This window comes from Pithys albifrons, chromosome 1 (genome assembly GCF_047495875.1).
Source record: "Pithys albifrons albifrons isolate INPA30051 chromosome 1, PitAlb_v1, whole genome shotgun sequence".
NCBI classification, from domain to species: Eukaryota; Metazoa; Chordata; class Aves; order Passeriformes; family Thamnophilidae; genus Pithys; species Pithys albifrons.
Window position 1 is genome coordinate 12768878 of NC_092458.1, and position 288358 is coordinate 13057235.

General features: G+C 39.4%; 2 protein-coding genes across 5 annotated transcripts; one reads left to right on the forward strand and one right to left on the reverse strand.

Moving 5' to 3' along the window:
* The first annotated feature begins 12213 nt into the window (after window positions 1-12213).
* Window positions 12214-25441, forward strand: GPR143 (G protein-coupled receptor 143). The gene is made up of 8 exons (XM_071569686.1): window positions 12214-12648; window positions 14357-14466; window positions 17415-17509; window positions 18812-18904; window positions 19377-19486; window positions 20866-20974; window positions 23224-23341; window positions 24794-25441. Exons 1-8 carry the CDS (start codon window positions 12405-12407, stop codon window positions 25091-25093), a joined length of 1179 nt encoding a protein of 392 aa, XP_071425787.1. The 5' UTR covers window positions 12214-12404; the 3' UTR covers window positions 25094-25441.
* Window positions 25442-36026: 10585 nt separating this feature from the next.
* On the reverse strand, window positions 36027-233340 carry TBL1X (transducin beta like 1 X-linked). 4 transcript variants are annotated; one of them, XM_071564605.1, is made up of 18 exons: window positions 232967-233340; window positions 173823-173895; window positions 159630-159782; window positions 125181-125288; window positions 89293-89400; window positions 72373-72518; window positions 69277-69526; window positions 63306-63438; window positions 55684-55825; window positions 52765-52828; window positions 52564-52661; window positions 50988-51048; window positions 46552-46673; window positions 45330-45404; window positions 42868-42995; window positions 42325-42490; window positions 41466-41567; window positions 36027-40389 (listed from the first exon to the last, which is right to left on the reverse strand). In XM_071564605.1, exons 5-18 carry the CDS (start codon window positions 89348-89350, stop codon window positions 40363-40365), a joined length of 1572 nt encoding a protein of 523 aa, XP_071420706.1. In that variant the 5' UTR covers window positions 89351-89400; window positions 125181-125288; window positions 159630-159782; window positions 173823-173895; window positions 232967-233340; the 3' UTR covers window positions 36027-40362. The 4 variants fall into 4 exon arrangements, with proteins under 4 accessions (XP_071420706.1, XP_071420793.1, XP_071420530.1 ...); XM_071564692.1 differs by having other exon boundaries at window positions 159630-159785; XM_071564429.1 differs by lacking the exon at window positions 159630-159782.
* Between the last annotated feature and the right edge of the window lie 55018 nt (window positions 233341-288358).

Below are 288358 nucleotides of genomic sequence, written 5' to 3' on the forward strand. Positions count from 1 at the left end.
CGTCATGCAAATCTTATTTTATAGATGGGAAATAAGGTTTAGGGTTGCCTGATACCGACATGGAGTTAGGGGTGGGGCTGGGAGTAGACTGCTTGTTTCTTGCAACTCTCTCAACTTAAATCACTTTACAGGAGGTTTCAGTACCTTAATCAGGACCAGATTTGGCCTGGAGTACCTGTGTGCCAGCACACAATCCTCCTGGTATTTCACTACCAAGAAGGTGAAGTGCTGCTTGGTCTAAGACATAGGGACATCTGTTTTGGTTTCTGAAAGACTAGTGAACCTCAAGTGACTTTCTCCTTTGAGACACTGTCTTATGGAGGTGCATGAAGTAGGGTTTCAAGGTTTTGTATATTGATGTGACAGTTCACGTTTTGCTTTCTGAAAGTGACCATTATGCCACTCTGATTATGTAGTCTAATCCTCTAACTCCTATTTCAGCTGGTTTACTCCTCATAAAACTCTCCTGTCTTGCACTGAAATAATTTGTTTCTACAATGCTTCCAACATTAGTGACAAGATGCTTATCTAATACTTAAATAGAACTTTGATTTCAGGATTGAGAGCATCTGAATCATCCATCACAGCAGCAGAACAGAGGACATACAGAAATAAGAAAAATACATTATTGGGATGATTAAGGGGTAGAAGAAACAGTGGAGAGAGCACCCAAAACATAAACGTCCTTCTATGAACATCCTGCTAAATACAAACCTTTTACCAAACCTGGGTATTGCATCAAGTTATTTAAGGCCTCTAATGACTTGTGGATCCTCAGTAGGATTTCTTCTCTGATTATTTTCTGTCATATAGATGAGTAGAAATAAAAATGTTTTACTCAATGTCCTATCTCCAGTTGCTCTTAGAATCTGAGACAAAGTCTACAGTTGTGTTTATGTAACACATACCAGGTTGACTACACAGTAATGTACACTCAGAAACCTACAGCTGGAAGTTTTAGAGAGCTGCAGTATACAATTCTGGTTTTGTAAGCATGATAATAAAAAAAGATCTAGAATAACAATTTGAATTTTAGTGTATTCCCAACTGTGCTCATTGAAATGAAATGGAAATAAAATAGTTTACATCACTAATGAGAAGAGCAAAATCTGCTTCCAAAAAAGCCTTCTCTGAATCCCTCTTTTTCAACTGCCAGACATTCATTCTTCATCTTGAACATTTTATTGCACAATAGAAATTCAAGAGTTACATTACTGTTTGGCTTTTAGTTTTGGTCTTATAAGTTCAGTATTGGAGAATGATGAAGAAACCTGAGCATAGGTTTTAAAACTGGAAAATCTAGAGCCAGGAACCATCATCCACTGAAAACTGTCAAACTGCTACTGTCATTGCATCAGTGGAAGGTGTGGACATGCAGCTCTTGGGAAAGCAGTTGCCTAAAGAAAGAATATCAGAAAGCTTTCACGCTCACAGTTAAGACAGACCTCTATAAAGAACAAGTGTCTAGCTTAGTTCCAGCCTTGCTTAGAACCTAATAGTCTGACACAGTCATCAAGCACATCCTCAGCTTGTGACTGACAGTTCAGAAATCAGATTTCCTTATCTTGAATGACACCTTTGTTTTGCCTTTTCTCCATTGATGTTACCAATGGAAAATGGAGAAACCACTGTGTAAAGTTCCTCATTCATGTAAGTTTGACAAGTCAAAGCAAGACAGGAATTCTCTTTTGTCATATTGGTCAAATTTCTCTCATATCTTTTATATCCTCCCTCTCTGTGGGACTTGAGACTTTTTCAGAACCCAGCTGGAGCCTTGAACTTGTTCTATTAAAATACTGTGATAATTTTATTACTTGAATTTCTGCACCTTCGCCAGCCTTCACAAGGTTTCAAATAAAAAACAAAGGATTTAGTGAATGTATTCTAAAATATTACTTTGTGTGATAAGATAACCAATTATAACTGTATTTGTTTAACAAAAGCCTCAGTGACCAAATCCTCAGCTTTCTCCAGTGTCAAATATTTTCTGAGTACATGGAAGTTTGAATAAAATGTAGAAATGCAAGATACATCAGGGTGCCATAAAGTAACAGACTTTTTCACACTAACTACAGAGAATGATGTAGTTGTGACCAATGTGATAAAAAAAGGAATCCCGTTCTGTAAAATCATATGCCAAAGATACATGTATCAAAGATACTTCTCAGTGATACACAAAAGTTTCCTAAACGCCTCCTTCTGCCAGGCGAAAGGAGCTATCAGACTTTATTAACATGTGGTTACAACATATCCAGTTTGTGAATCCCTGCTTTGTAAAAGCCAAGCTCTTTTCACAGTACTTCATCTGTCAACCTACCCTGGTACCTGAAGCTTGATTAACAATTTCAAGTGAAATTTTGTTCTACAGAATTTACTCAAAGTCCATTCTTTCTGTTGCTCACATTGCATAACTCTTCCCTACTTAGTCATTGGGATTACCAAAACTGTGAATAAATTACTTTATTGGCAAGATTTTATTTAAACAGTGTGAGGCACAGTGTGAGGCACAGTGTGCTGCTAAAGTACAGATAGGTTCACCTTTGTAGCTGTATGCCACATACCTTTTCCTTGAGGCATCTTGCGCTGAATTGTGCAGGATACCTGTGGGATGGCTCTGGAACAGGCTTTTTTACTGTCAGTCTTGAGGTAATTCATTGTGCTGGACCTTCCAGTGTCAGCAGGGCTATTTTGTTTTCCCATCAACTGAGAGCCTTGAGAGAAGTAAAGGCTTTCACCTCATGTTTACAGAGTGAAGAGGTGAGGTAAGTCTTTTTAACCTCCCACTGTTTGTTACCACTCCTTTCCTGGTGTTAACCACCAAACATCAACAGGTTGGTGAAGAGACAAAGTTCCCCTGCTTCAGCCATGTGAAATTAAAAATTGATGCCCTGGAGCATGCATAGTTCATTGACAATTCAAGTTAAGATGCTGAAACAGAACAGCTGATCATGGCCCATGTTCTGCTCTGTCAGCTCAATTACAGGGGTTACAACCTCCAGCACAGAGGCAGAGCAGACTTATACACAGTGGTATCTGCCAAAATAACCTACCTTATTTGATAATTGTACCAAGGCAACATCTTCTGTGTAACCAGCTGACATGGTTGCTGAAGAAATATCCTTTTAGTCACTAGTGCTCTCTACAGTGTGTGGTCTCTACAATGTAGAAGAAAAAAAAATAAAAAAAAATTTCTGAAGGCTACAGTTTGTGACAATAATGTGAATCCAGTGAGATTACTGCCAGAACTCAGGAGAGAAATTAGTTGCAGCTTGTGAGTTATGGACTTGCATATCTTATCCCAGGTAGCTCACTGGCATAGCAATCTGTAATATTACTGTTAAAAGCTACAGGGCATGCGTGCACATGTATGTGCAGCAAAAGTTAATCCTCTAAGGTGTTTATGGTGCCTTTAGCAAAGCTTACACTGAAATATAGAATCACAGAATGGCTTGAGTTGGAAGGGACCTTAAAAGATCATTTAGTCCAATGTCCCACTGGCAGGGACATTTTTCACTAGATCAGTTTGCTTAAAGCCCCATCTAACCTGGCCTTGAACACTTCCAGTGATGTGGCATCCACAGCTTATCTAAGCAACCTGTTCCAGTGCCTCACCACCCCTATAGTAAAGGATTTCTCTGTAATATCTAATACCTCTCCCTTGCCTGTCCTTTCTCATCCATTTATAGCCACTGATGGCAGCCCTCCAGTCATGCAATTCACATTTCAGCAACAGTGATTAGACTATAGCTTTCTGGCTGCACAGTGGCTTCCAGCTCCTTCCTGTTTCAAACCTTAATGTCTTTGAAAATTATCATCACAAAGACCAAAACAACTGAAATATTCCTGTAGCAGAAGTGGATGGATTTTTTGATTAAGGAGTTCAAGGTCTGGCAAACTGCTGGCAGTCTGTTGTGGAGTCTGAAAGTCCTGAGAACCCAGGGAAACAGGTTGGGTAGCAGTCCAACAGACAGACATCCTGGCATATCTGCGAATCAAGAGGCTTTCCTTTGGAAGCCTGCCACGCTGCTTCTGATGAATTCAGCCTAATCATGCTCTTCTGCAAAACACCTTGATTTCAACAAATTACTCACTTGCTCAGAATGAAAAAGGCCATGTTGAAAAGCTCCAGTAGAATGTCTCCTCTATGATTTAGGCACTTTACAAATCTTTCCCAAGTGGTCTTGTTTCTCCTGTATTGCAAATAAGACTTCATCAGCACATAATTAGTTCTTGAGAAAGCTTTAGAAGTTTTCAACCTTTCAGATATGTATAACTCTAACATATATTGAGTTCTTCAGTTCTTTGTGATAAAAAAATCTTCTGTGTTCTTTACTTAGGGTTTTTTATAAGGCAGAAATTTGTGAAAGAATAGCATTTCATATGATGCTCTGATATTTCAATCTCCCATGATGATTTTGATTCAAACTTTATTTCTTGCTTATTCTCACAGCACATATGCTTTGTACCTCAGAAGAATTTTCTGAGGGTGAAAGCATGCACTGCAGAACAAACTGCAGCTATGAGTGACCAATAGAAAAGATGTGGTGGTTTGCCAACAATAATATTCTTCGCTCAGACCTATTAGACGCATACACAAGAAAAAGCAATGAGTCTAACACAGACTCTTCTAATCCATAGCCATCTTCAGGATTTATAATTTTCACAATGCTGCATGATAACAAGATTGAAAATAAAAGGGCCATAGCAACTCCTCCTGTGATTGTAGAGTCAGAAGACAACATATAGTGTAGAAAGAAGAGGTGAATAGTAACCAGTTTTCCCCAGGGTTGTGTTTTTCAGCTTGTAGGAAAGTTCAGGCACACGTTAAATCCTGCCTTAGGCCATAGTCCCTCCAGTATCTGTATACCTGTTCCTTTTCCAGTTCCTACATTAGGGCCCTTGATCAAATTATATTACATATCTCAGATGACTACATTACAAAGAAACCAAAAAGCAGAGTGAAAGTGCACAGCCTGAAGCACAGGTACATGACAGTCATTGTCAGCAGGCCTGTTTCATTGTCAGCAGGCTAACTAGGCAATGCTTGGACACAGTTTGGGGGAAAATGTGGGCCAGTGACTGTCAGTCTCAGGCAGTATGGATGAAGCCACCCGTTTTTAGTTGTGGAAGAACATGTTGCAGCTTCATTAACCTGGGATTTTTTTTTTTGCTTCATGAAGTTCCATCATTCTAGTGAAACATCATTTGTAATATTCTTGCTGCTGTGTTTCTGATCATGGGACATTAAGGAGTGTTTTTCCATCTTCTTTGATAAAAAGTTATATGATAACATTGTCTGTACAAACTGTGCTGTGCCACTTGCCCTCATGTGCCATAAAATAGTCACTGGACCATTTTAACTACATGAGGGACACAGCTTCAGAGGCTAACAAGAGTCTTTGATGCATTTAAGCTCTGATATCATAGCATGTTTCATCTAAATTCTATACTTGATGAAGATGATCACTGGAGCAGGGATGGTCAGGGAAAATGCCAAAGGGAGGATTTCAAATGCTCTATTGCAGAGAATGCTGTGAAACCTTTTAAAAAGGTAGATAAATAGCAAGAGGCCAGAGTATGTATGAGAGCAGACAAAAGCCTTGTAATCTGGTATTTGTCACTGCTAGCCCCGAGCAGAACTTCCTTTTTCTGCCTATCAGCCATGTATGAGTAAATCTCTCAGTGCTTTCTATAAACAGACATAATTTCTTCATTACAAATGACCTTTCTATTCTCAGTTTGGTTACATAGAAAATGAACCATGTCCAGGTGAAGGTCATAGGATGTAGCACCTGTGAGAGTCTATCTAAGCATGCATAAGGCACAAAGTGAATTTTCCTTTTTTTGCAGTGCCATAGCAGTTTGCCCAAAGCATCAGATATGCTCAAGAGGCTATGGTCCAGCAGTGACAGACTTACAGTATTACATGAATGGGGTGATACTAGGGCACATATAAGGCTGTTTTGAGTATTCCCAGGAGTCCAGGGGACAGAAGTTCTTTTTGTGCATGCCACATCCCCACAGACTGTTACACTCCTTTATACTAAATGTACAAGTGTGGTCTTCTCTCAGTTCTGCTAACAGAACAGTTACCACTTGATAGGATATTTGAGGGAATCCAGCAAACCATACAAATGAGAAAAAGTGCAACATTCAGGTTAGCTTTTCCTGGTTTGTGTTTGGCTTAGAAAGAATAAGACTGTGGGGAGTTACTGCTTCCTTAGCCTGAATTTTGTGTAAAGCAAAGTCATGCCAGTGGAACATTATGAGGAAACAGCTGTAGTGTGGGGGCCTATTGCATATCTTGTGGCAAGACAGATCCTGTTACAACCCCAAAGGTTAATTTCTTTTGAGGATCTGAATTTATGGAGTATTAAAGGTTGCACTTACTTTCAGAACATTGCATTTTCTGAAGCAGTTTTAGGACCAAACAATTTCTTGGAGTTGTACTCTCAGAAAGTTCACTAATAGGAGTAGCTGATGCAGCCAAGCTGTAACATAAATATGTAGTGTAGCCATATTACTCACATAAAGGGTATTTCCAGTAAACTACATTGGATGTTCCTTACTTTGTCCACCCCAGACTGTGAAGTCCACCTCTGTCAATGAAGTCATTATCTTTAATCATAATTTCAAAGAAAAGTCAAAAGAGTGGATCTTAACTCCTTCCTGCACTATAATGTTTCTGCTGTTATTACTGCATTTCCTCTTGATTGCCTGAGGCAGCTAAGCCCTGCTTTTGAGCTACCTGCTCTTTTCAGAAACTGCAAGGCAACAATTTGTGGAACAGAAGGTTGCAACCTTCCTTCACCCAGTCCCAAGATGCTGCAGGGCTGAATGTTGGCCGTGCAGCCACTGCGCAGGAGAAACACACAGTGATGCTCATGGGATTTCAAAGGGGATCATTGGCTCATGTCTGGACCTGGACTGTGCACTTTGTCAGAATTCCCTTTGATACTTAGTTACAGCGTTCTACAAGACTGTCTGATTGGCCAGGGTACACTGACATTTTTAGCATTTTAAGTAATAGAGCCTTGGAGAGTTCTTGGGTTGTAAGAGCTGTGAAGTTAGTACTGTAATATGTTTTGATTTAGTTGCATAGGCTGCTCTGGGAACAGAGATTTTATGCGATAATGTTCTAGTTCTGATGGGCTTTGGAAATACAACTGCTGGGTGGTGGGAGATATAATCTAACAAAATCCCATAGTCTAGCAATCATAACAAGGATATAAGAGTATCCTACCTTATTTCTGCTGAGGGAAGCAACTAACATAACATCTAAAAGACAATGCAGAAGTAGTTGGGCCCAGGATTCCTTTGGAAGATACTGAGGACAGGATAGACATTCAACAGTTTGTAGATCAGGGTACCATCTACATGCTTATAGGCATTAATATCAATGTTCAGTATTGCAGTGTGTGAGATAATATTTCTTCTTTTCAGTCTCTTTCATTATGTAGTTCCTATTCAAACTGTGCCTCATGTAGTCTGTGTAGGTGTGGGACAAGGTCTCTTTATTACACATGTGCTGAAACAGAGGTATCTTTTTTTTTCCTGTGAAATAATATAGCAATGACAATGATCGAGTGGAATTTGTCCAGAAATGTGGCCGCAAAAACCTCTCTTAATACAGGTTCAAGGGCCATAATCTCAGCATTGGTGTAGAGAATCTGAGATTTTGTTCTTCCAGTCCCTAAGCAAAAATTGTTTTCTTCACTTTTATGAGTGCATTTTTCTACTCAGTTATTTTGTACTTAATTTGTATAAATCTTGTTTGCTAATTAAATGTATTACAGGCACAATTTTGAGAAATAATTTGTGTATATTTCTTCACAAAATCTAGGTAAGGTAACATTTCTCTGGAGAAGGTATATAATAAGTCAATAAAATATGTGTACCATGATTGCATCAGTCAAATACATACAATTATTGAGCTCTTCATATGCCCATTCTTTTCATGTATTTAGGGTTTTTATTCTTAGAGAAAACAAAAATAACTCAAATATTATTTTTATGCAAATGAGATATTGTCATCCTTTTAAATTAATATTCACCATCCTTAAATGTAAATGAATAATTTACCATTCTATAATTATATTTAAATCACTGAGGGATGGGAATTTATGCAAGTTTTTCTTCCAGTTCTTTTTAATGGAGTCTGTAGCTCTTATGATCGTGACAGATGTTATGCTTTCATTTGTTCCAATATCCCTTCCTAATTTTGCAGAAAACTTGAAACAGAAATAATGGCCTGTGAATTTCCCCATTCATTTCAGTTATGCATTCAGTGAAAAACTGGTTTAAAATTACCTTTATAAATCAGTACTGCTAATTATGGGAGGGACATACAGTTTTGACCAAATTAAATCTAATTGCAGGAAGTCTGTGTAGATAAAATGCTAAGGCATATAGAAGATTTATATGTCAAGGCCTTCAGGAATATATTGCAGGATCTATTGGGGAGATCATAACTGCATCTATTTAACTTGAAGACAGATTTACCTTTCTTTAGTTAGGGAAATGTTAAACCAGGTAATGTGTAAAAGACTATGACATGATGAACCATTGATGAAGTAATACTTTTACATTTGTAAGGTAGTTAAGATCTTCATTGAAAGCTGTAAATTCAGAGTGATGCATTGAACTATACATCTAAACAAAAATAAACTATATATCCACAAATCTCCTTGTCCTTTGTAAACCAGTGCTATAGCCTAAGATTTAATTATAACAGGGACTTTAAAGTAAGTGTAGCTGCACACTGAGGCATAAGCCATAAACACCCAGAAACACTAACAGAAATGCAAGCCTGTTGAATTTTTGTAAATCTGTTGCTTTCCCTTAGAAGTGAGTGTTCATCTTAATGCTGAACACAGACAGGGATGAAACAAGGTGTCCTGGATCCAAGGAGAGAGTGAGTAGGTATTTCTAGAAGTATGGAGTACACACATGTTCTCTTTGCAAGGAGCACAGTGCTATTCTAATTCTTGAGCACACTCTTGCCAAGGTACAAAACCAGCACTGGAATTTTCAGTGTTGTGCAATGTTATGCTGTGAGTGTAATTGATTGGTATTTGCAATGCCAGGGTGTTTGTGTTTTTTTAATGTTTCTTGTATGTGTGCTAATGGTTGTCACCAGCTACACCATTTGCTTTGCTGAGATCCTGCCTTAGTGCAGAAATGAGACATGCCATATTCGTGGGTCTGTTTTGTGCCACTGGCAGAAATGGGAACTGTGTCAATAATCTCAGAGAGAAGGGAATTAGGACCTGTAGAATAATAAAAGTTTTACTGATTACTAAATAATGGTCTTTAACAAGGCAAAATAACTATTCTCTTAGTTTCTTTCACTACTTTTCTGTTTCCTTTGCCTTTGGCCCCAGGTCTGATCCTCTTATTTTTATAAACACAAGAAGACAATCTCGACTGTAAAAATGCAAAACCAGCTTTGAATTTGACTGTTCTATCTCTGTGCTTTGGGCCCAGCAACAAGAACTAGAGACTAGCTAGATCTTACCAGTTGCGATAATTGGTGGCTCATTGGTTTGGCAGATCCATCTCCCTTTCAGCCTCAAATGTTGGCACCTTTGCTTGTATCATGGCAGGTATCTGTTCATTTATGAGTCACTTTATTTTCTATCTTACATTAGGTGTGCTACAGGTCATGTGCTTTGGTGCCAATAAGAAACATTTACTGCTTCTGTAAGTAACTATGTAACCAAATCCTGAGAGATTCAGAAGAGAACGGACCCAGAAGAAGAGATTAAAAACCAGTCCTTCACTCAGAGAAGTCAAGCAATAGAAGTAGGGTGCACACCTGGCAAAACTGTGGAGAGTAAAGAAGAGAAAGATAAGAAAATGATTCTCCAGAGTATAAGAGTGCAATTGAGGAATTAAAATAGTTTCAAAGTCGCTGAACAAAAGGGGGGAAGTTGAAATAAAAGATGGTAAATCTATGTGGGCAAACGGGATCACAGTAAAGATTAATGAAAACAAATGATAATCAGGAAAAGCAAAACACATGAAACCTTCCTATCTGTAAGTCAGAACAGACAATCAGGATAATAACTTGACATGCTTTTCAAATTTTTGAAGGGAGGGAAATGGCAACACGAATAGCGGAACAATTGTAGAACCTGGTTGTGGAAATGAAAGGCTTCTATGCAACAATTTCTGTTTCTGTCTAATAATTTAAGGTTTTGCTGTAGTAAGTATAATCCAAGCAATATAAATTTACCTTCAAATGAGAGCAAACATAATTTATTCTAATTTATATGTATTTGAATTGTATATGTGGCATATGATGGCTTTATTTTAAATAATAATCTGTCTCTGTGGATTGTAATTTCTGTTCTTTAGTATCCAGGTAGGTTTCAGTGCAGTAACTTGACAGAAATGTGGCAACTCCATTCACCAGTGATCTAATAAATAAAGTCTGAGGAGTCCCAAACCTGTACTGGCAACAGAGCCTTGTATGGACACCTCAGCATGAATTTGTATTTCTGGAGCATGGCAATCTGATTTTGCAACATTGCTGTCCCCAGTATACTTTTGTATACATAGTAGCAACAAAAACCAGGATTGCAACATCCAGGTCATTCACCTGTCCTCATCTGAGGAGCAGGGAAATGTCTTTATGCTCTAAAGGAGCAAAAACATCCAGCAAAAACATTCAGCTCAGCTGCCTGGGTTTTGGTGTCTCTGATGACACGTATGCCTAAATTCCCATTATGGTCACTGGAGCCTACTCAGCTCACCCTGTGCATTTATCTTCAGAAGAGCTGAACTGTTCTCTAGACAAAGTCTAGACTGTAAGCTTGGCTGTCTAAGACCTCACTTGACACCTTGCTGATGAATGGACATCCGTGTGTAGGAGTCTGAATTTGCAAGCCAACATGCTGCTCTTTGAGTGGTGTTGCCTGGGCTAAGCCCTGGGGAGTGCCCTGGAACAGGCCAGGTGGTCACACACCACTCCTGGCAACTTGGGCTGCAGCTGCCACCCAAGCCCGTCTGGCACCAGGGGACTACACAGTCCCCATCAGCAATCAACAAGCTGGTGGGCTTGGTGGGAGTCGTTCTTTTGCTGGGATCAAGTGTACAAGGTATCTTGCCTAATGAAGAAGGCAGCAGGTATCATTTTACCCAGCACTGGTGGCTGTTTTCTCTACTGAGGACAAACATGGGCTGAAACCTCTGTGTATGTAAACCCTACACACAAAACATCCCACTGTCACTCACTAGCCCTTCATAATTTCTGCTAAAATAATAAGCTGGATCACTGGAGGAGGGGGAGGGGGAGGCAGAAAAAGAAATAAAAATTTAGGTAATTTATTCTTATAGGGACTGGTTATAAAATCCATTACTTATTTAACATGCTGTTGACTTGAGGTCTGTTGGCAATGCTCCTTCCTGTATTTCCTGAATGTCTTCCTATAAACGAGTTTTCTGAAAGGGTGAGGGCTGATACAGGGAGTTTGAGACTTAGCTAAAAGGGGAGGATTAATTTTTGTGTTTATGGTTCTGAGTATTTGCTACTCTGTCTAGCAGGACCCCTGTATTAAAAGATATTGTCTAACTTATAAACTAAAAGCAAATGTTACAGGTCAAATTCCTCTTTTCATATTAAACCCTTACCAAACTAAAAAAGGAAAAAAATAAGAAACAAAATTATTATTGAGAAAGCCTAAGTCCTGGAGTTTTCCATGTCAAGCTGCCCAATGCAGACAGTAGAGACTAAAGAGAGGATTTTTTTGTACTTGTGGTTTAAATAGGATGAGGTTAATAAATTTTTTTCCCAAATATAATCTCTTTCTACTGGGATGTGGTATCATTTTTCTAATTTTATTTATAGAGATGGATGGGCTGGATCACTAAAACTGAGATTTTGGTTAGGGTGTGGATTTATATTCCTGCTCCTCCCTGTAAAGTCTGGGGCTGCTTGTATCCAGACTCATCTTTTCAATTAATTTGCAGTAATTAAAGGGTGTTATGTGGGTTAAGGCTAAAGAGAAACACAATTAAAATATAATGCTTTTACTTTGGTATCTGCATCGTTATTTATTTTAAACCATCTTCAATCCTCTGACAAGTCAAAGTCTTCCTGTATCACATACTGTGCAAAGAGAAATATGTGAGTGAACTGTTGCCAATAGCTCTGAGCAAGCACAGGGAATGTTTCAGATTACACTGTGTTTTCTTGTTCGGATCTGATCTCCTTGCTAGAAGAGGCTGAGAAAGGCAGCTCTGGGGGATTTACTTCTAGCAGCAGCAGCACATGATCCATCAATCGCGTGATTCTCACCACCGAGGACTAATGGGGAGGGTGAAGAAAAAGTGAATGCTGCTTTGGGGAAGCAACAGCATTTTCTTCTGCTCCTGGGCCCCCTCCACTAGCCAGACATTTCATGGCTTCTCCAAGGTTAGAAACCTACTGCTGCCCAAACAGGGATGCAGCTACACAGCTAGTGATGAACTTCCAGCCTGATGTCTTCTGTGGAGTTTGCATTGGCAGTGCCTCCATCAGTTTGCTACTGACCATCCTGCAGCTCCTGCCAAAGAAGGGACAGAGCCCACGGAAGTTGCCCAAAGCCTCCTCCTCTTCCACTATCCTTCTCCTTATCTCCATTTGTGACATTCTTGGAGGCTTAGGTAAGTGCCAGCTTGATGTCCCTCACCATTGTTGTAGCAGGCTCTTGTTGCTCTGAGATACCATAGACAAGTGAAGTTGGAGAGCGGTCAGCAGAGATTTCTGAGGGAAACATGCTGTATGTGTTCACATAAAGATTTGGGCTAAGTAAAATCAGAAAAGAATGGGCCTTTGGGGAGAAAGTTCTTGTTTAATAGTTATAATTTAGAAGTGAAAGCTCTTGTCAATTCTACATGAAAATCTCTGCTTTAAAACAAATTAAAATCCAGAATGGTGACTGGTTCTCAGAGTAAGGCATACAAGTGAAGGCCAGGCAGCACACTGAAAACTAAAGCTGACATCAAACACTTAGCCAATCCTTGGGACTATGTTTCAAAACCACTATCCTATATGTCTTTAAATCCTCTAGGACCAAGTGTGCCTCTTGTTTATGTGCCAGCCACTTCTCTGGGCACATCACACTGATAGCAAGTGGGTTTGAATTGCAGATGCACACAGATCATGCTGGACACAGGCTTTTGAAATGTGAGTGAAGCTCCCTTATCAAGGACAACCTGCTGCCCAGCCTCTGGCTGATAGCTGGAGGAAAAAATAACTGACAATGAAACAAAATGCATGAGTCAAAATGAAACTAATGTGTCTTAAGCTGTCCCATCAATCATTTGGTCATTTGTCCTATCAGTCATTTACTGCCAAATTAGGTATAAATTACCATGACACATGAAAATACAGGACAAGTTTGTTTCTAGGTAGCACTTTTATCTTCGCATCAGATAATAGAAGTAGTGCTGTTTTGTCTCTCTTACTTGTGGAGGTGGAGAGTGTGTGAGTTTGTGTGTTTCAGGTCTTTTCCCCTTTCATACCTAGCCAGGTTCTATCACAGTACCTAATAAGTGCCACTACTAAAACAAACATTAGAGGGGTAAATAAAGGAAGAGAAATATGGAAAATACAAATGTGCATTTACCTGGAAAATGTCTTTTCACTCAGATGAGGCCAGCAATCGATAAAGTTATTTTTTTCCATTTCTCTTTCACTGGCAGACTCAAACTAGTTATCCAGTATTGTCTTTGTATTAGACTCACTTTGGTGGGTGGGAAACAGTTCATTCCTGGTGGGAAACCTGGAGGCTTTGTTCTGTTATATGCTGGTGCTTTATTTCAAGCAAACCCAGAAAACCTCACTAACAAACTCTAAGTTTATATTTAAAAAGGGTATTGTTCCCACCTAATTCTGAAACCCTGCTTTGATTTAGTCCTGTGACTGAGGGAAGGAGCTGCTTGTAAAAATGAAGACATCAAAAAGTGGGGAAATAATTTTTTTCTGCAATGAGGGATTTTAAAGAAGTGAATATCAGCATATGAAAATATGCTGGTAACATTGCAATAGTTAATTACTGTTTTATGTCAATCTGTTGACTGCTACCCATTTTATTTTAAGGAAGTTTGTGACAGCATCTGTAAGTAACTGAGATTTTAATCTACATAACATTTCAAGTCTCGGCAGCTTCCGACTCTTGGGGCTACTTTCCCTGAATGATTACACTGACATTTAAATAGCACAGTTGTCCCTGCTGTGCTCCTCTGCAGCCGTCGCCTTCCTGGAGACACACAAAATCTGGGCTGCGATGTGAAATATGTGGCCAGAGAAAAACATGTGACTTAAATCACACCAGCAGATTCAAAGCATTAATGCATTTTTTTTCTTTAGGTATGATCTTCAGGTCAAGTGTATGGCTGGGCTTCCCAGGCTTCATAGCTAACATTTCTGTGGTGAATGGGACTGACATGTGGCCTTCCACTTTCTGTGTGGGGAGTGCGGTAGGTGCAGAGATCATTCCCCCTTTCTCCTGCTCCCAATTAACAGTCCCTCTGCATGGGGAATCTGAAAGGCAAACTGCTGTATCCAAAAGGAAATGTGGCTGTGAGTCAGAGCCTGGATATGGTGGTTTCAGCCTCTGCCACACCCCTGCATGTGCATTCATGCCTCCCTCTTAGATCCTGGCTCAGGATGGGCAGGGTGCTACATGATGCTGTGTGGTGCATGTGAGGCCAAACTGATCCCAAGAGTTTTGTAGTATTCACTTATCACAGGAGTGCCAGGGCAGCAAAGGACACATCTCTACCAAAGTCAGGGATATGGAGCCATAGGGATATAAGTAATCCCCAAAGGACTGTGATCCACTGGTTGGGGTTGTTCTGGCAGTGTCACTAATGCCCCAGTGGCTCTGTCGCACTGGCAGCATGAGGGTGTCTTCCCACCTACTCTGCCAGAAACTACAGCCTGTGTGGTGACAGCAGGGCCTCCTGAAACCAGCAACTTGGGTAGCTCAGTTTAGCTCTTGTGGCATGATCATGTGTGATTCATACACAGAGGGACTGAAGGATAAATATACTCAAAGCTGCAAAGCTGCTGGCAGAAGGTCTGTCCCTACCATGCAGGATTACAGCTCAGATTGCTGCTTATATGGGCATTCAATGACTGCAGCTCACCAAGTCGAATTAAGTATTTTATGGATTAAAACACAAGAAGAAGAAAATGTAAATGCATTCCAAAAGTATAGATTAAAACTCAGTTCCAAATTTTACAATCATAATACTGTCTGAGACATATAATTTGAGTTTAGTATCCAAGAGTAAAGGTCACATTTTTTCACAAAACATGGAGAATGACAAACATGACAGATCATCATTTTACCCAGATTCCACAGGAATCTAGGCTTCCTAGTGAATTAATGCATGAGCAATAACAGTATTAGATTTTCAGTTCAAAATTTACAATGTAGAAGGGGGTATGTTGCATATAAAGAAAATTATTGTTTCTGTAGTGTTTAAATAAAACATTATGTGCCAGTTTAAACTCAGTGTGCCTTATATGCTTATATAATGACAGTTTCAAACATGATCGTTTTGTGTCGTGGACACAAATATAAATTGTACACATCTATCGATTCTCAGTTCTGTCATACATGTTTAAATTTTGCTTATTAGATACAAATGTTGACTTTTTTTTTTCTTTGGGGAAGAGGAAACCAACAGCATCAGTATCTTGTAGCAAGAATGTCCTAAACTCATGCTGCCACATGTTTTAAATTTCACATTCTGGACCTTAACATAAAAAATAGTATTTTTAAACAGTGACAAGATACTGTAAGGAGACTGCTCATGTTTTCATTTGAATCTCAGGTTAGATGGTGAGCAGCATAGTGGTCCACCACAAATTTTATTTTGCCTTTCTTAGACTCCAGTAAAATGCTGTAATTTGAGTAACTTTAAATTTAGATTTAATTATATTCGAATGAAAACTAACCTTCCTTCCACTCACTTCCCCTAACATATTCCCATGTGAGTTAATAAAATGTTTCCAATTCTATTTTATTTTTCTTTTAGTACTATTGTTTTATTTCACTTAACCACAAGCCTGTACAAACTCCAAATAGTGAGGATTTTAGGCATCTCCTTTGAATGGTTTGCAGAGGGGTACCCTCTCAGGCACTGTAGCAAAATGTGTCCTTTTGCTAAAAAGTTTACTAAAAAGAAGATTTTGGTTATAAGTTCATCTGATTTATACTATTTCTGGAGATAGTCTTGTTTATGTTGGATTTTCTGGAAAGATCCCACAGTTTATTTTTCTATATGTGTATGTATAACAAATTGTGCATTCTTCAACTGCAGCAAATATGTAAACGTGCAGATGAAGTTACATGCTGAGTGCTGTGGCTAAAGCACATTAGAAGGAAAACCAGAATTTTATTTTCTGGCTCCTGTGCACTATGAAAATGTCATGGTGTTTTAATTAAATACTGAATAATTCGTGCCACAAATGGCTAGAGGTAGGGGGTACATCCATGGTGAAAAGAAATATTTCCCAGCTTGATTTGCCTTTTGGAGGATGGAATGGTATATCTCTATTCAGTGACATTTGGCTCAATAACAAGTATGGTAGTTTCCAGATGTAAAATGATGCCACTATGGAGCTGTGATAAAGGATGTTCAGATAAGAACTGAGAGATGTCTTGAAGGGAAGGTAATCTGAATATTAAACTAGTTCCAGACTATTTCAAAAAGCCAGCTCCTGTGGGGAAGAAATGTGGAATTTATATTCAGCGGCAAAGAAAGGTCACATCTTATACAAGCACATGGGAAAAATGCATAGGGTCAGCTCAAGAATGCTGTCAAATTTAACTTGACTTGAACCTGTTTCCCTTTGGATATTTCTTGAAGAAAACAGCCAGGGAGTTCAGTATGGATATTTTTCCAGAGGGTGAGTGTTTTTCTTGTTAATATGGTGTATTGTTCTTGATAACCATTCCTTGGATCAGCTTCTTGTGATTTGAGAAAATAACTATCCCATGCAGAACCCACACTGCATAGGCACACCATGGTTATGACTGACCTCAGTTATATTTTCATGCCTCAGCTACTGAGAAACACTTAAAATTTTAATCTAAAATTGAAACATCCTCATTATAAGTGTCTTTGGGCTTCACTTATGGCACTGAGGTTAGGAATGGAGAGGTAAATAATAGGTTTTCTAAACCAGAAAATAAGCTGAGAAAGCAAACACTGTTCCATTTACCTATGACTTGACCCATAGGCTACAACAACTCTCTTCCTGTGATTTTGAGTAAGATTTCATATTTCATAATCTTATCTGGAAAATACACACATGTCAAGAACAACTCACCAGGCCAAAGGTTTCAGTCCCTCACTTGTCCTGTGGTACTCAAGAAGCAGCTGTGACATTTGGCATTTTTTTCCCCCTGCAGATGTGGATCCAGCTGTTATATAGTGCTGGCTTCTGGTGGTTGTTTTGCTATGCTGTTGATTCTTACTTGGTGGTGAGAAGATCAGCTGGACTGAGGTACCAGAGTTAAAGCTCTGAATTTGTTATTATCCTTCCAACACTGTATGTCTGTGTTTGCAGCTATCTGAGGGTATAAGTGAAGCTTCTACAACCGTCTGATGCTCATATGGTTGCCAGCTAATGATAGGGATGAGTGATGTTCTAAGTGCTTAAATTGCCAGGGAAATGCTCAGATAATTATTTACATCCAACCTGAATTTAAATGTAACTGAATCCATTTAACCTCTGGAGAAATACGGAGCAAATTGTGATCTATAAACATTAGTTTTGTCCCTGTTCTCTACCTGAAATTGATTCTTGCATCAAAAAAGTGTTATCCTGAAAACAAAAAATTGAGAGGGCAAAAGTGCTAAATTTCATATAGTTCCCCATTTTTTAAATTTTTTTTTTCTGATTTTCTATTTTATCCACTTTTTAATGGGGTCATCACACTGGTAAAGTTCCTGAGAGGAGTGATATGTATTTATTATATATTTTCTTGCAATGCCCATGACAGAAGAACCTAAATACTTTGGATAGGCCCATGATTTAATGCTAGACAGACTATATAAGGTGTCTCTAAGCTGGTTGTTAGAAGAGCAAATGTGAAATTATGTGACTGTTCCCAGATAATACTGAGCAGTCAGGTACTGAAGACATGGTTTTTCTGGCAGAGGTTACCAAAAATTTTTTTTTTGAGTTAAGTTCAGACTGTTGAGGGTAAACCTGATTTTGTAAAGTCCTATAGTTCTAGTCTGAAACATCTGGGACCTGCCTCCTTCTCTCCTCCTTGTTAGCAAAAACAATTATGAGTATTTGGCTTTGATCCTAAGGTCAGAGTGAACAGCAAAAGACTTTCTACATGCACAGATCTGGATCTTCCTAAGACAGGAGCAGCATCCAACTCTGAAAGTTAAACATATCTCTCTCCAAATTTCAAAAGAGTGTTTTATTTGACTATTCAGCTCCATTCTTAGATTTTAATTTGCTGATTTGCTTTCTGCAGGAGAAATGAAAGATGCAGGGCTTCCTTCAGGATAATAAAGGAAAGGGGAGAAGTCCTGTCCTCTCCACCCTACAGGCGGGATGGGACGGGATTTCTATGTGCAAGCGTGAACAACTTTGCTTTGGCTCACTCATTTTCGGAAGGATCACCCCCTGCCCCACCTACATTCCTCAGTTTCTTGTATTTCCAGTGTTGTTCTGCACCATTTCCTGTCTATAAAGCTCATTTCAGTGAGGGTTCTATTTGACCTTGCAATGTGGAGAAGTGTAAAGTTTGCTATCTTTAATCGTGGCTGTCCCGTTTGGTGCCTGCAGTACGATAGTGCTGTACCACATGATGACGTGGGGCCTGGCAGTGCTGCTCTGCGTGGAGGGGATTGCACTGCTGTACTACCCTTCTCTCTCCAGGTAAGCAGAACTCTGGGAACACACTGGGAAATCGTAGCACTCTCTAGTTGTTTGAATGTTTTCTGGTCAGCTTTAGAGACAGATATTCAAAAGTTGGGCATTTTGATCTTTGACAACATGTTCCACTGAATCAGTGAGCATGCTAGAAATACCTGCCTGGGTTTCAGGGTGTCCTGAAGGACTATGCCAGGCAATACAGGCACTTGGGTGTGCTGCAGGGCTGTGGTACATCTTCTGCTGTGAGTCACTTCTCTCCCACTCCTGGCTTTAGCTTTCCTTTAAATTTGAGAAAAATGCACAAAAATCAACTTTATGTCAAATGTGAACTGGTGGTGAAGGTCTGTGAATTAAGTTTTGCGCCTTTTTAAAATTTTTTTTATTTATTTTTTAAGTTAAATGTGACATAGATAACATAGCCAGAACTGCCAGCTGTGGGGAAAAAAGGCATAAACTTTTAATGATTTCTTCTCAGTTGTGAAAATGGCTTGGAACATGCAATCCCACATTACATCACAACCTATGTCCCACTCCTGCTAGTACTGGTGGTCAACCCAATCCTGTTTAGGAGGACGGTATCAGCAGGTATGTTCCTAATGGCCAACATCAATCAGTATGTGTTATTTAGCAACAAAGAAATACTGTAGAAAGTCATGCCTTTGTATTCAGTGATGAAGGACAGCTCCTCATGAAATCATAAATATACAGCAAAGGGTGGGAAGGACTTGCCTATTGAAATGAAGATACCATCTTGATGGGGAATTTGCCCTAGAGACACTCTGATGACATACTCAGGCTATTCTGTTTCAAACCTCTATGGCAGATTAGCAAAGGTATTTCTATGTTACTTGATTTAAAGCATTTGAGGCAATGTATAGTGGATGCTTAACTCTACTGTAGCTTTGGTACCAAACTGGACTTTGGGATGTAATTTATTCTGGTTTAAAGATAATGTTGGTGACATCTGAGAGTAGATTTAACTTCTTGTCAGCCCTGGAGCCAAAAATCTAATAAAACGTGATCAGAATTTTGTCACTTCTGATTCTGATCTTATGAAACAAATAGGAATTGTACACAACTCAGATGGGATCTTGAAGTTCCAATTTAATTAATTATACAGTGCTTGGAAGAAATGAGATTGAAAAAAAGCTACAAATTCAATGCATTCTTTGCATGTAATATGACCAGTGCTAGATGTCTGCAGTATCTGAGTTTATCTGCACATTGATTATATGAAAACAGCAGGAGCAGATCTAGTATTCTCAGTTTAGTCTTTATCTCATCTATCCTGTGTCCCTCAGGAATACTCATTTTCAAAGGAACAGTTGTTCTTTTAAGAAGTTGTTCCCATAAAAACTTGTATTTTTATGGGAAAATATGTAGAGTATAAATGTCTGTGCATATGTATATTCCTTGTGATAGCTGAACAGCATGTGGTGTAACTATTTTTTCTGACAGTACATCTTCAAGTTTTAGAAGTGCAGTTAATGTTGTATCAATGGCACACTGAAACATAAAGTGCATTATAGAATAGAATCTATTCTATTTTAGTGTAAACATCACATAGTAAGCATATATTTGTACCACACATTATAGACAAGTTGTACATACTACCTTTTATTATAAAATAAAAGTATGTTGACCATGCTATTAACACTTTCAGTGGGATTCAGAGAAGAAAAACCATCTAGTAGAATATAATTTGTTTTAGGAATCTAAATGTATGTAATTGTTTTATTTTAGTATTAAGCTATGTGTGAGATTCCTTGATGATAGTCCTTCCAGTTTCTGAACTGCTGCTGGAGACAAATCTATCTGTTCCTTTGTTCTCTCTTCTATCTATCTATCTATCTATCTATCTATCTATCTATCTATCTATCTATCTATCTATCTATCTTCTGGATTTTTGTGCCTAAACTAACAAGATATATATATATAAATGAACATAATTTTATACTTTCCAGTTGCCTCCTTACTGAAAGGAAGACAAGGGATTTACACAGAGAATGAAAGACGTCTGGGGACAGAGATCCAGATGCGCTTCTTCAAAATTATGCTGGTATTTGTTATTTGGTAAGAGGTGCACTATTTTGTTTTAAACTGATTTTTTCTCAGATGGAGAGGGCCAGGGACAAGAGTAAAGCCTGATGGGTTTCTTCTTTTGCTTATCTCTATGCTTGGAAGAGAAAGTGACTAAGAAAGAAGCAGTTCTAAACTAGTTCACAAAGGAGCTGAATCATTCCTGTAACATCACAAGGCTGTGAGGAAATGATAAAGTATTTAACCAACAGAAAAGCCAAAGCCCCAAGTAACAACAGCAAAAAACTCTCTACAGGCTGGGCATAGACTGAAGATGTCTGGTACAGCAGCTCCCCAGAAATGTGGGCTGAGAGATGGCTCTCTGTAATCAAGATTCCTAAGTGCCTCTTGTCACCAAACACATCACCGAAAACCTACAATAAATATACTTCTAAGTCAGGTTTCATGGCTCTCACTGTGGTTATATAATGCAGCCACCTCTGTGGACTAGAGTTCCCAAATGTCTGACAAAAAACACAGATACTGATTGGAAATACAGGTTATGTGGTAGAAAAGAAATCTCCATATGATTGTGTGTGAAATTTCTGATTATTTAATCTGCCTTTTTTTTTTAATATTCCATCTTCCTCCATGAAAATACCATTTTGGGGTAGGACAGGAAAGAGATAGGGAAGAGAGGAGAGGGGCAACAGGAAATGGTCCTGGACTAGTGAAATGACTTGGCCAAAGTTACAGTCTCTACCACTACTGAACTTTTTTATACACAGGTGTGTTAATGCATGTTGCATTACTTTAAAAGGCTGAGCAGGAAGAAAGGCTGCCTTTTTAATCTTCTCTTGGCTGCTGTCCACTGGAGTGCTCTGAGGGGAAGTGATTGTCTTTTCTCAAGGAATAACTGAATCTCCTTGGCTTGGGAGTGAAGTTTCCAATGTGAAGGGTGGGGTAGTCAGCAGCGAAAAGAGTCAGACAGCAGCAAAAGATCCTGCAGCATGGCTTCCTAGAAATTGCTGAAATAATGAGGAGCAGAGATTTAGTCAAACTTCCAGGGCTGTGGAAAGAAAGAGCACAGAGGCACCACATAAGTGATTGCAACCTAAGGAATGGTGGTGAGCTTGATGATCTCAGAGCAAGCATGAAAGAAAAGGCTAAATACCCATGGACACTGTGGGCACATTTGTTTATTTCCATTCTGTCTTATTCTGGGTTTTCCTATTAAAAAAACCCCACAGGTCTGGTTCAGGATTTTGTTCTAATAAAACATAAGCTTTAGAGTATAAAAAAGCCTCTCTCAAAGGTTAATGGAGGGAAAGACTGAGGCAGTCCCATCTAAGAAGCTTAAGGAAGATTTCCTTACATCCCAGAAGTCAAATCTGGAATGACTTGGTCAAAGACCGCAGGTTGGGACAACATGGGGTAGAAGAGATGCCTACAGATTTGGGAGGGGAGAGCAGGAGGTTTTACACTGTGATAGAATATAATTGCAGGAAAGAGGTACATAAAACCCTTTGGAAAGTATGACATGGATGCTGATGTTTTCCTTTCTGAAGCTGCAGTTGAACTATAAAGAAATACTTGTCTAACTGTTCAGGAGTCATTGGAAATTACAGCCATTTGCTATAGCCTTTATTTAGTGTCGAACATAGTTACTTTCACAGAATGAGCCTTGATTATGCTCATCCTTGTTTGGAAACAAGCATTACCTTTATTAAAAATAATTGATAGCATTTTCAAGGTTTTTAAAGTCAACTTTGATGTTGCTTTGTAGGTTTATTTTATGGACATTTTGAAAGTCTGCTGTAATCTAACCCTAAAATTCTAACTCCAACTGGAATTCCTGAGGCCTTTTACAACAACATGTGCATATATTTGGTTTGCTTATTTGTGAGCACAACGCTTTTAAGGTACAAGCGAAAGAAATCAGCATGCATAATGTTCCTATTATGGGTCACAGTTGCTTTTCATCTCAGTTTTATTTTTTATTTTACTGTTCAAATTATCAGGTTCTGATTTTGTTGTTTTTTTTCTTTTCTTATATTGAGTCCTTTGTCTAGGCCTGGTCATGCTCTCAGAAACATTCTGATCCCTTCAGAGTGAGATTTAACAAGTCCAATTGTGTTGGACTTGAGGATCTTAGAGGTCTTTTCCAACCTTAATGATTCAATGATTAAAAAAATCTTACTGTCCTAATAAGCGATCGTAATTTCTATAATTTGAAGGTAAAGCATATTTTACCTGTACTTACATATATGTAACTGTCTTTTTCTCCTTTTCTCCTCCAATAGCTGGTCATCCAATATAATCAATGAGACCCTTTTGTTTTATCTCGAAATGCAGCCAGATATCAATGAAATGCCCCTGAAAAACATCAGAAGTGCTGCACTGATCACGTGGATTATAATGGTAGGTTAGCCATGACATTGCTTAGCCTTTGAAATCACTGTTATGAGGCTGGTGGAACAGCATCTGTGTAGTATGTGAGCTATGATTTTGGGAGATATAAACACTCTGAAAATCAAGGAAGAAAAACATTAATTAAGAGAAGAATGAGCAGTCGCTGGGAGTGCTTTTCACATAAAAACTTTGCCAAAACTGTACTTTTTCTCCCATTTACTGGAGTATGCATTCTCTTTGTGAGTGATCACTACCCATGTTAAGAACCAGAACAGACCACTACAATGATTTCTAGCCCAGCCTTGCTAATCTCTGCAATAATGCAAGCTGCAAAGTTTTAGCTCGTGATTCCTGAATGTTTCCCCATTAAACAGGCACTTTATGGTAATTCTCTCTTTGTAACTACGGTGGGGGTTTTTAATTTTAAGGAATAATCACATTTTATTTCTTGACATTCTGGTCATTATCTGGGGACAAATAAATGAAAAATCTTGGAAACGAGGCACTGAAAATAGCAGTAAAATGCTGGTGTCTTACTGTACCTTACCCTCTTTTCTTCTATTAGAATATTTGACAAGGGATTTTTCAGAGGTGATATTGCAGGTTCCTTTTCCAAGGGAATTTATTCTGTGGCTGTTAAATAGATGTAAGACCTGAGTATGCTTTGTATAGTTAAGCCCTTGAGCAGTTTGATATTGAAGGATTAAGTGATGCAACTGATTTGATTCAACGCCATCCTCTGACAAGTAGTGAACACATTGACATGACAGAGACCTTGCTGTTGCTCACCTGGAGAGCAAGAGGTCAAGTCTAGGAACAGAACTACTTTTAAAATTGGCTGTAATAATTTCCTCTTTCCCTTTGAGAAAAATAGAAGCAGCTAAAGCCATTAACTTGCTAAGCATCCCATGGCACCGAGAAGAGATAAATTTTTTTTGACATCACTTGGAATTTTCTTTTTCAGTGCCTCTCCACATTTTTCCATCCTACTGTGATGGACATTTGCACTGGCTCAGGAATCTAAATGAAATTCCAGAGAGACCAACTCCTACTAATTTAAAAAGCTTGACTGTGTATGCTAGTGTCTAGTCTCATATAGTTGACTTGGCTTCTAATGAAAAATGTATTTGCTTTCATGACTAAAAAAGTCTCGAGCTTGTGGGAAAAGTTAAAAACACACCAGGGGATTGACCAACTAAAGCTCATGCTAGAAAATCATTTGGTTCTTACTGTTCCCTGGGATTGCCTCAGCATTTTGGAACAGCAGGGTCAAGGTATTTCACTCCAATTTGTTTGTGTCTGCAGTGCCCACAACATACATTTTTATTTGCACACAAATAGCATATTTTAAAGTCAGCAATTGTTGAATGAAAGGGGAGTTGTTAATACATGTAAAGTGTTTTACTGGAGTTGAAAATGAGGCCTTGCTGGTGTAATTCCTGTTGTACTTCTCTTTCCTAGGGGGTTCTTAATCCGATGCAAGGTTTTCTTTTCACGTTGGCTTTCTATGGCTGGACAGGATGGAGAGTGGACCTGAAATGGCGAAAAAGAGAAATACCATGGGAATCTATGTCCTCATCAACTGTGGGGGAAAATGCCTATCCCTCACCAGTGAACTACCAAAGCAACATCCACGATTCCAAGAAGATATCGACAACTGACAGCCAGCAGACCGATGAGGCTATAAGCATGTTGTCTGAAGGTAACACCAGCAGTGACGAGAGATTAACCAGAAGCTCCCCCATCTACCAGGGCTGGTAGTTTCAGGTGCAGAGCTGGATCTAATTTTCACATTGTCAATACTCATAAAACCACGCCAATGTGTGAATCATTGCATACTCTGGGATTAGGTTTGTGCTCAATGGCTTGATGTTGTTTCCTATAACTTGTGAGTGTTGGAAAGAGCATGTGAGACAGAGAGATATGGTTTATGTCTTCATTTGCCTTTGAGGGGTCATGTAAACAGGTATAAAGCCTCAATCCTTTTTCAGCAAGAGGTTATCTCTGCAAAGATACATGTTTCTTATGATTCATTTTCAACCATTTTGTTTTAGTCTCTCTTGTAACCTCCATATGATAGAAGAGTCTTTTGTTTAAATAAATGGACTACTAATATGTTGGGTTTTGCTTGTCTTGCTCAACACGAAATTCCTCACCCAGAATTACAGCTCTGGGATTTCTGAGGCACCATTTCCAGCCTTGACAGTCTGGTAAAGCAGAGTTTGCTAGTGACAGCAAACTCTGACTTAAGCACAAACATTTCCTGCTTGTGTAGATTCTCACTGACATAGTCTTCTTTTAGCTTGTTTATGTGAAATTTTGGTGTGGGAGCTGAAAAGCTTTTAAAAAAAAATCAACCCCAGCATAGGCTCCACAAACACTTCAGAATAATGGTTTCATTTTACTCCTGGTTCAAGCAAAAATAACCCTTCAAATTATATTTTAGTATGGATTCAGTGTGATCCTTATATGTACTTACCTGACAGGATTATGCATGTTGGGGCAGGTGCATTAACAGATAACATATGCATAGAACATGTTTTTCAATGCTCTGAGTGCTCATCATAAAACAGAACAAGAAGAATCAATAGTTATTTTTCCAAAGTGTCTTCTATTTTATGTCTTCATCTGCTGAATGAAGAGATATTAAATCCGTTCTCCTTATCTTTTCAGATACATACCTCTTTTGGTACATGCTCTAAATACATATATCCAAACAATTCCCCAGATGGGTTCAAGGTCAATAAAAAGTGATGACCATGTCTACTGTAGGCTTTTGTCTTCATACCAAAAGTAGCAGTGATGCGATTGAAGTCTGTTTGTGCTGGAAGCTGTTTACAACAGTTTGACCAATGGCAATGGAAGCCCCTTGAGCCCAGACAACCTCCCTCTTTTTTTCAACATGTGAACGGGGCTGGGCTTTAAGCCCTGCTCATATCCACTTTGACCGAACTTCATTGGCTGTCCCCACCTTTCTTTTCCAACCAGTTTCGTTTCACCTATTGCAACAAAAGAAAAAAAGAACTAGAAATTGTTAAAGACAACTGAAAGGTTAATGCAATACTAACATGAAGCTTAAGCTCCTGTGTTACTCAGGGGAGTCCCAGGATGGTTAGACATTCAGGATCAGCAGAACCAATATGGGAAAATATTGATTGGCTAATTTAAATACATCGGCTTCTTGACCTAATTGTTTGATACAAAGGTGTTAAAAATAATTGAGCAACTATTTAGGCAGATCATTACAGAGCTATGGTTGGTTTGTAGCACATCTTTTTCATTCTGCTCAGTAGAAATCCTTGTGGCTTTATGGCTTTATATTGCTGTTCTAGTTGTCAGAACTATTGGCAGATCACCAGGTCCTTTCTTTTCATCACAGTCATTTGTTATCCAGATAAGTAAGAGAAAGCATGCAGAATTATGAACACATTATATAGATCCTTTTGAAATAGAGACCATTTTTCAGTGTAATACTCATCACAATTGAGGTTGAAAGAACAGGAAAAATGTGGAGGTGGAATTGTTTGTAAAACTTTTCAGATGCTATGGTGTGGGCCAGCTTGCAAAACCCTAAACCAAAATTAGCAGTCTGGCTTCACAGGAATAATTACGTGGCACGAAAAGCACTTGGGAGGTGACAGGCTGCAGCAAGAGGCCCTGTGAGATGACTGAATGACTAATCCCTCCCTCCCTTCACTGCTCCAGGGCACCTGTGGGACAGGGACAGATGGGGTACTCCAGCCCTGGTCCCCATAAAGCTGTGAGCAGCCCCTGAGCGGTGCCAGGTGGCTGCTGGCACTGGAGCGCACTCCCGTGATGGGACAGCCTTCTGCAAGGGCCATGCTTTGCTCCTCTCCTTTCCTTGTTCTTTCAAGGTTGTCCTTGGGGTGAGTGTGGTGTGTTTGTGTATTATCATTCTGGAGTGTCATCAGGAAAAGTTAGGACTCATCTGAGAGCTTAAGAAAGACAACTAACCTAATTTTGATGGACTGAGAAATTGATATGGAGCATTGATATGGAGCAAACTGACAAAAAGGTGAGGTTTGACTTAGAAAAGAAGTAGGTATGAGGAGAGTTTCCTTACCTGAGATTCGTACCCAGCCTCCAGTGGATGTACAGGAGGCATTTCTTCACACCTTGAAACGGGGTGATAATAGGTGTAAGGGGCGATAATTGGTTCTACGCATGTGTAACCATGACCACTTCGCCCCACACAGACCTTTTTCTTGCCTCACCATTCAAGAAATCAAAGTATTGCCTTCTTCAAGTATTGCAGCAGATGCCACTCTCTTCCCACCAGGAATATGCTTTTGAGGTACATTCCTGATTGCCCCCATGCCTGTGCTTGCTGCTTACACGTGATGGGCAGCCACAGGCTACCACAGATGGCTTCATTTTGAGGGAAATGAAGTGTGTGCTCTAAGGATCAGCAAGGGGAAGGTATAGATGTCATGTCCTGGGCAGCACAGCTGTAATACCAACCTAAACACTGTGCCATCCACTGACCGCTGAGAGGAGCCTTGTGCTTGTCAGCACACAGAAGAACATCCTAGCTTTCATTTGGATGATGAATTATATCTGCTTAGTTATTATACAGGCTGTTCTGGTGGATGTGGACAGTGCTTGTCTCCAGCCTGATATTTGTTTTCTAAGGTGTGTTTCAAACATGGCTTGTGTTAACAAGACAGAGCTCTTGTCAATGCTGAAGTCCATAGATGGAGTCTATGGTTTTCATCTTACACTATCCCTGGGAGGGGCTTTCTTCCACAGTCACAGCTCCTTCATTCATGAGCAGGAAGCAGATGTTTCTCTGGAATAGCAAGGTGTGACTCACAGGAGAAGTAAACAGAAGTAAACCAAGATCAGATACTGTCTAATAAAATATATGTAGCTAAAGTTTTGTTTCAAGAGCACAGCAGTTGTCAATTTTAGATTCTTGTATTTTGGGCATATTAGAGCGCAACAAAGCCTTTCGGAATTTATTGAAGGGGAAAAATGTAATTTAAAAAACCAAAAAACGGAGTTGAATCCATGCACTGAAATATAATTACTGTAGTGGAATCTCATAAAGAGGATATCTATACATACAGGGCAGAATTCCAGTTATTTAACACCCTTCTCACCTCCCAGCCTTCTGATCAAATCCAACCATGCACAGTAAGTGTTCTCTGTATTCACCAAAACTTATTTTTAAGCACTCAAAGATAAAATGAAAACTTGCAGGAAAAGTGCCTTCTCATATCCTGTAATACTTTCTTTAACACTCCTAGTTGTTTTCTGCTGGTGGAAGAGGACATATGGAACCGTATTTGACCTGCCAGCCTCATGCATTTAATTACTATTTTATTTGGCCAGATGTTCAGGCTAATTGCGAAGCTGAAATATGAGCACTGATAAAATAATAAAGAACTTGAATAGGCAGATTTCTTGCATACCAAAGCTCTGTGTTTATGAGGTCCACCATATGTCTAAGTACCAAAATCCTAACTACAACTCTCATTAGGCCCTTCTTCTGGTCTTGTAGACCAAAAACATGGAGACAGCTAGAAAGTGAAATATTAAATGTGATTCCCCCACCCCCTGTATATCGATATTTTACTTGTACTTCGGTAATTGCCTCTGTGTATTCATGCTGAAAAGTTACCTGATTTGCAAAAGTTTTCTTAATTTTTATGGAATCCTCAAGTTTAGAGTAATCAAATATGAAAATCACTAAACCACATGTTAGTTAATGTAAGAGGGGTCAGATGCTGTTTGGCTCATTTACTCTTTGAGGAACAGACATGCATATGCATGTGTGGACATTGAGGCTGGCAGTTGAAGGAGGTGCAGTATTACTGAACCGAAAATAGGGATGCAGGCATGAATCTGTTTTCCTGGTTTATGTTCCTTGGTGTATGCTGTGAGCTGCATGGAAAGTTGGTTCCTCCACTGCAGGTCTCCAAGCAAACTCTTAAACATTCAGGGCACTAACCCTAGGAGTTTTGTAGGTAAGGTTTTCAAAAGACTAAGAAAATTTAGGTGGCTACCAGAGAAACCATCAGGTGAGGAAAGTGATGGGAAGATTTTCTGTTGCTCCTGCATCTCTTGGTTGCTGGGGCTCATCGCATTTTGGGCTGACAAGAATGTTTTTCAGGCTTCTCCACAGGGGCCATTTTGTCTCTGCAAAGCCAGCTCCTGCTAAGGAGACCGGCAAGGTGGCAGCTCACTATTGCCCTGGGCTCTGTTGTGTTGTGTGTGGCAGTACAGAGGGCACTGTGGGTCTCTTCTTTGCCCTGGTGTCCCACTGGGATGAAGTTCAGGCAGCCTCTGCCCTCACTTCTGTGGGTATAACACCAGGTCTTAAGGAGTGGAGAAGAGCCATGATGGGTTGAGATGTGTTCCTCCCTCTGGAGAGTGGGAGAACGGCAAGTCTGTTAATAGACAGAATTTTGGCTAAAGCCTTGTCCTACCCTAGTTTTCCACCAGCTTTCCTCTGCCTGAATACTTGCACACTGCACAACCGAGAGGGATACAGAGGGTATATGGAGGCCTTCGATCCTTGTCCTCCAGCTGACCCCACAGAGGTACCCACTCAGTCGTGCATCTGTGACCCTCCTGAAGAGTCCTGAAAATGTGTAGAACCAAACATGACCTCTTTTATCATGCTTATTGAAAAAGGTACTTCTAAAAGACATGGGTTTAAACCAGCACAATGGGGTTGGTTTTGCGCAACATAAGGAGCCCCTGCGATGGCTGAGTTACCCTTGCGGCATCCTCCCTGCTCAGAGGGCACCAGGAAGCACGAAAACAGTGGCAGCCATTCACTGCAGCTGTTGCCACATGATAGCATCTGCTCCTGGTTTGCCTGCTACAGCAGATCTTGAGTGAATTTCTTGGAGGAAAAGAGAAAAAAAAAGCAACAACACAACTCCCTCCTTAGGTCAAAGCACTCGACCAAACACCACCTTTTTCATGTGGCAATGAAACATCCTCCCAGCCTGTCCCTGGTCACATGCCACCATGTGACAGGGAGCACAGCATTCTTCTCACCAGCCCTTTCCTCAAGGCACCGGACATGGCTTGCCAAGGATCAGAAGCATTCCCCCAGCCACACTAAGTGCTCTGTACAACCCAGCTCTACTATAACCCCATGTCAGGCAGTCAGCCATCCCCCAGGAATGCAATTACACTCAGAACAATGCAGCAGAGGCTAGATAAGGAAGCTTTTTCCTTAGTTCCCAGGGATTTTATAGTCTGAAAGCTGGTATACCCAGATTCCTTCAATATAATGTTTGAATTTAAAATGAAAAAAAAATGCATCTACTTGAGCAAAATACTTTTTGCCAAAGACAAAATACTTTATAATAAATATCTTTAAGTGTAATAGAGGCCTTTCTGCCTGATTTGCTGGACTCTGATGCTAGGGATCTCCATAACTTCACTGGGAATGAGGGTGATGTTGAATAACTGGAAACCTGTGAAAGGCATGAACACGTAAGCTGAAGACACAAAAGCAGCCACAAGGCTCCACAGGGAGAATTATTCATCTCTTCCAGAGGAATTTTTTTTCATAGCACTATCTTCAAGCATTCGTTTTATTGGTACATTACTGGGAGACAAAAATGGTATGTATTGTTTTAATTTATTTTATGAAGATATCACACTGTAGATACCAACTTAATGGATTCATTTTATTCCAGATCAGATTCTGATCACACCTATGAAATTGTGGGGTGGCCTCTTGCCTTGCTTCTGCCAACATTTGTGAGAGAAACAGATAAATGTTCAGTTACAATTACACAAAAACTTATGTCAGTGCACACACACATCACAACATGCACATGCACACACACCCCCCTTCCCCTAAGTACTCTTTAGGTTTTAAAAGCATAGAAACAGTTTCTCATGATGGGTAAACTACAAATTAATTGATTTTGTGTTAGAAATTTTTTTTTGTTTTTTCTCCTCCAAATGTTATTGCCTTTTATTAAAAACCACCACCAATAAGCATCCCCGAAGATACTACTTGAAATGATGTACAACTATTCTGTTTAAAAAACCTTAAATTTTTGTAAAAATAGAATTTTAACATTCAGTTCACTGCTACTCAAAAATATTCTTCAAAAACACCATCAAAAATTCCAGCAACATTTTCTCATTAAATTGCCATTACTTAGCCTTCTCAAAAAATTTTTTCAGGGCCATTTTCCAATGACAGGTGTTTGGTTGGCTTTGGTTTATTTCAACTGACTCAATCAATAATTTATTACATGGGCCGCCAAGAAGCTACTGGAGAACATTTGCTTGGGAAAAGCAAGTCCAACAATGAAGTCCATCTAAGAAAAGATTAAGTGAGAATGCCATTCTAAAAGTTGGTAGATTAGAAATGTTACATTTTTTTCAAATCACTTTGATATGGATTCCTTGATCAAGTCATGAGACCTGAACCTCTAATAAGGAAATGGAAAAAAAAAAGGTGTCTGTGTGGTCTGAGTGAACCACAGGCTCTCTGCCTGTTTCATCCTCTGTGGAAGAAGGTGAGTGGGTGGATAATTAGACATGGTCATTTCATTGCTCACAAATTTCTCAAGATTCTCCCCAAAATAGTCCCTGGGAAAGAAGCCAACAAGCAGCTGTTGTCCAGGGCTTTGAAGATGGCAACACCACACTGAGGACTTTTCCCATCAGACTTCTTAATCTTGGGAGTCTGGGCTCCCATCCACTCTAACTGCCTGTCACATGACAAGGGGAGATTTTCTCAAACCCTTAATGTTTGATTCGCTTGTCAATGCCCTTGAAGGACTCACATGAACAGGTTACAGAATAACACTCTTTATTAATAAAAAAATTGTGACAGGTTAAGATTTGAGAACTGTCCATGACAGTATTTGACCACAAAAACCTATCAAAGCAGTAGAGCAATTCAAAGCAATAACTAGCAAGCTCTAATCCCTAACAAAAATTAGCTGGAAGATAATCATTCAGTGTTCATAGAGTACAGTTCTTGCCCACTAGACATCCCTGTCGGGGAGAGGGCAGGTTCAGCCTGTCAGCTGTTCCCAGAAGTTACCCTGGAGTCTTCCCTGAGTTCTCCCCATGCTGAACTTACTTTTATACTATTCCTTTGAGATGGAGTTTAAATGACTAATCACATGTTACCCACTGAGGGGTGGTTGTACCTGGGGGTGGGTATTTCAGTATATACCTGAGAAAAACTTGGGACAGGCACGTGTCAGTCCAAGGAGAGCGATTTTGACACAGTTTCCAATTCAAGGACATCTTCCTTTATGTCCCTTGGTTTTCAGCTGCTGTGTGGCTTATCAGCTACGAAGTACCACCGAGTTCCCTCCTCTGCAAGGGTTTTGACAGAGCCTCACCACAGTGTCTTGACTCTGCTCCATCCTCCACTTAGTCCCCCTTAGATTGCATTGCATGTGCCATGTTGGGTATGCTGGCTGCATTCCCAACTGTACGTTTCCCTGCAACTTCCATACCGTTACCTTTTTACCCTCAGTCATCTTCCCACAGTGCCCTCACTGACAGTACTCTCTGCATTTTCAGTCCAGGTGAGAGGACACAATGCCTGTAAGGATTGCGGGAAATCTCAAAAATGCTTCTAAGACCTTTCTGTCTTTCCCTTAAAGAAAATACTAAAAATATTTCAGGAATTGCAACACAGTGTGAAGGGATGCAACGCTTGACACCACAGATTTTCAGAAGCCTAGAGACATAATTCCCAGTTTTGGAACTGCAGAATTGCAGTGCTTTGCAACTAAATCCATTTTCATTGCTGTGCATTTCTGAGTGTGATGAATTACTGTAGGGAAGGACAAGGGTGCCAAACTTATCCGAGTATTAATTGAAAGGATTTGGAAAGTGATGAGCAGAATCTTTTTTAAAAACTTTTGTATTGAGATAGATACTAATTAATTACATGGTGAAGCCAAGGCTTCTTCTGTGAAGGTAAAAGGTGTTAGACCTTGCAGCCATAAAGAGGATATAGCTGCTTTCCTGCAGCTATTAGGTTTTGTATTCTTTTGGTTTTGCAAATATACTCAAAAGGAAATGGAAAAAAAAACTATCTCTGAGGAAACAAAGATCTTCCTTCCTATTGGGAAAAGAGTCAGCAAGGATGACTCACTTGCCAAGTGAGTAATTTCTTCACTTAAGAAACTTCAAAGCTTTAAAAATTACTTTTTTTGTATCACAGAGCTTAGATATGAAATTGTGTGTGCTCTTAATTCACAAAGATGATCTCACCCTTGACTGGAAATGATACACAGAAAGGTGGCAGGGAAATGAGTGAAATGCTGATATTACATCTTCCCAAAATAGCTCTAAAAAGTATCTTTTAATTGTATTGCATGCTGACAGAGGTGAGAAGCAAATGTTTAAGACTGCTCAATGCTACAGTGTTAGTTGTCATATAATTTTCAGGCTAAGTAAATATATCCAGTATAAATAAAGGAAAACTAAACTAAAATTTTAGTCACATATTTTCTTCAAACACTCCTGCAATGAACATGACTAAAAATAGGACCATCACATAGCATTTTTTAAGAAGCAGGTAAAGTGGGAGCTTTTACATAGCAAGGCCTACTAAGCTCCAGCTCTACTGTGGCAGTCTCCTTAGGTCTCACATTCTTCATTTTGAGAAGCTGTTGTGAAGGTGGCTGATGGTTCCTGGTCTTGTGAGAGCTGTCCTAATGGTACATTAATGCTGTGCAGATTTCAGAACATGAACTGACACAGGTGCCATGAAAAGGCCTTTTTTGAATATTTGATGGCAAGGTGCTCATCATCAGCACACCAGTTTTTCTAGCACCTTCTAGTGTCCTCACAAATGTTATATATTAACTTAATGCTCTAGGTCCTGAAATACCTAAAAACTAGATGATGTAATACAAAGGACTGTTTGTTGTCAGTGCTAATTCCTTTCAAGCGCTTTTGACAATCTTTCAGCCTTAGCTTAGATCAGTGGCTCAGGCCATTTAACACGGTCACAAAGAAAAAATCCCATTTCATGTTGATTCCCCCACTAAGTACCATGCATGCCACTTTGTGGAGTAAAACCTGCCTAAAAACTACACAACATCCACTCCATTAAAGCTAAACAACCCTCTCTCCCTGTATCCTTTGAGTCCCAAGCAGAGAGAGCCCATGGGAAGGGATGATTGTGACACCTTTGCACGAGTTGGAATATTCTGAAGTTCTTCAAAACCTTCCACCTGCTCAAGCAAAGTAGAATTTTAGCCTTGTCACCTTAAAGAAAGATGAACAATTTACCTTGATCAGAAGTACAGTCCAATTTATTTTATATGGAGAAACTTTTCAGGAAACTTTTTTCAAGGAAACTTAACCCAATCTTACTCAAATTGGTTCTTTATCAGCTGTACAGATTTCCAATCAACACATGATGTGAGCAGCCATAAAGGTGATCTGGTTAAAAGGGAAAAAATACTCAACAGGAGAAGTCTGCTGAAATTCTGAGAGAGAAACTGCCTGCCAGCCTGGGAGCTGTGAGCCTGGGCACCAGAAGCATCCCTGAGAAGCACAGCCAGCATCTTTGAAGTGCAGACGGGTACCTGGAAACCAGAGGTATCCTGAGAAACTCTCAGACAGTGCAACACCAAGGAACTGTAATGGTAACATCACCTGATAAGGTGAAAAATAACCTGGAAAAAGGGCAAAACATAATGAGAAAGCACTGGTATTGGTAAGTGCCATTGGCTGTTTTAACTGCAAGAACAGGAAAACTTCCAAAATAGAACAGAAATAATCTGTTGGCTGTCCCTGGTAAAAACCAGAAATAAACCGCATCTATTGGCTGCTTGAAGCAGTAATGTCCTAGACCATCTTATGTCTCCATGATATAAAAATTACTTTTATCCACATCAGTTTCTCTCTTCCTGCACTGCACATACTTGCCCCTTTCCTAAACAGGTCTGCATAAGCTTGTTCTACAAGACCTTGGACCCTTGTTGGGGATGCTGACTCCAAACACTATAACATAGATCATCTCTGAAGTGAGACTCTACCTGTTGTTCTATTGTTGCCTCACCGAGCCCATGTCTGAGGCTGGTCTGGTTTGTCCTCCCACCTCTGGGATGGCCAGGCCCCTTCTGAGATCTAATAAGCTTGGTGTCACATCTATATGTGTAAGTAACCTATCATAACTGTATCTAGTGTTGTATTATTGGTAAGTTTGCTTCACTAGTGGCAATTTGGTTGTAACCTTTAACGCTTCATATAAAATTATATATATATATACACACACACACACATACACACTTTATTGCTGCTACTATTGAGTGCTGCTATAATTAACTGTTCCATAAATTAATTACTGCTGTATCATTGATTGTTGCTGTACCAATACTTGCAGACAATACTTTGCAATAGCTTGATATACATATACACATATATGTATGTATATGTATATATATGTTGCTTTCTTCATTATAGGTGTACTTGATAATGGTGAGTTGTGTGGTTTTTGAGGTAATCTGTAATAGAGAAAATTAGAGGCCAAAGTCTCCATGCCCTTGTGTGTTACAAAATCCTGTGTACACACAGCTGTGATCTTTATACACCTGCAGCCTGGGTAACCCTTTAGATCTTGACACCACATCACAACTTAAGTCACCCAACCCCAGCTCTAAGCGCAGGATCCAAAACAGCCAGAAAAGAATAAGGAACAACAGGCACAGAATTCTCTAATATCAAAATATAGCAATTTATTCAAGACACTGAATATGATCTGTTGATTCTCTCCTTAAAACAAATGAGCTACAATACACAAGGTGAATTTGAAGAAAGTGTGTGGGGGGAGAAACAAAATAAGGGTTGATGTTGTTTCAACAGAACCTGGGAAATGCTGAAATGAGAACCAAGTCTGGCTGCAAGTCTGACACAGACAATAAAAACTGCAAAAGCCAGAATTCAGAATTTCAGTGAGTGGCTGAAAGAACATTTCTGCAATTGACAAAGAACCACATATTTTAAAAAGGCAGTAAGAGGAAAAAAAAGAGGAAAAATTAAAAAGGGAAAAAGAAAAAGAAACCCAAAAACAAAGCAGAGCCTTACATTTGACAAAGTGCACTTCACTTGGCTCTAGAATTAGCTATTTTTTCTTTTTTTCCTTTTTTTTTAAACAAATTAAAAGAAAATTTCTAAGATGTAGCATGGGGTTAATGTGTGTATAACCCTGTAAGTCAGGCCCTTTATTGCCCCATAAGGGACCCAGTGTTTTCTACATAAAAGATTCAGTATCCTTCTAACCCACAGAGTAGAGTGGTTTTTCAGAAGTGTGTTTTTTTCACTTCAAGGCCAGTTCCAGACAGCCAGCAAGGATAAAAACCCAGCAAGTCTCTGGATGGTTTCACAATCCTGTTTGGCCGCTTAGGTTTTTCCATTTTTCTTCTGTTACAATGAACTAAAAAAAAATTATAAAAAGAAATTCTATGAAAAAACCAAGTCCCCATGCCTGTTGCTTTGTGCAATCTGTTTTAGGGGAGTTGCAGGAAGGCTCTGCTGGCCAGGGAACACCGCTCTGCTGTGGTCAAGGAAAGCGAGAGCTCCCACGAGCAGTTCTGCAGCTCTAGGCTGAGACATCCACCTTGAACTACTGCCTGGAAAAGCCTCTCTCTCCCCCCTGCCTGTGTCCTTAGGTTAGGATTAACCTTGGAAACTACACCTTCCATCTCCCTTAATAGCTGAAAGCTCTGTACTACAGCATCTTTGAGTCTTTAGGGTCTCGGGGGAGGGGGGGGAAGGGGGAAGGAAGGTGAATTGTTTTAGCTCCTCAAACATGCTGCTTTTGAATCTGATGGTCTGTACAGAAAACTTATAGCAACAGCCTCTCTCACATGTGGGCTTTGCAAACCAACCGATACTCAAATTTTGTCTCTCTTGGCTTCTTACCTCCATGTAGGCAGGCAGAGGAAAAGTGGTGTTCTGACAAAGTAAAAAAACAGAAAAAGGAAAAAGAAAAAAGTGGCACAGACACTGCTCAGTTATCTAGAGTAGCTATCTTGGGAACAAGTACAGCCTGGAAAACACAGGCTCTGTAGTCAGTCAGTCATGTGGTGACATTGCTGAACTTGGATTGAGCTAACCCACCTCTTCAAACCCTGAGGTCTGGCCTATTCAGGTGTCACTCAAGGGACAGAGGCAAGGTCAGAGTCCCATCAGTGCTGCCCTCCACTGCTCTGCTGCCCACAGACTGGCAACTTCTGCCTGCTGTTCTCAGAAATGCCAACAAAAAGCAGCTTAGGAAGTTAACCGTGTACATGCAATGACTGTAATGAAATAATTGACCCAACCGTGCTTTATAAAACCACATTATGTCTTAGTATTCTAATTCAAGTCTGTTTTTAAGCAAGTAAGTCATCTTTTTCTTTTAAAAAAAGTAGTGACTTTAAATTAGTAGGAACATGTGGTTATTATAAAACCGTGCAAAACTGCCATGTGATGATCTACAGCCTGTGCTCTTGGAGCAGAAAACTAAAACCAACACATAAACATATTAAACAACAAAAATAATCCTTGATACTTTCTAGCATCCAATTATTTGAGATAAATTACAAACAAACCTAACTGGCATTAATAACCAAAATTTCACATAACTGCTTTCACCTCAGGATGAACATTTTTAGTAGTTATTTCTTTTTGTTCTTTTCTCCTTTCCAAAGGTGGATTTTTAAGAAATGTAGCTGAAGCTGCCAGTGGCTGGTTTTACTGGAAGGACTAAGATCCTGTACAGATGCAAGCATAAAGAGAAAAAAACTCAGGAGAAAAAGTGGTGTACAGATTCCACGATGCCATGGTGGCAGGTCACACCACCATTTCAGTCTGAGGGCTCTGGATTTGCTCAGTTCAAATCACTTCAGCAGCTGTGATCGAATCCAAGAGAAGATGCTGCGTTACACTGACTTTGGGCAGGAAGGTATTACATATGTTAATCTCCCTCCTACAGATCCTAGCCTAGTCTGTGGGCTAGAGAGGACACCTGTTTGACTCAGCCAGTTCTGAGGATCTGCTAAGTAACTTCAAGGTTGCCTTATAGTTTACAGCACTTTTAGTAAACTCTGCCTATGTGTCCTTCATTGCATCCATCATTTCCTCTTAGAGTAATGTAGTCTTCAGTTGGCATCTGTGCAGGTGTCAGGGTTACAGTAAAGAAATCTTGTCCAAAGTGCTTTGGAACTCTCCACTGTCATTCTCATCACTTCACTCACCTTAACTTTATAGTGGTATGGATGTTGAGATATAATTTAGATATCTTTTATCATGTTGTCACCTAATGAAGAATTCAGGGTTGCCTTCTGAGCACCACACTGAGGACCCTCAAGGCTAAACCTGTCTGTGCAGATAGCAAGCCTCCAAGTGCAGGCCCAGAGCTTTCCTAGCAGGACGCAGCACAAGTATGGCTGAGGGTGACAGCAGCACCACACACCACCAGATGCAAGGGAAGAGCCTGTTTCCTGGTGTTTGTGGATGGACAGGAGCTTGGCAAGAGCCCGTTCTTCAACAGTGACAGATGCAGTCAATATATTTCAGTTCAACTGGTCTCACTAAGTCAATGGTAAAACCCCACTGACTTACTAGAATAGAAACAGCTGAGTGGGATGAATAGTGGAAGACAGCACTGCTCAGTCAGGCCATGGGCAGCCAAACCCATGTTCTGTCGAAATTTGGACTATCTCTAGAGGAAAGAAGATGCACAAGCATTTTCTCCTGGCTACTCAAAACAAACAAAAATACAGACTAGAGAAAATGAATGCTATATTTATAGTCTCAAACTCATGAATCTCTTTGAATAAGTGTACATCATCAAACAGCCAGAAAAAATGAAATGAGACTATGTAAATGGCTGGATGCTGGAAGAGGACTTTTAGTCAAGGACTGGTATTTATTATATTAAACACCTTTTTTTCTTACAGCACTTTCTGAGAGAGAAGAGAAAAAGGATACTGCACCTTTCATGTTACCTGGACTGTGTCATTCTTTTTGCTTGAATTACACAACTGGTCTACATTTTGTGGTCATTTTAGGCTTTTAAAACTGTTTAACATAAAAAATATTTTTTTCCAAAAATACACTGGGTTCTTTCTGTTAAAAGTCATCTTTCTCCTGTAAAAATCTTCCCCAGCACTGCATTCTTATATAAAGCACTTATTACACAATTTGCTGAAAGTGCCCTTGAGACGCTAAGATCTGAAGCATGGAGGATTTTTTTTCTTTTAAACGGAGAAAAAGAAAGGAAAAGGAAGAGATAGAAGAGAGAAGCAGTCTGTCAAAAATTTTCATTGTCATGTCCACCTGGCTGCATCTACTATGGGCATACAGGGAAAACAGAAAAAACAAAAAGGCAAGAAGAAAGAGTAGAAAAAAAATGGTAGGAGAAGTTGGGAGTGGAAGGGAGAAATAAAAGGAAAATAAGTTTCATCCTAAGCCTGGGATCCTCCAGGCTGTAATATTCCAGCTGATAGAAAAACCACTGAACAAAAAAAGTAGTCTAGAAAATAGAAAGTGTTGTGATTACAAAGTTGAGCATTTCATCAGTACAAACTGGTCTTTGAACGTCCTTTGGGAGAGCAACTGTAGTGTCCAAATTGGAAGGAAAAACAACACCGCATGGAGGAGGATTTTTTTTTTCCCTTTTGGTTTATCACAGCATTTTTCTTTTTTTCTTTTTTTTTTTTTAATTTTTTTTTGGCACAGCTTTTTTTCGCAGCCATCAGAGCAAGTTCTCAGATGCAAACCAAACAGTGCAATGCCTAGCTGGTGGCTTCATGCTTCCAAGGCTGAATGTTTCAGGTGGAAACCATTCCCTCCCCCTCTGACGTGACTGCGGTTTTAGTCCTTGATGAAGGTTACGGACAAAATACTAGTCACCTGTGGCCAGGGAGAGATGGTTTCACAGTACACTCTAACTTTGTTCAAGTTCGTACAGTTCTGGAGCTGTTAAGAATAGTTTTGAAGAGTGCTTCTCCCCACACATTCACTGCTGGTCCATTAGAAATTTCTTCTAAAACATTTCACTTTTACTTCCGCAGATCTAGAACACAAACCTGCAGAGAAAAGACCCAGCATTAAGAACCATTTCTGAAGGTGGTGAAGTCCTGTTCACATACAGCCCTGTACACAGGCTAATCATCCAGCTGAACATCACACTCCTCAGCTTCAAAACAGCCTGTCTCAAGTACTGGTTTACATGCACACACATAAAGGAACAAACTGACGTGGGAGAAAACCAAAATGAAACCCACACATTTAACATTTAGCTGGGCTTTCGCCGGATTACAAACATTTTGGTGGCACATCCCAGGTAAGACTGTGGGATCTATTCAGTGGCCTAAACACCATTTCCACTTCTGAGATATGTCCAAAGTAAAGGCAGGCTTGGCAGGCTTGTGACAGTTGACACACGTCCATTTGGAGCAGCTTTTGGAAGTCCGGCATGGCACTGTCTCAGATGGCACAACTAATCTCGAGCAACTGAATCACGTTGTAGGTGTGTCCTTTGTTAAAACCAGTTGAAAACTACTGCTCCAGAGTAGTTATGCCAGCCAGCCACGTGTCCTTCACAAGCTGATCATGCTACAACTGCAAGTTTTTAAAAGTAACATTCACAGCAAAAATAGTAATGAATAATCAGTATCTCCATGGCAATATTTCTCCTTTACCACATGATGAAATCTTTGGGCATCATGCTGAAAATTTCCTCCTTTAGCTACTCCTATTCAAGGATAAACTTCTGTGGGATCAAACTCAGAAAGCCCCAAGCGAGGTGTTTGTTAGAGATTTGACTGCTGTGATGTGATCTTTATTAAAAATTAACAAGTAACAACAGAAACATTACTGTCGTTCTTGTCAAATATGTATTTAAAATTAATTCTCATTTTCAGCAGCATTCACCTATTTCACAACCATTCTTCATTTCCAGTAGGAACACCACCACCTAGTATTCAAAACCTTTCAAAGCAGGAGTGTTTTCAATATGCTACACAGAGCTACTTACTTATGTCTTGAGCTGCCTTCACCTTCAGCTCTGTCCACAAGAGGTCATACGGAATGCATGCTTTTTGTTGATGCTCCCCAGAAAAGAAATCTCCACCCAGCCTTCACAATGTTTAAAGATCCTTACCGATCCATCTGATGCGCTTGCTCCCACTTTGTCTCCTCTAGCATTCCAGCAGACTTCAAAGATGCCCCCGGTGCCTCTGTAGCTATGTACTAGAGTTCCACTCTACAAAGCAAAACAGCATGCAGACATTTGGTACAGAAGTGGCCCTTCCTTTTCTCTGTTGTGTGGCACTCCCTTAAAAAGAAGAGTGATAGCAAGGGGGAGCTATTCCCATCACCCAGCTATGGCCACCTCCATAAGGTGCTGAAGTTAGGAAACTGGTCTTTGATAATGAAGAGCAACAAGCTCCTCCAGAAACAGTAGGACTCTCAGATATCTGTTTTTGTCAACTCTGTAACAGTAAAGGCCTGGGGATTAGGCTGATGTGGACTTCCTTAAAGTTTGTTCCTAATTCAGATTGTGAGGCATCAGTACCCAGAATTAAATCTGTGGAACAATAACATCCCACTTTTCTCCCCAATATCACTAGTCCCAAGCCTGTATACCATTTGTATCTATCATGTCCTCTTCACAAAGCCTCAGCCAGGAGCATCAGACTCGCAGCTGAACTCAGCTTGGTAACTACATAAAAATATCCCTTATTTCTAAGAAGCAATCCACACCTCTGCTTCAAAAAGCTGATGACCCAACACAAGGTACCTATTTTCATGCATGCTAGGTGTTTTAGCTACAAAGAAGACTGAGAAGAATCACCTCATTGCACCTGACTCAACTGCCATGGATTTGTATCAGCCAACACAATCAGGTTCACCTTGGCTGGCAGGTCATACATGACAGAGGTACACACATTTTCCATTTAAGCTTTTGCTATTTATGTGTCATCTAAACCAGAATGTGCTTCACATGAACAAAACAGTACCTGAGTATTCCATATATGGACACATTTGTCAAAGGACCCACTGGCTAGATACTTTCCATCAGGACTAAAAGCTACACTGTAGACGGGCTCTTGATGCTTTGTTAACGTATGGATGCAGACTCCTCGGTCAACGTCCCACAGCCGAACAGTGGAATCAAACGAAGCACTGCAAGAAGCATTCAAACACCAGAATGTAATCATTTGGGTGTTGATCCATTTGTATCTTGATACTGTAAACATTATAAAAGATTATTACAGGACTTTTTACCCAGGGCTGGATGTGAAGATGCAATGCCAAATTTACAACCCTGTAATCAAGCTAGCTGAAAAGTTACATATCACATGACTCAATTTTCCTTCTTTTTTCCCCTTCCTTTTCCAATATATGAATCCTTTACCTTTGCATCCATCCCCCTGAGTTACAAACACAGATACCTTTTAGCAGAATTGCCTGCTAGAAGATTGATGGCAAAGTGACAGTAGGGTTACATGTCAGAAAGAGGATCCTTTTTGGCAGGCAAGAGACATGGGTTCTTTTTTTACCTTGCTAACATGATGCTGGAGTTTGGGTTGCTGGTGCCTGGTCCTGTAGGGCTCCATTTGATAGTATAAATCTCTTTGCTGTGAGCCTGAAGATCATGTACACAGGTATCTTGCTTCATACTCCAAATCTAAGTGAGAGTAATAATGAAGGGGGAAAATAGCAATGTTATGAATCTCTTCTCAGCTGAGTTATTTCAGTTGAGTTATTTCAGTTCTATGTTATTCTCACCATTTGTTTACTTAAGATCTTGATGCACATGCATACACATAATTTATTAATACAGCAATATGGCACACACATTAAAATAACTCCAACAGGGGAAAGAGTTACGTATTTAATAGTGTTTATTCAATAGATGAGAATAATTAAATAGTTGCTGTGTACTGCCCATGGCCTGTAACTGCAGTTTCATATAGAAGTTTAAGTTCATCTATTTAGAGAAGTTTAAGTCACATAATAGCAGTCATTTTAAAGAATGTGAAGAAAATTGCCGTAACTGCTTAGAACCTGGCAATTTTCTCATATGCCAGTAAAATTTTCTTTTTCCTCTTGAACTCCATTTGTCTTCCTCGTGTTTTTAACAGCACAGAAGATAGAAGATGATCAGCTATTTATGCAGTGTTACATGGCCAAATACTTCAGCATGAGATGAAGAATATGCTCAACAGAGATGACAGGTAATTTAGTCCATCTTTTCTTCAGCTAACTGAGAAAATAAGATGAAGCTAATTCACAGGAGGGAAAATAACTCATATTTAGTCAGTCAGTTTCACAGAGATACCAAAAACATAATAATGGTTTGTTTAACCCAGTAGTTGTAAGTCTGCACTATGAGAGGAATGATGAGCTCTTATGCTGAATTCCTATCACTTGTACCTGAGATGGCTTTCGGAAATGCTACACAAAGCTCAGCCATGTTCTGTGGCTAACAGGCAGCATGTTCCAAGAACTCACAGGAAAATATAATGAACTCCAAAAAGAGAAGAAAAAGAAGTGTGAGAGGACAGATTTACAAAGTAAAAGGAAGAAGAATAATTGCCTGAATTTGGAGCATTTGCAGTCTCCATCACTGAAGGTTTTTAAAAAGAGGTGAGGTCATGGATAGCAAACCACTAGTTCTTGTGCCAAATTCAGTGGTCAGGAATTTGAACTGGTATCAACAACGCTGAGCCATGGTGTTTTTTTCAAACACACCATCAACTGGGCACCGAAAAGTTGTGCTACTGCTAGGTCAGGATGTTAAGCAGAGCAAGAATAGTTACTTTATAACAGACAAGGTGCTTCCTTTCAGTTCCATTTCCTATAAATTTCCAGTTCAATGAGTAGTTTGCAATAACACATCTAGAATTCAGAATGATGAAAAGCTCAGTGGGTATAGGTGGCAAAGACAGAGCAGAACAGCAGAAGTCAGGCTACTTATGAAGAAGAAACATTTGTAATGCTGACATTCACTTAGCTCTCATCTGCAAGTTCTGCTGCTTTCTCAGCTTCATGCTAGGAATGTCCCATGCTTCAGCTGTGTTTATCAGCAGGGGAAAGAGGTATGAGTCTTAATTAACACAATCATACTATGAGGAAACTATGGTACAATTCTATCCACAAAACCAACTATTTCCTGAGACATTTGCTTTGCCCAAGGAACCATCATAAATCAATAGCAGGAGGGCTTTGCTATTACAACTACAGTTACTCCTTCACAGACATAGCTTTCATTTGATGTGGCTGGGAAAAGAGAATGAGAGAGAGTGCTTTGGGCTGCGAAAGCTCTATTGTGAAAAGCATTTCTTCAAGCCAGGTATTAGCAATACTGTGCTGGTACAGTCCCAGGTGTGCTGGTAAACCAGACTATGCTGTCTGTGAGCCAAACCCCAGATTCATTCCACACAACCTAACAGAGGCATGTACATCAGCAGCATGGCTGCCACATGCTTCTCATACAGCGAATGGATAAAGACAGGCATCTTCAGAGAGGAATTCAGATGTTTGGTGGGCTCTGAATACATATGTTGTGTCCCATTGCTTAGTCCAAGACTATTAAAAAGAAAAAAAGAATACTCTTACGAGTCTAATAAAGTTATTTTCAGAAAAAAAGACATCAAAGGGAAAGAAAACTATTTGTATATTCTTTTCTGAAGTATAACCAATAGACTGCTTTTTATCATAGGGCTTGTGCTTTTGTTGACAGGCATGCAGGTGTATATATGCATGTAGTTAAACTATGACTTTTCCATGACAGTGACCTTTCAGTCCTGTAACACTTATTTGGATACTGTGTCTCAATTTTTCCAGTCCCTGCTTTTCTGTATTCAAGCTTTCAGACTGGCTTTAAGAAATACGTGACAAAATGGAAACGATTGTTCATGCAGAGTTTTAAGTGATACAGTACCATCGTTCTGGAGAAGATTAAAAATAGACATAATTTTGGTCCTTACTTTGTGAGCAGGAATGGAAATTATATTACCTTTAACGTCATATCATCAGAGCAAGACGCTAGTAGCATGCCAGAAGGGTCCCATTTGATTGCATTGACCTCGTTCTGAAATAGAGAGTCATTTTTTAAAGTAAATATTCCAGTCACTGCATTGTACTGGGCACTCAGCAGAGGGCACTCAAGGTTTATGTATGGAACAAGTTCATCCACAAATTACAGCCCTGGGTGCTTTCAGGGGTGAAGAAAAGCAGTGCTGCCTCCCCAAAACACTAAATGGCATTTTGGAGAGGAATCATTTTGTGCTTGTGAACAATACAATCAATCAGTCTTGTGATGTGTGTTCTGGCACAAAGTCTCTCATATCCTATCTTCATACGCTTGGGTTCAAATAAACCCTCAAACAAGACAGATTAATGCAGCATTAGCTTCTTTTTAAAATTGAGGCATTTCTTTCATCAGTGTTCTGTAGACTTGGAGATACAAGTTCTCACTAGAAAATACTGATACTGGTGGGGTGCAAACTTTTGTGGAGTTTATAATTCTTAGTATTGCTGCTCTACAGCAATGCTGGTCTCTCTGAAGAGCGATGTATATGTAAATGAATGCAAAAAGGTACATTTCATACAGTCATAAAGGGCACCAGTCTGTTGCTAGGAATGTACAACCTGCCCTGAAATATCAATTTAACCCATAGTCTAGGATAAAGGTCTCCAAAAGCACAATTTTATCTCACTGGGAAGACATCAAGTTCTAGAAGTCAACATCTAAATTACAGGTTGGCAGATGATGGCAGATTTTCTCATAAACAAAAGTTAGAAAACGTAACCTTTGATGGTCATTAAATACCACCAGGAAAACAAGGGGAAATACATCTTAAATACATCTTATTAGATTAAATTGATTCTAAAATTGAACAATGGCTGGGGGTAAATTGTTCTTTCCTTATTTATAGCTCTCATTTACTAAAGGAAATTAAGCCAGTGGAAAACAAAACCTTATTTATTACCGTGCTTTTAGTCTGCAGCTCATGCTACATATAAACACTGTTTAAGCCACAGGTTTTCCCTCCTACAGTGATTTAGAACATTTTATTCTTCTCACAGACTGTGAATCACTCCCAAGGAATATGTTTTTCGGGAAGCAATGGGATGTAACACCTTTAGTGCTAGAACACACCCTGCAAACACATCATCTGCCATCATTGTAATATGCTGCTGTGACTTTATCATTAACATTTTGGACTTAAACTTACTGTGTGTCCTTGAAAGGTTTTAACAGGACGATCACAGCCAAGTCTGCATACATGAATGCACATGTCAGTGCTGCAGGAGGCAAAAGTAGTGTTGTTCTGCCAGTCTACATCCAGAGCAGGAGCTGTGAAGTACAAACAACAAAAGGAACATCAGGGAACACAGCAAAGAAATGGCTATCCCAATAATTTTTCCCCCATCATCTATGTGGCTCAAACTACAGGCTAAGCTCTTGGCCTGTCACCTGCTGCCAGTTATAGGACAGATAGGGACTGTCTGAAGGGCACAAATTAACTTTTCTATTGCAGTGGATAATCTGGATGCTTTGTGTGGCATCTATTTATGAGAATCTTTTGGGCTGATTGACATAAGAGGGGGAAAACCAGCACCTCCACCCTCTCTGCTCCCAGCTACACATGCCTCTCGGGCCATCTCTAACATTAATCTCTCTGCAAGCCAGTTCAGTGAAGAAACTGAAAGAAAACTAATTCAGAAAAAACGTAGATAATTTCATCTGGGTTAGAAACTATATTACTGTGAATGCCAGACACAACACTTGGAAAGATGAAAACACAGGTGGTGGCACCTTTGCACCAGCCTTATGCAACCACCGATACAAACCTATCGTTCTGTGCAGGCACTTGGATTAATAACACTGACATTCAGTTTAATTTGTTTGGGGACTGATTTTGGACAGGTACATTGATCAAGCTGATCTGAAATGAAAGGAAAAGTTTCTGTAGAGGGTTTGGCATTAACTAGTACTGAACCAATGAAACTACACACAGATAGCACATGAACATGTAACTAGTGCCTGTGTGCAACACACACATTTTGCAAAAAGTTTGGGAAAAAACCCCAAACAACTTTTACAGCATGTCACTGCAGACTAAAAGCATGCATAGGAGCAGGAGGGAGTTCCTGACAAAGAGCTTGCTTGTGTTTCTGACTGCTGCTTGATTTTTCTCCTCAGGAAAGAGTTTATCTGCCCTCCAGAGGATGACATAAGACCCACTGAAATACAGCATTCCTCATACTCAGCACACTCTTGTGAGAAGTGTGTCAGACAGAGACCAGTATATAGGAAACAAAGTTGAACCTCCTTCTGGCAAAGATACAATGCAAATTTATCATTGAATTCCTTATTCAAATACATTCAGAAAGATGCTTTGGTAATACAGAGGTGAAAAGATATCTGTTCTGCCAAGCCTGTTACATTTAAGTATGTTTTTCCTGTTATAATTTTTATGAAGTGCAAAATGAATTAGGATCCGCATCACTTTCCGAATCATCATGTGGCTCTCTAAATGAGAATGGAGGACTGAAATTGTTTCAAATACAAATATTTTTTACAGTATTAATGAAAAAGCTCGATAATATTGTATGAATGAGGATCGGGAAATAAAGGATTTTCTTTCTTTAACTGCCTATTTTTCTTTCTTTTTATGCTACAAGCTTTATATTATTATTATTTCAGGGCAAACAAAATTCTATCATCATTAATATCAATATGCCTTCAGAGCTAATATCTAGTATGATACACATGAATCAAACAGTGATTTTCGGAGAGCTACTGGCACCTAAAGCTACGGAGTTACATTGCAGCATAATTTGAAACAAAGTGCTGATAATTAACACTGATTCATCTATTTGTGCACTCAATCATATGTTCACTGAATAAGTAACTACACAAAATGGTCTGAAAAAAAAACCCAAATGTGGTTCTTTATGCAAGTAATCAAACTGACAAAGTGTTTCCAAAACCGCAGCATACCTGCCAATCTCATAAAAACAATTAGAATATTATCTAATAAAAGCAGCAACAAATCCATAAGAAATGCAGCTAAAATACAAAACAACAACAAAAGTGTTACAATAATTATCTGTTAATTTAAGCTTTTTCTGAACAAATTTAGGTGTGATTCAGAGCACTTAGATTGTAAATCATAGAATGGCCTGGGTTGAAAGACCATCAAGTTCCAACCCTCCTGCCATGGGCAGGAACACCTTTCACCAGACCGGGTTACTCAGAGCTCCATCCAACCTGGCCTTGATAGGATGGGCATCCTATCAGGGGATGGGGGCGCACCCACAGCTGCTCTGGGCAACCTGTTCCAGTCCCTCACCACCCTCACAGCAAAGAATTTCTTCCTAATATCTAATCTAAACTACACACTTAGATGTCTAAAACTGGGTCATTCAATTAGCTCTTTTGGTATCAATTAACTAATTTGTTCCTGCATGCGTAGACATCAGTCCACACCTATCACTATATGTCAAAATTGCTGCATTTTAAAGAAGTAAGTTTTGTGAATATATATTTTGATCAAATCCCCCACGATGACTCATAGTTTTGTGAAGAATAATGAAACCTCAGAAGCTACTTATCTGCGTACTTACATATTTTGACCATATAACCTTAGAAGTTACATGGGAATGCCAATGCACCAATGATTTGAAGGCCTTCAAGACCTGGACAAAGAAGTTTTCCGTATGTATTTTAAGATGACAGTTTTGTTCATGTGGGTGTAAACTAAACCAATTGTTATAAAGCAGCAGAGAATAAAAAATCTTATGTTATTGCCAGGCCAACTATCTCCAAACTTCAAAGGAGTATGGATTACAGGAAGTGTGCTGTGCCTGGACTAGACTTTAAATTGTTAAAATGCCACCTTTAATCCTTAGGTATACAAGGTTTTCAGATTCCAGACATGAAAAGGAATTTGCTGTTCGTTTGTTTTGGTGAGTAAGTGATTCAAAGACAACAAGGTGAGGTTTTTGTGGGTTTAGACTTGTGAGGACAAAGACTCCATCATGTGAGGACAGACTCTGGCTGATTTTAAGAGGGTTTTGTAGGACATATGCTTCTGGCTTATCAACAATTTTCTTAATAACTAACTGCTTTACTTCCTTATGAAAACCTATTTGAAATAATGAAAAAAAAATTAAAAATATTAGCTTCTCCACATCTACACTTCAGTTGTAACTTATGGTCCAAAGACAAACAGAATGTAAATATTTTTTAAAAAAATCTATTCATGCAAATGGACACAGGCAGATTGCATTGGAAGATGTAGCTAAGTTTTCAACTTGCTAAAAGGGGAATGGAGGGCTATGTTCGTGATGCACATCACTGCTAAGACAGCTCCCACATCAGTGAACGTGATTCTGAAGGGGCAAATATGTCTGAATCCACTGCTATTTAGATTAACAGTTGGGGATCAGAGGATTAAGAGTCTCAATAACTAAATCACTGTAACAGCGCAAAGTTTGCTGTTATGGAACAGATAACTGTTGTAACAGATAAATAAATGCCACAGTGAGAAAACCTGTCAGCAGACACCGACTCCCATAAACTGACAGCTGCTTTAATAAGTGAGGAGATGAGTGACAAAAACACAGACTATGGATTTGCTGTGTGCATGGACATACTTTTGTCTTCTGTTGAATAACCATTTTGATCACTTGTGCATGTTATTAACATCTGTGAAACTGTGAGAATAAGAACAACTAGATATTGTGTTGAAAAGCATGGGCAAATTAATGTTTTAAAATTAGTAGCAAAATTTGTGTTTTTAAACACCACTAAGCACCTTGTGAAGGCCTGCTGTATTTAAACATGGATTAGTTACAGTGAACACATGGGAAGATGAACATTTGTTGCATCAGAACCTGGAGTGTTTTGGTGGTTTGAAACTCATTTTGATTATACCCCTTACAAATTCTTCACTGTGACAACTTAGCCAGTTTGGATCATGAATTCAGCCATCATCTTACAAGTCTGGTCTCAGGTGAATTTCAGTTTACGTCAATGATCGCCTGTTAGTCAAGATTACTGAGTGTCTGTGACATCTCCTGTCTTCTTGAAGCAGATCAGATCTACAAACAGCCATCCAAGGAAGGTTTTGATGCTGCAAGGTTTTGAGACTCAAAATTGGCAATTGACTTCTGATAGAGAAAGCACATACTGAAGAACTTCAAGTCACAATTAAAAGCTAAGAAATTCCTGAGAATATTCATGAGTGCAGTGGTGACTGTTAAGTTGGATGAGAGATGCACCTGCTTATGTCTCAAGTCAGCTTCATTGAAACAGGAGCAGAAAGAATGGAAAATATCCCAGACACCTCCACTGAAAATTCTCCATAATCACCACTTGGTACTATTCAAGCACACAGATAAGAACAGAATTGTTCAGTTAGGTGGACATGGCTGGTATATAAATCTTCTCAGAATCAGGTTGACTTTCAAAGCTGATTCTCACAGAACTGCACCTTTCTGAAATGAGAATAAACCCACAAACCACAATACTCAGGATAGTTAACAAAAAACCTGATTGAAACTTTTCTCTGCCAGGTACATTCTTACAAAAGGATAAAGTACACTGACAAAATTTAAAACTGCATTTCGTTTTCCTAACACACGTAATGCAAAAAAGTACCTGAATGGAAAGGAAACTGCTGTTTAGCTTCTCCTGTATGAGCATCCCAAATTATTGTCGTCTGTATTCAAAGAAAGGGGGGGGAAAAAGATTAGTGACAGTTCAGCTCAGATTAAAAAAAAAGCAGAGAGCACCCTCACTGAGGGGCAATTCTAAACGATGGGCTGATAGAATTACTGACTACAGAAAGCCTCATGTGCTAAACAGCCAAAACCCCAGAATTTGCTTCCAAATATTACAGAATATAAGTGTAGAGAAAGAGGTAACATGCCTACAGAGGAAGCAATATACTTATGAAGAATGGGTATATTCTCCTTGAATAATGCTAGAAGACAACATTACACATTTTTAACAAGCATTTTGTTAAAGACATTTCAGCTCTCTTCTTTAAAAAATACTTTTCCCCCTTTCCAGAGATTCAAGTTGAATTCTGCTCTGAAACTATGCTGAACTACATTTCTAACAATTGAACCAACAGGTGAAAGGTTTATCAGCAGAGTACACATCAGTTCTTGCCACTGAGGTGGGACAGACTAAAGTGTAACTGGCTTACTACATGTTTAATCCATACTCAGCACACAAGCATATCCCCTGTAGAGCTCAATACCACCTTCTGAGAGAATTGTCAATTTATTGAAAGTATATACTCTCAGAAAATAAATTAAGAATGCATCGTCTTGCTGAGAATGGATCATCTGAAGAATTTTTGCTTTTATTTGAGAATGCAAGTTTGCCAGAGTAATGGGAAACTAGTGTAGCTGAATATATCCTGAATATAAGCCAGTATTGAAGGGAATAAGACTAAGTCTCCATTTTCACAAGGATGTGAAAATATAGGGATTCATCTAGGATACAAATCAAATGTACAAGCTTCAGTCAGTTTGAAACAGACTCCCTCTGTCAGCTGCTGGAGAGAAGCACTGTCAGTGCATCTCACTGAACACAGGCCATGCAGCCTTTCACTTGAAGTGCCACTTTTCTCTCTGAATTTTATAAAGGAAGCCAAGGATGACATATGCATCTAATTTTTAGGCATCAGAAGTTAGGCAAGATGAATGCTGTGTACTTTCCAGTTTCAGTTTTAATGGATTTGTGCTCATCATCATCAGTCATCTGTTCATTTTAATCTCTAATGTGCACTTGGCTGTAACTACTGCTTTGCTTGATTTTGAGTTCAGAACTACCATTTGTTTTGTGCATTTGCTTAGGAAGTATGTATGTTTTATTCAAATAATTTAGATGAGCTAAAAGGTGTGGTGTCTTTAGGATCACTCCCTTTCCGTAAATAGTTGATAAAACTACAAAATTAAGTAGTGGAAGCAGTTTTTCCTTAAGTCACACACATTTAAGATGCAATTCGACACATTTTTTTAAGGTAAAATATTTTCCATAAAAATAGTACACATTTATGCAGCCTCAAAATCGTAATCAACATGCACTACAACATATTAAAGAAAAGCCAACTGTCTAGGATGCCTGGAGAAGAAGAAAATAATCATAATTGTAACGAATTCAGCAGCACAAGCTCACTGACAAACATGTTTATATGTTAGAATAATGTATCTTTAAAACTCACTTTATCAACACCAGCACTTAAAATATAATTCCCCTTTTTGTTCCATTTCAGGGCAAATATTGGACCTTTATGTTGACCTAAGGTGCTTGCAAGGTTACCTGGAATAAAGAAAAGGTTATTAATACAATTTGCTTACATATTGGTCACCTTAGAGTTCACTGTTGTTTGATGCTTAAGAACAATAAATGCTGTTTGACTTACCATCTTCTGTCCATATTCTTGCAAAACCATCATACGAGCCTGTAGCCAATAGTGTTCCATCACTCTGTTGGGATATATAAATGGCAAAGGTTGATAAGAAATGAAATCTATTCCAACCAACCTTTTTCTTTCTTTTTTAAAGTTTGCTAATTGTGATTTATTGGAATTCTGAGTCCATGCACTGAGACAGATTGTACTATGATTTAACTAAAGGTTATTACTGGAGACAGCACAGAGGAAATAAAACCCTCTAACATACAGTGAAATACTGGGCTACACTGTCAGATATGAGTCATTTAATCAAAAAGATTAGAAAAAGAAGAGAAGAAATAAAAAGGTCTATGGTTTCTTCCACATAATAAACATATACTACTTCTTAGACATAAAGAGCCTTTAAGACATCAACAGATCACCTAAATCCAGACCAAATCCCAGTTCAGTGAAATTCAGGTACCTATACTTGAAAGAAGGACCTAAACACCTAAGCCACCTACACCCACAGTTAACACCTCAAATTATCTATTACCAAGGAACTGCTTTCTGCTTGTTGGAACACACACTCCCAACATGTGCTCAGGGGCACAGTACCATGATGGACAGACTGAAAAAAGTTGGATTCATGGGTCCCAATTAGGAGAAAAAGAAGAACATGAATCAGCAAATTACATGTATTCTCCTGGAAGGAACCCTTCACAGAAGGCTATCTCCTGTACAGCCAACCATGCTTGAGTGACTGGATCAGAATTAAAATAATGAAAATGGAACTTGACTCTGCAGTCTGGTGAGATGGGTACTGTTGGAGCTGGGCATTTTGTTTGTCAACATTTCAGTACCTGGATTAAGGGTGAGATTAGCCCCACTTAATCTCCAGGTACCCAGAAGTCAGGAGTTAATTTAAGGGTGCAATCTAGCTGCTCTACATAACTAACAGCATCACATAACTGCACCTCTGGAGTGTAACTCATGATTCCATTTGCTTTAGATTATGCCCAGATCAGCATGAAGGCATGTGTTGCTGTTTCTGCTGACTTAAAGTGAGTCAAGATGACTAGTTTAGATGGTTACATCTACAGGAGATGAATCCAACCTTTGGTACCAAAGCATATGATCTAAATATGATCTCTAGAAATAACCTTTCTCACTATACCATAAATCACATAAAGCAGAGAAGAACTGATTCAATATCACCAGTGTGAAAATTTCACAGGGAAATATGATTAATATTGTGGTTCTAAATAAACAATAAAGGCAGATGTAATTTCTAACGTCATGAATAGAAAATTAGGAAAAAGCACAAAATAATCCTTTAAAACATATGCCCACTCCAACCCTCCAAAAACAGTGAGTCAGAGCAATTGTAGATTTAACACAAATGTATAATGATGATGGGGGAAAATATAAAAACCTAGGCCAACCCAGCCTCACTGTGACAGACACTTATCTGGACCACTGACGAGAACAAAGGTGGTAAGGGCAAAAAGAAAAAGGAAAGGAAAGCTCAGGGATTAGATGCACAGTTTATGCAAATTTGTCAGTGGCAATTCACATTCTCTGGAAAACTCAGAGTAAATTGGAAGCATTAATGTGTTTGAATTAGGAACATTTCCTTGCCTTAGGTACGAGCACAATGCAAGTAAAATACTGTGATCAATGAAGTTTGAAAAGGTAAGGAACTACTACAGGAAATAGTAGACAATGCTCTATATGTTTTGGATAACTTCTCATAAGTGTTCTGCACCCACTGCATGTTTTCCTCTTTCCATTACTCTTTTCCTACTCCTCTATTCAGTTTTTTCCAACTATTTTTCTGCACTGTGATATTCACAGGAAACAAGTGATGAACATTCTTGAGTTTTATTTGCTTTGCTAACCTACCTCTACTTTCTGTGCTATTCACCAAGTTCTTTCAATGTGCAAATATAAAATATATAGGGGAAAACCACCTTGTGCAGTGGCCTATTTCACTTTCGTGAAGCACTCGGTTTGCCTGAAGGACAATAATATTGCAGTAAAGATTAATCAAATCTTGGTTTCTGGCCAGCAACAGAGACTGTACACAACTGCTGAGAATCCTTTCTGGTACTTAATTTTTAATCTGTTTTCCTATGAAAACAAGGCTAATGTGATCATTCTGTCTGTACTAATATCAGCAAAACAGACAGAATGTAAATGATCTCAAAATTAATTTAGGTTCCTGCAAGGTCTTGTAAGTTCTTCTTACAATGCTTGGTGGCAGATAGGAGACATAAAGCAGCCTTAAAGCTGGCCAAGGACATTGCCCAGACACTGGGGATTCTTAAAAATACCTGTCCCCTCTGCTCACTTCAGTCTTCTCTGCGCAGAAACATATCTAAGACAGAAAGTTTTGCAGGATGAAAGTTAAAAAAGGGATCAAGCAAGACAGTTTTACCCAGAAGGTGGGTAAGTAAAGATGGAATGACTACACATGCTCCTACCAAGACAAAGAATGTAATGTGAAGATGTTTTGCTGTGCATAGCATAATTCAAATTAGAGAGGGTCTTGAGAGTCCAGCCTCAGAAAGAGCTTCACTGGTGTTTTTATCTCCTTACATGCTAAAATAAAGTCACTATGAATGCTTTATTATTGAGGCCTCATTATTAGACAGATTGCTTGTTTAATCTTTGTTCTTAAAGTTAACTAAGCTTATTTTTACCCATGCTCTTAAAATAGAGACATAAATATATCATTGTTAGGCTTGAAGATGGCAACAGTCCTGGAAAATTACAGCATGTAGGGGAAAGTTCAGACTATTACAAGTATTTGAAACCAGAGGTCAGTAGGTTAGGACAGAGCTTCTGGTCATCTTGGATATAAAAGATATGGAGCAGCAGCTGTGATTGCCTCTGAATTAAATTTAGACAGTTAAAAACCATGCACAGTCTTAGAAGTTAGCTTACATTCCAGTCCAATGAAGTCACATCCTTATTGCTGGGGACATCGTGTCCTCCTTCTCTTATGCAGTGCCTCAAAACTAGTTGAGTGGAACCGCTGTTGCTGTTTTCATTGAGATTCCATATTCTGGCCGTTGAGTCTCCGGAGCTACAAAAGCAATTGTGCAGAGTTGAAAACTCCTCTTCACCTCGACCCAGCAAACTGTAAATCCTCTATTTCTGTTTTCATTGAGAGAACATTACAGCCTTGTAAGAGACCAGAGGAATGGCTGACCAGCTCAAAACAAGCAGGAACTGGTGAGGGAGCAGGGTGAGCTCAGGGCACACTGCTGGTCCCTCTGGAATGGGAGCGGCGAATTGTGTGTCTTAAACAAGTTACAGTTTGCAAAGTGCCTTCCTTTGTCTGGATGTTTTAAAGATTGCTAAGTTAAAGTTTGCCCAGTGCCTTGTTTGATCAGAATGTTCTAAATTTTGCAAGTAAAAGTCACTGAACCTCCTGAGAATTTTGTTTGCACCACTCAGAGCAAATCCAACTACCTTCCCTAAACCTGCCAAGCAGACCGGGGCATTAAAAGCCTTTAAGAAGTGATTTTTTCTTTTCAACACTTTATATACTCCATATATGTTTTAAAATATGCTAACATATTTAAATTGTACCTATCATCTGAATCCACATAATAATTTGGTTTATTTAGAGAAGTTTTACCTAAAATAAACACACTTGCTCTCTACAATTTGCACTTTATACCTGAAGTTGGTATCACCATAACTGAGACAGTCTGGAGCAACTCACAAATGTAACACTGAGGAGACACAACAGAGGCACAGAGGCTGTGCCACGTGCCTCCCATGAAAAGTGTGCCCATTAGTCCCTGGTGTCCCTGGGGTTGCTGCAGGCTCTGAGCACAGCGTGACAGGACCTGCAGGATCAGCACCTGCAGAGCTGTGGAGTGTCACCTTGGCAGCAGTCTCAGGAAAGTGGAACTCCAGCAGCGTGACAAAGGTGCTACAGTGCCAGCTCCCTGGTCCTCCCTGGGTCCTCTGATAGTTACTGCAGGAGCAGGAGGTGCACTTAAGGCTGCCTTTAATTTGGTCCTGGCCCATTCGTAAGGTACTTCTGTTCAGGACAGACCAGAACATAGCCTGTGACAGAAGACATGTTGTAAAACAGCCTTTCAGCATTAAATCAAGCTGCAAAACCTAAAGATTAGGAAAGTAGAAAGGCAATTTAAATTATTTTCTAAAATGGATTTAAATTTAATTTTCTAAATTCGTGCCTACAGTGCCTTTTGCTGGCTGTAGCTTCGCTGCTTAGCTCATGTCTGAAAAGTGGCAAAATAACTGCTGACATAATAGAACAAGACAGAGACAACATCAGGATTTTGATCTATTTTATAGGCTGATTATTTTCTACAGAGGAGTTTTTAATGCAGGCTGAAACCCTGATTTTGCTTAGAAAATGTTTTGAGGAGGAAGAGTTTATAATTATCTGCTTGTAAATAATATATTTATTTTGACTGCTAAATTTTTCTTCTAATGAGATGCTCCTCTGAGGTCAGAAATTCATTTGCAATGGAGTGGAAATACTACGCTTTCTATTTTATTGGGATTTTTCCCTCCCTCCTCCTGTTTTTAAAAACAATCAATACCACCAACAACCAAAACAACCAAGTACCCTGGATTGCTTGTTATGTCCAGAAGGCAATTTTTATTTACATGTAATTAGAAACCTGCAGTAGAATTAGAATCTCTCTTGTACTTTCAAGAATTCATACGGTCTGGATGAAATTCAATTGCTGTTATACATAATGTGTTAGTTTTTCCTTTTTTTAAAGCAATGACTAAAACTTTCTTATACACTAACAAGGAGGAAAAGTCTTTCTTTGAAGACTAAAAATCTGAGATTTATTTTTGCTCTGCTAATCCATCACAAGAGCGTATTAAATTTTCTTTTGGCCTACTAGTAAAACATTTTAATTATTCAAACTAAAAATCCCAGGCAAATTTTAAACACTTGATATGTTTTCAAGTGCAAATACAGACCATGCAATTGTCGAACTTCATTGATTTCTGTGTATTATTTGACCAATAATTTTGCCAAATTTTACACAAACAACAGTTCAACTGTAAGAGCAAAACCCTGTATCAGTGGCTCTGAGCTCTGCTGGGTCATGGCATCTGGGGAATGCGCCCCCACCTCCCCTGAGCCTTTTGTGCCAAGCTGAGATGTGATGGCTGGCCAGGGTTTTGCCCAGCTACTGCTGTACAGTCATTCTTTAATTTCTGGCACGTTATCTTTCACATTAGTGATTAAGAAATAATTCAAATCAGGGCAATTTTTGCCACCACACAGAGTGGTGACTGTAATATAAATCCTTACTTCTTCAGAGGTCTGGGAAACTAACAATTTTGCTCATGTTGGCTAGAAAATTAACAAAGTTCATCATGAGGCTGAGAAGTTAAGGAACATATTTAATTGTGATAATTAATAATAGTGAGAACATAAATCTTTCAAGGCCTGTTTCATTGGTTAACATGCTAAATAGGAAATTCCTTCAGTCCTCCACTATATAAGACTCTGGGACAGTCCTGCCCTCATTGTAATAATCCAGTTTATTGCTGGACCCTGTGAATAAAGTACTCAGTCACTTGGCTATCAAACACAATATCTTATTTGCTAGTTCTAAAAGGGTTATATTTTGTTTTTCAACAGTTTTATTTAGTCAGTTTTCTGGCAAGGCCTGGGCAATCTTATTTTCCAGTATTTTAATTTTGTTTTTCCATTTTCTTCTTCCTAAGGCTACATAAGCTATTATGTGTCCCTGCAGAGAGGCTTTATAAGCCTACCAGTGTGTGGCAGGGGTATTTGTGTGTCTTTCCTTTTATTGCTGGGGATAAAAAAAAAGAGTATTCTCTGCTCTGGAAAGTATTCTGATTTCTGCTGAATGATTCAATGAACCCTGCCTTATTAGGGGAGCATAGTTCAAGCACAATTGAGAAAGGTATTTAATCTCCTTAGCTCACAGAAGCACTTCTATCTGCATGATAAAGCAGCTCTTTCCAACATGCAAGTCATGCACACTTGAGTAGTAGGTATACATGGTAGAATACTGCCAAATTTTAGGAAGGCTAGTTCAGAAAGAGTTTTATTTCATGCTCTCCTGCCTGAGTATGTTCAAGAATTAAGGAGGACAAATGTCTGTGGAGTTTTGTTTGTGACACGTAAAATCACTATTCTATAACTGTGATTTTTAAACGCAGAGATTTTTAAACGCAGATTGGACGTGGCACTGAGTGCCATGATCTAGTAAATGGACTAGAGTTGGACCAAGGGTTGGACTCGATGATCTTGGAGGTCTTTTCCAACCCAATCGATTCTATGATTCTATGAACTGGGAGCCCAGAGGTGGAAAGTGCTGCAGTTGGGTAAAGAATTTTGCAAGATGGCTGTTGAACCTTGGTATTTTTAATCTTCAGCTGCAAGTCTTATAATCACTGTTATTTTGAGATGCAATATTGCTCATGTGTATTGACTCGTGTATTTTCTTATTTTATTTTAAAAGAGATTATTAAAAGCATAAAGGGAAGAAAACTCATAATTTTTAAGAGACCTAACTTTTCCTTAATAAAGCAGGTCTCTTAAATTAAGTTTTCCTATGCAATCAGTAGAGGGAATTGACTCACAGGTATCCTCAGGGAGATCTCTGTCCCGCTGATTCTACAACATTGCTCCCTGCAACAGGTTATTCCCTCAACAGGTCATTTGAGTATATCCCCCATCAACAGCAGACCTCTTTGCATTAATGGATTTCATGCACTGAGGAAAATGGTTCCAAACAGTCACCTGCTAATAAGCACTTACAATTAGCAAGATTAATATCTGGCACTAACATGGCAGGGGTGATATGTGAAATGAACACGCTCAACCTGCTAATTCAAAAGGATTATTCAGAAAGGTGATTTACAGTGGATCCTCAACCACTGATATGAGGAGTACAGTAACCTCAAGTACAATATAAAACCCAGAGACCATGACAGCAGATGGCCTGGAAACATCTCTCCTTGCTTCTGAGGGACATGGCCATAACTAAAAGATATTGGACAACAGCTTTTATGCTAATTATTTTGCTGACTGGGGAGAACAAAGGTACACAGAGTGATTTGCAAGGGACAAAGTTCCTCTGTGTGAGCAAGGCTGGCATACATCAGCAAAGATAAGCAAAGAAACCTACTGTTAGGTTTTGGTAACGCTGCCAGGTCCCTGTGCTTCCCAGCTATGTGAATTACTCGGGTATGGCTGGATGTCACAGAACAGAACATGCTCTTGGAAGCAGCAGTGGAATATGATGACAGAAACATCCTGAATTCAACGGGAAAAGCTTTTGGAGTTCAAGGCTCTAGCAGCCCTGACATTCACAGTCCATCCACTTCCACACTGGGAAATTCAAGCATGTTCAGAACACTCTGTGTCACTGGACCATGATGACCTGTGCAAGCAAACTGACAGGTTATTCCCTGGCCAGGTTTTGGCCTATTTTAATTAGCACTCTTGCCTGGGGCCCCGATGTTCTCCCTGAATAACTCCTGGGCATGGCTTGGTGGTTACAATGTCCAGAGATGATTCCCAATGTGCAGTTTGTTTGGCAGTCAGGGTAGTTTGCTAGCACAGACACCAGCCGTTCTGTGCCAGCTGGCCTCAGTGCCTAGGAATATTCCCAGGCATGGTTAGTTTACTAATGTGGATGCAGCTGTAATGGGTTTCTACACCATCCAGGGAACATAACCATCTGCAACAATTTAAATGTGTCATAAAATTAAAACTTATATATTGAAAAGTAACTAGTGGAAGAAATCAGTCTTTGGACTTACAGTTGGCAATGGCCAAATCTTGAGATTTAACCAAGCACCTGGTTTCTTTTCTTTTTTTTTTTAACCCATCCAAAACACTCTATGCAGTTCTGTGTTTTGGAATATTGATTTCCTTCATCAGGGGAGTTAATCATCTTACATGGCTGTATGCACGCACTTCACTGTATTATTATAATGCTTCTGTTCATACCATCTAAGCGTTCTTCTCATAGGCATCTGGTGGCAGTCATGTTTTTGATAGCCTTTACTGGTATTTCTAGCCTCCCCTTCCTCAGCTTTAAGGGTTATGGGTGTGGTGGAAGAGGAAGAACAGCTGCAGAATATACTTTTCTAGGTATTTGATCAGAGAAATTCCTGTCTCTATGTTATATTTTGAAATAGTTCTTTGCAAAACCCAGAGAGTGTATATTCCTGTGCTAGTCTTCACAGGCTAAAAAATCAGCAATTGAGTGGATGCAACATTAAGTATCACAATTCCTTTCTCTCAGTGGGATGCTCACAAAATCTGTAAACCAACATTCTGGTTTTGGGTAATTCATGTTACATTCCTCTTAAACAGCTTGCTTCAGATTAGGTTCTGAACCTGCATTATTCTTTTAGTTCCTTCAGCTTGCTGTCTAAACTGCTGCTAATTGTCAGAAGAACTTACTGCTTGTATAACAAGGCTTGAAAAAATACTTTGCCATGAATTGAGATTTGATCAGGCACTTTATAAACAAAATAAACGTGTTATTATTTCCTCTATTTAATAGTTAGGGTTTGAAATTTATTTTTTAAGACAACAGATGGGTACAACCAAGCAGATGGGAAACCAGAAGAAAACGATGGGCTGGGCAGCACAATATGGCTGTTACAGAAATTAACAATTTGACGTTCATGCATCAGACTAACTGCAGTCTTCATTTTTGAATCATTACTTAGTAAAGGGCAAACAGAACTGCAGTTTACTGCAGATCTTGAGGAATTTCTCCTCCTTGTTCAACTGGTGCTGCAATGGAGAGTTTACCTGTAGATAATAACTCGCACTGTTTTTATACCAGACATCTCAAAGGCTTCTTTGTGCAGTGGCACATCACTCACTCAGCTCTCTTCAGTTTCATTCTCTTCTGTGCATTCCGTTTCAGTCACGTAAGCTTTGCCAGGCACTGGCAGCTGTGTTACCTGAAGGCTAAGCTGCATCCCTACGTCGTTCCTTATGAGCAGACTAAAATCTGATCAATATGCGTGTGGATCTAAATTACCTGCATTGTCATTGCATTGCTATTAGTCTCCATGAGACACAGCACTTGACTGTACTTCACTACCATGAGTATATTTATATGCTTCCACAGTCAGTAGCAAAGCTTATTAAGAAAGACCAATTACAATGAAGGGTAAAGCTCAGTTGAAGGGGTAGTGAGAGGGTATACTCCTCTATCTCAGCTATCTGACTAATGGTTCTGATTATCATCCTCCACGTTTACCTGAAGCTGTGTAAGATACCACTGTCCCAGGGATCCACCCTCCCAGTGCTTAGCACCCTGAGGCAAAGCTAAACACAGACTGGTTCCTCAGACACTTGCCTACATACTCTGGTTTATTAAATGCTCCACCATTTAAACTATGAACACAAGGACTGTGAACCACAGACCCTCAAGAAGCAGTCCAGAACAGCAAGCACCAGCTTGCTTAAAATTATTCAATGAAGATAGTTAGTGCTACAAATGCTAAAAGTACTATCATGTCAGAAACAAAGGATTCCAGAACAAAACATATTCAGCAGGATTCTGGTTTCTGAAAATCCAGTTTGTTGTCTTAAATTATTTTTTGGAAACTTCTGTCTTTACTCTCTTAGAGATCTCTGCTGTTTATCCAACCTGGAATTTACTTGACTTTTCTTTACATTTACACTCTAAGTCCTTACTGTCATGTATTAAGTGAACAAAGATTAGAAGACTATTCTGATGATTTAGCAAAAAGTTAGAAATAAAATAGGGACTCTTTCTAGTGAGACATGTATTTTAATACTGCTGAGTAACTTCGAGTGATTTACCTCCTCTAACTTAGACCAGCTTTCCTCCATATTCCCAGCTAGACTTCTTAAATTTAGCCTTCATGTTAAGGTTTAACTTTAAGCATGAACAAACACAGATTCCAAGAGTGCCTGCATATAACTCTTGGGGTATGTTTACAATAGCCCTTTTGTATGGATCAAAAATACTTTTTGTAAGTCAGTCTCCTGATTGTCCCACTTACCATGCTGTGGTAGTCATTGCTGAGGAGCCCTACATAAGATAAACTGGACTCCTTCCAAGGACACTACACCAAAACATTTCCTCAAACCACTCCTTAATGTTCAGCTCATTGGACAAATTTAGGTCCAATCTGAAGCCCCCCATCTCCATACTTTTAAAAAGAAAACATGGATGCCAATGACTTTCTGAGACCCCAATGTGAAACACTAAATAAAAGCAGTAGATCACATGAACTTCAAATATTGTGACAATTATCCGTAGTGATTTAAAAAATATTTTTAAGAATTTGCATGTATTCAGGGCCACAGAGTGCATATCTTAAGTGTACAAATGCTTCATATTGTGTGTCACCTTATTTATTTATTATTTATCTGTTATATAGGTACAGTACTGCTGAAAAAACCACCTGCTGCAGGCTGAAAAAACAGCTCAGAGAACACTCTTTCATGCCCTGAATATACTTGCAAGTTCCTGCATTTCTAAATATACTCTAATTGCATCAGCTGTTTTCAGTCACGGTCTTACCCAGATGCTAACAGGTCACTGACAGGGTTCCAGGCACAGATGAACACCTCTGACTCATGGCCCCGAAGGACTGTTGCTTTGTTAGGAGGGATTTCAACATCCCCGTCAATTTCCATTGGCTTTGAATGATTATCTGTAAGGAGATAGATCAGGATAAGCACTTTTCAAGATGCAGTTAGGTCTGCTTCAAAAACATGCCAACTACTCATGGCCTAAAGCTTACAGCAATGTGTGCACTATAAATACTAGTCTGTGTTGTGTCACTGACCATATTACTCTATTCTCTTCCCTGTGACGATCCAAATTTACATTTTCTCAAAATATAGTTTCCCAAAATATTTTGAATCAATGCATGTAGCTTTTCTTCCCCCAAATAGTCAGCATTTATTTCACTATAGTTTGCTTTTTTAAGCTGGCTTCATTAAAATATTTTTAGACAGTGACATACAGCACATACATTTTTTTACACAGTGTCCTGTAAATAATAAGTGTGCTACTCACAAAAAATATACTAAAGTAAACAATCTTGCAGGCGGAGAAAAAGGACTTCACACAAGCCTTTGAGGTTTATGGTGAAAGCCATTTATTACACACTGCACACAGTTTATATAGGGTTAAGGCTACGTTCTATTGGCTAAATTGAATCTCACACCATCAAACTACAAATGCTAATTGGTTATACTTCATATCTCACAAGTCCAGTGTTTTGGTGAAATCATCCTGACCGTTTTCAGTTACATCTCCAGTGTCCTGTGAGAAAGTACTGTGTGAACTCCTGGGGAGTGACCTCCTCCCCACCACTCAGCAGCAGCTGTGGCCTTGTTTATTCTTCATTGGTAGCTGCTTCAGTTCTCACAGGGTCCATATAGATCTGAATTGCTCACCTTTCATTTTTCTGTACCTACAATATACCAAGTAAGGGCCTCATTCCTAGAGCACAGCAGAGAAATGGTGAGTGATCACCTTTTCAAAATACATACAAAGGCACCAAATGAGTCACAGATATTACAGCATATGCACGCTGTATCTCTGCAGTTCTTTATACTGCAGTCTAAGTAACTTTGTTTTTATAACGCTCTTTTATTTCCTTAAGGAAAAAAAAAGGGAATTTAAAATGATGCATTTCTCATAGTAACAATTCATTCCAAGTTGCATCATGAGCCATGTTTTTGCTCCAGACTTTCACTGCTTTATGTATAAATCTTCCTCATTAAGCTCTAGCTACATTTCCTGGCAGCAACACAAGATTATTATCCTCTGCAAACAAGACACCGACCAAGGACAGGTGACACACTGGAACAGCAGACAGCAGATGCTACACACAGAAGTGTGGCCCATTTTGCAGGAAGCACATCCAAGAGCAGGTAGCTGGCAGGCTGGGGCAAGGCAGTCTCCTGTTACCTAATCAATGCCTTGGCCAGCTGATCTGCTGTGACTGATCAAAATGCAAGTTCTCTTTCTGGGTTGTCTTCTAGTTAGTAATTCTTTAATCACATATGGAGATCCATAGGTTTGCAAGTAGAATAATCATGCTCTCTTATTGCCACATGTTTATGGCATTTAAAATCAGCCATCTGTCCTCATACTCCAGCTCTGCTGAGCTACTGCCAATCGACTGGGAAAACAGACTGTGACATTGCACAACCACCATGTAGATTTCTACCCTTACCCAAGCTTTCAAATACCTTGTTCAGCTCTCCCTAAGTTATGCTAAGTCACACACGCAGCACTTCTCATTGTGTATTTGGTTAAGTACCCTAAAACTATGTCTGTGCCACAGATGGAATGGAATCTACATATAATTCAACGAGTTGCACAGCACCGAGTATCAAAACAATTAACAGTAGTTTCACAGCTAATTTCTAATGAAAAATATCTATATTTTTAACTACTCTTATTACCTATGGACTTGTTGCATAAAATTAAATAGTAAAAATGCCTATTTGTAAAATCTACACCTATGCTGAGCCCCTGTGTTAAGCACTGTCCTTGACAATTCCCTTGATATACGTAACACTGTCAAGATATACTAGTACTCAAGATTTAGCCTGACACTCGCAGCTGGGAGCTTTGATGTGATATTCTGAGCAGTCAGGCACTGAAGAACAAAGCACTACTAAAACCCACCAGAAGATACAAGTCCAGAACTCACACTCCTCTATTTCTCAGCACAGCACAGATTCACCAGGTTTAAAGCATATTTTCACGAGAAAACCATCAGCATGACAATGGCTATGCATTCATCTGTGTCCCGTTCACAGTGTGAGCTGGAAGGTGGGGTAAATCAAGAAGATATTTCAAGCACTTTAATTTGAAAAATTAAAATGAGATGCTACTCTTACAACATAGGATCCTACTGTTACCTGCCTGGCTCTAAAGACAGGTCTGCTTTTCACTCTCAATTAAAAGCAAATGACAGCTGGGAAGCAGCATTACTCCAAGGTCCCAGAGTCAAGAGGTGCTATCAGAGCAAAGCCATCTGATACTCAGAAATATTTTTCATTTGTACATGGCCATATGGAGGAAACTAAACACACACTTTGAATGTTACTAACTGCTGTGAAAAAAACCCCACAAATAGTCATGCTGTGAAAAAGCAACTTTGATTAGCTGATACCTGCATTAGTACATGCAAGAATGACTGGCCTCTGGGAGCAATGAAATACCTGCAGGATAACTTAGTATTGCCTTCCAGTAGTGATTTTCACACTACAGCTTTGGTGGTTCAGGAGAAAAGAGATGGAAAGATGAGGAGCCTTTCAGAAATCATTTGCAAATGTTCACATTATATGTGTTTTCTTCCTATTTTCATCAGTAGTCAGAAACATCCATATTTAGAGTGTTATTGTTCAGCATAAAACTTACAATGCCCCATTGAACAAACAGGACAGTTCATGTTTCTGTGATACTGCCTCAGGATCTTCTCAGATTCAGACAAACACTCGCAATATAAAGTGGATATGATTATGGTAACAACAAAAACCTGCAGAAACCCCTGAGCACAAATGGCACGGTCATGACAAATTCCTGACACAGCACAGGCTTTGTAAGCCCTGGTCTCATATGAAAATTTGGCTTTTCTATGGATGCACCTACAACATGTGCATAGGGAATGAGAATAAATAGGTAAGTGAGATGCAGTAACCATCATGAATAGGCTTCTTTTGTTTTGAAGTATCTTCAGAGCTGAAAGCTCTTGGTTAAGAGCTCATTTGCACAAAACTGCCTCTGAGAGTTTCTCTGAAGGAGAATAAAATTAATATATATATTTTTAAGCTATTTCAAGTGTTAACTTTGTCTTTTCTCAGGAAATGTGTTTTTTTTACTTAAATTTTTGAGAGGCGTTTCATTGAGGTTGTTCTTTATGGCTGTAGTTATAAAGGAACAGAGCTTAGTCCTCTTTCCAGAGCTTTATTTTTGTTAAACTCAGGCCAATCCTTGCAAGTATAATGAAACAAATGACATTAAAAATATTTGAGTTGGAAAACAATCCAAAGTTTGGCTCCATTTCTAGATGATGACTTTTATTTTTTCCTGTAATATTTAAAGTGACTTAATACTGAAAACATTACTTGGGAAGCAGTAAGAGAAGGCTGCAATTTTTTAATTTAGTATTTGGATCTGCACCTCAAATGGGTGTTACTTTTTCCTGTCTCCTCTCTTTCTTAAATCTATGTTATTATATTTGTAACACCACATACATACATATAATATATATATATATCTCATATGTACCGTATTATGTTAAATATATTAAAGATTTCTTTAAAAGACTTACAGTGTCACAGAGAACTTCATGCCAGAATAAAAGCAAACTAGGTAACTTCTCCAAAGACACCTCTTTCACCTGCCTTTTTATGACAGGTTGATAAATGGGTGACTTCCAGTTATGACTAAGGACGGTACTTATAATTTTTCAGTTTCACATTATTCAAACCCATCCCAATATATGCCAGTTCTATGGAATCCAACAACAGCAAAAGTGAAGATCTGGAAAATTTCTCACAGCTTTCATATCAGTAGTCTTTTCTACCCAATAGGTTTCCCGGGACTAGTTTTTTCTCCCAAGAAAAGTCATGCAGGACTTTCCTTCCTCAATATTCCAAGGAAAGGTCTGCAACATTTTGTGAAAAAACCTTCTCTTAAAAATAGCTGTCAGAGTTATTATTTTTAATTAAAAAAAGGCAGATCTGAAATCAAGGCTTACAGTGTGGCTATACAACTGAACTGATTCTAAGTATTTTCTTTTATTAATACAATAGTATATCTATTTCTTTGGATCAGAAGGAAGTAAGTCTGAGTGGTTCTCTATTAGGGATGAATTGATAATCAGTTTTCTACCTTAAGAACTTGTCTTTTTCTGGTCTTGAGACAGCAAGACAGTCCCCTAAAATTTTCACATATCAGCTGAAGAAATGTGTCAACAAACAAAATGTCAGCATTTAAAAGTGCTTTCATTTCTGTTTGCACCCCTGCACATACAAAAAAAGTTCAGTTTCAAACCAGAGGGTCCACTGAAAGTAAAACATAAGCAATCTATAATCTAACAACAAATTAATATTTTCAATATTTCCAGAAATTTTTTAAATTTGTTTTCTCAAATTAAAAATGTAATTTAAAGAATTGCATTTTTACTGGGGGAACTATCCCATCTAACTGGAATTCTCTGAAGAAAAACCTGGTTTGAAAGCATTTTTCTCACTGATCCACAGAGGAATCTATTCAGATCAAAGAGAAGATGGAGACTGATAAAGGTATCTACACTGCAGAACAAATAAAATCTGTTACATGACTACAGTCCTGACCTGTTACTTGTCTAAGCCAAAGAGCTGTTGGGACTTCCTACGAAACCTGCCATGCATATTCCTCTTGAATTTCCTAGGAAGGCAACTGAGCAATAAGGTCTCATTTCAGAAGTTAGCCAGTACCCTGACAGGACTTGCACACAGAAACCAGAACCAGTAATCACAAGTGCCTCACAGTGCTAGCACAGCCATCAAGGTCCAGCTACACAAGCAGGCATGTCCATTCCGTATTTGATACATCCGACTTCAGGTGTCTAAGACAAGAGCACAGTCTCCCTTGGTCACACACACACAAAGGTGAATTCAGAGCTCTCGAGAACTGACTGGTCCTACAGACTAAGGAAATCTCAGGAAGGTAGGACCTTCAATTAGATACCTGCAGTGGACTGTACCACTAAGCGCATGCTAATAAATAAAAGGCCGAGGAACAATTTTCCTCTGTGCCTTCAAGACAGATTGAATGCATCCAAGCTGTCTGCTGGGAATGGTCCTTGGCAAACATGACCCCTTACCCTGTACTTGGCAATGCTGTCTAGGGATGGATAGTTGGCATAGTCCAAACTGGGCTAAAGACCATAACAGTAAGGCTATGGATGATCTGATACTTGGCCACACTGTACAAGAATGGAAGCTGGTATAGGCCACACTGGGCCACGGACCATGTCAAGGCATGGATGCATACAGGATACTGACTGCACAAGGCTTACGCTCTCTGGCCATACTACATTTACACAGATAAGGCTTGTACGTCCCAGCCTCTCATCCCATCTCTCTCCTAGTCTGGCCAAAATGACAAGCTTTGGCTACAGCTTGTCCCAACTTTTATCAAATATTTAAAAGCACCTATAAAGCTGATAATATCAATGAAGTCTGTGTAGTCTGCTCCAAGGAGAGAGGACACAGCTCCACTTCTTGATCCTGTCTTCAACTTGCAATTCTGAAGATATCTGAAGTTTTTGGATGCTGAGAGGAGACCAGTAAACACAGCACTGTGATGTGAAATGCCACTTACTTGGCAGCCTTTCTAGAAATACCCTGTCCTCCTGAAACGACTGTCCTATTACCTTGCAGAAAGCACATCTTGCACCCCACCTTGCAACTAAGTACAAGAATATAATTGAAACACAAACTGCCCAGAAGTGGCAAGCAGCTGCGTATTGTCTTACTTATTGCATGTGCCCCATTCTCCTCTCCATTCACAGTGGCTTCTCCGTTCTTTGGTGTGTTCTGCTGGGAAACAGCAGTCGTCGTTGCTCCCGCTGTCGCTGCCGTTGCTGCTGCTGCTGCCGCTGCACTGGCTTGTTGCTGAGCTAGTTTCTCTCTGAACGCTTGCTGTCGGGTCTGAACAACATCAGGCATCACCGCGTCTATCAGAGACAGTGATTCTATCGGCCTGCCATCAAACACTGTACCATCCTGCAGGGAAAATGAGCAGAAATGAAACTCCAATTTTGGGATCTTCACCACTGAGGCTGGCAAAGACACAATGATAAACAAAACTGAGTTGTGTGAAGGTACTGCACCTTGACTTAACCAATAGTGCCACATGACCATGGACCGTCTCTACCTCAGATTCATTACAGCTGTACTCATGGTCCATTCAGAAATCTGCTCAGAGAAAAAGTAATTTGTTGGAATTTTATAGAAAATGCAACCATATAAATGCTTTACAGATGCAAAAGAAATTACACAGTGGGAAAAAATATGTCTGATGGATGACAGAAGGTTTTGCTTTGTTTTCTATTTGGAAAAAAGGAGTCATGGCTAAAGCCATGACAAAGGCAAACAGACTTTGGTTAAACTGTTTGTCTTCTTGCACTTGCAGGTGCATAGGAAAGGAATGGAAGCAGCTGATCAAAAATGAACCTCAGCCAAAACATGTTGTATGCACAAATTCAGTGGTTTCTTACACAGTGTTCATCAGCCCAGCACCACCAGTTGTAGCTGACTGCACAGGACAGCCTTGCCATTATTTTTCCTTTATTCTACTACTTTTATTCATAATAGTTATGACTTTCATTGTGATTTCTTTAAATTAGGCTTCAGAATTAACAACCAATTGAATAAAGTTTTAAGGTCTGTTTTTTAAGACTTAATACAGTCTCAGGTCAATATCTAACTGCAATATCTACTTAGATTTTGCTTTGCTATAAATATAGAAAAAAGATTTTAGTAGTTTTTATAAAGTGCCATTTTACCAATCTTCTGCAAACTCCCTTTTTTGAAATAATAATGGCTCAGCAGTGAAAGATTTGTGCTTGAGGAATAACAGATAAGATTAGGATGTGGCTAGATGACATAACTGGCAAACAATATATTTTTCAATAGATAACAACAATTATTAAAGAAAAATAGTTGTTTGCCTGACTGGTATGATTCTGCTGGACTAGTCATTGAATTACCCCTTATAATTACAACATTAAAATAATACGTATTTGTTTCCTCATGGTGAAGAAAAAGGAGGCAAGAGTCAGTAGAGAAGAAAAACATCTCTCTTTCTCCTCAGTATTTTTTTACATAAATGTCTCTGCTGACATTTATCTGAATCTTGACTCAAATCCTTGCTACACAATAAACAAAAGGTTTGCCATCTTACACTGCCAGCTGTAAAACTGCTCAGGAGACTATCTGTATGACTGCCCTTTAGCAGATTACAAACAATAATTTTATACAACTGGTTTACAGATTCACTGATTACTTGCCACTCTTAAGGAACACACATAGAAAGAAAAGCAACACAGAGAGGTATATACATAGTCCTTAGTGGTGTTCAAATGTAGCAAGAATGGTCTTTGCTTTGCTGTAACACACTTAACAGTATGCATTTGAACAGAATCACAGAGCGGTTTGGATTGGAAGGGAGCTTAAAGATCACCTGGTTCCAACTCCCTGCCAATGGGCAAGGACATCTTCCACTAGATCAGGTTGCTCAGCACCCTATTCAACCTGAATCAAACCATAATGAGAGCAACATAAAACTAAATGGTGACAACAGGTGTATTTTTAGATTATTCTCTCAATTTAGGTCAATTTTGAAGTTGGATGTATGGGGAGGAGACCCCTACAGGTGTCATACAACCTGATATGATAATAGATGCTGTTCATAGCTAAAAGTTTCTAACTGTGTCGCTTCAATTTCAGGCAAAAATGTTAAGCAGCAAATTGGGACAGCTTCCTAACACTGGTTTGCTGTTAGAACTGCATCAAACTGCAGCTTGGTGTGAATGTCAAATGTCAGTTACAAAAAAACACATACACAAATCTTACATGCAATTATTGAGTCATAAAAAGAAAACCACACAGAATGTTTGGATAAAAACAGAAGAGCTTTCAAACTACACAACCTTTTCTCTATTCTATATTCTTTTATTCTCACCTGTGCTGTTCACATGCTACATTCAGTTATAGAGGAAAAAGCAATAATCTTTTTGTATTAATATTTATTACAGATGACTGTCAATCACAAATATCTATGGTAAGTATCTTGTAATGCAGTACTTGCTTATCTGTCACACTTCAATCCCCTCAAAGCATCATGTCTTTAAGGTTGGCAGAGCAAAAACTCTGGCTTTTCCCACATCCCTTCTTTGTCTCCCCCCAGGCAGTTCAGGGAGAACAGAGACACTCTGTGGCTGCCCACACAACCTCCACAGACAACCTGCACCTCAAACACAGTCAGAATTTACACACACCTGTTTCACCATGTACAGGATGACTTGTCTTAAAGGATCTGAATCAAAGTCACTAAAAACACTCTCCAGTGACCTCCAGGGATTTTTTGATCAGGCCTCTCACGGCTTGCAAGCAGTGCTGCTTGCTAGGAGGTGTCAGGGAGCAAAGTTTTAACCTACACTGCAGGTTTTTCCTGCCAAATTCTGCTGTGACCTTGAAAACACAAGACCATAAACACAGATGGCTTTTCTTGTTTGCTGCAAAAATCTGTGCACTCTGCATTTGCTGACTGAGGTGGCAAAAACACTGTTAATATCCATTTAAGCAGAACAAAGAAGATCTCAATGCCACAGCTAAAAGTTGAAATACATCTCTATCTCAGAGCTTTTAGGCTTTCTACTGGGGATGGTGCAAAGCACAAGGAATAAATGAAACTAGAAACTAAAATCCAGGAACTAGATCCAGAGAAACTAAGGAGCAGTGGCTCATGTCCCTGGGCTGTTGGGATGTGTTGCTTGGCACAACCCAGTGTGCTGGCCAGTGGTGGCAGCGGTGATGGCACAGGGGAGGGGCAGTGGTGTGGTACTTACTTCATTGATGCTGATCTCAGCCTCCACATACTGGAGCCCCTTCTGGAGGATGGAGATGAGTGCGGCAGGTGGCACTAGTGTTCCGTTGATGTTGGACTGGCTGATGTGGCTCTCGATACCGAAGGTAAAGGCCGAGTGGGAGAAACCTGAGAGCAGGAAAAGGAAGCCATGACATGAAATCTAAATGCATCAGTCAAATACACCTTCACTGTCTAAAAATAATTCTGTCCTGAGATCTGAGAGACGCTGCCGCATAAGCAGAAGGATGTGGTCTGGCTGCACTGAGCCAGCGAGGTCAACCAGAGCCACCCTAACCACCCATCCCCCACCTCCTGGGGAGGTGTACAGAAATGGAAATGCATGCAGAGAAAAATAACAGCACTAACTGAAACATAAAAAAAAGCCCACATAAAAATCAGCAATCGTCACAAGGGCACGTCCAGCTAAAAAAAGTGCCTCAAATCTCCATTTTCCTCACTGAATTTCAGTGCTGGGTGTTTGCTGAAGCTGCACGCTTAAATCCCTAACAGCGTTTAAGTTGTATAAAATCTAGGCATAAATGTAGCTGACACAGGGGAGCCATTCTCTTATACCAGGGATTTCAAATCCTCTGCTCATTTATTGCTGAGTACAATATGATGTGTGGAGCATTGCCATTAAAATGTGAAACTACAGAAAGGCCACTCCTGTAAATCTATTTTCTGTATTTGAACAGTAATGGCAAAAGTAATTAATTGAGATCTGCCAAGCAGCAGACAACAAGCCACTGTGGTGGCCTGTACTTTAGCCAGAAGTCTTTCTCTTCTCCATTTCACTTTTGTCATTGTCTGAGTAAAAATGTGGCAATGCCAGTGATGGCACTGAAAATTAAAGAATTTCAGTGGACAAATTTTAAAGAGCACTGCCTTAAATGCTGCCTGAAGCTGCTCAAAACTGTTGCTCGGTATGGAGGCGAGCGCTGCAGAGCGACTGCATGTAGGGGCAGCTGCAGGAGGGGGAGGGGGAACAGGATGTAGATATAACTGTAGGAACCCATTTATCATCACACTGTCTCCAGAGCATTAATCTAACATTAAAAGCTTTGGGGAAACCACCCATGCACTGTCTCAAACAGGAAGAGCCCTCACGGTCTCCACCAACTAGACAAGAAAAAAAAACAAACCTCCCCAAAAAGAAATCAGCTTTCAAATGAAAATGCTTCCGTTAAATACAGCCGTGCCTCTTCCCCTTGTCAACAGCAGTTTCATCTACAGCTTTGTCCGTTAAGGGATTTCCCCATATCACTGCAATGTCCACTTGTGTGCAGGCTGGGGATGTGATTTTGGGCTCACTTCACAGTAATGCTTTTTTTCTCTCTTTTCAAGATGCTTTTTGCAGCTAGCTCAATTATGAACATAGATAGCTAGCAAAAACAAGGTGAGAAACAGAATGCCTCCCACATTTGAAAGAGAGGTATGTATTGCTCTGTGATTCTCCCCTTCCCTCAACTACACATTTCATTTTGCTGTTGCTTTTCCCTTTTTCTCCCTTCCCAACCCTAACTTCCCTCCCCAGTGCTCTCCCAGTTTTGGGGGATGCTTAGGATACTTTGGACATTTTTTAGGAAGTGGCAAGTCTGCCTATGAACAGAATTATGTAGGATTACAAGGCATGAAAATAAAGCATAGAAAAAAAAACACCTGAAAAACTGCACTATCATTTATCTAATCCCTGGTCCAATTCTTACTCTATATTGCTCTTAATGTCCTGGTCTAGTTTATGAGCTCCTGGACCCACTGCTGCACCCAAAACAGACTATAAGATCTGCAGGGTAGTGTTTGCCCTTGTTAGTTTTGTAGGATGTCTAGGCACATTACTGGGAACCACAATGAGGAAGAAAACAAGCATTGAGCATACACAGCCGGCACCTGAGAGACCTACAGCCTGACCACAGAACACTGAAATCTCTATGTGTATCTATAAATACATGGCATGCAACTAACCAGAATGACAAGAATCATATCCCTCTTAATTTATATTTAAGTGTTTTTGAATTAATCAATAGCAGCAACAAAACTTTCCTTAAAAAGAACGGACTTCAAAATGCATGACAGATACATCAGCAAATCTACATAAGGATGGGAAAATTAAGCTGTTGTCCAAGAGCACTGAAGGTGACTGCAAAAAACCCGGCAGCTATTTGTAAGTCGGCAGTTCAGAAAATTGTAACATGGTCTCTCATTAAAATGACAGGTAGATGGCATAAAAATGGCAACCAAGAAACACAGATAGAAAAATGTAGAAAATTGGAAAATCATGACTGTGGATCTATGGTAGACATAAGTTTAATGATGACTTTTGCCCTCTCATTATTGCAATTGGTATCTTACAGTTATTTTAGTTGGCTGCTGGCATGTATCAAGCCCCTTCCTTTCCAGGAGACAGATGATTGTGGCACACAGCTAAACTCTTTGTCCAGTACTGAGTTGCCACATGCCCAAAGAGCAACACATCTTGCCTCACTGCATGTGAGAGAACTTCTCAGTACAAAACCCAGTTGTGTTATTGCAAGAAATCTTATTATCTTAATGTTCCTCTCAATGTTAAGAAACTATCACCAAAGCACCTGTTAGATGAAGAAATACAAAACTCCTGGCTACTCTGCCACTGAAGAGCAACCTCACACACACATTGCCAGCAATTGTGACAAACTTCCTAAGATTTTATCTGACAAGATCCGAATGCTGAAATATCAGTGGAGTAAAACTGTGTAAGTGGGTGCTGCTGGACATGGTGGTCCTCACCACACTTAAAAAAATCCTCCCATACAACTGCAATTAAAAGAAAAACAAACACAACAGAAACATGCCAACCAGTCTTATAAAAGATAACTAATTCCCTCCTGTTTTCTTGTACTAGTGTAGCACATATAAGGCTTATATGAAAGTAGAATGGTTTTAAAAGTAACACACACAGTTAACAAAATCCTCAACGAAGCTGTACCTACATCAGGTTTCTGATAACAATGAAAAATCATCTCAGCTTTACTTTTGTAGTTACCAGATGTCATCAGTTCTCTTCAGGGTTCTGCTTGAAAGTACACTGAATTACACAGCACAGTTGCAGCTCTATAATTCAGTCTTACAAAAAAGCAATTTCTGTTAACAAAGGCAATTTAAAAAAAATGTTACTTGATAACCTGGCCCTCCTTTTATCTTCATGAAACCACAGTGGGGATGCAAAGCTAAGACACAAGCACCACCTCCCCTTCCAGTCTGTCAAGGCAGTTGAGGAGCATGAACAGAGACAGAAGGTGCTCTGCAAGTAGAGATCTGAAGAAAGGATGTGGTGGGGATGACATGAAATTACAGTAGACACAAACTGAAAATGCTGTAGCAGAGCGAAATGAATGAAAGTTGCAAAACTGTGTCCATATGCGTTCTTTCTCATAAATTCTGTCATATTGCTGACTGTAATAACCACTCTATAAAACAGTAATTTCTATTTAAATACCACCAGTAAAAGAAATCTTAACGTAATAAACCCTTCAAGGATACATGCAATGAGACTATGAGCTTTTAAGGTCAAAGATATAATCACAGAGGGATGAAGAGGAGACAGGATGGCCACACACAGGTTTCATAGAGTGAACCAGCCAGCCACTTTTGCTGTGACATGACCAGTGCCCTAAATGGCACCTTTCAGAAGACTTGAGACAATGGCTTCCAGGCTTTTTCTGTCTTAAAATAGACAGGAAAACAGAAACCACCAAACTATGCATATGATCTGTAAATAAATTGCCATATAGGAAAGACAAATCTAAATGAGCACCCTAGATCTTGGGGTGATCTTGGTATGAAGGGAAGTGATCTATCAACTGTAGAATAGTTGGGCCTGAAATGTTTTACAGAGCATAAAAGCAGAGAGGAAATAATGAATGCAGAAAAAATTACTTAAATGACCTCCCGCAATGCAAAAATTGTTATGCAAGTCAAAAACAGACTTGAAAACTGAGTGAAATTCCTCACTGAGAGACTCCCACACTTTTTGTACTGACAGTGGTTAACAGGTCCTGGTTCTGCACTGCATCTATTCCCACATCGAGGTGCCTGTATATACTCTTGGTGGTACATACACAGCCATTTGGGAATTCTTGCCCTAGGCAGTGCCAAAAAATGCATATGTAACACTGTTTTGCAAAATATCACTGATTGGCTTTGCTATAACTGCAAAAATGGAGATGATAAAGATTTTTTTCCCTTTAGTTGCTCCTTTTTCAGTTAAAAATAGATTTCGGTTTAAAACTAGATTTGTTATTGATAATAAAAGGACTAGGTTTTATTTAATGAACATAATGATGCTCTTTGTGTGCTTGTTTGACCTGCAGGCTACATAGTTTTAGTTGTTCATAGTATGCCTGGCTCACAGCAGAAATGCCTATCAAATGTAGGAAAAAGTGTAGGAAAGACAACTGGGCAGCCACACAGCCTGGGGAATGACCTGTCTTCTCCAGGGATGTGTCTCACTTCTTCTGGGAACAAAGCATTCCTCCTTTTAGGCTTGCAACTCAGGTGCTGCTGAGTATTTCCCATGCTAGCTCATCTGGCAGTGCAGTTCCAGCTAACTGACATCCACCAAGTGCTCCTTTCATTTTCCCATCCCAAAGAGCATGTCTTCTTTAAACTGTAATCTTGAATTATAACAGTTACAGCACCTACTGCTATGTTTTTACAGGTGAGGGGAATAACAAGGAAGGGTCTGTGGAAGCTGAACTGTTTCAGCCTTTGCTGGTTACTCAGGAGTTACCTTGGGGATGCCCTGACGAGCAATAGTTAAGTGATCTATTGAAGACTGTGCAAGTTTTCTGTTTATGAACTAACTGGACTTAGTTTTCTCTGATAAACCTGAAAAGTATGCTGTTCAAATCTTTTTTTTCGGAAAAAGAGATGTTTCTGTTATTTGCAAATTACTCAGTTTCATAATTCTCACTACAAGATCCTTCACTGAAACATTTGTAACTGTAGAATGAAACAGAGAATAAAGAATTATGAACATCAAACTGCCTTTTATATAACCTTAGCCAACTTTATGATGAGAAGCCTGTACCTTAACACTGAGTACAAGTCCAATCATGCAAATCTTTGTATAACTCATGCTCAGTGTGGCCTTCTGCCCTGGGAAATAGTGAGATTTCATATGGAGATCTGTGTCATTCCTTCAAGAAATATTTCTTCTTTAACTCAAGCAGTCCAGACTGAGGTTTGCAAATACAGAGACAGTAGATTCAATTTCCAGAAACCACTAAATTAGTGTTGTTATTACCTCAATAGAAAGAGAAGAGGAAAATAAAAAAGGGAAGGCATAAACTATCTGACAATTCCTTCTTTTCCTCTAATAATTTAACCATCTCCAAGTGGAAATAACCCACACTTCTTATTTAATTAATTTCTCTGGCATTGTGTTGTCTTTCTTTTGGGAAATTCCTAATACAAGCTCCTCCAATCCTCACCTCTGAAGCAACACACTGTTCTCTTTTAAAGTATTTGGCAGGCACAGGAAACAAAAATGAGTAAGGCTTTAGAAATTATTATAACTTCTGGTTCAGTAGAATCAACTGCAGTTGCTATAATGGGATCCACCAGCAACCTCAAGTTTTCCAGATGCACAAGTGCTTGTTTTCTTAAGTTAAGCCTTGTATCTGGCACTCCTGCTGAGCCTTTTACCGGAGTACAATTCATGCAAGAATGGAGGGCACGTAAGAGCTGACTACAGCTGAACAGGCTGCAGGGAAAAAAAAGATGCTTGTGAGGGGCAAAGGAAAGTCATCTTTATGACTATAAATGGGCATATGGGCAAAAATCCTGGGAGATTTAGACACATCAAGTAGAAACATTCCACTGCGTCATGAGTCAAAAGAAAATCACATGCAGGAGGAGCAGACATCCCCACACAATCCAATCAGCTGGTACCAAACCCAAGTAACTCCACAGCTGCCTGCACAATTGCTTGCCAAAGAAATCAGATGCAATCAGAGGAAAAACATTCACCTTAAGTTTGATATCTGGGTCCTGGGAGTGCCATCTAAGCAGGTAAGCAAGAAGGGAAGAGTGGAGCAATGTGGTGTTCTGAAATAAATTAAGAGCCCCACTAGTGCAGTTGAAAAAGAAAATCCACAAAAAAATCCAGTGTAATATGACCACTAAAAAAAGTCATTTCCACTAAATACTAATGATGTACAAACAACATAGTTAATGTTAAATTAAGACTTTTGTAGGTCTAGACTTACCAGTGTAGAGAAGGGCAAGGGAAATGTACCACTAAGGGCAGATTTGAATGCAATTTCTGAATGCAAAATCAGAAGAAAACAGCTTAACTTAGAGCAACTCTATTTTCTTAATTCAGGGCCCACCACACGCTAATCTAGTTCCTGGGGTAAATGATGTAATTTCTTGCCATTGCCCAAGAGAATACAATGATGTTCTTCACCATATTTGACTGCAGCTGCCATCTTAGCCTGGTATTTCCCCTTCTCTATGATGCAGTGAATGAGAACTGAGAACGTGGCATGGATCACTCCCCTTAGATTTCTGTCTAAATTTAATTATATATCGATAAAGATATGGTCATAAACTCCCAGGGTACATATATGCAGAAACTTCACAAAAAGGACACCAACTCCTCTTTAAAAAGTTTGGTTGCAGTTAATAAGCATCTGGTGCCTCAAGACACTGTTAAGATTCCACTAACAGTTAAAAAACAAAGGTGGATAAAAATCCTACTCCGTATCTTGTTTATTATTCACAGCAGACTGAGATTCTTCTCTTAGCTGAGCTTTTTCTTTCTCGGTAATACAGCCTAGACTGCCTCTCTGGTTTTGGCAGTGTCTGCTTATTTTGAAGTCTTACCTTCGCAATTACATAAAGGGCTTAACAAGGACATACATTAGCAATTTAAAATAGAGATCTGCAGTTGAAATATATTTTTAGAAAGATCAGCTGAACAATAGGGCCTGTGCATTTGTTTCAAGATTAGGATTGCTGAACGATTAAAATTATTCCAAAACCCTGGGAAATGTGTCCTGTATTACAACCTCCTTCACAGTTTCTGGGAAATATAAAGAATGGATTTCTAGCTGTAGGTAAAATTATAGTATCCCTAGTTACCCAAAGTTTTGTACAAGTGATTATTCACTAATATTAAATGTTACGTCCTTTTTTCTTGGATATTTGGCCTGTTCGTCTTCTGCCAAGACTTTGGAGTAAATGTCTGCTACCCAAAATTATTTTATTATGAGCCAAAGAATGTTTTTGGCAGATATTACTTTTTTTCATGCAGGAAAATATGTTGGAAAAGATTAATACAACTTGGAGATGATCTTTTGATGAGCAGTACTTGGCACACACTGTTTCTGAGGGCTGCAAGTTAATCAAAAGAGAAATACGATACAGACAGAAAACAGAACATGAGCAATGGAAAGAGGAACTTAAAAATCTCTTGAAAACAAGGTCTGAGAGAATCCCCTTTTTCACTCAGTGTAAATGAGAATGACAATTGCAAATAAGTATGAACACAGATCTAGCAACTCAGTGCAACTATGGCCAAGGTTTGACACTGCACACAAAGGCCACAGCAAGGAAAGAAAAATCTTTTCCTCTGATTAACAAGATGCTGTTATCTTTCAGCTCTGTCTGTGCAGCCAAACATCCAAAGGGAGAGATATGCATAGTTTTAAGGATCACATTTATAGAATAGACTTTCACAGTCATACATACTTTCCTTAAGTGATGTTCTCTCTGTTCTAATATACACCTACAAGTGGTAACCAGCAGGACACCACCGCTGACACTCAGTAGGCATTCAGGAACCTAACACCAGGACGGTTTCTGCAGATGGTGCCCACAAACAAGAGTCCTGACACAGGTTAGGTGTGAGGAGGGCTGGGCTGTCACTGCCACAGCTGTGCAGGCAGAGCATCCCCAGCATGCAGGTTATGAGCAAGACTTGCAAAGCTGCAACACAAACCTTCTTTCACTGTGCCTGGAAAGAATCATCATGAAAAGCAGTAAAGTGACAAATGCACAGCACTGCACTGCTTTTACTAGCAAAGCCATCTTGACCTTTAGACATCTGCCTGCTTCTACCTAACACACTATTTTCTGAATATCCCTAAAATACTGCATTTTGCAAGCTTTAAAAAACACAACACAAAGGGATCAGAACCAAAATTTGTGTTATGTAATAAATTTGCAGAAGTGTAATTGTTTATGTTTGTGTGGCTTAAAAATCATCCTGTCTGCTCAGTGTCCAAGATCCAATACAGCATGGTGAGTTTCAGGCCAGGGAAAAATCAAAAGAACCAAGTTCAGAACTCTGTGAAGAGACCTAGAGGAAACTACAAGGTAAGCAGGGCTTTGCAAATGGCAAAAGAACAAAATACTCAAGTGTATTTCTTTCTGTCAAATGAACTTAAAAATTCTGCACCGAGTGTTGCTTTCTTGCATGGCATTTATATTGCTCTTATGCAACAGGGTAGAATAAACAGAAAGAAGCTTTCAAAAGGACCTCTTGAATTCTACTATAAAACATTTGAAAATATTGTTTATACATATTGTATATACATATATATATATATATAAAGAGATCTCTGGTCACAAAACTGCTAGTATGTATTCAATGCTTTATGGAAAAAGTCAGCAATTGGTTTTGGCTTGTACAGATGCTGTTGGCTTAGAAACCAAGCTGCTTATCTTTAAAGCAAGCTGGGAAAAGTATTTACTTTTAACCTATCAGCTTTATTCTTCTCAAGATCTATAGCTTTGATAAGTTTAAAAAAATGCTTTGAGAACTGCAGCCCAATAAAGTTTGTTGCCTTTTAATGCTGACTCTGACTTTCTTTAAACCTACTTCGTGTTTAAAAAGATGATAAACATTTACTAGCAGAGACATAAACTGTGCATAATAATGCAGTTCTGATTTTAGAAATGGATTTGTCTTTTTAGCAGTTACCCATTCTCAAACCATGAAGCATAATTTCAAATTCAGAGTCAGTCTCACTGTTTCTGGAATCATACAGTCAACTACCTCTCCAGTTTAGGAGAAATACAGACAGCAGAGGAGAGATTAAAATGAAAAGGAGCAGCCAGTTTAGTAAATCCCTAATATACCCTTTTGCTACTATGCTATTTTATTCCATACATATTATGCTGGAGATGTTATATATACATATATGTTATATTATATGCAATATGTATAGTTACAGACAGTTTTCCATTATATATGGAACATTAATTCTGAGATGACTTTCATGAAACATTTCAATTTAAACCAATCAATTTTTTTTGGTCAAATTTCTCAAGTGTTCTTATCCAAGGGTCACTTTAACACATATTGCACTCCTACAACAACACTGTGGCTTTATTTATCTACAATAATTTATGAAAAGCCAACTTCCAATATACTAAAGATTTGGATCAAACCTTAAAGTAATTTTACTTTACTTGAGTAGGCTGGTCCTAAAAAGGATAATGCATCACATAAATAGGACTGCGTGTCCACAGATCAGATCTGTGCTAAATCATGAGAATTAGAAGTGGAGTTTGTTTTGTTCCAAAGCTTTGCCACTGGACAGCTGAAAAGGTGAAAGAGTCCCTGCCTTCAGTCTTAATACCAGTTCCTGAAAAACAGTTATCCTCTCACTCATATTCTGTTTAGAGATATATATTCACCTATAAATTCCTAAACAGTACTCTGAAATAACTGAAAAAGAATGTTAAATATTGTCCCAGCAATCCTGTAATAATCTTTACTCAGAGGATTTCGATACATTTTAGGACTGTCAACTTTCAACATCTGCTTTGAGGTACTGTATATAGTATTAACTTTGCTTTCAAACAGGAAAATTGAGGCACAGAAACTTTAAGGCCAGGTTTAAACACTCATGTTTTATGTATGTCCTTAAAAATGTATTACCCTATTTATTCAGTATTGCCTGTTCAGTACCCAGTTACACCAGCACAAAAGAACCTGTGCAAGGAGAAGGTAAATAAAACACACCAGTGCTCTCCCATCAGCGCAGCTGGGGTTGATCCTCGAGCTACAGCTGCCCCGAGCTGCAGGCAGAGCCCATGCGGCCCAGGAGACAGGGAGAACATGTATGTGGGCACAAACAGCACAACCACAGACTGGTACTGAAACAACATGAAAATGTGTGTTTTGTCTTTGGCTGGCAGGTTGTCATTTCCAGGATGCATTTTCCCCTCAACAAACGTAAGGTCTCCATCCTTACCTTTGGAGTGTAGCTGTGTACAGGGCTTCAAGAACATTCCAGTGACTACCCTGTTGGCAGCACCTTTACGTATTGGTTATTTAAAGGATCTTTGAGGCTCTCCAGGGTTGAGCAGAAGGCTGGGCTCCTTGAACATGAGCCAGCAATGTGCCCTTGTAGCAAGGAAAGCCAAGAGCATTCTAAGCTGCACTACTTTTTGTGAATGGAGTGGATACTTGCCCTCTACACAGCACTGATGAGACGTGCCTGGAGTGCTGTATTCAGTTCTGGGCTCCTCAGTACAGGAGCAACAGAGATACACTGGAGAGAGTCCAGTGAAAGACCACAAAGATGACCAATGGACTGGAGCATCTGCCAGACAAGGAGAGGCTGAGAGAGTTGGGATTGCTCAGCCTGGAGAAGACAACCTTATTCATGTGCATAAATACCTGAGGGAGGTGCAAAGAGGATGGAGCCAGACCCTTTCCAGTGGTGCCCAGTGACAGGACAAGAGGCAATGGGCACAAACTGAAACAGGTGTGAAATTCCAAGGAAACAAAATAAACCACTTCTTTACTTTGTGAGGGTGATAAAGTATTGGAACTGGCTGTCCAGGGAGATTGTGGACTCTTGATCCTTGTGAGACACTCAAAACCCAACTGGATACAGCTCTGAGCCACCTGCTGCAGCTGAGCCTGCTGTGAGCAGGGGATGTGGATTAGATGACCTCCAAAGGTCTCTGCCAACTTAAACTATTCTCTGATTCTATCATCTCCTGAGATACCATCCAGACTGAACTCTGAGCCAAATTTGAACAAAACATAAAAAAAGGCAAAAGAAAAACCATTATCCACTGGCTCTGCCATCAGTACACTCTATTATTCTTACTGTCACCCTGGACAAGTGCCTTTATTGACCACATGATTCATTCTTCTAATAAATGATTCTTCAAGGTATACATTTTAATAATTTAAGAAAAAAAATGCACTGTACATTCCCCTTCTACCTAGCAGCAGTCTTCCTACACAAAGGAAGCAGTTGTCTTTGAAGCGAATTTAGCTGACCTATATATGCCAATCTTTTATGCTATGCTTAATCTGAATTATTTTCAACATGCACTTCTCTCGTCTGTGACTCAGGAAACTCTGTGCCATAGACAGTTGTTCAAAAAAAGCACTCTAAACATACATCATGCAGGAAAAGTAGGGACTTCAGAGAAAAATGACACAGGGTTATGTAAGTAGAGACTGTTGCATAAGGGTACAAATTCAAAAGAACTGAATACTGGTATTCAGTCAGTCCTTACTGCCTGAGAATTTACCCATGAAAACTGTGACATTTACATTTTGTATAAAATTTCTTTGTTAAAAAAGAGCTTGATTCTATATAAAAGGCATTTTCCTCCAAGTTTTGTTGCTTCTTTTTCAAAAAAATAAGAAATGTCACTGGAAAAAGTGTAATTTAGTACTATTCCGATGACTAGTATCCAGTTGGACAACAACACAATGATGAAATCCTAAAAGCTTCAGAATAACCACATTTTGTATTCTCTCATAATTTCCAAAGGCAGAATGACAGTAAAATGCCTTGGATGTGGTTAACAGGAAAGACCCATGTTTGCACATGCCTAACTACAAAGGATTTTGTGCAGTGATTCACAGAAGCCCTTTGTGCTCTCTGTGTCCTTTAATCCATGCTCAAAATCTGAGAGAAAATCTTATCTTCTAGGAAAACAAGGAAAACCTGTCAACTGTGAACCAAGCAGACCAATGTGCTGCTATCATCTTGAATTTACAGAAGGAAAAGAACTATGCTATTAGCTGTCACCATTTTTATGGTTGGGAAGAAAACAAATGAAAATTCTGAAGTATAATGCTTTAAGCTGCAAGTTGCCCCAAGTCAGCATCTAAAAATGTCATTGACATCTTTTAGCAAAAGAATCTAGCAAGAGTTTTTATTGTCTTGGACATGGTACAGGTTCTAAATGCAGATTATACACTGAGAAAATGTGTCATAAAACACAGAAAAAATAAAACCAAAAAGTAAAAGTATGAGTGAAAATGGAAACTATTACACAATCTTCACTCTAACCAGTCATTGCCAGACATCCATTACAATAAATGCCCTACAAGAGATCAGTGGAAGCCACAGACAACTGAGGAGCTGATTTTCAGACAAGAATTACAGACTGCAACATGCATTTAAGTGCTAGAAGAGGAATATAGTTAATTGATCGATGCATCAAAAATACCAATTTTTAAAAGCTTTAATAACTGATATGTTGGTCTGGATAGGGAAGGTAATTTACTGTAGCCTTTAGTCTGACGATAGGATTTGTCACTCAGAACAGATGACAGCAGATTTTAGATTAAAAACTGTGTGAGAGATTTGATTTCCCTTAGTTTTGCCATCCCCACTCACATTTTAGAAATTTCCTTGGGATCCTGATTATTCCTCATTGCATTGTACTGTTCTGACCTTCATTCCAAAAGACAAGTAATTATCTGTTTCTCTTTTGGGAAAAGCAGAACAGGAAAATTCTACATTACGAATTCTGAGCAATTTTTTCAACACTGAAGAAAACCAATAGAAGGTCTCTGTCAGCAGTGAAGGTGGCTGCCAGCAAAAATAGGCTTCCCAGGAGTTTGAAGAGGTGCAAAGCTGCATCAATGTAATTTGGACGCCAGAACTGTGGCTACTTTGGTATATCTTGTTTCACTTTTGTCAAGGTATCTGTTTTGTAGGTATAACTATGCCCACCACAAGAGTATTTTGTGTGCCACTTTTGCAACACTCACATACTCCTAGTGTAGACATAATTAAGCCTGATTATAGTAACTGGGGCCAACATTTCACTTAAAGGTAGACCTTGTATCAAGACACACACAAACAAATATAACTCACTTTATAAAGTTTGACTCCTGAGATAATCCTTGGAAGTACTCAGCACTTTTAAGAATGGCCACTTAAAACTGTGCACCAAAAAAGTTCATATTCAAAAAGGAGAAAACTAAACACTACATGACTTCCTTTGGATAGGAAGCAATGATCTTAAACTGAAGATTAACACTTGTTTTCTTTATATCTCAAGAAGGAGCCATTCAGTGGAAGTGACAACGCCTAGTCCCCTTAGTGGTGCAATTCCTATGCGATTAAGCCATGGAGCCTAAATAGAAATTATGCCAGACTGCTTTGTTTTTCTGGGGATACATAAACACTGAGACAGTCACCTATGTGAAGAGGCAACTACTTACTTACTTATTTTAATATAGCTGGACATTTAGAACCTTAACTTGTCCAAGTTCTGTCTTATATAGGAGGGATTCAATTGCACTTCCCCTTGACCGGGTGCCTTCTCCAGCAGCAGGCAACTCAAAGCTGTGTCCCTGGCTGTATTTCTTCTGTTAAACCACATGATCAGCCAGCATAACTCAACAAATGCCACAACTTACTATTTCATTCCATCTGCAAATTTAGTTAGGAATCATTTTATATTTCCTTCCAGGTAACTGATAAAGCTATTGAGCAGTATTATGCCAAGAACAGATTCCTGTGAGTTCTCACTAGAAGCAACCTCTGAGATGAACACTCTCCATCTCTAATCCTTTTTCAAGATGTTTCTTTTAGCCTATTTTTAATCCATTTGGTAACCCTGGATTACACTGATTTTGTTCACTGTTATTTCATTTTGTTTTTAACTGCAGTGTCAACAAGACTAAGTAAATGTCATAAAGTAGATGTCTAAGTGTATTAATGTCAGCACAGCTATCTCTGTCACCTTAATTTCTGATCTTGGAAAAAGCAGGATCACGTTTGTTTGACAAGATCTATTATCCATAAAAACTTGCTGGCTGGCATTTGGCATGAGGTCATCTCTTCGTCTTTGCTGGAGATATTTAGTCTCAGCCTTCCAATGATTTTGCTTGACCTATGGTTACCTGGATCATCCCATTTAACCTTTAAAAATTCTGGCACAACATTTGCTTTTTCCAGTTCACTGAAACTCCCCTTAGCACGCCAAGGTTTGTTAAAAAGCAGCCATAATGGTTTAGGCAGTTCAACTCTATTAATATTCTCCTGTGCAAGTTTTCTGGCCCGACAGAAAATTAAGGAGGAAATATAATTACCAAATTTCACTTCTAACTTCAAATTTAGAAAAGCTGGTCTTCTAGTACAATCATCTGCCAGCAGTTTCATAATGAAGCATAGAGCACCCAACAGCATCTTTGCTATACTGTTTCAACTAATCTCAAGTATTTCTGTACATTGCCGATACATAATACATGAAATATTACAGGGATATTTTGATTTTTATATATTTATTTCACCATATCAATTTCCTTTCACTGTTTCTCTCTTCCTCCCACCGTCTGCCTACACATTATGGGAAAGTCTGGAAGTTTTACATGATAAGATTAAAGGAGAGATACCTGAAAAAAACAAGTGAACTTTTGTATGGTCTTGTAAGCAACCTTTGTGGCTGTGTCTGATATTTTTAGAAGTTTTAGGTTTGGCTAATGTTAACAATGTAATAATGTAACCAATGCAATAAGCCTCATTTTGGCAAACTTCTTAAACTGTAAGGGTTTGAACTCAAACTGTATTTAAATGCTAGCTCTTTAAATCTGGCATGAGTTATTTCTTAACTATGTATTAAATACCTTTCATCTGCTGCTGCATCTTATGGCATTTATAGTAGCAGGTGGAAAAGGCAAAAATGCTGTATAACAATTTCTGCCTTATTACCCTACTTTATCTGAAAATACAGTTATGAAAATTTCCTTGTAAGAAACAATGAGAGTAGGAAAAATCATTCAAAGTAAAATGTAAAAGCTTTTAAAACAGATTAGTGGATTAATAATTCGTTATAGCTCTTGTTTCCTGAAAGAAATTCCTAACAAACTGCCAGATATATCTACTAAATTCATACTCAGTATCTGGATTTTAATATGCTCAGTTTAAAGCATATTTGAATATTTCTTCAAATATTTCACCTCCACTTCCACTCTCTTATATATGTAAAATACAACAGAACAGTGGGGGAAAATGTTATTGTGAATGCCTTTAGTATGTGTGGATTAAATAAGAAAAACTTTTGGCTCTCTAGATTAAAAGGTAAGAGCAGTACAACTTGCCATTAACACGAAAAACTGTATGTAACTTCTCTGTAAAATGGCAAAAAGTGATTGCATTACATGGGAAATGGATTAAAAGTTAGAATAACTTTTTCCTGACATTTGGATGAAACCACCATTCTTGATTGAATTTGTAAAGCCTCCTGAATCACTGCACAACACTAACCCACCTATTGATGTATGAAGGGGAATAAAAAAGGTTGATTTTCTTTTTTCACATCAGGAAAAGCCACTGTTACGTTTGATCTCCTACAACTCAAATAAAAGAACAAGATAATTTCAGGATTCTTTATGCTTCGATTATGTCCATCTGTGCACTGTTCTAATGTCTAAAAGCTCTTTCCAGTGTGGCACACAATAGCTTATTTTTAAAAGTAAACTTTGTCTGGATTAAGTTTTTGTGTTGTTAGCTCCTCTTTTTCTTTCATCTGTTTGCACACCAGATCTAAACTATTTTTTTATAAGCTCTGTTATTAGAGCGGAATATGATGTGAGAAAAGAGCAACACAGGCCACAATTGAACTCTCAAAGAATAGTTTTGAAAGACAAAAGACTAAAAATGTATGATAAATCTTCTTAATTTCAGTGAAGATTCTTTGCCTAGGGATTTGGGTTGCTGGGACTGAAACAGTCTTGCAAGTAAAAGAAACATCTCAAAAACCAGTGTATCCAATGAATGCATAGTGACCAACCGAAGCAACATAACCCCCTATCTTTAACCTGCTGGAATTTTGGTTCCCTGGGCAAGACATGTGTCAGGTCTGGAGGGCTTATTCTAAAACTGGCTTCAAGTCATCTGATAGGACAGCATCTGTTTTTCACAGAATTTTTTGTTTGTTTGTTTCAGCACGGGAAACATGAAATATTTTCAGTCAATTCCACTTTTACCAACACAAAACACAGGGTCAGTACCCAAGTAAACTCTGATGCTGGCCATAAATTGTTTGTCAATGTTTCTCACCTCCCCCCCACCATCTCTACTTTCACAGAATATTTTCCATTACCTAAGATACCTTCCACTTCTTGCAGTCAAAGAGTGGAAACAAGACTATGCAAACAAAATAAACCCAAAATTTCAGTTTCGATTTATTTTTAAGATTTCCTTCTAAAAGGAAAAGCACTGTGATATTTTCCAATATGAAAATAGAGGTGGGAAACTTGCACCCAGATTTCCATTTACTGCCAACATAAAACTAATTTAGACAGTTTCAAATAGCTAATAAAAAAAGATACAACAGACATGTGCTTTGTGCCTGTGCTGCCAAAACCGACTTTGGCTGACATGCTACAACTTTACCAAAACATTTGTTAACATAACATTATTTATGTTTTGCCTAACTGCAATGTTTACTTCTGTACCTGTGCATGTTTGCACTTTATGTTCAAGACCATGATTTCAAAGAAATGTGGGTTTGTGTGAGAAATACTTAGTCTGAGCTTATCAGTCTGAAACACTTACATTCCTAGAGCAATATCATGAAAAAAGCCAATTTTTCTATTTCATTTATGACCGGGAATTATGAGGAAAGACAAGAAATTCACCTGATTCCTGGAGATAGCGATACACCAAGAAATTCACTTCGTCACTGGTTATGCTCATCTTAGCCCAACCTCAATGTGATGAGGTCTACGAGAAGTGTGATCCACGCTCTGTTCAAAGGAAGAGAAAAGAACAGGTTTTGTTTTATCTTCATTTACTATGAAATGTGTTATCAAAACAGAGGTGGGAATTATTAAGGTATTTAAAGATCTCATACAATTATTAGAGCTGTAATGTCCCAGTGTGAGGCAGCCATTAAATATTGTGAATCAAGTACTCAAGCTGTACTGTACCTTTTATTATAATTAAAAGCTGTATTTAACATATACAAGAGACACAGAGGGAGCATATTAAATTCTGGAAGACTTTGCAAATGACAACTTTTCTACTTCGGTGGCTTTCCTACAGGTTCTTTGGACACTCCTTTTTACTGTGTGAGTATTTTAATTTTTAGAACCGCTGACAATTACAGTCACATATAACACACCAAATCAGAACCTTTTTGCAGCCCAATTTTTGAAATCCATTTTTCTGCCCAGTCATTCATCCACTGAAGACAGACTCTGTACTTACAAAGCCATATTACGCAATGAATGGGGTAGGGGGTGAGTGGGGAGAGAAGAGGAGAGAACACCGTATCATAGAGCCAACAAGGAATACAAATATCCTTGCATTATACAAGGTTAGAATATTATCATGCCTCTGTTGATTAATGGTGAGCAAGAATTAAACTGCAATTTTTCACTTAAGTTAATCACAACCTTTAGGATGGTGGTTTTACATTACTATTTTGGGCATATACTCTGGTAATAAAAACACTGGGGTTAGATGATGAATTTGTTTTGAACATTTTCCATTAAATCTTGATGATTCATTCCTGTTTGGGAATCTGAAATCATAAGTACTCCTCAGACATAAACTTTGCGACTTTGTCAGTCACACCATACCTATAAGCAACCACGTACAGCTTTGCAGGCAGAGGCACACGCTAAGCTCCCATCGTGTCTTGCAAATGAAAGACCGTGGGCGTGTGCCGTTTGTTTCGATTTCCCGTATGTCTCTTCTTGGCAAGCGGAAAGGTCGTCTTTGTTCATTGAAAACCTCTTCAGTGATTCCTGCTGCCTAAAGTAGCACCTGCTACTGCAGGCGATGCTGATCGACGACATTTCCCCTACTGATAGTTTAAACCAGCAGGTCACTCATGACTGTAACAGATGTCTCTGCATATTTATGTAAATGGAGGTCTTTCGAACCCTGGTAAGCCTTTTATTATCCTGGGCTGAATGTCACCAATAGCTTGGATGCTGGGTTTCCATAAGAAACCATAGCTTGCTAATTTGGGAGTCATCCTTCTCAAGCACTCTAGTTCTTTATCACTACAGTTTGCATTTCAGAGAGACACAAGAAGAAACAAAATACTGAAAATGATGCAGTCTCTGTGAGGAGAATTTCATCTCCTTTGGAAAGGATGAGCACTTTCTGATAAGATTCTGGGTGAGGACAGCATTGGCTGCATCCAGTATCCAGTCCTGTCACACCTGCCACCTACTGCCCTGGGCAGGGACAGGATCTCTTTTCTCCTCAATCCCTTATCTGTAAAATGGGCTCAAATTTCTCTGCCACATGATTTGGAGACTGGAAGGGCTTTAGTTACAAAGGTTGGCAACGGCAGGCAGTGAAAGTCCCACTTCTAGTATAACTTAATACATACTTCTTCCAGATAAACAGACTTGGATCTGAATAATTAATGAACTCCTGTGCCCTGTTTTGCATAATCATTGCTGTACAATGAAGAACAAGACAGACGTTCACAGCAATAGTTAAGTCCATTTTCATCTCTGAGTGCTTAAAATACATCTGTATCATTGCTATGGCCATGACAATAATAAATCAAGAAAATTTGATAGCTGTGGGTTGAAAAAAACCCAAACCACTTTTAAAAGCATTTTAAAAATAGCTGTTTCAGAATTTGGTGGTAGGAAAGTTGGTAAAGATGAAACCCCTTACAAAAATTCAGTTTCAGCAATGACGTACTCTGTGGTAAGATGAACTTTATTAAAAAAAAAAAGAAACTACAAATGCCACTTCTGGATTCATCCTGCCAATTTAAGACATTAACATGGTATTTCCCACATATAGAGGGGTTGCTTTGGGAAATGGGAAACAAAAGAAAGGAAGAGTGATGCTTTTTGTTTTTTGTAAAGATGACTTTCCTTGAATGAATCACAATCAGAGAAAATCGGCATGATTGCAAAATAAATAAACTGACAACCCCAGAAAAAAAAGCTCCATAGCAGCTACCTTTGCATCAGAATCCCAAGCACACCGAATAGTACATGGATTTACAATGCATTTTCCCTGAAGACAGTCAACAGGAATTACTTTGACATATGTGTCAGATCACATCTTTAAACACATTGTTACCATGTCACAAATAACCAGATGATCCCCACTCATATATTTAAGTTTTCTTCCCTCCCACAGATGCCAGCGTAGCAATCAGATACACAACTGTAATGCTTTTACCCAACCAAAGCAATACACAATTCTTGGCTTTTACCCAGAGAAATCTATTCATTAGAAACTTGGATGAGCAATGAAAGACCATACTCGATTTCATTAACGCTCCTTCTGATTTCTTCTCTGCAGATAAACAGCCCAATAAAAGTGGCTAAAAAGACATGAGGGGGAGGAGAAGGACATACTTACGTTTTTGTGTATCTCCAAGATTGATTCCTAAGGTACAAACAACTTGATACCCCCTTAATACCACATTTTTTAAATGTAGAAATCCAAACTTCTGCAGAAAATTGCAGAAACCTTCAGTTATCACTGTGATAGATCTATTTCTGCAAATCGATGGTCTCCTTTTGTTACTGAAGACTGGTATTACCAAGATTAATAGTTTTTTGAAAGAAATAAAGTACAGTTTACAAACAATACCAATGTGCTTTTGGAAACATTTAAACCAACAATAACATCTTTATTGTTCATAATGTCAAGAGGATTAATAAAAAGCATTCAAACATGTTTGAACTTTCTCTGCTTGAAACACTTTTCTGTACTCAGTTACACATAATGGAAAGTTCTATTTCATTCCACCTCACCTTAGAAATTTGGGTTGTGATCCTGTAGTATAGTATAGTACAGTAGTATGGCCAGACTTCACGAACACAGATCTGGGAAGGGCTCTCCCCACGTGGGTGTGCCCTCCCAGCCTGCGCAGTGGATGTTTTAGGTGAGGCACAGCATGCACAGAACTGGCCCCACCCTTTAAGTCCCAAGGTCCATCTGCCATGGCCGAGCGAGCTTGGACGGTGACATTGAAGTCCTCGGGACTGTCACAGCACCCGGTACTAACCGGGGCTGACCCTGCTGAGCATCCGAGATCTGACGGGATGGGATGGCAGGGAGGGGATGGTCCCTACTGAGACTCGAACTCACGACCTTGAGATTCGAAGTCTGAGTGCTCTCCATAACACCACAGGACCACCCCGATCCTGTAGATATTTAAGAAGGTACAAACATGTGACCTGAGTCAATTAAGGCTTCCCAAAATATAATGGATCCAAAACACAAAAATGCCAGCAGTGTCAAGGTGATGCAAAATTAAATTTAACAACTTTCAGTTCTGCCGGGATAGGTTTGTAGAAATGCTTTTCATGTAGAGGTAAAAATCTGGGATATAAGCTCAAATCTGCCACCATTGTGCTTCTAGGGCTGCTTGGCTTTTGCTGAAGAAGTGGTTCATCTGGCACTGAGCTCGCTCCAGTGCAGGCAGTGCAGCAGCTCGCTTCTTCCCTGTGCTCCGGGCAACCAGGGCAGCTTGTTTCCTGGAGTACACCACTGGACTTGACTTGGCTCTGTGCACTGACACACCACTGTTCTCAAATTAAACCTTCCTGGAGCACTGGCAATCCTGCTAATGGGCCACGTAAGTGGCTCTGGAGAAGGCAGCCTCATGTATAGCTGTGGTTCAGCACAGCACTGGGCAGGTGAACTACGAACAGTTTATTTATATCCCAGTCCCTTATTCAAGGATTGCTCTTCCTTTGTCAGGTGTATTTTAGCATGTTGCCATAAATAACGGAGATCTGGCTGAAGAATAAACATTTTTGATTTTGAAATAGCATCTAAGACTCAATTCCTCTACCTCTCTTCTAAATGATGGTCACAGGGTCCTCCAGGGCCGTGTCCTGCCCTCCAGGTTAACTCCAGAGCAGGGGACAGCCAAGGTCATTTCAGGAAATGAGTTTACATTTGCTACTTGCCGCAGCATCCCATCCACAGGGACTGGGAGCTACCAGCCAGTCTTCCCCTCAGCAAGGCGGAAACAGGCCAGACATTTAGGGAAAACACCTCAACTAAAACCTAAACCTGAAACCTAAATAGGAAGCCTGGCACTTTCCATTTCTGCATCCAGCCCTGCTGACAGAAATATATCAGATGACTGGTCTGGCCCTCATCTTACACCTTGAAAAAGTGCAAGATCCAGCCTGCTTTAATCGAGTGCTGAGCAGTTGTCAGCTTCTCAGAGGGTTTCTTTTGGGGGTCATTATTGTAAAATAAACACCATCCCCTCAAAAGCAAACCCTCCAAACTCCCAACTGAAACAGGAATTTGCATTGATCTCCTGGAGAGGTTACACTATTTACCTACTTATTCAACAAGACTAGGCCAAAATGTCTTTTCACAGCTGAAGTTTTACTAACAACAACAACTGTCATTAAAGAGACAGGGAGGTGTGAAGGGAAATTGCACATTTGCTTTGGAGAATTAAAAAGCAAGGATAGGTTCCATAAAAATGAGAACATTCTGGAAAGTTCAAGCATTTCTTATTGTCAAATTGATGTGTTGCTGCATGGGAACTGGAGTTCACACACTTGTGCTCCCATTTTCTCATCCAAGATGGATCCATGCACCAAGGGACATCCCTCAGGACCCACTGCAGTCTCCCCATCTCAGAGAAGAGAATGTGAACACAAGAAGCTAAAATAAACTCTAGGAAGGCACCATGACAGCACAGCCAAATCACTATGTAACTGTTTTGCATATGCTCTGTAGTTTAATGAAAAACATTTCCCAAAGCCAGAAGCCACTTCTCACAAAATGAGTCATTTAGGCAATCTCAGTATTTTCTGTTGAAAAATACTTTCATCAGAAACTTTCAATGAGCCCTGAGCTTCTGTATTTCTCAGATGTGCCTCTCCATAGAGTCAGAACAGTCAGCAGCCAGCAGCTCTTCCCCAAAGGCTAACGAGCTCTGCTTGGCCCACACCAATGCATTCCTCAGTCTTGGCTTTGTTAGCAGCTGCCCCTTCTCAGGGAGGAACTCCAGTATGCTGCTTTCCCACAATGCCAAAGGAAACTTCTGGGAGAGGAGAAGAGCACACTCTGTCTCTCTCCCCTCCCAGTCTCTCCTACCATTTCATGCAATCAAAGAGTAAAATATCTTTTCTTTACAAGTATCCTGACAAGGGAATGAGACCATTGCAATCCTTCTGATCACAAAGTATCAAGTGTGCAAGATGGTTCTTCCCAAACTCCACTTATATCAGTCACCAAATTTACAGTGAGACCTCTTCAAAATGCAGATTGTGCAGGCATGACTTCTTGACTCCTCCTTGTAAGGCTTGAACAAGACACCTTGCTTCAAAAAACCTGAAACTTTTAAAATACAAACAGTTGCCCCTTCTAGAGACCTTGCACTTAAGAAAGCAAACCAATGTGCTCAAAGAAAGAATTGCATCCTGTCTCCCTGGCCTTTCTTAGTGGGGAGGCAAATAGTGAACTATCCTCACTCTGCAAATGATCCCCACAGGCCACTCCAACTATTTAATGACAAAAAGTGCGGTGATTCAAACCTCTCAGATCTGCTGTTCTAGGCTGATTACATATGCTCATAGATGTCTCTGCATCACTTACACTCTTAACATTTTGAAGTTTTCTTCACAAGTGCAGTAGCAGACTTGCTGTTTTGGGGAAAACACAGGACAGTGTAATCTCCTTTGGGAATGGTTGTTGAGTTGTACAGTATGCACTGTCTCACTTAGATGCCTGTCACTCACGTTTAAGGCAGATCACTAAGGATGGGAACCTCAAAAAGAGAAGGCAATAGGCTTGTCAGAAGTCCTGCACTGCCAAATGCTAAGCCTGGCTCCTATTTTGCTTTTAGATCTACTTACTTATACTGAACTTTTGCTGATTTTTAAAAGACCACACTAAACAAAAACAAACCCAGGGAGCCACAGCTCATTCCCATTTTCACTGCTGCCTGCGAGACCATGTCCTGACGAAAAGTTGTAACAACTGCATCTGTACCTGAGAGCTTCAGAAAACTGGCACAGATGTAATAAAGGTCTAGCTTGGATCCTGGAACTTAAGAGTATCTCACACTATTAACCAGTGAGCTCAGCCATATCAGTGTTCCAAATGTGGTGTCAATCAGAGAGAAAGGAGGCAGAAGGAATGCCAGCGATAGACATGTGGTACTGATCAGTGAACCCACCATTCTGTCTTCAAGAGATCGCTCTTGATGAATCAAATGCTGTGTGGGCAAACCTGACAAAAAGGAGGTTTTCATTTAAATAAAATCAAAATGTTGTTCTGGGAGAAGGCTTGGTTAGCATGTAATACCTATAAAAGAAGTACCTTTGAACAGATGAATCTCTTTTTTTTTCATGTTGCAACTGTGTCCACTGTATTTAAACTTTTAAAAATCTGCAATAAATTATCAAAACAGTTGTCCTTTCCTAGAAAAAATGTTAACAAAATAACACATCATCTAGTAAGCTATCAAAAATATTAAAATAATAAAATGTAACACAAAAATATTTATAAAAACAATTTGTCCAGATAAACACTTTGGTGGGCATTGTTACAGCAAGTTTTATTTCTGCATGAATACTACTTTTCATTAAATTATAAATTACATTTCCAACTGAAGGGCCATTTGGAACCAAATCCACATCTATTTATTTAAAGAAAGGGCAGCAAGAGATATTCCAGCAATTTCTAAGTGCTATTCAAACATTTTTCAATTAATGAACAATTCCCAGAGCAAAATAACTAATCATCAACAAAAGACAAGCCTTTAATCACCAAATTCCCAGCAAACTCTACTTCCTCTATCAAAAGATGCTGAACTACGCATCAGATCTTTCATACTTATAATCTCTTAGTTTGATCAGGTTGTTTTTCAGTTCTCAGCTGGTTTACTTAATTACAGCAGCCTCCAGCATTTCAGTTCTAAGAGTTCAAGTGGATCTTTTCCAACTGCCTTTCCTGCAGAATGAAGTGGGTTTTCCAGTATTGATTTTTTCCTTTTTGTCTCTTTGCTAACGGGAGAAAAAGCAAAAAAAACCCCAACTGCTCTTCTTAATTAGTGCAATTGTGTTAAAGTGCTTTTACAGCTTCATTCTAAGAAAAGGCAACTCCAATTTTTTTTTTAATAAACAACAATATTGTTCACACTAGTATATTACATAGAAAGTTCCAGGAAGCCAAAAATAAGACTATTGGGAGAGCAACAGTTGAGAGTAGACCTAGAGCTTGCAAACTAAATGAAATGAATTGTTCTAAAATAAAAAAGAAAGGAATTGCAGAGGCTTCAGAAATCAAAACACATGATTGGATTTAGTTTGAGAACCAGGATACCTCATCACTCTTGGAACAACTGAAGTCAATTGGGAATGCTGCCACTAAACAGAACCAAGGGTTTTCTTCCTTACATGAGCACAAAATGGCAATTAGGACAAGCTGAGGGACAATGGTATGTGTCCACTCATTTCAAACCAATTAGGCCAAAATACATGACTGTCTGATTGTGCAGTAACAGACTGTCTGTGTGCGTGTGCATTTCCATGCACGTAATGCAACAAAAATGTGCTTTAAATCTTACAAGTAGTGCTGCGTGCTCAAAAACGTTAAGGAAGATTGCAACTTTAAAAAGGTGGCACAATTGCTCTAGCAATATTCAATTTTCTTTAATTTTGGAAAGAAGGCTAATAGTATTCCCTCAAATTTAACCTTTCACATAATATACCTGGATTTTTGCTAAAACCTCAACAAACCCAAGGCTTTACATTTTTCATCTGTGCATCACATTCAGAGTTTTGAGGTGAATGAATATGATGGCATGAGCTCCGACCAGAACTGTTGTACCTCTTTCAGTGTCAAATAACACAGATCAGCTTTTGGAATGAACATCTCCAGCAAACATCTAGAATAAAGAGCAGGCTGGTTTTCAGCTATCTGACACCTACAAGTAAAGACACAGTAAAATTTAACCGTGAGGCACCCCCAGCCCCAGGCTGGCCTGCAGGAATGGGCACAGACAGGCACCAACCCTGAGGAGCTGAGAAAACATGGTCTTTGAGGCAACACCACATGGCTGGGAGGCAACAGGAGCTTCCAGGATCCTCAGAGCCACCCGGGCAGGGAGGGTTCGCAGCCAGGGCGCTGCTTTAATTAAGTGAGGCAACATCAGGGCAATGAACGTAAGAGCAATGGGCCTGGAAGGACAAGTGAGAGACAGTCTGAAGGCCTTGCCCATAAGACAGAAGATCTGAGTAAGGCTTTTTTCATTGTTTCTGCTTTTTATCCTGTAATTTTGCTGCTTAAAATGGTGAAATTCTGGTAGCAGAGGCCAAAATCCATTTTTTCCCCACACACCTGAGGGCTTAACCAGGCTGAGGAATTGGGCTGTCTTCCTTGTGCGCCTTATTTTTGAAGAGCAAGGTAAGGATAGAACACCCCTGTGCGGCTTTTTCTCATGTTGCCTATACGAGCCGGTTCCTGTACCACGCTGAGGGTGAATCCTCATTCCGGATCCCAGGTCATTCCCACGCTGCCGGGCAGTGCTGTCTGTGCTCCGGGATCGGAGCGGCCGCTGCCCGGCACGGCACGGCCACACACATGGCCCGAGCACGGCGGTGCTGACCCACTGACCCGCACGGGCGGGAGCGCCAGGGGTGGATGGTGGATGGAGACTGGGCCCCGAATGTTGTTCCCTTGGCCCTGAATCTTGTTCCCTTGTCCCAGAGCTGTGGGACATCCGCAGGCTCTCCAGGCACGCGGTAGTGCAGACACAGTGCCAGGCAGGGGGCCCGTTTGTCCACAGGGCTGCAGGTTTGTGTGTTACACAGAATCATAAGATAGAACCATAGAATTGATTGGGCTGGAAAAGACCTCCGAGATCATCCAGTCCAACCCTTGGTCCAACTCTAGTCCATTTACTAGATCATGGCACTCAGTGCCATGTCCAATCTGCGTTTAAAAACCTCCAGGGATGGTGAATCCACCACCTCTCTGGGCAAGCCATTCCAATGCCTGGCCACTCTCTCTATAAAGAATTTTTTTCTGATCTCCAACTTAAATTTCCCCTGGCAGAGCTTGAGCCCGTGCCCTCTTGTCCTATTGCTGAGTGCCTGGGAGAAGAGACCAATCCCCACCTGGCTGGAACTTCACTTCAGGTAGTTCTAGACAGTGCTGAGGTCACCTCTAAGCCTCCTCTTCTCCAGGCTAAACAATCCCAGCTCCCTCAGCCACTCCCCATAGGGTTTGTGCTCCAGTCCCTTCTGCAGCCTTGTTGCTCTTCTCTGGACCTGCTCCAGCACCTCAATATCCTTTCTGAACTGAGGGGCCCAGAACTGAACACAATACTCTCTCCCACAAGACCCAAATATCCAGTAAAACCTGCTTCAGTTCCATGTACATTTGAATTTCATCTTGTTTTGGTATCTCTTAGAACAGCTTGACACAAGCACAGTTGCAGAAAGACTCGGAGTGAAAACCTTTCTGGTACTCCTGTCTCATGGCAAGGCCTGTGACTTGCAAGACAAACCCTACCCTTGGACTTAGCAAAGCTCTGTGTATAAGATGAGGTAAAACAACATGAATCTGTGCTAGGCTAACCAACCTACATTTGTTTTTAGCCACGCAGGCTGGCCCCACACAGCTGTAGGTCCCCAGAAGCAGCGGACAGGAGCAGTTCATCACAAGTGGGAAATGGAGATGGGCACATCCCTGAAACCTCACAGTGTGGGATGTGCCCAGGGAACCAGAGCCACGCAGAAAACCTTTGAAGGTCTGGAGACCAGCAGGGAGCTACAACAGCTCATGTCTGGATGGCCTCTGGCAAAGGGAATGTGCAGCAATGTCATTAAGGTGGTGGGTTTTTATTAGTTTCTGCTAATAAGCTTAGCAGATGTTACTGGAAACAGTTTGATGTTATTTTTCCATCATTTATAACTTTTTTTCCCTCCCTCAGCAAGCAAAGGCAGTAGGTCTTGCCACATATTTCAACCTTCACTTGTTTCCCCTGCAGTATTGTTAAAAATGTTGCTGAATATTTCCTTCATTTTTATTATTATTGTACAAAGGGAAAAAGCATTTTTCCCATTTGTCTGTAATTCCAGAATAGCTGAAAGGATTATACTCCAAATTAACGAGGCAGAAATACTTTTCAGACTCACAACGTGGAAAATTCCCCCCCCCCCCCAAACAAGTATTTTGTAAATTTTAGAATATGTGAAAACAAAGAACTATAACGGAAACTATTTCAAACTTTTATTATGGCAGATCCCATTATAAACTATTTATAAAGATTTTAACTATGGCTATAAATACTTAATGTTTTCCCTTGCATACTCCTAAGAGAATGTCAGTTCTAAAAACTTTAAGGACCAAGATTACATAGGACAGTGCAACAGAACAGAAAAATACATACATAAATTCAGGATATTTCACTGCTGTGCACCTCCAACATTTAGACCTTAATGGAAATCTGTTGTGGGTTTTTTTGTGTGTGTTCATTTTATTTTTTTTTAACATAAAGTTTCACTGGCTCCTGGCTTATATTGGTTTGAGCTCTGGTGAAGGGTTACTAAATGCCTCCATTTTATGGAAGGTACAGTACAACTGTTCTTGTTGGAAGGTGAAGAAAGAAGGAAAGAAGAAGGTTGGAAAGAAATAATTTGCTTTCAAAGAATGCCTGCTGAAACTTCTAAGCAACCACTAAAGTAAAAGCTTATTTCTAAGTTACTCTTCTGTATTCACAATGCTAAATATTTCAGAGAAACTTCCCATTAAAAATCAATACAAAGAATTAAGGCTGAGAAATCTCTGTCTTATAAAAACCACCTCAAGCACCAGCTTCAGATATTAATTTATCTTTCTTTTAACTTTTCCTCTGGATGTTTTATATCCTGGATTTAAATAGAAAAATAAAATCCACACACAGCATATCCAATATAATCCAAGTTGTACAACACTGTCACAGATATTATCTGCCTTGTCATCCATCCTCCTTCCTTTACATGCTCTAATTGGCCAAGAGGGGTGAAGAAGTCTCTCTGTCATTTTAGGGTTTTTTGGCTTTCTGTCTTACTGGTAGGACCAGCGGAAGTGTTTGTGCTTTTCCTCTTCAGATGAAAGATGTCTGACCGTTTTGGCCTCTGATCACATATGAAGATCCCAAATGTACGAAGGTTTTACCCTCTCTCCCAGTCTTCTACCAATTCTTCATACATTTCAATGTGGAATTTTGCTGTTTCCTCCAGTCTAGGGATAGCAGAGACTTAAGCAGCAGCACTTTTTAAGGTTTGTGTCTTCAGATAGTATTTTAGGAGTGACTTGCCAGTCCTCACGTCTTTCTTTTTTCCATTTGTAGATGGGTGAAGAATGTATAAAACCAAAAAGATAAAGAATCACATTTCTGGTGGCAGCATGATGAAGTCCTACACAGCCCTAATATAAATAGCAAAGTAGAGATTAAAAGGCAATGCTAAGCAAAAAGCTTTTCAACCTACTTTTTGAAAAAGCTAAATAGCCTAGAAACGAAGATGAACTAAAAAATCCTTGGGGAGTCAGAGACAGACATGACATAATCTAAGGTTTTCATAAAAAATTTCAGTTAAATGCTTCTCAGGAAGGATTTTAATATATTATGACACAACTATTAGTTAGCTCAGATTAAATAAGAAAGGCATTCCCCTGCTTTGAAAAAATCAAGATACAGAGAACTGAAGCCTTAAACCCATACATAGAGGGTTTGAGAAGCTTTTAAAGGTTCTAATCCCTAGACAAGAATTGCTTCACCAGAGAATAAAACGATTCTATATTTTTGGCTTTCACTCCAAGAAGGACTCTAGGGAGGCTAGAGGTGATCAGGAGGGTGGAATTAGATGTACTTGCAAATACAGAAGTATCACAAAAACTCCTGAACACCTGTAGGATTTTGGGAGCCTAAAGGTTTGAGGGTCACAGTTTGGAAGGAGCCTCAGGAAGTCTCTAGTCCTACCCTCTGCCCAAAACAGGGCCAGCTCTGGGGGCAGGCCAGGCTGCTCAGGGCTTAACCTGTCAGAGCTTGAAACCCTCCTAGGAGAGAGATGGCACAGACTCTTGGAGTGACCTGCTCCCCTGCCAACACAGTGTGAACACACTGAAGAAAGTTTCTCCTTATACCCAGTCTAAACCTGTTGCAATTTGTACCTTTTGCCTCTCACCCTCCCACCCTGCCCCACTGTGAGGAGCCCGGCTCCACCTCCTCGATGATTCCTTGTAGGTGCTGGGAGGCTGTCAGGTGCCTCCAAAGCCATCCCTTCTCCAGGCTGTCCCATTCCCCACAGTCCCTCCTCACAGTGTGAGTGCTCCAGTCCCACTGCCTTGGGTCCTCCCAAGCTCCGTCCAGCTCATCCACATCTCTCCTGTGCCAGGTGCTCAAACTGGATGCAGTATTGAGATGTGGTCTGCCGAGTGCCATATAGAGGGGGATAATCCCATCCCTTGATCGACTGGCTGTGCTCCCACTCAAACTGCCCAGATTATTTGTCTCTCCCAGTTCACACAAGGAGAAATTACGCTCGTGTTATGAAGTGGCAAAACCTCCATTCGGCTTTAAAATGAACATCAATACCAGCATTAATTCAAAGGAAGTAATTTTTCCAAATTGGAACAGTCTTACTCATTGTCCTCTTCACTAATTTTATTTGGAAAAAGCAATTTTATTTGGAAAAGACACGGAGGAAGGTAGATAGGATAACACTCCATACTGTAATGCCTATTAGATCTTCTAAGGATACTGTAACCAAGTGAGTATTTTAGTTATCCAGCTCCTGGAACATAATTCTCGAAGACTAGTTAGCTCTGAAATTCCCTCTACAAAGAATGGGGAGAGTTATGTGCCTGTTTCAAGGATTTATGTGTTTTCCTGTAGACGTGGATTAGACACTTGTCTGAGACTGGGATTCATTGCTTCAAATTTCCGCTCCAAATCCAGGCTCCAGTTTGTATTTTTGGCTGTGGAGAACTGACTCAGTACTTTCATTTGAAAAAAAAAAATAGGAAAAAGGTGGCAGTGGAAGTGGTATAACAGATTTAAGAGACTGAAGATTAAAGTATTCACTTAAGAATTAGCAAGTTCAAACTTGCATTTTCCAGCTCCCAGGAGAGCCCACTTTACACCTGGTTACAGGTTGTTGAAATAAAAATTCTGTGGAGCAAAGAATGAGAGACACCCACAGACAGGGAAAAGAAAGAGAGATCTGTAACCACTCTTAATGATACCTTGTTTATTGTTAAAATACCTGGCTGCTGAATCGTGAACCATTTACCTTTCCAATTTTAAGCATCAATGAAAAATTGATGTAAACATGAGCATTTGTCCAAAGATGAATATTCATTCATTTTTTTCACTTTTCATCACTATTCTTTACATATGTTTTACATTCCCTTATTAAGGGAAGATAAGTTTGGTCTCTTCTTATTTCTACAGAAACTCAAGAGCCTTTGTAGTATTATGCAAGGAGCAGACATCAACACCTATATTTAAGTATGACACATTATAAGCTTATATTATCACTTATCATTGATTCTGTTTTAACTATTTGGACTGTAAAGCTCCATGGTGAGTCTTTGCCTCAAGCAAAATTTTTTCTGGAAGGCATATGCAGAAATAGTTGTAATTTCAGAGTGAAGGTGGTAAAAACTCCATTTTGCTAATATTAATATGGTTTCAATGTTTCAGTGAGAATGTGTAGTGCCTCCATACTTCAGAGACAGGACAGCAGAAAAGCTGCTCTCATGGCAAACTGTCCTTTCTGTGACAGTAAATAACCTTGTAAAATTGACTACAATAAAGTCTCATGAAAATACTCCTTGTATACACATTGCACAAGTTTGTTAGAGATTGTAATTGAATTATCAAAATATTTTTCTTGCATTAAATTTGCTTCCCCACTCAGGTCTTCTTATACAAGGGAAAGCAGAGATAGGCTGATGAATGGGAAAGGGTGAGGGATGGGACAGGGACTGGGAAGGTCAAAGGGTGTCACTGCTACAGGCTTATGGATAGCTGAGATGGTAGTCTCAGGTGGCTCTCCAGATAGCAGAGAATACTTTCTTCCCAACAAGTATTTCAGAGGAAAAATATTATAGCCAAAATATGATACTGATTTTTAAATTTCTCTGCTGTCCTTCATAGTAGTTTTTATCAGTAGTTTATTCCTACAGATTTACACTGTGTGATCTTTAATGCCTTTTAGCTGTATTTATTTACACCTTGCTTTTATTATTTTTATGACCTAAGGATTTTTCTCCTATGCATTTGATTATAATACTTTCATAGGTTAGGGAATTATAAAAAATATTTTAAAATTATAATTTAAAAAACATTCAAATTTTCCCCCCTCTCCAATTCTTCTTTCTCAGTTAAGAATAGACTTAAATAATAGTATAGCTGCTTTCTTATAAGAACCTGTATCTTATTTGGGTCAATTTTAATTTGAAAATGGTTGAAATTTTTAGCACTTAATAAACTGCTCATATTTAGTCAAATCCTTCAAACATAAGAAATACACACAAACATACACTGTTCAATGAACTCTTGTCTTCAGGGATTGCCTTCAAAGACAGAAAGGAAACAAAACTTGTACTTTCCAATGCCACTTTTAACATGGCTCAGCAGTCACTGAGCAGTATTTTGGTACTATAAAGTCATCATCATCACGGCCAGGCTTTGCAAACGAAGATTTGGGAAGGGCTCTCCCCACGTGGGCGTGCCCTTCGAGCCTGCGCAGCGGATTTTTTCGACAAGGCACAGCGTGTGCAGAACTGGCCCCACCCTTTGCTCCTAAGGTTCATCTGCCACGGCTGAGTGAGCTTAGACGGTGACAGTGAAGTCCTCAGGACTAGAACCTACAGCCCCTGCTATTCCCAGGAGGTCTCCCATCCAAGTGCTGACCGAGGCTGACCCTGCTGAGCTTCCGAGATCTGACGGGATTGGGTGTCAGGGTGGCACGGCTGTAGTTTACTATAAAGTAGACAAAAGGCAATAACCTAAAATGCATCAGTGAAAAGATATCACTTAAATTTTTATTGACTACCAACTTGTAAGAGCTGGCCTGCAGCTTGAGGAAAAGGATATTCTAAACCCTACTGCCTGCAAAGGAAGCAAAGGTTTACTAACAAGATTTGTACAGTGACACAAGAAATTATTCCTTTCTTTCCTTTACTAATATATGTCTCAAAATTTAACCTGAGGTAATGCCCCAGGTTCAAAAGACAGTGTTTCCCTACCAAATGCACTGAAGCAGAGGATCCTCCTTCCAATCAAAAACTTCATGAAAGAAATCTTAAAAACAGGAAAAGGCTTCACCTATTCTACATTTCATACTAATACACCACTGTTGCCTGATAGGGCAATAGCTTTTTCTTCTCTTTAGGAAAACAATACTACCACAGATGTTTTGTACAGAAGTTTTATTTTTTAGTGGCTGACACTTTCAGCCTAGACTTATGTGCAAGTCTTCCACAATTATTAAAACTGCAAAATACTCTGTAAAGGACATGCAGTCACTAAGGTGCAATGGAGATCTGTAAAATGAACAACTCTAAATAGTTTTACTTTATGTGAACTAACCACTAAGAGGATTATAGCATGCCTTTTCTTTTTTTAACTTAAACTCTCAGCTTTCTTGAGACCTGACATGGACACTCCCACACAGCATTTATCATACACCCAGATCAAGCATCTTAAGACTTCTTTTTGGGTGGCAATAATTTAGGCACATTTCACTGACAAAGAAAACCAGTTATAATTAGTAATAAAATCTGCATTCTTTTTGGAAGGATTACAACATATAAAGCAGAAAAATAAACCAAAACACAATATGAGGTGTTTGTACACAATCAATAACGATAACGACAGTCTAAGAAAAGTATAGTTTTATGCATATGGGAGTGCCAATTTTCACATAAAGAGATTAATCTCCCACCTCAGGAGTTAACAGTGTTACATTAATAACTTTTTATTGCTCTGTATTTTCAAAGTACTCTTAAAACATTACCTAATGCATCTTAAGTGTTTCTATGTAGGGTTTGGTGTTACACAGAGCCTCTCATTACATGTCATCAGTGGTTTAACCATTATGGGGTTAAGTCACCACATCCATTCTCTACCAAAGTGAGGGAGCACAGTGCATCTGTGATGAACATAAATATAAAGCATATAAATTCACATCTCTAGCCTCTAGGATTATTTCAACTCTCAGTAACAGGAACAAAATAATTTCTACTGTTTCTCAAAAAGCAAAATGTGTAACAGTCTTTCTAGTTCTACCTCAAGTTAGTCCACAGCATAACCTGCCAATAATGCTAGTGTGTAAGAATGGCTCTTAATCCTTTTGACACAACACATAAAAAAATTAGTCCAGAACATTCACCCATATGTCAGCTGTTCACTTGCCCCTCCCAATCCTGCTTTTACTGAGCTTTTATCTCCTACTGGTTCTATCACTGTTTCAGCAGCATCAACCAGCTGGGCTGCATCTATCCTCACTACTGAACTCTACCACAAAGTACCTCTTAATTAGTGCAGAGGGTGGCTGACACACTCAGGGTGAAGGTTTGAGTGCCAGGTAATCTCCAAATGACTGAGCCCTTGACTGACCTGCTTATTTGTTACTAAAAAAATAAAGGAGAAGTGGAGGAAAAAGAAGTCTGAGAACAAGAAGTCAAATAAATTTCTACCTGTGTGGAAGTAGAAGTAAATAACAAATGAATCACTGACTTTAAATGAGTTTTAATGAATCAAACAGCCCTGTGAATGCTCAGTGGTGTTACTTCATAGTTAAATACGATCTAGTTCTTTATATTATTAAATTTGTAAAATATTCTGTAAGACATATGAAGTCATTAAGATGTAATGGATATCTATCAATATCAAATAAAACACTTAAAAATTTTTTACTTCATGTGAACTAACCAGTGAGAGAATAGTCTTGTGTCTCAATGTTTATAATCAGTTTTCTAAATAAATACTCTGTTGCAGCAGATTTATTTTTAAATTGGGGCAACTGGGTTAGCTAAAGTGAAATATACAACTTTTACTGATTTTTTTAAGGATCCTTTTTGCTTATAAAGACACCTTTATTTAAATTTTGTGCTCACATGAAGTCATTTAAAAGCCAGTTGCTACAATACCCAGAGGTGAAGCTGAAGGGGTGGACCACCAGCACTTGATGTCTACACTCACTAATCCAGAGAACACAGAACCATGTAACACACAAAATACACAGCATCAAGTCACCTTACTGTGGGAGACTGTTAAAATTAAAGTTGCAAAGGCCATCAAGTGCTATGGCCTCTCATGCCACCAGCTGCTGGAGCGGCCACTTTTTCTTCTGCAAAGGCAAACCCATTCTCAAGCTTCTCTCTGGAACCAGCTCGCTGAGCCTGCGAAGAGGCATCATGAACATGTGGCAAGGTCTGAGCAGAGCTTGAACTGTGGGGCTTAAACTCAGGGGAGTGGTGGCAAATTGCATGGTGAGAGAGATGATGGGCAGGACTGTGAACATGTACCTACATCCTGGGGGCATGGATAGGAAAGCTTCAATGGAAGGGCAAGGACACATGCACAGCAAAGGTGGAGGAGGCTGCCAAGTTGTGGGATGCACCCTAGTGAGAGCCATGACAGGTGAAAGTGGCAGTTGAACTGAGGCTCCATTCTGAGAGCAAAGAAATGGCTTCCTATTTAATTCCTGCTGTTTAATTTCACCCTCTAATGGTATTTAGGAAACACCATTTACTTTGATTATAGGTGAGGCTATAAAACAGAAAAGTTGCACAATTGCTTCTGCCCAAGTCAGTATTCCAAAGATTTCACAACTCCTGAAACACCCACACTACATTCCCTCACTTGAAATCATTCAATGGTGCTCAAAAAACCAGGAAAAAACCTTAGCTTTAATTTCCCCTTTTGCCCAAGATCACACACAAATAAAGACTTGCATTCAGCAAGCAGAATAAATGTGTTTCATTTTTTTCACCAGCAGAACTGGTGCCTGTAACTATACTTCTAATGTAAAATGACCTATCTGTCATTCAAGAAATCATCCATATTCTTCAGATATAAGAAGGATACTCATGCTACTTTCAGAAGTAAGGGATTACATACAGAAGAGTGGAAAACTACAAAGTAGGCAAATATTTCCAAGACAGGATCCAAAATATTACTACCATTAGATTTGAATACACTATTCTGAAGACTTTGCCTTCATTCGGATTGAAGATCAAACTATTTATAAGAAGACAGAATTGATTTTTCTAAATACTCTTGCACCCCTGGAAAAATAAAAAAAAATGTTCCTCAGGGTACTGAGTATATATATCCTTTATGTTCTTGTTCTGTTTGAAAGAAGTGCATAATTCCTCTTTATCCAATTACAATATAAAAACCACGCAGGAGACCAAAGAGCTGCAGCAAATCTCTAATTTTGTGTTAATTCAGAAATCAAACTCCCTCTAAAGTCAAAACTCCCCAGTTGTTTCTACTTTCCATACAGTAACTTAAATTTTGGCCAAATCTGGGGTAAGTTAACAAATAAAATTTGCTACTGCAGGCAATGGCATGGACCTTTCGAATATCCAATCTCAAACCAAGTTCAGCCTTAAGTATGAAAGATAACAGAGATGGAAGTGAGTTTAGCTTCTACTCAATTAACAGGGCACATCCAAATTTCTTGCCTGTACACACCACTCTTCTGGTAGGTAATATAAATAAGTGTCATAACAAGCTATTAGAGGACTCAAACTATTTAACAGAATAGCATCCAGTTCCTTCATGCTAATATGTTCTCTTCAATATAAAATAGTAGTTCTGAGGTCAGAAATTTATGGCAATAATTAGATGCTCAATGTTAAAACAGACAAGGGAGATGGTTTACAGCTGTTCTCTTAACAGCATCTGGTAAACTTCCTGACAGCATTTAAAATAGTGCCTGGACTTCATGATGTGCCTGAAGAACCTCAGTAGCTGTATCGAGCATATCTAGTAACAATAAAAACTGGGAGACAGGCTTGTCATGGGTTACAGTGTTCAAGTTAAAGGCTTCTACACAAGTCACTTACATATGATAACCTCATTAAAATTGTGCTCAAAAGCTGCTATTGTGTCACCTGTGACACATAAATGCTTCTCAGAAAACCAGTCATTAATATCTCTATTTCTTCTTCTGCATGGAAATGCTTGAATTGATTTTCACTGTTTGTAGCTATTTCTGTTGGTTTAGAATCATTCTTTCTAGACTGAGCTTTTTTTAAATAAAAAAAAAGTGTCTGGCCAATGTTTCCCAAATTTCAGATGTATGACCTGCATTCCTGTAGGTCAATCAAAAAATTTAAGCCTTGCTTTATAAACCACCTTCACTTGAGATCATAACATAAACTGTTTGGTGATGGCTGAATAAAGCTGACTAGCATGTGGCAGAATGTAGTAAATTGTATGACAAATTTCATACAATGTCTTTTAAAAACTTGGAAAAAAACCTTTAAGACATTTTAAAGCATTAAAAAAAATCTTTAGATATAGAGTTAAATTCTAGTTATCACTCTCAATCTGTTTCAGATATACCAAGCCTGAAATCTTAAAATATGAAGAATAATCTTAACATTTCCACTGCTTCCACTGAACCACTTCACACAGACTCCTTCAGGGCATTCAGAAACCATGTGGTCCAGTCTCCTTGTGAATTTTGCTTCATGAGATACCAAGCCATTCCCAAGGATGAAAATAAGCCTGGATATTTCCCAACAAGTTTGACATTGTTTTGCCATTTCCTGAATGAGTGTATCAGTCCTTGGCCACCACACAAATCATCTAGTCAGGACAGGCTATTTTTATAGTTCCCAGATGGTCTTTGTGTACTTTCATGCATGACATGAGCTTCACAGGATACAACCACTCTGCTGACCTTGGTACACGTGAAACTGTTCTCTCCAACTAAAGGAAGGTAGGAGCTGTGTTGTACACATGGGTACATCTATTCATAGTTATGTCATGCACTTTAGCTAGCACTGCATCATTTCATTTTCACAATGTACCTTGAAATTTGTCATTGGCAGGTGTTCAATCAGTGTCACACTATCTCCAGTTTCAGTTCGTTTTAGCTACCTGGCACTTCCAAAGGGAAATGTGGCAAGACATTTGCATTCAGGAGTTAAATGGTACTTTTGACCCCAGCTCTATTTCAGCAGCAAACACTCGGCCATGTTACCCATTTCTGAAATTACACTGGAGACACTATTGATAGTAACATCTGAATAAACTCTTTCAAAAGATTCCCTGGAATCTGACTTCATGTAGTCTTGGAACTAGTAAGAAAAAAAGCTCAGACTCAAATATTTGATCTATTATTAAAACTACATGATTGAAACATAACCAAACACCTCTAAGAAAGCCAACAGAAACCATGCCATAAATTACATTAGTTTCTGAGGATGACCAGTTATTCATAGAGATTGCTGCTTAGCAAAATGGGTAACCTACCACCTGTACAGCAGTTCACATAAGTGAACATAAATGGTGTTGGTCAATGCTGTAAAAGAACAATTTTGACACAATCAAGATGCTCACAGCCTCTGAAGGCTCCTTCCATAGTAAAGCACAGCAAAGCACAACTGTAGTTTGGGAGACCACAGAAAGGTGAAGCTTATGGTACAGAAATTAAGAGGAATGCTTATCTGCCCAAGAATATTACTTATAGGGAAACAATTTGAAAAGTGTTCCTGGTGCTTCAACTGCCCTTTTTGGCTCATTACTGTGTAGCTCCAGGCCATAACTGAAACCAAACTACACATCAATGAGGGGCATTGACACATGACAGAAAATGCTTGAGGTCCTAGACTTGTAACTACCACAGCAAATAACAACCTCTGTGCAACAGCTATTGCAGAAACTTGCTAGACTGGTTTTCACATTCTGCTTCCGTTCTGGGTACTACATCAACTCACAACTCAAAGAGAAGTTGTTCATGATGATGATGATGATGATGATGATGAATGGCATGCTCTTTTCAAATGCTTTTATATAGAAGATGAGAAACATTTTATGGAGCTGAACATATGATGAAAAAGTGGCAGTACATGTAAAGCCACAGGACACACAACAAAAAAAAGGCAACATGCCTGTTTTCTCTCACTTGGAACAATTTTATAATTTTAGTATGGTGTTATAGTAAAATTCACCAAAAGATGTTGATTTTTGTCTCCATTAAGGATTCATTGAAAAACTGCTTTGGGTGCTTGAAATTCAAATGATAACTTGCAGTATTAAACTCCTTGGTCTATACTTTGACAGAGAATTGACATTTTCCTTCCCTGTGTTCAAAACTCTACAGTTCTAAAAGCATGTCAGGTACTTGATACAGTCACACATTAATCTCTCTGACCTTAAAACTAAGGAAAATAAATGCCCCTGAACAAACCAAAAGAGGAAATACCACTCTTGGATAGCTGCACTGTGCTTGTAAATGTGGCAATAGACTAATAGTGGAACCATAGACACATTTTTGGTTGGTTGGCTTAGCTACAGAGACCAGGACTACAGGCAGAATGAAGACCCCGGGAACGTGCTCGCTTGGCACACCCTGGCTTGCAACCTGGTAAGACATGTGGATCTCACTGCAGAAGTTTTGCTCCTTCTCCTCAGCTCTCACCTGCTTTGGGCAGAAGTCTGCAGTGTGGGCAGGGAAGGATCATGGTGTGTGGAAGGAGGCTGTGCCAGGACAAGGTCCTGTGACCAGCCTTCGGTCCACACCGGCCGGGGATGTGCACCCAGGAGCCCCTGGTGTCACCTCTCATTGCTCAGTCTGAGCACTACATGAGTTGCTGCCTTCCCATAAACAGTAGCAGTGGATCAAACCAAATGGATGAAAATCAGGATGTCTGACTGCAAAGTCTGGCTCCATTGCAGATTTGTTTCCTAACCATGATTTACACCTGAAAAAGCACGTTCCATCAGCTCCAGTGAACACAAGGCAAGGTGGCTTTGGCGGGCAAATGATGAAATGGATGTATCCCCTGGCAGCAGCAAAGATCCCTGCCATGCACTCTCCACTACAGTGTTGCTCCTGCCATGGAAATGTCTGCTCAAGTGTGAATATGGTGCAGAGGTAGCAATGCAGGTCTAACCCGTATCTGACAATTAAAGCAAAAAACTATGTGATATATGAAGAGATCTATGCATATACTCCATTATTTTTCTCTGCTTAACTAAAGAGAAATTGTTTAGAAAAAATTTCACTAGCATTTCACAATCATTCCTAAGCTTTCAGCTTAAATAGTGTATTTTGGCCACGCTTACTAGTGAGTTGGACAGTAAATGAAACCCACAGTAAATCCAGAGACTAGTTACAAATTGTTAGTCTGTTTAATTAGCTGAAAAATGTGTTAAAAAGAAACATATTTGTTTTCACATCCTATATAATCCACCTTGCCTTAAAAGCTTGGAATATCACAAAATTTAGTAAGAGCCACCAGCACCCATAGAGAAAAACAGTATTTATTCAGAGATATAATCCTTTGCTATCAAGTCTTATGTTTGGTCTTGTACAATCCCTATGCCAGACAAATAAAAACATCTGCAGTACTAAAAATTACTACATTTATTTTGAACCACAACATGTTTGTGAGTAAAATCATCATTTGAATACTGAAATTAAGAGAAAATATTTCAACCTTGTTCCATATTACCCTAATGAAGTACGTTTTGTAATTCAAAATCATGAGAGAAACGAAGCAGTTTAGGCTAAAGCCTGGTTCCCAAAAATTACATTTAAATTTCAATTCCTACTCTGCAACCTTGGGAAATACAACTTCATCTTTTTACTGAGAGCCCACTGTAAACGGCTTTATAACAGCTCACTTAGGATTCACTCATCTCATCAGTGTTTCACGGTAATTAGCTGGACAAAATGTACAGAAAAAAATGAAACAAAATCCAAATTTTATCAAAGGATATAAACCACCACGTATTTTCACTGTCAAAATTCCCTTTGAGATACATCATCATCATAATAATAAAAAACCTAACCCTGACTTTGAATTCAAGGTTGATTGAATTTCGTCACACTCCCAACCTTCCAGCTTCCTGTTAATTCAGACTATTATCTGGCAGATAGCCAGAAGAAACAGGGGAGGGGAAATCTAATTTGTGCGTGCACTTAGACAACCAAAAATTCCCTTTACAATTGCTTATCTCCATGTTTCCTCTGTTCATTTTTCAGAAAAGCAACAAAATAAAAGCAGAAACACTTTTATTAGTGGAAGAAAATGAAATGCTAAAAGTATAATCCATTTTTCAGCAACTGCAGAAACACACATTCTTGATCTTTTTGCTTCCTTTGTTTTCATTGCTGGTAGTAGAAGTTACTTTTTAACTGCTGCATAATATGGTAAGTTCCTCTGACAGGAGATGTAAAGGCAAAGCCTCTTTCCCAAAGAACTTTCAGTTAAAGCTCTCAGCTAAGCCCACTGGAGCTATTTAAGTAGAGGATGAGACTTTATGGCTCTCAAGTGAAGCAGGGGCATAACAGAGTGATGCTGTGCTACTCAACCTCAATGCTTTCAGGTCTAAGGGAGGCACAGTTTACAAGCAAGAAGAGGAGGGATGCAGGGACTACATATAAGTGCACAAAAAATGGATTTATTTCTAAACTCACTCTTTCATATGTCACAGCCCATGATTATTTTTATCTTTTATCGTTTCTTTGTTATGTTTTTAAAATTTCCCCGTTTCGCATCACGGTTTGGGGTATTCAGAATCTTTACACTGGGGTGGTTGAAACTTTGCAGTTTTCTATTTCCGAGACACAGTTGACTACACCTGGCACTATTTGCAGTATCTGCTGAAATCAGCACCTGACTTCCTCTATATTAAGTAGCATTAATTAGATAACTGACAGTAAAATACAAAAAGGGGGGGAGAAGGGAGAGATGATGATCACTGTCACCTGCCTAGTTTTGATATCAGTCACTTTTTACTGAATGCTTAAACCTGGAAATATTTGTAGCATAAAAAATAACACAAGAAATCATACTTAATTTTGCCAGGTTATGCAGGCAGTAGAAGGGCTGGAGCCAAAAGTACTACATAAAATCATATAATCATTTAGGTTGGAAAAGACCTTTAAGATGAAGTCCAACAATACAAAAATGGTATTCATATGCCTTGCAATTTGTTCCTTACTGAAACCCCTATGAGTGCCTGACAGCCAAAAGCAGAAAGCCTGGGGAGCTGCAGCTGCCACCACAGTGCAGGAGACCCCAGGAGGCTGCACACCACTCAGGGAATAGGAGAACTCCACTGTGAGCAGCTCAGGCATGGCTGGGCAGATTTAATACAGCCTGACCAGCCAGGTTTTGCACTTCTTGCTGGTATGGCCTGCAAACCTATTTGAACAAATGGCACTATAGACTTGAGAATTTATGTTGCTCTTCATTATGTTATTTCCATATTCAGTAGGAATAAAATTGACATTGGGAAACCAAAGGTCAACCTGTTGTGGTTCTCCTTCTTTCTGCCAATAAGAAGCTATGTCAAAGTGAAATTTTCTCTAATCTGTAGGGACAATAACTCAATACCCCTTTTTTAAGTGTTGTTGCCATAGATAGATACTAACAGCTGTATCTGAAACTTATTCAACCATTTGTCTGCTTCACAGAGAAGGTGAGTTCACCTGACTGTCTTTCATCAGTCTGGACTTTGACTAATATTCAAAAAGCAGTAAATGCACTTGTTACCATGTGCACCAGCAGCAGTATTTGACAAAGATACTCTTATAGGAAAGATATCCAAGCTACGAGCCATGCTGGTAATTTCCAAAATCCACATGCAAATTCAAACCCATAACTTAGCCTTTAATGTCATTAAATGCCCTTTCAACATGAGGTGAGTAATGGTTTGTTTCAGCAAGCTCAACACTCAATTCAAACCTTTCAAAACATGGTATACCATTAAGCACAGCACACGGAAACTCAGTTTGCAATTGCTTCCCCTCCTCCTGAATCTTTATGTATTCAGAACTACTTCAACTGTTCTTCCAGCTCCAAGAGGTAAATAACTTCAGCTGTTGTTTAAACTGACTCAGAAGAAAGATGCACCCTTGACAACCCCTTCCCAAGTTCTGGGCATCTGCAAAATCCAGTCACATCTGCACTGCATACAGTAAGCAACCACATCTTGTTTTAATAAAGTCTTCACCACATCCTTTGACCTCTATTTCAGCTTGGTGGGCCTAATTTAAGTACTGATTTACTAATTAGATGAAAAAGCATTAGAAATGCCTGGAAAACTAATCAGGAATCAAGTCCCAATAGCTACTTCACCTCCAAAGGGTTGATTTCCTTAGCTGCCAGATCAAAAGTATTGCAGATGGCACCAACTCAACAGCAGAATTCAAACCTGAGCATTATCAACAATCAAACGCCACTGATAAGCAAACCAAAACTAATAATTATAGTTTTTCACAAATGCATTGGAAGTAAGAGGTTCATATGAATTCTACTAATAGCCCAGTCCTTTTTTGCTTCCAGGTGTGTTTAGTTAACATTCACAGTACAGATCAGGTGTAACACAAATGGGGATGGGGGTAACAGAGCATCAACTGGTTTTATTCCAATGCTGGGCTGAAAAGCCCATTAGTTATGTGAGATTACACACCATCCACAGGAAATGACTTTTGTTTTCAACTGTTAAATTCAAATTACTAGGAGAAAAAAGTCACTGTGCTATTAAAGCAATGGCCCAACAACTTCTCACATATTGCCTATGATCCAGAAGGGAACGAGATAATTTCTAAGGGCAGAATTTTAATTTTTATCTTCTGTAACAGCTAAAAACATTCCAAGGTAATGAAAAGACATTCTGCATTGTTCAAAACAAAACCAAGAGTGGCTAAATTAATAGAACTGCTCAGATAACAAGGTACATTATGCAATAAACTATCATTGGTTTTAGGCTGTTTCATGCCTGGTTTTTCGCCTCAAACAATACACAATACAACAGTAGAAAATGTGACCACAGATACATGAATTTATCTGTTTTATCAGTTCAGTTCTAGCTTAAAGCAGTTTAAATGGGCTTTGATAATGAAAGGCGATGGGACCAGATCAAATGGCGCAAGTGATTTGATTACCTCCATGCTAACCATCACGGGCAGATTTAATTTAGAACAGAGCGATCACGTCTGACTGCAGCGAACAGCTCTGCACCTGCCTTCCGAGGTAACATCTTCACAGAAGAGACACTGAAATCTGCTGTGTTTGCAAGCTTTATAGCTAACCACCCATTTTAAGCCCCTATTATCTCCCCAAGACAAAAAAAATTTCAGTAAAGAGAATAACACAAGTTTCTAGAACACAAAATAATCACATGATGAATGAATCTGCCAAGCAAATTCCCTCTAAGTCACCAAAAACCATAATTAAAATTATGTAAACAATCCCTGGGACTGACTTCAGTAAAGCAACCTGGACAAAGCCACAGCAAAAAACATGTGCCTGAAAGATTTCATCAACAAATCAACTCCAGTAGTAACAAATATGCCACAGTACCAGAAATTTTATTTCTTCCATCTCTGTAAAAGCAAGGCTACTCCTGTTTTACTCTCTCTTTCAAAGGGACATACAATTCTTCCGCTGCATAGCAACAACAGTTCAAATCAATACAAATGCAATCTCATTTGTCTCCAATACCCTTGTGTCAAAATGTTAGGAACACAAAACATAATATAATGATGCAAACCATTACCTATCAATGAGGTCTTAATACTCACTCTAAACCAAACTTGACTTAAAAGTCAAGAGAAACATATGCAAAGAGGTGTGACTCCAGCAAAGCTCATGCACTCTTTCCCCAAAGCGCTGCACGCAAGACGAGAGCAGACACTGATTACAGGACAGGTGGCCACAGCAAGAACAAAGCTCTGGGACACAGGGCACCATGAAAGCTTGGGGGAATGACTGAAATAATCTTTGTAAGATAAATGGCAATTCCGAGTAAGCAGATTCTGTAAATTCTCAAAATATGACTTCATTGAAGTTAATGTAAAAAAGATTGTTAGTTCATAGGAAAAAAAGGGGGGTAAAGACTTGGCAAATTTTCATTTATACATGATAATAGGCAATAACAACAGGTTTAATACCAAGTTCTCCCTCATTCTTCAAATCTGGCCACACAAGCTAATGAAGCCTCTTTAGAGCAGAGAAACCCAGAGGATTCCCAGGCTTTGGCCTTCCAGCCATTCCTCCTCAGAGCACTCCCCTTCCTCCCTTTTCACCTCACTTCCCTGACCCAACTACTTCTACCGATTCTCTTCCTCATTCCTCAGAGCACTGTCCCGACTGATGACACCACATACAGCTTTGCTTCCTTGACTTCTGCTGCTCTGGCCTAGCGTTATTTTTTTAGACATTGATAAAGTATTTATAACTTTCTTTTAAATGATCTTTGCATAGTTTTAAGCACCTACTTATAGGGGGAACTTCCACTTTTTGAGCTTGCAAAGCCTGTATATATTAACAGACGTCCAAAACATTATCTAATGAAAATAAATTCAAAATATTTGAGTTTACTCTGTAAACAGATAATTTACAAAAATCTATCAGTATATAGAGAGCAATCAAATGCATGCATATGCTAAAAGGGAAAACAGATTCTTCAGTTTACTACTAAACACAGATATATCAACACATATTGATTAAAACAGAATCATTCCACTATGTTTAATAGCTTGACATAAAGCTAAATTCTTTAAAATAAGGAAATGAACAGATAATTGGAATGATAGCATGTTATCTGGAAGGGTTTGAACCAATGTTTTCTAAAAACATGGCTAAAAGACCTCATGGCCATATCAGATACAAGTTTACACTTAATTATATTTTATCACAGCTGAACCTTTGACTCAAAAAATAAAAATTTGAAAAAAATTTATGAAACTTGCAGTGTTAAATGAGGTTATTGTTCTAAAATCTAAAGTAATATATATATTACATGGGATTAATTTACATTGGAGGTCAAATTACTGACCCTGAAATGACCAAAGATATTTAATATCCACATTCATGTAATGGAAACACGTAAGTAACAAGCAGAAACACTTTTGCTTAACACCTTATTACAATGTTTATTCAAAAAGGTGCTCCACATCCTTCTTTTGTGCCAGTAAAAGAATAACTTTTGCATTATGATGCTCAATTTTTAATATTGAGGAAAATATCCATCTCAATGTAAAAATATATTCACGTCAAATCTTTTTTGGAATAAAGTTCATAACTTGAAAGCTCAAGGACAAATAAGCATATTTTCTGAATTTAATTTCTCTACAGACATAAGAAGATATTCTAATATTAAGTCTTTAATATTGAACTTACTAGTAATAAGGCAAGATGATTAGCACTTTTAAAGTCTAGTTTGAGTTACATGGGCCATGTGTTTGAACTCCTGTATAAAAGCCAGCAGCTACACTTGATCACCAACATTTCCCCAAACTAATTTTGGTTTGCCATCAATGTTGAGCAGAGGAGGCAGAAACTGCAGCAGCATCCTTAATCTAGGATACCAGAAGCAGCATTTGACTGCTCAGGATGTACTTACACACAATTTTGAAGCAACTCCTTGCTATACCTTTATGCAGAACAGTATTTCTGAACTAGCAGTGAAGAAATTGCCATTAACTACTATGGTAGCAACACATCTCAAGAAAACTGCTGTTTTTCTAATCTTGTCAACTGCACTTAATGGAACATATTCTGAAAAAACATTTTAAAGACAAACCAGCTAGAACACCAGTTTGCCTTGATGCCTTTTGCAGTTGCAAAAGGCAGAATTTGTTGATAAAGGCTAAAGTATATTAAGAAGCTGTAAAATACTACTGTAAATAAATTGCAAGTTGATCTTTCACATATTATACATTTTCATAATTGCCTATCTAAAGTAATTAAATGTGTGATATACTATATATGTATCTAATTAAAATATCATAGATGATATATAATGTAAATAGTTCAGCATAAAAGTTAAAAGTACTATTTGCAGGCCACTTTCAGTTCTGTGTCAGAATAGAGGGAATTAGCTAATCCATTAAGGTAGTTTTCAAATAGTAACCTAAAGGGAAGTTTTAATTGTTTGGACTTTTTCTAGTATCTTACATGAAGCTAAACTCACTTTTTGCTTGGTACTTTATATTTCAGCACTTTATATTTCAGCTAGGGCAGTTAAATGCCTCCCTGACATCCGATCCCGTCAGATCTCGGAAGCTAAGCAGGGTCAGCCCCGGATTAGTACTTGGATGGGAGACCTCCTGGGAAATGCCGGGTGCTGTAGACAGTCCTGAGGACTTCACTGGCACTGTCCAAGCTCGCTCGGCCGTGGCAGATGAACCTCAGGACTGAAACGGTGGGGCCAGTTCTGCGCACGCTGAGCCTCACCTAAAATCCACTGCACAGGCTGGAAGGGCACACCCACGTGGGGACAGCCCTTCCCAAATCTGCGTTCGTGAAGTTTGGCCATACATGCATACATTTGAGCTAAGAGAGAAAATGCCTAGCCAGGATCCTGGACTTCCTGGAATCAGTAACAAAGGTGCCAGTGACCTCAAACTAGCTATTACTAAAAAGGATGAGTATACATTACTTCAGTACAAACCTTTCTAAACATGCTATCATTGCCCTTGTGTTTACAACGAGTTCTCTCAGTCCAACTGCCATTCTTTTCTGTGTTGCAGAGAAACCAAAATATCTTATAGTTCTTTAGTTGTACAATGTTGAATATAATCATCCTTTAAACATACAAACTAAAAAAAACAACCAACCAACCAAATATGTTTGTTTTTTCTGTCCAGGAATGTAAAAATTATTAAGGTGAATCATTATATCCAGAGAACTTGACTCTGGAGTAAAGTGGGTAAGGACTAGAGACATATTATTTTATATTTTCCTTGATCAGAAATATACAATCATATTAATGAAGAAGGCAGTTATGACTGATTATTGTGTTTATTAGGACTGCAAGTAGGCTAGATAAAAGGGAAATTAATTTATGCATGCATCAGTTGAGCTAAGTTTATTTAAACTGATGTAGGTTCATGATAAACACAATTCACGTTACCCGTGATCTCAGTGTTTAAGTGATGATATGCTTGAAATTCCATTCTGATTAATGACACCTGAAATATCTCCAGTTCACACCAAAGAACTACAGCTTAACTCTCACCACTATTTTGAATAAACTTTTGAGAAAAAATAGTTTTATTTCTTTTCAATTACAGCATTTAGAGTGAAGATTAGACAGTAAAATACCATGTGAAAATGTTCAAAGGCTGATTGAGGATGGAATTTCTTCCCAAATTAACTGATGCTAATCTGTATATGGAGTACAAATCTTTAGCATGTACTATCTACATAAGGGTATGTTTATCCATAAATTATATTCATGTTCCATTAAAACAAAGCTCATACAAAAACATAAATAGAAATACAGATCCTACACCTTTCCAAGGCTTAATTTAGAGAGAAACAACTCGTTGAAAGAACAGTCTGTTCTGTTTGGTTTAAAAATCGATGAGGCATTTTACCCCTCTCATTTTGGAATGCTAGCATCCTCTTCACTGTCATCAAAGTACTTCCTTGGAACCCTAGCTATGTCAAAGAAGAAAGATTTTAAAAGATAAAGAGCAATAATCTCATTCCACTAGCAGTAGTTTAAAACCCTATTGCATAAAAGAAAGGCTCAAAACAAGTAGCTCAGAAGTTGGCCAACACAGAAACAGTTTCCTCATCTCTCAGCACCATGTAAAGGTGTAAAATACACAAGTTCATGTTCTAGCTAGATACTACTTTTTTCTGACTTTGCTGATAGGCCAAAAAATACTGAATAAGAAATATTTCATGAATAAAATCACAGTTCAGTTAACCATGATTCACCAAGTAACAAGAGAAGTATTAGAGATTATATAAATAAAGCTCTCCTTTAGCCATGAAACAGCTGCAAATTTTAGAGAATGTTCATGTTATTTAAAAAAATACTATTACAACAATTCACTGTTTTTCAGTGAACAGAACATGTGCCACGTGACTTCTAAGAATAACCACACTATGAATAGTAAATGCTGAGTAGTCAGAGGGGGAGTAGTTCATGGGTATGCCCATAGGTGTAATATTATTTGATGACCATACTTGAAAAACCATTTTAGAAATCAAAATCAATACAGAGCTTATTAAGTAAACCCAAGAAGTATAAAGGATATTGTTTAAAAGCAGACTGATTTTTCTAGTCCATAAATCTAAATGACCAATAAAATGATTTGGTGGGATTAGGTGCCAACAGCAACTGTTGTTAACATACAGAAAGCCTCTGTATTTTCTGCCTGTGCAGTACCATTTTAAAAGTTCCAAATAAATTTCAACAGAGGATGAAAAATCAATAATTGTAACAAATTATTAAAGTTTTTAGGGAACAGTATGCATTGGTATATTACGGTACTTTTCAAACTCAAAGCCAACTTTTTGATTTTAATTTCTTTTACTTTCCTTGAATACAATGTTCTTAGGCAAAAACAGGATATGCATTTCATCAAAATAAAACATCTTAGTGGTGACATATATAACAAAACATTCTTCTCAATCACAAACAATGAATGCTTCTGAAAAAGTACTGTTTTGGAAATATTTTCATTAAAAAATTATGAACATTTTCTTATGTTAATGTGTGCCTTTGTACTTTTACCAACAACAGTCACAACTTTCCCTACCACATTTGATTTGTGACATTCTTAAACTGCACCTATGGCAAGCTTCTTGAGCAACAGAAACCTGCTGATACACTGATATGTTTGAAGTATCTTCCACTACATCCTATCCATCTTAAATTCAAAGCAACTAACTCATACAATAAACATCAAATTAGCAAAGGGTGATCTGTTTCTTCCCAGGTATCATGTGCATACACCTACTTTTTCTAACTAAACTTGTCCAACCTTTCATTTTTCGACATCTAATTTTGCCTCATCTCTGTTTCATCTTGCTTTTGACAAGGTTTTCTAGTGAAAATACCGTAATTCCCAATGCATTTATACAACATATCACACACAATCTTGATAAAGCCAAACTCTTGTCATTGTCACCCCCATCACAGCCATAACAAACAACAATGACAGCAAGAACGCGTAAGACAAAATTAACATGACTAGATTTTGTTAAAACATATTTTGGTTAGTCTACATAGTGATTTTGGCCATGATTTTCAAAAGCCACAACTAACTTGAGGAAATAAGTTTGGTGCCTACCCGTAGTGGAACATATTAAAGTGGTCTGACACTTATCATGTACAAATTGTTGGCCTAATTCAAGCAACCAAACAAGTAAGACACGACTGCAGAAATTTCTGTGGTCCATTCTCAGGCATAAAAGAAGATCTACTAAAAATTATTAACAACTTTGTAAGATCATCATGTTTTTGTCTGCTTTTGGGTTTTCTCTGTCTGGTTCAGATAAACAATCACTACAGAACTGCCTGAGCAGATTTGCACTGTTGCTCCTAAGAAATCTCCAAAATCCAACAAGGAGTTCCTGTAACATTTAATGCCAGGAATCTACACAACATTTTCCTTGAGCATCTTTCTTTGAAAACTGAGATTTTCTCTCTGCATTGTCTCCAGATTGCTCAGAGACTTCTCCTGCAGAGAGGAAAGTCTCAATGACACAATGAGACAGAAAGTGCTAAAGCATGTACTCAATCCTTGTTACAAATTTCTGGCTAGTGAAGACAAGCTGCATGTTTCAGCAGGAAAATGTGAAAGAAATTCTGAAGATCTGATCTTCAGAGTGACAGAAAGCAAAAAGATTGATGATCAATTATTGGCTGTGTGTCTGGTGAGAAGGAGCCCTACTTAGGAAATAAAATTCATCTCACCAACATGTGGTTAGTTTTTGTTTAAGGATAACCTAGGGCAGACTAGAAACCTCTCATGTCTGGGAGGTGTTAGAGAAACAGATGCAATACAAACTCAACCCTACATATAAACAAACACCTGAGCCAGAGAAGAACAAAAGCCAAGGAAACAGGCAAGAGAGGCTGTAAAGTCTTGTTTAGGAGACATTTTGCGTAGTTATCACTCAAAACAGCTGGGGAGATCTCCATGAAGTGAAACATTAATACCAGTCTTCTAACTCTTATGGAAAAGAGACAGACAAAAAGAAACAGAGGAGGGTACTTTACATTATTGGCACCATTATCTCTCAAAATTACTGATAAGCCAGAGTGTCAAGCTCTTGAATTAATATAGATACCATGCCAGCAGGTCCCAGAAGGATATAATGTTGGCAAAACGAGATAAAGCAAACCACTAAACCATATCAGAGAACTGGGTGATCTGTTTAAGCACATACTGGTAAAACAAGAGAAGAACTACAAAGGATGTCCATCTGTGAGGCCTACGCTAGCAATGCCACACAGTCAATAGTAACGCATTAGGCACTCCTAAATTTTATTCCTACAATACTTTTTCATATACAAAAAATATAATTACACTCTGGGCCTCTGCATTCAATATGTAAAGTTCAGATAGTAACAAGCATGGAAGTTCATTGGCCCAGTAAACTAGAGAAAAATTTTGCATTTGGGAGAGCACAGGAGTGAAAATGTGGAAAGACTCTCCCTACTCCACTGCCAGGGACCAAAGGTGACAATTATATAGTCTGAGAAGGGTGAACTGTGGCAAAAAAAATCACACTCCAATTCTGGGTTATGGGTATAATTACACTGAAATATAGATTACACACTAAAAACCCAATAAAAACAACTCAGCTAGAAATTAATTCCAATAGGAAAACTTGGTCTAAATAAAACAGAAAAGAAAGCAGAAGGTCTGCAGCTTCTGATTCACGTTCTAAAGGAATACACACTATGCAAAAAACCCTAAACATATATTTGCTTCTCTATAAGTAGAAAAAGCATTTTTTACAGATAAGGAGGCTATTAGTAATCAAAACAATTGTTAAAAGACTACTTTAAATTAGCAAACACTGATAATTTGTGCCTTGGAGTCTTAAAAGTATTTGGGGGAGTATCATTTCAATGATGCTAATTTACAGCACACTTTGGAACACCGAAGAAATTCTGTAGAACTTCTAGCATTTTCTGCCAATATTTGAGGATGGTAAGTAGTATGATCTCGGCAGTTATAGAGCTCAAGTCATTATTAATCTCAGGCAAAATAACCAGCAAACCAATTAAGAATAAATTCACTGTGAAGTTACATGAATAAAACTGATGCCAGTCAACATCACTTTATAGAAACTTGGTAAGAAACAGAGAGTTTGAGGAGTAACAGAAGTTACTCCTTAAATGAAACACACAGATTTTTGAATAGCAGTTACCATACAGCCAAAAAAAATCAGAATAAGAAATTATTATCAGTATCATCAAATGTGACTTAAGATATAGATATAAAAGAGTAGCTGCTAACAGGAAAGAACAATTGAAGAAGGGCTCTGTGTTAGTCCAATAAAAAGGTCCAGTATTTGCTTAACATTATTTAAGAGCATCATCAATGATACAAAAGTAAATAGTGTTGATAGCAGTTATGGCCCCAAAAATGTCAAACTGGCTAATAAAGGTAGCAGAGTGGTTATTCAGAACAATATGGATTTCTTTGTACAATGGAGACAGCATATTCCAACCAATTGGACTTAGATTGCAACCAGGAAAGAAACAATGCAGGTAACATCCAGAAAACAGCAAATAGAAACCAAGAACTCTACAAAAGACATACAATCTTCATGGTATGGAAACAATTCAATACAAATGACTGTGAAACCTTACAACAAAAAGGAGTAAAAAACCTCCCCAGCATTTAAGTGCATAGGACCAGAGATATTACTTTCATTCACAGCATGAGTGGTACCGGAATGTATAGTCAATACAGCTGCATAGTTCCCACACTGCTTTCCCGAAAGTAGCAAAGATTTTGTTCTTTCTCCATAATTCACCACAAAAGGGGAAGAAGTCTGCACCTTCCTCAGATGTTACCCAGAATGCCCCACATGCTGCTATTAGCACAGCAAGGAACTTAGAAACTTGTGTGAAAAGAGCACAGCAGCAACTCAAAAAGGCTGCAGAGCACCAGTGAATGTTCCATGAACATGCTAACAGTCCCTGATGCACTGCAGGAGAGTAAGATTGCTCAGGACTAATGTTAGAGGCTGGGCAGTACTGCTGCTGGTGTAGCTGCACTGGTAAGATGGCTCTTACATTTTGGGGTGATTTCCTACCACAGCAATTACTTAACAGCAAAGCCACTTAAAGAATAGTAGAGTGCTTCTTTGTTTTGCTTCTTCAATCTGGAGCTTAAAAAGCAATCCTGGATAAATGTAGATTTTTTATCAAATGCCTCTACCAAGACAGCTGGGCAGCTGTAGCAGTAAAAGACAGCAGTGGTACATGCACAGGAACCAACTGCTTGGGTGGCTTCACCAGGGAGAAATCCGAAAGGCAGCTGGACAGGAAACAGTGCACTGGAGGTAACCTCTTATTTGGCAATTCCTTTTGGCTTACCTGGTCGTGAGACCCCTGAGCTGCTGAATGCTGCTCCTCGCAGGCTGCTGTCAAGAGTCTGGGGGTTTGAGTTACCATGGAGATCACCACATCTGACAGCTGAGAGGGCTGCAATGAGAGACAGAGGTACCCGTCAGGATGGCACAGAGTCCACCACCTCCTCAAAACACAAGGATTTGGCCCCTTTTGCTTTTGGCATTCACCAAGGTACAAGGTCCCAAGTTAAGAGCTTTGGCAGAACCTGAAGGGGAAAAAACCCAATACCCATCACAGAAAGATTTGGAGAAGGGCAAGCCCCAGTGACACACAGCCCTGCGCAAAGGTGTGCACTTTTTCAGGAACCTGGAAGAATCCTAATACACTCTGAGCTTGGCTCAACAATTTTCGGCATCTCTGGTCAGGCATAACAACAGCAAACAATTCACCCAGAACCACTGCTGAGGACAGGACTGAAACACCAGAGCGCTGCCTCAGAACAGGGGGGTGCACACAGAAGTGCTCCCTCAGAAAGCTTCCAGTGGGACCTGACTGAGCACCACTTCTGAGCAAGAGGAATTAAGCAGGCAAAAGAAATCACCTTGGATGTTTTTGCAGGAAAGTCTAAGGGCAAGAATTTATGAAAATCAAACAGGAAAGACAGCCTGACATTCTTCTGCAATAATAAACCTATTTACAGGCTTTTCCATGCCTGCCAACAACGTGATGAGTAAAGCCTTATTTCTCATTTCTTCTGCCATGTGAGCACCATGTATCTTGACTAGTTTCCTACTCGTCTGTTTCAAGCCTTAAGTCTTATGCTTAATTTATGTCTATATAATCTAATAATTAAATGTTGTAAAGTGAAATGAGATATTCATTGGAGACTTTTAAAATTAATTATCCTCTCCCACACAAATGTCTGACAGCTTTTAAAACTATTGTCCTGGTTTTGTTGGGGACAGAGTTAATTTTCTTCCTAGTAGGTGGTACAGTGCTGTATTTTTGTTTCACTATGAGAACAATGTTGATAACACACTGATGCTTTCAGTTGTTGCTGAGCAGTGCTTACCCTAACCTAAGGACTTTTCAGTGTCTCATGCTCTGCCAGTGAGCAGGTGCACAAGAAGCCAGGAGGGAGCATGGTCAGGACAGCTGACCTGATCTGGCCAAAAGGATAATCCATACCACAGAATTTCATGTCCAGTATATAAACTGGGAGGAGTTGGCTGGGAAGGGCTATCTGCTGCTTGGGAATGGACTGGGCATTGGTCAGCAGGTGGTGAGCACTTGTATTGTGCATCACTTGTCCTTTTTGGGTTTTATTACCCTTGTTTTGTTATCTCTCTTTTAATAATAATAACAATAATAATAATAATCATTATTATTATTATTATTATTACTACATTTTACTTTATTTCAATTATTAAACTCATCTTAACACATGGGTTTTACCTTTTTCTGATTCTCCTCCCCATCCCACTGGGATGTCTATGGGAAGCAAGCAAGTAGCTCTGTAGTAGTCAGTTACCATCTCAAGTTAAACCGAACAACTAGATATTAAATATCATTTTCTTATATAATCCATTTAATAAATTACATACTTAAACACATCATCAGAAGAAGCTTTCACAAATCCAGTTCTAATTCTCAGTCTGCAGTACTACAACATGTTCTCATTTAGTTTACTGGGAGACAAGTACACCATCTAACCAAATACAACTACTCACTTCAGAAGAAGTTACAGCTATTTTAGTTAGAGGTGAATGACTACACAAGGGACAATAAATGCCTATTTAAACATCACAAAGTATTATCAAGACATCAGCTAGAAGTCCATAGTTTTTCTGAGTTAATCTACTGAATACATACAAATCTCCATCTATGTGGCTACCTATTTAATTACCTATCTAATTCTCAGATGGCATTCTGAGATGATTATTCTCATCTCTCCATCCCATCTTTTTTTTTTAATTATAGATTCATAGAATGGTTTGGATTGGTATAGATCTTAAAGATCATATAGTTCCAACCCCCCTGCCATGGGCAGGGACATCTTCCACAAATTCCCATCTTGCTCAAATTCCCATCCAACCTGGCCTTGAAGACTGCCAGACTTGAGGAACCCATGACTTGTCTCCCATCTAATTTTTCTGGAGAGCATAATATGTTTATGCAAAAAATATAACATACTCAAGAAGCATAACTGTGTGCAAATACAAAATCTGAAAACCCAAGCAACAATTAGAGGATTTTTCTGTTACAACTTCTCCATGTCTTATGGCAAAACTGTTAAGAGTTATATTATTTCTAATATCTATCTAATTATGCTATGCAACACCAATTAACGCATAGTGAGGCTGCTCTCATGTCAAATAACAAAAAAATATCTGTACTGTAGGCTTCTGCAAGATTTATGGAGTATAAAGGACACTATAGAATACCAGATACTCATATTGTAGTGCTGGAGATGGAAGCATGGCTATTGAAGAAATTCTATGAATACTTTCTATCATAATTATACTCCTAAATTGGTTGGGTCATGTTTTCATCTGTTCTGTTTACAAATCTTACAAACTGGATCCCTGGTGGTTTTTATCAGTGACAGGATCACTTAAAGGCTATTCATCTTCCTTTGATGCTACAGAGAAGGCAGAAGGCATCAGTGCAGGCAGCACTGGTAACACGGGCTGGAAGAGCTAATCAAAGCCTTTAATAAGTCCAACTTTGGTTACCAGACAACCCCTGGGTAAAAAAGTTCATACTAGCTCTCTACTGAAAAAGTAAAAAACAAAGGGAAAGAAACATACTAGAAGTAAAAAGATACAATTTCTTTATTATTATTTTATTACCTATAAGTGTCAGTGACACTGAAAAGTTATAGACATTTCCCTTATGACTGGGCGAGAGAATGTATAGATGATTCCAATAACTTGCCCTGCTAGCAGATGTCCCTATCCATAAGGTTTCACTCAACAACAAAAGAGTTTCTTCAAATGTGATTTCATACAGAATTAAGTACTAATATGAGCTTTGAAATAAACAGTATGCAAAGACAGAAAATGTTCTTTTAAACTTTCCTTGGTAATAGCATTACTACCTATGCCTACTTATAATAGGATAAGGTCTTCACAATTTAGGAAAAAACTGAAAAAACCCCCACCACCAGGGATCACAGAATATAACTGCAAAAGTGACTGGAAAACTGTAGAAAATACTTTAGTATGAAATATCTGGAGAGTTCAACTTGTATAATTTATCATCGAAAAAGATAAGATGACCTAATTACAGCATTAAGTATTTACATGGGGAGAATATTCTAAGTGCCAACCAGGTTGTTAATCTAGCAAAGAAGGGTATGCATAAAACAAGTAAGCATCTGGAAGCTGACACCAAATTCAAATGAGAAACAAAGAATATGCTTTTCATAACCTGTGACTAACCATTACTGCAGCTATCCAAAGGAGAACACAGAGATTCTCCTTTTGTTGATATCAAGCTTTAGTGGGATTTTTTGTGAAAATATAAGATACCTTGTAGTCATATACAAGTTACTGGGTTTCATATCGATAGACAAAGACTCAGAGAATTCCAGAGGCAGGTGGATCGAGTTCTGCTGTGAATAATATTATGGCTTCTAATTTAGGGAGCTTAATCTTTCCTCCATGAGCTGAAAGAACTCAGTCACAAGAGCACAGCAGAGGAGCTCTCTTCACAAGGGTCACTCAGGGCATCAGGAAGATGACTGAAGGCATTCAATACAAATGATGCCCTCTGAATCTGTGCATAGAGCAATAAATAACAGCACTTCATGTTATTAACTACTTGCCAGTCCCACCCCTACAGGCAGTAAGCTTTCTGTGCAGAAAAACCTCATCAGGGTGTGTCAGTGCGTTGGCCAAGCCGTTCCCCACCTCAGCCAAACTCCAGCTGTGGGCCCACAGCAGTGCTCTTCCAGCTCTCTCCCTGCAAAGAGAAGCAGCCTCGCTCTGGACACGAAACGAACATGGGCTTCTTATAAAAGGGACAATGGGAGAAGGAACAGAAACAAACCAAGAAATGGTCTAAATGTTGCACTGAAGTGGTCTCACAGTTTGCAAACTTAAAAAATTTCATCCCTTAAAAGCAAGAGATATGGAGAGATATTAGAAGTTCTAATTTGACTAGCACTGGTGCTGTTGCTGTTCTATGGCTTGAGCTGCTAAGCAGCCAGGAAATATAACCGTGTTTAAATATCAACCAAAAATAAAAGTTTAAGAATTTCACTCATTTTTACTAATTGTAAATCTGCTACACATGGTTTGACTTTAGATTTGCACTAAGTTTGAAAACACAAAAGTCAACCAAACAGTGCAAATGCATTCTCTTACTCCACTGGACACAACCTCCACGAAGCAAAACCATGGGAAATCCTGACTCCAACTCCCATGCAGGCAGTTGAAGTATCAACTAACTTATCAACCACTCCGTTTACATCAGAAGTGCCGATTTAATTGAAGAACAGAAACATTTCCTTCCACCCCGTCCCTGCAGCGCCAGCCAGGACAGGGCTGAACAAGCCCAGTGTCAGTGCCAAGCTGCAGAGCACCATCCACACCGAGAAGCCAACAAAGTGATGTCCCTCAAAGGAGGGCTGAATGTGGGGCTGCCCCTGGTAGGCCACAGATGAAACATTTCATTTATCCTTTGCTTCATATGTTGTTTACCTTTTCCAAGCACCTGGGCGACTTTAGTAAACTGACACTGAGGGCCAGATTTATAGGAGGCACTTGAAATTGTCAGCTGTGCAGGTGGCCAGGGCTAAGAGCACCTAACTAATATAGTAGTTTTACCCTTGATTTAAACTCGGAGTAATTAGTCACATCATTTGTGAAGATAATTTAGTAAATCCTATTCAATTCTTCTAAATAGATTTAGATGCTGTATTATTTTTCCATTCTATGTTTAAGCAATATTGCTGCACAATTTCAGCTAAATAATTTTATTTCTTTTTACTAAACAACATAGATGAGGAGAAACCAAACCAATGTCATAACTATTCTGTTTCAGTGCATTTCTCTTACCTCTGTTTCATAATGAAAAAAACATTAATTGGGTATTAATTTAATTATTAAAATTATTAAAATTATTAAAATTAATTATTAAAATTAATTTACTATCCTCCCTCCTTTCTGGCTTTGAGAGGCACTGGAAAGTTTAAATGCTAATCTTCAACAAACACTGAATTACAAAGCAGTTTCCAGAGATTTCACTAAATCTCTGGGAAGAAATGCAGGATACCTAGTGCACGACACAAATATTTTGCTTCCTTTCAAATTGATAAACAGCTTTAATATTTTCAAACTACCCCTGGGGGAGTATACTTGTAGTAAACCATGACTACACAGAAGATTCTAGCTGGACATCAATAATAACGCCACCCATCTACAAAAACTAACCTAAAATGTATTTTCTAAAGCAATTCTTAAAAAGCGTACAAATCAGCAAAGAGAACATTCCAACATTTGCAAAACTCCTGCTGATGTGCTAGGGTTTTAGTTTCTTTATGGATTAACATTATATATAAATATAATCACATTGGTACAAGCACAGCTGTGGCTCCCCTGGGGCATGACCAGCAAGTGCTCTGCACATGGATCATGGATGACACTGCAGTCCCATGGAGCAGAAACCAGGACCACGACTTGGAGCACAACACACCAGGTTTCTCTGTGGTGTTTGCACAGAGTATCTCTGTGGTGGAACTGCAAACTCTGTTCAGAAAAACCCACACAATCCCTGAATATTAATGTATTTGCCCTAAGGTCTTATAGAGTAAATAAACACTATTTAATGGCTTGCTATGATAAAAAAATCCCTACATATCTATCATTCCCCCACAGCCGCTTCCTCCAGAGGAAGTTAAGAAAGGCTTTTTATTTTAAATCTACCATAGACAAACACTCAGATTTGACAAAGGAAACAAAGTCATGAATCAGTCAAAAATCAGAACAGCAACTTTGAAATAAATCTTCATTACAGTATAGTGCAAAGCTTCCCCATGGTAAAATCTGAGCCAAAGCGACAAAAATAGGCTCAGAAATAATCCATTTCTTCCCACAAAATCTTAAAACACTTAGACTTGAAAGCCTCACCCCAGAATATATCAGTCTTTCAGGTGTAGCTCATGGAATCTGGGCTGCCACTTTGAAGCAAGTATCTCCAGGGAAAACAAAACTGCAAATGGAAACTCCTCTCATGTTTCACCTTAACTAACTCTGCCAAAGCTCGTGGACATCATGAAATTAAGAATTTCAGAAGCACGGTCCTGTCACTTTGGCTATATTCTGCTACCCCTTTTACAAATCCTCCTCCAGAGAGAAATTAACTCTTAGCAACCCAAAGAGTGACTCAAATCCAACCAGTCTTGGCCAGATTGGAAGACACAGTTACAGCATCAAATGCTCATAATCGTTTACCACTGTCAACACTTTGCCTGTACAGGTGCTTGAACAGTTTTACGTTTTTTCTGCTTCAGGTATATATTTGAGGGTAGTAGATATTCTCTCTACATGTAATATTTCAGAGACAGGAGATACATGAGTTATCTACCATTATTTGATGGGCCTGAACTTTCAGTGGTAATAATGAATTTATGAAAAGCTTAGCTGTCAGCAACCATGGCAGGTACCGAGACTGCAAATGCTGAGTACTGTAAGAGAATTTTTTACAGTACCCAGACAGAGTCATGGGTGCTGTGGCCTACAACACAGCAATTCTGGCAATTTTTTATCAGAAAGATTTACACATACCAAATAGTATAACATTTATTTTACCAACCCTCAGGCAAACCGAATGCCATTTTTCTAATAAACAAATGCATATTTTAAAAAAGAAAAAAACCAAACTTCTCTCTCGACAGTAACTCATGAGATTTCTGCTGAACTTCATAAAACATGAAACAAATCCCACAGCATGTCTAGGACTGTTGTGATGGAAACATAAAGAAAGTAGTTTAATTATTAAATCTTTGATACTGTAGATAGGTGGGACAGAATTATCCTCTTTAGAAGCATTGAAGTGTAATCCTCTCATTTGCCTGTTTAGCTCTACCTCAGGCAAAAGGATGGAAGAAGAATCAGAAAAGAAGAAATGCAGCCTCCTCTGCATGGCTCCTAACAGTCACCATTATCTGATTTAAAAGCGAGAGCAAGATTAAAAAGAAACCCACACAAACTCATTTAATTCAAAAATTTCATTTAATTCAATAATTTAACTTTTGCCCTGAGTAGATCTGTGTTTTTAACCTAGAGAAATGAACTCTGAAGTCTTTTTTGCCCCAGTTGTGCGCATGCTGCATAGCTTTCAGCCGTGCACATTTTGGAGGTACACAACTGCAGTTTAGTACGTGAAAGGATTTGCTGTTTCCCACATTTGAATGTTGAGTTTTCTCAGGGTGCATCACTGATGTGAATTGCAGCCCATGGCAAAGAGACAGAGCCAGTACAATTTTCTTAAACAAGGTTTAATATTTTGCCATTATGTTTGATATGTCGCCAATATCATCAGCTTTGGTTTGGATTAACTGTAGTTTCCAAGAGATTTTTAAGGTGGGATATGATGGACACTGTGGTAATACAACCTTTATGTTGAGGAGGCATCAATACAGTCAGGCTTTAGGAGAAGTTACTACAGTCAGCTTAGGAGGAACAGAGATGAGAGGCAGTTGGGACATGTCACATGGGATTTGGGCAGCACTTCGTCCCCAGAGGACCTTTTGAAACTTTGTCTTGAGTGGAACTTCAGCTACACACATCACTGAAACAAGATGCATATATCTATGCAGTAATTAATATATTTAAGTCACATTTTCCCCTTACATTACAGCAATTGTATTAAATGCTCTAGGCTAGAAGCTGCTGAATCAGGAAATGGATCAGAAGCTAACTAAAATGCCTTTCTAGTTATTGATTCCTGTTCTCTGTTTCATGTCAACTTCCTAGAATCCATCCAACACAAGCACCAAAGGGTAATGAGTTTCTGAATGCACACTCTAATAGTGCACACTGCATCAAAGCTTTCAGTAATTGCCTGGATGCTGCTTCCCAGCAGTACTAAACAACTTAAATATAATTAGCTGGAAGCCCTATGGGCTGCATTTCCCCACTGGAACACCTCTTACACTAATCCATTTATCAGGCTGACAGATGACTGAATCACTGGCACTATGGACCCATTCTACTAATAATATTTCTCAAGCCCACATTTTGGTTTGTGCTTTATGGGGTACCTTTTTGCAAAGGAAAAACCTGTATTAGAGTGGGGAGAGAACCAGACATAAAACACACTCAACTCTTCCCAGTACTGCACAATGTCATTTGTTTGATTAGCCCACTAAGTACAAAATGCTGGAGCCATCAGGCAGAAAATGGAAGTGAAATGTATGCATTATGGAACTGTACGATGCCAAAATTAGTAGAGAAACACACAAACACAGTTTTTCAGCCATTCAAATATTTAGAGAAGTTTGCATAAGAAGGGAGAATTTTCAGGGCATCCTTCCTGAAGATGGCTTGTCTACAGATGCTGAGCTAAAATTTCTCCATGATATTTTCTTCTTGTACATATTTCTAAAGAATGGGTGACAAAAACAAATTAAAGCTGTCTGAATTATATTCAAATAGACTTGAACTGCCCATCATGCTGCCACAGACCTAAGCGCTTTGCAAGCTGTTAGAGAATTCTCATAAAAGTACAAAAATTTTCTTTATTAGGCAGAATTTTCTAAAGTTGTAACGAAAACCATTTTATCCATGTGGCTTGTATTTCCAGGCCTGCAGAGGCTGAAATTCTGGAGACTGCAGGCAAAGTCTTCCAAAAAGTGCCATGCTGTGAAAATCAAGTAATTGCAAAAATGTTAAATTCTCATCAAATTCTTTTAAACGATGACGAAATTACTCTAGGATGTTATACTCTTATGCTTCCTTTCTAACAAGTTGTGGGACAGGAAATAAAAAGGCACAAAGCTAGTAATAAGCAGTAGGAAGATGTGAAAAAAGAGGGGCTTTTAAAAGTGTGCTGCTTCTAGAGCCACTATTTTGCAGTCAATAATAAGTATTCTGGCTTGGAATCCAGCTAGAGTGGTAGCATTGTTTCATCTGTTTATTTCCTCTGGATGTTATCATGGGCACAGAAAATTTTGATGTTGCAAAACAGTAAAACAAGAAGAAAGGACTCCTTGTACTTCTACGAGCCTAAACAATATGCTTGTAGTAAAGCCAACCACCAGCATTCATAAATTCTCTTAAAAATAGTACTACAGATTAAAGTTAACCCGTGGCCTCATCCTTTTACCTGGAAAGATGGCCATCAGTATGAATTCAAAAAGTAAATATAAAAGCTATACTTGAAAATTTAGCAATGAAATGGGTAACTAAAATATATTCAGTGATCTAAACTGATCTAGCCTGCGGATCAAGCAGCAGCAGCAAGATGAGGTACAGTCAGCACTTCCCAGGAGCAGCACTAACCATCCATCTCAGAACAGGGACAAGGAACTGCAGCTACTTGGACATTACCAGACCTCATTTTCAAAAATGCAATCACACAGCCAGGTAAAGTACTGAGTTTTTATTAAAAACTGTGTTGTTTGAGATTTCTTCATGTGAACCCTGGAGCAGAAATCTCAGTTTCACATGCACTCTCCACCCACTCCTTCCCCCCAGCCTGAAACTGGAAAACTCATCCCAGAGACACTGACACTTGCACATCAGGCAGCCAACTTCCCCACCGTTCAAAGACAGCCTCTTCCTTCCCAGCCTCAGCTCCTGTGTTTTCTACTCCCACAAACGGGCAGAGAGCATCCTGAGCAAGGGCTGCCCCGGCCCATACAAACCTCAACACCTGTCAGTCATCCTTTCACATGAAATACAGAATTTCACACTCCTGTTAACACAAACTCTTTTGAAAGGCAGCGGTACTGAGCAGAACAAACGTGAGATCTAATCAAAAGAACATTCTGAAGTAAAAAATGTCAAAAAATCTTCTCCTGTTTTTAGCCATTTTTAATAAAACAGATCATGGTCCTGAATTTTCTAAGTAAGAAACCATCTTTGTCAAGGAAAGAATGTAATATTGCCTTCGTTTGTCTGGTTTATGAAGAAGCTGGCTATATCATCAGTGAAGTTGAATTAACTGGGTATTAATTCTGAGACAATTCTTTAATTCTTGAGGTAAATGATATCTCTTTAAAGCACTTCCAGAATTATTACATATACAGATTCCTCCCTTTAAATCAGGGGCAAATATACAGCAGCTTTATAGTTAAATGGTTACAACACTGAATTATTGAAGTTTCTTCTATAGATGCAGAAAAAAAGAGTTTGAGGAGAGAGGAATTATCTAAGAATAAAACTTACAGCTGGAGTCATAGTCTACTAACTTCCATACTTTGTATGGAAGGAAGTGTACACTTGGAAGGATACAGCATGCCAAGCAGACACTGTGAAAACGCAGAGGGTTTTATGAGTGCAAATAAATGTCTGTTCTAAAAAGCATAGCAGAAGTGATCTAAAACGTTTATCTACAAAGAGAACACTCGTTTGTAAGATCCATTTCAAAGTCATATTCTTATATTCAGTAAGTATTATCTTCAGCATTAGGAACATAATGAATTTTCTTTCAAGACGACTTCTGTGAAGTCTCCATCTTCGGACTCCTGACTGGACCAGACCCAGAATAGCTGGGACTAACCCCAAAGCTGGCTCTGCTTTGAGTTGGGTGTTGGATGAGAGACCTCCCAAAGTCCTTTCCAATAGGAACTGTCATATGATCCTACAACAATAATCTCTCCATAGTAAAATTAAACATGCTTGTTGTGCTATTTATATAGAAAATAAGGAGCTTAATGAAAAACATTAGAGCACAAACTCACATGTTGAATTTAGACAGATCCAAGGTCTTAAAGGTATCACCATGAGGCATTCATTCTGATCATAGAAAGCTTATGCTGGTCAAGCAACTGTAACAAAGCTAAGACTGACAGCTAAAGATACAGAATGCTTCTGTTATACTGCAGATTACCTTTCAACATGACCTTTTCCTTTAACCTAAATCATTGTAAAGATACAGGAGTAAAAACTATTTATAGTAAATTAAATTACAGTTTAACTATGTGAATTTTAATCTTCCCCCAATTAAAATGCATGACAGATTAATAAGTTATATTGCCTGGATATGAAAAACGCAGCAGAGAATACTGGCTGGAGAAATACACTAAATGAAAAGAAGAGCAGGAACCTGAATTAATCTGCAGCGAACAAGGCTGTGAAAAACCTGAGCATTTCAAACACACAGATGAAATAAACCTTCAACAAACATCACACAGACTTGGTGGTAAACAGCACCAGTCTGGGCCTTGGTCTGAGGAGTCCAGCCCTCTGAGTTGGCCAGGAACCTCGGTAACTGCAACACATCTGACCTTTTTAATAAAATACTGTAAGAGTCAGCAGCAGAAGTAAAATTTCAGGGAGAAAACCCTCAAAATTACCACCTGCATATTATAGGAAGTAACATCTCTAAATTTTAGTCCAGTTGACTCCTTAATCTGATTAACCTGATGGTTGATAATAGCCATCTCATCGTATGCCTTATAGGAGGAAATGGATGTCCATACCTCTGAGACAAAATTCATCACTTTTGAAAGGACACATGAGAATTTTCACTAGTATATATGAGAAAAGTTCGTGTAATGAAATTAGGACAAACTTCTTTAATGAACATAGATGTTATTCTATGCTTTAATGCAATTCTCACACCATAAATACTATGATCTAGCCGTCCTTGCTTTCTTTTATTTCAATTTTCTATCTACTTTAAGAGGTATTTTAGCTTCTGAAGCTGGCAGATTTTTAATGATTCTCTAGACTGTACGTCATTGAAGGGACACACAGAAAGAGTACTCAAGATCTTAGTACTAGTAAAGGGTTACCCAAATGATTCATGGTCTCTATTTCATGGTATGTTCAGACATAGTACAGTTCACCAAGTATGTTACAGAGCCATTAGGAAAAGAAATCTGAATCAAGTGTCAGCACTCTAATTAAAAAACAACAACAACAACAAAACCCAAAACAAACAAAAACCCAAATGATGTTGCTGCAAACATCAGTTCTTGAAAGCTTGCAAGGACCTTGCAAGGAGCTTAAGAATGGAAAGGGAAAACCTTCTATTATTTCCAGCACCATGAAGTGTCTCACACTGTTTAATGCTTACTTGTGCATTAATTTCATTAAATAAATTCTCCTAGGTCTGTTCAATAAATAGTAGTTCTGGTTCTTGAAATGCTAAAGTAATAAATTCAGAACATCTGAAAGTCATGCAGATGACGACAATAACTCACATTACAATGCAGACTGCTTAAATTTGTATATGTGTGTGTATGCCCTAATATAACACTGCACCTTCATTTACATTTTATAGCAGTGAGTTTTATGCAGCCAGTATGTAATGCTACTTTTAGCCAGCATTAAAAGGTGATTTTTCCCAGGGTCTCTAAAGTGCAATTACCATTGACTTCAAACTGAAAGGGAAGTGGCCTGCAGTTCAGAAGCCTGTCAGTCTTTTCATCTTGGAAGCTAAACTCTCCTTCTGCAAATTGACAGAACTATGAAAATTGAGAGCGAGTATTAGCCCAGATAGATATCTGCTTTTATTGTGCTATGTTAAATGAAACAGAACCTTTCATTTCATGACAGAACATGTCAGGGATGTTCAGGCCACTTAACTTTGATTCCAGCTTAAGTGTATGTATATGGATGCTGATGCCTATGGCTGGGTATGAATATTCAGTCTTCATTATAATGAGTGGTTTTCTTCTATTACTTTAGCAGGAAAAGAAGGATCTAATTGCAAAAGACTCACTGGAATCAAAGAAGAATTAGAGAAATCAAAAAAATATCATTAAGAGTATTTTTGCATCTCAGTTTACAGATTTTATTTATATTTAAGTGTTTTAGTAAGATGCAAGGTGTTAAGTAATTTTTTGCCTTGGCCTTTGAAATTGTTTAAGGAAATTGTGAGGCACAGGCTTAGAAGCTTGTCTTAGGAATTTTGGGGGTCAGGTATTAAAAAGTTCATTTTTACCAGGGTAGCACAAAGTCTAGCTATATTCCCCATTCTAACCACCACAGTGTATAATTTCAGGCTGTTGTCATGCTTCTTGTTCTGAGTGAAGCTTCCCTGGTGTAGTCTTATTCCCTTGTTTCTAGTAATCACTCTTCACTTACACTTCTGCTGAACACTCTTGCCCCTCAGTATCTGTGGAATTAACTGCTCATATCAAAATGAGTCTTATTAAAAGAGTTCAGAGAGTTGGTGTTGAAAAGTGGTTAAACTAAGCTATATTACAGTGAGCAAAACAGGTTAGGGAGTGACTACACAACCAACTAAATCTCATGGGAGCAATACTGAACAGTTATGGACAGTGGGGGATGGGAGCCTATTCAGCCAGTTCAGCTGCTGCCAGAATAAAACGTGGGAGACAGAGAAATGCCTTCATTCTTAGGTTTTGCTCCTTTCTTTTCTTTTCACAATATTAAGGATCCTAAGTTTTTATTCCTAAATCAAACTGCCCAGATTCCTCAAAACAATTACCCCTCCAGTAGTACCTATGTTCAGTTGTGAGGCACATGGATATGGTAACTAAAAAACCCCACCCAAATCAAGTGTGCCCCACCACCCTACCCCCAGTAAACCAGAAATGAGTTTAAACACAGTCATCCTGGCGTCCTCAATTCACCTTGTAATTGCACCTCCAGTTGCTGCAGCACAGATGGGATGCAACATCTCCCACTGTTTGGGGACTGCCCCTAAAGGTGAGCCATATGTTTTTCAATACCTAGAAACAGCAGGATAAGATAAGGATATCTCTGCAGCCTTAAGGCAGAGTTGCTTTGATTTCACTGCTTTGTGTCCTGTCTCCTCCCCTCCCTGCCTTTTTTTTTTTTAAGAGCTTTTGTAATTTAATTTATCTAGGTTAAGACTACAGAAAAGACAAATCCAAACAAACACTGTGTTTGTGCGTGTGTGTGTGTGTGTGTGTGTGTGTGTGTGTGTGTGTGTGTTTAAAGCCAAGGAAATCTCCTGTGTTATCTGTCTGTGTAACATTTTACCTTCCACTAGGCAAATATATTTTTAAACAGTGTGGAATCAAAACAACATTCTCAGCATTCAAGACATTCTGTCATCACTGCCCATTTGTTGCCCTCTAGGTTTCTCTCAGCTGGCAAATTTCCCATTTAAGGAATTATCAGATTCATTTGCTTAGACAAGGCTGCAAAATAGAATGAAAAGCTGGATTATTCTACAGAACTCATATTTTTCTTTCAGAGCAGAAAACCCAAAGCATGAGAGCTGAGCATTAACAGCAAATGGAACGAATCCCTCAGACAATTCTACCTCACTATACCCTGCAAAATCTAATTTTCATTAAGATGCCACAAGATTTATTTTACATTTATCCTTTACTCCTGTAAATATGTTTAGTGCCACTTATGTTAACCTGTTTTGGAGCCTTAAATGCTATGATCATACATGATGTTTACTTTTAAACTGTAGTTCTAGAAAGCCTCTAGTGCATCCTGTTACTTCCACGTTGTTCGTCATAAAGAATTACCAGTTGCTTTGCTACCAGTTTCCCTATAGAGCATTTTTTGCAAAGTGAAAAAAACCCAAAAGGGAGAGGGGAAATAGAAAAATTAATAAATTGCCAGCTTTCCATAGTAAGATGGCTCAGGATTTACTGGAGTGATGGAGTCGCTTTCGTGACAGAGGCTGTACTGGCAACCCATGCTTGTGTTTCTGGGCCCGCCGGCTGCAGAGCCAACACTGCTGGGGGACATGCCATGGTTCTTGGTACTGTAATACACAAAACCTCCACACAACCCTTTTGTATCAAAGTGTGGAACCATCATTTCTCTGCCTAGGTAGAAACAAAACTATGGCAAGGTCTGGAGAAATGTGTCAACAGCAACTTTCCTTACTGAGAAGACAAAGGTTTCATTTTCGTGTCATAGATGAGTGAACTAATAAAAACGTCACCAAATTTAGGAAAGGGTTTCATGTGCTGAGTGCATACACATGTGTACTGCACCAAGTTAAGTAGAAGATGAGCATAATGGAAATCCTAAGTGATTTTAAAGTGATTAACACAGCAGCCAACTCATTACTGGGCCAGACCTTTATGGAGACTATTGCCTTCCAGTCTTGATACTAAACCACTATCTGAGGATGTTCACCAAAGTAAAAGTCTATTTCAAGGTGTTATATTATTTTAGCACAGTGATTAATCAAATTCTTTTTAGAGCATCCTCTGAGAGCTGAAAAATTCATGATTCACTTTATTAGCATTCTGTACAGCTTTCTGTATTCTTTGAGTAGTATGATTAAATTTATCTGTGGTTACTAATGGTCACAAAACGGAAAATGAAATATGAAAGTCACCATTCCATATACACCCACGGATGTCCTTAAAACAAGCTGTGAATCCTGAACAAAGAGGACTGCAAGTGACAAATCCTTTCCCTTCATTCTCATAAGCCAAAATGAATACACTGTCTGTGCAAAAGGCACACTGGACAGACTTGCAAAGTAATACTGCAAATGAAACAAATAGTGTGTTATATTTGCTACATTTTAAGGCTGGAAATTAGTTCCATAAAATCATTTGGGTTCAGGCCCTACTGACTCACATTTTGCAAGGTAAAAACTCATCCAAGGTTTGACGCTATGATATCAGGACTACCAAAAAGCATGCCAAATTCAGAAAAATGTTCCTGTTCATCACTAAATTTTAAGATTTTCTACTAGATCTTGACACTGTGTTATTTATATAGACCGGATGTTCTAGTAGTCCAGGCTTGGTCACCAAAAAATAGTAAGAACTACACTTTGTCGTTCTGGGCATAAAGTATTAAAAATCCATCAAAGAAATCAAAGCAGCTGTCTAATAAGATTGAATCCATCCTCTATAGAAAATGCCAGATATACAGACCAACAAATACATTTTGGATTTACTGAATGTAGTGAGATATAGCACACAGTCTCATTGAAGAGCCAACAGATAAATACTGAGCCATCCAAAATGACAGTTCCTTCTAAAACCTGACATCATGCACCCAGTGACAGTAGAATATAGTGTAATGTAATAAAAACCATTATGACCAGAGCTGAGTATCAGGGTATCTGTCATTAACTAATACTATTACAAGGTTCTAGCAACATAAACTATGGTTGAGCCCTGAGTAATTTCTCTTGTGTGCATTGCAACATACACTTTGGAAGAATGAAGTTCTTCATTACACAGAAGTTAAATGATCTTGCTGTTTCTCCTACGTTTCTTTTTGTGAGCTGCTAAGCTGCTCAAAATTATGTAACCAAAGAGTGTTTTTGCAGGGCAAGAGTACCTTTGTTTCCAAAGGAGGCACTGGTGTAGCTTTTCAGAAATACCATGTTAAAAATAAACCATCACAAAAATTGCATTGTATTGACTCCATGACCCTAAAAATGCACTGGAGACTGTCACTACTATTAAAGGTAATGAGTATGTTTGACTTTACTGCTGATGGCATTTTCAGGTGCAGGCATCCCTCCACCAATGTGTTTCACTTCTCCACAAAAAGGGGGCTCAAATATTAGTATCAGAGGGCAATGCAGACCCACCACGGGGCTAGTGAAGGGGCACTTCATTAGGAGTCTGCTGACAGATCCAAACAATCTGCAAAATTCTTTAAAGCAGAAGCATGCCATTAATTTCAATATGTACTACTTTCTACAAAAGATAAGTGACTTGGCATAGGCAAGAGCTTTACAAGGCCAATATTTCAACTCTGTCCAGTGCATTTTTACTTTGTGATGTGCCTGCCTATTATGAGACTAACTTACTCCAAAGAATAAATTAAGCAGCAGGACATGACAAGCAGTACATTTGTATGCAATTTGCTTTTACCACCTGAGGCACACTAAAACGGCTCAAGGCCAAAGGCTGAGTAACCTTAACCATTCAATAAATGCAATAATAATCAAACTGAATGCACAGCATTGGGAGACTTATTCTATTATAATATGGAATTTATATATAGGACCATGTGTATCTGTGCATTTAGTGACGACTGTTATTAAACAAATGGTACTGTTGAGAAACTTTTTCTAATCATTGTTCTGAAAATGCCATCCAATGCAAGTGAATTGTTCTACAACTAGACTTGTGCTTGTGAAATAACAGAATTACACCCTGCACTGTAGGTTCAGTATCAGTTTAAAAACATCCATGCAGGCATGTATAAATATGAAAGGACTAAACAGCACAGGACAGGACAGATAACCAGCCACTCTACAGATTTAGCAACTGGCCTGCGCTATCCTGATCAGGTACCAATTAATTAAGGTCTAGCTGTGGAAGCAACAAAGAATGAATTTAAAATGATTTATTTTTTCTAACTCCTTCAAAGCAGCTATGCACAGGCATGGGCTGTGCTACCAGAACACTGTTTACTTCACTGCTCTAGCTTTAATGAGCGAAACAATGACATTGTTTAGGTTCATGATGCATTCACCAGTCACAGTAAAGATCATCTCTTAAATAAACAGTGGGGCTTTAATTTGTACTCAGCATATCAACAATTGATTTTTCCCATAAATTCACTCTCTTTCCGCTCTGCCTTGTGACTACACGAACTGATCCAATTTAACCCTGGTGTGGAGAGCTGCCTTCTATTCACAATACTAAAACCTCCAAAACATTAACACAACTGAGAATAAAAGATGTGAAGATCTACTCATGTGGTGGAAAGACTGGGTAATAAACTGTTTTACAAGAAAGCCCAGAACCTGTTTCTTTCTGACATCTCCATTCTGCTCTGATGAGTCTTAATGAGTCTTAATCTGTAAAGAGGACTATTTTTTAAGATGAGGAATTTTTAAAACTGAGAACTAGCTACTGGATTATTTTTTTCCTGTCTTTCCTACCCTACCCACCACAAGCAAGGGAAAAAAATTCATCCATAATTGAAAACAGAAAACGAACACATAAATAAATAAACCCAAAACCCTTTAAACGTAACCACACTGGTGTTTTTTGTGATCACTGGCAAATCACAGAAATGAATGGTATCACATTCAAGCTTTTGGATATTAATGACAGAAACATATTGCTCTGGGTCAAGCTACCACTGCTCCCAATGCTTAACTAAAACATGCTGGCAAAAATCCAGAAAAGGCTATTGATACTTTTTGATTTAAGAAATCTTGTTCTACTAACCTGTTTTTTACAGTTCAGTCCAGACAAAATGTAACTTACAATCTCATATTAAAAGATGTCTTATTTGTGTTCTAATTTACATATCTTATGAACATTCTTCACAATACACAGAATATTTAAGATTATATTAAAAACAAATTTTAAATTAAAAAACTTACTACATCAAGTCAAACATCCACTTCAGCCAGTATCTCTTCTTTAACCATGAAAAAAGTAGTTATCTAGGAAAGAACGTATGGACAAAGCACAGACACAGGGGTATTCTCCCAGCCTCCAACAGCTTCAGCTCTGGGACCTCCTCATGATTCCAGTACTGAGAGACACCGGGACGTGCTTTAGTGGAACATTAATGCATAATAATGCTATAGATTTGTGGCAGGTTTCATTCAAAGGTTATGGGACAAAATAACCAAAATCAGAGTTAGGTATCTCAACTCTATTGGCTTAATACCACAGTGTCCTTAATTTTTCTATGTCCTGTTCCAAATATGAAAAAGATTCTAACATTCAACTCCTTCTTTTGAACCAGACAAACATGTAAACACTTCCACAATAAATCTGCACACTGAAGCTGTGGATGAGAATTTTCACGCACAGGTATGCATGCAACAAACATTAAACTTCCATGTACATGTAGAGGTGAATAGACCCATAAACAAATAACAAGGAAAGCGCTCTTGCACATCTTTCTTTTTGAAAATCTGACTTTAGAAATGTTGTACCTCTGGTAAAATGGTGTTCTTTTCATGTGAGTATAATTACTTGGCATTGTGCCCAAGAACAAACCCAAAGTATGGAGTGATCTTGAGGACAAGCCCAGCCCATCACTCATGCATTCTCCAAACATTCAGTCTTTAGACTTCTGTAAATTTCCCTCAAATCAGGAAGGAGAACACTATTGCTGGGTTATTGAATTACTCAACAATTCTTATATTTTGGAGATGAAGTACCAATGTCTTATGTTACAGCTGCTGCTGCACTGCCTTCCATTGTATTCCAGCTGAATAATTAAATAGCCTTTAGTCCTTCTGACAGTCCTAGACTCAGCATGGCTGTTAATCAATACCACATAAAAGGGAATTAGGCTTAGGGAACTGTTGCACAAGGCAGGACGGAAAAGGGAAGACAGAAAGAGATCTCCTTTTTCCAACAGAAGACTAATTTTCTGTATTTTATAACACACCCGATAAAATGTGCACACAGACTTGTGAATACACAAGATATATACAGATGTTTAGGGGAATTAAAATTAACCTCAGATATTTGTTCCATAATAATGGCAGCCAACAGTCACTTCTCCTTTCATTTTTTCCTAAATTCCCTGTGTTCACATGTTTATGGGGTTAAAACAAAACTCTCAGCAACAACATTAAAGTATTCAGTTTATAGGGAAAATTTGACTGTATGAAGCCATTTCTGAAGATTTTACCAATCCAACGCTGATGGCACCAACACATGAAAGATCCATGTGAAGGGGTATGAATTTTCCCCATGCTGTCCTGCCACCCTACTTGATGCTCAGATCTATACTGAGAAAAGGCAACACAGTTCCTACGTCTCTTCAACAATTCTTCCTTTCTGACGAAATTCTCCAGTATTGAATTTCGAAACACCTTAAACTTCCTACCAGTCCAAGAAATGAACTCAGAAGTCCAACAAGCCAATTTCAGGTGGTTAAATAAATAAATTAACAGTGATGATGACACATCAAGCCACTGATATATGCGGAAGACTTCATGGGCTCTTCACACACCTCTGTTGTGGTGGCCTCTGGTATTTCATGTTTAAAGACTTGTGTGTTTACAGAACACAGATTCAACTTTAACCCATGCACAGTGTAACAATACCAACTCTGAATAAGGAGGAACAGCCAGGAATACAAATGGAAAACACTTATAAAGTAACTGATTCTTCTTGATATTATACTTTCTGAAGCATTTAGCTGAAATTCAATCTTGCAAAAAGCCAAAACACTATTTTCCCTCCTTCCTATTGGTAACATGAAAAGAACCTGCATGTTTCAGATCTAATTTATTACTTATTTCATTTTTTTTGTCTCACCAACTCAATCCTGCAACTTGCTTACCATTAAACTGTGTTACATACATACCTATGGAATAATGTGTACTAAACTACATTTCCTGTTTTTGCACATCATTTAGCTAGAAAATAATGAATGACCCCTTCTTATATACAGGATCATATTCTTTTAAAATTGAAAATTAAACCTAAATTAAAATGAAGAAAAAAGATCCCTATTTTAAATACAATAGAATCTTTTGAAACAGTGTTTTACCAGTTAATAAAGGTTTATATAAAGTATACATGACATTAAACAGTTCTGCGTTTTGAACCCATTCAATACATACACGAGAAATTATCCTTAACTTCAGAAATTAAATGAGCATTTCTGGTCCCTATGTCCTCCATGATTTCAAAAACAACAGAATTCAACCTCTCTTTGTTTTCTAAGTAAATAAGTCATTGGGAGAAAGTAGGGGCTTTCCTGACTAGTAATCTCCCAAGCAGCTTCTCATCTTTAAGCTAGTCACTAAATTGATAAGCAGAAATCAAGAAAAGCCCTTCATCTTCTGAAAAGGCTACAGTTGCCAATGCGGGTTTGCTACTTTAGCCAGATCCAGATACTTAGTTAGTCTTCTCACAATTGAGTTGATGACTTTCTCGAAAACTCCAGCAACAAATACTGCCTGAGTAACACTTTCATCAGATCGATGCAAATAGTAATTCAGGAGTTTGTAGGTCCCAATTTTGGACAGGAATTATAGGCTGTGATTTTGTACTTCATATGAATTGAAAAAAATCCCTGTTCTCTTTCTAGTGAACATTCAAATATTTTCTTTTAAGACATTCATATTAGCGTGATTCAGCAGAATCTTCTCCTGATGTAGCAACTGTCTGGTGTGGAAGCAGAGTATCCGGCTCAACTGTCAGACTTACAGGACATTGATTAAAAAACATGTCTTAAAAAATGGAAAAGGTAAGCACAACTACAAAGAAAACACCCAGAGAAATCCAAGCAAAAGACTAAAGACAAAGATACAGAAATAAATGCATAGCTCAGTTCCTGAAATAGTTTACGCTACCAAACTAATCTCCCCTTCTGTTGGGTCACACCCAAGTGACATTCTATTTGTAATCTCAACTGAATCCAAAACTAAATATATACAGAAGTAGTATTTAAAGAACACAAGTATATATATAATTGATTTTCTATGAAAACTTCAGGAGATGTGTAAATAAAAAAATAATGTCTAGAAATTGTGTTTAACAGAAATCCCAATTCTTGCTTAAAACTGGATCTCCCCTAAGTGCCTTTATTTAACTCAACTGACCATAATGTCCAACAATTTAGCTCAGTTAACAAAGAGCTGTCACACAGACTAGTCCATTAAATAGAAATCTTCGTCTCTTCCAGACAAGTTTTCCTCTGACACCTTCCTCTTTTCTGTATTACAGAGGCTGTCTGGAATGGGAAACTGCATTAAGAACCTTCCTCCCATTACTGTAGATTGCTATACCACACATCAACAACTATGTAACACCAGAGCAACCACTATAGTTGTCTTTGTCTTAAAGGTCTTTTTGTTTGCTTCCAGATTCCACTAGAACTCAGCTGCCTTAATCCCCCCCACATGCCCCTCACCTTCATATTTCACTGTGTGCCAATTCTTCACACTAAGTGAGTCTGTATATGTATGGAATTTTTTAAAATTATGTCTCCAACTTACCAGCTGTCAAACTCTACTTGACATTTACACGTGTCTGCAGAGTAACCTGTATCTATTCCAGTTTTTTCCACTGTGAACTACCCTTGCTCTTACTTTATAAATCCACTTTCTTTGCACACTCATATAAACATTACCCTTTTTTCCTATGCATCTATATTATGACTGAATATGAAACTAGAAATAGAAAAACAGTACATTTTTTAAGATGAAGATGAATTGCATAGTATGTACTGAACAATTCGTTTTGGCAGGCAGAATGCACAGTCTTCTCTTTTCTGTTCATGCATTCAACCACCACTTTGGGAAAAAAACCCAACTAAACTAAGTTTTCAGTGAAGATTTGCTACAGACCTCCACTGTAAAGTAAAAGCTCCATCAAGCAACCAGCAGTTAGCTTAAAAGCCAAATGTTTTTATGTTTTGCATTTAAGCTTGGATGATAACTTTGCTCTTTTCCTTCAGTGCAGCTCTCAACAATCAGCCGCCTCAAGAGATGAAAATAGTTTCTTAGTCTGAAAATCATATGGAAAAAATCAGCTGCCCTTAAAAAGAGTTATAAATGTCTGGACAAACTTTTCCCAGATTTTCCTTCTTCAGTTTTTTAACGAACATATGGTTATTTATAATGTGAGTTACACTTGTAGTATTTCAAAAATTAGTTATAAACATGCCTAGAGCCACTCAGCTCCTCCCTACTGACCTCACTCAATACCCTTCCAGCATTTTTGGCTTTGGAAAGGCTTTGACAATGAACCCATATTTGTTCTTCAGTGTCTTCTCTCTGCTTTAAAGTTTACCTTAGTTTTATTCTCTTAGTGAGTATCTTATAACAGGTTATTTTAATTTCAGAAAAATCATAACATCAGATATCAATTATAACAAATAAAAACCTTGGCCAGCAGGCATAGCTGATTAAAAACACATAAAATGAATGCAAGTCCAGCCCAATTTTAAACTAAGTATTTAAGAGACAGTAAGGAGTACTTATTTAGGTTAGGGAAATGCAGCAGAAGCCAATAGCTGGGTTGATGTCTTTTTGACAGGTACAATACAGCCACATGTCCAAGTGAGGCTCCTCTCCAAGTTAGGAGACGGGCACTTCTGGAGCACGATACACCTGATTGGTGAGGCTCTGCCCCAGAAGGAGAGAGGCACTTTGCTGGGAGCACCTGAGCCTGGGTCAGGGATGGCTCCAAGGTAGACAGACACCTCTGTTACCTGGTATCCCTGTAACCCATGAAATTAGGTGAGATGATCTCACCCGAAAGAAACTATATTAATAAGTAATAGGAATACAGCTAAGAGACTACAAATACAGTCTTCTACTATTCTTTCTCATATATGTGTGTGTGTGGGGGGGGGGGGGGGGTCCAAAGAAAAAGAGCTATGCAGCAGCATCACTCTGCAAATCCAAATTAATATACTGATTTGTTCAAAATTTCTTCCTGTCTAACAGAGATTTAATTCCAGTGTATCACTTCATAAATGGCAAAACAAGCAATTTTTCCTTTGCAATCAACACAAACTGCAGATGTAAAATGTCTATCAGAAGATGGAAGGTTTTTTTACTCAACATCTAACATTTTCTCAAGTACTCTAGTATACTGGCTTTTCTACTTTTGAATTCAATTCTACTGTAAAGAAATTGAAAGAAACCAAACCACCAACTGAAACATGAATGTTGCATATAACCGTGGCTTCAACTTAAGAAGAAACTGCTCATTTCTTACATTCTTCTTAAAGGATATGGAATTACTTTTTGTTTTAAATGCTTTCATTCACCATTAATTGCATTTTGCACCTCATTCCATGGATGCTCTCTCCTTGGCTCTCTTATTCTGCAGGCACAGGGAAATCTCAGTCAAAACTGATTTTAATTACCACTTATGAACAGATACTCTGTGCTCCAGACTTGGCTCTTCTATACAGAAGGCCAGAATCCTTATCCATTTCTGATGTGATTATTCTCCAGAATAATTTTGAACACTCAGTAAGTACTCTTTCTTCCTTTGCTCTGCAGTCCTACTTGCTACACTACTATGACTCTTTAAGTACTGTCAACATCACAGTCATCTTGTTTTGTCACACAGACTTGCAACCCTTGATAACATTACCCTAACCTATACACTTGGAACCCCACCCCGAAATTTATATAAGTAACTTTATTTTCCACAGAATGGTTTGGAAAGGACCTTAAAGATCATCTAGTTTCAAAACCTGTGCCATGGTCAGGGACAGCTGCCACTAAACCAGGTTGCTCAGAGCCACATCCAACCTGGCCTTGACCACTTCCAGGCATAGGGATCCACAGCTTCTCTGGGCAACCTGTTCCAGTGTCTATTTTTTTAAGTCTTTCACAGCCCTTCTCTAACCTCCTTTATCTTATTTGCATGTTAGGGCCTCTGTCTACTTAACACATTTCCAACTAGTAATCTGCATGTTCTTTTAATGTTTTTTCTTCTATTGGGAAAATGTTTTCTATAAACATCCATCAAGCTACTTCACTAAGGTCCTTCATATTCTTCAGAACTTTAGAAATGATGACCATTTTCTAATAAAAACATTTCTTTGGTAAGAAACCAAAGATGTGCTATTTTAATGACAAAAAAATAAAATCACTTCTTAAATTCCAACAGAACTTTGAGGTGCTTTATTCCTTCAGGTATGCCTTCGAAAATGAATGGGAAGAATGGCTACAGTTAAGGCACTCCAGTTACTTGTCACTTAATCTGTTCAGACTACCAGTGTTATTCCAGATTCACATCCTGCAAATTCATCCTGGACTTGAAAGTCAAAACAGACTTACTCTGTTATGGCTAACCAAAGTAATTGAGATTTTCCACGTAAAAATTTTTGCCACCACACCTGTTTCAATTCCATCAGCATTACAGGTGTAGCCAGGATAAGATTTGGCTCTATGCTTGGAATTCAGTTAATGATCTAGTTGATGTCTCATGCAGAAAATTTAATTTACAATTCTGTAAGCATTTCTGCATGAATAAAAAAGCAGTAGACAGGAATTCAGCACATTAAAATACAAAGAATGTGAGGATCTGATCCACAGAATATGAGAGGAGCAGATTAAACTACAGTACAAGCTTTCTGTTTTGTAAAATAAAATTCTGAATGTTAAACTTTTTGTACTGTATGGTCACCTGAACATAACATGATTCCTCGCTTGTTTATGTTCTTACTGTGTCTGATTTTACTCTATGTTGTTAACAAAGCAAAACTTGCATTTTTATGATACTTTAAGGCACAATGAAACTCTTTGAAAGCCTGGTCTCTCAAACACCTTCAAATCCCCCCGAGCTGCTGAAATCATGTGACACCACTGCTGGTTATTTCACATTTACTACACAAACCAAGGAAGAAAATTCCAAAGTGTGCCTCAAGAAGCTTTCCAAACAAAAGGCTCTCCTGACAGATGTTTAATGTTTTAACATGTTTTCTGAAGAAAAGCTACACAGTCCTGAAAGCTTTCTAACTCAGGCAGCTCTGAGCCTTGGGTGGAATTTCTATGCACCCATGTGTGACTTCGTGAGAAAGGCTTTTGATCATGGCCATTGGAAATCCCAGGGTAAAGACAACAGCCTGCTAACTTTTATTCTCTGATGTTGCACCAAAAAAAAAAAAAAAAAAAAAAAGGGCAACCCCCACAGGGAAATGGGTAGTCACTATTGGCATTTTATTTAGGTGAACCTCTACAATGCTTTCATCAGGTCACAAGGAAAACATCAATTGTACATGATACTTCTATATGGTCTTTTTCCTCACTATGAAATTTACAGCTTATCTAAAAGAAACCAGAGAAAAGGTCTAAGAGCAAGACTCAAGTGATAATACACTTGAACAGGAAATATCCCAAACCCCACAATGGATTAAGCAAACTTTCCTAATGAGGTTACTTAGTTTTCTCTTTCCTCACAGAAGTTAGGGTTTCCCCTGCCCCCACATTTGTCCATTTCTCCAAATTCAGGCAGAACTGATTAAACACTACAAAATGCATTGTTCCTTCCACTCTTTCCTCATCATACATGCTGGTTTATTTGTAAGGTAAGAATGTAACTCAACTGGTTTATGTCCTCATAAAATATGGTGGCCAGGATGGAAAAGTAAATCCTTGGAGAAGATTGACAATAAAACTGAATATTTAATAAGTGTTGTGGACATTCTTAAGCACAAAAATATCATCATATTGTCAAAACTGTAACACAGACACTTGGTTTGTTACAGGTTATCAGCAGACTCCTGCATCTGGGATTTTCTTTTGCAGGGGTCAGTTATGGGAGATTACAGAGTGAGGAGAAGGAGTCACACACACACACACACACACACACACACACACACACACACACGCACACCACACCTCCCTTCCTCCAGGGTTTTAAAAAGATCACTCAGAACTTGCACATATGAAGACACAATGATTTGATGCAGGAAATTCTTCTTCAATTGAAATTAGCCCCTTGTTAATTTAGAGTAGATGATTCCACCACGTGAGCTTAAACTTTTCTCTTGTAATGAACCCGTTTCTTATTTTCAGCTGAAACAATATTTTATTCTGTAACTTTACTTAAAATAATTCTTCTTTCTCCTCCTAAGAAAGTGTGCACTATATTTTCAGTTCATGTGTAAGGCTTTGGGTAACTTAATTGTAACAGCTTTTAGCATATGAAAATCAAAGCTTTTTATGCACTGCAGTGTATTTCATAATATAATATATGACACACCTGGTCAAAATAAAAGAAAAAATAATGGTTTATATTCTGTGTTGCCAGCCAGTGGTTTCTTAATGGCACTAGAGAAAAGAAAAATGTTAAACTATGTATCACAGCCACTGGACAGCAATTGCTGTGGCCATATTGGAAACAGGGAACACCAAGAGCTGATAACATTCCTTCTTCTCCTGCTCTGCCGCCAGCCCCCAGGAAAACCCACACACAGGTCAGACTCCTTTATTCTGGAAGGACAAGAGAAGAAATGACATCTACTATACATGGGCTATGAACTCACTAAAAAAGACTACCAGGTTCTTTCTGAAAAACAGGGGAAAGTGTTTTTTCAGAACAAAAATGTTGTTCTAGATTGAAATTTTCTCAGGCTGAGATGCAGTTGATATTAATTCCTCACTGGCCACTAAAACTTGTCCAAAATGGTATCATTTAATCCTGGTACTGACAGACTACAACAGCAGCACTGGTTAACACCTCAGCACTTTGGGGCCACACTGTTTTGTTTATTTTGATAAAGACAGCACATGCACAAAGAGCTTCCCCAGACCAGCACAACTTCAAAACAACAACAACAAAGCACAAGAGAAAACAAAAACTATAAAAAGACAAACACTGTAACAAAGTACCAGTCACTCTTATCCTTCTACAAAGCAAAACCTTAATCAAATAATAAATGAGTAACCTAATATCTCCTTCTGCCTTAAATCCTCCCCCACTCCTTGCCAACCCCCACTTCCCTTGAAAACCAGATGGCCCTGGCAATATGCCCTGAAGGTCAACAGATGCACCATGTCTCAGGATGAAGAAAAGGTATATAATGTCTTTAATAATATTTCTAGATGATAAAACTGTAAAACACAAGGTGAAGAAAAGCACCAAAACATCCACAGCAAGGAAACAAAGCAAGCACACTTACTGTGTTAAAATATTCAAAACACCAATGAAAATAAAAGCCAAGTAGTGAACTCTTATTAATGTTATGAATAATAAATAACAAGGGAAAAGAAGATTGATTAAAAAAAAAGTACTGTAAAAATTGCATAAAGAAAGGATACTAGATAACTCTGGAGACGGGTAATGGATATGGCTGCTTATTTGTCATGGCTGTCAGAAGTTGTGAATGTCAAGATTTTCACGTTTTACAAAATGTGCCGGTCTTTTGGCTTCATAGGAAACTGTGTCAGTGGGTGAGTAGATGGACATGTTCATAGGTATAAACAGGTGAACCATTTAGCCTGGAGTGGGCTGGCTGAGCCTTCGCTCAGTTCCAATGAAGTATGTCTAGAAAGACTCAAATGAATTACAGATGAAGCTATTCCAGATTTTCACTGGTGAATTTGAGGTCCAAATCCAGGTCTACGAGTCTTAGTGTGAAAACCAACTCTAGTGACATTATTGTGTTTGATGCTTTCTAGTTCTGCTACTTCCAGATCACATTTATCCAATTTAACAATAAAAACAACGTTTAACTGCCCAATTACCAGAAAGGCAGGAAGATACCCCTCCTCAGAACATCTGTGATAAAACATTTCATTCTGCTCCCTGTCACAACTGGGAAATTGTATGTTCTTTGTCTATTGTGCATGGGTACAGCTGTGATTCTCACTGACAGCAGTAGGACTCCCTAAGCTGGGTCCCTGCATCTTAAGGCTTAGTAACTGAGGTTCTGTAGACATCCTGTAACTTACAACCTGAAGGAAGAGAAAGCTGTATCTGTGAAGATACTCTACACCCATGGCACATGAAAAGTTGCACAAATTAACATAGGACTGATTCCTCAACATGAAATAACTTGCTAGCCTAGAGTAACTTGCTCATGTGTCCTTGTAGAAGCCTAGAAGATAAGGAGCTAATGTGTACGTCTCAAACACCAACAGCTGTAGAGCCAACCAAGGACTGTTGGTAATAACAACCAAGGATTGTTGGTAATAACACACTATGACAAAGGATAGGATGTGGCTGGAGAAGAAGGCCATACGGAAGTAGGGGCAGCACCTTCCTGGGACAAACATCCTTGTTTTGGCTCAAGGAGATAAGCACAACACAGTACAGGGCAAGCACAGGAATGTGGTTGCAAAGCAGGCATGGACCACAGGGGTGGGATCAAGCCCTGGACCCATTCTCAGAACTGTCTAGAATGGTCTGCACCTTGTAACTAATTTGCATAGAAAGGGAGAGACTGATCTCCAGGGCAGGGAAACTGAGCTATAAAAAGACACCCCAACAAAGCCCATCCACATGTGCCCTCTCAGGACCCTGGACATCCCATCAGGTGGATTCATGCTGGAACCAGGACTGATGATCTCCTCCTTCTTTTCCTCCTTTCTTTCTCTCCCCCCCTCTTTAATTCATATCTCTCTCTTCCCTTTCACCCTATCCCTTTATCCATACTCACTGCCATGTGCTCATTCTCAGAGATCAGGGACAAATTTACGCAAATTTCCATGCCAAGTATATAATTTACTAATAAAACTTTGTAACCTTTAGCATACTCTCTGACTTTTGTCATACCTTTTGACAGCAAGCATTTATTTGGTGCCCCCTTCTTGGATTCTCCCCTCCTCTTGAAGGGTGGAACACCCCAGTCCTTAGTTTAAAACTCTATGCCCCATAAAAAGGATTGCAATTCAGTTTTATTTTCTCATAGGTTCAGAAGTAATGAAGCACCAACAAACAGAACCTCTCCCAAAAGCATGCTTTAATAAAGCATCCTGGGTAACTACATTTTAAGAGAAGTGGCCACTTTTTACTTAAAGTAGATTTATGCCACCTTTTGAAATTAAATCTGCCGTACTTCTGCACAAACAATATAACAAAGCCTATTCCTTTCTGAAACTACAACCATACGAACTAAAAAGCCTTCAGCTACCTGCTGCTAACAACACAAGGCTCATGTGGATATGTGGCTGGGGCCAAAAGGTGTTAGGAACCTTTAGCCTTGGACGAGGTATCAGATGTGAAAAGTAGTTTCCACCAAAGCAAATGATGCTGACAGATGGTACTTCACTGCCAAAACGGACAGGCAAGGAGGAATAACATCAACTTCAGCTTAAACTCCAGTGGCAAAAGTTTAAGTAGGTCTGACCTTCAGATCTGATGACCTGTCTCCGTTGGAGAGCTGCTTCTGGCCTAGCAGAGATGCCATGCATAAACACAGAAAGCACTGCTTTTACCATCAAGGACTCACTGTCTCCCAAACAGCACTAGGTACAACGACAAAGGCAGATGTGGCCTTTTCCGACCCTTTTTCTGGCCATGATACTCTTGAAGAGGGTTTACAAGTCCTGGAGAGAGCTCCATTTTTCTCTTCCCCTCACTGTGGAAGTCAGAATGCACCCAGTATACTTATGACTTCACAGTTCAGCTAACACAGAAGCCAGTGGATGGATATATCAGACTCATTACACCCTAAAGTAGCACTGCAAATATATACTCTATTTCAAGAAAAACTGGAATACAGTGCTGAGAAATTAAAACTATTAATCTGAATAATTTTATACATTTCTATAATCCCACCGTAAAGACTGGAAACTGTAGAGACATTTAATTAGATTTTTTGTGTGAATAAGGAGTAACCATCATTATGTCAGTGGAGCAACCATTACATGCTGAGAAAAGCCTATTACTGATGAAATCGAAAAATAAAGCAGTGTGCATGTCAGGCCAGCAAAGCAAGCTGCTGAGTTCTAGGTATGATTGTGTGGAACAAGAGAAGCTATATAAGAATAAAGGACTGTGAAAGCTGCTCCATTTTTAGAACATAGAGAATGAAGAATTGTAAACATTTTACAGTGGGTTGGGTTTAGTGCCTAATATCAGCAGCCTAGTATTCATACTGTATAACAAAAATGTTCGCAGACATCTCTCCAGAGCAGCTCCACATTATCAGTCCATTGAAATATTTATTCAGCAAGACAGAACATCAATAACACTTTCTCGTAAGTTTTCTTTAAAATATTTGGAATTGTATTAGATGGCCTAATGCTCAACCCACTTTGTTGCTACATTTTTAGAAAAATAAACTAAAACTCCTAGCCCCATCTGAATTATTTATTCTTTTCCTCAGTATTACAAGCCAGTGAATATCAGTATAAAGAAGCTCAGAAGCAGCCAATCCAGCCAGCTGTTTTCAAGATATAATAGGAGACAGGAAGCCTTGATTAATAATAAAGTATCATTATTTCTATTAAACTGCTGCCTAGGAATGCTAACCATGAATCTTATATGCACGATTATATTAAAATCTAGAAAACTTCAGATGAAAAAAGAGACAAGATAATCCCCGTTCCTAGAAGTTATAATTTAAGAATAAAATCAGAGATAAGGGATGGATGTATTGGGATGAAAAACAGAACACAATGAATTTGTCTCCAGGCCACACTGCAGACACACTCATACTGGCTTGAATACTGCATAACATGCTACTTTCCACAATTTTTCCTGGAGTAAAGTATGACTGGCCCAGGTAAAGCAACACCCTGGAAAAGCTGCACTGTTTTGCTAACCATGCAAACTTGGGCTTCTGTACAAAACCTCACATTGTGCAGTGCTGTTACAGCCAATAAACAAACACTGCTCAGCACTTTTAATTAAATTATTTGTTCTTCTTTTTTTTAAAGTGAATACCTCCTAGAGTCACCTGATCAGCCCATCACACTCTGCCCAAATTCCTGTTGTCACAGACCTTGTGGGACCCATCCAAAACAAGGGACATAATGAAAGCAGGCAGTCTGGTAACAAGCCTTTCCAAAAAGCACTGCAGTGGAGCCTTGCTCAGAGGGAAGGGGCAGCTCCGCCAGCTTCCATGCTGGCACAGCAATATGAAACAGGTACTCTTTCCAAAGGGCTTTTCAAAACAAAACCTGCAGTTGTCTTCCCATTCGCAGACTACTCTGCTCCAGTTCTTAGTAAAGAAACAACAGCAGAAGAATAAATGTGAAACTGTAGTATCTCCTACAATAGTATTCCTCCTATTCCTTTGGTATATACACAATTTGAATGTGTTTTTCTTTGAAAAAGCCTTTTTTTTCCCCAACCAGCAAAAAAAAAAAAAAAAGGTTATCTTGACAGTTTTAAAGAATACAAACGAAAGACAGTGCGAGTTTGATTCACAAGAACACATCTTCTGTTTGAGACTGGTACAGCTGCAGGGTGAAGTGTTTTCCTTGGGCTTGCAGAGACACTGAGGCAGCACAGCTGACCTGTGGAAGAGGGATAGCTACATGGGCACTGTCATGCTTTGAATTGATGTGCAGTGTAGCAGTCACAGAAACAGAGGTGCTCCAGCACAGATCTCACAGTGCTATATTTAACTGAGAAGGGACTCACAATCCTGGCAGTGTACAAGGCTAGGCTGGATAAGACCTTAAGCAGCCTGGTCTAGTGGGAGGTAACCCTACCCATGGCAGGGGGCGGGGGTTGGGACTAGATGATCTTTAAGGTCCATCACAACCCCTTAACACTCTTATGATTCTATGAAAATGTCTCTCTCTCTACAACTCTTCATTACAAAATACAGCAAGTGCACTACCCTTTTCTTTAACTCTGATTTGGACTGCATAAACTGTGATTATGCTCAAAAGCAACAACGACCTTGCAGAAAAACCTATTGCACTACTGTGTTAAAGGAATGACAGGGAAGAAAAGGAAAAGCCTACTCAAGGGAATAGAAGAAACCTATGTACACCTGTGCCACATTATTGATATTGCTAGTAGCTACGTGAAAATAACACTTTTGGAACACTGCTTGGAAGCTGCTAGGAAAGCCCACAGTTAAAGGCAATATGCCTGGCTCTGACTGGAATTTTTGTTTGGTTGGTTTTTTCCCCCTCTCTTTTTTTCTCTCCCTTATTACCATAAACAGATTCAGACAATTAGGAGCCTGGCTGTTAAGGGCTCTGGTGTTTCAGCCCTAGGAGTCCCCAGGCAGGACCTACCACGCAGAAGGGGTTACATGATACCAGAGGCACTGCTTCCACCGACACAGGCAGGCTAGACTGCATTTGCCTGAGCAGTTGATGAAGGATTAAGCCCAGCAGATGAATACAACAGAGGATTGTCACATCTTAAACCAGCACAGCTAAATCTACCAGAATTTATGAGACAGTAGTTTATATTAAAGGCCCAATTGCCAAAGGAGCTAATAGCTCCTTTTAAAACACTTTTCATGATACTCCAAGTAAGTGACTTTCTTGCTCTCTTAAGAGTTTATAATTCCTTATGCCACTTCTGCCTTTTCCAACAGGATTGGGAGAATGAATTCATTGAAGTATCAAGATCATTTGAAGAATGGAAGGAAACAAAGTGCTGCAAAAACCTAGAACAATTTGTTAAATAACTTAATAATGGCATAATGAATTTGAACAGCAGAGAATTTTGTAGTGGGTTATTCAGGGGGAATTGTTTTGTGCAGATCCTTTCTCTACTAATAATAAAACCTTCTTGGCCTAGACATACTTCAGTGTTAAGAGTTGTATGCATTTCTTTTTCACAACACATAATGTCTACCTATAATGCAATGCTGTGTCACTCAGATGGTGAGAAAATGAATAAAGTTGTTTTTAGAAGCATTAAATACTTAAGAAAACATGACTTCATTAATATAATCACTAAAAAGCAAGTGATTCCAACATCTTAGAAAACAAAATTTCAAACTTGAAGTTTCACCTTGTATTTACATGCATTTATATGTGCATATAGAGAGAGATGAGATACAGGTGTGTGTGCACCCACATCTGGGAAGGATTCCCTGGGAGCACTGATGAGGGTTTAGAATGTCTCTTTCCTGCCCCTCCTCCCACCGTGCTGAACTGAACGGAAAACCTGCGAGGACTAAAGCGAGGCAGATACCTGGAAAGAAAAAGGATCCTTCATAGTGTATTTATAAATGTTAAATGGCCCAGGAAACTGCTGAGAGATTTCTCACGCTCAGATCCTCATTTTCTCCTGCATGGCCATCCCTGGGATACAGCTGGAAAACCAGGCAGCCATTTTCTCATAAGCTGTTACACAGCAAACCAGACTGAAGTGCTTGATAAGCTGCTGCTCCGCTGCTCCCTTCTGTGCCTGCAGCGACTGGGGGAAAAACAACCCATCACCTGCAGACAGGCACAACCACAGCCACCCCTGGCTTGTCTGCCAAGCTGGGGCTGGGGAGGGAGGGATGGATGGACAGATGGACAGATGGATGGATGGGGAGGCCTCAATGTGAACACATCCATATTCCTGGGCAGCATGACCCTTCATCTGTGCAAGACCTTATGGACGCATGACACAATGCTGCTTCCTCATGGTTTTGAGTTTCCAAAAACAAACTGTCACTGTGAGAACATACTCTGCTCTTGCAGCACCTGTGCGGAGCTTTTGCGCTGCCCTGTGTGGACAATGTCTCCAAACCTTGTGATCCGTATGGGCAGAAAGTGATTATCATTGTGTTGGGCACAGGTACGTATGCACCTGTATGCCCACACATACGTGAGGCAATTTTCATAGGCAACGTGGCTGTAAGTAATCTCTCTCACATGTAAATAACCTCTCTGAAATAATTCTTAAGGGGTCAGACTGTCAAAACCACTGAGCACCCCAACTCTGTACACTGTACAAATCTGGATATTCAAGCCTGCAAATAGCTTGAGAATAAACCGTCTGTTCCTAGATATGAAGCAAGAAGCCATGGCACCTATATTTAGGTTTACCTTTGTCTTCTATTATAATCCACTTTCTTGTCAGTTTTGTCGACCTCCTTATTTTGCAGCAGTGTTTCGAAACTGGGCAGGAAGAAGTCCTGGGCACAGGGAAATGCCTTTTCAGTCTCAGCAAAATATGTACAGACTTAGCTACACTCAAGGCTGCTGGAGAAAAAAAAAATCCCATTTAGATTTATGTCAACAGAGACTATTAAAACCCTCTACTTGCTGAAGTCCCTCATTGGCCCACATATGCTGCCCACCCAGCCCTGTGGGCAGGCAGCCCTGTCAGCTCACACAGCCAGGCCCAGAGAAAGTCCAGTAAGTGGGGGACACATGCCCCCATTTGGCCACTTCTGGTGGCTTCTGTTTGCCTGGCACGAGAGTGCTGCACTGGGCTGCTTTTCCCCCGGACAGGGGCTGTACAAACAGGAGATGATTCCCTGAAGCCACCAAAGTCCACACACCTCTGGCTCAGAGCAGCCCACTGCCTTCCCTCTGCTGGTGCAAGGCACCTTTAATTCACTACATCTCTTTCCAGAGGCTGGTCCACAAGAGATAGCAGTACAATCCTGTTACCTCAGGTAATCATTTAGGTCAGCTCTAAGCAATTTTGTCACAGAGTGCCAATGGTCAGGAATCCCAAATACAGGAGCGCTGTCAATACTATATGTTTGTAGCACTACACCCAGGAAGTTTCTTTTCTCTACAGAAAACAGTAGAACAGTCAAGGAGATAACACACAAATGAAAAATCCTAATAAAACCGAAGAAAACCTAAATATGACAAAAGCACAGCTGAACTGTTGAAATCTGAGGCATCACCTATCCTTTGCTTTTTCCAGCCAGAAGTACAATTTTGCTCTGACTTCTCCCTTCTTACTGCCTGCCTCCCCGGGCCATAGGCAGCTCCCACCACATCCCACTGCTGCTCCCATGCTGGGCAAACAGCAGCAGCTGAAATCAGGCAACACAAGACATTTCTTGCCCAACTCAATACCTGCTCCAGCTCTTGAGTACAAGCATTAAGTTTGTCCCTGCAACCTTTGCATTTCCACTTTCACACAAGCTCACCAAGGCCATTAAATCAAAATGGTGCCCCAGCACATCATTCCTAATGCTGAAAACTCTGTAACTCTTTTCCAAAATTACTACATGTCACAATGCTTTGCAATGGGCCTAATGTAAAGGATGGCATTACACCAGAGGTGACTCTGGCCAGCCTTGCAGAATGGCAGAAAACAAAAAGTCTGAATAAACACAAGCAGAGCACCAGTACTTCAAACATGTGATGCCCTCATCAGCCACCAAAACTACTGAAACATAGCCCTGTTCTATGTGATTAGCTGGTGAAGAACACTTTCATTCTGTAGCCACTGATTTTTACTGGGTAAAATAACAACTCTTGTTTTTCTGCCAAGTTTTCATGCAGCAAGATATTTTTTAGTATCTTTTATTTTGAAATGCAGGATAGCATAAGTTTAAGGGTAGAATGTCTCCTCACTCCACTAAAATTCAAAGTATGTAAAACCACAGCTCTATCAATCATGCCGTTCTTTTTTTTTTTTTGCCACAAGACTCTTTTATCATTTGCAGGTGTAGCATCTAAAAATATATTCCAGAAGATATATGAAAAAATCAGACTTCTCATTTTCTTGATCAAAACAGCAAGCAGAAATGAATCCATGGTGATCTGGCTCATGCCCCCTGGTACTGTAGGTTTTCTCAATAGACCTGAAAACCTTGTGGTGAAATGTCGTTTCCAAAAATGAAGTGCATAGTTCTTTACACCTGTATCATACCATCCAACCAGATAAAATGGCTTGATCTCTTCCAGCAGGGAAGGAGTTCAGCAGTGGACTGAGGAGTCAGACAAGCACCATATGGCTAGAAGGGACAGGAAGACAAAAGCAAAGGCTGAACCACCTCTCTCAGCAGCAGCAAGAGTTAGGTTGGCTCAGCTGTGTTTTCTAATCAAGTATTCTAAATCAATTAAGACTGAAGCCAATATGTACACATGAATCTTTGTATTTATAAATGAACCTAAATATTCCACAGTAATGTTCCATACGGTTTATTTCCTGTAGTACATGGAGAGAAACCAAGGGCTGGCTGAGCTCATTAGCCATGAAAACATGCTGTTTTATAAGGCAAAATTTTGTCCAGCAATACAAAGAATGAGCAGTGAATGGACGAATCCCTTCCTGCCCTATAAAACAGCAGCCCCCCATGCAGGAATGTTGATTAATGTCAGTTAACAGTAAACAAGCTCTCTCAGTGGCTTGGAATTGTCTACAGAACAGGTTTGTAAATAATTCTCATACATCTTCTCAGAATACTTAATTTCTCACAGGTTTTAAAGAAAACAGAAAGCTGCTTTCTCTGCCTGGAGAGTATTTTCACAGGTTTTGGTTTGGGCAGTGATGCTCGAGTGGAGGCAGGGTGGCTGCAGACCCCCATGGAGGGAATTCTCCACAGATGCTGACCTCAGCTCTCCACACAGACAGCTGAGTCGCTCATCAGTCAATGGCCCTGGACAGTGATTTACTGCCTGTCCCAGGCAGACCAGCTATGGCAATAGTTTGCTTTAAAAAGGTGCACAGCAAAGTAGAGCATTTCAGCAGTGACTCAGCACTGTGTATTAATAGCCAGCCTAAGCTTATTTAAGATCCTTCTGTTGCCATGTGTCAGGGACAGGGTCTGGATCAGACTGCTGAGCTAACTGCAAGTTCCTCTCACATTTTTCAGCATGAGGACAGAGCTGATAGTGCCCTGGGAGTAGGAGCACAGGTCAAGGAGAAGGGGGAGGAAGGCAGGACAGGCCCTTTGGAGCCTCTGCTTTTGAAACGGCTCAGGTCAACTACAAAGAGTAGATTTCCTTGATCCAAAGGAGGAAGTGGAAGCCAAGAGGGCTAGTGAAGTCGTGAAGAACTGGGCACCACGTAAGTCTTTACATCCACCACGCAAAGCGAATGGAACAGAAAGCAGTGCTCAGAACAATCGTATACACTCATGTAAATACCTGTGAGCAGAAATGAAGGGAATTGTCTCCCAGTACATGCTTTTGGTCATACTGGAAAGTGCCGGGAAGGTGAGAAATATAAAAAATCATCATAATCTGATTAGCTCTGTAATTAAGACTAAACTGAGAGATCAGTGAGGGAAACTATAAGGAGGGTTTTTTCAGCACAGTATGCTGGAGAAAAAATGGGAAATCTGGTGGAAATCTAATGGGATAAAGTAACAGATGGTAGGTAGACACCCAAGGGACATGGAATATGTTTAAAGATGATACTGGCTAACAGTATGATTAAGAATACAAGAAACATCTCACTGCACGGCATTGAACTAAAATGTAAGTATTAAGGCCATAAACCCCTTAATATTCTAAATTAGATTTACATACTTTTATAGACACCTCCAAGACAAATAGGAAGAACAGTTACGAGAAGGATCTATGTAATACAAGTATCTGTGCTATTTAAGGGAAGGCTCTCGTCCCTGTTGAGCAATGTGGGAAATAACTGTCTACAAATACAATACAATATAACAGAGAAGACAAGCAATTAATTTAATTAGCAAAGATATAACAATAAATAATCGAGTCAATATACAGCAAAGAACAACTACAAACTACCATCAGCTTCATCTAAGTGACCTGAAGCTTACCTGACAGGACATCATTGTACCAGGATTCTGGGGAAAAAAAACAAATCACACCCTATCCCCTTTTCCAATCACAAATACAACAGCAACTTCCAGCAAAATCTTTCACATAACCCACTGTTCTTCCAGTTGGCAAAAGTGCAGGAAGAGGGACTGCAGGCTAAAAGCGGAACACACAAGCAGGTCAAGTCAAGGCGGCCACTCACGCTCAGGCGATGCTTTCAGTTTTCTCTTGGGTACCCATCAAATATGCTACAGCAGTCGCATGAAACTATGGTGGTCCTGCGCCTTCCAAATATTTGCCAACAATTAAATAATACCTATAAACAATACAGTCCATCTGTAGAATTGCTTATTTCTCCATAAAATAAACATTACATATATAAACTCCAGATATACACAGATAGATGGATACATACATACAACAAAGAGAGTGTTAAACGGAGTAGATGTAAACAAATGATATAGAAAGACATAAACCAATGCTGCATTATTATAACCCAGTTATTTATGTAGATTTATTTTAAAATATGTCTGATTGCATTCATAGCACTGATGAAGAGAACAGTAATGCACTAAATACCATTAAACACTTAAACTAAAATTCCTCCTTGATTGTCCCTTCACAACCACTTTTATTTTCCTTTGCCACCCAGGACAAGAATAACTGTATGACCTGAAGGTCAGAAAATTCTTACTCTGTTATGAGAGCAAACTAAACAATTTTCAGAAGCACAGTCCTCTCCCATGCACAATCCTGCTTTCGGCTCTCCCATCTCCGACTGGCACTAATTTAAATTAGCAGACTGGTAGCTTTAGCACTTCAGCTGATATCAATTACCATTATATCATGCAAAGCACTCCCTGAAGTAATCAGGAACTAAGCTGCTTATGGAAATAGTGCAAAAACCACACTAGAAATTAAACAGAAGCCAGTACACAGCAGAGACATAAGCAGCCCCTCTGTAAGAAAAAGAGATTTAAATGGGCAGCTGCATTCTGCATCAGCAGAATTACAACCATTTCTGTGAATGGTTTTAAGGTGCATGGAGAGGTCACTGTCTTCCATACCTTGGGTTACTGCAAAGCCAACACAAAATAACTACATAAAGGAAGCAACTGGGCACTGGACTGCCTTAAAACAGCTGAGGAGGAACAGAATAAGCCAGAATGATGCTGACTCTGATGCAACTTCAGAGCAAGCATCATCCTCTGATTTATTCACAGCTAGCTTATGAAAACTTTCCACTGTTTTTACAATCACAAAATCCAATAAACCAAGCCCCAAAACACAGACTTTTTTTTATCCTAGTCCAGGAAAATGGTGAGAGGTAATGAGAGTGGGCCCAATTAAAATGTGATGTAAGGAACAAACAAGAAACACAGTCTTCAGATGCCTAAGTTGTAACAACAGTCTTGAATAGTTGTGCTTGTGTCTGTTCTTGGGATCTCACCTCAACTGCCTCTGCCCAAGTACAAAACATTTTGTTTTAAGGATCCTTAACCAGTACTTGTCATATAAAGCAAGTTCGCTCCACTGAGAAAACAGCTAAAGTCATTTGGGGCCCACCTTATGTGTTCTGAAAATGCAGATATAGATAGGCTTCCTGGCACCTTTCCATCCTACAATTTCCTACTGCTATTACACTGATGATTCAAATCTAATTTTAACAAGCAAGCAAGCCTTCTGCTGTCAGCAACCATTGTTCCAAGACAGAAGGAAAATACTTTAAGTACATTTTCGTGCCTTTCAACATCTGCATTTTTGTGTTGCTTTTGTTCCTGGAGAGGGGCACAGAAAAGGAAAATAAGGGGAGCACTTCCCAAGATAAGGAGCTAAGATATCCGTGCTGTCACTTATCATTTCCTAAACAAGCCTAATTTTCCCAAACAATACATGGGTGACAGAAGGGTATTATTCACTTAAGGACTAATGCTTTGAAAATCTAAAAAACTTGCTACAGTAACAAAGCAAGTTTCAAAAACACATTCCCCTAAGAACACAGAAAAACAATGGGGTTTTTTTTCCAAAATTACAAAAGTATTTTCCACATCCTTTGGTAAAATTGAGTCCTACACAGCCACAATATTTATTTTTCAAACGAATTAATTCTTTACAGCTGAGTTTGTGTGTAAATGAAACTTTCCCACCAGCTCAGGAAGAATCTAAAAATTTCCTTGATTGTAAGGTATCTCACGAGAGGCAACCACTCATCATATTTCTAAGTGTTGGCCTAAGACATCAGAAAAAGGAAAATAATTTTAATATTCTTTTACCTGTTTTTCAATGGCCTTCAAAAGCAAAGTCAACAGAGAATAATGAGCTGAGTTCATTAGCTGTACAGCAAAAGAAATTACAGCATATAATGTGCACTGGCAACGAAAAGTTGCAAGGGCTAAGATATTCACTGAACATAATTAGTTCTAAAGATTATTGTAGAAGGACATAAACTTGGTTTCAATAACCAAGACTAAGACAAGAAGAAGCATAGAAAAGCCTTCCTCACAAGGAAGAAACAGCCCAGTTTGTTCTCAGTTACAGCACAATTAGCAGTCTGGCACGTCCTGATGTTTCTATCATATGATTATAATAACTTCTAATAGAGGATTAAATACATCCGCAGGTCTCCTAAATAAAACAAATGCTATAGTGTGGTGCTGAAATATGTAAAGTGTTTCCATTACCTAGAATTCCTATCACAGGGGGTTATTTATACATTGGAACAGGAAATATTTAATGGCAATTAACACACTAAAAAGGTACAGAAAATGTTACCTGTGTAATATACTACTGTACTGCTGACTGAATTGCAGTAGTCAGAACATGGGGGTTCAAATGTTGCATTCCTCTTAGACAGACCTGCTCAAGGTATTTAAGTCGACTTCTTTGTTCAAGTCAGTGGCATTTGCATTCATTCACATTCAGCAAGTTATTAATCTCAAAAAGCTAAGCAGCTTTCTTCTTTCTATTTCTTCTTTTCTCCAGACTCCATTTGCTCCTCTATAAAATTAATGCCATAAATAAAATGTTGCGTTTAGACCTGCTGTGATGCTGCCAGCCAATTTCGCTGCAGATAAAGGTCAAGGAAAAATTTATTAAAAACCAAAATAAGATTTCTTTGCCAAACTCCCTGTATAAAACAACAGTGCCAAGCATTCAAATAAACTCTCAACACTGGCCAATCCTTACTGCACTCATAAGTGAGCTGTGTGTTTTAAGAGCTAACCTTTAGAGCAGGACAAATTTCTGTATTACTTTTTCAGTTTCTTGCACAGTAACTACTGTGTTGCAATTGTCCTCCAGAAACCTATGACCATCATCTGAACTAAATAATCTGCATGTATGAAAGCCTGAACCTTAACTGAAGGCCTTAATAAGCATGAATCCATCGAGAAGCATCTATATTACCTAACTGGGTTTCCTCAATAACACAGGTTTTGAAATTCAAACGTGCAATTCTTGCATTAAATGTAACTTTGAAACATCAAAAGAAATCTGTATTTTAGAAATTCATCTGAGCAGGATGCAAAAAAATTTCAGCTAATGAATTCCTGAAAGAATTCCTCATCTCAATCAGTTCTGCCAGCCTTAAAATAGCTAAGAATATCAGGAAAATAAATTCAGTTTCCTGTTTGAATTCTTCTATCTTTATCTTATTTCCAGAGGATCTTTTTATTTCCATAACATCCAAACAAAAGAGCCTTCTCATATCATAAATATTCACATGGTTATTACGAGATGATGATGACCAACTCACAATTTCAATCTACTTTTAACAAAACCACTGGATTTTATCAGTTTTCTGCCTGAAAGATTAGCTCCTGCAGAAATACTAAACTATCTCCCCATAAATCCAAACTCGCTCAGCTCCTGGTGTGAGTACTGCTCCTCCACACTGCACCTCCATAGTAGCTATTTATCATCCATTCCATATGGATAGTAAATAGACTTTTTATTTGCTAGTATTGCAATCTTACATGAAAACATCGTATCACACTGAACAGGAGACTTTTGTGCAAGCTGCACAATATGGCCAGTGAACCTTCAAGATACACAGATGACAACTTGTGAAGGAGCTGTAGGTGTTATGGGCTTGCACAGACCAAAACAAGGCATTGCTTTGCTATTCCTCATCACTATCTTTACAACTGAGTAGGGTAATGTGAAATAATGAATCAAAGAGCACAAGAAGAAAACTAACATCTAAATTCTCCTGGAGAAACAGCTCAACAGAGCTTTTTCCAGTGACTACAAGGGGAGCCAATAACTGCTGTATTTGCTAACAAATGGATTGAGTATTTTACAGGCTTCTGCAAAATGTGGCGAGTACTTCAGCATGTGTTATTATCATACAGTATTACCAGAGACACAGCCCTGTGCATCTGGCTTCAAAGCATAGGAGATACTACACCCACTGCCTTCCTCATTACAGATGTGCACACAAACCAAAAGGCTATTTTAAACTGATGCTGAACATTGACTAGATAGATTAGAAGTTACAGAGGCAAGAAGGACTTTGATTCAATGGAATAAAAGGAACCACAGAAATACAAATGGAAAGCAAAGAGATATTACTTGAGAAAACAGAAGATATAAGAAGTTTGGTATGACAAAATCAGTAATAGGGAAGATAGAGAAGGGACATTGAGACACAAATGAAGTAGGAGATATTATGGCCAGTCAAGCTACAGAGTAAAACTTAAAAACCGAAAAGAATCAGAAATCATGCTAACAGAAAAAAATATATATTCTGTATCAGTTTTGGAGGACCTGGACTGCTGAATCTCCTGGTTAAATGAAGAGGGGTCTCTCAAAAGTGAATACATGAAGAACTGACATTGGCGTAAAGACTGAGAGATACATTTTGTACAGGTTAAAAATGCTAAAGTGGGGCAAAAAGAAAGTGGGATCATAGTTTACAAATATCTAAAGGAGAAATCTGCATGGCAGAAAAAGGAAGACATTTTCTATCAGCTATGGAAACTCAGGAAGGTGCACATGGAAAGTGGGGGGTTTTTTAAGTGGTTTGTTTTTGTTAGGTTTTTTTACGTGAAAAATACTGAGTGACTAAGCAGGAAAGGCGTTCTGGAGGGGAGAGACTGTTGGCCTGTAAAAAAACTGCCAGAGGGAATACTGCAAAGCTGCTGCTGGACAACATAAGAGAAAATGCACCGGCAGGAATAATCCTGATGAGGAAGGAGGAATGCCTTGGATAATATAAAAGACAACTTTCCAGTCTCCTTGTCTGTATATTATGCATACAACTAAGATAGATTACCTGAAAATCTGTGCTCCCTTTTTAATATAACACTAATGTATTTTATTACTGATTTTAACAGGCTTTAATAGGAGGAAGCATATATTCAATTATTTTCTTACATGCTTTGAATATAAATGGTGAGCATCTGCACTCTAGTTTATTCCTTCCATCCTCACACTCTCATAAAAAAAGCACTGCCATGTTTAAGAATTCAGAGCGGCCCTCCCCAGCCCAGCCGCTTTCTTGGCTGGTTTGCTGGGATCTATATATCCAATCTAATTATTTTGATTCCCATTTCCAACCCTATCAGTGGTGCAGTGGTGCAAGAAATCAAAATGCCAGTCTCCTGAATGTGTTGGAACCTCAAAGCTAACAGCCACTCATTTGCAGAGGCATCACTGCATGGGCCAAAGCCCCCGTCACTGTGCGATTTACGTTCAGTGTTCTGGATGTGACTCAAGAGGGGTTTCCCAGTGTACCAATACTGGGCATTTCATATCACATTTCAGATATGCTACAGGTTGTTGCATCATCTTATTTTGTCACAGCTTAACTGATTAACAAAAAAACCCCGCCAACGCTTCAGTTCAAATTTTGTCTCTTTCTAAAGACTCGAGTCCTTCTTCGTTATTTTTCCCTTTGTTTTCTTAAAAGGGAAAAAACAGGATCATACAAGCTAATATTCCCTTAAGTGACCAGAAGAGAGAGTCAGCAATATCCTGCCAAAACACCTACTACCCTCTCAAATCAGGGGGATCATATGTTGCTCAGTAGCTGAATTCCCTTGCGGGTCTTTTCTCTGCCTATATGCTTTCCCCCTCTTGAATTACAGTCTTAGATTACTAATGCCTCAGCACCACCAAAAATATTCTCATTCATTTCCCCAGCTTTTGTAAACATGATAACATGATTTGTGTTTAAATATAAGCGTCACCGTTTTACTTTTTATTATGAATATCATATGTTTGGCAAGCTGTCTGACCTTCCTTATGATGATGAATGCTGCAGCAAACAATTTGCTGTGTCTTTAAAGAAATGGCCAATTCAATTACATTATGCCAGAAGCTTTCAAATCCCTCTCTGCCAAATGTCTTTGCTATATCCTGCCACAGACAGCCCATTTGTATTCCAGCACAGTAGGACACTTGTTTTGTTGAAGCACACAGTTCTAGTTAGGTACTATCAACAGAGCAGTATTTCAGTTCTCCAGCTCTGTGTTCCTTCCCACCCCCTCAACTCTCGGTTATCAGGATTTTCAATTTTACTGACCAAACGTGTATGCATTACTAATTACGAGCATGAAATGCAGTAGTTATCGACTGCTACAACAAAATACATTAGTGACCAATTACAGGAGTTCTTGGCAGCAATGGTTATCATTTTAGTGGATTTAATCATTGCACTTAGAGGGAAGCTTGAGATTCCCTTTGAGATTACACCACTAATTGCTTCTGTTTTGCCAGTTCCTGCATGAGCTGGTTTGCAAAAAGGATCCCTAAAGATGCTTTCTAAATATGAGAGAGCAGCAAACAGATGAAGCCTCCTGTAATGAGTGTCCCACCCCATAAAACCACAGTGTCAATTTATTCATACCGCAGTGCCCATCTCCAATACAGATCCCCCTTGTCACCCCCTCTTTCTTTCTCATTTCTTGTTATTTGGGCAGACGACAACAATACAGCTGCATTGCTGTTCATGTGAATTGTGTGACACACTATCATTTATTTACATAGATAGTGAGAATATTACACTGCAAAAATTAAAAAAATGTTTTCCCCTCTCTTCTGTGTTTGCAGAGAGGATACTACTTGTTATTATGGCAGAATGATAGAATGGTCTTAGACTTAAAACAAAGCAAAAAACAAAACAAATCCCCCCTCCAACCTAGACAAAGTACATGATTTATTACACACACAATACCACCATAATAGGCTTCCACTCTCCAGAAATCCCTAAAAACAAACATTCCCCCTCCAAAGGAATTTGTAAATAACATATTGTTCTTTAAAAGCCCACATCTACCTCCAGATCATCACTAGTGATGAATTATCTGGTTTACAGCCTCACAAAGGAGAAGTGTCCATACATTTTAATGCTGAGGCCAACCACAGGACTTTGGTACCTTTCAAATGTAGTGATATACAACTTTCCAAACACCACTGAAAGGCTGTGACACTTGGCTTCAGGCAAATCAGAGAGATATAATTTTATCAACATTTTAGGTCTGATCAAAATAAGAAGTCTGTCAAAGACAGAAAGCATGGGGGAGGGTTGCAACTGCAGCTCTGCTGGTTGTCTGAGAACATGCTATTTAACAAATAAAATTGTTTAAATAAATTTGTTTTGCTCTTTTTCATTAAAAATTTCAGCTACTGAAACTTTCTGTTACTCAAACACCAATTTGTGAACAGAAAACCCTCTCAAAAATATTAAAAAAAACCCCAATAATCCTCAACACAATTTTTTTCATGAGATTAAAAAACCTTGTATTTATCTCAACAAACATCAACTTTTTTTAGCATTTCAGCAGATGCTAGGCTGATAGAGCTTTAATTAGAAACTTAATTGGTCTCTGTGAGAGATATACTGCAGAGAAAGTTTTAAATCCCTAGAGATTTCCAGACTATAAGAACAGCAGAGCATATGACATCTTTAAAAACTGTCAGAAACCATACACTGGGATTTGCAAAAATAATAACAATCTTGGTGAAATTAACTGCTGAAGGAAGTTGAAGAGCTTCATCCTACATTATCAGCAGTCGACAGCAACAAGTTCCAGTTGGCTTGGCTTCAGCCTCTACATACGGAATGGACCTACCAATCCCTGGAAAAGGACATAATGCAGCCCACAGAGGGTTGCAGCGTGGATATGTCTGTCTGACTGCAAACCCAGATGTAGATTTGCACAAACCCATCCACCCTTCCAGAACATCAGGCACAAGAACTGCTGCACACAGGATGCTCTCAAAACCAAGGCCAGTTCATTTTCGTGCTTAACTGAGAAAATCTTGCCCCAGGGCACTCAATCTCAAGTCTGAATGAGAAAATCTGTAGGTGATGCAGTAACTACAGTAACTGCCAAAGAATAAACTGGATAAAACACCTAAATTAGAGATCAATCCTACATTCATAATGGAACAGACTGCACAATTCAATTGGATTATCCCCATCCCTTAGTTCAGTTATTCTTGACTTCTGCCTTATTAATCAACAATTAAGGACAAATTTCAAGTAAAAAGTAACATAAAACTGACATGGTATCTTTGTCAAGACAGAAGTCACTACGGATCCTCAAACTCAGTAGAATGACTGCCTTTCTTTTGTATGGCCAAGCTCCTGTTTCATGTGTACAAGCACAAAATCTGAACTAAAATTCCAAAAACATTGCAGTGGCACGTGAAATTTCTAGTTCTGCCTTTCAAAAAAAAAAAGTGGAAACAGGAACAAGACAGGAGAAGAAAATATTCCCAAAATGAACAGTTGAGCTTATGTAGCACCCAAAATACAAAAGGTCAGGAAATACCTGCCTTTCATCACTGTCAAAAGCAATAGACTAAAATATGCAGAGTAGGACTGATAACACAGGAAATAAATGAAAACATTTGTTCCATGTTAGTAGAGAAGTTAAAAGAAACAAGGCAAAAACCTCTCTCAAAGCTCCTGCTGGATTTAAAACAAAGCTGTTGAGCCAATTGAGATTTCAAAACATGCCATTATCATTTAAGAACATTGAACTTCTCTTCTTTAATAAACCTCACACCTCGTAGTTCTCTAGTCCACAGACCTAATTCCTAAAACCAAGGACACGGAACCAGAACTTCACTGAGAACTACTAACGCACAGGAAAGCAATCAATTACCTCTAATAGTCTCAGGCATTATTTGTGATTCAGTACCTAACTTACAAATCAAAGAATGATAATGCTACATGCTGCCACGATGCATTTCTAATGAATTTAAAGTCTTGTGTGTGTATAGCTCACAAAGTCTGGCATATTTTTAAGTTGCATATTTAATTCTCTTTAATATCAAAGCAATGAGAGACTTTTTTGTCTGTTCTACTGCAAAAAGATAAACACAGTAAATACTCTAGCAAAATGAAACATACTTTTTTATGCAGACAGATATCCATTTCTAAGTTCATGCATTCAGTACAAGAGTATGATTAGGCCACAGAACAAATTTGGAATATACAGCACTGGTAACAAGTTTAGACCAGATTATAAATTGAGAGACTCTCAGCTGATAAGTATTGTTTGCAAAATTTAGTGTAGATTCCAGTAAGGATATTCAAATTACTGCAGCTTTCCGAAACCAAAGATAATTATTCTAGCATAATAAATGCCAGCAGAAAGAAAGGCTTCAGCTCTAGCAATTGTTTCAGAAAACTCAATCAACTTGTCAATTTTTAAAAATATGCTACCAGCAGAAAGAAGTTCCATGGTATACAATATTTATCTGCTCATTAATATTACATGCATGCCATATATGAATATGTATGACTAAATAAATACATTAAATATTACATAATACATCAAAGTACCTTTCTGACATGTAAAATTATTTTTTGTAAACAGAATACTCCTTGCATTGCCAGGAAAGAAAGCGAGGTTGGTAACTGGAAAATATTTTTCCTGTATTTTCAGAAAATTGTGTGGGCTGGGTTTGGGACTGAGGTACTCCAGATGCCGAGGAATGTCTGCCATGTGCTGTGCTTGAGCTGACGAAGAAACGCTGTCCCTGTCCTATTTTTGTGGAAGCAAACTCAACCAAGACAATAGCTTGTGTCTCAAAAAAACAAACCATGACATGAGCATTCACCCTTTCCAAGACAATCTCATTAGGTTACCACAAGGTCATCTTCTCAGCCTTCACCCTCTGATGGCCTCATCCTTGACCTGGCCTGTTCCAGGACTTCAGTTCTGTTGAGTTTCAGTGACTTACTATTGATTACAAACCAGCACAATTGAGTTTAAGAAACTCAGAAATTAGGCTGAAGATAAATAACTAAAAAGGCAAACCACCAAAGTACCAAGAAATCTTGCTTATAATCTGTGTGCTATAAGGGTAGTAATAAAAAGAAAACCTCATGCAAAGCACTGGAGGCTCTATACAAACTTCCCTCCCTGTAGCTAGTCCTAGTCCTTCTAGTCTTTGCCAATGGAAAAGCCAAGGTATTGTCTCAAGTTACAGACTGCAATTAGGAATGGAGAAGCTGGAAAACATTTCAAGGTTTTCACATTTTGTAAAGCTCATTTCCAGCCAAGTTTCACTTACTCAGGTGCAAGAACAGTCAAGCTCCCCAGTTTCCCCCAGATCTTCCCTTCAGGTCAGTTTTATCCTTAGGTACCTGTGTACAATAAAGAAAAAAGATTAATTTGCATAACTCCTCACAAGTTCATCTCTTGATTATATCAACTTTTATGGCCCCAACTTAAAAATTCAGAACTCCAGCTTTTCTAACAGGATTATTTCCCATGAATTTGCTTAACCAGAAGCAAACTCAAAGCTTTTTTCCCCCATGTAAAAAGACTGGGTTTTATTTGACCCATTCTGTATATATATTTTTTTAGACTGAGCATGACCTTAAATGAAATGTCAATTCAACCCAGTAGATGGTGGGATTGCAAGATTTAAGTGTATTTCATCACTTGTTTTTAGGAGTACAAACAGACAGCACACAGTTAAGCCTTTGTTATCCACAGATTTAAGCTACCTTAAAACTGTTAACATGTGACAGGAAAATCCTAAGTATTCAATTAATACTTTAAAAATTGAAAGAAGGTTTGTGTACAGGTGCACTGTCACTTAGTTAAGGAGGAGCTCAAAAAATAAAGTTATTCTACTTTCTCCTGGCAGTAGTATGAATTAAAGAGACATTTTCAAAATGTGCTATTCAACCAATGGAATCAATTTTTGCAGATATATGGTGATCCAACTAAATAAGTGTGGCCTTGCTGACACAAAAATCCACCTGCATCTTTTCAAATTTCCAGAATTAGACCATCCAATTTAGAGAAGCCAATCTAACAATAATGGAGTAAAAAAGCAATGTATTTGATAAGACACAACCACTAAAACTGGTCTCTTTAAATAGTAATTGCAGCCTGAGTTTTGACCATGGTAAAAATATAATCAAATAATACCAAATTAGTTCCCCTAAAATACCGCTGCAATTACATCAGATCAAAAGAAAATTATTTTTCATCTTTTCCATCATGTGAACAAATTGGAAAATTAAGCACGGTACAATCCTTCAAAGAAGATTTTACCAGAAGTCAATGGAAAATAAAAACTGACTGTAATACTGTTTCCTAGTTTTTACATTTTCTTTGCACATTGTGCATCCAGATTTTCCCAGGATAAATGTATGGAAAGCATGCCACTTAAAGAAACAGAAGTCATGAAGCTATACACAAACATCAACACCCTCAACATCCTAAAATCTTAATATAACATAGGTGTCCAAGGAGGTAGAAACGAAAAAAAAATTAAGGTAAGCAATTCAGAAGTTTTCTTTTTTTTTTTCTTTTCTCTTTTCTTTCTCTTCTTCTTCTTTTTTTTTTTTTTTAAGGATTTCAATTTAATTGGGCTCCCCTGTTCAAGTCTAGCCTGACTGGCTTTTTACTAGGTGATGACTAGAAATTTTTTTTCCCCACAGGACACCAACTTCATTCAGTGAATACAGTAGCTTGAACAGAGTACTGACAGTCTACACATTGCATTACATATGGTCACAACACAGTATGTTATCTCCTCCAGGTTACTCTGTGCTGTTCCAGAACAGCACTCTGAGGACAGAAATGGCAGTTTCCAGACAGAGCTGCCCCTTGGTGCTCTCAGGATAACAACAGATTGCATTACACCTCCCTGCAAGGTACGTCATATGATCTCTGCAGACAAGAATGAAAGTTTTGAATCAGCAGCATTACTAACTTCAGTGTTCAGATTCCTGAAGCTCATTTAACAGACTACTTAGACTCATATAATACCTTAAACTAATTTCCTGGGGAAGTTGTACTCATCTAGACGCCCAGCTAAGGTGACGTACATCTTTCCTGGCTTGTTGCACACTGCCCTGTTCACTACCTGTCCTAAAGTTTCTACAACAAATTAAAGCAAGTTTTCAAAGACCTGTCTACTTTGCTGCAGTCTTCATACACGTCTGTTCCACACAGTTCTGACCACACAATTTGGACATGATATAATTTAAGACTATGATAATGCATATGTCCAAGGGAGCTCAGTTATCGTATTTGAGACAATTTTAATTCTTCACCTTCCCAGCTTTGCATCACTTGTTTTGTAACTTGTAACAACTTTATTCAAGGTAGCTTCCTGAGCTTGGTTTAAGTTCCAGCTCTTTTAAGACAGCAACCGTTGAAAAGGAAAAGCTCCATCTTGTTAAACAGAGACACGCAGTCTCCCTCAAAACTTGGCACCTCTCCTTCTCACCAAGCTCTATCACTGCCAATCTTGTGGACATGTGTCACCACCCCCATCACACTGTTTGTCACGAGGCTCAGTTTCCTATTTGTGACCCCAGGCCTGCCTCCCTGCCTCTTTTCAGCAACCACTTCATTTTCATCAAGTTCATTATACAATAAATTGCTTCCTCCCTGCAACCAGAATTCCACTTCCCATTAGCTTCCCACTCTCCTATACTAGCTTTCCTTTTAATCTCAGCATCTTCTCTCAGCTTTCTCTACCCTTAGCAGATCTGTTAGGGCTCCTGCACTGCTTTTCACCTCCCAGTGTTTTTCCCATTGTTATACTCTCCCACTCACTTCCTACCAGGCCTCTTGCCCTGGCACGTTTCAGATTTCTTCCCAACAACCACTCTCTATCTTTTCCTGGTTTCTACACAGTCCTTGTAATTATCATGCCATAGCCATGGCTGCTACACTTTGTGCTGAACTCCCTTCCAATGATGAGTGTTAGAGATGTGTACAAGGGCTAATGAGCAGGAATACTTCATGTCAGGATCACAGAACTGGGGCAGAAGACAGCAGTGCTGTCTGTGCAGAAGTAGAATTTTAGGCACTTAAATCCCTCACCACAGATGCCTATATATTTAGATGCCAAGGCAACTGTATGAAGGCTTTGTGAGCTGTAGGTACTTCAGTCTTAATGTTAGAATACCATCATGCAGTCTTTTAAATTAAAAAAAAATCATTCTACAAAGGTTTCAAATTAAGTTACTTGGAGTCTAAATCTCAATCAAAACTCAACCTACATTTCAGTTAACAGGTTGTTACTAACACTTTTTTAAACCATTCTTTCTCAAGACAAAGCAGTTCTTGATTCAGTCAAACATGCATTAGAGGTACTGTGGGGGAGAGAAGAATGGGTTTTAATTAAGAACAGGATTTTCTTGGCACTGGTTAGCAAGGATAAGTGTTCTTATTTTTATTGTACTGGAAGAAAGTAGATTATAGCATACCTTCACCTATTTTTCCCAGAAAGTATGAACTAACCAAAGACATCTTCCTATCCTGTCTCAAACACCCCTGGCTTTTTCCAGGGGGAGGTTAAGAGGGTTAAAGCTGAATTTAAGATGATTTTGTCCAATCACAGAATCATAGAATACCAGGTTGGAAAGGACCTCAAGGATCACCTGGCTCAACATCTAGGCAAGATGAATGAGCAAATCTTAACAGTATCCAATGCTGGGAAATTCCCCACTTCCCCAGGGAGGTTATTCCAATAGCTGATTGTTACTATGAAAAATTTTCCTCTTGTATCCAACATCATCTTTTCCCTGGGACTTCTTGTGACAAGGGAGTCTTCATGATCTTTGTAGCCACAAGGACCAGGACACGGTGGTAAGGTCTCCCCTACACCTTCTTTTCTCAAGGCTGAGCAAAGCCTGTAGTCTCTGTCTTTCCTGACATGACAGGCTTTCCAGTCCTTTGATCATCTTTGTGACCCTTTTCTTTATCTTTTCCAGACTGTCCACACCTTTTTTTGCATAACAGGGACCAAAACTGAACACAGTATTCAAGGTGTGGCCTGGCAAGCACCAAGTAGAGTGACATAATGACTTGTTTATCTGTGCTCCTGGTTCCCTTGTGGATGCAGCCCAGCATCCCATTGGCTTTCTGTGCCACAGCAGCATACTGCTCATATTGAGCCTGTTGTGCACTAGAACACCCATGTCCCTTTCCACAGAGCTGCTCCCCAGGTGGGACAATACCAGCCTGAACTGCGCTCCTGGATAACGGAGATTCCTCCTATGCTCCTACTGTATTACTGCTAGTGTGACCATTTAATAACAGCATAATGTACTTAATTAGCACAAATGAATGATTCAGTGATAGAAGTTTTCTGCTAAAGAGGAATTTCTATTACATTTTGATTCTTGCAATATTGAAACTAAAAAGAAAAAATAACTCTGACCCAATAAAATAATTACTTTTTATATTTAAATAACGAATTATAGAAAGTATTTAGGTACACTACAACAACCCAACCTTTCAACAACCTTTTTGAGTGTCCAACATACAAAAATTAAGTATGAATGCAACATCATTAATGAACATAGTATTTACAAATAAATCACACATTCCTCTGTTGAGCCAAACTGAGTTAAGTACACTTTAATGATGCAAGTGGGATCTAATTATCTTTACTTGGTCCCACATGCAACATGGAAATGAAAATGTTCAGAACACTTGGATCTTGCTGACAAGCACTCAACATTGAAAGGTAATGGAAGATGGTATTTATTCTTATTTCTTCTGAAGAGGTCTCAAACAGTCACAGAAATACATTTAATTCTGTACAATTGCTTGTTCTTCCACTTTGTACACTGCTAGCTGGCATTGAAGGCAGAAACAGATTCAGTTATCCTGGCTCCCATCCCCAGTATGGCCTGACCCTGCAAATCCACCACTGTCACATCCCATGTAGGAAGGAGAACTGTCAGTATGAATCATGCACTTGGAACTAGGCTCCAGGACCTAAATAATGTAGTGATTGCAACTCATACACAAGCCAGTTGTCACAGGTTATCGTAGGTATTTCTCAGAAGTTGTCACTCTGAGTCTCCTATTAATCACTATATTCACATGCGTTTGCGAGTTAGGGTAACAGGAAGTTACTAATGTAACTATTAGTAGAAGACCGGTCCTGATTTAAAAAGAAAAAACAAAACCAAAAACAAAACACAAAACCCCACAGACATACAACCCCCCCAAAAAATAAAACAACAAAAAAACCCAGTGGTAAACTGACCAAAGCCATAAAATGAACGGACGTTATTTGCCTGCACTCACTTTAGAAAAACTTTCTGCTGTTTATTTTCCCTTCCTGCCCACAAGTTCCTGGCATCCCTTGTACCGCAATGTTTATATTGTAGTTTCCATCACCAGTGACATGAAAAAGACACTTGGTTCACCCACACATATGTCCTTGCCAAAGATGTCAACAGAATCACTTACAAATGAAGGTCCATCATCTCCCCCCACAAATCACACATATGAAAACAAGAACTGTCCCCTTTCCCACCTGGTCACATTAACAGGTGCCTGTGCCTCCCCAAAACCTGCAAGACAGAAGGAAAATAATGATTCCTACCATCTAATGGTTTCCTGGCATGGAAAATTTACCAGCGTATTGGTGACAGAACCATACACTGAACTAGTTTAAATCTTCCATGAAGGGGTCTGGAGGGAAGGGTTTAGCAATAAAAAGGTTTTTTGATTAACAACCTTCATTAACAAACTTCATTAACAAAAGAAGTCCAGCTCACCTCAAAACATCTCTCTTATTATAGTAAGAGTATTTTAGCATCATCAATATAGCTGTTACAGTCTGGCTGATGATAGTTAACTTGCTCACACAGACAAGTCCTAGAACTTTCCAGCAAAGAAGTGATCTGGGATTATACTCCATACAGCCTAAAGCAAATATAGTTAACATTTCTTTGATCCTTGGGTTTCACACTTCAGAGAGCTGAGGGAGAGAAGAGGTGCTGGTACTTTCAGGAACCATTAATTACAGGAAGTCATTGTGAAGGGCATTGCTAGAAAGTATTAGAGATAATACAGTTGTTTAAATATAAATAGTGCAGTTGGTGTCACACAGCTGTCCCTGAACGAAAAGGTTTCAGTGCAATTTTTCCCCGAGACTGATGATCTGTAAGGTGTTGAACAGGAAAGAAATTTACCACAGTATAACCTCCTTCCATTAAAATGTATTCCCCAGCATGTTTGATCTCAAAGTAAATTATAAATCAGATCCATTTTAACAGTCTAATATACTATAAATGTTATGGCCAAAATTTTCAAAAGATTGGCTATTATATGTAGTTAGCAAAGTTAAAGTACACTCTTCTGAATTCAATTCATTTTTGGAACAGAATTCATCCTGAACGGGAGCTAAAATCTTTTTATGGTAAAAAACCCCCAAAAGTGACATTGAACTGGCCTCAATTATAACACTAATGAGCTACTCAAAATTATTTGTGTCCTTTTCAAATAATATGTGTAAAACCACACAAGTTACTGGTAGAAGCAGGAACAGTATCTTATTTAACTACTTTGCTTTCTTAGGAGTTCTCCACTGCTTAACAATGCATTTTACAAATATTCAGGTTCAAAATATAGCCATTCCCCAGAAGAATATTTTTTTTATTATTCCAATAGACACCTAAAGCATAGAGCCCTCTTCACAGTCAACTGAGTGTCCTGGTGTTACAATATAGCCTGAGCCTATCAACCCCAGTAACTTATATTGTACTTTTTAATCTGACCCTCCAACGAATCACTGAAAAGAAACTTTCCCTTTAAATCCTGTCCCATATAAAATCTAGAAAGCTGAAGCCCATCCTTTATCAGCTGCTTTTTCACTTACTAATTTAAGAACAACACTTCCTCCTGTTGCACACTTACCAGGAAGCAGCCATGCCATGAATGTGTTATAAACACTGTGCTCCTCTAAGGCTGCACAGCTCTCTGAATAAACAAGACAAGCTAATGGAAGTACTGCTTTTTATCATCCTCTACTTCCTGCCCACATTCTGGTTACTTAATTCAATACCAAAGTTAGAGCCTGTGAAAGAATTTCACATCTCATTTTCCTTCTGTAGTTCCCCTACTCAATCTGAGGACTGACGATACGCTGATTTCCCCGCAAGTCGACTTTCTCACAGAAATGCCAAAAATGCAAAGGCAGAGTGATAACCAAACTGCAAGACATCACTTACTGAGAACAATTCTTCTGGGGTAAAGCAGGTGACAAATAAATACATTCTTCAGACAACATGACCGAGAAATTTCTCTGCCCCAAAGAGTAAGGTCTGAGCAGCAGAAAGAACGCAACACCTCCTCTGGGTGACCAACGGGGCATTTCAGTGTGTACCTCAGCACAGTTTAGAGACACAGGATGGTCCTTTTGTGATGGATGTGCAACTGCAGGCAACCACATAACAAATATTCAGTTCTGAAGTTTCCATTGGATATCTGCTCCATGTGTCCTAAACCCCACAAAAGGCTTCTCAGTACCCTACTAAAAGCAAAATAGCTATTGAAAAAGCTGTAATTATAGAATACAGCTTGAGGGCACTGGCTATATTCTATGTCTTTGCAATAGCTGGGTATGTTTTCAATTATTGTTAAGTAACAACTTCTAAATGATCACAGGAAGTGGACCATGCTTCACACTACAAAAAAGGGATAAAAATATCTATTTTATGTTTAATTTCCTGAGGGGACTCATTCATTCCTGATCCCAGATCTAGTAATTGGTTCCATGGTGAATGTCAGAAGATGGAGGTTAGAACAGGGAACAAGTAAGTTGCTACTAAAGGGTTTGGGAGAAGAGCAGAAAAAACATGCTTCTTATCCACTAGCAACCACTGGCAATGCTGAAGCATGTTGTTAGTGCTAAATAAATATAATGAAAACAAGCAGTTTCAGTATCCCTTCAGACCCCTTGGAGACCTCAATACTTCAAATCCAAAGACCCGTCTCATAACTTAAGATTCTATCCCCATTCCAGAATAAAATCTCCTGTGCAGCTTGTTAAACTTGGGCTTAAAATTGCTCAGGTTCTTTGCCTCACTGTCCTGTTCAGAAGAAACAGAGGGGGAAGTTCTTGTCATCTCCTGTCTAAATTCATTCAGGACCAACACCAATACCAAAACTACTTGGTTATACTTTAGCTGAAACAGGTCTTCATTGCTGATGTTTACCCATAAATTTATTTACAAAGAACTACTTCATCATGTCAGAGCCCTGAGCTGGAGGACCATGACTGTGAGAATGATAACCTCATAGCAGATCCTGAAATTATGCAGTATACGCTGGTTCAGCCGGATCCCCACAAATCTATGAGGCCTGATGGGATTCATCCCAGAATCCTCAAAGTGCTGCTGATGTCATCGCAAAACTTCTCTCTCTCTGATTTTGGAGCAGTCTTAGGAATCTGGAGAGGTTCTAGCTGACTGAAAGCTGGTGAATGTTGACCCCATTTTCAAAAAAAGCAAGAAGGAGGATCCTAGAAACTACAGGCCTGTCAGTCTCACTTCAGTGCATGGTAAAATCATGGGAAGATCATTCTGGGATGTATTGAAAAACACCTGAAAGACAACATCAGCATGGCTTCAGTCACAACCACTACAGCTTCATGAGAGGAAAGTCCCACTTATCACACCTGACTTCCTTTTACGACAAGGTAACCCACAGAGTTGATCAAGGGAAGCCAGTTGATGTAATCTTTTTGGATTTCAGTAAAGATTTCAATACTCTCACAAGATCCTTCTAGACAAAATGTCCATCCCACAGCTAGATAAACACATCATGTGGTGGATGAGCAATTGGCTGATGGGTTGAGCACAGAGGGTAACAGTGAATGGGGTCACATCAGATTGTTCACCTGTCACTAGTGGGGTTCCACAGGGCTTCATTTTGGCTCCTGTGATCTTCAGCATCTTCATAAATGACTTGGACACAGGACTGGAAGAGATAAGCAAGTCTGCAGATGACACAAAACTGGGAGGAGCTGATCACTCCCTCAAAGGCAGGGAGGCCCTGCAGAGACACCTTGGCAAATGAGAGGGCTGGGCAATCACCAATCATATGAAGTTCAGCAAGGGGAAGTGCTGGATTCTCCACCTGGGATGGGACAACGCTGGATGTTCCTACAGACTGGGGAATGAGACGATGGAAAGCAGTGCCATGGAAAGGGACCTGAGGGTCCTGGCTGATGGCAAGTGGAATGTGAGTCAGCAGTGCCCTGGCAGCCAGGAGGGCCAACTGTGTCCTGGGGTACATCAGGCACAGCATCACCAGCCAGTCAAGGGAGGGGATTGTCCTGTTCTGCCCTGCACTGGTGTGTCCTCACCTTGAATATTGTGTGCAGTTTTGGGTGCCACAATATAAGAAAGGTATTAAGCCATTAGAGAGTGTCCAAAGGAGGGCAACAAAGATGGTGAAGGGCCTTGAGGGGAAGCTGCATGAGGAGTGGCTGAGGTCACTTGGTCTGTTCAGCCTGGAGAAGACTGAGGGGAGTCCTCATTGCATTTACAACTTCCTTGTGTGGGGAAAAGAAGGGGCAGACACTGATCTCTTCTCTGTGGTGACCAGTGACAGAACCTCAGGGAATGGTGTGAAGTTGTATCAGGGGAGGTTTAGGTTGGATATTAGAAAAAGGTGCTTCACCCAGAGGGTGGTTGAGCACTGGAACAGGCTCCCCAGGGAAGTGGTCACAACACCAAGCATGACAGAGTTCAAGAAGTGTTTGGACAATACTCTCAGGCACATGATGTGGTTCTTGGGGACTGTCGCGTGCAGGGCTAAGAATTGGACTCAATGATCCTTGTGGGTCCCTTCCAGTCAGCAGATTCTGTGATTCTCAACATTCATTTGACTAAGCTAAATGATAAAAGCTTTCTAATTTGCTTTTTGAAAGATAAATACTCCATAATTCTGATCAGCCTAGTAGTCTGTCTTTGCACCTGTTCCAATTTAAGTCCATCTTTTTGTTCACTGCAAAGGAAGCGCATTGGACACAATATTCCAAATGAGGTCTCAGGATCAGGAAGGCTTCATGAAATGCTATCAGCATTTCTCTCTCACTCTACAAAAATATCATGTCTAATGCATCATAACAACACATTTTTCACAGCTGCAGCATACTGGTGGCTCAGAGCCATCTTAGTGGCATTAGCACAGCACTTTACCTAACACAGACTGCTACAAACCATTAAATCATCTACAGAACACCCTATGATGTTAACAGATGTTCTTTTAATTTTAAATATTTGCATATTGAGATAAAGATTAGAGTGACCTCTCTGAGACCAGGCACCGGGAGCTTGCAGAGCCAAATTAGCAACTGACCCTTTCTGATTCTTAACCCTAAATATATACCTTCAAACTCTAGCAGCAAACAGATGAACTACACAGTGCACATTAACAAGGACCCTCCTGTAACTCCATATGAAATTCCTGTGCCTGCACTTAAAAGTCATTTCTAAATGGATGATTCTACATGGCCACTTCTCTGCCATGTAATTGCCTTAGTCTGCTGAAGAGCCACAAAGATACCCAGAAAGGCCAAACCTCCTCCACTTAGACATGGGGGGCAGCCTCCCCACTGCCTGCTCTCATCTGCGTGTCCTCAGCTGGCACTGAAACTGCCTTTTTGTAGCAATTTAATCCAGACAAGTTGAGAGCTGTTAGGCCACCTCCCCTCACACATACTTCCTCTCAGTTGCCAGAAGAAAAGTCGTTTAGTGATAACCACTTCTACTGAAGCTCATATGATATATTCTCCTGAAAGATGTTGTCAGGATTCTGATTTCACAACTTGAATGCTCTTACCTCTTCAAAAATTTAGATCATACCGAAATTGACAGTCTTCTGGTATCCCAAGAAAAAGGACACAAAACCCCTAAAAATGCAGTAGCACAAATTCAAATAATAATGATAGACAAAGAAGCTGATTGGTACCAAGCAAACAGACTAGTTGTTCCTACACTAGGCAGTGTGTTGCAGCTACTCATATCACGTGTTAATTTCAGTATTACAATAAAATACTCCTAATAAAAACTTATCTTCATGGAAAGTTTGCTCAAAACATGAACATTACTAGAACTAGACAAAACAGGGACTACTTTCCCTTAAAGCGCAGGATCTCTTAATGGCCCAGAAATGCTATGAATATTTTGCAGTTGCATTCCAAAAAAGACTTTTTCTTCCAAGCAACTAGCAGAGCCAGCACTGTCCTCTGAGTTAAGGACATGCAAGTCTTTTTCCGTAAATAAAGCAGGCATTCTAGTCAAGCAACACACTACCTTCTCAGAAAATAAATACCCTACCTGTACTCGAACTTGGATTCTCTATTTCACTCCTTATCACATATATACCTTAACTACTTCCCATTGAGACCTGTCTTCTACAGATTAACCCATTACTGGTATTGGAAAAAGCTCACAGATATCAAAGGGAGATGGGATGACTTCTGTCAGTACCTCGTGGTGCAGAAGTCCATGTTTGTAACAGTGCTGCACTGCAGTGAAATATAGTAGCTGTGCAAAGCCTCGAGCACTACCTCATGCAAATTGTAGACAACTCACTACATCACTTCTACAGATGAAATACATATATTCTAGCTATTTATGTTTTCAGAGCACTTTCATGCATCACTGAAGGAAGGTATGGACCAGAAACAACTGAGTTGACATGACCTAGCATGTTACTGCCGAGCTGAGTCAGCTACAGATGAGGTAGATACTCTTCACAGCTGGGAAACTGCCCAGCAGTGGTGGGGGAAAACCTGCCCAAGGCTTCAGCACATGTCTTTTACTTTACAACTGATGGGATGAAGAGCCAGTTTTGCCAAGCCTGGTGATGACCCAACTCATACAAAGCTGTAGTAACACTCCGCTTTTTATTAAACTGCAGTAGTGCAATTTGCCCCAGGCTGTAAAGATAACCATCTTTACATCTGTTCTTTGTGCCACACACAATCATTAGCTAGATATGAACATGCTAATTCGGCCCTTTGGTCTTTGATAATGGAAGAGGTTATGTTTCACTAAATTTGTAGTTAGGTATCAGGCACAATTCTGGTTAGGTTCTTGGTGTATGGCACGTGGAATATAAAATACACACTTTTGACTGTGTGCATACTTGACTTATACTGACAAAAGATAAGTTATCTGAAAACCAGGACAACTATCTCCTGCTGTTAGCAGTTGGCATCTATGTACATTCTATCTATGTATCGAAATGTCAGTGTCCATACAATAGATGTGCATTTTTTACTTCTAATATGGAATCTCCATGCAGAAAACTAGCAGCACCTTCAGAAGAATTCAAAATGTACTTCTATTTGAATACAAATGCATGTACCTCTCATAAAGTCCTGCCAGCAAAAGCCACTCATATTCCTAGCTGGAAAATATGTTTGCCGACATACTTCCGTAAATAAGGCATACAGTCTGCATGCATACAAACAGATATTGAAATCTTTGTATGTATACATGGTAAAAGACACATCACAGTTTGCAAGCAAAAATGAGCAGGCTGTGTTTCACACTGACAATGTGGCACGGTGTTATCAGGAAGGACAAGAATTACACTGATTTACAGTAAATTACCCACACTGGCCAAGGAGGATACACAGTTATGAGACTAAATTAAGGAAGTTTGCATCGCTGCCTTACGGTGCTTGATCTTTCAATTAACATCTCAAGAATACTGAATTATCTATATTTGAACACTGTTTGTTTTTGATGTTAGCATAAAAGAAAGAGGTTTTTCAAACCACAACACACTTGAACAGATTCAGTTATCATCAGCACTTCCATTTCTAGTCACTAAGTCCCATTCATTCCTTCTGACTGACCTTGCCACTTTGCTTTTTAATCTTTATAACAAAACTATCAGAGTGAGGAAAAAATAAAACATAAGCCCAACACAGAGCCTGTGTATACATTAAGAAACTAATGCTCTCCAAATCTAGGGAATCTATAGCTCTACAATACACCTCTTTCTAACAGTGAAGAGTATTTTACAATTAATGCATTTTGTGAATGTAGTGAACATATATTTGCATGATGTGAAAGTATAGATATGACACAGGATAAGGTCTCAGCACAGGCAGGTGTCAGGCAGGATAATAACCTGCAAACTTGAAACAATACAGTGAAGTTAATGGCCAAAAAAGGAGGCAGGACTATGAGTGGTATTTTACCAGGTTTGCTAGGGGCATGACTCCAGTGATGACTTTGGATTGAGTTTCCTAACTTTGATCAATTTTCAGTAAATTTAAATTTAGTCAGAAGATCAAAAGCAAAACACACCAGACCAAAATTACTTCCTTCAGTTTACTCTCTTGTATTTTGCGTCAAAGTATAGGCCATTAAGATTTCCAAATACTCCTCAGGCCACAACGGCCCACTGAAGTTCTCAATACAGAGTAACCAGCTGGCCACTCAGACACTGAGCAGTGGACTAGGTCTCCCATAATTTTTAGGACATTCATTACATCCTAGTGAAATTATTCAGTGTTACAAGTAAATTAAACACAGAGCACGTAAGGTTGGAAGGGACCACTGGTGAGGACATCTGGTACAACAAGATTGTGTCCAGATGGTTCTTGAGTACCTCCAGTAAATGAGACTCCACAACCACTCTGGGCAATCTGTTTCAGTGCTCAGTCAACTGCACAGTAAAGAAATTCCTCCTATTCAGGTGGAACTTCATGTGTTTCAGTTTCTTCCTGTTGCCTCTTGTCCTATCACTTGGCACCATTGAGAAGAGTCTGGCTCAATCCTCTTGACACCCTCCAGATATTTATATACATTGACAAGGTTGACCCTCAGTCTCCTCGAGGCTGAACAGGCCCAACTCCCTCAGCCTTTCCTCATAAGAGAGATGCCCCAATATCCTCATTACATTTGTAGCTCTTTGCTGGAACCACTCTAGGAGCTCCTTGTCTCTTTTGTCCCGAGGGGACCAGAAATGGACACAGTACTCCAGATGTGGCCTCACTACGGCTGAATAGAGGGGCAGGATCATGTCCCTTGACCTGCTGGCAATGCTGTTCCTAGGGCATTGCAAGACACCATTGGCCCTCTTGGCCACAAGGACACATTGCTGGCTCGTGGACAACTTGTTGTCCACAGGACCCCCAGGTCCCTCTCCACAGAGCTGCCTTCCAGCAGGTCACTCCCAGCCTGTGCTGGTGTAGGGGGTTATTCTTCTTCATGTGCAGGAACTTGCATTTGACCTTATTGAATTTCAGACAGTTCTTCTCTGCCCATCTCTCCAACCTGTCAAGGTCCCTCTGAAGGGCTGCACAGCCCTCTGGGGTATCGGCCACTCTTCCCAGCTTTGTGTCATCAGTGAACTTGCTGAGGAGGCACTTGCTCCTTCATCCACATAATTGATGAGTAAGCTACGCAATATCAAACCTTGTGAGACACTGCTAATTACAGGGAGATACCATTAGTTACAGGTTATCAAAGGTGACATTTGGCAAGGTTGCCCACACACAGAGTTGAAACCAAACCATGCTGAACCTCTACACCACGCCAGCCTTGCCTCTTAGGAACACATCACAGCTGAGTATAGAGAAATACACCGAAAGTACAAGGGATTCTCCACAGAAAAGCGTACCCCATATTTAGCACACAAAGTTGAATTTTGGGATACAAAGTTACAGCTTTGTCACAAGACCGATAGAAATACTTGTATTACTTAGAAACTGAGTAACTCCTCATATGAATTGTATGGACCTAAATACCTGATACTGTTACTGAGCCAAATGGTACAGAGCAGTAAACTATGCTCATCTCATGAAAAGCATGAAGTATCAGTGGAAGAAAAAATATTTTTTGCAATACAATTTTATATTATTTCTGTAGGACCTACTGATGAAGAAGTATTTTAAAAAAAAGGTAATATAATAGGAATTTTAATTTATGTATATTTAATAAACTCCTATGGTGCATACCAGACTAAACTGCCCAGTCAAGACCTCTGAAAGGTAACTGAGACACAAGAGGCACAGTCTGCATAGTAAAATTTCTCAGAAAGGTTTTTAAAATAAACACTTTGGAGAATTCTTATTTTTTTTCTGATAAGGCACATGAGAGTGCTTTCACTGAAGTAATTCTTTTATATAAAGATAAAACATATTTTAAAGCATTTAATGGTTAGACACCTTCACACTTCTGAGAGTGACTGATTCCACTCAATGATTTCTTACTACACGCAAATGAGTCACTATTCACCTCAGCAATCTCCATGTCAGTAAAAATGCTTATCTGAGCAAGTTTCATGCATGCTTTGGCATTTGCAGGATTAGCAGGTACCCGAAATATGGATCAAATAGCTATTTCAAAAAAAAAAAGGAAAAAAGGACAAAAAATGGCCATAAAAGGTTATATTATCTACTTAGAGCAACAGATAAAGATGCAAGATACTAGTATTTACTTCAGGACCTCTACACCTTCATGCTGACCAAGCATGCTAATGGAAGTTTACATGCCAATTATCCTAAACAACAATATAACAATCAAACAATCCATGCCATATAAAAAAGCTCTGAATGCCTCTGTGCAACTAACAGCAAACCATTTCTTACAGGTTCATTCACCAAAAACATTGGTAAATAAGATACTTACACACAGGGAGCTTTAAACAGGAGAGCTTTCCAATTTCCCTGAAGCATCTCCTTAGACAGTGACTACTAGCTAGACACTGTCATGAGTCAGTTCCACCCAATCTGATAATAAGTCAATGTTAGTGCACTGTAGTAGCAGAAGATAGTATGAAAATGAGTCAATGTGTTGTTTTCGGGTACATCCTGTTGAGATTGGGAAAGGCAAATGTGAAAAAAGGGGAGCAAAAATACTCCATTCCAAATTACCACATGGCAGAATACCTACTCATTGAACCATACCCAGAACACTGTAATATTTCAAGGGAAACTTATTGAAGTAAAAGCAGTCACCAATGATATGACTGCTTTTCCATTAAAATAACTTCTTTTAAAATGTCTGAGTATCTTAAAGAATTATTTTTAATAGATTTTTTTTTCATCTTTAGATTCTCATCTTTTAAGTATTGTCCTCTCAAAGACAAAGCAAGTAAGGAAAACGCACAGAGAAAGGGCCAGACAGAAATTTCAATCAAGGGTTTAAAATGTCTATCCTGTTAAGTTCAAGGAAATTGGAAATTATTTTTCTATCTTCAGCTGTTTTACCCTTTGCCGCACGTATTTTTGCATGTTGTCAAAACAGCTCGTATTAAAATATTTGCAGTCTAACAGGCATGTTGACGCTGTCCAGTTTGAAGGAAAGAAGGAGTGAGCTGATTTGTGTGCAACACAGAAGTCAAGACACCAACTACACCTGAAAAGCAAACTGAAGAAAGAAAACTATCATCAGTTTCGAAATAATAAGGGGATCTTCTGCACCTCAAAGAGGGCTCATATCGTGGTTAAGATCTTACTGAGCAAGTAGAAACAGAGAATTCCCCGTGATGGATTATGTTCAGCTTTCCACACATTTTTGTCAGTGTTGCATGAAGTCTCTCTCAGCTAAATCCCTCTCTGAGGCTGCCGCACAACTTCACTTTCTTCAGGTTTCACCTTTTTCTACCTTGACCAGCAGTTAAGGCGGACAAAGAGCTGCAGTTTCTCCAGTGACCTATTCTGACAGCATGTGGTTAAGCCCTGCAAAACACTGTTTGCAATTCATTATCACCTATCAGTTTTTTAGCCTGGGAAAGTATTTGAAGAGAAAATGCAGATTCAGTCAGAATGGTCATGAATTAAGAATCAACAGTTTAGCAAGAAAGGAAACCTCACAGAAAAAGGAGTGAGATCTTGAACATTATACATGAAATGACCACTGCTTTATATATGTCAGTGACACTGTTTATTGAGACGTGATATGTGTTTATATGGAACTAGTTTAATCCCAAATGGAAAGGGAAATGTGAGGTACTTGTAAACATCATTAATACTAAAGGCTGCAGCATAATGATTATAGACTTCATAAGAGCAATAGTGATTCTGACCAAAAGAGCTTTTATTTTCAGACCAGGCCAAGTTAAGAGCCTATCTTTGTCTCACAGCAACATAAATATTGCATGTGCATTCCTATATTTAGCCACCCCATGCACAATAGATTAAAAGCAGCAGTTAGATACTATTTGTAAAAGAGTAGTTCTCTTGACCTTAGCATAAAAATAAACCAAAAGAAGCCACGGTGGAGAAGCCGAGGAGATGAGTCTTCCTCTTCCAGTCATTAAATCCTTTGTTTCCTCTTTTCCTAGTACAAGCCTTGACAAAAGCAGTATACTATTATCCCATCATTTTGAGTGCAGGCTCTCAACTCCTTTGGTAATGAGGTATATGTATGCCAAGAGTTCAGGGAATCCTGGAAACCGAAACACCTCTGTAAGGTTTTTCCACCTATCTTCTCTAATTAGCAACTCTTATGAACCAACAGCACACACTTTCAGAGCAGTGAGAGCTTACAGTAAACACACATAATCCCTAAAGTGAAGGAAGGAGGGATCCCAAAAGGGCCAGCCCTCCAGCGCTGAAACCAAAATACAACCTTATCCTGAGTTCAATTAACACATAGTGGACAGATTTCTAAGGCAAGTAGGCAGCTGGAAACTCTTCTTCCTGCAAGATGACCCTGATAAAGTCCAAGAATGCTCATCTTTGACAAGGCAGCTCTTACCTACCCCCACCATTCTCCAGCAGTGGGGATGGAAACATATGGAAACCAGAGCAGAAAGCCCGTGCACCACCAATCTTTTGCTGCGTGGCACTGTCTAAGGAACATACCCCAGGTCTATAAATTAGATAGAGTACACCTTAGGCCGCTATGAGTTACGAGTATCAAAGACACTAAAGGCACAAGAGGAGTTTGCTGCCTGGAGTCCTGACTATCCACATGGTACATCTGCTCCTCCAGTCAGATACGTCTCAGTGGCAGGAAAGCACTTCACACCAATCACACTCATTTTAAAATACTTGAAAGAATGATGCTTGTTATCAACTACTACTAATTTGAAAAATCTGTATTCAAACTACTGAATTTTACATTAAAAAATAAAGGTAATAAAGTTACACTTCTTTACAGAAAGCCAACAAATGAAGAAATAGCATGTCTCCAATTTTATTTTTCAGTTTCACTACATGACACTGGGAAATTCTGATTTAGTTGTAAAAATGCTGCTGTCAGATGTGGTTTTGATAACTGCTGGAAGCTTACTTGTGTACAGGGCACAACCCATCTTAGATCCCTCAGTGCTTCTTTGTACTTCTTTCTCCAGTTTTCCACTTACTAGTGCTGGCCCAGCATGGGGGCTATTTTATTCTGGGGTAACAGCACTGTTCCTACATCACAAGTTACTTCCTGCTTTGGACCAACAACCCAAAGCAGAGACTGCAGTCAGCTAAATAGGAACTCCTGTGCCCAAGTGTGCCAGATACCATGATCTCACTACAGCTCCAGGGGGACAGGGGACATTACATATTCCTGTAGTTCTGTGAACAAGCAGTAGAAGGTGACTGTCCATACATCACCAATGCTGGGGGCCAACTGCACTCACAAAAGCTCCAGCACTTCCACTAGAGCGTCCCTGCTGCAGAAATCAAGGTGAAAGACCTGGTGCCTGTTTAGTTCCCATCAACTACAGGTCAGGAGGTATGTGAATCACGACTATTGATTCATGGCTTGGAAATACTCCTGGGTTCACTGCCTTATTGCAGGAATTTCCTTTATAGTCCATGCTTGTGTGCTCTGTTTACTCATAGTTTCACTCCTGTTTTCTCCCTAAATACACTTCTTTTCTTTGGTCTAACTTCTTAATTGTGTCTTTTAGTCCATCACTGTGACTTCCTGTGCGTTGCCTACAGGTGTGATTATTCCTGCCCACTGTTTTTAACTTCCATCAAAAGCACAATTTCAAGTAAGCATCACTGAAGGACATTTGGTTTGCTGAAGAAAGTGTCCTTTTCAGTCACTGAAAAGCCTGTCAGAGGCAGTCACATCATATATTTACTTTTCTAAACTGATGAGTTGCATCATTACCAACACAAGAAGCTGAAATTTGCAACAGGATGGGAGGGGAAGGGGGGGTGAGGGGTAGGGGGGGAGAGAATTGTTTAAAAGAAGAAAACCCAACACACTTGCTTATAAGGTTTTCTTGTGGAGATGACTGAAAATGCATTGTGCCCAAAGGCACCTGATACTAGGTGAATTAGCTCTCTGCACTGTCTCCATTTCTGTGTCTCATTGTCAACAGTAACATGACTTTCATCAGAGAAAAATAATGAGAAATGTCAAGAAACATCTCAGAGTAGAGGCTGTCAAAAGAATTCTTTATGAATGAAGGCTGCTTACATGAGTAAGGTTGTAAGGCATTCAGATACCAGGATAGGAGGAGAAAACACACACACATACTCTGAACACTTCCCACTCAGAAAAACCAATTAAAATTATTTCATAAATGCAAGTGGATCTATATCACAAGCTCTTTGAAGCACATATGACTGGCAAAACTCTAATCCAATTATCAGCAGTAACAAAATATATGTATATGCTGCATATTTTCAATGCACCAGACACAAAAGTGAATTTTATAGTCCATCAAAATAACAAAACTCAGTTATTAGCTATGTAGTTGAAAATGGAAGGCAAACAGAGGCTTAACAGATATGGATTTGAATTTGTCTAGAAAAGTACTTCCCTTGCTTTATCACAACTGTTTGAGAGGTGATAAATATTTAAATATCATTAGCAAAAAGCCATTATTTAACTGAGAGTTATGAAATCATACTCTGTGAAATCTTTGAGACAAAATAATTCTGTTCTAGCACAGCAAACATTTAGTTACTAATGAAAATACAGAGCAACAGTAGAGCACTTCACACTCAACAAAGTTTGGAATAATATCATTCTGCTTCAGTAAGAATCTAGAAGTAAAAAATGAGATACTTAACAAGCTATGCAGGATTTATTACCTTTGAGATGTTACTCTAATTTGCAAGATATAATCAGGTTTCCAAGGAACAATGCTAAAATGTAATAAAGGATCCTGATCTCATTCCTTAGCAACTCCTTCCATTTAATCATAAAAACAAGATAAATCCAGTGTGCCAAAAATGAAAAGATGGACGAGGCAGATAGGAAACAAATCAGTTAAGTACAGGCACCAGAAACTACAGTAGGAGATGGCATACAAATCGTGTGATTGACAGAGATAAATCTGTCAGATAAATATAGAAGAATTAGAAATGACACTAAAACTAAGGTATGTGCAGAAGCGAGTACCAGTGCACAACAGGAAGAATGAAGCAGAGATGTTTCAGACTTGTCTCTACTTTGAAAATCCCCTAGCTTTATTGATTTGTGTCAGCACTTCATCATAATTTTCACAATAACATACTTCAGAAAATACTCTGTTCCTATAAACTGGGATTGTGAGAACTGACATTATTTGCATTGTCTGTGCCTTCTGAAAAATAACACTATCCCAGCACTCCTGTAAAATACCACACATAGCAAGTTCAAAGGAGACCTTACATAACATACAATAAGCAAATGTATCATTTGCTGTGAACACGAACTTCATTTCTGGCAAGATATAATAGTACAGTTTCCCTGTACAAAATAAGGTACTCCTGCCTTATCAAATAAGGCTAATATTTTATGTGTCTGAAGTGCTACGCAAATCAGGAGTCATACAGAAATTAATTGTTAATGAAATTATTTGTGAGCCTGTTGCACTTTTTATTTCTCTTGTTGGGAGAGCAACAAGGTCAGAGAGTTTTGGACAGCTGCTGTTGCTAGAGATTGCCAAAGAGGTGGTTTTCCATTGCCTGAAGACCACCACAATGAACCGACCTCCAGCCACCCCTTTTCTCGCTGAGCCTGAACAGGCAGCAGTGCACCCATCAGCCAATCCTCACTCCCTCTCACACATGAAGTGTAAATAATGATTCTTCTATGACTCAGACAGCAAGAGGCCAGAAACTAACAAAGGAAGTTACCAACAAATTACAGAAATTCTAAAAGGTTTTCTTGTAATGTGCTTAATCATCACAACGAATAGAATGCAGCAGCTACCAAATTCACTATCTCATTTTGCCACCTTATAATGCCTAAGAACAAAGACCTTAAAGATTAAACATCTAAAACAGTTCCTGTCAAAACAGCCTGATGACCAAGGAAGATGAAGGGAATTTAAGAAAGGCTCATGAACAATTATTCAGCAAAAGGGGAAAACCATCAAGGCATGGAGAAAGGAGTGAAAACCAGAATGCCTATGTTGATACGCCTGATGTGATTACAAATGAAGTTATGCATTCACCATTTTCTACCTCCTCCTAAACACCACAGTTTTGTCACAAGCAATGAGGTATCACAAGCTCAGCATTTCAGCAAACCAGAGGGACTAATTAAGATAGCACTGTTTAATCCATGTGCTTTGCTAGACCAAAACAAGCACCTCTGTATTGGACAGTTTGTTCAGCTATCCTTCAGGTGGAGGACCCATTTATGAGTGTCTTTGCCCACAACTGACTGCAGTATGATCAGATGACGTAAAGCAGCACTAATTTAACAAATATTTAAAAGGTCAAAAACTGCGCAATAGCATTAGCAGATCTACTGAAACATAAATGTGTCACATAAAGAGTAAATGCACTCCTACTCAACCACCTCAATTTATTATTTGAAGCAACAGTCTTCTGATTATTGCAATATTTAATTCAGTCTCAAAAGAGGAAAAAAATCCATCATGTGCCAGTTTTTTACATGGTGAAATTCCTCCCTGTGCCAGAGATAATTTTAATTCAGTTCGACGTACTGTTTCCATTACAACAAGCTCACTTCCAGCATAATCATAATATGTAAGGATTATGTTAAACCATATTCTCAGCTGATGGCGCAGCATTTCTCTAAGTGATGCCATGACCTTCTTCAAATAAATTAACCTGCCCAGTATAGATGTTGACATATCAAAAAAGAGAGCCACACTGTAAATAAAGTGTTACAGAAATATGTGTCAGCAGTGACTTGGCAAAGGTTTAAGACGGATGCAAATATTTCTGGTATGAAAAACAGAAGAAAGCTGCAGGTGTGAAGAACACTTCTGAGAAGAGGAAATGGGCAGGCTGACACCTTAAAACTTAGTCAAATATTGTATTTGATAAGGATGTAGAAAATGGGTTAAAACCTTTGAAGCTCTTGCTTTTTAGAAAGCAAAGCAGGAAGAGAATATAGAAGAAGAACAGTTTCTCAAAGAGTTTGCTCTAGGGTGCTTATACATGTTTGTTTACATGTGTGTGTATGTGCAGGCACATACATATGTCTGCATGTACATGTATACACATGCACTTGTGCGTGTACAGAAAACACCACTGACTAATCATTTAAAACGGCTTGCACCAAAAAATAAAGTACCTTCTATTCTTTTCAATACATACTTCAAAGAATAAGAAATAAAGACTGCTCAAAAACATTACAGAAAAATATGAGCTCGTGTCTTCCCACTCTCCCTAACACACTAAAAAGGCAGTAGGAAAAACAAAGTTTAAGTATTCACAGCATATTTGGCAAAAATACAGAACTTTCATATTAGACAAAATTCAGGCTAACACAGTACGGCAATTACATTTACTTATAAGATCCTAAGAAAAACAAATAATAGATCTGAAGCATCCTTATTAGTGAGAGGTATTAGAGACACAGCTCAGCTTTACGCCTTGGGAGTTTAGGGGAACACTGATGGCCCTTTCCATTGTTTCCTCTTGTGGCTTTTTGCAGAGGAAAACGATCTACCAAGGAAGTCAAGGAGCTGCTGGCAATGTCGCCCAGAGAGCTGTGGGTAGACAACTACACCACCACCCTACAGTTCCCAAGGGAAGCTCACAGTGTAGGATGGAGATGAAAGCTCAGGCACAGAAGAGGAAGGCTGCCCAGCCTAAAATTACTCACTCAGGTTAAAACTTGAGAAAATACCTGGCAGAGTGTTTCCAGATAGCAGCCCAAACCCAAACTGCTACAGAATCCCAGGGCTGAAGCTGAACAAATGCTCTAAAATCCCAACTGTTCTGTGTAGCACAAGGCTCTTACAGGTAAGTTGACTGACCACCTCAAACACAAAGGAAAACACAGAGCACACAGAGAAAAGGTGCAGACACAGGATTTAAGAACTGAAAAGAAAAATTTCACTCTGCATCTAACTCAGTTAACTGGAACTTGCCACCACTGACAGTGCCAGCTGCTCTCCTGGTTGTTTGGCTCTTCTTCATGTGCCTCAGAGACCATGGTCCCATGGATACAGTGTAGGGAGTGGGGAAGGAGACAAGTGCAAGGCAGAGCAGCCAGTCCAAGTGAAAACTACTCCCTCCCACACACACCTTGACTAACTTTCTGATGGTTCTTTTAATTGGACTCTCCCTCATGCCATGTGATCCCCCAGGGCTTGTGTGCTAAAGTCATCAAAAAGATAGCTACAAGAACATCCTTTTTTGATACTAGCCTACAGGTGACATAATGTAATGTGAAATCACAAAGCAAGAATGCATTACTCTCATCCCTCTCCCATAGTCAAGTCAAAGTGCTATAAAGACTGTACAGCTAACTGGCAATTAGCAACTGCAGAATGGACTCCAGTTATTCCCCTTCTGACCTGGAAAGGCTGGCAATTGTCTCACAATTCCAACCAAAGGAGGGAGGCACTTGCACACCACTTCCCAGCCTTTTAGATTAACCAGTCATGTTTCTAAAATCTGCAAGCACCTTGAGACCTACAGACCTCGACTGATGCAGGAAAAAGGCAGGGCTGGAGGAGGGAAGGCACAGTGATCACAGTCTGCGCTTCCTCCATTCACTACCCCGCCCTAGGTTAGCTGGGGTTCAGTTTCCTTCTCTCCTTAAATGCACACGAGAAGGCAGCCTAAGTGGCATGTTAATAAACAGCATCACACTGGACTACAGCTACCCAGCTCCCAGTGCCAAAACTGCCATGTGGATTACCTGAACTCCAAGTACCTAATCTCAGGCATGTCTTCCTCTTCAGACTATAAATTCTGCCGGTACTTACCAGGCATGCCTGAATTTGCACTGATAGGGCTGGGGAGGGTAGTGCACCTTCCACCCAAGACCAGAGAGCAAACCTCTGTGGTTCAGTGATCCCCATCAGCTCATCCTTTGTGGCTTCGTCCACAGCAGGTGAGCTTTTCACAGATCACAATTTGGAGACAATTAATGCTTTTCCACAACAGCAAAACAGTCTTGTCATATACATGAGGCACATTGAGCAAATCTGTGAGGACAAACAACTAAATTTTCAGATGGTGTAGTACCTACAAGGGAAAGGAGCTGGCTATATTATCTGAAGAAAATGTTCTAATTAACCTTCTAATTGGAATGAAACAGTACAAGTGAATAAATTATACTCTGAACTTTATCTCTGAAGAAAGGGGGACTACTGACTTAATTTTTAAAAGTCACTTGCACACCTTTGATCACTGATTTGATATCCCTTGACAACATAATTATATCAAAATCTAATTAATTCTTTACACTAGGTGTAGAACAATTAATTGCTGAGCTTGGTCAGGCAGTTTCTGCCATGGGAGGTCTCCTGTGGGATTTATTTATCATTGGTCAATATAACTATTATTCCTAAATTCTTCTAAGATGTCTATTATTAGTGACTTGTACGAGAAACATTCTTGGATTTACTTCAGAAAATTGCAACTAGTCCTATTTCTATTTTGTCTTCTGGGAAGCTCACAAGAACATCCTTTTCTTCTAGATAAAAAGTTCCTAACTCTGGAAGAGAGAGGTATTAAATTTTAGAGTATCAAGGAATTAAAATTACACTATCCATATATTCCTCCACACCCTGAAACCTGTCCTACTAACAGCATGAGAGCAACTTTATAGAATGAGTAGAGCTCTGAAACAAGACTGCATTGCCAAAACTGCCCACCCTCACAGAGCCCTTCCCATTGAAGGAGTATTAAAAAAATCAAGCCCTTCGTGGTCTTAACAATAGTCAGGTCCATTGTAATAATTGTGTGTCTTCATTCCTATTTTCACTGAGACTTTTTAATTCTCTTTTCACTGGGATATCTTACTGCTGAATTACCCATTAAAAAAAAAAAGAAGGGAAAATGGAATTAAACAGCTGACATAACTGGCACATAACTAGAACTCAGCATCAGTAAATGGCTTCCCAAAAGATGTAGGAAAACAGTTTATGTGAATCATCTTGCTATTTTTTTCTATTAAAATGTAATCTATATCTTTTCTAGAGATAGGAAAGAAGTATATTGCCTCCAATTTTACTGGAACTGGGAAGCTCAATATTGCCTCCATAGCAAAACACAGATGCAGTAAAGATTGGCGAAAATTGTACATTTTTTTAAATATATTTATCATTTAGTTGTGGTAATATTGTGCCATACAACTTTGCAGACTCACTTCTGTAGAGGTTTAAACAGGATTTACAAAACACATGGCAGAACATTCTGATGAAGGCTGTAATTCCCAAGGTTACTGACATGGTTCCTGCCATTGCAGACACTCGTGTGCGAGTTTCCCAACAGCCAAACTTGCCCTGTGTGAAAGTCAAGGCAGGTGCTGTGGCAGCCTGGCCTCTGCCAACACCTCCCTGCACACACCACGACCTCCAGCAGCACCCACACTGCACACCCAGGAGGCTGCACACCCACGGGGCTACACACACACAGGGACCCATGGGTCTGCACATCCAGGGGGCTGCTCACCCAGGGGGCTGCACACCCACGGGGCGGTACATCCTTGGGGCTGCGCATCCAGGGGGCTGTGCATCCACAGGGCAGCACATCCAGGGGGCTGTACACACACGGGGCTGCACATCCACGGGGCTCGGGCCACCCAGGGCACAGAGCCCACCAGTGGCACTGGTGGCACAAGTCCTGCTCGTGCTACATGGGAAAAAGAATCTGGGGTGGGTTTTGGTTTTATTTTTCACACAAGTATCTGCATAACTGTTGAGATTGCAGAATAGCACTGGCAGTTGCAAAACATATTCTCACACAAATATTTTTAAGTAGTTTGTGAGCATTACCCTGACACGTATTAAGATATTGCTGCATTGTTACTGCTGCAAGAATCTTTCCCATCACTATACAGGTTTTCATTGTTATCATTTAGGTCCTAGACATTTTCTTTTTCCGCTGACTTTTGCGTATCTGGTCTCTCATGGAATTACATTTATCTTTCACAACAAAGAACCAACTGGGAGAAGCTGGGGGGCCTCAAAATTTTGTAAGATCAGGTTGGACGAGAAATGAGACTTGTTTTATCAAATGATCTTATTTTTCATCCACTGGATAAGATGAATGAGAGGTTTCTATTAGACTGAGAGGTTTTCTAAATCTCATCAGCTTATATGAATTTAAATGTATTTGGCAAAAGTAGTCAACACTGATCCAAGTGCCTAGAAAATGAAGGTAGCACTGCTATAGAGTGCTAATTCGGGGAAATGTCTATAATATTTCCAAAGAAAATTCTGAGCATCTTGCTGCTGAAAGGCTTTTAAAAAAAAAAGCAACCAAACAAACAAAAAGCAAAGCAACTTTCAAAGACTTTCAAAGATCAAGATTCAAATATTATAAACTGTTTTTTCACAAGTTTTTGTAAGTCATTACTCATTTTTATCTTGATTTGCCCAGAACTGAAAAACCCACTGTACTTGTGACACTTATCTATCCTTAATCGAAAATGTAACTGGCTGATCTTTCCACAGGTAGAAGGAGCAGACCATAACAGCATGACATTGCCTAAGCAGATCAAGTATCTACTCTACCCTGACGCAGTTCTCATCAGCAGTGAAAAAAACAACCATCCGTAAAAAAACAGGTTTGTTAAAACACCAAAAGATGTGCTTACCATTCATTAAGCATATCACAAATTTTACCCTTGTAGTACTAACTCTATTCAAAGAGCAAAACCAGCTTACTTAAAAATTAGCTTCTCTTTTTCTATGAATGCACTTAAATTTTATTTTAAACCTCTTTAATTTCTGAACTCTTCCTACGCATCTATTACACACAGAGCAGCCATTTTACAGAGTGCAGTAACCTTGCTTCCTGCTGCAGCTGTACTCTGGCTACCCAAAAGTGCAGCAGAGTTCCCTGTTACTCCCCAAATTTCTCACTAGGCATCTGTTTTGCCAGCCTTACAGTGGTCTGTAGCTCAGATCAGCTGCTAACTGCACCCACATGCACCTCCTGCCTCTCAAACCACTTCTGTTCCTCCTACTATGGCAAAGTCTACTCAAACCCATGTTTTCAGATTAAGGATTGATGAAGTAAGGTCAACTTTTCCTCCTTTCTCAATTTGAAAGAAGATGGAGGTGAGGCATAACAGCTCCAAGGGTTGTTTATCTATCTTCCTACACCTGCAACCAGGACTGAGGAGGTAAGGATTGGATGGAGAGAGGACAATGGAGCAGAAATGAAGATTGCTGGTTTTCGTATAACACAGTAAGAACTCCCTTTTCCAAAGTAGGTTAGACCAGCTGTTCTCCCTCTAGCCCTTGAAAAAATGCAATGTAATAGCTAAATCAAGAGGCACCTTCACCTTTCTTGCTCCAAATATAGGGATGGCTGAAATTCATGGGAAGCCTGGAGCACCTTGTATTACGGCCATACCGCTGGCTTTTGCAAGGAAGCAACACCTGATAGTTCACCAAGAGGGTAACACCAATTTCCATGCACAATGTTTTATTGTGCCTTCCACTCAACTCATTTCTGTATTCATAGGTGGAAAACAACTTGATATAAGCGTATTTCTTTTCTGACACGGTAGTACAACTTCATTCAAAAATCAATTTGTGAAAGGACAGCAGTAAGATGGCAAAAAGATCTAGACAGTGTGCACACGACCACATGCTGTAGCCTTTTTACAGGTGAACTGAAAGATTGGAAAGATCAAGTTCTTCATAAGCACTTAAACCTGTCCTGCAACTGACACTTTTCCTCAGTACCCAGAGGATGCCATAGTGCTGAAAGCACTTCAGTTCGGGCCTATTATTTTTGCTATGCAAGAATGAATGTAAGGCATGTTATTCCCCATTTTGGGATGAATGGATGTAGAGTACAGGAAACTTTAGGCTTCTGTAATAGCCAGGCTTGATGGCCTGTGTTATGCAACAGTAATACCTCCAAATTTAAAAATGAGTTCTGCATGTCATTTCTACGCATTGCTCATACAGATTTTTATGATAATAAGTAAAATCATTTTTTAAGGAATTAGCCACTACATTACAGGATACGCCTCTATATTCAGTTGTAAAGCACTGATGTATTCTGGTGTAAGGATACATGAGAGACTTTATTTTGGACTTAGGAGACACAAAACTAGCAACCAGAAGATTGCAATTCTTTGTCACTGCCACACTTATTTTTTAGCAAGTTCTCTTGTTTATTAGCTGTGTGTGCTTTAACCGGAGCAACTGCCAGAAGGAGTTGACACACTTGTGAACAAGCAGGAATAATTTTCTAGTGATTCCTGATAACTGAACAACACCTACACAACCAGCAAGCATGAGTGGCCTAAAGCCACTTCCAGAATTCAGAGCTCACTGTTCAGTCCACCGGGCACAGAGAATAGCATGCATGAGATCAGACAAACAAAATTAGAAGTCATATTTTTTCAAAGTGCTGCCCATGGCAGCAAGATCCACAGCTCTGTGAAAGCAAGGCATGTAACATAAAACTATCTATTTTCCTCTGTAATGCATTTTAACATGTGGAACACATGTAAACTACAGGGCAGCTTTATTTTTTTGTGAACACTTATCTGTATCACTCACAAACATACCAAGAGACTCCATGGCATCTCATATGTTTCCATAATGGAAACAGATAGGTTTCAGGAAAAGGTATAAAGATGGATGATGTATGGTACCTTTTTCTGCCAGGAATATTTTATGATTATTATTTCTGGCATAAATGCAAAGCAGTTGTTCAATGTCCACAAAATGAAGAATCATTTTGCTTATAAAACAATTATATGTGCATCTGATTAGAAAATTTGATGGAAAAACATTTTCCATCAATACACAGGAAAATGAATGGGGCTTGGAGCATATCCTGCAGAAATTGGATGAAAGAAATGCAAAAATAATTACAAATATGTACAATGCAAATCAAGTTGAAACACGTGTTAAAAAGCATATTGTAATTTTAATTTATTTTAAATCAATATCATATATGCTTAATATTGCAGAAATGGTCCAAGAAAAGTATCAACATGATAAAACTGAGACTGCTTGAAAATGAGTTGATTGAACATGATTGACAATGAAGTATTTTGGGTGTCTCATTTTTAGTATTGAATTTTAAAATACCCGCTTTACATTTCAATTCACAATAACAAAAGAAAAAACCCCAACAAGATAAAAGCTTGGCATTCCCCATGGTCAGTGTCTGCCAAAACTTGGTTTAAAAAACCCAAACACTTGCATTTTTAAAAAAAGTTGGTGGCAGGACATTACAGTCCTTGGCCCCATCCCTTCTCCTCCAAAAAAGTAAGGATGGGAAGGAAGTCACTGGATAACATTCTGTATCATAAATCATAGAATTGTTTAGGTTGGAAGGGGATCTTGAAGATCATCCAGCTTCAACCTCCCTGCCACAGGCAGGAACGCCTTCCACTAGACCAGGTTGCTCAGAGCTCCATCCAACCTGGCCATGAATACCTTCAGGGATGGGGCATCCACAACTTCTCTGGGCAACCTATGCCAGTGCCTCACCACCCTCACAGTAAGGAATTTCTTCCTAATATCTAATCTAAACCTATTCTCAGTTTTAACCCTTTCCCCCTTGTCGTGTCACTACATGCTCTTGTAAAAATCATCATTTAATCCAAGCACCTTGAAATTTAGGATAGAGGTCTTCAAGAAAATAACGTAGTTAAGAATGGGATTCCTTTAATCTATGAGGACAGACAGCTGAGGCAGAATTAGACTAACACCTAAATTATGACCCAGAAAACACCAAGAGAAAAAACTGAAGAGAAAGTATACCAAGAGGAAGGCCGACAATAATTACATATGATGCAGCATCATTGAGTCCTGCTGTTTCCTTCACATACTGCTATAAATCACAGGAGACTTGAGAGGAAGGCATGTCGCTGTCCCTTCCCCCAGGAACACATCTCACAGAAGGATGCAGACTGCAAGAGACAGGTTAGTGCTAAACAGAGGTAGGATAGAGCATAACTGTCAACATTAAAACATACCTGCATGTGAGAAGCTTTGTTTCAAAATACATAGAACACCAAACATATGATCTACACCCAGAACTCTGCTGTGGTCTGAGAACATGAAAGAAGGAGGAGAAAAAAACTGATTCCTTTCTGGATTTTTTTCTTTCCCTTCCCTTCCCTTCAAGTAATGATACAGATTCAAAGGAATTTTCCTGGTATCATTCATTTTAAAAATGTGTGGGGTTTTGCTTATATCGTTCAGGTGTAAAAAATAGTCCTGAGGGAAAAAAGTATTACACAACTGAATATGTCATTTTAGAATAGACTTTAGAATAGATGGCCACAAATTTATTTAGACATTCCACCTCTATCACCTGTAACACTAATAAACAGTGACTGTTGTGACAAGTGCACAATATACACAACATTTAGAGAAAAATTCAGTCAAGTCCTAAAGAACATACACAATCATCCACCATCTACATATGAATGCACATGTGAGGAAAATTTTCCCTGTTGTTTACCTCAGACAACATTACAGTAGAGTTCATATTTTGGATTTGTTTTTTAAAGTAACAATGGCTAGAGAAGAAAAAGGGAACCTGGTTTCCCCAGAATGAGTTAGAAAGGCTCTGAGCAGTGACACAATTCTAACATGGCAGCCAAGTTAGTTCGAGTTTAATCAACCACAACTTCTGTGTCAGGTTGCAGGGCTGAACCCTTCAGCGCTGACTCAGATCATCTGCCCAACACTTTCTATAAACATGTGATCTCAATATTCTTAAAATTTGCAAGACTGTAAATTCACTCGGAATGTTTTTGCTTGGTTGTTAAGAGTTCAGGAGAGGCTGAAGGCAGGACCTGGTGTTATCTGTTTGTTGGTAGCATAAACAACTCTGGTTCTACAGCTCTCACAACACTGAGGTTCCAAGAGTTCATGTATACACACACAGCACTGAGATCTGGGGCTTTAATTTTCTGTCATGCATCTGTTCGGACAGTGGAAGGCTTGAGGGTTTTGACATTAAAAGACTGACCTAATTAAAGTTGAATCACTCTCCTCAGGTATAGAGTAGCCAAGTTTTGAAGCACCACACCCCATCATATCATTAGGGTGGAAGCAGACTAAAACCTTGGAACATCTGCTGACAAGTTTATACCTGAGAAATAATTCATTTGACATAGGATAGCAAGAACGCAGCTATCCTTGAGAAAATTCAAATTGAGAAGGATTAGTCAAACTCTGTTTAGCCAAATATATATTTATGTATTAATATGAAAACTGCTTATATATGAACTTTTAGATTTTATTTCTATGCCTTGTTCCTTTGGTTTCAGTCTTTATCTCTTCCACATTTTCTGTACTGCACTTATGTTTTTTCTGCTTTACATAACCCATAAGCACTTTGTTTGAAAACACTGTATTATGTACTGCATTCATTGAGTTCACGATTTGCCTCTTGCTACTAATATAGGAAAAGACAGTGCATAATGAACATTTATGCAAAATCTACCATAGTAATTTAGGTGTTATATTACTTCTTGTTTAATATATATTTTAATGGTAAGAAATGGCACTAAAACTTTTCTCCAGCATCAGCATATGGCACTTCTTAATACAGAAAATATTTTAATTTTCACAAAAATAACATATATATATATATATATACACATACATATATACTGATGCCATGATAAATAAGCTGATGTATTTTGAAAAGTTAAGAGGACTACTTGTTCTTCCTTGAGTATATTGCCAATGTTTCACTCTATTACACGTTTCCTGACTTCACAGTCTTTCTCTATCATACGCTGCAGTTCGTACCCATCTCACCTCTTTGATTTTTCTGAATAGCCCATATACCAATATGCACGTGTCACTGGATTATTAAATGAAGTATTTAATATATTTTTCATTATGCTACTGTTCACTTCTTGCAGTTATCAGATAATTACCAAACCCCCTAACTTTCCATCTTAGTTTCCACTGAATTTCTGTTCTAGGATTGCAGGTACTAATACAATTCCTCAAGATCAAAGCTCATATAACAAATGCAAATTCTCTTTTTAAAAAAAATCATTATCCTGAATTTGGAAAGTTCACAGAACCATTTCAATAGGCAACACATATAACAAATGCAAATTCTCTTTAAAAAAAAAATCATTATCCTGAATTTGGAAAGTTCACAGAACCATTTCAACGGGCAACACAATTAGAAAATAGCCCTACCTTGAGATTTCCGTAAATGTACTTCATAAAAAATCGAGACACAGAACTAAAGTATGTGACTTTATTCCAGTTTCTCCATCTATAAAATCAGGTAATTATATTTAACTACTTCACTGAATACTCTTAAGCCCTTATTATATATAAAATCTGTGAAGCTTTTAAAACTGCCAAGACATGACAGAACTGGAATCAGAATAGAGGGGCTCCATTATTCCCCCAGTAAGATTCAAACACAGAAGTTCAGGGATTTATACATTATGAAGGCTCAAAGAGAATACACTTTAACTTTTTGTCAAGTTCAATATCTTAAACTCAAAGAACCACCTTTCTGCTTAAGGTTTGTTTCCACACTTTAATTTTGCCAATCTTCTTTGAACCTTCATCTACTTTGTTACTTGTGGACACTAACTAGAGAAAACAATCCAGCTGTAGACCTCTCAGTGCTAGAGTGTCATCTCCCTTCCCATGCCCACCCTTTCCAGTTTGTGTACCCGAAGATCGTCAGTCCTTCAGCTGTCCACATTTTACACAGGATGGAGTCTATTGCTCTAAAAGAAGCCCTATGTCTTTGTCCCTTTCTGCTCAATGTTTCATTTACTATGTTAAAGCCACAATCTTGTTTTTACCAGTTTTACAACATATCGCTCAGCAATTTGCTCTATTCCTTATTATTTTCTCAATCTCTGACTACTCTATAAACTTTTAAATGATTATTTTACATAATAAAAATATGGTTTTACATAGATAAAAAAGAAAATGTTCAAGTGTGGAGGACTGGCAACCCACTGGTACACTGAGATACTCAAGTGCATTAATCTTCCTTTAGGTCTGGTTCAGCTACTGTGTGTCCTCACTGTGCATCATTCTTGATTCTTCATGAAAATGCCAAATAGCACTAAGGGATCAACCTTACAGAAGTCTAAATGTGAATTTTCACACTACGTCTTTGTCAACAGGCCACTGTATAAGCAGTTCAAAACCATGGCAAGCGTAGCAGTCGTACAAGGTCTATTTTAAATAAACTCATGCTGAGAAGGATTAGCCACATCCTCTGATTCTCCTCTGTCCTTTATTTACCAGGTCCTTCATGAGTTGTTCCATCATTTTACCTGGATCAGAATCCAAGCTTGCAACTACCTTGGTTATCTGGTCTACAATGCTGGTGGATCAGGCAGGTTTCTACTGCCCTCCTGATACACCAAGACTTTTGTAGATCAACAGTGTCCAATATTAACTCTTTTGTCAGTTCTGTTTGGGTTAAACTATCTTCAGACTTTGAAAGAGCCATGCTGAAAACTGGACTTCCATCTAAGTCCCTGATGCCCCAGACTACAAGCATCTGGGAGGAGACATTTTTTCACATTTCTCTGCATTTTAAACAAAACACACCCTTCCTATCCAACCACCAAGCTGCTCTCAAGCAGGAAAATCAAACACAACAAACAATACATGGTTTTCCTTCACACCCAAACATTTTAGTCTGTGTAAGCAAAGGTACCTTTGCTTACATAGAGTCCTACCATTGCATGCAAGAGAGTAAACTGCAACACCAACATTCTTCCCACTGCAGGCTTGGTTTATTCCTTTTATACATACCTGATTGCAACACAGACCCATAAAAATGTTAACTGGACAAACAGAAGAAAGAGGTGCTTTAATATGTTTGTACAACTATGAAAAACTAGAAGTGTTTCTGCTCAAGGAATATGAATGTCAAAATTCAGATAGAAGACTTTGCTTAAAATATCCATAAGGAAATGTAAGAGAGGAATAGCCTGTTATTTTTCTGTCTGAATTACTGGAGGTACCATAAATAACCAGGCAGAAAATTCATCTCCCCTCCTCTGTGATGTTTCAGCTCCTCTGAGAAATAAAGGTTCAGATGGATCAGCCCTAGTACCCAAAGCAGCCATTGTGCTGGCTTGCATCAACACTTTAAAAATGTGAAAAAAAAGTAAATCTCAGAATAAATATTGATCAATCGCTCTGCCAAGCTGAACTCAGAAACACGTACATCGAAATGCACAGCTTCTGAGGGTCCTCTTGGATATTTATATTGCAGATAATCAGAGGTTTTGTTTTGTTATTGAGTGGGTTTTGTTGCTGGGTACTGGGACGGAGGGTCAGGGAAGAGAAGCGGGAAGGAGGGAGATTTCATGCCTATAAAGCACAATTGAATATCAGACTAAAGCTCATTTAAAGACTTCCAGTAAGGAACTGTGACCAAGGCTTAAAACACACTAAAGAAGCAGCTTCATCTTGAACTTTGGGAGCAGCTGTGCTCTCATTCCCCTTCCCCCAACACAGGAAACGAACCTCGAAACAAAAATAAGACAGGAATGCTCCTGTGCAAGCTAGTGTTGTTGACTTCTTAAACATCCACTACCCTCGTGCCAAAAAAAATGAAAGCCAGGACAATTTAACACTTCAAAGGATAGTGAGACACTGCTTTAAACATAGAATTTTCTACCAAAGACAGATATTCCTTCATTTTGTAAACAAACTGGAAGAATGTTACCGTGAGTGCATGTCAAGACAGATTTTATTTATATTCCTGTACTACTTATGCACAAATACACTATTGCATATTACACTTTTACCCATTTTAGACTACCATTAATGCTGTAGCAATGTTATCTCCCATCAGAAAAAAATGCAGCAGTTGAATCTTTTGATATCTTCCAAAACATTATATTACAACATGCGGTTTGAAAGCTTAACGCTACAGAGAAATGTTTGACAAAGAAGTTCTCTCCTTATTAAGCAATGATACATAATTATATGTTCAAGGAGAATATGAATAACATCTTGCCAAAGGAATGTACGGCCACATATGCTCCTCACAGTATTTCCAACTACAAATTATAGTTATGCTTTCACTTGTGTTATTAAGAACTTGGCCTTTGTTCAGTGTATTTCATTTTCTGAACAAATGTAAAGAAAAGGGAAAGAAAGTGAGTGGTAAGCTACATTCTCTGCCTAACTTAAAAAAAAACAACAAACCAACAACTTTATCTAGTTTTGACAAGGACAAATCACCCCCATGGCTTGCTCTGCTTCACTCATCACAAACAACTCATGTTTTCAACACTTAATTTAATATTTTGCAGGCTAATGGAAACTTTACATAATTCATTCGTGCTCATAAAGCTAAAATGTCAACGCAAATGGGATTGAGATCTTGATATGGAGATAAAGCAAATGTTATCTTTTCAAAATCTTCAGCCTATCAAACATGATGTGGAGGATGGGATGAGCCCTGATAGGAAGAAAAAAGGAGGGGAAAATAATCTTACATATTTTAGAAGAGTGTGTGTATCTCTTTCTGACCGCAGCACCCCCAGCCATACCTCTCTCAAGAGTGTTTAACGTTTGATTCAAATAGTTTCTGGATCCTATCTCGTTCTGCCAGTGTCCTCTCTGTGGCAGGACATGAAAAAGAGATTGAAAAAAGAACAGCTGATGGGATTATTAACAGTTATATTTCACTTTCACTTAAAATCTAGTACATATTGTCAGATCAGTCCTCACTCACAACAAATTCCAACTCCAGTGGCTTCCTTTCACTGAAAAAAAAGAAAAAAAAAGAAAAAAAAAAGAGTATGTTTGATCTTTTCTTTGCGCATTGGGAATTTTGGGCCATGCAGCACTCGTGCCTTCAACACTTCTTAGTATTTTCTCAGTAGAATGGATAGAGCAAAAGCAGGTGAAAGGAAGCTTTCAAGTTTTAACCATTCCATCCACCTATCTCATCCTATGCAACCACACACTGTGGCCTCTCCCTTAAAGCACCATTTCTTTAGCTGTACTTAGCAAGAGGAAATGACTTACTGTGGGTGCAAACCACTGTAAACGCTTTTTCAGTTTTAGGGGATTTCATTCTAAATACAGGTAATTAAATCTGAGCATAACGAGAAAACAAAAGCAAGCACTGGTCACACCCTGGAATGTCAGTCCAGGAAAGATCATCATCATAGACAGTGAGCTTAACCCTGAACAACCAATTTTTCTCTTGAGCACTCTTCCAATTACCAATATAATCTCTTGCCTCCAGAATAAAAGCTTGGCAAAATTTTTGATAGAAAAGCTGCATGCTTTCAGAATGCACTGCTTATTACACCTGAAATGGAACAAAAACAGCTGCTCAGTTGTCCATTCTACTGCCATTTCACAATGCCTTTCTTCCTCTTTTCTATAAAGTCATATTTATGTCAATCAGATTTTCTGTAACCACTGCTAAGGATAAGCACCTCATTACTACCGAAGTGTCTTTATAATCTAAGGTAACATGGTTCAAGCCACTTGATACTTGCTGGCTTACAGCACAGGGACAGGAAAATGGGCTTAGCTTCAAACAGGTTACAATTGAATCAAAAAAGTAAAAGAAAAACCCAAACATGGCAGTGCCTCTAGCAGAATAGCTCCACCTACACAGGTGGCACTAGGCTATCCCACTGTTTTTAACACTGTCACCGTTACTGGAGGATCAGCTTCTTTATGCCTGGAAAACAGTATCAAGAATAGATCATAATGAACACTGACGTGCCTGTCAAGATTGGACATTCCAAGATGTCTGAACCCACACTCAAAGCAGGCTTTCTACCAAATCCCATGTAAAGGAACACCTGGGTATTTTTGTATTTTCTTCTGTTTTGCATGGTTACAGGACAAATGTTCAGCCTGATTTGTGAGACACTAAGCTCTACAGGTCTAGTAATAAACATAATAGGAGTTCCACAGCTAAAGAATAGACTAGACTAGATTGATTTCAGTTGGAAGTGACCAACAATTGTCACTAGTCTGACCAAAAGTTAAAGTATATTGTAAGGGTACTGCTTGAATGCCTCTTAAGCACTCCAGGAAACCTCTTCCAGTGTCTGATCACCCTCTTAGTAAAGGAATGCTTCCTAATGACCAGCCTAAACCTTCCCTGATGTAGCTCTGAGACATTCCCATGTGTCCTGTCACTGGATTCCCAAGAAAAGAGATCAGCACCACTCTCTCCAGTTCCCTTCCTCAAGAAGCCGTAGAGGAATGAGGTCACCCCTCAGCCTCTTTCTCTCCAAGGAGGAGACAAGCCCAAAGTTCTCAGTCACTCCTCACAGCCCTTTTCACCACATTTGGTTTCCTCCTCTGGATGCAATCAAGGTCCTTCACATCCTTGTTAAATCATGGGGCCCAGAACTGCATGTAGTAAGGCCACACCAATGCAGAATACAACAGGACAATCACCTCTTCTGAGCGGCTGGTGATGCTCTTTGATGTGCTCTTGAGTGCAGCTTTCCCTCTTAGACCAACCAACATGAGAACTATATCACAACTAATTTCAAAAAAATGTACCTACTGACAAAGGTAGGCATTTTGTTATATATAAGCTATACTCTGAAATGCCAGCTGAGCTGTAATCAAAAATAAACTAAAATAAAATGTAAAAAAATCCACATTCCTATTGCAGGTTAGTGTGAAAATGTGATCTAAAAATGAAGTAGTCTTTTATGTACTGCACATCACACACCAATACCTCAAAGGAATTTATACATGCTTTTGTACATAGCTTAGTAACAGAAAGTCCTTGTGCAAGTGTTACAGAAATTAACTCTGTAAGAAGTTTCCATTATCAGCATAAATTCTCTAGTTGCTTGATAAACAGTAAATGTCTATGATGATTCTGCAATTCTGTACACATTTAGAACTGCGCTATGCTTCTGTAACGATATACCACTTGACAAATACTGTACACCATTAGATTTCAAAACATCATACTGTAAACAGAAGGCTTTAAACTCAGAGCTTACAAAGCTGCCTCATACCTCCGGCATGTGGTATATGCTCATTTTCATCCATCTAAAAATATCACATTTGTAAAAATCTAATCTCTGGAAACATGACTAGCTGGGTTTAAAATAGTCAGTTAGCTGATAGATTTATAACTTTATCTGCATTTCACAATTACACTCAAAAGCATATTTTAAAAAGAGGGAGTTCGTGCCCCTTCTGCAAACAGGCATTTGAATTAAGTTCACAGCAGACTGCAGCCCACATAACGAATAAATATGTTGTTCTGTAAGCAGCAGAACTAAAGGAATCTGAGGTTTTGGCACTTTCATACACCACGTCTCCTGAAGAGCCTGACCTACTCCTGCTATTACCCAGACGGTCACGGCATGTCCTGCCCAGCCAGTCAGGGCACACATACCTGACTGGGAAGTTGGTTGCTGCCCCATGGAATTAACCAAGAGCTACACTCTTGCCCTTTTGTGAGGGAGTGGCATGACTTTTGTCTCCTTCACCCCTTCAGCTGCTAATCCTTAAAACACCTGTAGGAATCCCCTATCTTTGAGCGCTTTAACATTGCCAAATGTGGTTGATGTTGTTTAACAGAGCCAAGTGTTCTATTCTGGGAGAGATGGACAGACAGACAATGCCAAATTGCATAGTAGGAAAAGGCTCTTCAACCAGAGCATGGCTGGGCACTGGAACAGGATGCCCAAGGGAAATGGTCACAGCACTAAGCCTGACAGAGAAGGCATCAGGATGACGCTTTTAGTCCTATGGTTTAGTTTTAGGTAGTCCTGTGAGAAGCAGAGAGTTAGACTACATGGTCCCTATGGAGTCCTTCCAACTTGAGATGTTCTCTGATTTTATGAATGCAAACCACAGATTTTGTTTCTTAGGAAAACCTCAACAACGCTTAGACAGATGACACACACCAACTCAAAATCCCCAAGCTCATTCGTGCTGCCCAAGGAAAGTGTCTGGACTGACCTACCCTTCAGTTTTCACCACACAATCTCTGGTTTCTGCTGGCAAGTGCTGAAATCAGGCAGAAGTCACTCCAGCTCAAGCTGTCAATGTGCCCAGGTTACACAAATTATTTCAGTTTCTTTTTCCTTTCAAGCTTTTCAGACTCTTAAATTCAGGCAATGCAGTGAAATGGCTACACTTGGAGGCAGAGCAAAACACCTAAGTAACATGACACTGCACAGCACCACAGCCAGTCAAGCCACTTCACATGGAAAAAGCATGGTGCTCTACATGCACTTTGCAGTTACAGAAGTCCTTACTAGTAGTCCACTCTAAACAGCTCAATTTTTAATAAACAATTGGATTTTTAATTTTAAAGGCAGTAATACTGATATTTTCATCAATTCTTAAAAAGGATGAATCTGCCTGTTCCTCGATCTATTGTAACTTTGAAGTTACAAAAACACACAGGAAATGAAGCTCTGGACAATGATATTTAGCTGTCTTGAAATTCCCTTTATGTTCTGCCAACTTCGACTCTGATTTGGACTGGAACGATAACTAGTAAACAATAATCTGGCATGCACTCATTAGCAGAAAAACAAACAATTTATTTTTAAAAGTACAATATACCAGATAAATTACCATTTCACAGTAGCAGACTGCAGCTTCTACTCCAATGTACTGTCTTTATGTTGTTGCTGATTGTGCAAATGGCAAAAAAATACTCTATTATGCATTAGACTTTTAGCTCTAAGGCCTTTCATTAGCTATTGCTATTTCTTCTCTCTCTCGTCCCCCCCATTTTAAGAGATATCATTAATGTGAAATTGGCTTAATTTCAGAAAATTGGGGTAGAATAGTTTCACACGTTAAATCAGCTGTAATTCTTAAGTTTGCTTTTACATATTTGAAAGTGATTTTCAAAAATGTTTTTGGCCTGGAAGACTCTAAGTGTACTTTTAAATACATACATGTATTAAAGAATGAGCAAAGTATGATTGTTTTAAAGCTTACACCCCCTTTACCTTCTAATTAATGGTATTTTTATCATTTTAGGAGCCTCATGGGTAGTTCGAAGGCTAAACTGCCATAAAACCAAGGTACATAAATGAAACCTATTAAGGTCATCTTAGCCAATAAAAACTAACTGCACCAAACAATAGCCGCAGCCACAGACAGCCCTTGGCAGTGTGCAGGGGAGGAAGAGGAGGAGGAGGACACATCCTGCAGCTCCCACCACCCAGGGAAGGCTGTCATGCATCCCTCTTCCCCAGCTCACGTCTCCTCCAACTCTGCCCTCCTGCATGCTGCACCCCAGCCCTCCTTGCCCACCACCACGAAGCAATCTGACAGCAATACTCCAACAGCCACAGGGCTGTGCCAGACAAATTTGGCCTTGCTGCCTCGTTCTGTTGCAGTTTCCTTCCTGGCTTCCCAGAACATCTCCTGACAGATGCATTTTGCCACAGTAAACACCTGTGGCAGTTTTCTTTCTCATTTTCTCCAGGGAGAGGCACGGTGGCTCCATCAAACATGTCACACTGTCCCAGGGGATGCTTTACCCTGGTCAGGAGAGATTCATGAGCAGCAACACGCACAGGAGCCAGCCATGGCACTGAGCAGTGGCCTGTGATGCCCAGCAGTGCTGGGTATGCCCCTGCCAGGGCAGAACACTGGGCACTGGGGACATGGGCCACACAGACCCCCACAACCTGACACCAGAGCAGTTCAAGAAAACAAACCATGCATTTCAACAGCATGGAAAATATCCACACTGTTTCTCAAAATGGCTGGGTAAATGAAGCCTAGTGCCTACCTTAGGCAGAAAGCCTTTGAAAAATCCTGTGTTTAATGCAAGAGGAAAAAAACACCCCAAGAATTTAATAAACCACTCAAACTCTGCCTCTACACTGTGTGGGAACTCGACAACTTCCCTTTTTCCTACATTATGAAGCAGATTGCATATTTACAACTTCATCTGACTGCAGCTTCGGCTGTGATCCCCACACCTGTCTTTTCATTTTGCCTTTTGAATACCACTGCAATTTATTCAATTCCTTTGGTGACAGGCCTCCTTCATCTCAGATGGGAGCATTAACTTCTCTAAGGACTATAACATGAGGAAATAACCATGCCTAGACAATGTTTGGAATATACACTTTTGGGGTTTAGTTGCAGAATGAGTCTGCATTGCTGGTGGATATAAAATTCAGGCAGGAGATATGGAGATAACTTGAAAGAAACTTTCAAAGCACAATTCTACATAGGTATGCCTTATGAGCAATTATCAGAGTTGCTAACTTTCTCATTACTAAATTCTGTGTTATTTACATAGAAGCCTCACAGACTTGTTCTTCCTTAAGAGCACTGAAGGCAGCAGCCAAATATTCCTCTGCTCAGGCTTCACTGAGAGAGAGCTGGAGGTACACAAAGATTAAATATGAACCACAAAGACAAACCAGAAGGCACAGCAAGTAGATGCTCACTGCCCATTGAGTGCTCTTAGTTACTGGGTACTGTTCTGAAAATCTACAAAGTAGAAGTAGGATGGATTTTAAAACATTCCTACTCCACACAGGAAATTCTTAGACATTGTAAACTAGTAATTAAGGTCAAGTCCTAAACATACATACATACTCTAAGCTTTCTGCACACAAGTTTACTCCCATGAAAGTATTGTGTATGCAATTAAGCACACACATAAATATTTAATACCTACAGCCACAATCTATGTGAAGGAAATGTCTGGCCTACAATAAAGATATGTATTTCACAGAAATATTAAGTATATAAATATATCTGTAAGAAGTCCCCCTTTTTGTTGTTTTGTTGTTGTTGTTGGGTTTTGTTCTGTTTTTGTTTTGTTTTGTTTTATTCAGTCTTTAAAACTAAACTTAAACATATTCATAGGACCATTAAATGGTTTGGGTTGGAAGGCACGTTAAAGATCATCTAGTTCTAAACTTCATGGCAGGGGGAAGGACACCTTTCACAACCAGACCAGGTTACTCAGAGCCTCATCCAACCTGGCCTTGAACACTCCTATTCATCAAAATGCATCTACCAGTGCTTTGGTTTTAATGTTTAAGAACTGAAGGTCTAGATATAAAGGGGGAAATGGCTTTATTAAGTTAACTTCTACACTGAACTGAGGGGGGAAAAGACACAGTTGTAAGTGGCCAAAAGGTCAGTTCTTGGCTCTAAACACAGCTCCTTTTTAGATCAGTGTTAATCTATACAGTACTGGCAATCATAAAACAGCCAAAATGATCTGCAAACTATTACAGAAACAACTAGAATAAAGGGATATATGTGTACATCAGGAAGCCTGATAGACATCATCAAAATTTTGGCCTAATTTTGACCTTATATGATCAGGCCTAATCAGCTCTTTATATAAATACTCTTTTTATTACCAACATTTTAATTAAAATGCTTGCAATTATAATGACAAAATTACAGTTTTTTTAAAGTAAGAAAACTTTATTTACTGGAAAATTAAGTACATCTTTCCAGCAGCCAAAAAAATTGTGTTGCTTAAGAAAAGTGAAGCGATTCTTTGATTTAGAAGATTTGAAAACACTAATATGTCATTTCCCTTCTCCCCAAACATACACCTAAGTGTACCAGAAGAACCACAAATAGCAACTGTTCCTATGAGAATGTTTCTCATGAAAAGTTCACTTTACCTCCCACACACATCAAGCTGACAATTGAGAATCAATTCAAAATGTAAGCACCTATGTCCTAAGACAACCCTCAGTGCTCAGTTAAACAAGTCTGTGACCTGCTTAATTTCGATTTGGTGAGCGATGTTGGGGGTTGTTTTCTTGTTTGTTTTGTTTTGTCCTGTTCTGGTTTACTTTCACAGAATTTTTAAAGGTTCATCAACGCAACAATTTGAAGCACTTTGTAACTCTTGCAGAAACAATTTCCTCTTTCAGAAAGGCCAATTCTGAGTTAAAGGATAAAAACTGGTGCTGTGTAAATGCTTAAGCTACTGTTCTGCTACCAGCTTCAACCAGACCCACAACTGATAAGAACCAGGGAGAAGATCAAATCCAGGGGAAAGCTGGCACGAGCTCCTCTCTCTCAAATAAACCTGCACCATATTGGCACTATTGTTTGGTTCTCTCTCATTCCCTCCCCCAAAAAGGAACATAAAATCTAATAAGCAAAGCAAGACCTGCAGGATCAAAACCCAATTTATTTCTCACCAGCGTGATGTGGCACACACGAACACCTCACCAAACACCACTTTTCACAGGAAGCAGGCTAGCCAAGAATAGGCTTTGAAACTATCAGGTTCAAAAACTGTGAAACCAATGGGGAGATAAACCTTTTTGAAACAAATGCAGAAGACCAACAAAAATCTGCCAGATAGGGAAGGGTTCCTCCTGCAAGGACCAGCTCATGCTCCTTTTCTCTAGGTTACTACCATTTACTTAGGAAAGGTCTCTTGAAACAGTAGCTTACTACAAGTGTCTTTATGCTTTCAGATACTCTGAGAAGTTGGGTTTCTCCATATTTGAATACAAATCCATAATAATACAAAGACACTGGTACAACTACACAAAATGCAGTTATTACTCATGGATCTGTTTGGGTTGAAGAAACAAATTAATTACTAAAACTGGTCTCTTTCCATCACAAGCTGCATGTCCCCGTGGCAGTGTTCACTGGGGTTTCTTATTGCATCAGCCAGACTCATAATTAAGATTTCTAAGAAATTTTACAAATCAAAAAAATAAGTACTAAATAAGAATTCTAAAGACAGGTATTAAAATTTCTTATAATAACGATCTTCCGGTAAGTTCTCAATGAACTTGGTGATATTTCTAAGATACAGAGCAGAGAAGACAAAAGAAGAAACCTCCAAGGCAGTGCAATTTGCATGTAATTCTTACATAGTATGGTTCACCATTTGATAATATTAATTTCTAGATATTTATACACATTGTAAATCTGCCCAATTTTAAGAAGCAATTGAGCCTTTTTATTTTGCATTAGCTCACTATACCTTATATTCTTTTTCTTTAGTAGTTCTGTTTGTTTGAAGAACAAGATTTCCAGTTCCTACTATTTCAACCACAGAACAAGTTTTCATGTTTTTTCAGTCAGAAATGTTTGTAATAAATAGTAAATCAAATCACTACTACAATAACAGTACATCTTCCCACTACATCAAATGTTACGTTAAATAAAACTAAGCACATATGGCAAACTTGTTACCAGTTTACAACAGAGACCCTCTAACCTCAATACAAACCACACACCAGCTGGACAGTCACCTCTACACTAAATGTGAGAAGCTGCACTGAGGATTAGGACCAAATTTTGCCCTTTCAAGAAACATACTTAGATGGGGAAAAAAACCCATCTACCTATATATAAACTGATACTGGTCACTTGGTAGGATCTTTTCCTTTAAAGTATTTTTTAAAATACCACTTCATTTAACTTAGGAAAAAAGGAGGGAGGTGACCCTCTGTTGTCAGATGCTATGATGCATCCCTGTATTAAGACCAATTACTTATCCAGGCACTAAGCAGCCATCAATTCCTCTGATTTCAACTGGGGCTGTACCTACCTAAGGCTTCTGAAAAACAAGCCACTTACTCAGCTATCTATATTCAAAAATGTTGGCTTCTACAGCACCCCGCTAGTACACATGCTAGAGACACAAATAATTAACAACATAATCAGCATGAGCCATAGTCAGTATACAAACAAGCTTGAGTGTCTGTCATAAAAGCACAGAAATAATGATGTGCAGGTAACGTTTGTGTTTACTTTCATTTAGGTTAAACTCAACAGTCTGATCTCGCCCGACAGCAACCCCACACAACCTCTGCCTTTAGATCCAGGTCACTAGAGGATGTGAGCAGCACATTTTTCTTAAAAAAGTAGTCAAGAGAGATATTACCATGTTTATCCAAATTGCTGCTGGTCTAGGTGAAGAAGCCTACAGCTTTTACAAAAGCAGTTTAATCCCTCTAAACCCAGATCAGATGGCAGTCACAGCTACACAGGAAAGTTTCAAGCAATTAGCTGCCCTTGGAAAAAAACCAACTGTACAGTCTGAATTACCTTCTGTAATGTATGTGGTAGGATGTTCTTAAGACTGAAGGTAACAGCTGTTATCTCAGTGGGACTGTCTTTTTTGTGTGTGTCATAATTATACGGTAATATTTCTGAAGGGCACCAAATTTATTCAGAAAGCAGAAACAAGAAGAATTTGAGGCACGTCAAGTCCCAGTCACAAAGCAAGTTGCTGGAGTGGCAAAGTGGCATTATTGCACCACTTGGGATAGGCCAATAATGGCACACATAGCATACGGCTTTAAGAAACGCAAGAAAACAAGCTTCAGGGAAGGAAATCACATGTATACAAATATTGATAATAAATAATAATAAACAGAAGGTCTGTTCATTACATTATGCAGAACCTGGAAGAAATAATTATTCATCTGCCTGCCTGCTTAATCTCTATTTTAGTGCAGGCTGCAGGAAATAATTTCCAATACTGACCAAAAAAAAAAAAAAAAAGACAGGCAGGTGGATGGCTGATGGCTTTGTTTATCTGATTTCATCAGAGTTCTGAAACGTGAGTGCTGGAAACCAGAATGATCAAATGAAAGACTACAAAAGAGATTAAACCCATCATGAAATAAATGAAAAAAAAAAGCATGTATATACATGCATTGCATGGAAATTAGAAAGAGGGACTCATCATAAGCTCCTTGAGCCAAAGGTTATGCTGAAAACAGAAAATCTAGTTAGCAAAAATATTTTGATTATGCAACTTTTCCTTTGGAATACACTAGCAAGAAGGAAGGAGTCAAATTTACTTTGTCCTTTTATAGGCAATTCTTGAAGAAAGTATAGCAAGAGTCATAACTTTCAGTATTTCTAAAAATGTCATATTCTAATTACAAAGTGCTGTTAATCTTTTATTCTTATGCACACACAAAGTGGTAAAATATGGTTTATTACATTTCAATCTAAGAGATTAACACATTGCCATTTATTTTTATTGGCAGTGTGCCCAAATACCCCAGATCTGCAAGACTGATAGTGAAAAGGAAAATATTTCTGGCCTCAAAGAGAGCACATCTATGGTTGCCTGGAATGCGTAAACAGCCAGAGCCTGTTTTACTTCCCACCCCCACTCTCACCATACATACCTCCTCTACCTAACCCCTCCCAAGTTAGCAAGCTGTGCTGCTCTCAAGCAGAGGAGGAACAGAGGTGCAGTAACAGCAAATGACGAAATTCTTTACATTTTAAGGTGCAAGAATTTGGATTTACTGAAATGCAATGTTAGACTTGAAAAACACAACCAAAACTGCGTAAGACCCCCCCAAAAAAGAAAAATCAGTTGAGGAGGCTCCCCATGTGACAGACCTGATAAACACAAACTAAGGGAATCCAAATGGTTCTCTATAGAATATTCTTTGTGCAATTAAAGATCAGCCAGATCTGTGTTTGCTCAGAGAAAATACTCTTCACAGCCCCATGTAAGAGAAGGGGTATTTTCAAAAATATCTACACAATGTAACAAAACAGATGTCAGAATTTAATATTGGTAGAAATTACCTTCTGTGAAAACAAGGATTACTTGCACAATGATATTTACACCCACAAAGCAGTAAGTCATAAAAATAGATATCATCACATCCTTAAGGAGTTTACAATATAATTATACCCGGGTTTTTCTAACTCTTTAAATTTGTGGACCAATAAAGATACCTTGTACAGTGAATTTGAACTGAATGACAACAGACTTCCTTTCTTTAAATTTGCGGGCCAATAAAGATACTGTAGAGTGAATTTGAACTGAATGACAACAGACTTCCTTTTTTTTTTTAACCTCACAGATCTCTATAAAAACAGGCCTGTGTCCCCTAACAGCTTGAAAGCCATGGTTCGAAACTACAGAACTAGAGAACTGGCAAATACTACTGTTATTATTTACCTAGTAGCTTTAGTCTTCAAAAGAAAATCAAACAAAAAGCTATCAAAAAACAACAACAAAAAAATAGAAATTAAAACAGCTGAGCAAATGGCTGTGTATGATGGGAAGCTCATAAAACCTGAGAGAACAAAAGGGTAAAACTTGCAGGGGAAAAAAACCATAGTATGGAGTCAAACACTGAAAGGCGGTTTCATAATGTTGTTTACAAATAACAGGTCACACAGCTCTTCTACTTCTCCTTCTATTAATTTTACTGGTTTTATGAACACATTTGGCTAACATTCAAAAGAACACATCCATAGACTAATGAGGGTAAAATGCTGGCTCAAAGGAGACACAAGCAAACAGTCTGTCAGTAGACTATATGCAAACAGTTTAAATCAATAATAAATTCAACCTAACCAAATGCAATACAGACAAACAGAAATTAAAACACTGAGGCAAAAGGCAAATACATAAATGATGTTTCAGGCCACAGGGCACACTTTCTCACATACTTTAGCAGGTTAAATAGGCTGGCAAGATATTCACTCCAATTGAAACACCAGAAAAATAACCAAATGTATTTCCAGAGATAAAAATAACAATTAAGATAATGCTAATAGCATAAATAGTTACATATTTATTTAAGACAACAACCTGTAGGATGTTTGAGTCATCAAATTAAAAGAAGTTCAAAAATTTATTTTTAAGGTTAGAAAAATAAATGTAATGATCCTTCTGCATAATTTTCCTTATCTACTGCAGACAAACAGAGCAAGCACCCCAGAGAAAAACAGTAAATTAAAACAAAATATACACATCACATCACTGGTACACAGATATACCCATTCTAGGGGTTTTTTTGCATTAGTGAAATCTTCGTATTTTTTAATTTGGCCAGCATCTCTCATGAAGAATGAAGTGTCACACTATGCACTGTCAGTCTTCCGCCTTCCAGCAGAGCCTCCCTGGTGTCAACCAAGGCAGCTGCAGGACCCCTACCCCAGAAGGCTGAGGAAGGCTTGGCACTGCTGTCTGTACAAAATGAGAGCCGGACTGCTGAGATCCATGGCAGAACAGAGCAGAGGGAGTACAGCTCCAGCTGCTGCCAGCGTAAGGCATGGTGGCTGGGGGCCCCCTAGGCTGGGGCCACCTGTCGCTGGTGCACAGCCTCGACAGAGGGCATGGCGTTTGTAACCCTTACACCAAAGACAAGTGCCAGATCCAAGGTGCTGGGCTTCTTATATGGTAGGTCATAGTTGGCAGAAAAATTTTGAGACTGTCCATGATCTAGAGAGGCAATACTGAGATCATCCTCTCACTGCTTGCCAGTTGCTTTATGGATGGCTACTGCTAGAGTTTGTTAGACCTTTTTAACATGGCCTTGCCTAAAAAACTAAGGGCAGTTGACTGAAAGAGGTCATAAGTTCCAACCATTCACCTAAGCTGGTCACTTTTCAATGTTTTTGTTTGCAACATCAAAATTGTTAAGCCTTACACTTTATACTGCAAAATACTAAGCATAGCAAATTTCAACACAGTCAACACAACTCCTGCATATTAGTAAAGAAACCAGGCTCCAAATCTCAGCTTCGTATTTCTCAGCTACAGAAACACCCAAGAACGTTGTGAGGATTCACCCATGAATGGTATCCAGAAATAGACTGTGGAAGTTATGCCATACAAAAGATACCACTTATGTGGGTAAGGGAAAGGAGAAGGACACCACAATCTCTTGTTTCATTACAAGACTGACAGGACTAAAGCTAAAAGCACATCCTTCTGTTGCTTTAAAAATGGCTCAGAAATGTTTACTTAACCAGTCAAGAATCTGTGCTGCCATCATATAAGGCCTGATCCTAGAAGTCTCTCGCACAAGCCAAATACATTTTTGCAACATCAGGCCATAGCTATAACAGGATTTGTTGAATGTTCAGAACACAAATGGATCATCAACTCTGTCCTTGCTGGAGTTACCCTGGTACTGTAGGGCTGTCAGAAAGAAATCTATGGAGTGCAGAAAATATCCTTTAAAGTGAAATATCTTAAACTTCACTGGAAACCCCAATAGTTTTTTTACTAGGGGGAAGGGAGGTAATAAAAAAAAAAGCTTAAAAACAATTACAAAAAGGTTAGAAAAAACCAACAAAGGCTTGTTCTGAGGCAACCTAATATGTGAAACTCAACTCTGTTAGCCAGGAAAGTAATTTATAGATTAACAGAAGATTAAAAAATCAAAGCAATCATTACTTCTAATTCTAAACTGAACACTGAAAGGGAGGCAAAACTTTATAATTTTATTTCAATACCTTGCTACCCTAATTGATAAACTGATGGAAAATGGGATTATACTTTACTAAGTAAAACTTCACACTCACGTTTCAATAAACTATCAACAAAATAAATTAACAATGTGTTTTAATCTTTAAAATTCTTCAAAAGCAGTCATTACCAAAATTTTCATAGTAGTTCTGTAGGATTGTAGGCAGACAACATTCCACTATAAGTGGAATGTAAATGATTTACCCAGCTGTGGAAAGGAGTGTCCTATCCACTGCCTTGTAAAGATATTAAGGAACAGATTTTTTTTCTGTTTCATGGATACATATTCAAATTTACTTAAAAAAAAAGGAAAAATTGTGTACTTCAAAATCTCATGGCAAAATGAATACAGGGAGCAAACAACTACAAAATCATCCACTGCAAGTATCTGAACACTTTTTAAATAGGTACAGGATACAGGTCATGTTATTATTTTTAGTAAGAGGAAGTTAAATTTCTTTCTTTCACATTGGACTCCATGCACATAAACACCTGTTATGCTCAAAAAACCTCATCTACAAACCCACCAATCAGTGCATATCATCTAATTGACAATGTATAATTGATTAGCTCAGTTGGTTAAAACTTGGTTGTATAATGCCAAGGTCATGGGTTCAATCCCCTGTGTGGGCCATTGACTGAAGAGTTGGACTCGATGATCCTTGTGGGTCCCTTCCAACTCAGAATAGTCTGTGATTCTGTGATCTGTGATCTGTATCTAACATGTTGCCATGAGAGAACACTGAACCCTTCCACATTTCGTGTGGTTTTGAAACTGAAAATATGTCCTGTTGGTAGCATGGTAGCTACGATGAAGAACTTATTGTTCAGCTTAAGTAAAATTTAAAATAAAAAATGTAATCCACAGTGAGGCACATATGCATACAAATATGTAAAACCAGACACCACAAAAAGCCGTATCTTTAACCACAAAATAATGCACTATAAAGTACCCACATAGCATATACACTACCCTCATTAACACTGAAGCAATGCACAGGAATAAATATTTGGAAGACATGTCACATTAGCCAAGAAAAAAGAATTTTAAAAATACAGTTCAGAAAATCATTTAAAAATTTCTTTGGCTATTTGATGGTCAGCAGGTTAAAAACAGTGGAACCTGGCGTTTCAGGTAGTCTACTCCCACTCTTCTTCCTCCTCCTTGTAAACTGCCCATCAGAGCTTAAGCTCTGTTCCATTTTTTACTCAACCTCTACCCAGTACCGTCAGACTAGTTAGGAATGACATGATGGTAGTTTCCCAGAAAAGTTGCTTTCATTCATCAGAAGCGAGGGGCATAATTATCTTAATACTTCAGCAAATTTGAGCTGTATGTAATAAATAGGTTCTTTCCTTCCACTTTAATACTGTGTCTAGGGCTATCCTTTCAGCTTGCCTTATGATTTTTTTTCCAAGCACATAAAATCCTGTGAGAATAAAGCTGGGTGAATTTTTATGATATACTGTTATGCACTAATTTTAAACTAACAGGCTCATTTAAATTAACTGGTTATGTAAGATACTTATTGATACTAACAGAAGTATCAGAGCTGAGAGTGTTTGGGTTCTTTAATACAAAACCAGATTCCTCCAAATACAAACAAGCATTGTTATTGAGTTACACCACCATCAATCCAAACAAACCCAGTAACAGTCAAAATGAAAACAAAGAAACCTTGAATAGTTTTCACAGAATGACATAAAATCTGCCTTGTGAACACCATGTAATGTTAATAAAAATGTACTTGCTTCTGTTCCTTACTTTCATTTTTTGAGAACTGATACAAGATGTTTTCCTCATCAAAATAATCCTCAGGCATGCCTTTTATCTGTGTCTTCCAGACTGCACTATTTTAGTTTAAAAGTCAAAAATTGAAAACATAAACTATATTAACTACATAAAACTACAGAAGCTCTTAACATTAAAAAATGGCAAAACTAAAGCCAAAAATTGAAAAAAACCAACCTAAACCCAAACCAGCAAAGTCAAGCTACAGCTCTGAGTTGAATCCATATAATGACAGAGACGTGAATCCATACAATTAGCAGCATTACCAATACCTTCTGAAAAATTTAGAAAATATTTGGTGTGTCTCAGTTAATTCTGTAACCCAATTCCTAGAGTTCTAACTCATGTGTGCATGTAAATAGGCATGAAAAGGGTTAAGTTTGTTTTGTGACTGTAAAAAGCAACAAGATAGATATCCTTGGAAACTAATCCCCACAATATGAACAGGCACTGCCTGTGCTTGGATTCCCTGTCCTTACCCATCAGCAAAGCTCGACCCTATCTGTGGCGAACGCTACGGTGGAAGCAATTTTGCCTCAATCTCTCTGTCAAGATCAGGGCTTAAATTTTACTTCTAAGAGCAACCAAAAACTAATGAGAAAAAAAAAGGAAAAAAAAGAGGAAAAACTGGAGATATGATTTTGAAGCTTGAATGCATCTGTTGGCCACATGCAGTAGCCCAGTTGTCACCTCCTGGGCTCACCATGCTCAGTCAGACGTACAAGCACAGTATGCACTTCTGACCTTGCCACGTTTCAACAAGCACATAATTAAGGGTGCTGCACCCTTCTCTTCTCCCTAAACCTGACATCCAGCCTGGCACAGTCCTACAGTCATTTCACTGGCTCTGCACCACCTCAGGTGCTGCTGACTGGAGCCTGAAATCTGAGCACAGCTTCAGGGTGCAAGAGCCTGGCCACTGCACTCCAGCACCACTCTCTGACTTCGGGGAGATTCTTTTTTTCTCCAAAACTACTTTTTTGGACTACCTTCGGGTTATCCATGTATGTATATGTACATGCACATGCATACACTCACATACAGCAACTAGTGCAGTTCATTTTAAACAATTAACATTTGTGAAACTGCTTCCTGCTCCACAATCCCAGCTGAGACTATGTGCTAACAGAAGTCCTAATACTAATAGGTCTCTGGACATGCAGATACCCACTGCCAGTAGCAACCAGACTAAATCTACTGGTATAGTGAACAAGCAACTTGTAGCTGCTAAATTATACCAAAACCATCACATGGGTGTAACAGTTCCTAATTCTGTTACCAACTTGCATGAATTTGCAAAGCAAAAATCCTTATTTTTTACTTCACTTCATAAAAATCTCATGTATCCATTAACTGCACAACATGAAAGTCAATTCTTCTGGAAAAATATCTTTCCAATTCTTTTGCTGTAGGCTACAGGGCTGTGTTCAAATTGACACAAACTCATCAGTGGACACTTCTAAGCATGAAAAACTACAACTGTATACATGTTACTCATAACACTGCAATAGCTCCTTTTCAGTGGTGCCTCTATAACATGATTCTTCGGTTCAAAAATATAAACCATAGTTGGCTTCACTCATGAGCAAGAGAATATTCTGCAGAGCCCCCATTAAATTGCAGAAAATAATGAAAAGCTGACAGTGCTACACAGCAAAATATAGCAGAAACCAAAGCTGTACATCCAGTGCAGTGCTGCCTTCAAAAAGGAGCACAACAAATATATTATTCTGCAGAATGACAAAGGGAATTCTAACTACTAAAGTGAAATCCTCTTTGTTTTCTTGAAAATAATGACCAAGGTTATTTTACAAGTTTTTTTTAATGCTGAAGGGAAAAATGTTGCTTTTGCTCTATCAATAATTTATTGCAAATATGGGAAAGTTGTGTTTCAATAGGAAAAAAATATAAAATTGTATCTGATGTTACCACATCTTTTCACCCAATAAAATTGAGATTTTACATAACAAAATGCATCGTAAAGCCACTACATAGTAGTAAGAGGTTAAATTGTAACTAAGAATTAGCAGCTTAAATGAAATTTAGGTCAGTAAATGCAATCACATTTTGAAAGGGAGTAGAGTGATATACAGAGCCACCGTTACATACTAATGGAGCACGGTGCTCTTTAAAAAGCCTTGTTCCACCTTCCAACAGCAAAGGGTCAATAAAACTCACCACTTAATTAGACAAAACTATTTTGCTGAGCATATATATATATACAATTATTAGACATTAAAAGTACTACTCATCTGCTCAGAAATAGGCCACAAGTCGTGTCATCTAAGCATCAAGGCACTGGTTTTTGCCATGTGTTCAGTGTGCTGTGTTAACTTCTCACACCAAATGAGTGACATAACATCAACACCCAAGCCAAACTGTAGTTATGCAATGCACTTGACTAAAATATTAAAATAACTGTTTCTTCATACTACAACACTATCGTCATGATTCTGAACTGCATGAACACCACGGGGTTCTTGGCATAAATTTCTGTTGCAACTTCACATAAATCATGGCTCTTCACATGCATTCCAGTTTAAATGGGACAAGCAGACATGTATTAATTGTCCATCTACAAACAGAGAAGGTCAAGAAATGGTTTTAAACATCGTGATGCCCCTTTTTTTGCATGAAGTCAACGGGATTATAAAGATGGAAGCCATATCATCAAATGTTCCTAACCTCAAGTCTCTTTCCTGCTGCAACCATGCTCATAACCCAGAGTAAAGAAAGGGAGTGATGGCTGGGACCCAAACAGAAGATAACACAGGCAATATATTCTTCTCTTCTCAAACAACAAATGAAGAAATACAACACCTGTTGCTACAGTCCAATATTTTTAGCATCACTTAAAAGTAAATACAAATATGCACCGGAGAAGCAGTGCAAGAAAAGTGGCACCAAAGGCCCATGCAACTTTACCTTCATAAACTGTCATCTACCCATTATGAAGTTAAACTTCCTTTTAGTTAAGCTAGCAGAAACAATTTTATACTTCTGTGGAATCACTAAACATTAGCAACTATAATTTGTGAACTTTCATCTAGGATAAAATCTCTACACAAGAAGAAAACTATGACCTTTTCTTATCAAATACCCTTCTTTGACTGCTCCCAGCTTTTACACAGCCCTGACTTCAGCAGGCTACTTGTGATTGTAAAACAAAATACTCTCAGCCATCCTTAAACAAAATTCCATTATATTAGTGATTCGAGAGCAACCAAAAAAAAAAGTGCCTTTAAAATATCCTCTTGTCTACCGAACAACAAAAAAAAGTAACCTAAACCCCTTTTTTCACCTTTGGATGTTTGTTTCAGTACCAATACAATGATAAAGTAAACTAAAACTAAACGGCGGAGGAACTGGACTCCACACAATCTATGAGATTCATAGTGAAGACATTTTATTACACAAAGCACACAGTTTATATCAGGTTAGGACTACAGCTTATTGGCTAAAAGAGTTACACACCACCACACTAGATACTTCAATTGGTTAGGACCTATCTCTCACAAGTCTCATGTTTACATTATTTCATCCTGGCTATTTTTGTGCACCTGCAGAGTCTTGTGAATTCCTACTACGTGAATTCTTGGGGAGCAAACCACCTCCCTACCAGTCAGCAGCAGCTGAGCTCCTTGCTGCTTCTGGCTGATAGCTGAGTCTCACAGGGTTTTTCTAGAGATCTGAATTGCTCACTTTTGATTTTACTGTAACAACACAATGACAAGATTTTGTACTGACAGGAAGGTTGCTGTTCCTATGTAGAGCCGTAGTCCCAATGTTTTTGTTTCATTTCAACCAACTTGTCCAAGTAGGCCATTTGGTAGAAACCTATAAATGGCACCCAGGGGGTCTGGGTTCTTGCTGTAAAGAGGTCAGCTATTTCCTCGTAACTAAAAATAGGCAAGATGGGGGAGGGGAAGAGGGAGTGGAGTTTTAATTTAGCCGCTGAAAAAAGAGTTTACAAAATTACTTCCATCTTGCCTCATTATGAAGATTATGAAGAAAAAGAAGCTGTCCCAAGAGTTGCAAAACCTGGATCGTTTTATAGACAGGCTGGTGTACATAATCTAAAACAATATTAGGAATTAGAATAGCAATAGTAAGGAGAACCCAGGATATGGATCGCATGTTCTGACGCCCACCCCTCCTTGCACAGAGCAGACAGATTTACCAGCAACAGTTCTGCCAGGTGTTAACAACTCTCCTCTCCTACCAGCTGAGATCATGCCATGTTCCTGCAGATAAGGCACTACAATTGGTGGCTGTTCCCCCGAGTCAGTTTTTTCCACCATTTACCCTCCCGGCTTTTTGTCTCCCTCACTTAGTTGCATTACAACCTGTTCAGGGCAAGAACCATCATGTACAATACTCCCAAAACGGCCCTGATTAGAATGGGGGCCCCTTGGCACTACTAAAATATAAACAACATCGGTTTAATACAGCATGAATTCTAACACTGAACTCTTACCAGTAGCAAACGCCAAGGGCTCACGGCACCAAAGCAAACAAGCACTACCTGTCCCAAAGGCCAGGCTAAACCCCCCCTAGGATAGGTTTTCCAGTCTCATCCCTGCAATGAACCAAATTCAGCACACTGCTCGATCCTAAGTGTATTGCACTGCTAACTTAGCTACTGAGACACAAGATTCCATCTGCACTGACAGACATTGTCCTTCACTCTTTCCAACTTCATGGATGACAGGCCCTTAACAGCTGCTGCTGCTGCTGCCAGAGGAGTCATCTCAGTTCAAGAAGCTCTTCCAGGAGGCACAGTATTAGACACATGAAGTAGATAATAGGTCTACTTGTGGCCCCTGGCATCACGAAAATGGGGAAAGCCCATGTGTAAATCAATGACAGGACCAAAACTGCATGAAGCTGAGTCAGAGGAGGTTTAGGTTGGATACCAAGCAAAGGTTTTTCACCCAAAGGTTGGCTGAGCACTGGAATAGGCTTCCCAGAGAAGTGGCGACAGCAGCAAGCCTGACAGAGTTCAAGAAGCATTTGGACCATGCTCTCAGGCACATGATGTGATTCTTAGGGCTGTCCTGAGCAGGGTCAGGAGCTGGATTCAACAATCCTTGTGGGTCTCTTCCTACTCAGCGTATCTATGATCCTGTGAAAACTGGGAAAACTGGTGGAGCAGAAGCCTGACAATTCCAGGTGCAGACAAGTCCTCCTTGCCTATCAAGGATGTAATCTAGTTTTGCTCCTTCGATACTCCTGTTTTGGAGAACACTTGCAACTGGTTAAAAGAAGAACCAGTAATGGAACTCGCAGCAGTGGCACAGTAGGGGACATTGGAGTTGCTTACTCAGTCGGGTGGGGGAAGGGCAGAGGATGTATTCAGCTAAGAACTTATCAGCTGCGGTTTTTTTCTGTCCTAGGAGACCTGGACAGTTGTGTAGTTGCCAGTGTTTACATGTATGTGTAATTTTTAATCCTTTTGCTTCTGAAACACACTTTTTCATCTTTTGGGAGAAAAAAAACCACCTTCGAATCACAGAATATCCTGAGTTGGAAGGGTCCCCACATGGATCATTGAGTCAGCTCCCGGCCCTGCACAGAACCATCCCAAAGAATCACACCGTGTGCCTCAGAGTGTCGCTCAAATGTTACTTGAACTCTGTCAGGCCTGATGCTGTGACCACTTCCCTGGCAAGTCTGTTCCAGTGCTCAACCACCCTCTGGGAGATGAACCTTTTCCTAACATCCAAACTAAACCTGCCCTGACAGAGCCTCACGCCGTTCCCTCGGGCCCTGTCACTGGTCACCAGAGGGAAGAGATCAGTTTCTGCTACTCCACTTCCCCTCAAGAGGAAGCTGTAGACTGCGATGAGATCTCCCCTCAGTCTCCTCTAATCTGAACAACCCAAGTGACCTCAGCTGCTCCCCATACAGCTTCCCCTCTAGCACCTTCACCTTTCGGATGCTCTCTTGTAGCTTTAGATCTTTCTTATACCATGGAATCCAAAACTGCATTCAGGACTCGAGGCGAGGCCGCCCCAGTGCAGAGCAGAGCAGGACAATCACCTTCCTCAACTGCCCAGTGATGCTGTGCCTGATGCTCCCCAGGTCATGTCTGGCTCTCCTGACTGCCAGGGCACTGCTGACTCACATTCAACTTGCTATCAACCAAGACCCCCAAGTCCCTTTCCACAGTACTCCTCTCCAGTGTGTCATTCCCCAGTCTGTCTGTACATTGAGGGTTACCCTATCCCAGGTTGTTGTGTAGCTCACTGAAAGTGTTAAAAACTGAAACAACTACAGCAGCTCTGCTCAAATCTGCACTGTTTTTGCCATTATTACATGCAGCCCAAGAGATGTTTAACGCATTTTTAATGTGATAGCATCCTCCCCCTCTCGCTTTCCTTTTTCCTCCCACCCCCTCTACAAATCTGTGGGAAAGCTCCCCTGTTTTACTATCGCTGTCGTTGAGATGTTGCAGTTATTATCTGTAATTGTTTAAGAAAAAAAAAAAAACAAAGCCAAAGCACACACTAGGACAAATTCTGCTCTCTTGCCAGCAACATCTGCTATCACAGAATGAATTATATTTAGTTCAAAACCTGCCCAGTGTCTCTGTACATGACACAACACTGACTGCAGGACAGGGAGAGGCCTAAACCCAGCATGTGCAGTCATATGGTAAGCAAGCTATATGATATTAGACCTTATACATGGCACACGAGTAGTCTTGGTTAAAGGATTGCTAATAAATGGAATAAGAAAGATATGACACTATATTTGTCACAAGTAAAGATCTCCCCTTGACACAATATATTTATTTTCATACTATTAACCTAAAACACCAGTCCTGAAATTTTAATTTTACACTTCATTTTACTTCAAACCATCACGCTTTCCAATGGAATATTTTAGGTTTCTGCAACATTATGCTGCAGTATTTTGTTTTTTTGGGGGAAGGCGGTAGGTGAGCCCCGGCGAACAGCCCGCCTCCCCTCCCCCACTGCACACATCCACACTCCAAGGACCGTGCGTCAGGAAAGGAGAAACGCCGTACGAATCCTCGTGGAGAACAGCAAGAGGCATGTTAAGGCAACACATAAAGGGAAGCCTTTATTCCGTTTAAACGTTGACTTTGAGGAATTAATATGCAAGCCGAACTTTTAGGGTGTGGCTTGGTGCTTTGCCCCCTTGTTGCGCTGTGCAGGATGCCTGCCCGAAATCCCAACAACATATCATTAAATAGGTCAAGGGTCACTCGCTTTACATCACACCACACCAACATCCAGCCAAGAACCGAACCCACGCACCAGCCCCCCCCCCCCCCCCCTCCCCGCTGAGGCCGCACCGCACCACCAAATGGGGACCCGGTGGCAAAGCCGGTGGCGGGGAGTCCCCCGCACGCTGGCCCGGGACATGCAACAGGTCGGCGGCCCCGGCCCCGAGGGGCTCCCGCACCCCCCGCAGGCGCCGGGAGCGGGGCGGGAGAGCGCGCGTGTCCCGTGGGTGGGAACGGGGGCTGGGGGGCGAGGAGGGGCAACTTGTTTACCTACTTGGAAGTAAACTTGGATGTAGGGGAGCGCCCGTCCCCTCCGCCCGCTGCTGATTCAAGCCCTGGCGATGAATGGGATCCCCTCCCCCACCCAGGCTCTGCAAACTCCACACTGGAGCGTGAATACCTCGCATTCCCCCCCCCTTTCCTGAGCATTTTTTTTCATTAAAAAAATACATTAAAATACTACCTCAGAAGTAGGGAGAAACTGCCCCACCACCCCTCCCCCACTGGCGGGGTCGCTCTGCCAGGGGGCAGATGCGAAACACCCGCCACGGGCACAGCAGCCCCGCGCACACACATCGCCTCGGCCCGAGGAAAACACCCCCAAAGCCCCCGAACAGACCCCGAAACGTCCGGGTCCAAAAAAACTTCGTCACGAGCAGCCGCGGCTGAGCGACCCCCACGCCCGGGCGGGTCGGGCTGCAAAAGGGGCGCGGGGGCAGCGGGGCCCGGCCGGGCTGGGCTCGGGGTGCGCCGGGAAGGGACGCGTGGGAAAAGACGGGGGGGAAAAAGAGGGGGGCGGGGGAGAGAAAAATACCACAACAGGGTCCCCGGGATGAATAATCCGCCTCGGGAACTCACCTCGCGGCGCAGCGGGCGTTAAAGGCACAGCTCCCGCTCCCGCGGGCGGGGAGAGCCCCAACTTCTGCGGGGGGCGGCGGCGCTGCTGCTGGCGGAGACTTTCCCTCACTTGCGGCGCATGGTGCAACTCCTCTTCCCCCGGGGTCCCGGCCAGCCTGCCAGGAGGCTGCGAATCCCCCCTCGCCGCCGCCGCCGCCGCACACGCCTCCTCCCCCCCCCTCCGCGCGCACGGGCGGCACAAGGAAGTCCCGGAGAGTGGGAAGGGGGAAACGGAAAGTTTTGGGGCGGAATGGCGAGGGGTGTGGGGGGGATTGGCGGGGCCGGTGCGGGAGTGCGGCGGGAGCAGCGCCGAGGGGGAGCCACAGCCGCGCCCGGGGCCGCCGCCGCCACCGGGCGGGAGGGAGGGAGGAGGGGACGGCGGGGGAGGGGGCGCACCGGGACGGCTCGCAGGGCCAGGGGCGAACCAGCCGCGCCCTCCCCCAGCCGGCAAGTCCCGCACGCCGGGACGCGCCGCCGCCAACGCCCCCGGGGGTGCCCCGGGGCGGCCACGGGCTCTGGCCCTCGCGCTGTCTGCGGGGTGTTTGCTTCGACACCCCCGCCACTGAAACCCGGTGACACACGCGGGCACACACGGAGGGCAGCCCTGCCCTGCCCTCCCCCCCCGGGCAACACCGCGCTCCCCAGTGCCGGCTCGACGCGGGTGTACCCGCGGTGCCCGCTCTGCCCCGCACACTGTGCCCCCGCACGCTCGGCCCCGCTCGGGCTGTTGGGGCCGGTGGGCAGGCGCTACCCGCAGGTCAGCGAGGGGCTCGGTGTCCGGCTCGGGGGCACGGCCAGCGCCGCGGGAGCGCTCCCCGCACCGCACGGCGATGCTCGGCGGTGCCCTGTCCCTGGGCGGGCGGCCGTGCCCGGTCAGCGCCCCGGGGGACGGGCGGGCGGGCTGTGAATCAGCACAAACGGGCTTTATTACTTTATCGCTGGAGCGCAACACCCGCGGGCAGCAGCGCTGCGGCTCTGCAGCCTCCAGCGCGCCTGTCCCACGCGTGTCCCCGCGTCCCGTCCGTGTCCCCCCCGTCCCCGGGCGGATGATGCAACGCGGCTCCATGTGCTTCCCCTCCCCCGCCCGGCTCCCGGCTCTTTTTTTCCGCCTGGCGGGTCACCCGGCGGCTGATTGATTCTCCTTTCGCGCTGCGCCGTCACTGGGCGCTGGAAGGTAAATAACACGCTGACATCATTACCGCGCTCGCGGGCCCTGCCGGGGCCGCCGCCGCTACCGCACCGCCGCGAGTAGCTGCGCACTCCCATCCGCGCCCAACCCCCGCACCCGCGCGGCGGGGCCGCTGCCCAGCCCCACCCCAGCCCCAGCCCCCAGCCCGGCCCGGTGGAACACGTCGGAGAGGGGCCCGGCCGGTGGCAGGGGCCGCCGGGCTGCTTTTGGCGGCGTCCTTCCCCTCCCCCCACCCCGTCCCCCCTCACCCCCATGGGTAATGTCATGCAAATAATAATATTATCTGGATGCTGCCGCCGTGTCTGCCTCGGTGGGCTCATCCTGGTGACAGCCAGACTCACGCGGCCCTAAAGTCATATTTATCATTGGGGGTTTTTTTGTTGTTTTTTTTTTTCCATATGACTTCACTTTTTTTTTCTCTTTTTGGTCTTATTTTGACATTAAAGGGAATTTCATGCTCCTTACACATTTAGCCCAAAGCTTGTGAATGTACTGTGTGTTCTTATGGAAAAATACAGGCAGGACAACAAAGATCGTTGCTACGTATGTGTTCAAACCAGAAGTCTTGAAACACTGGGAAATGTTACTGGAGGCTGATGTGATTCATTTTCATATTCAGAACCTCTGGACTGCAGCACAAGGCCATCAGTGTTCAGACAGATGTACAAACGTGTCTCCCCTTCTAAGCAAGCTCCCATTCACCTTTTTTCCAAATGTAAAATCTACATTACGTTTTTGTTATTTGACAAGGCAAACTAACAAAAAACCCTCTCAAAATTTATAGTGAGATGGCCTGGAGGTTTTGGCCCCTGTGTTTTTTGTTTGTTTGCTTTCTTTTAAAGCACTGTGGGCTTTTAAAGAACTGAGGAAACTCATCAGAAAATGGTCCTGAGTTGAGACTTGCAGAGCTTCCATGGCACGGTGGCCCAGAAAGGAAGCCAAGACCATTCCCACTCCTGCACTCTGCACAGAGTGATGAAGCTCTCGCCCCTCCATTGAGCCCAGTCCTTGCTGCTCAGCCGGACGGGGCTGGCTCAGCACAGTGTGGCAGCAGCACAGGAGGGCTGCGAGGTGAGGAAGCACCAGGGCCACCGGGATGTTCTGACCAGCACGCTCTGGTCAGAGATAGCACTACAAGCCTACCCAACACAGCCATCTGATCCATGTGTTGGGTTTTTCACTGCTGAGGAGCAGCAGATGCTCATCCTACACTGTCTGGGTGCTCTGGCCATGTACCTTCCACAGTGTTCAAACTCAGAAGCCACTGGGTCCCAGCCAAGCACCTGGACAGCTGGTCTCAGGCTGGACAGGGCCCAGCGCTGGTCTACTGAGACAGAGGTGGGCAGGGAAAGCTGGGGTGGTGGGAAACTGCAGGGACTGTGATGGCAAGAAAATTAAGTTGCAACCTCATAGGAATACAAGGAAGTGACTTTTTCTAGCTGGGCACAACCCCCGCTGTCTGTTACTGGCAGAGTGCGAGCCAGTCTTGCAGGAAGCAGGAAAAGCAGGAGAGGGCAAGTCTGCATCTGCCTACCCCTCACTTTCTGAACTGGTTCCTGTGGCCACTCTGAACCCTCTGTGCGCGGCTGTGGCAGCAGCCGGCGTAGTCCTGGCTACACCAAAAAGACAGGCAGGCTGCAGCTATCCCCTGCGGAGAAGAGGTTAAATATGGACATAATGCTTGCAGAAAACTTAAAATGAAATCTATCAAGGAAGGTGCTTTTTTCAAGCTATGCCTAAGAGGAGCTGCACAAGCCCATCACAAAGACTTGTTTTTCTATAAAGTGATGGTAGAGTAAAATGTACAAAAGTGAACAACTACTCTGGCCATCACGGTAATTTTAGCCTTTGTGTAACAGAAGACCCCAAAGCGACCATGTGTGAAAGATATCACCATTTGTTTAAGAGCCTTGTTTTTGCAGTTTCATAACTAGTGATGCACAGTGATCAGTAGCAGTGCTGTGGCCCTGCAGATCCAAACCAAGGGAGATGGAGCTGTGGTTTGTTACTCTCATTAAAATGGAAACCCCAACCTGAAACAATCAAAATCAAGAGCCAGCAGGGTTGGCCTACTGGGGAGATAATGGGATCACAAGACAAAATATTTTGCATTTTACCAGATGAAAACCACTGCTATTTTTCTAGTGCTTCATCATCTTGTATTGAGTTGGTAACTGTTTCTATGTTTTCCCCCCACATCATGTTTTCAAAAATTAAATAATTCTTCTCACAAGAAAAAAAAGCCTGAAATACAAATTAATTATTTACTTCAGTTATGAATTGTAAAAAATGCAGATCTGCCAATTAAGTTTTTAAGGTATTTCATATACAAACTTTTGATGAAATAGTGAAAACTGAACCCGTGTTTTAACTTGAACAGATGCCCCAGCACTATTAGGATAGAGGTGCAGTGTGCCATTCTCATGTTGCAATATGTAGATATCTATAAATGGAAATGTGACACGAAAGGCACTTGTTCTGCCACATTTACAAATATGTTAAACATAAATCTCTGTCTTTCCTCTTATAAGATGTCCTGCCACACTATTCACGGTGGGAGAGTAAAGACTTTTAGCACATGATTATTATTATTATTTAGCACATCTGTGGCAGCAAGCTTTGACTTCTATTTTGTGAGCATATTTACAGTATTTGCTATTCTCCAGATAAATGTTCTCATGGAATCACTCATGTGAGCAACTGCTTTGCAGCATCAAAAAACGGTTTCTCATTCAGCTACTTGTTAATACCAAGAGTTTCAATTTTAAAAGGAAATTCAGGTTGACTAAGATATTTTCACGAATTGAGACCAGACTGGTGTTTTCTTTCTTCACATATTACTTCATTGATATCTTTGAACTAGACTGAAAGCTTTTGCTTAACTGAGGAAAACTTGTGCAAGCAGAGCTCTTGAGTAAAATTACATTGTCAGAAATAAAAAAACAAAGTGGAAGACCTTGTTTCAAAGTTTTTGGAAGGCAAAACTGTCAAACATTTTTTGATTTTGCAAAGAAAGCATCATCTGATCCTTTTCCTACCCTATTTCTCTCCATAGTTTGCTTCCTGTGGCCCGTAATACCTGCTTTTTCTAGTGATAATTCTTCATCCACCTTTTTGAGATATGAAGATCTAGATTCATCACGCTTTAAAAGGACTTCAGTCTAATCTAATAATGTCTGATAGGGACATTGATGCTATTAGGCTGCTGCAGAGGTTGCACAGGGATGCACTCTTCATAGCTCCTTCCCCGTGCCATTTTACAATCAATGTCCATCTGCTGCTCAGGGATACTCTGTATTAGGTAAGCATCACACCAAATGTATTTCTGCTTCTTTGTATAAGACGATAAGAACATATTTGATGATTCTTCCAAAGTGTAGTTGCAAACATCTACGTAAGTTAGGGCAACACGCCTATCTAATATATGGAAGATATTGTTCAGTATGTGAAACTTGTAATTGTTATTACTTAAGGTAGAATAAATCAGAAGCTTTGATGTATGTAATTTACACTCCTCTGATCTATTTAGTAGGCTGACATGAAGGGCTGAGCTAGCAGTATGGGTCCCTTAGGATCCTCAGATGGAACAGAGATTTTTTTTATGTTGCTCTAATTTACTCTTAGAGACAGTTTGGCCTCCTGCCAGTCTGGAATAGAAAGACAAGAGAGGTGATCATCTCTTTCCTTATCTTCCCTCATCCATGCAGTGTTGCATGGCTCCAGCTGTGCTGAATTAATGTCTGGGACAGTTTATCATTTCAAACCTTTTTTCCTCCCATGAAAGATTTTAGAAGAGAAAGTAGTTCTACCTAGGAGCTGACTGCAGAGAGTGAAACACCTAGAGAATGAATAGGATCAGTTCTGCAGAGAAGCCAGACCTACACCAAGGTTGTGCTATGGATGTGAGAGCGGTTAACCATGTATCTATCATGACCCTAAGCTGCTCAGGTATTCTGGAGCTATATGAATCCTGAGCATTGTGATGGTGCTGTCAGATGTCTCCCTTGGTCCTGTGAGGATAATCTTACCCTCTGAGACCAGCAGCAGGAGCAACCCTGCTTGCACACTTCTCAAAGAATCTTAAGTGAGGTGGGAACCAGGAGCCTACCTCTGGAGAAGACCTAATCTTCCTGCAGAATTCTTGTTAATACTGCTCTTTGGTCCCCATTGGGGACTTTGTCAGGAAAAGCCCCAAGGAGAGCTCAGTCCCTCTCATGAGGAGTGTGCATGGAGAGAAGCAAACAAATGACATAGACATGTCTACGTCTAGATAAGCAAGTAGTTTGGTGCAGGTGGGCAGGATGAAACAGTGATTGTAAGGACCAGGAGTCTGCATTGCACCAACATCAGCATGCAGATGCCTCCTGGGGCTGGGTTGTCTAGCCCCAGGCTGGTCCTGCAGGCTGCCTGTCAGTGGTCAGTCACCTGGAGCATCTTGAACACACTCCCGAGGTGCACTGGTTGTGTTAGTTTCACCCAAAGAGAAGCGAGTTTTCATGCTCAGAAACTGTTCTGCTCTGTGTACCAAAGCTCAGCAAGGGGAGTCAGGAGATTAGTTTCAGAAGTACACTCCTGATTTAGACTGAGTGGTGTAGATGCAGTCTGCGACAGTTCCCTGTTTATATTGACATTGCAATGTATAATATTTTACACTTTGAAAGGTTCCACTTAATTCTGTGGGATTACTCAGGATTTAAAGCATGATTCACTGTTGTAAAATGCAAGACATATGGATTGCTTCCCTTGCCAAATGCAAAATTTTTGGTTCAAGAATTTTAAAATAGTTTTTCTTTACACAATCTCTATGGCTACTGAAGCACACAAGGTATGCTGTATCATTTCTAGATGCAAGCTGCCAGTTTTGGGAACAACGAATAGAGGGAGGATTCTGAAGAAAGTCATATATGTGATGCTAATGCTGGCAGAAAACTAACCTTGTGTGGTACCATGGCCAAAAGAGCTGCTACAATCCTGGGAACTCAGAAATTAATGTGTCAGGAAGGAGAACAGAGGATATGCAATCTCTCTGATGGCACTACTGGTGTGATGTCTGCTGAAGCAGTCCCATTCAATTATCTGCACTTCAAGAAGGGTGATGGAGGAACTACAGTGAAGAGTACTGATAATGATGAAGGATTGGAAAAAGGCTTATTTTTAAAGACAGTGATCCATTTAACTTATCAACAAAGAAACCCAACTCTCTGGAACAATGAATGTATGGGAAAAGAGCTAGCAGAGGACTCTTCAATCCATCACACAAATGTAGGGAGATCTACAGCTCCAAGTGGCAGGTTTTTAAGAAAATTAGCCAGTGAAACAACTGGTGTGGATATCCTCTGACTGGAATCTTAAACCAAGGACTTCTACTCAAAAGGCACCAAGAAGTCCTATGGCCCATGTAACAACATTATATGCTTAGAGCAAACTATTGCAATGGTTCTTTCTAGCTTTAAAATCTTCAAGTACACACTTCTGAGAAGTGGCAACAGAGAAATTTTACTTTGCCTTCTCAATATGAACATGCATTATTTCTCCAGGTATGTGTGAAGTGGATTATCTTCCTCTTTTGACAGGAATAATTTTATATGAAACAAATGCTTTCCTTGAAGTTTTAGGATTGTGGGTTTTTTCACATTCCAAAGTTTTCCCTAGGACCTTGGATATCCAAGAAAGAGAAGAAACCAAGGATAATCTCCAAACCCTTTGCTCTAGCAGTAACCCAAGTATCACAAAATAATGATTCAGGCTTACTTTTTACTCTTAATTTCCATATGGCTGTAGTTGGCCTGGAACAGTTTAGAGCGTCTGTTCATGGGGTCCAGAACTCTATATGGACATGAATAAAAATTTACAAGAGGCCAAAGAAACTCAGTTCATTTTTGATTATTAAATTAGAAATAAAATACTAGTAAGTGTTTAAAAGACAGTATTATGGTATTCAAAATGCAGTAAGAATGAATCTTTAAAAATTGAAAAATATACTTCCTAATTCCACACTTTGGCCATCTATATTTAAAAACTAGATATTTAAATTAAGACATTCAGGTACCAGATCTATTTTTAGTCTGTCTTGTTCTCCTAGAAACCAGCCACGGTTTTCTACTACTTCATTGGGAGTATAATAAGGCCCTTAATTTTCAATACCTTATAACTACTAGAAGAACACAATATGCAATAGGGATGAATGCACCCCTAATAAGTAATCTTTTTCTTTTCTTTTTTTTTTTTTTTACTATTGTAGTTCCTAAGTAACACAGAAGGTGATTTGAAAGACTAAGAAGCAAGGGAGAAACAGGTTCAATAAATCAGTACAAATCTCCATTATAACTGAAACGACCTTACTCTCAAATCAACTTTTCCTACCTCATCTGTCAATGCTAAGTGAGAATTTCCTTCCTTCCTTCCTTCCTTCCTTCCTTCCTTCCTTCCTTCCTTCCTTCCTTCCTTCCTTCCTTCCTTCCTTCCTTCCTTCCTTCCTTCCTTCCTTCCTTCCTTCCTTCCTTCCTTCCTTCCTTCCTTCCTTCCTTCCTTCCTTCCTTCCTTCCTTCCTTCCTTCCTTCCTTCCTTCCTTCCTTCCTTCCTTCCTTCCTTCCTTCCTTCCTTCCTTCCTTCCTTCCTTCCTTCCTTCCTTCCTTCCTTCCTTCCTTCCTTCCTTCCTTCCTTCCTTCCTTCCTTCCTTCCTTCCTTCCTTCCTTCCTTCCTTCCTTCCTTCCTTCCTTCCTTCCTTCCCTCCCTTCTGTCTCCCTCGTCTCCACTTCACACTACCACACAGATGCCACAGTTTGTCCGTTTTATTGAATTCCTACAGTACTGACTTTTTTCTCACTCATTTCAGCATTTCCTTTAATGTTTGTATTAGAAATATAAGTTAGGGAAGATAATAGGAATGAAGTGATTCCTGTGTGCCCCTTGGCCGTCTCCCTTGACTATCTTCCTACTGTCACTAAGTTTAACTATGCATTTTGAGACTTTCAAAATCGGATTTGACAGCTTGGGCTTCAAACTGTAGCCTCCTCTGCATTGTGTCAATGGTAAATTTGTGACTGGCAATATTTCACAGGATGCAGTTGCTTATGGTTTTTCTGTGTTGTCTTGGCTCTGTGGATTGTGGCGGCTGCTGGCTTTTTTTTTCTTTTTTCTTTTTTTGTCTTGATAAAGGCAACAAATTAAGAGGACAAAACAGATTACATTGTTTTGTGTTTTCTGTACTAAAATATTTTGTTCTTTCTTTTTCAGGACTTTAAATGTTTCATTCTAATTAAATTAAAATTTTGTGATTAAGGATTCAAAACTGTGACTCAACTTGAAATATTTTGAATCATTTACATAAAATTATTCTTTATAAAATTATTTAATTACTTACCCTTAGAGTAGAACTAGAATGTCAGCTCTAAGCTTTTGCTTGTTTCAGCATGGGTTTTTTGATTTTTTTTTAAGGATGCTAATCATCTAATGCTAACTAACTTACCTAAGATACTCTGTGAGTAACTCTGTAAACCATTAAAGACTGGAGAAAAGATAACTGAGATATTCAAAGTAAGCCCAGAATTTTCATAAATATAAGACAGGTGGAACTGAAAGTACTCTTGGGTTTGTAGTGATTAAACGTCTATTTTTCTTCTTGATTTTTTTGGTAAAAAAAACCTTTGAATTTGATATAACCATTGTATACTTTATCAAAAATTAAATGTTTTTGAAAGTTTAAGCAGAAAATTGACTCTTTTATATGAGTTCTAATGTAACACTAATTACAAAGTATTCCATGTCTACATGTTAACAAATTTAGATCAATCCCTCTGTGAGGCAGTGTCTTTACATTCTTATCAAGGCATATTTGTACATTTATTCACTTGCTTCCCTATTAGAACTCAAAGGGGCAAGATACTGAAATTACCCTGAGGTGAAAGTACTTACACCAATATGCAACACAGGATTAAAAATATATCAGCTAAAATGGCATCTAATTTCAGTGCTAAGTGTTCACTGAATCAGGTTCAAGATTACATGAGACCCTGTAATTGTTCAAGATGTAACTTTCCACATAGAGAAAACACTGGGTTTGGGGTCTTTTAAAGGCTTTTGGATCTCAGTTCTGCAAATTCCAGTCCCTCTAAATGAACTTGGATTTGACTGGGAGTAAGAGCAGCTGCAAGATTTTCAGCTATCACACAATTTCTGTAACAGTCTGCATTTGCACTCATCAGTGTTTATGTTTACTATTGTAGGGTGATTGTTAACTTTGATGTTATCGTCTTTTACTAAGTCTACAAATTGCTGTAAACCACCAAAGCAATCATCAGATTTATCAACCAAAACAAAGCCATTACGGTACTTATTTTCAGTATCGTTTGAGGGGTCACAACCGTAAATGTATTTTTATGTATATGTATTTGTACAAGTCAAGAAACACACAGACACAATATACAAACATGCTTCATTTAAACACCGACAAATTGAAACTCACTTTAGCCTTTACCTTCACAAAGAACCCACTGAATTCTTTGGGACTGAGGTGCCAACAGTCCTTTACTGCGTCCTATCAATTCAAAGAACAGCTTTGCTGTTCCAGATGCATTGCAAGATTTCTTTGTTTAGTGCTATACTAGGACAATGTACTCTTCTCAGTAGTAACTAAAGCTCGAAGCTTGAGATTAGTCTGTGTTCCGTCCATGATCTATCCAAATCTAAGAACAGAGCAATAATCATTTCTTGATGCTTTTCCTTATTTTTGAGAGTGGCAAATAAATTTTATCTTGAAGTTTCTTTTTGTCTCGGAAGATACTGTAGTGACAGAATTGTAGAGAAGCAATTCCCCCTTTTTATTTCTAAAATAAAGACAACTAGCAACAGGACAAGAGGAAGTGGCCTCAAGCAGTCAGGGGATGTTCAGGTTGAATTTCTTCACTGAAAGGCTGGTTAGTACTGGAATGGTCTGCCCAGGGAACTGGTGGAGTCACCATCCCAGGAAAAGTTCAAGAAATGACTGAATGTGGAGCTTAGTGCCATGGTTTAGTTGACAATGTGGTAATCAGTCAAAGGTTGGACTTGGTGCCCTGGGAGGTCTTTTCCAACCTTATTGATTCGAATCATTCTATAATTCTAAAACTAAAACCCCCACATTGTCATCAGCTTACTTTATTAAGACAAAGCAACAAGACCCAAACCAAAACAAGCTCAAATGTACCTACACACTGCAATCTGTACTTTAGCATTGCTGACCACACCATTTTGTTGCTGAACCTGGAGAAGGCTGTGGGGGGCTTGTGTGCCTGGGAGAAAGATGTGCCTCCACAAGGATTCTGGCAGGGAGGATCAACCAGTAGAGCCAATCCTTCAGCTACATAGGTGTACTGGAGGGACTAAGCCAGGGCAAGTTTCCTGAAGGCCTGGATGGTTGCTGTGGAAAGCTGTGTCCCCACACTGCACCCCTGCCCTGTGGGTCAGCATGAGGTCCCATGGAGGGGTTTGCGAACAGCTGTCAAGGACCTGAGGTCATGCAAGAACACGACATCCCTCTCAGATAAAATGCTGGTCCCTCAAATGTAAGCTTAGGCAAAGGTAAACAAGGGGCTGCCTAGAACTAACTAGAACGGTTGACTAGAAGTGTTACAGGTTTAGTTTTACTATTAAATACAATTTTAAGTGAAACTTCCGTGGTGTAGAGGTAGTTGCAGAAGTATGCTTTCCCTTCAACAAGGGATAAAATAAACTGGGTAAGGTACAAGGATTTTTGATGGTATAAAATAGGATAAAATACCACATTTAATAAATGTAATTAAAACAACATGTTTTTCCTAGTGTGGAGCAATCTGAAGTGACTGTTGAGAGACAGCAAAGACAACAGGTACTCAAATGGTGTCGCAGGCTCTCCCCTCCCTTTTGCTGTGCTTCAGAAATGCTTCAAAATGCAGGAAAGCATGTTCAGAAGCAGTGCAGTGCAGCAGAGCACTGCTAAAGCAAATGGAATTATTTCCATCTACATCAGCCAACGAGCTCGTTCCTATTTTCTTTCCCCAGAAGAACATGGAAAATAGATTTCAGATCTTTATTATGAAGCGGTGGAGATTTCAGGCTTGACGTACTGCCTGAAGATGGTCCCAGAGAACTATCGAGAGAGAAAAGGGCATCTTGTAGGCGAATACCTAATTTGCTTTTTCGCCCTCTAAACTGAATTTTGCACCTTTTTTTCAGTGAATGTAAGCATCTCATTGGCATGATTGTATTGCTCCTAAAATGGGTTGCTAATACTTGAGTAATGCTGTCAAGAAAAAAAGGAGTCACTTAAAATGCTTGTAATTATCTCTACAATTAGTACCTCTTTCAAGAGTATTTACATGATCCATCAACAGATCAGTTAAGTACTTTCAGTACATTTTACTTGAATTTGGCAGAACAATTTCCTTGCCGAAATACACCAATGAGTGGGAGATACTGCAGCTAACAAAATAAAGTAGAAAGAAATGTTTGCAGATTATTTTTCCCCCTAAGATTTGTAAAGAAAGAAAAAAAGCCTTACTCACATAAGCTGCCTTTCTGTTTTAAACCACAAATCTCCACAGCTTTGAAAGAGTGTGAGCTCAAAAAAGAAAAAAATACGAAGTCCAGTGAGTTTGAAAATCTCTGTAGAGACATTCCCCTAATTTCTGAAAGTTTTAGGGTGGTGTTCTGGCTATATTAAAGTTCATTATAAAATTACCACAAGCATAAAAATACAATTTTATTAAAGGTGTTTTGGTTTAGTTAATAAACAAATAAAATCGATTAATAAATGAACTTACCAAAGTAAAACTAGAGCCACATGAGTGTATATCTTAAGAAATGAACACTTTTTTTTCTGTAAAATGGTGGACAAAGTCATAGTTAAAGTAAAATGTGACATGTGAGCAAACTTTGCCAATAAGATATTTAAAAGTATTTTTACTGTTATATTGTGTTTTAGGATTTATTTTTCTTTCCCTCACTAGTTAGGAATCTGCAAGCTTAGTAGGACCAAAACATTTGATTTCCTTTGTAAGAAGGACGTACAGTTGCTGAATAATTTATATTGTATTCATAAGATAATTCATAAATGTTGGTGCTTCTCCCCTCCCCCAGACCTTTCCAGATGAATAATTCATTCATTCTCCTGATGCAGCTGAACTAAGGTGAGGGTATTATCTTACAGAGAAAGGGACAAATGCATAAAAAGAGGTTTTTCTGACCATGGTTACAGCACAGTCTCGGTCAGGGCATTTTGCTGGTGAATCACTCAGTTTGAATCAGGGTAGGTGTGGTGTGAGCCTGTAGGCAGTTGCTGTGGATGCAGACGGCATGAGCAAACATTTGGGAGTTTAAAGTTATCACAGAATCACAGAATATGCTGAGTTGGAAGAGACTTACAAGGATCATCGAGTCCAACTCTCAGCCCTGCACAGGACCATCCCCAGGAGCCACACCATGTGCCTCAGAGTATCATCCTAACAATTCTTGAACTCTGGCAGGCTCACTCATGTGGACGGATCTCTTAGTCCTCAGCAAAGACGATTTCAGTGGCACTTCCTATCTACCTGCCTGTGGAACAGGCGAGGACATTAAGCTGCTGTGGGATGAAGTGAGAGGAAGGGAGTGATGGTCAATATGCTGGCCGGCAGCTGCAGTTCCAGGCACCTGGGCAGGCTGCAGCAACGTGAAGTTCTTCAGAGACCAAGGCAAAGCCCTGTCCCAGCGCTGGAGTGAGCGCCTGCAGCAGAAACCAGATGGGCAGGAGGAAGTGGCAGTAGGGAGCAGGTCTGCAGGGGCATTCAGGGGACCGGAGCCCACCTTGTTCAAGAAGAGGATGGGGTCATAGCATTAGTTCAGCCTGGAGAAGGGGAGACCCCGCAAATACCTGGCAGGAGAGAAGGGAGAAAGCAGTGTCCCAGCTTTGCACTTGGCCCCATTCTGGGCTGGGACAGACAATCCCCTTTCCACCCAAACTGCTGTGAGTCCATGATTCCGAGTTCACAGGCTGACTGCTGGGGCATTGACATAGGGAAAGAGCAGCACCTCCGTTCCAACAGTATATCCTCAAGAGCCTAATTTTTGAGAGCCTTACGCGATGGGAAAGTGTTTTACTTTGCCTTAAGAATCTGCTGAAAGGCAAAACCATCCTACACATGCCATAGGGTGAGGCAAGAGTTCAGCACTTCCAACAACAATAAAAAAGAAGAATGTTTGTTTAGAAATCTGAGCATGATTTTAATGGCCTAATATTAATCAGCCAGGTTTGAAAATGAAGGTCGAATTATAAATAGAGCTGAAAGGCATGGCATACAAAAATACAGTTGTATTTGCATTATAAATTTTATATAAATAGAATGAAAAATAACTCCTGAAATTTTTCAGGCTCAAATTCCATCTGCTCTATTAATATGAAACCTATTCTTTTCCTTTTATTTTTCATTCCTGAGCCTGTGAAACCTTGGTTGGGACCAGCCACCTCTCTCACGCTGCCAGCTCCTCCCTCTCCAGCCACTACAAACCTGGAACTGCTCATTTGCTTTGCATGAGAGAGGTCAAGAACAGGTTCAATGTTTTTAATTGCAATTTGTCCCTTCCCATGCTAAGATCCATTGTGGGATCATTAGCAGGTGATTCCGATGGAGATATTTGGGTCTAGCATGGCTGCAGATGTCTGGACAAATAAGTAATTTGACTAAACTTTTAAGTGCTCCTCTTTCAGCCTGTCCTTACCTCTGTGCAAGCCGCAATAGCTCAGATCCCCTGGTAGCTTGCAGACAGCTACCATGTCTGGCAGGAAGGCCCTGATGTTGCTGTTCTATGCAACCCTTCACACCAGAGGAATTTGTAGCCTGCTTGTTACTTAATCAGCCTCTGTAGAAAGTGAAAAGTATTTCTCTTTTTTATTTATGGAACTTTTTTCACTGAGTTTTAGATTTGTCAGGCATGATACGAGCTCTGCTGCCTACTTATCCTTTCCTATCCATCCTCCAGTTTGTCTTTTTCTTTTGTCTCTCTCTGCTACTGCTAATATAATATTTTCTACTTCGGCAGGAGCCAGTTTGGATCCAGAGGCTTTGGTGAAAACATACTTTAACTCACAGAAAGCTTTTCTTACTTCTGGGAGGTTTCTTATTCCAACAGGTTGTGAAGTAAATGGCCTGGATCGTAAATGTATTTGATGGCCCTAAGTAAGAATATTCTGACTTGAAATCCTTAATTTGGATAAGAGGAATATGTACTACACTGAAGGTCATAAAGAAACAGAACATCTTTCCCCTGAGTTTTGCATGTATTCAGGAACACTTAAGGGTACGGTTATAGACTGGATTGTTCTTGATCTTCCTATCACTATTGTCATTCTTTCCTGCCTTAATTTGTTTATGGTAGCGGCATCAGATCCAATTTTCTAACACACTCAAACATATGGATTCAAGATGTGGGCTGGACTTACAGAAGGATATTGTGTTTTTCACTTTCCCTAAACCTGAATAAGCAATTGTCACAATCCAAGCTATTGTGCTGAATTAAAGAAATAAAAAGGTTATAAAACGTAAGATTGTGTATGCGTGCCAAAATTCGGCGCTACATAAATGTGCAGAGCAAGAATGTGCTTAATAAATAGGCAAGAGAGAATTAGAGGAAACTACTTCAGTTTACATTCAAGTATACTATGGGATTGTTTATGGGGCCCAAAAGAACTTCCTGAGCATTAGCACATGCAGTGTGAGACGCAGAGGTGGTAGAATCTATATAAAGGTCAACAGACATGTAAAACCAGAATAACTCGTTAGCATTTACGTTGTTGCTGCCTTGAGGCTATGGCAGCTATTTCACCCACCTTTTAGAAATTGATTCAGCATTTTTTTCAGTGGTGTGGATTAGAAGACAGCATTCTTTTAAGGTCAGGGAACAATGTCAGTGATAAATCAAGCTAATCTTGTGCTATTCTTTCAGGATAATGAAGGGCACATGTAAGAACCCTACAGAAAAAAAGGCACTGTTACTAATAATGGGTTATGAAAGGAGGAGGGGAAGGTTTGGTTTATGTTCTTTTTCCTTCTCTTCACTTGTAAAGATCAGATGATGTATTTATCTACAGATCTATACAGTTGTGTCATAGTGAAAATTCATCTCTTATCACTCTTATCACTAGGTGACTCCTCAGAGACTCCAGATTTCTGGACAAAGATGGAAAGGAGAAAATTATGACAGCAGAAAAGTCTATGCAAATAAATCCTCAGTAATGAGAAGGAATGTGAGTTTTCCACTGTTTGATTTTGACTTAACTCAAGTACTGAAAAACAGTTATCTCTCTGTCTTTCTTCAGGGCAGAAAAGATTCAAAGTGAACATGTGAGGTCTCCAATAACTCCTCGAGCAAAGTAATGAGAGAATTAGCATTCCTGGTAGCTTAAAGGAAAAAAAAAAAAGTGAGAGAGAAGAAAATCCCATCCTCTTACACATTTTATCATGCATTTAACCTTCTTACATTATTGAGAAACATGCCAATTAAGAATTTCTCTTTTAAAACATTCTTATCTAGATTTTTTCTAACAAATAGAGACGTGATGGGCACTCATCCATCCATTTTTTTATTCCTTTTTTTCCCACTTTAGGAAGTGCTACACATTTCCACAAGCCTTAACAAATGGTCCCATTTGCTGTGGGATTTGCTCTCAGCTGGGACACAGACTGTGGTATGTCTTTGCTACCAAAAAGATGTCTATTTTAAAGCAAGGAATCAGTACGCATTAGTAGCTTGCTTCAAAACCCCTGTAGTGTCAGATACACTTTTTACCCCACTGTACTTCAGCAAGGCCAGCACTGACCTTGACAACCTTACAGGAGGTGATTTCATCTAAATATTTTAGGATAAAACCAAGAAAGATTTGTTTACTTGAGGGTTTTACCTGTGAGAGGAGGGGAAGAAAAAATTTATTTAGTTATAACAAAAGAAAATAACCCTCTTTGGTTGGGAGTAGTGGGATCTAAGGTAGGTTGGTAAAAAGATCTGTCTGTTGACTCATCCTGTACACCACTGCTTCTTGAGTCTCATGATCACAGAATCACAGAATCACTTAGGCTGGAAAAGATCATCAAGTTCAATTTATGACTGATCTCCACCTTGTCAACTAAACCACAGACCGAAGTGCCATGACTGGTCATTTCTTGAACACCTCCAGGGATGGTGACTGTGCCACCTCTCTGGGCAGTCTGTTCCAATGCTTAACAACCCTTTCAGTGAAGAAGTTCTTCCAAATGTTCAGCCTAATGTTGTAGCCATTGAATGTATTCTGTAATTTTAAAGTAAGGCTATATTTTCAACAAGTGTGTGTTGCTATCAGTCCCCTGCTGTACAAGGAGTAATGGTACTTATAGCAGTTGAAACCTTGACCTTTTAAACTCTAAACTTTGTCTATCGATATTAGTGCTTTTCCCTTTTTAACTGTTGAAACGTCATGAAATTACTTTTTTAATAGCCTTTAAATTACTGCTTAGACTGACAGCCTCTAATAAAGTTTGAACACAGATGTATTCATATATAGGATTTATTAAACTTTTAGGGTTTATTAATTTTATCATTAATAAACTTTAGGCAGTTAAATGCCACCCTGACACCCGATCCCATCAGATCATGGAAGCTAAGCAGGGTCAGGCCCGGTTAGTACTTGGATGAGAGACCTCCTGGGAATACCAGGGGCTGTAGGTTCTAGTCCTGAGGACGTCACTGTCACTCGGAAGTCCAAGTTCGCTCGGCCGTGGCAGATGAACCTTAGGAGTTAAAGGCTGGGGCCAGTTCTGCGCATGCTCTGCCTCATCTAAAAATCCACTGTGCAGGCTTGAAGGACACACCCATGTGGGGAGAGCCCTTCCCAAATCTTCGTTGGCGAAGCCTTGCCATGATGATGAATAAACCTTACTGGCTTCTAGAACTTAGTCTGTGCCTGAAAGGACATGCCTCCAAAATTAAAATCACAAATCCTGTTGCCAGAGGTTGTTACTTGTGCCACAGAAGGAGTTCTCTTTCTAGTAGATTTAAACTATCTCCTCAAACTAAGATATGCTCATGAAAGACACGTGTTTTGCTTCAACAACTCCATCTATATTCGGGTTTTGCTAGTTGTAGCAGTTGACAGGAAACTAACAAAATGCTTTCATAGATCAGCTTCTTTCTTCAAACTTACAGCAAAGCTTTCATAAAACTTTTGAACTTGAATAGGAAGAAGGGTAAGAAGATATTACTGATACATGAGTTTGGTTGATGTCATGTAAGTCAAAGAAAACCAAATTACACCTGCTCTGGCTGAAACAGTGATTCAGATCGTTCACCTTTAAGTTGAAGAGCCTTTAAAAGGAAATTCAGTTCTTTTTCTAAGTGGATGTGTGTGGGAAACTGACATTAACACCTTGCACTGAAGAAACTCTTCTCTCAGTCTCTTTTCACAGCTGACTAAACACAAACTGGTCGAGGTTAGCAAAGAGCCACAGACAGCAGGGCTGGTTATAGCCCATGCTTAGTGAGGAGCTTGATTCAACGAGGTAAATGGAGGGCAGACCTATCATGGATCATATTTCCTTTACCCACCAAAGTCCTTAGATTACATGATATGTGTTATTGTGCTCAATTTATTTCTGGAACATCAGTCCAAAGCCTGGATTCTTCACAAGCCTCAGTAGCCCTTGAAGCAGATTCCAGTGATGTTGGGGTTTGTATCCATGCCATCTCTACTCCCTGAGCACTTAGTGTAAAAATACATTAGGAGAGTTAGAGAGCAGCACAACTTTAAAGGTGTCAGTCTCCCTTTGTTAGCTACGTTGCTGAACCATATTACCCACAACATGAAAGATTTCTTTATTTAACAGGACAGGTGTGTAGTTTAAAAGATCACTTGACAATTGTCTTTGAAAGATGTTCTAGTGGCTTAGGCCACTTATTCTTCAAGTCAGAGGTAATAATTAGCATAGATCTCTAATTTTCCTGCTCTGATATTGCTTTAAGATAACCCCATCTGCCATGCTACACTTTTTTCCAACTACTCTATGAGATTTCACTGCATTTAAGGAGGTAAGGACCTCAGGAGAAATTCTTGACATTCAAGATTTCAAGCCACATATTTTTATTAAGATCTTTCTCACACCATGAATATTAAGCATTTATAGCTGTACTGGGCCAAAAAGAAGGCAGCGCTCAGGTACTTCAGCTGGATTGTTTCTCAAAGGTTGGCAGACTTTCTGACTATTTTATAACAGCACAAATTTGTTCACTTAACATGATTTAGAAAAAATATTATGAGTGGCCATTTAAACCCTATTTCTTTATTTCCCAACTCAACCTGAAAACTCTTGGAAATCACAGTGATGTACCTGAAAGCAGCTAAGAGTGAGTGTCTGCATGTCACAGTGGGGTGCCCTACAGAGCCCCTCACAGACCCAGAGACAGCAATGCTGGAGGACCTGCTGCTACTGACAGCAGTCGGACTGCCTTTGGTATCTGCACTGTACAGGGTAGATATTTCTGTACATCTCTACAGATGTAATACATTTATAGGTAAATCTAAATGTTTCCTTGGCAGGCAGACACTTTGTTGCCCATTTAAATCAGAAATGAAAATTTTAACTTTGGGCTAACAAATGTAGGGCAAGCTTGAGGGAAGAGGTTGGAAGCTTCCAACATTACCATTATAAAGGCTTTTAAAATATTTATTAATGTTCCTTTGGCTTGGCCTAAAATCATCATAGACTAAGTGTATAAAAAAGAGTCTAGGAATGACCACAATGAAGATTTATTTTTTTAATGAATGGAATAATATAACATTCAGAATTTCCACTGTGCATTTTGGAGGTAGTCTTTTGGCAGTGAATGAAACATAAGCAGAAGGTTGAGCATAGGTAGCTTTCAAGTCAGAGTGGTTTAAGGTGCATAAAGAGACAGGAGTCAGGTTTGTAGCCAGGATGTGAATGACTTAAAAATGATGACATGCAGAACATAAGAGCTCTCTCTAACAGTGAGCTGACAAAAAATTATGAGTGTAAGTGGGATGTGTCACAAGTAGAAACAGTAATTGCAAGAAGTCTGGGACACTATTAGTTGGCAGAATTTTCTGGGACATCTTTCATGTGCAGACATCCTTTCAGGGACTATAGGCATTTCATGGTTTGGCTGCAGTTTACTCAGAGGTGTAATGGAAACAGGAAAAGATACTTGATGAAGTTAAATGTAGTCTTATGAAAAGTGTGAATACCATGGCCTGCTTTGAGTCCAATGGAAAATGCATACGTTCAGGAAATGGCCTAAATTGGCATAACTATATTTGATGGGAATGTAGCCATTTACCTTAGGTGAGTACTTTGCTCTTTTTGCTCATGTTGTGCCAAGACTTTCCCACTGTCAGGCTGATTTACTTAATATACTGCTAGCTGTTTATTGAACCTCACCTGGCAGGATTTAAGAACTTCTTCAGAGATGCTGAAAGTCCTGAGTGGACACTGGAAACAATGTACCTCAGAAGCTTTCAGGATTGGTCAGAGCATGCTTTGCACTATAGAAGACCAGACCCTTTATGGTCATCTTAAATAGAATTGACGTCTTGCATTTCATTGGATGTTTTCACATGTAATCACCCTGATGCACTGAAGTGCAAGATTGCTAATGAGAAATAAAATGATGAGCTGAGAGTACTATAAAGTCTTTATGGAAGAGAAGGACAGATACCTATGTTTCGTGGCTACATAAATCCCTTTGGACAAAGACTACTACTTTTATTTTTATTCATTTAACACCTTGCATTCTTAGGCCTGGCTGTGCAGCTGCAGGATTTATCAGTTTTCACCACTCAAATAATACAGTACAACACATGTACACATCTGATACTTCTTGATGCATTTTAAAGAAATTTAATTAGGATGTAAAACTAAGTTCTAGTAAATGACTGAAATTAGCTATGTGTTTTTTGAACACTGACAGAACAGAGCAACTGAGGAAGGAGTTACTGACAACCCTCTGAACTCCTTAATTCTCAGCTGGTCACTACACTGGGCATGCACTGTGGCATGAAGGATGAATACGGCAAACCCTTGACCTGCTGTTGAGCCAGGACACTCCTCCTGGCCCTCCTCAGCAAGAAGTGAAGGAGCAAGCTGAATAAGGTGGTATCAATCCCCATTAGTTCCCATCCACACACCATTTATAGGAAAGTTTATCTCCCAGAAGACAGGGTTTTATCTGAGATTGCAACACTAACTTAGAACCACATCAAGATTTAATTGAAAAGCTTGTACTACAGGGAATTAATATGAAAAACTGAAACCTGTGCCACTTACAGATACAAAATGGAGTTATTATTAGGAATATATGTAAAAAAATCTGGCCTTTTTTAGTGCACTCACTAGAGAGTGGCTCCATCTGATAAAAGATCATTCTAGACACTGACATCACATCTGTGCTAATCTTGTGTGCAGGTGACAGAGAAATTGGGCAGGCCAGTGAATAAGGAAAAAAGTTGCCTGTGCTGTGCAAGCTGAATGGCTTAATTAGGTTGTCATGAGGAGAACAATGTATTGTAATAAAACTAAATGGAAAATAATACACATGGAAGAAAATTGCAAATCCTCATCTGAGGATGGGAGACAGTCTTGGCAAGCAGTCACACAGAGACATATTTAGTAATCTGTGGAATGCTCAGGGAAGCTCCACAGAAAAGAAAGCAAATGTCCCACAGGCATCTGCCAATATCTTGAAGGTAAAAAACATGACATAGAAGTGTCTGTGCCTATACACATAATGCTGAGGATAAAACATTATGTCCAAGGGAAAAAGTTGCATTTTATGAGGAAATTAGAAATTTGAGAAAAAAGATAAAAATACAATTAACTGGAGTAAAAACTACAAGACAAGTCCCATTATATGCAGGGAATTAAACTTAGATGTTTAGAAGAGAAGATTACTGTGAATAAAGATTTAAACACTGAACAACTATTTGGGGCTGTGAGCTTTTTGACCTTTCCATAAAGGCATAATAAAATCTAATCACCGGGAAGTGGAGTTTGAGAAATGGAACATCAGAATAAAATGTAATTAAGATGATTAACTCCTGGTGTTATCCTTCTACTGGATGCTCCGTTCTGCCATCATGATTTTGAGCCTCAAGAAATTATGAGAAATTTATGTCCAGCCACAATTTAGGGAAGAAAATCTGCATGTGCTGATTAAACACAGACAATCCAACAAAACTAGGTAAGAACTACCACTGTGTTATTAAAATTGGCTTGGTCCTTATCTACTGGTTGCTTTTATGCTAATGATCATGCCAAGCAGTTCATGCAAAGGTTCACACACTTGCAAGAATCAAAGCATTACTCTTTAAGTCATAAAAAAGCCTAAAAGTAAATATAAATGAAGCTCACAATAATATCTTCTTAAAAATCCATTATTCACCCAAATTAAAATACACATTTAAAGGACAGGAATATCCAACTACGTGAACTGTTTGGATGTATTCTGGCTTTCTTTGTGCTGGAGCATATTTCACACCTCAACTCAATCCATCAACTGTTTACCTCAGAATGCCAGGCTTATTATATCCACTGGTTTTTTATCATCCTATAAAATCTGTTTGTCTTTTGCATTTAAGGAAATAGAGTTTCATAAACACCATATGCACTACTGAAAACAGAACTTTCCACATTGTTAGGAGTCTTTGTTTCTGCTGTAGAAACAGATCCTGGGTTTAGTCCTTTAATTTAGGTTAAAATTCCTAAACAACCCTCATCAAAAATATATTTCTTTATGAAGCATGGCCCAGCTAGTGGACCACTTACCCTTTTAGCAGAGCAATCATTACAATAAAAGGTTGAGCAATAGAGGTGATACCAGTTATCATGTTGTTAAGATGTATATCATAGCATGCAACTCATTCTTTAGCATCTGCAAACATCTAAATAAAAGATATGAAGGGAATGTGATATTTCATTCATGTCTTGGAGACATCATAGAATAGAATCATAGAATCATTAGGGTTGCAAAAAGCCTCCAAGATCATCAAGTTCAATCTTTGCCCAATCACCACCTTGTCAACTAGACTATGGCGCTAAGTTCCATGACCAGTCTTTCTTAAAACTCTCCAGGGATGGTGACTCCTCCTGGGCGGTCTGTTCCAATGCTTAACAACCCTTTCAGTGAAGAAATTCCTCCTGATGCTCAGTCTGAACTTTCCTTGGCACAACTTGCAGCCATTCCCTCTCATCCTAGTTGTAGATAGTTGACGACAGGACGACCCCTACCTGGCTACAACTTCCTTTCAGGTAGTTGCAGACAGTGGTAATGTCTTCCCTGACCCTCCTCTTCTCCAGGCTAAACAACCCCCAGCTCTCTCAGCCACTCCTCATAGGACTTATTCTCTAGACCCTTCCCCATCTCCGTTGCCTTTCTCTGGACATGCTCAGGCACCTCAATGTGTTTCTTGCAGTGAGGAGCCCAGAACTGGACACCGGATTCAAGGTGCAGTCTCACCAGTGCCGAGTACAGGGGGATAATCACTGCCCTGGTCCTGATGGACACACTATTTTTGATACAGTCTATTTGTCACCCAGCTTCCCTGTGTCCCTGTCTGGCCCTGATGGGAGATGAACAACAAGGGACCTGCCAGAGAAATTCAGTTCCTTGGGGTGAAATGGCAAGATGGTCGTCGCCAGATTCCAACCGATGTCAACCTGAAATTCCCGGTTTTGAAATTGTAGGCTCCATTCAGCACCTTCAGTGAGAGCTGGACAAGTTGCTTAAGTCTTCCTCCAGCAAAAGCCTAATTTAGATTATTTGAGTATCAACTTGATTTATAAGATGAAAATTACTTGAGTAACACCATGACAACTGTTCTATAATTGTGCATGGGGCCAAAAAAAGTAAAAGATAATTTTTGAAATAAAAGTACTCCTGTGTGATTGCTGGATTGCCATTATTGTGGTTTGATTGTCTGTATTATTGTGAATGATAAAATATGAAATTATAACAATCTGTCCTTGAAAGTTATAAATCATTGCATTAATTTAGCTGAGTAAGGAGGTTTAAAGAAAAACTAAATACCTCTCTGTGTGTGAGTGTAGGCAAGTGCAAGTGCGTGTGCTGGTGTGATTGTAGGTGACCTGTGGGCTAACATTTCTGATAGAGGGGCATTTATCTAACAAACCACAAAGAGAAAAATCTCTGCTTTAAATAGGACTGTGACCATAAGATAAGATATATAGAAAGCTATCTTGCTATCTGGCACAATCAGGGCAGAAACATGAAATTCTTATGGTGAACTGCTCTGGCAAACACACTTTTAGCAAAAGGCAGCATTGGAGAGCTAGAATCAGAAAAAATTAGAATAAAAATAAAATGCACAGTTTGTGTTAATTAACCACTGAAACTCCTTATTAAAAAATTGCAGTTGAATCTTCAGAACTTGTTTTTTAAAGTATCTACCTAAAATATCTCTCTTAGCTCTGGATTATAAGCTTACAGCAATAATTTATGTTGAGAGTCTGACCTTTCTATGGGATGACTTTTTGGCCTTAAAAATGTACAAACCTTTCTCTGAAATAATACTGACAAACATATGGACTGTGGCCAGTGTCTGAGCACAGCAATCAGTCTATTCCCCAAGTCTAGCTTGATGGAACCTCATCTCATGCCCTGGTTTGTGATGCCTTCTTGAACTCACATGAAGAAGCTCATCTCATGCAGTGATGGGGAGAAGCACCTCAACCAAAACTTCAGATGTTAATGTCTTTCCTAAGATGAAGCACTGTATTATCTTCATCAAAGCAGTCATGGGTAAGGAAGTCACTTGCTGGCTCTGAGTAGGAGGGAGGACTCAATGACTCTGGAAGTGAAGATTTTAAATAATAACAATAATAATAAAGAAAATCTAATTCTGGACATTGAAGTTATTAAAAATTTTAATTTGAAGTGCCATACTTGATACTGATTTTAAGTTTTTCATATTAAAGTTATTTTTAATGTTCTGTTGAAAACAAGAAATAAGTTTTGCTGCCTATAAATACAGATATAAAAATATTTAAAATTAAATTTTACAGACTAAGTACCTGGCCCAGCATAGTACTTTCAGCATCTGTATTTCTATTTTTGCTTTGTGTATCCTTATATTCACAGAGTAGACAGAAAAGAACAACACAGTGCAGTAATTCTTTGATGGGCAGATCTTCCCAGAAGCACAATCAAATTCAGATTTTTTGTATCATCATTGTTTAAAAATCCACTAGTTGTAGAATGGATTCAGTAGGAAATCAAAAGTCAAACAGGACATATTCTTGCAAAAGGAAACACCAAAGATTTTACTTTAGCTTCATACTAAAATAAAGATGATGAATCATATGTAAGAAAGAAATACAAATGGTAGGACTTTCATGTAATTGTCAAAAAATACTTTCTTTTTTATATATGAGTATATTTAAAACTCTTGCTCTCTTACTATCCACAAGAGAGAGAACTGAAGGTGCTTGGGAAAATAAATCATGTGAGAATTTCAGGACTGGCAGCTGCAGAGCCCAGAGGAGGCTTGGACAATGTTTTGGAAAAGTGAAGTGTTGTGGAAAATATTACAGTGTTGTGGAAGAAGTAATAGTTTATTAAAAATAAGGGCTGCAAAAATGAAATGATGTGTGGTCTGGCAAATGTTTTCTTTTCAAATTTATGCATCCTGCTCACCCAAAAATATGCTAGAAGAACCCAGAGCTGGTTGAGGACCAGCAGCTGTACATGCCTGTTGAGCACAACAGTCAGAGGGAGTTGATGCAGATCTGCCCTTAGTACTTCTCTAATGCAGGTCACAGCCATTTTTCTTCCTACAAGTAGACTAATAGTGATGAAGAAACAATTTTCAGAGAAATGCAATATCTCTGTTAGGAATTATTTTGAAAGCAATTACCAGTATTTACAGTTCTGTGAAAAACACAAAATTATGTTCTTAAGTTACATGTAGTCACAAACGCAGTGCTTTGTGTTATTACCATAGTTGTGGATAACAATCTGTGCTCTAAAGTGTGTGTATATGCTGCTGTTGTCCTCTGACTTCAGGCATGCATCACTGACCAGAGACCCTCTAAAGTTAAACCAGACACTGAGGCCACTGGGATCACTCGTCCCTGAAGTTGCATGTCTGAGGCACAAACCTGCAGGAAGAGTACGTGAACCAAACCCGTGGCTGTGGTACTGCAGAGACAGCACGGTTAGTTTGTAGAGTTGAGAGCTTACAGCATCATGGCTAAGGAGCAGGAATGGCAGGAAACAGCCTTGAGTCCTGCAGCTGTTAATGAATCAACTGTTGTCACAGGAGTCCTTTGCAAAAGCCATTCTTATTATGATAGTTGCTATGAATGGTTATTGGTTTGTTTAGTTGAAACATTGTATGTAAAGTTCTTTTCAGTTAAAAGCAGAAGATGTTCCCCCTAAAATTCCATAAAGAATTGTTTTGTTTTGAACTTGACTTCCAAAGTTTCTGTTGTAGGTTTGTATAGATCTTCACAAAGGTTATATTATAGCAAAGCCAGCTGCTGAGCTGGTGCCACTGAATTTTGAACACTTCATCAAACAAATAGCAACATGTGATGAAATGGAAGGAATGATGCATTTCCAGAGCCTGAATTCCAGAGCTTAAGTTCCCTGGCGTATCTCGCCAGCACAGAAAGCAGCCTGTTCCTAATTTCTTGACCTCTCCAGCACAACCAGCTGTGATAGGAGTTTGAGGTGAGAATCTGATAAAAACTGAATGAGAGCAGAAGGGGATTCTGATATGGACGAACTGCTCTCCAGAGCCTAAAAGGGAACCAACCCTAAATAACTGACATGAATGGCTGGTGTGCCTGAAGACAGCAGGTGCTGAATGGATATCAAGAAATAAAATTGGACCATTATCCTAAAGTTTATTCTTTCAGTGCTGTTATTAAAAAGCTAGCTATATATTTTCTGTCATCCAGAGTTTATAAAAAGATTATTAGATTCATAAGCAAAATAATATGAAATATCAAAAGCTTTCAGAGAAGCATCAGCTTTTTATCTCTGCTTTGTAAAACTCAATTGTATTGAAGTTGCTATTGTAAATGCAGCCTCTCTGACTTCACCTAAGTCACTTAGCTAGGTTAAGTAACATAGTAGTTGACTTGTAAATCTAAAATCTTTTTCCAGAAGTGAGGAGTTTGTAAAGGAAATACAAGAGGGTTTTGGGATGGCTGTTTTCATCTGCTGTTGTTACTAGCTTAGGCCTGACATTGCAAAACAATCTAAGCTAGCACAGCAATCCTCTCTGTACTGCATGGGAAAGGATTTTCCTCAGTAGGAAGACAAAGAAAGAATTCAGAAAATTGCTTCTAGACTTATTTGCCCTTTGCCCACTAAATAATTGATGAAGATAGTTGAACAAAATCATCTCCAGCTGAAGCTTCAGGAGCAAAATAAAAATGGCAAAAGTTTCTTTAAACTAAGGAATAGCTTCTTTTTGATTAAGCAATGCTTAAACACCCTCAGAGGAATTCCAGGGGGTGCATTTGTCCTTGTTGCATTGGGGTGTTTGCAGGCTGCTCTGGGTGCAGGCGCTGTGCTTGCTCAGAACTCAGCCAGCACTCGGCTGCTGTGAAAGCACAGGGGTGGCCACAGGCATGCTGTAACCAACCTGAGCATACCAACTTCCAGCACCACTTGATCCTGCTACCATCACAGATGTCTATACAGAAATAGCATCACTCCAAACATTTTGGTGACAGTCCCGTTGGCAAAGGCCTCGTGCTTCTGATAGCCTGGATGTGCCCTCACACATGGGATTGCCCCTCCGGTCTGCCCTGTCCTAGACATGGCGCAACTTCTCTTGTGTAAGAGTTTGGGACCATCTCAACACAGATCTAAGGCATGAGTGCATGAGATCATAGAAAACTTTCTTTTGCCCTTTAGTTCAGAGACTTTTAAAACTAAATATAAAACACTCAAGATGTTGCAGCCAACAATTTTGCAATCATCAATCATTATAGCAATGGACTTCAAGACATAGTGAGAAGCATTTTTTTCAACACCAAATTATCACAATTTGAGCAAGGAAAGAGTGACTATGCCACATTTCCATAAATCTCCAGTCACAGTGGTTTGGGTTCTGGCCAGTCAATTAATTTAAGCATGCTGTGTGAATCTGATCAGAGTTGCAGGCCCATCTTCAGGGAGATTTTTTTGTTTCTTTAGATTAAATTTTGGTTTCAGTGCTTTTGAAAGACACATTATTGGGGCAAATGTTTGGTGTCCTTGGTTTGACTGTTTTTCAGATAGTTATAATGCTGCCTGCATTATATCTAGCTCTTCTACTCCTTTATGATTCACTGTTTTCCTGCACTGCTTTCTTATTGTAAGCCTACATGATTTACAGACAGTAATTAGCTAGATTTCATATAATTTCTTTGTATTAATTTCAAGATTTTCTTTCCATTTGTTGGATGGTGAAGCTGTAAACATCTTTAATTTCATACCAGTTTTAGATCTAACAAAAACATGGAGTAATAAGGCTATTGTTATAAAATTAATGAAAAGAGATCCTTCTGCATATAGCAGTGAAGTAGAAGAAATTAACATAAACTCTCATGAAAAGAATTATTTTAATATATCAAACATACAGTTTGCAGCACCTACACTTGGATTGAATTTATTCATTCATTTCAGATACACTGCAATTTAGAGCTTGCTTCCCAGAGAAAAAGGCTTTGAAGGGATGTAGCTAGGGGACACGTTGCTGATGCCAGGTGTCAGGTTGGATGCTGGAGCTCAGTAGTCTGCCAGCTTGCTGCAGAAAAGCTCTGTTGGAAAAAATTGAATTTTAGGTTGCCAATCTTTGCTTTGCTCTGCCACAGCAGTAGTAATGTAGCATACGTGGATAATGTTTTGAGAGATGAAGAATAGGAAGAAGCAGAAATGAAGGGTGATTTTTTACTCTGAGGTAGGGATTTCCCAGTTCTTTACGGGAGGTGTGGAAAGGAGACATAACAGGCACTGACTTATCAGCTATTTTGGTGGAAACATAGCTTGAAAATTTCCTTAATAATTTTCTCCAGTGTTTACATACTCAGTCCTTGTTGCTGCAGTCTCCACAAGGAGTGACTAGCTGATACAGGGAGTTGTTAGGAGTGCATGCCTAAGCTATGAAAACAAGAAGAGATTAAAGGGCATCCTAGAATTGTTTGATCAGTCAGAATTTGTGCTGATGACAACCACAAGTTCTTGCCTATGTGAGACCATCAGGATTTGGCATAGTAATTTACAGAAAAATAAAGTGGATGAGATCAGAATCCACTCCCAGTTACACAGCAGTAAATTCATAGTAACTTTATTCACTGACATCATAGGAGCTATTCTGGATTTACACCAGCTTGAGTGAGAGCTTATAATGGTCTGTTGAGAATTTAAACTTCATGCCTGAATGTACAAGAGGGAGAACTGGCTGAGTTTTGCAGAGCTCGGCACAGACAATTCTGTCCAAAGATAACACTGAGGAGGAGTTTTTTACCACTGTTTCTATTGTGCTTCTTACACTATTAAATGCTGCTCCAGTTTCAAATGTCTCTGTAAGAATGAAAGACTTGCAACTACAAATGGACTATAAATTATTTATTGTTCCTGAGCTTATTCCCAAGATAATATCCAAGGGCTCATAGTTATTAATTCTGCATATTCCATGAATGGGTTAGATGACCCACTAGACTCTTCATATGTCATTTTGTTCATTCCTTGAATCTATTATAGCAAAGGTGTCCAGGATAGTCCTTAACATAATATCAGAAAACTTTGTATTGGTGTGTTAAATAGTTCTTTAACTCACTACCTGTGCTTCTCATGCTTGAAGATAAACTTTCCATAAGTTTTTGAAAACCAAGCTCTCTGAAGAAGAGAAGTAATGAATGACCTATTTGGAATCACCTGTATTCTTCAGCTCAATGCCAGCTGAGGATGCCAGGAATTCAAAATCAAGCTCTTTGTGGCTGGATATGTGTCACACAATATGTGAGCCAAGAAAGGATCATCTAGCAAGGTAGCCCTGTGAAATAAGATAGCTCTAACTCTATAACATGTGTCTGATTTCCATACATCTATTTTTTCCCCTTGTTATCTCTAATATGTAGAGGCAGCTGTAAACTGTCAAACTAGGAATCTGAAGAGAGGAGACTTTATTTAGACAATTCTATTTGTGTCCTAGAATTTATTACCCTGCAAAGAGAATCTGATTTATATGAGGTTTTCTGTTAGCTGATGACCATCAGAATATCACTGCAATTGCAGGCTGAAATCACCTGTGTATTTGGGTATGTATTTTTTATAGGCAAGGCACCTTGTCAAAAGAAGTTAGGCACAGCAGCCATTTAGATTTCTTTCTGAATTTCACTAAGCATGTATTTACCTTAGGCAACACTGCAAGTCTTTTCCCTGGCCTGTTCTTAACCAGTAAGAGAAAGCAGGTTTTCCCTAAGGAACTTAAAAATCTGTATTGATGTGCATTCCCGAGGAGTTAGAAAATGGTTGAGAATTCTTCCTACCACTTCTGTTTCAATTTCCAGCTTGCATGATATGGCTAAAGTTTGCTTTTATTCTTAATAAATATTTTCTTGGGGAAAAAGGACTCTTGGCTCAAGTCTAGCCCTTTGCATTCCGAAGCAGTAATTTAGCAATTAAATTAAAGCTTGTAAATAGCAAATGTTTCCATTTTAAAACCACTAGCAACTCCACATCTATAAAAGGTAGTGCGATAAAAATGCCTGAGAAATTCTTTGAAATCAGATCTCTGACAACTATCTAATCTTCATCTTTGAGATAGTGGGAAGAACAGAGGTCATGTAAAATCCATCTATTCCTTCCAAAACAGAAAGCACTCCAGTTTCCCAGCTACCTAAATCACCTCTGCAGAGCTGTATTTAGTATTACTGTACTTAAGACAGTACTGATATTCAGGTACTTCAGTGCCATTGACTTTGGTTTTGATCACTTGAAGAACATGTTACTTTTTCTTGTTGCATCCCACCTACTTCGTGGTTTTTCATCTCTTTCATTATACTCCAGAAGTAAACAGATTCTAACTGCACAGCTTCTCTTCTTTGGTGCTGCTTTTTAAAAATAGCAGCATTTTTGGCTTTGGCATTAACCTGAGGATAATTACCATGTGGTCTCCATTTGCTTGTAGTTGAAGACCCCCACCCTAGATCAAAACCAATTTCAGTTGACTGAAACAGCATTTCCCAACAAATGGAAATGATGCATATCTGGCAGCTCTTCAGTGTAAAATGAGTCATCAAAACACACTGAATGTAAGCATTTTCACCCTTCCTTCCCCCAGCTCTTAATCCAATGATGCCTGAGCATGGAATAAAGCTTCATCTTCAGTGTGGATACAAAACACATAGGGGTACAGAAATAAACACTTGATTGTGAAGCAACCATGTAATGAAAAAGCATATAATTTGAACCAGATTGGATGAAATTAAAATTGCAACAAACTATTTGCCAGATCTTCAAGCTCTGGAGAGCAAATTAATTTTTTCCTATTTTTTTCTCCATCATTTCTCCCTCTCATTCCTCCCCTCTTCTCACAGTGTAGGAGTTCTGCATTGTCACTTATTTGGCTTCTGATAAAAAACAACAACAACATCAAAAAACCCCAAAGAAGCCCACTACTACTTATACTTCAAATGAAAAGGAACATATAAAAAAGAAAATTATGTAAATGTTTCTTTTGAAATCCCAGTGATGAAATATAATCTGCTGTAGATGGTTGTGTGACTGAAAAGTGGTATTTGAGGTAGTATACAGAATTATTACAAGGGAAAGGAAGGTTTGAGAAGGGAAGGTTTGGGAAGGTAAGTTTTGTGAAGGTTTGGGAAGGTTTGGGAAAGGAAGGGAAGGTTGGGAAGGTTTGGGAAGGGAAGATTTGGGAAAGGAAGGTTTGGGAAACTTTGGGAAAGGAAGGGAAGATTGGGACGGTTTGGGAAGGGACGGTTTGGGAAGGGAAGGTTTGGGAAAGGAAGGTTTGGGAAGGTTTGGAAAGGATAGGTTTGGGAAAGGAAGGTTTGGGAAGGTTTGGGAAAGCAAGTCAAGGCAATGCAATGCAAGGCAAGGCAAGACAAGGCAAGGGAAAGGAAGGTTAGAGAAGGCAAGGCAAGGCAAAGCAAGGCAAGGCCCCTTCCCCCGAGGGAAGAATTCAAAAACTTTGAGGCTCAGAAAGAGAAATCAGGAACATACACATGCCACTTAAAATAGCTGAAATTTATAAAGAAAAGAATTCTTGGCATGTTTGCCTTAGTCCCTGAGCAAGCACATGACTACCCCTATATTAGACTCACATAGAGGTTCATTAGTAAAAGCCAGCAGAGATGTGCCACTCCTGTAGACGACACTCAATTCCTAAGGAAGAACTGGGTGGGTCAGCAAGGGTTAAAAATGTGGTATTAGAGCCATACTCAGCAAACTCGCCAGGGTCAAGGATGACTTGCCTAGCTTCCAGCTTGGGATGAATTCATTACCAAGAGTGTGATGAACCAGTTCTATAACTCTTCAGATTCCTGAGCTCTGATAGCAGCTCTGGCAGAGAGGTGTGCAGAAGCTGCAGTGGTGGTGGTCTGCTCCTGGTGAGGGAGGGGAACCAACAGTCCTGGCTGGCCCTTAGTTCTCTCAGTCACACAGATGCCTTGGGTCTATTTGGTGACTGCCTACTTCCTTTCTCTTGACAAAGGCTGTGACGCTCTCACTCTGCTTTGCATCAGAAGTCCTACTGCGTTATTCAACATATACATGCACCTGCAGCACTGTCTGAAAAGAAGGCTCGGTTGTGGAGTCTTTAACAGGTGATTTTTTTTATATTTGCCTTTTTACAGTTGTTCAACATAATAACACATCATTAAAACTTAGTAATGATCAGGGAAAGCACAAAAAAGGCATTGGTGTATAATGTGGTCTCTTGAGCAGGTTGACAAGTGTGGGGAAATTATTTGGTAGGAGATAAATAGATCTCAGCATGCCACACATACATACATACACACATACCTACCTACCTACCTACCTACATACATACATACTTAGCATTATCCAGCATTCACAGAAACAGTTTACACCCAAAAACTTGTGATGGATAAAGAGTACAAGAAATCTGAGGCTGCTGCTTCCCCTTCTCTGACTTACACCCTCCTTCACAGAATGAGGTGCCCTTTCTTGGCACTGGCTCTGAGGGGAAGAGAAGCCATGTGGCTGCAGGAGGATGGTGCCAACCTTGAACTGATGCACTTTCACTCTGCCTCTCAGATAGATCTTCAGATGGTGTTGCTGGCCTGGTGCCACCATTGCCAGTAGAGCAGTGCCAGTGAGTGGAGTTTGGCCTTGCATTTTTAATGTGTATAATTGGTTCAGACTATGAGATAGGACCTGATGACCACTTGCACTGAGAAGCTGAACATCTTAAAGGATGTAGGAATGCAGAAAGTGTACCTGTACAATTTTTTAAAAAGAGAGAGAATTGTTTTATTTTTTTAATCCCCTCTTGTCTTCACTCTTCCCTAACCTGTAAACTTCTTTCCCTTTATCTGGCAAATCTGAGTTTACACACAGCTGTGATTTTTAAAAAAATTAAATCTCTGTGCTCTATTTTGAAATTACATGTATCTTTTTAAAAAGTGTATCTCCTTGCAAGGCGTGGTTTTGCTTCACAATACACTGGCATTTCATGTTCTCTTACATGGCTCACACTCGATGTCAGAGCTATAAAAGCTGCTACTATTAATTCACATTTGAGGAAGGAACAAAGGGAGCTTTCTGTAGCCAGTGCACCTGGAATGTGAAGTGAGAATGGTGACTTCTGCAGCCTGCTTCTGGCAGGTGGCAGCCCCTTGCTATATCACAGAACCAAGAAAAAAATAGGAACACTGTTAAAGGTTTGGCTACATTTCATGTTGAGGCACAAACCTTGTTTTAGGTGGATTGCAGGTTTCAGTTTTAGATCTAAGAGCCATTCTGTTTCGAATTGCTTTACCATCCATCGATACAAAGCAAGAGAATATTCAGCTCCTGTAGGATTTTGCATCAATGCTAAAGTACAGTAACTGTAAATTTTCTGTAGAAGTTGTTTTATCATGAGGTGAAATGAAGATTGCACTTTCAGTAGACAGAAAAGGAAAAGCTCCCTTAATTGGTTTCAATGAAACAAAAAGATATTAAAAATGCATTTGTGCTTCTGCCAAAGCTAAATACAACAGCTACTTGTTTCCTCTAACAATACTTAACATTCATCTGTTTTCAAGGACTTTATAATAAAATGTAGCTACCAGTTAGACAGTGCTCAGAGCAGATTAGGTAAAAGAAATAAGAAGAGACCAGTTGCCCTTGCTTATCCCCAAGTAGTGTGATAGCAAAATCCAAGGCTACAATATTTTCAAATGTACTTAAATTTATTCAAGTTTTATCTTCTCCTACAGAACTGCTGTATCGTTGAGCTGATGGTTTTGCATTGTAATATTGGAAATAGCATCTAGCTCACATTTCTGTTAACCGGTACTGAAAAGAACTCGCATGCCAAAAAAAAAAAAAAAAAGGCCAGAAAAACTTGCTGTGCAGCTTTAGAAAGCATGTTTGAGATCTGGCAGGTACCCAGATCTAAGAACAGTCCTGGAAGTTCTAGCAAAAGACTTTTACTTCAATTCTGAGGAGACTGATGACTACACAAAAATTAGAAAATAAAATATTTGGATAAATATGACTTCAGGATTGATTCTCAAACAATTTTTTGGAACCAAAGTCAGAGAAACTTCTGTAGTCCTAGGATTAATATTTTATTATTATGTTTAAAAAGTTGTACTTCTTTTATTTCTTCATGATCTAACTGCTGGTTTCTAATATTCTAAATCTCCTTTCAGGCAATAAAATCTTCCCAGTAATTCAAATGGAAGTACAATTTGCCTAAAACTGAAAACATCTCATCGGTATCTTGAGCTTCATTTCCTCCAAATTATCAGATAAATATCATCTTTCTCTGTTTACTTTCCGCACTTGAATCTCTGGAATTGCTTAGATCTTTTACTAAGGCTTGATCCTGATTGCCTTTGGAAAAACAGATTAAGGCTTTCCTCATTGTCCTCTACTTGACAGAAACACAGATGTGTTATTTTAACAGCCTTTTTTGCCCTTCTGGACACATAAATCCCACCTGCTCTTCTGGGACTCCACTGTTTTTCAGAAGTTCTAATTTGCACCTGGGCTGAAATTGTCCCTGGGGGAGAATCAGGTGGCTGTGAGTGAATCAAGTACCATGTGCTTTGGCTGTACTTATTCTTGAGCATCTTCATCTGCAACAGGCTGGTGAACATGGGATAACGAGCTTTGTGTAAATACAGGGGGCTCATTAGGACGGCAAGTCTTTCATTAGGAAGATCGGTTTGCCTTAGCCTTTTATTTAGTAGGGATGATGTCAAGAGTGTTAAATTCTGTATGCATCTGGTAAATATGTCTTAAATGCCATCCCTGATGCCCGATCCTGTCAGATCTTGGAAGCTAAGCAGGGTCAGACCCGGTTAGTACTTGGATGGGAGATCTCCCGGCAATACTGGGTGCTGTAGGTTCTAGTCCTGAGGACTTCACTGTCACTGTCCAAGCTCGCTCGGCTGTGGCAGACGAACCTCAGGATTTAAAGGGTGGGGCCAGTTCTGCGCACGCTGAGCCTCACCTAAAAAATCCACTGTGTGGGCTCAAAGGGCACACCCACGTGGGGAGAGCCCTGCCCAAATCTTCGTTTGTGAAGCCTGGTCATACACACAATATATCTTAAAACAGTCTGAGCAACATACAGGTTGTACTATGGAGATTTATAGAATTCCCTTTTTCCTCTCCCTTTCCATCTACTTATGCCTCTTTGAAAGTGTCAGCTTCACATATAGCTGCTAAGTTTTGTGTCTTCAGTATGGTTTGGTCAAAACTCATCAGTTATGATGTGATGTTCAGATTTTTATTTCTCCTAATTTCTTTGTCCTGCTGTGCATTACAGTACATTTAAAAACCTCACTAGTGAACTCATTACCTTTTTTTAAACCTTCTCCCATATACTTCCATTTAGGCCATACACTGCCTATTTCACCACTTAAAATTAATTACCACTTATCTCCTAATTTTAGCTGCTTCATTTCAGTTCTCTATGACATGCTTCATGCTCCACAGTCACCATGTACTTCTTTGTCTTAAAAATAAGTAAAGTTCCATGAACCGGCTTAGTCAACTTGCCTAGCTCAAGTGAGGCAGTCCTTCAATCCAGTGTAGTAACTCCTGTGGGAAATGACATAGCTCCACTGTGAAAAAGTCCTCTGCCTTGTGGCCCATCCCAGCACCATTCTTTGTTTGCCACTATGTTGCTTACAAATTTTTCTTTTTGTCAGTTCAAATTTCACCACGAGTTGTTGAATATTTTTTCTTGTAATTTCAGTTGTTTGTCTACTCGTTATCTCCATTTCTATGTCCTGGACACTATTGTTCATCTCTTACTTCTGTCCTGCTTCCTCTTTTAGAGGCATTTGTCTCTTTAACATCTGTATATCATGCACTGTACTGAAGAGTTTTTGCCTCAAGCAAAAAGCTTGAGCCATGATCACAACAATGCTCATGGTCTTGCTTTTATTTTTTTCACTTCACCATTCCTTTAGTGCAAATCCTATTGTTTATACCATGTCTATATATTTTGTATACTCCTTGCAGAAAGCGTTTGCAGAGGCACAGCTTCAGGCACTGCGTAATTTACAGATCAATATAAATGAGAGCAAGATGAAAAGTAATGCCACGTTGCCTTCTATTCCCACTTAGTGATTATATAATCTTTTCCTTGTCACCAGCAGCTCATTAATTTTTGCTAAACGTTCCTCTCTACTATGCATAGCAGAGGCTCTCCTGCTGCGTGGCTACTTTTCTAGCTAATAAAGGTCACAAAACATCTCAGTGGTCTGTTCTTGCAATGTAAAATGCTACTTTCCAAGCCCTACACAAATTCTGTGTACACAAGCATGTTTTATACACATGTATGTCTGTGAGGACAGATGAGCACGCTCACACACACGCATGAAAGAAGGATGGAAGGTGCAAAACAGAAAGGTTGGTGCCTGTCTGCCACTTGACATAGAGACACAGCCACCCACTGTGTTTCAGTCCACAGCATGTGGAACATCTCCCCAACACAACAAAGCACCTACTCAGTAAAAGGAGGGAGCCGTAATGCAAAAATCACAGGCCAGACAACCTTCACCAGGTACACCTCACCACTTTTTTACCAAGCTGTTGTCCAAAAAATCAAGCAACAAAAGCAGATTACAAAACAATAAACATAATTTACTCCTGTTAATCCAATCCTTCCCCTGCTAAAAGCCCATGTGGCTTCATCATGGAAACTTATTTCTTCGACAACCAGATGTATTAAATCACACATTTGCATGCAAGGGACCACATTTATAACCATTACATAATTTAATGATGAAAAGATAATGATTTATTCTGGTCTGGAAAAAAAAATTAGGAACCTGTTTATAGAGAAAATGGATTTAATTTCTGGAAGTTTGATTTAAAGCCAACAGAAAATTATCTTTAATTTTAGGTCTAGCTGGACTGGTGGAAACCAGCATCAGACAAGACTATAGCTTTATTACCTTTAGTTGGAACATAGTGATATTGTGTTCATACTTTTCTTAGCAAATCATGCATTTTAATTTAAAAGTGTTTTACTCTTTGAAATAGAAATGTATTATGTAGAACTATGGAAAAGCTCAATCCAACAAGACAGTCAGCAAGCTAAAATAGGCCAGCATGAAATTAGAGTAAGAGACAGAAAGTAGTAATTGCTTGACCTGCAGGTTAAAGAATAAAGAATATGAGATCAGCTTCAGTTATATGCTGTATAGCTTCACAAGCATCCAATTGAATCTCAAGATTCATAGGTTATTTAAAAAATCAAATTTAGTTTATAAGACTTATTAACTTGCAAAAAGCATGGTAATAAATAAAGACTTGCAGTAGACCAGAGGTGAACTGGGACCAAATACATTTCCCTTAATATACATCAGTCAAAGGTGGTATTAAGCAGAACTTTTGTCATCCCTATGATTAATATGATAAAGAGAAAACTTGCAAGGAAAGCAGGGGAAGCTGCAAGCTTCAAGAGTTTAAGGTACAAATACATGTCTAGCTGGCTATACTTTGGTTTTCCTCAGCTCATCTGCTTAAAGGTCAGCCCTAAGTCCTGCTGAAGGACATCTACCTCCTCAGCCCTTTAAAACTTTGTTTAAAAATTTACTTGATTTGTGTACAAATATTTCACTCCTGAAAGTGGACTCACACAGACCAAAGTAGGCATGCCTTAATTTTTACTACTGAACATACATTGCTCTCATTTACAAATACCCATGATAGTAGTGAAATTTTAGTTAAGAGTTATCCTATGATAACATGGACAACTTGTAGTGTTTATCTCCTCTGCCTTGGCTATCTGAGAAGTATCATGACTAAAATACATATCTGTGCAATAAATTCCCCTTAGAAAGGAGAGAGCTTAAACAATTGAGGAGGAACAGGGAACAAAGGAAAACCAATACTGAACAGTTTCAAAATAAAGACATTTTCCCCCCCTCTCCAACCCTCCTTCCTAACCCCTTCTTAATGGATGTTTCTGTTGCAGATGCCAGGGAATAAAGCTCTTCCTGTATATAAATTCCTGGACACCTTCCATGGACTGACACCACAGTCTCAGGGGTTTCCAGGTGGCTGGGATATCCCACTGTCATGACAGATGTGTCAGCTGGTGGCCTTGGCAGGCAGGCAGGAATCTGAGTGGCCAAGAGGTGACACCCTGCAGCCCCAGCTCCCACTTAAACAGGCCGTGTCTCAGCTTCACTTGTGAGCACCCTGAGGCATCCCCATCCCTCAGCACCACGAAGACATGCACCAAAGGCCATGTCCCACCCAGTATGACCTATAATTCTGCCATTAGTTCTTGCATTAGTTCAAATGCTGGTGGGGTCATTTCCACACTAGGTGCTTTCAAGAGGAAAGGCACTGATTTAAAGGTATGATATCCTTAACTCCAAAATACAGACACACTCAACAGTCCCTGCATGTCAACCCACAGAAGAACTGAACTGAAGATGGATAGTAACTTAAGTGAAAGAATGACCTACTAAATTATACTCCTGGCATCTCTCAAGCAACACATTTCAAAACACTATTGAGATACTATAGTGGACATCTCAGAATCAACCCTGCTAACTATCACATGAAATCATTTGGCTATTCTTAAATTAAGAAAGACCAATTTGTATCCAGACTCTACACAGTTTCTTTAGACCTTGCCAAAGTTCCAGATATGTCATGTATTCTCCCCTTCTGCAAAATACACCCTGCACGACACAGGCCCCTTAGGAGTGTCTGCAGGCTGTCCTTGTCACTGTGGTGTGCAGGCCACAGAGACACTGTTTTCCTACAAGCAGATTTCTGTAAAAACAGAGCAGTTCTATAGCAGTTGTCTAGCAATAAGAAACTCTCCAGATAATGGCTACAGTGATGCTCAGTTAGAAAACATAATCCATTTTTCCTAGCAAGCCTTCAGGTTAGGAGAAACACATTACTGAGCTCACGCATCTGGAGCCCAGCTCAGCTGCAAGGTGTGTAAAAGAAGGCAAGAGGAGTGTCTTTTATGGTGGGAGAAGGAAATGGAAATATAGGTGCTAAAGTAGGTGGATAAGCTTTCATCTGGATAAGAGGAGAGCTTTGTAGTGTTTTTGTTTGAATGCTGGAGAAAGGTGAAAGTGCAGTTTGCTATTGTTTTTTTCAAATTTGATTCCAGTGAGCAGAAGAAAGAAGCTGTATCAAAAAAAGAAAACATTCAAGATAACATTAAACTGCACAAGAAGAAAGAAAATACTATTTTCTATTTTGAATAAAGAGCTCAGCCAGTGCCATTATACATGTCTTTTGGATCAGAAAAGATCTGGAGTCACGCAATATATTATTAAGAGTTTGGCTCTGTTGGTGGTGTACTTTTTGGATGGAAGGATTAAGACAGTTTTCAAAGGCATCATAGCTGGGTGAAGTAAAGTTGAATTTGCTTTCACTATTCAATATTTGTGTGAGACTTGTGAAGGGCAGCACTGGAACTTTACAAAGAGAATGAAAGATAAAACTTTTGTACCTCCTCCAATTCGTCTTAATGTATAAAATAATCTGTACTTTCACACTTTTAACATAATCTCTGTTCTGATTTGCATATTTCTATTCCTCTTTTCCATCTAATATATGTGAATTTCACTCACTTCAATGCTTTTATGTGCACACACAAAACCTGTTGACTCTTGTTATGTGTGCTGCTGAGAGTTTTTGTTGCTGTATTCTCCTGTATCAAGAACACACCAGGAAAATGAAACCTGAGGGATTTATATGCAAACTACTTAGTCGCAAATAACTTGAGACTAAAATGTTAAACTAAGATAATAAAGTTTAAATGAATGGTATTTATTGATGAGATATTTTTTAAGAATCTGAATTGTCCCTTAGAAAAGTGTTAGCGTTGTGCCTAAATGGTTGGTGGACAGAGACATATACAGGTTCTGAGGCGCTTCCATCTCTTCGCCTTAGGACCTGCCACTCCTGTTTTCTTTTCTTTCTTCTGCCTCAGCCTACTACATAGACCTGCCCTTCATATTTCACTTTGTTTTTCCCCATTTCAATATGGTTTGTGCATCCAACTACCTATCCCTCTATTAACTCTCCTCCTGTTATCTGCCTGTTTCTGTTCCTGATGCCACATCCTTCTTTTTCTTTGTTCTTAACTATTTGTGTTTCTCACCCTCTGTATTTAATCATGTTACCACCTCCCTCCGCTGAGTCACTTGCTGGAAGCAGTGGTGTGATAAGCACAGCAGACAACTCTTAGTTTCAACTTTAAGCATCACAGTAGTGATAGTAGCTGTTGACAGCTAAAAAAAATTAGTTTCTGGGAAGGTACTTATGCTACATTCCTCTGTAATACTCATATTCTACAGTGAGGGTTTGTGATTTTTCATGGAGCCAAGCTGGATAAGCATTTTTGTTGGAATGATCAGAGATGTCCCAGGCATCTGTGTCCATGACACATTTTCAAGTCACTTCACAGCACAGAAATGCAACAGTTTTCAATGAAACAGAGATAAGAACCTACTTAATATGAAAAAAGAAAAAAAAAGAAGTTGCTTCATATTTCATCCTTGGGAAAGGAAAAGTTGGGTTAGGTGAAACTTTCCAAGAAAATTCAACTGAAATATAGTTCAACTAATGCCTTTGCAAAACTTTTAACAAGTGAAAATAAAATATTAACATGTAAAATGGTGCATTACTTCTGTAGGTGTTCTGCAATAACAGGGTTGCTGGTGCTGCCCAGTGCAGTGCTATACAGGTAAGCTGAGACAGCTCAGACTAGGTTTTGGTGGCAGAATCACAATTGCCTGGACTTGCACTCGTTGCTTCCTGACGCCATGAGTTGTGCAGCACAAAGAGTTTTTGCTCAACTATAAATTTTTCTGTGTGAAAATTATACAGTATAGAAGCAGGACACTACAGGTAGATTTATTTGACCATATGCACATATTTATGATTGGGCTGCTGTGGGGATTTCCTTTATGGTTAGTGAGAAATATAATTTCTACAGTGTGACTCATCTCACCCCACTGTAGATATCAACATCACTGTCTAGAACTGTCTCTGTTTTTCAACTGACTTTAAAGGAAGGTCATGGTGAGAGCTCAGGGGTAGACACTTTAAGTGAAAAGAGACAGACCTCCACCTTTCATTCAAAATATATGGTTCAAACTAGAAGATGACTTTTACTCTCTGCAAACATACAGGAATCATGAAACCATACTGAGGCACCACTGTGCAATAGAAGTTGGCTACAATTTTGGTGTGTTCAAATATTATGGATGCATTTCATAGGAGCCCCCAAAATGCTGAAGAATGAAGACTTATATGCTGAAATCAAAGAGCACATCTGCAATGTCAGTATGAAATCCACAAAACTTCTTAACAGAGAGAAAAGACAAACTGTTTTTTGCATCACCATCAGAAATGGTCCAACTTCAGAGGACCAGCCTGCAAGACCAGCTCACACAGAGCAGCATCAGAATTTTAGAATTTGGTTCTGCACAGCTCTCAATTCTGAGCTGTGACCTCTGGGGAAACACAGTGGGAGGGGCTTGTCGTGACACTTTTTGGGCTGTGTACAGCTTTGGTTTGCTGTATTTTATATATGCAAGTGCTATACAGAAACAAATCATTCTTACTCTAACTTTTCTTTTTCCTCCTTAGTGCAAAAGCATTCTTACTGTCTCTAGTGAAAAGGTTCTCGAGTGCATTGCAGGCAGAGGCAGGAAATTTGCTCTCCTCATGGATCAAACAGAGTTGGCACTAATGACACAGCACAGCAAAAGGAAAAAAATAAAAGAGAAAAAAGAAATGTTTAACACTCAGCACTAGAGGAGAGAGAAAACAGAACACACTTTGAAGAATTTTCTTGCTGCAGCATAGCCCTGCACAGGAGACATTCCACAGTCAGACTCAACATGTTTTGAAGTTTCTCTGTTTAATTTTCAGGTCAGGTTTTGGCACCGTGCTTTGACTGACACAATATAAAAGAATAAAGGCCCAAACGAGACAGTGGGAAAGAAAACCCCCAGGAAAGTGTGAGACTTAGTAAATCAAACTGTTAAAGAAGTAGAGCAGCCCAGGTGCTTTAAGGACTGGTGCAAAGTTTTGGTTTAGACCAGAAAAGCAGTATCTGGAGTAGTCTAATAGCCAAATGTCATGGCTCAGCTGAGAGCTAAGGAATTATCTCATTAATGATCTGAAGGCCAGGCTGGATGAGACTCTGAGCAACCTGGTATTGTGGAAGGTGCCCCTGCCCATGGCGGAGGGGTTGGAACTAGAGGATCTTTTAGGTCCCTTCCAACCCAAACCATTCTAGGATTCTGTGATTAAAATCAGTCCTAATTGCAAGGAATGTGCAATGTGACAAGATATTACTTTCCATAAAAGATAAAGAATAGAGCTAGAAGACAAAATTGCACAGTCATTGTAAACTATTGCTCTGAAAGTTTGCTACCACAATACTAATTTAATTAATGTAGTTATATCACTGCAAATGACTCTCAATTGTGACTCTCTGAGGAGGATGTGAAGAACTGCAAAAAATCCAAATCTCCTCAATTTCTCGGTAACTGAGTCCCTTTATTACTGTTTTGAACTGTGCAGAGTCTGACAACTTGTGAACAAATTCTATGGCAAACTTTGACTAAACAGTGTTTCCCTACCAAAGCAATCCAACCCTTGTGAGCACAAGGAATAAGGACCCCAGAAGGGCATTATCTCCCTGCAGAAGGATCACGGTGCTTGCTCTAGGGTGGATTGCCAGAGAGCCTCTCTTGTTTAAAAACAGAAAGTGCAAGAGAAGATAGGAACAGGCAGAGCAGATCAGACAGAAAATTCACTGTGTCCAGTGACAGCAGGTGCCTAGGGAAGAATATGGATGGTCAAAATATGGTAATATATATAGTGGTCTAAAGCTTCTGGCATCTGAACAGCAGAGCAGGGCAGCTCAGGAAAGTGTAATGTACAGAAGACAAAATTTTATTCATCAAGCAACAGGGTGACCCATGGTATATGTGTAATGTCCCAAATCCTAAACTGAAAATCAAACATCAACAGTAGCATTATCAAAGTGAAGAGAAACCCTCCCATTGCCTTCAGGATATATTAAATTTTATTCCAAGCCCTAAGTAAATAATAAAGTCTGCCTCATCTACAGCATTTAACATATCTTGTTTCACCAGTGCAAAGAATTCCATCTTCAGCTGAAAGCCATTCTTTATTAATTATTTTTTACTATTGCATTACTCACTAAATTTGGGTCCTGAACTGGTAAACTATACAAAAAGGCAGCGCAGTAGATAAAATACAAAGGGATGGAATCTGTTAATATGTAACTACTGCTTTTCAAGGAAACTCTTTGAAGTAAGTACCATTGGGGTTTTTCACTGCATGCAGAATGTTAAATCAAGAATTAGAAGAAAAAGTGAGGGTCAGTTCTGTTTAGTTTTGCTTTTGAAATGGGAGCACCTTTGTTTCCTTTATGTCCAGAATACTTCAAAGTTTAATAAACTAGGGTTTGCATTTTATTTTAAAAAGTTATATGCTATTTTTACTATAACCCTACATTTTTGACCTTGTTATAGAACCACAGAATGGTTTGGTTTGAAAGAGACCTTAAAAATTATCTAGTTCCATTCCCCCTGCCATGTGCAAGGACATCTTCCACTACACTAGGATGCCCAATGCCCATCCAGCCAGGCCTTGAACACCTAATTCCAGGGATGGGGCATCCACAACCTCTCTGGGCAAACTGTTTCAGTGGTTCACCACTCTCTGAATAAAGAATTTCTTCCTGATATATAATATAAATCTCCCCCCTTTCAGTTTAAAACCATTCTTCCTTGTCTCATCACTATCTGTTCTTGCAAAAACATCAGACAGATTTTTTGAAATCAAAGTATCATTACAGAATCACGAAGCCATAACAAAGCTGATAAACTCTCAAGTCACTACTGACATAAATATATTTACTATGAAATATGTCATTGTGGTGTTGGGATTTGGTCCAATGTGTATGTGCATGGAGCTTTATTCTATAATGCAAGCATTCAAAGAATCAATACATTGTAAAAACCCAGATTCCAGTTTCCAGACTGAAAAGACTGGAAAGAATTATAACCATATTAGGACAGTAGAAACCTTATTAACATGTTCCAGGCAGTAGCAGGTTCTTTTCTCAGCCAAGTCACAGAACAACCTTCACCCTTTTTATGGCTCAATTGCAACTTGGCTGGGGATTTGCACACAATGAGGCTGTTTTCACCAACAGGGTGATGGCTTTCCACATCTCTGTTGTGTCAGCCTCGAGGTGATGACTAGTAGTGAGGAAATTGTTATCTTAAGGTGGGTAGGTTTGACGGATTTCCTTTCAGCAAAACAAAACCATATGGCAACACAGCTTTTGCTTAGGAGGAGGTACGCCAGGTAACGAGGGGAATGCCAGGAAATGGTGATGAAGAAACATCCCCAGACACCTGGCTTACCTATCTTCACTGCTCCAACAGATTGCTGCAGCAACCTTGCAGAGGCCTCCTTGCTCTTCTGGAGGACACACTGAAGGAGAATTATTTATTTTTCTGGTGGTCCTTGGTGAAGGATAGCTGTGTAACAGCTGAGTGTGTCTGCCTTGGTTAAAAAACATCAAACTGAACTCTGAGCTCTTGGTGACTCAGTTAACAATCATATTCCCAGCTAGAACCATTTTACAAAACTGTGTGTCTTGAAGAACAGCAGCCCCTGTTTCCATGGTATCTCACATATACTGTTATGACCAAAACACATGCTTTGAATGAATTTGCCAACACTACCACCAACAGAGAAAATGTGTGGCAATGGCAACTGGAATAATTTCTATGAACCAAGAAAGCAATTTGATGCAGGAGTTATAAAATTTTACATCATGAAGTAGACTTGATGCTGTACAAATTAAATAAACCACATTTTTTAATTTACAGAGACAATCCATGCTACATACCAGTCAAAAGTTTTCATCCTCCATTAAAAAGGCTAGTAACTCATTTCAAACTCTAAATCTTCCAATTTTTACCTAATGACTGCATGTAACCAAACTATAGAAACTATCTGTTTTGATACTGTTCTTTCACAAGACAGCTGCTTATGTCCATTTGTCTTCAAACTTACACAACCTTTTCTTTTGGGCAGGAGTCTATGAAGAGTATATTCCTGAGTCTATTTTGGCTTCTATTAAAGGTTATAGTATAGTTGCTTCATGATAGGATGATCATGGAAAATATATGTCTTACACATCTGCTTGGAAGGCTGAATGAACACAACCTACCAGGAAGCTGATCCTCAGCCATAATTCTATGGAAATTAACAGATTCAGAGCGTTATGCTAGCAGAAAATTTTAGATTGCATTACCTTCCTCTCTCTGCCTAAAATGTTCATATGTAAACTTTCTTCAACTTGTTTTTAATGTAGAAATTAAAAAAGACAGAGAGGAATAGTGTTTGTATGGCTGGAATTTGTAATTTAGGCTCTAAAGCAGACTGTGAAATCCAGAGATCTACATATAATGCAGTCAGGGATGTATCAAAGAGGGGAGACTGTCAAAAGAGATGAAAGAAGGAGTCATTTAGTCACATCATGTAATACAGCTGGATTACTATAAAGATGGCAAAAGAGGTGGCAAAAAAATCTACATATAATAGAATATGAATTTACAGTTCCTTACCTCACAGTTTAAAGTACAGCCCCACAGCTACTGCTTCAGGGGATTGAAGAAAGAAATAGCTGTGGTACCTATGAAACATTGCCTGCTTTTTTGGAGCAGCCAGCTGAATTGGCTAAAACGTAGAATGTCACATCAAATCTCATACAGATGAGAGGTTTGCTTGCTTTCCAGTAGAGATAACAATCATGATGAGCCAGCAGAACTTAGCTGCAGCAACATGAAAGACTCAGAGTATGAACATTTACTAACTCTCAATAACAGGATGAGCCAACCTGTTAAGAACACCACACCTTTGTAAGGCCACAAATGTATTCATTCTGTATTGTTACTTTACAAAACAACACAAAGAGCATGACCTCTTTCTTCTAATCTTTTGTGCACTCAATTCGTAGCCTGGGTCCTAACAACCACAGTTTCCAGAGAATATGTTGTGCTGGCACAGTGACAGATTTTTTTCTCTGTGCAGCCTTGGAAAGCCTGAAAAATCCCTTTTTTAAAAAAAAATAAAATTTGTGAAACAGCTTGCAAAATCCTCCAGAGATGGGGGACAAGTTTGACAAACAGCAATAGGAGAGGCAAGATTTTATAAAGAAAATGATGAATGATTACAAGAAAGAAATTATGAAGCAGAAATCATCTCAGGCATATGTGGAACCACATCATGATGCAATCGAAAATGGAACTGTATTATGGCCAGTGGCTCGATAATGAAGGGAAAGCTGTGAAGCTCATTTGTGACGATGCAAAAAATTAAAAAAGACAGAGCATGTTGATAATGAGCCTTGAATATCCTTTCTTTTCTTTTTGCCCCTATTTTGTAACCTTTGGTTTGCTTGGCATTCACCCAAATTAGAAGACTGACAGTAACTTCTCTTTAATAATCACTCTTGGAGACTCAAGAAGCACACGCTTTTCAGCTCTGTCAACAGGGAATCATTAACACTGAAAAATAAATATATATATGCTTAATTGTTTTTACTGAAATAAACACTCTGAGTACCCCCCGCTGTTTAATGAACATGCACTGGGTTAACTACAAGGGCTGCTACCACTGCCATCTTTGATTGCTTGCTAGTGGCAGATGAAAACTTAAAACACATGTATTTTTTTGACAGTAAATATGATTTCACATTTTGGCTTCCACATCAACCCACCCTTTACAAAGTAGGGCAGACCAGCAAAGGCTGTCAAAATAAGGTTTTCAAGTAAGTGGAGTAGCAGCTCTCTACAGAGTTTGATTATTCTTCTGTGAAAGAGTCTGTAAACACAACCTTTAGGCTTTTGTCTGTTAAACAGTGCTTAGAAATTCTTCCAGCCTAGCATTTTTAATATGTGGGAACATGACTGCAGTAGTATTCAAGAGCACTCAACATTTTTTAAAAGAAAGACAATTTATTTTTGTAACTAAATGTGGTCTCAGAAGCCAAAATGCAGACAAAAGACCACTTTTTTTTTCTTTTTTTAAGAATAGAAATGCTCTGTGTGCATGGATCCTCTGAGCTGTCTGAGACACATCTTTCCTTTGCCGTGACTATATGTACCAAGATAATAACAGAGCAACAATTACTTTTGAATATAAATTAATATACATTTTGAGTTTGGAAAGTGAAATTTAATTGAAAACATTTATTCAGGTCTTATTTTTCACTTCTGTGCTTTGTGCTGTGATAATAAGTCAGCTAGTCTGAGGTCGAATATCCTGTCAATGAACAATCAGTTCTTTGAGATGGCCAGAACCTTTGGAACGTGCTACATGCGTTACAGGGCATGAAGACTCAAAGCTCTTTCTTTCCTGGAAAAACATTTGATCTAGGGTTGGAAGATGATTTTCTTCACCAGATCATTCACCAGTTTCTGAACACAGGCAGGAACTGGGTGCAAACTTATGCGTGCCTAAGAGCAGAAACTGGTGGCATATTTTCATTGGAATTTCCCTCCTATACACCTGGAACCTGTCCTTAAAAGGAAGTTAAATGTTCCCTGAACCCTCCTTTGACACTGCAGCTATACCCAAATCTCAGCACTAAGCTCTTTTAGCCTTCAAGTAGAGCATCTACATCAAGGCTGTCATGTGGACACAGTCTCTGGTTTGCGCAATGTCCTGAATTTAAGTTAGGGCAATGTTCAGGATGATGATGGTGGATCCAAACCCAGAAGAAGCCAAAGACCACTTACCACGTAAAGGAATAAAAGATTTGAGTTCCAGTGCCTGGAAACTTTCCCTGACAAAGTTATTATTATGGATGTGGCCATATATGTCAAGGTGCTTTAGACAGCAGCTGAGCCTCAGGTTTGCCACTGCTAGCTTTGCCTAAATATCAGCCTTAGAGGTCTTCAAGGGAAACCAGTTGCTTAACAGCACTTCTCAAATTTAATTCCAAATGGATGAATAGTAGATATTAGTCCTACAAGGTTTTGGTTAGGTTTTTGCGAGAGGTTGTAAAAGTTATTGCCAATGTGATTTTGGTTTGCCTCCTACTATCTGAGATCTGCTGATCATTTCACTTCTAACATCAATGGCTATCTTTCAATCATCTTTTAAACATGTATTTTTCCTTATTTATCATACAGTTAGGTGCTAGATATGCAATTACAGAAAGCAAACATAATGAAATCTTTAAAAAAGTACTTACATTTGGATTCTTATAAGGGACAAGATTTTATAACGTGATTAGCTCTTCTTCACTTCAGGGACTTGCTGAAAATTAGGGATTACTGCATCCTCCTACTGTTAGTCATCAATCGTTATACACATCACTAGTGTTACACCCACCTAGTAGGGACAGTTTTAAGTGTCTCACAAAAATGTAAATACCAGCCAAACAATTTTTGCAGACTACAAATGCTGGTGACAACGAGCCCCCTCCTTGCCTCGGCTGTTACTCCCAACCTTCTCAATGCTTCCAAACTGCTCCTGGCTCCATGTAAGAGTAATTCTAAAGACAGGCATCGATATGATCAAAGAAACAACACAGGAAAGACTGGAGCAATACATGTGTATTGCCTATGGCCATGGCAACACTTAAGTTTTAGCTGTCTTGCCACCTCCTACAAATGACTTCAGCTTGTGTGATCAGACACTGATGACTACAATTCATACCCACATACACATGCACACACAAAGCTCTCTGTTCACCATCACTGAAAAAGGTGGACTTCTGGGATGAAACAGAACTAACAATACACATCTACATTAAGAAACCTCTTGGAAAGTAAAGATTAATATCATAGATATCTTTTGGCATGAATAAGTTAAAAATGAAGTATACACTGTTTGAAATATTCTTTAATTGCAATATTATTTTGAATTTTTTCTACCTATTTCCCTTTTAAATATGCAGGGAGAAAATAGCCTGTATTTTCTTGAAAGGACCAGGATTTTTCGTTAAGATTTTTTCCATGTAAAAGTGGATGCAGCATGATTCAGTGTGATCGGAAGAAAAGCTCACACTGTTGATTTCTAGTATGTATATTATGACCAGAGTTGCTTGGAAATAGCTTTTTGATGGAGAGTGGAATTTTACAACTGAGTGATTTATTTAAATTTGATTTTTCATTGGAAAATGAAATGGACCCAAATTTTCTGCTTTCAACTTATTTTCAGAGCAATATAAGAAAATGAAGACTAAACTTCATTATATAGTTGAATACTGAAATAGTCCATAAAGATTTCATACTTTAAAACAGCAGTTAGAGCAGATGACTATTAGATTTTTGTGAGGGTAACAGGAGATCACAGTTGGAATAATAGTATCAAGATGGAGGCTGAAGTCAAAACCCTCTCTTGGAAAAAGGGAAATAGTCTGCAGTAGAGTCTAACAGACCCAGAAGAGTAGGTCTGCAGCTTGCTGTGCTCCTTGATGCAATGCAACATTCTGCATCCTCCCATCTGGATGAGAAAATCCTCAGGGTGAAAGAGACATTTTTAAAGACTGTCTTGTGGATAAATCAGGCCATTATTTCACCATAAAAAAATCAAAGTTTTTGCAGTAGCTGCATCATGTTATTTGAATATTTCCTATGTTCTTGTTCAATTCTGAACAAAAATATTTTATTGGAACAAGCAGAGAAGAGTCACATGAACACTAAGCATGTTCCTTTCTGTCTATCTCCTAGTACTATGTACCTTTCAGGTACATTCCATATACAGTAGGTTCACATCTGCATTTTGGTATAGAGCATATTGGTTTTGAAGATCCCTTTCTGGAGTATCTTCTTAGAGATCTAACCTGCCATCAGAAATGTCCTTTGTCTTGTCTTATTTTATTGCAACAGAACATGCCATTAACGAGAATTCTATCTGAGATTCCTTTGTATCATGCAGATGTATTAACCCAGTGTTCTGGAGAGGATTTCTTACTCTCTTATTCTGTATCTGCTTTGTGTTATTTAGACATAGAGTTACAAAGAGAGATGTTCTACATTTCCAGTTTCCAGCTTCAATTATATAGAGAGTCTTACTAACTCTAAGATCACACAACCTTTGTCTTAATTGGGCAAACAGGGTGTTTGGAGTATCACACAGCAGGACTGGGCTAATTAAATACTGTTCAGATTTCCCAGTGGGGAGTTTATGCAACCATTGAACTATAAGCCACAGTGCTGCAGCTCAGAAACCATGTAATTAAGGTAGATGTTCTGCAGAATGACTGCCCTTCCTTTCCTAAAGGAATGTTGTAATCAACCTGTGGCATTTTGTTGAGATGGAGTAAAGAAAATTGGCCTGATCTGAGCTGTTTGAAGAAAACTCCTGCAAATACAGATTTTTTGAAGAAGAAAATGAGCTTTTAATTTATTAGGTCTTCAGGTGACAGTCTTTTGAATAATGATATTTGAAATCTTAATTTTGAGCAAAATTGCTGTAGGTGAATGAATGTCTTCCCCTTGGTTGTATTTCACTATGCATGTACTAGGGAATCTCAGTCTCACACTTGGACTAGAGAACTCCAGGAAGATTCACAATGGGATTATCCTGCAGGGGCAGACATATCTGTGCTAGACATTCACGCAGTAGGACAGTGAGCAACTCACTCCTATGAGAATGGACACAGAAGACAAGAGGGCTACCAAAGGTGAGACGAGACAATGAGCACTTCTAGTGATATGTGGTTCTTCATTGCCTCACCTATGTCCTTTCTCAGGTCTTCCTACCCTTTGTTACTTCAAATAGGATTAAGACCCTGAGATTAGCTCAGCTGGCTAAAACTTGGTTGTGATAATGCCAAGGCCATGGGTTCAATCCCATTGACTTAAGAACTTGATGATCCATTTGGGTCCCTTCCAACTCAGAATAGTCTGTGATTCTGTGATTCTATTCTATAAAGAATATCATACTGATGACCTTGACAAGAAACTGTCCTTTGCTGAGACATTTAGGCTACCACTGAACTCTGGAACTCAAAAAAACATCCCAACTGCTCAGGTATGCAAGCATCCTCCAGCTGGATCCCATGTGCACACTGGAAGGGACCAGCATGCTCACCACCCCATTCTGTTTCACGGTTCTCTCCTTCTGTGTTTAAAATCACTTCTCCATGCTCCAACAGGTTCTTCAAATGGCATGACATGGAACTGCAGGTACACAATAGAAAGTACTTGTGGTGCAGTTTAGGAGTGTCTGTGCAGACTGACTTGATTCTTGGGGCCAAGCCACAGCTGACACTACAAGTGGGATCCCATGGGTCTAAACCGGGATACAGACCTTTCTGACCTTTGAGAGGACAATATCTTGACTGTAAATCTAAATCAAAAGACATAATGATGAACGAAGGCATTATCCCACCAATGTGAGATGTCTATTCCACTCTTGTGCTGACTGTTACACAGGGACAGTAGAAAAAAGTTGTGTTTTTTTTTTTAATTTAAATTTAAAAATGGAACAGTTTTTTAAAAAGTGAATCTTCATCTGCACTTGAAGCAACCAGTAAATGTTAAGTGAATGAATGTTTACTTGTAAATGACATATTTAAATCAAACTTTTGTTTTTATGCATTTTTAATAAGCATTAAAAGTTTAGATCATTAGAGACTTGCCTTTAGCCTAGCTGAGATACGACTTTTTCCTCAAATATAAAGCTTCTTAAGAAAAGGTATCAGGTACACACAATGGATGGTTGATCCATAGGCCAGAAGACTGATAGCACAGAGTGATTTTTTTAAATTTTTTTTTTTTTTAGTAAAATCCTATTTACATCTTGATATATAACTTCATTAATTAAACTCCAGGATTGTGGACATCGTAATCTTTTCTGTTTCCTGAAAATATAGTAATTTTTATTGCAGTTATTGTTGTTGTTGATAATGTGTTTGTTCTCCTTAATAATTTTCAGTTTTTCTTATTTAATGCAAACCTCAGGCTAGTCTAAATGGGAGACCACAAGCCAAATTACAATCGAGGTCCAGTGTAAGACTACTTTATTTGTCTCTGGTAGACAGACTCCATGTTAATTTTGAGACAACTGTATGAGGGAATTGGAACCAAAACCACAAATGACACTCTTTTCTGTGATATCTATGGTACCCTGTAACCCCAAAGCACACATTCACCTGGTGATCTCTTGGGCATTTAGAACTTCATAAAAAATTGCTCTTTGCCAACCCAAGTCCAGGTAATGCATAGTCTGGTAGTTGAGGGAAGATGTTCCTCTGTATGTTTTACTTTTAGAAGCCATCTGTCTGCTCTTGGATTAGTTTACTCTCTGAACCATGCCCTCTCTTATATCTGGAGAACACCTGAAATGTCTTTCAGTTTTAGCAGTATCCTGAATCCAGCAGAGAGTTCTTAATAAACAGAACAGATGACAATATGTTTCTACCCATTTATTATACCTGGAGCACACCTCAACAGTCCCTTGACATTTCCTGTTTTGCTGACTCAAAGTACTAACAGAGAGTAGAAAAAGAAATACAAGTAATTTGAGCTATCCTGAGACTACAGAGCCTTAAAGAATTTTATTCAGCTTGGAAAAAATGTGGAATTTGTTATCCACTACTGCTGGAAACAGAGTTACAGTATGAAAAATAATGCCCGGCAGGGATGTAACGTGTTCAACAACTGGAGTTCGCAATTCAGTTTGTGAGAAATTAATGTAAAATTTGTATTTTTAAAATTTTTACAGAATTTACAGAAATATTTTTGTAAGCTACTGCGTTTTTAAATGCCATTCTTAGAGCGCGCCCACACTTCCCAAGATGTTTTCCAATTCAATTTTTTTTTAACAGATATGAGAAACAATCCAGTAATGATAAATGTAGATGAACTCTGAAAAATACACTGAGCTTGTACAAGTAGAATCCATTGCTATGAAAGCCAGGGTGAGGAACAGGATTAGATGGGTGGGGAGCACTGACTGCTAGTAAAAAAAGCAGTATGCAAAGAGACCATTTTGCAATAAAAAATCAATATGAAGGCAGCTGTTATCAACACTGATAGAAATTAAATGCCAGCTGAAGTGGGATTTACAAAGGCACTTGGCACTGGTTTAATTTATTTTCTGCTGCAGTGGATGAGACTTTTGCTGGTGAGGTTAGCTGAAGCCATGCTTCTGAAACCACCACCTGGAATCACCTCTACCTCTCCTAGTCCTTGATCCTGGAAAATATCGACATCACCCTTACAATAAAAACTTCAGATAGAAAGTGGTCCTTTGCTCTGTGGCCTCGCAGCAGCAACTGTGCTGATACAAGAGTGAAGGCTTTTTAAAACTTGGCCTCACAGCCCCTCCAGCAGATGCATTTAACTTTGCTTCAGCTAAATCTTGTGAGCAGAGTCCTTCAGGCTGAGGCTCTGGACCGCAACAGTTATTCCTCTTTGACAGCACAAAATGCATGCAGCTGAGATGAAACTGTGACTCAAGTCTCATTTTCTCTTTGCTCTGGTGCCCTAAGCTAGTTCTGACCTGACCCCATCCCCTCAAGGTGCCAGGCAGCCTCTGCTTTTTCCACTCTTCGGCCATGAGGTGGACTCTTTGGCAAAGCCTGCTGCTTCCCAGTTACTGGAGACAACCCTATCCTAGCAGAAGGGAGGACAGGTGAGCTATGGAGGGAGGCACACTAGCAGAGCTGCGTGTTTACAACCATACAACTGTTTTTTTTTTGTGAGAATGGGCACTATTAGATTTTTGACCTTCCCACCAAGCCTTCTTCTCCCAAACTGAGAGCAACCAGGCTGCTTGCTTCATTCCATCCCCAGGTGTAATTACCACTGTGTGGAGCTACCACCCAGCACACCACTCAGTGTAGGAAAAGAACTGGGGGGTGCCAAAGATGAGAACTCATGAGAAGCAGAATCACTGAGTGAAATCCTTTATCATGTCACTGTACACTGTAGAAGGGCTTGACTAAAATGTGCATCAGCTGTATGGAGTGGCCGGGGAGTAACCTGGACACCCTGAACAGTTGTGGCAATAGACACGCTTTTTCCCAGACTGTGGGACCATCTGGTCTCACTCCCCACATTACAACACCACTTGGGTGATTCAACTCTAGATCTCATGAACTTCAGCTTTAATTTCCCTCAGAGCAGGATTATATCCCCATGATGCAAACAGGCATTCAGCTCCCTGCTTGAGAGCAGATGTGGTGATGGTAAGGACTCTTTTCCTCTGAAACAATGGGAGAGAAGAGTCTCATGTTTTTTGCTGTCTGGATTTAAGAATGGCAGAAAGCCAAGGAATAGTACACAGTATGCACACCTATGCAAACTGCAGCAAGGGATGTCATTTTCTAATCTTCAGAGTAGCCTTTTGCATAAGCCTGGGAGAGCTTAGCCCAGCAGCTGGTAATTGTTTTCTCAAATACTCACCGCTATAAAACCACACACTTTACATTCAAGCTCAAACTCACAGAAATGGTACTAATACAGAGCTTTCCATTTTTGCTAATTTTTTTTAAAGAAGAATCACACACATTTTGATTCTGGTAACATGAATTCTTTTTTTTCACCTGCATGTCTGAAACTGTGGTTAGCAGCAGTGTGATTTCACATTCAATACTTCTCTCTTATTGTTTCCTTTTACCACCTGTACCATGAATTAGTACTTTTCCCTCCATTTTCTAAGAGAAGAAAGCATCCTTAAGGAAAGGTTACAATTAAAAACAAAAAAAAAACTTTTCTTTTTCATACTCCCAAAATCTAATGGAGAAAATTTCTTCTGTTTCAGTACAATAGGTCACTACTGTGCTGATGTTGAAGATATTGAGGTGCTGGAGTAGGTCCAGAGAAGAGCAACAAGGCTGGTGAAGGGACTTGAGCACAAGTCCTGTGAGGACAGGCAGAGGGAGCTGGGCTTGTTTAATCTGGAGAAGAGGAGGCTCAGGGGTGAGTTCATCACTCTCTACAGCTACCTGAAAGGAGTTTGTAGCCAGGTGGAGGTTGGTCTCCTCTCCAAGGCAACCAGCAGTAGAACAAGAGGGCACACGCTTAAGCTCTGCCAGGAGAGGTTTAGGTTGGATATTAGAAAGAAATTCTTTACAGAGAGAGTAATCAGGCATTGGAATGGTCTGATGAGAGAGGTGGTGGATTCACTGTCCCTGAAGGTTTTTAAGACGAGACTGGATGTGGCACTGAGTGCCATGATCTAGTAATCACAGTGGTGTTGGATCAAGGCAACCCTTGATGACTTGATGACCTCGGAGGTCTGTTCCAACCCAGTTGATTCTATGATTCTATGTCACTAGGAATGTTCATGATGTTGCATAAAATTAGAGAAAATTACTAATTCTAACCTTAAGAAGAAACAGTTATAAAATCGTCACAGGCTTATTATACAGGGTAGATCCTGGAAGAATAATT

Excerpts from the sequence above, each read along its gene's own strand:
- GPR143 (XM_071569686.1), top strand. The coding sequence starts at position 12,405 with ATGGCTTCTCCAAGGTTAGAAACCTACTGCTGCCCAAACAGGGATGCA. Across the intron at positions 14,467-17,414 it reads CTTTCTGTGTGGGGAGTGCG|ATGTGGATCCAGCTGTTATA; the intron begins GTAGGTGCAGAG and ends TTCCCCCTGCAG. Across the intron at positions 18,905-19,376 it reads TACTACCCTTCTCTCTCCAG|TTGTGAAAATGGCTTGGAAC; the intron begins GTAAGCAGAACT and ends ATTTCTTCTCAG.
- TBL1X (XM_071564429.1), bottom strand. The coding sequence starts at position 89,350 with ATGAGCATAACCAGTGACGAAGTGAATTTCTTGGTGTATCGCTATCTC. Across the intron at positions 46,674-50,987 it reads GCAGTTTCCTTTCCATTCAG|CTCCTGCTCTGGATGTAGAC; the intron begins GTACTTTTTTGC and ends TGTACTTCACAG. Across the intron at positions 42,996-45,329 it reads CTGATGATATGACGTTAAAG|ATTTGGAGTATGAAGCAAGA; the intron begins GTAATATAATTT and ends ACTCTCACTTAG.